Raw genomic sequence first — 288,358 nt, 5'->3', positions numbered from 1 at the left:
CTGTATGAAACAAATTACCAGGCATAGATTCTGTTTAGAATGGAACTATGAACAGAGAAGAAAAAGGCTGTGTTCTTTGCCTAAACATTTCAAAATCGCTCCTTGAGTAGTAAACATTTATCACTATAATAAAATGCCTTAATATCTAAAACCTGAAACTCTTCTAATGGATAATAAACCTAAGAGCACTGCAGGTTTAGCAGACAACTGTGGGCTCATTTCTAATGAGCCGCTATTGGGTTTGCTCAAGCTCACAAAACTAACAAGATGAAAAAATGGACTAACCAGGCAGGGCCAGCAATTCAGAAAGACACAGAGTTTCACAGCACTTTTAGCAGGAAAAACACACAACCAGGGACTGAGCTCAGGCAGAGGCTGGATTATAAAGGCTGTTAATTGGTAGCAGGTGAGACATATTAGCTACAGGCTGCAGATGGAAGCAGAGCTCAGCTATACAGAAAAACAGGTAATAACAGCACAGTGCAGATAGTCATAGATCCCCAGTAGAGTGAAGGCTGGAAAACCTGACGAGGAAGGTAAAACTCTGGTTTTAAGTCCAGCCAGGTTTCTTAAAGGGGCAGCCACGTCTGGCAGTCTGCAGGGTTTGGGGTGAACGGTGACACGTATACTCATAAATACACACAAACACATATATACACACACAAAAAATATATGTTTATTTACTGGAGAAGAGTATTTATAATAAGATACATTTTAAACACAATGGCCTTTATTTATCAAGCCGTCAACCGCAAATACGCTGGAATTCCGCAGCGTATTTGTGGCGAGGCTGATTCGCCATAGTTATCAAGACCAGCAAAAGTAGAATTTAGTGACGTAACATACGATCCGCCGGACTCAGTCCGACACAGATCAATGCTTACGTCACTCCAGATGTTCCAAACGCAAGTTCGGCACAATCTGACTACTTTTGGTAGTTATCAAAGAAGAACTAGGTACGCTCGCCCCTATTCCGGCCCAGCGTACCTGGTTTTCAATCCGCCGCCCTGGAGGCGGCTGATCCCATAGGAAAGCTTATGTTCGCTGTTGCCCGATATCCCATTGATTCCTATGGGAAGTGTCTGCACCTAACACCCTAACATGTACCCCGAGTCTAAACACCTCTAATCTGCCCCCCCTACACCGCCGCCACCTGCATTATACGTATTAACCCCTAAACCGCTGCTCCCGGACCCCGCCGCTACTAAATAAAATGTTTAACCCCTAAACCGCCGCTCCCGGACCCCACTGCAACTAAATAAAATGTTTAACCCCTAAACCGCCGCTCCCTGACCCCGCCGCCCCTACATTAAAGTTATTAACCCCTATCCTGCCCCCCCACACCGCCGCCACTATATTAAAGTTATTAACCCCTAAACCTAAGTCTAACCCTAACCCTAACACCCCCCTAACTTAAATATTATTTAAATTAATCTAAATAAAATTACTATTATTAACTAAATTATTCCTATTTAAAACTAAATACTTACCTGTAAAATAAACCCTACGATAGCTACAATATAACTAATAATTACATTGTAGCTATTTTAGGGTTTATTTTTATTTTACAGGCAACTATGTATTTATTTTAACTAGGTACAATAGTTATTAAATAGTTATTAAATATTTAATAGCTACCTAGTTAAAATAAATTCAAATTTACCTGTAAAATAAATCCTAACCTAAGTTACAATTACACCTAACAATATACTACAATTAAATAAATTAAATAAATTAAATACAATTTCCTACAATTAACTAAAATTAACTAAAATTAACTAAAGTACAAAACCCCCCCACTAAATTACAGGAAAAAAAATTACAAGAATTTTAAACTAATTACACCTAATCTAAGCCCCCTAGTAAAATAAAAAATCCCCCCAAAATAATAAAATTCCCTACCCTATACTAAATTACAAATAGCCCTTATAAGGGCCTTTTGCGGGGCATTGCCCCAAAGTAATCAGCTCTTTTACCTGTAAAAAAAGAAATACAACCCCCCCAACATTAAAACCCACCACCCACACACCCAACCCTACTCTAAAACCCACCCAAACCCCCCTTAAAAAAAACTAACACTAACCCCCTGAAGATCACCCTACCTTGAGACGTCTTCACCCAGCCGGGCACAAGTGGACCTCCAGACCGGCAGAAGTCTTCATCCTATCCGGACAGAAGAGGACATCCAGACCGGCAGAAGTCTTCATCCTATCCGGGCAGAAGAGGACATCAAGACCGGCAGAAGTCTTCATCCTATCCGGGCAGAAGAGGACATCCAGACCGGCAGAAGGCTTCATCCAGACGGCATCTTCTATCTTCTTTCATCTGACGAGGAGCAGCTCCATCTTGAAGACATCCGACAAGAAGCATCCATCGATCCCGACGACTAAACGACGAATGACGGTTCCTTTAAATGACGTCATCCAAGATGGCATCCCTTGAATTCCGATTGGCTGATAGAATTCTATCAGCCAATTTGAATTAAGGTAGGAAAAATCCTATTGGCTGATGCAATCAGCCAATCAGATTGAAGTTCAATCCGATTGGCTGATCCAATCAGCCAATAGAATTGACCTTGCATTCTATTGGCTGTTCCGATCAACCAATAGAATGCAAGGTCAATCGTATTGGCTGATTGAATCAGCCAATCGGATTGAACTTCAATCCGATTGGCTGATTGCATCAGCCAATAGGATTTTTCCTGCCTTAATTCCGATTGGCTGATAGAATTCTATCAGCCAATCGGAATTCAAGGGACGCCATCTTGGATGACATCATTTAAAGGAACCGTCATTCGTCGTTTAGTCGTCGGGATCGATGGATGCTCCGCGTTGGATGTCTTCAAGATGGAGCCGCTCCTCGTCGGATGGAAGAAGATAGAAGATGCTGCCTGGATGAAGCCTTCTGCCGGTCTGGATGTCCTCTTCTGCCCGGATAGGATGAAGACTTCTGCCGGTCTGGATGTCCTCTTCTGCTCGGATAGGATGAAGACTTCTGCCCCTCTGGAGGACCACTTGTGCCCGGCTGGGTGAAGACGTCTCAAGGTAGGGTGATCTTCAAGGGGTTAGTGTTAGGTTTTATTAAGGGGGGATTGGATGGGTTTTAGAGTAGGGTTGGGTGTGTGGGTGGTGGGTTTTAATGTTGGGGGGTTATTGTTTTTATTTTTACAGGTAAAAGAGCTGATTGCTTTGGGGCAATGCCCCGCAAAAGGCCCTTTTAAGGGCTATTTGTAATTTAGTATAGGGTAGGGAATTTTATTATTTTTGGGGGATTTTTTATTTTATTAAGGGGCTTAAATTTGGTGTAATTAGTTTAAAATTCTTGTAATTTTTTTATTTTCTGTAATTTAGTGGGGGGGGGGTTTGTACTTTAGTTAATTTTAGTTAATTGTAATCAGTTTTATTTAATTGTTGTTAATTTATGTAATTAATTTAATGATAGTGTAGTGTTAGGTGTAATTGTAACTTAGGTTAGTTTTTATTTTACAGGTAATTTTGTCTTTATTTTAGCTAGGTAGTTATTAAATAGTTAATAACTATTTAATAACTATTGTACCTAGTTAAAATAAATACAAAGTTGCCTGTAAAATAAAAATAAATCCTAAAATAGCTACAATGTAATTATTAATTATATTGTAGCTATCTTAGGGTTTATTTTATAGGTATTTAGTTTTAAATAGGAATTATTTAGTTAATAATAGGAATATTTATTTAGATTTATTTTAATTATATTTAAGTTAGAGGGTGTTAGGGTTAGACTTAGGTTTAGGGGTTAATTACTTTATTATAGTGGCGGCGGTGTAGGGAGGGCAGGATAGAGGTTAATATGTATAATGTAGGTGGCGGTGGGCTCCGGGAGCGGCGGTTTAGGGGTTAAAAAAATTATTTTGTTGCGACGGGTTCCGGGATCGGCAGGTTAGGGGTTAATAACTTTATGTAAGTTGCGGCGGTATGGGGGGCAGGATAGGGGTTAATATGTATAATGTAGGTGGCGGCGGGGTCCGGGAGCGGCGGTTTAGGGGTTAATATATTTATTATAGTTGTGGCGGGGTCCGGGAGCGGCAGTTTAAGGGTTAATAACTTTATTTAGGTGGTATAGGGGTAAAACTGTATAGTATAGTGTGGTTGCTTAGTGACAGGCTAGCAAGAAAGCTGCGAATAAGCCGATGAGCAGCGAGATCGATGACTGTTAGTTAACAACAGTCCGCTGCTCATCGCACCGTACTTGGTGCGCGGCTTTTTGACAGCTTTCTTGATAAATTAATAAAGTCTGCGGCAGCGATGTTAGGCGAGCTTAGGCGAGCGTATTGGGGCCGTCGAATGCAGGTAAGTAGACAGCTTGATAAATAGAGGCCAATATATCTGGACTTGGAAGATGTAACATTGGAAAGCTCTCAAATGTTTTGATTTTGCTCTCCAATATTTTTTTACAAATCATACATTATGTTAAAGCATAACAGACACTTTCAACTGCACAACATGGAAAACAACATTATCAAAAAACATCATAATCATAAAATTAACCATAGCAATGATAATTTGCCAAAGGATTACCTTAAATTGAACGTGGCTAAGTGCCCAGTCAAACTCAGTGGTTACTGTCACAGACTTCATTCAGCTGCGGTTGTCTCCTGTGAAATATTCTCGCTTTTCAACTGTGAGGAACATAGTCCACATATTGCAATCAAGCACTCATGTGCACATGGCTCAGGGACCGTTAACTCTGATAATTGTAGTTTCTCCATAGTTGTGTGAGCCGTTACTACTAGGCCATGGCATATACCAGTTAAATGTTACAGCCCATTAAATATAAATATGTACAAATAACAGAATCCTAACTATCGTCCGATAATGAAGTCTTGGGAATAAATTTGCCACCTTTAGTTCAGGCCAAACACTTTTGCGCCATGCACAGCATAGCAAAAACATTTTTGCAGATTATACACTATACATAACACATAGGGCTAGATTACAAGTGGAGCGCTAAATATCGCTTTTGTATAAGCGATATTTGCTCTTTACTGAGTAATACCAGCGCACGGTAATGTGCGTGGGTATTACAAGTTGAGCGCAATGCGAAAGTGATCTCTCGTTTCGCATTGTTAGAAAGCATTGAGCTCACAAGAGCTCATTTTCATAGGCTCCAATGGGAGCCTCGTTCTCATGCTGACAGACCCGGCATGAAAGGCTAGCACAGCGAAGAGGCTAAGTAGCACAGCGATGGGCAGCATTTTTAAATATAAATGTATATTACTATATACATATATATTTATGTGTTAATATCTGTATATATATATATATATATACATATTAGCACACAGAAGAGCACTCTCACTTTAGAGTCAAATTGCCAGGGTGCTAGTAGACAATAACTAATAGTAACAAAAACTTGCACTTGCTGGTCTTCTTTTCAAAAACACACTTTACTGTGACGTTTCGGAGACAGAGTATCCCCTTCCTCAGAGTCTGAGGAAGGGGATACTCTGTCTCCGAAACGTCACAGTAAAGTGTGTTTTTGAAAAGAAGACCAGCGAGTGCAAGTTTTTGTTACTATTATATATATATACATATATTATGTCATGTAAAAGGTGAAATATCATTGTATATATGTGCATAGAGATCATATTGATTAATATGGCATTCATACATATCCTCTTTGATATAAAATGCTTTGACCATTGCTAAATGCAAATCCATTTGTCAAAATTCTAAAGGTAGACTCAGAAGTCAGACTCCCCTTTCTATATCCAAATACACAACTCAGAGTTCAAAGCAGACATTTGTTCCCCAACTATAATGTATATATACTTCAAAAGGGTCTTTGTTCTATGTCTTTTTCTAAGATCAAAATCTATAACTTAAATAATTGCCCTGATACTTACCTAATTCAGGGTGTATTTATATTAAAATGGGATGATGTTCAAATATAGATATGGCTAAATGATTAATTACATCAGACTGTTATTTACAGATATGACGTAAAATTGTACTGGAAATATTTAATTATAATTGCTATGTCCCCTCATAGAAATATGACTTTAAAATACATCTCTTAAAATATTATAAGTAGGAAAATGTAGTGAGACATACACTATGTATTTTATATATATATATATATATATATATATATATATATATATACATCAGAGTATACCCATGTTTGATCTTAAAATTACATGCTCAGTTAAATTAGATGGGCCATGTATTGACCAGATAATTTTAGTAAAACTATGAAATTATAAATGTATTAAATGTACATTTCTATAAAATATATAAAGAGTTGAAATACAGTTAAGATTTTGTAAACAAAATTGCATTCCAGTGCCTGTTGCCCCCGTTGTTAAATAGCAGGTAATACAGTCAAAAGGTATTTGGTTACCAGACCTTCAGAAATTACCAAGGACCAATGAGAGATAAGCTCAGACTCAAAGGGCGTACCCAGAGAAATTCTAATGGAATGATTCAAAGAATGAAGGAGGAGTTATCACTGATATAAACTTCTACACTATACAAGAGAGGGACAGACTCAATGACTCCATTTGTAAAACAGAGATACACACCATTTGGGCCTACTTTCTCTGAACCCTGGCTGGAAAACTCTCTTTGGGCAAGAAAGATACTCTGTGACCTGTTAGCCTTGCAAAACAGTGATACTTTCACGTATGACCATATAGAAATATCTGGGAGATTGCACTCTCATTGGAGCTTGTAATGTATTAGCGATTGTTTTATGTTTTTACTGTTTTAAATCAAATATATATATTTTTTTAAGTTTTCAAAAGCTTAATTGATCATTCAACAAAAGTTACAGAAGAATAATGAAAATAAATATCAAAGAAAATCCTCTGATTACATGTAAGGTCAAGAGACCCAGGTGTTTGACATATCAGTACAAAATAATAACTATAACAAATCAAGTCAATATTTTTCAAGCCAGCATCTTTACAAGGGTACATAAAGACTATGTACACAATAATGAAGTACAAAAGGGACTCGTGGGTCCCCACCTTTCTTAATTTATTGATTCAAGGGGGGGGGGGGAGGAATAGGAATGATTTTTAACTCTCATGCAGGGCTAAAATGTAAGTCTTGTCTGCCCTCTACATCATTGGGCTTAGTTCAGAGGTTAGATTGTTGGGTCTCCACTCTGTGTCATAGGTATCTTTCCAGTCAGCCCACACAAGTTCGAAAAGGTCTGTTTTGTCGAGTTTATAAAATATATCCTTCTCCATGGTATATATATATATATACAGGGAGTGCAGAATTATTAGGCAAGTTGTATTTTTGAGGATTAATTTTATTATTGAACAACAACCATGTTCTCAATGAACCCAAAAAACTCATTAATATCAAAGCTGAATAGTTTTGGAAGTAGTTTTTAGTTTGTTTTTAGTTATAGCTATTTTAGGGGGATATCTGTGTGTGCAGGTGACTATTACTGTGCATAATTATTAGGCAACTTAACAAAAAAACAAATATATACCCATTTCAATTATTTATTTTTACCAGTCAAACCAATAGAACATCTCAACATTCACAAATATACATTTCTGACATTCAAAAACAAAACAAAAACAAATCAGTGACCAATATAGCCACCTTTCTTTGCAAGGACACTCAAAAGCCTGCCATCCATGGATTCTGTCAGTGTTTTGATCTGTTCACCATCAACATTGCGTGCAGTAGCAACCACAGCCTCCCAGACACTGTTCAGAGAGGTGTACTGTTTTCCCTCCTTGTAAATCTCACATTTGATGATGGACCACAGGTTCTCAATGGGGTTCAGATCAGGTGAACAAGGAGGCCACGTCATTAGATTTTCTTCTTTTATACCCTTTCTTGCCAGCCACGCTGTGGAGTACTTGGACGCGTGTGATGGAGCATTGTCCTGCATGAAAATCATGTTTTTCTTGAAGGATGCAGACTTCTTCCTGTACCACTGCTTGAAGAAGGTGTCTTCCAGAAACTGGCAGTAGGACTGGGAGTTGAGCTTGACTCCATCCTCAACCCGAAAAGGCCCCACAAGCTCATCTTTGATGATACCAGCCCAAACCAGTACTCCACCTCCACCTTACTGGCGTCTGAGTCGGACTGGAGCTCTCTGCCCTTTACCAATCCAGCCACGGGCCCATCCATCTGGCCCATCAAGACTCACTCTCATTTCATCAGTCCATAAAACCTTAGAAAAATCAGTCTTGAGATATTTCTTGGCCCAGTCTTGACGTTTCAGCTTGTGTGTCTTGTTCAGTGGTGGTCGTCTTTCAGCCTTTCTTACCTTGGCCATGTCTCTGAGTATTGCACACCTTGTGCTTTTGGGCACTCCAGTGATGTTGCAGCTCTGAAATATAGCCAAACTGGTGGCAAGTGGCATCTTGGCAGCTGCACGCTTGACTTTTCTCAGTTCATGGGCAGTTATTTTGCGCCTTGGTTTTTCCACACGCTTCTTGCGACCCTGTTGACTATTTTGAATGAAACGCTTGATTGTTCGATGATCACGCTTCAGAAGCTTTGCAATTTTAAGAGTGCTGCATCCCTCTGCAAGATATCTCACTATTTTTGACTTTTCTGAGCCTGTCAAGTCCTTCTTTTGACCCATTTTGCCAAAGGAAAGGAAGTTGCCTAATAATTATGCACACCTGATATAGGGTGTTGATGTCATTAGACCACACCCCTTCTCATTACAGAGATGCACATCACCTAATATGCTTAATTGGTAGTAGGCTTTCGAGCCTATACAGCTTGGAGTAAGACAACATGCATAAAGAGGATGATGTGGTCAAAATACTCATTTGCCTAATAATTCTGCACTCCCTGTATATGCCATGGTGTTACATATTCCAGTCCAGCTAGGGGGGACTCTTTTTTCCATGCACAGGCTATAGCATTTTTAACAGTTGTGAAAAGGTAAATACATATGAAGGGACTCCCAGCGCAGCAGGTGAGCAGGGGTTTTGGAGAAAGGGGTGTCACTGAGTAACGAATAATGTAGGGATAATGGTCTACGTAGCCTATCACCTTGGATCCAGACAGTTTCACAGGGGGTCAGCGGGTGAGCCAAGCCTGGCTTGAACCCCCAGCTAAGTAGAAAACTTTTGATTCTATGGAATTCAAAAGGTAAGAATGATGGGATTATGGGTCCAGGGTCAAGCTGGGTAAGAGGTTTAAATGAGCCCTGAGGGGAAGAGGACCAAAGGTCTGAGACCTGATTGACTCCTAGTTGATCCCATTTATGCGCGTGAGTGTCCTGTAATCTTGAAAGGACGACAGCGATAGAAATTATAGGAGAGGGGTGCAGGGCTATATGGGCATTATGCCGAAGCTTGTCCCACATATCTAAACACTCACAAACCACCGGATTAATCAAGTCTTATTCCCTACGGCAGTGTGGGGGGGTTCATACTAGGTCTTTAAGGTGAACATTATAGGGCAAGGAAGCCTGCTCGATTGATCTCCATTTGGATTGGGAGAGTTTGACTCCCCATTGTGCAACATGGTTGAGCATCACTCCCTCATAGCACCGAAGTAAAGAAGGGGATGCTATACCTCCTGAGGTTTTAGGGAAGTGAAGTATTTTATGCGCCACTCTAGGGGGCTTACCCTGCCAGATAAATTTTGTAAGTTCGCTTTGAAACTGTAGAAGTATATGCTTAGGGATCCTAATGGGGAGGCATCAAAATAAGTAAGTAAGCCTGGGTAGAAAGGACATTTTTAATGCAGCTATCCTACTTAACCAGGAGACGTTGGATAAGTTCCAATCCCGTTTAAGGGAACAAAGCACTGTCAAAAGAGCAAACAATACAAAAAAGGAGGAGCTTTGTGGTAGGAGACTGAGCAGGACTGAGCGGGTGTATGCAGAAGGCTTGTCACGGATAAAGGTATTGTGTCTCTTGAACAGAACTTGTGATGGTACTTATGCTATACTACTCCTCTTGTGAATTTAATAGCTGCTTGTGCGCTGGGTGAGGGAGCCTTCTATTGTGTATATATTGATTACTGTCAAAAGAGGGAGGTAGTTGTTCCTAATTATCTGGGAAAAACAGCCGGAGAGCTTAACTCCTAGGTGTAGGACAAATTTCCCTGTCCAGTTAAAATCAAATCTGGATTTCAGGGAGGCTAACTGATCACCAGGGATGTCCTTCGTATATATCTCTGTTTTTGACAAGTTTAGCTTATAGAAAGAGTGGGCTCCAAAGGAAGCCAAAATATCCATGAGTCTGGGAATAGAGTGTGCAGGATCCGATGAGAAAAGGGTAACATCATCCGCAAATAGAGCTATCTTGTGTACCGTACCAAACAAGGGGAGACCCTTTATTTGAGAGTCCATTTTGATTTGTTCCACCAGAGATTCTATGGCCAATACGAACAACAAGGGTGATAGCGGGCAACCCTGCCTAGTGCCATTTGTTATGGAGAAAGAAGAGGAGTGGAAACCAAGATTGCTTACCAAGGCCGTGGGAGTAGAGTATAGGGCTTTGACCGCAGTTACTATTTTACGCGGTCAAAAGCCTTCTCGGCATCAAGAGAGATAACCGATAAGGGCCTGTTAAGTTTGGAAGAGAGAATAAGAATATTAAGCAGCCACCTCGTATTATCTGGGCCATCTCGCTGCAGGACAAACCCCACTTGGTCCGGGTTAATAAGGGACAGCATGAGTCCCCTTATGGTGGTTTTCACGGCCCCCCATAAGGTGTCATCCTGAACTAGTGAATTATCACTAATTTGTATAAAATGTGTAATATCCTTATGGAGCTCTTCTCTAAACAGGATATCTTCATGGATTTGGTGAGGTATGCACCATGGGGCCCTAGTATGTGAGATGTTTGCTGAATGGATGTCGGCCAACACGGGGTCGTGGTCAGACCAGGCACATAGGGAGATCTTAGCTTGTGTAACTAGGTCCAGTGAGTCAGCCATGGAGAATATGTAATCAATTCTAGCATACAATTTGTGTGGATGTGTATAGTCCCTGTCTGTCGGATGGATGGCTCTCCAAGACATTAAGTTACGAAACCTGTTAGCCAAGAGTTCAGCAGTCGAGTGTGTTTTAGCTATGTCAGTAGTTTTCCTGTCATCTCTATGGTCCCAGACCATGTTAAAGTCACAGGCTAAAAGGACTCTACCCTGTTTGACCTGATCTAGTGTGTGCAGGATGCGCTTTAGACATTTCGGCTGATGAGTATTGGGCAGATAGACAGAGGACAGCGTGTAGATTACATGATTCAATTTACAAATCAGAATGACATATCTTGCTTGGGGATCCCTAATGACTTAAATTAATTTGAAGGCAAGGCGCTTATGAAGTAATATTGCAACTCCTCTTGCTTCCTTGGTAAAGGGGGCAGATTGAATATGAGTATAGGATTTGGAGGTGAGTTTGAGGGGCTCATTCACTAACCAGTGCGTTTCCTGAAGGAAAACAAAATGTCTGGGTTATGGTGCTTCAGGGATTGGGTCAACAAGCTGCGCTTGTGGGGGGAGTTGAGGCCTCTTACATTATGGGTAAGGATGCGTACAGTTGACATACTCAAAGATTGGGGTGCTAATGGACCTAAAGTGACCATAACAAACAAACAGTAAACCTCAAAATATACAATTCAAAGTAATAGAAAGAACATTTCAATAAGTGCATATCTAAACATTTGCAGGTGTGAACAGGATAACAGTCCAAGAAAGACAATCAGTTATTGGTGTGTATCGGCTTACAAGTGAGGTAGTAAAACGTTCCTATGGGGTATAAGCCTCAACCTGGAAAATCAAGAAGCGTCCCTATGAGATCCATTAGTCTCCAAGGGCTGGTGCATCTTAGGGTGTTTTATTCTTTGGTCTTTTGCAGACCATTCTGGCGTGGAGGCACTCAATTTAGGATGAGGAGGCACTTGTATGGGCAGAGGATTGTGTAGTAGACCCCAAGAGGTTAGGAGGGAAAGTCCCTGAGAGAGAGTGGTGGCCACAGATGTTTGGTTATCCTTGGTAATAATGAGCCTAGTGGGGTAACCCCATCGTTATTTAATGTTGGTTTTGCGAAGGATAGAAGTGACAGGCTGGAACTGCTGGCATTGCTGAAGAGTATGGGCTGAGAGGTCTGGGAGGAGCTGGACATCCCTGAATCTTTCGCTGAGGGGTGGCTTCTTAAAGGCGACTTGCATTAACCTGTCCTTGTATAGAAAGCTGTGGAAACACACTATGACATCTCTCGGCTTATCCGGGGACACCATACTTGAATGGAGGGCCCTATGAGCTTGCTCCATTGTGCTAGTTTGGCCCTCTGGGGAACCCACCAGCTCCTGGAACAGAGCATGTAGATACTCATGAAGATCTCACTGCGAAACTCTGGGATGCCCCTGAACCTTATATTGTTGTGTCTGGACCTATCCTCAACATCAGCCAACTTGAATTCCAATTGTGAGATTTGGTCAGCCAGATTTTGTGAGTACAAAAGCAGGCTAGATTGGTCCACAACAATATCATCCTGTTTGTGCTCCAACGCATCTACCCTTTCTCCTATTTCAGAAATCTCCTTCTTAAGCTCGGCAGAACTACGCTGTATCTCCTGAGTTATGGATCGGGTCTGAAAAGCCAACATTTTATTTAGTGTGGATTCTGTAATAAAGTGTTGTGATGAGGCAGTAGAGAGCATGCTAGATTGGGACTCCTCATCCTGAGAGTCAGGTTCACTTAAATCTCTGTGGGCCTCCATGCTTGGTTCTTTAACTGACTGCATAAAGTGGTCATACATTGTCTTCTTGTACTTAGATATAGACTTGGGGTGCTTTCTGGCAGAATGAGGCATTTTAAGGGCCACTGGTCCCCAAAAGGAGCAATCTCAAAGGGGACTGTAGCTCTGTCACAAGGCACAAAATACACACCACTGAGTAGAAAGGAGGTTAGATCAAATAAAAGAGTTACACATCAGGCATTACACATATACCTTTAGAGCCATTCCGGATGGCATCTTTCAAGTGGAGCTACCTCATTTTAGTCATGACTGGTAATTTACCATCTGAGGTTACATACGAGAAAGGAAAAAAGTCCTGTAGGGGTGTAGCCTCAAAATGTTTGGGAGAGGGAGAAAAGATCAGAAAAGACAACCAACCTCCACCTCTGGGAAAAATTGGATACGACCCAGGGGGAAGGGGAAAAGGGAAGTGGAGGTGACCCACCTAGACTCGCTAAGCAGGAAAGGGAGAGGTGGAGGAGATGTGAGAGAAGGGAGGAGTAAGCAAGTTTCAGAGGGATATAAGATAGGGAGATAATCCACTAGGTGTGTGGAAAGAAAGGGGGGTAAAGGAAACACAAGAAGAAACCACAAATACTAGTAGCTAGTACCCTCTGCACAAACCACAGATAGTAAGGGTAGTTTACAGCACTTGGGTACAGATAAACAGAGTGTTGCGGCTTCACAGGTTAGGCCCACAAAGCTCCACGCAGCTGCCCAAGGACTCAGCACCTCCACCTCAGGGAAAAAGGGGATACGACCACAGGAAGGGGAAAGGGGATGTGGTGGCGACCAACCTGAAGTACCAGGTCGGAAGGGATGAGGTGGGGTGTGGTCACAGAGGCTCACAGATGGTAATACATTTATACAACAGATACATTATTTAGAACAAACAGCATAAGTATAGGGGGTGCAACTTTTCAGATGAGCATACAATTAAAAAAAAAAAAAAAAAAGACACATGTACAACAGCAGTAAAGTGATGTAAGCAAGCTGCAAAATTACAATTTGAATGTCTGCAGAGCTTAACAAGAAATTTGAGAGGTCAGTCCCAGAGAGATAGAACAGGAATGTCTTATAGAGTGGGGATGAGGTAGACCTCAGTGGATGCAGGCATGGAATATGCAGGGTACACCTGGGAATAAATTAACAGTTCCTTTAACAATTACTCAAATTGCAGAAGCAATGGGCAGACATCAGGGATCAGGCCCCACATTAGTCGTGCAGGGTAAATAAGAGACAAAGAACAAAACTATATGTAGCAGATCTGTATATCCAAACAGCAATTAATGGATTAGAGCCACAGTGTAGGCAGAGGATATGGTGGGAGGGGTGTACCACCTGCAGAGTAGGAGCCAAGTCCTGGGGGCTAAATCCGTGAGTGGGCCCAAGAAAGCAGTGACCAGAGTGTGACCAGGAATGTCTGCTGGCCCAAGAATAAATATATCCCCTTAGGTGACAGGTTATAATGGCCAGTTCATAGGCTACCCTGTGGGGTGGAAGCCAACGTGGTGTGAGGCCCCAGGTGTGAGCTTGCAGCTAAAAAGTTAATTTAGGGCCCAGCTGAGCGCCACCTATGTGGTACAGTCTCTTACCCCACACGCTATGATCCAGGGATCCTCCAGTGTCTAGCCAGGCAGTTCGGGTTGTGGGCCTACTTCCAGGAGTGAAGTGGGTGAAGGAATAACTGGGCCACACATAGCGGAGACGTCTCAAAGGCAGTCCATGTGTGCACGGATTGTATGGAGCGGGCCCAAAACGGCACAAGGCCCCAGCAGAAGCATCCAGTGTAGATTCACCCTGAAACCCTCAGGGAACAGCGTGGAGGAGCATATCAAACCTCCCCAGCGATGGGTGCTCCAGTAGTTTGGCCCCAGTCATTCAGGTGAGTTGAAAAGCAGCATGGGGCTGGAAAGAAGATGGCAGCCCATAAGGCCTCCTCCTAGGTGCTGGTCGCACCTCCAATAGCACCAGAGATGAAGAGGGTGCCAGAAAAGTTGCGCACACTATCCCAGCCAGGCTACAGCAGTTGTTTTCTGGAAGCAATGCCCAAAGTGGTCTGCGGTCGGCCTCACAGATAGGTGCAACGTCGTTCTGGTAAGTGCGTTTCCTGTGCACCGGGTAGGTAGATGAAAGGGCCCAAAAGTTAGGTAGGCCCTGGATCCCCACTCCGGAGCGGACCCCCGACCCTCCGGAGCTCGGGGGAGGAACTCCAGCACTTGAAAGTATGAGACGGGCAGGTAGTCAGAGGCCGTTGGTGCACTGTGATGCAGAGGACTTGAGGCCCAAGTCAGTTAGCGCAGAAATGTCCGCAAAAGGGCCACAAACTCGGCTAGAGAAGATGTCCACTTACTGGGGTCTAACTAAGTAAAAACATTTAAAAGGAAGCCCAAAAACTCACTAAATTATGACTAATAACAGGTCCGTAGCAGAGAGCTCATGTTAAACATGTCTGTTTGGTTTGGCTGGTAACTCCGCCCCCTCAAAGATATTTTTTATTGCTGTAGTTTAATTGAAGCTGGTATTTAAAAAGGTACTTTATAGTTGTACCTAGTGTTAAGTAGACCAGTGCCTTTCATATATTAAATATACTAGCGCTAAGTCAATTATTATTGAAAAAAGGGTTAGGTATTAATATTTACAAATGTGTTTTATTTACTGTGATATATGTTAGAGATTGCACTAGTTGTTGTGGCTAAGTTGGAATTATTTAATACTATATTACTTGATGTATGTTGAATTGATAATATAATATATAAATCTCTGATTATTTAAGTGAAGTACATTAGATTATCTTGGTCTAAAATAGTGAATTATATTTCCCTGGAAATCACATTAGATTGTGGTAGTTAAAGGGACAGTATACTGTAAAATTGTTTTTATATTAATGTATTTTCAATTACTTATTGTACCAGCTGCAGAGTATAAAATGAAGGAGAAATTGCATTTTCAGGTTTATTTTTGTATATGAAGTAGCTGGTTTTGTGCTTTTAAACCAAAGCCTATTACAATGGGTTGATTTTAAGATAATATCATATCTCACTATGTTATCACTTTGTGTACACAAACTTGTTTTCTTATCTTATATTTGTATGGGAAAACCAAAGCTCAATACTTAGACAGAACAATGGAAAATTATCATTTTATTACTTAACTATGCTGCACCCCACTGAGAGTGTATTTTCTTCTGCTGGCTGTGTTTACTTAGGCTATTCAATAGCTGAGACTCCAGTATACAAACTTTTACTATAGGTGGGGATACCATAGGCTAAATCAGCTATTTCAAATGATAAAATATGGGTAAAGGAGCTACTTGTTAACAATTAAATACACTCCAGCAGGTAAAATGGATCATTGGGAACAATTTAAGGGGGAGAACATTTTTGGGTGAACTGTCCCTTTAAGCTAAGATTTCATTGTGAGAATTGGACATAGGTGAGTCCAAACATTGTTAAGCTATATATATATTGAATTAGTAAAACTTCTGGTTATTTACAAATTGTTTTTGTAAAGTTTAATGTTAATATTTGATGTTTAATTCATTTTGAGTTAAGGTTAATTCATAGAAATATTGTGTCCATAATACTGAGGTACCAGACAATTAATTGAATATTGAATAACCTAAATATTTTTATAGCTTGCTTTATTTAGAATATAACAACTAGACATACATATTTGGTCATAATCAATACACCATTTTCTGCATAAATTGAATCAATGTGTTCATAGAAATGAACTGGTAAGAACTTAGGAAATATTTTAAAGTGTTATTAAATATTAATATTGATAATTGACGGTAATATTACTGCTATTAATTATTAAAATTCATAATCAAACATACTAACACGCTTGGAGGACACTCCTGAGATTTATTAATATTATTAGGATATACCACTGAGATATTGTAATAGACAAAATTATATAATATTACTGGAGGTTACTACTACTGAAATTAATATAAGTAAATAATAAATAATATTGTAACCCATAATATCATTACATAGTATATAACAGGCTTGGAGGCACTGCTGTAGATCATTACATCTTTATCACATTGATATAATATATTTTGTAGTAAAGCAGAAATTATTATAAAAAAAAAAAATTGTGATATTTTAAAATTACAATATTTTTTTTTAGTTAAAATAGTATTAGTGTTTTAAGTCAATGAAATACTGGGGTAAAATCCCAATGTACATTACTAGAAGTGACTCAGATGAATCTGTATCCAGTATTGAAATGTGTCCCCCACGATTGCCTATTACTTAGGCAGACTCCCTTAAAATGGACGCTATCAGCCACATCAAAAATAGATCTAATATTTCAGGTGAATAGAACGATTATATTGATATGCTTACCACTAAGGCTAAAAATATTGCTGTTGAAAATAGAGCGTGGAATGAAACAAGTGATTTATTCCAAGAATTATTCAAAATTAATCAATGCAAGAGTTCTAAAAAACCGGATGAGAAAATAATCAAATCTTGGCCGTTGATAATATGCATTAATGACAAACTGTCCACTCACCTTATAGAAACGGAAGGGCAATTACAGCAGCTAAGAGATAAAATTCGCTCATCACGCAAATGCAAAGACAATTTAGAAAAAGCCCAAAATGAAATTGTTACACTTAAACAAGACATGGCCACCTTAGATAAATATAACCAAAATTTAATCGCTAAAATAAAAAGTTTAAATGAGCAACTCAGCAATAATAAGCCCCCCTCCATTAGTGATGGAAATAGTGAGAATAATAATGATATTATGAAAACCCTAAAAGAATTTGTGAGAGGTGAACTAGAAAGCGTTAGAGAAGAATTTATACATAGGACCCCGAATGGCTGAGAATATTAATATACATAGGGAACTCCCAGAAGTAAAAATAGGACAGATAGGAAGCACTCCAGCCCATACAATAAGGTCCCTAGGAGAACCCAAAATGTACCGCATAAGGAGTATGACACCCCTCAGGTAATTTAATTCTTAAAAGGACATGAAACCCAAAAATTTTCTTTCATGATTCAGATAGAGAATACAATTTTAAACAACTTTCCAGTTTACTTCTATTATTTAATTTGCTTCCTTCTCTTGTTATCCTTTGCTGAAAGGTTTATCTAGGAAAGCTCAGGAGCAGCAATTGGTGGATGCATATATATACTGATTCTTATTGGCTCACCCATTTGTTCAGTTAGAAACCAGTAGTGCATTGCTGCTCCTTGAACAGGTGATATTAAGAGAATTAGACAAATTAGGTAATAGAAGTAAATTACAAAGTTGTTTCAAATTGTATTCTCTATCTGAATCATGAAATAATTTTTTGGGGTTTCATGTCCCTTTAAGCAATGCAGTACCTGTATTCTCCAAAAGGGGGACCACTTCTATAATCGATCACTTAGAGGCCTATGAAAATGCTTTGTCTATATTTAATGTTAATAGTGAGACATCTAAAATTTAATTTCTGCCATGGGTATTTGATGGTAAACACCAGAATGATTTGCTTTACTAAAGGATATGAATGTTCATTCCTGGATTGAAACAAAGCAACAGTGTAAAACAGAGTTTGGGCAGTATCGCACCGCAACCGCAGCAAAAGTGGCTGTATACAGTTTGAAATGTGGCTTAAATCAAAGCCCAATCAAATTCCTTTCTACACTAAACGAAGCTTACTGCATAGCCAAAAACTAACCTAAATTTGAAAGCTCAGATTTTGTAAATTACCCTCACACACCAAAGTAAATCTTGCTAGAGACTTTCTTTGATGATAACTGTTCATTGGATTGGCTGATCAGAGAGAGTACAAAATTATACTCCATTCAGCAGTCCAGTGAACAGGGGGTTAAAAGAGAAACAAGGCCAAATACTAAAATAGTGGCCGAAACTAGGGTGTCACCTAGCCCCCTAAATTTTGAATCCAAAAAGAAAACTTATGCGGAGATGGTCAGAGAAAACAGGCCTTCCCACAATATTTTGAGTTTATCCTCCCCCACCAAGGGCTGAGGCACAGAGTCCGCAGGCTGAAAGAAGGGAATGTACTCAAAATGGGGGGCATACCAGATAAATAGGTATCCCCAAAGAGACGAATACCCACAATGTAATTGGTATCCCCATAAAATTAGATACCATAAGAGGCACAGATACTCTCAGGATAACCAGACACCCCAATTAAATAGTGCACCCCAGATATTAACACTGGACAAGTTGAACCTCAAAGACAACCGCATCAAAATAGATACACTAGCTATGATTGTGAGTGACCACAAGGATCAAGGAATCACTACCCTGGGACATCAAGAACTCGGCCCATGGGTATAAAAAATCTGTACAGATAGGTCAATTTAGTACCCAGTTAAATCAATTATGTGAACAATTTCTAATATGAGCCAAGTTTTTACGGCTCAGCAACCTAATAATCCTTTTTTAGCAGTGACGCCGGTGGCCAACAGTGTACCACAGGTAGAAGCATAAATACTCCAGTATTACCTGAGAAAAAGGGGAGATCAAATAATACTAATCAAATTCTCTCCCCACAGCCCAGCAACAGAAAGCCTGACAGTGAGGACAGGTTTCCTCAGCCTGGAAGTATTAATGAATATCCTCTTTTGCAGTTCTCGCTAAGCCTTACTCTCACAGATGGATGTGCAGAGCGCCTGGAGAAGGATGCCCTGACTGCAACGCAATACGCAGGAAACCTGCTATCCCTACTACAGAGAAGGTGGTGGGTTAGAATTATACCATATTAAAAGTATAATATAAAGTAGCTGATTCAAGTAAATCATGACAAAGCCCACAAATGTTTACACATGCTAATTTTATGTGTAAATTGGTAGAAACTGCAGGGAGGTATTATGTATTAGCTGAGCTCCAGGATTCCGTTATCAACCCTATCATGGGATTAATTGATACTGGATCTCAAGCAACTATTTTATCTTACAGGTACTATAGACACCTAAATGAGCTAACGCCCCACAAACCTAAACTCAGGGAATTTGACAGTTCATTATTAGGTGTTGGGTGTGACTCTCTCAAAGTCTAGGGCACTGCATGGTTAAAGCTAAAGCTGGGAAACAGGGTAATAAGACACCCTGTCATTATAGTGGATCTGCCAAATGATCGTTTAATAATTGGTATTGATCTTCTTAAGCGATTAAGTACCATAATTGATTGCATAAATAATATTATTTGGTCACAAGTCAAAAGACCTATTAATTACACACATAACTGTCATGTGGTGGAAGAGCAACTAGATGCTGTCGAAATTAATTTCAGTAATAGCTCTGTACCTGAAATAACTGTCCTACAAATAGATGATCAGTTTTCCCTAAGTGGCTCTGATAGCCATACCAATAAAATTTTGCCTGGGAAAATAGCCAATATTTCCCTAGGCAGTGATGTATTAACCATATCTCTCCACCAAGGGGATCCTAAGTCCCATAAAGGGTGTGATCACTCTCAATTCCTTGCAGAATTGACCTAGATGATAACTCTGAAAGCTATAACAGTATAACTAAATATTTATTATCTATTTCCATAGGTTATAAATCAGCAAAATACCTGTTTTTAGTTTTGCATAGTTCCCATAATCAAATATATATAGGCAATGATCTCTTGCATAGATATGCCATACAAATAGATTTGATTAACTTTTGCCTCTGGAGGAGGTTAAAAGGGGACCCTGAAATATTTCAGGATGAAAATGCAGCCCTGAAATCAAACCTGCAAATGCCATATGCTGTGAATATGCAGGTGTTTTCTCATTGCAAGAATCCAAACAGATCCCAATGCACCACCTGCATTTGTTAAACAATATAGACTCCCTTTAGCCTCATATGATTCACTTGCAGAAATCATAAGGAACTTGGAAGAAAGGGGTATCATCAGACAGGTGCACAGCTCTTATAATACTCCTATTCTGTATATTCTTAAGCCCAATGGACAATGGTATTTGTGTGCTGACTTAAGACAGCTAAACAAATGAGTATACATGTCTGGCTGGCATGTGCCATATATTGACCAGTGCCTAGCGCAGATGCAGGGATCTAATATATTCACTGCCATTTATTGTGCACAGGGATATTGGGCCATAAAGGTACATAAGGAAGACCAGTATAAGCTCGCATTCTCCTTCAAAAAGGTTTAATATGCATTCACCTGGCTTCCGTTTGGATACATAAATTCAGTTATAAATAGATATATAAGGAACAGCACCTAGTGTTCTATCTTAAAGCTCCCTCACAGGTAATCTTCCCTATGATTACCGTTACAAATATACAAATAACAAAACAATATAAAGTTCAGGAGCGCTGTTAGCTAAATAAGATAATCTGGAGACTGATAAACAATTTAACAAAAGTACATTTATTTAAAACATAAAGACATTGATAAAAATAATGAAAAAGGTTTTACCATGGGACGTCTCCCTAAGTGTTAAAATGTGCAATATGCATTAAAACAATTTATAAAATGAGCGCTCTAGTATCCTTTCTAAGTAATTCCACCTTAATCTAGCATTAAATTTATCTTATTCCACCTTAATAATTTGTTACCGCAGTATTTGTGGCTTTTTTCTTAGTGTTGCTATTTTGATCAAAAGGAAACAAAGTCTGTTTTCACAATCCAATAAGTTGTAATAAAGTAATTAACTTGTTGTAGCAATGTCTCTTGATGTTATTTAAAACTTGCAGTTAGCTGTACTTATGATAGTTCGATGTATATTAACATAGATTATCTTATTTAGCTAACAGCGCTCCTGAACTTTATATTGTTTTGTTATTTACATAAATTCAGGACATGAATTTGCAGTATTCATGCATAAGGCTATGCCTGATGCACTAGAAAGGGGAACCTTATCGTATGTTGATGATGTGTTAATCAAAAGCACAGACTTTGAAAAACACATGACAGAGCTTAAACATGTCCTCAGCCAACTTAAAAGGGCAGGTGTCAAATTATTCCTACAAAAAGCTCAATGGTGCCATACTCGTGTCAACTTCCTGGGACATGAAGTGGGACATGAAGTCACTTCTGAAGGGTTAAATCCTCAGAAGAAAAAGGTTGAAGCCATAATAAATTCCATGAACCCAACTAACTTAAAGGAATTAAGATCATTCCTGGGTATGGCAAATTATTCTCACAAATGTATTGATAATTATGAAGAATTAGCTAAACCACTGCTACAGCTTCTAAATAAGGATGTAGTATGGAACTGGAGTGAGGCTCAAGAGGCAGCCATAAGAGAGCTTAAGAGAAAGCTCACTCAAGCACCTTGCTTAGCTTACCCTGAAGGCGGTAAACCTTTCTACCTAGAGACAGGTTACACAGATATAAGCATGAGTGCTGTTTTATACCAAAAACATGATAGTTTAAGCAAAGTTATTGCTTAAGCAAGCAAAATGTTATCCCCGGTAGAAATAAAATTTAGTGATTGCCCTCGTATCTACTGTATGGGCTCTACAAAATTTCCGCAGCTACATACAGGACGAGAAAATTATTGTAGAAACGGCCCACCAGCCTTTGCTATATTAGCAAAGTGAGAAAATAAGAGATGGGGACCTGTCCAATAGTCGCATAACAGTTTGGATCCTTTCCTTACAAGGCTGGCCTTTAGAAATTTGTTATAAGCAAAATAAAGAGTCCAATCACACAGGGGCTTGCTGAGCTCCACGACTGTACTGCTAATGATCATGGGGGAAGAGTTAATAGAAGATGATTTCCTGGAGGAACAATTGTTTTCCCCATATAAAAATTTACAATGAGGACCATTGTCAAACATTTTCTTGGGTATATGTTGATGGTGTTTCTTAACATGCCACTATTAATAATGAGCATAGATTAGTCACTGGCATTGGTATAGCTTGGGCAAATGGATCCCCAAATATTTCTGTAGGTTTCAACATTGGACCAAGATCCAGTCATGTAGCAGAACTCACGGTTATTCTAAAAACCATTGAAATGGCTATTGAACAAGGTATTCATGAATTTGTGATCATTACTGACTTAAATTAAGTGCATGGCAGTTTTGTTGAATACCTGCCAACTTGGAAAAGAAATGGCATGCAGAAAACTAACAACAAACCAGTCAAACATGGCAAGTTCTGTGTAATTGATAAACTAGTGGTTTCTAATGGGTTAACCAATCACTGGAAAAAGACCAAGGGTCATTCCAGAATTCCAGGTCCTGATAATGAAGGCAATGTTCTTGCAGATTCATTAGCCAAACAAGGAGCCATAACTGGAGAGCTCCTCAATATTTAATGGGTGCAATTCTTGTAGAAGCCTTTAACAGATACCAGGCTAAACACAAAATGAGCCTAACCTGGTACAATGGAGTCAGTCCTAGTGAGGACCTGATCACTAGTCAAAAAGATGACCCTGTTATAGGTATTTTCTTTAAACATATAGAAAATCCTGACAACAATCCCATCTTAAAAGATGATTGTATTGGTAAGGAAGATCTTAGAATCTTAATGAAGTCTAAATCACAATTAAAATTACAGGTTGGTTTGTTAACTAAAACTTCCAAAACAGGTATCCCACAATGGGTGGTCCCTACCCAGTTCAAGGGTCTCATGCTATATTGTGTGACTACGCCTTTTGGCTGCACATGTTGAAGGATTTCCAAACCTACTGTCAAGGTTGTTTAATCTGTCCACAGTTCCAACCTACTGCGCCAATGCATAGAGCGCCATTGCAGAAAAGGGGGATGGTAATGCCATGGTCAGATATACAAATCGATTTTATTGGTCCAGTAACTAGGTCATCAAGAGGTAACAGATATATGTTAACAGTAACATGCCTGTTCCCTAAATGGGTAGAATGCATCAGTGCACCTAATAATAGTGCTGAAACATGCGCAGCATTGTTCATCAGCCATGTGTTTTCCAGATTTTGTTTACCCCAAAGAGTCGAATCCAATCAGGGGACCCACTTCACTAGAAAAGTGATGAAAAAATGTGGAAAATACTAGGGGTTAAAAGGAAACTCCATATTGCATATAGAGCTGCCTCTAGTAGTGGTGCAGAGCGTTACAACCAGTCCATTGTGAAAATACTCAAAAAGTTTGTAAATGAAACAGGTAAGGACTGGGATGTAAAATTACCTCTAGTCCTAAGGGCATTAAGAGCATCTACAAGTAGTGCTACTAAGATGTCACCTTTTGAATTGATGACTGATAGAAGAATGGTTCTACCTCAACATTTACTGTATCGTACATCAGACCAGAATTTGATAAATGCTGCTACTACACATCAGTATGTAGAAAACTTAAGAAAGCATCTGCAATATGCTTTCGCATTTGCTCAAAGGAACATAGAAAAGTCTGCAACTGCCGCTAACTTATTAGGATCTCAAAACTTCCAAAAAGGAATATGAAATAAATGATAAAGTTTATCTTTATAATTTTGAAAGGGACCAGGTCAGGAGAGAAAGTTCCTTCCATCATGGAAGGGTCCTTTCGTCATTACTGACAAAATATCTCCAGTTGCCTATAAATTAAGGATCCCTAAAAATTATACTAAAAATGAGTTCATATTAATCAGCTGTGAGCATGCCATCCTAGGTCCCAACTCCAAGTCATAGAGAAAGAATGAAAGGTAATTTCCCCCAAAACACTAATGAAGTGTTGTAGTTAAAGAATAGATAAGATGCCTAGCTAAATAGCAAAATAATATGAGGATTGAAAATAAGGGACTCTCTTCTGGTAAGACTGTCAGTACACTCACCAATTACATGGGTTTTAAAGTCAATTCCAATACATGTGTCCTACATATATTAGAATGGAAAGGGGGAATTATGTCATGTAAAAGGTAAAAATATCATTGTATATATGTGCATAGAAATCATATTGATTAATATGGCATTCATACATATCCTCTTTGATATAAAATGCTTTGACCATTGCTAAATGCTGTTACGGTACCAACAGTGTACCAATGGTTAATACCAGATGAACAATGTCCTGCATACAGAATCAGCACTTCACAACCTTGATCAGTTTCCCTGCAAACATGAGACCAAGCTCCACATTTCAGGTTTAAAACAGAATGACTTCTTTATTTGAAGGCAGCACACAGATTTATACACCCTGGCTTCAAGTTACAGAGGGCATTGGTTTAACAGTAAAGCAAACATATGAACAATGCATCAAACCTCTAACAATTGTCTATTCACAGGTAAAACATATTAACATATTAAGTACTCAGACAATCTGATGTTGGGCAGTCTAGTTAACATAATTAACACAAGGACACAATCAGTTTACCCAGACAGACTCCTGAGACACAATCAGATCTGAAACATACATAGAATACATCTTATTACAGAATATAGGAACAGTTCTTATTAGCTATAAAGTATTTTATGCCCACTTGGCTTATAGAGTCACAATTGCTCCCACAAGGGGCACTCACACCCTGTACCCATCCTGTATTTATGGATACAGGGTGACATAGACATAAGACAGAGTTATGAAAGTACATGGGGTGTCCAGCATATAAAATTCCATATTTCCATGCAGTCTCTGGGTATCCTTAAGCCCATGTACCTCCAGCCCAAAGAATGTTCCATAACAGGCCCTCCAATGTACAGTGGCGAGATTGGTTTCGTCACATCTCTCCCCTTTTCCAAACAGACTAACAGGGTATCTGACCTCCTGCCGGTCAGTGCCCTGGTTAGTCCAGCAACCCACCCATAAAACACAATTAGTAGTACAGCCCACCCACAATAAATGGTTACTACACCTGAAAACTTGTCCATGTCCAGGTGCCTCACCACAGCTGTGTGGGGGACTGGCACGCTGAATTGGTGGGTTGCGAGGTGGGCAGAGACCAGCTGTACTCTGCCCGGGTGCCAGCACTACCATGGAAGTAGCCTGGTGGGAGCCTGGTTGCTGGAGGGGGAGACCGATCATCTCCCCTTTGGCTAAACAGCCCTGTTGCTGGGGGACAGGACCAACTGTCCCTACCCCTTGTAACGCAGCCTGCCGCTGGGGAATGGAGTCTGGGCTCCCAATTCCCTGTATATTCCTCTGCTGCTGGGGGACAGGACCAACTGTCTCTGCCCCCTGTAACTCAGCCTGCCGCTGGGGAATGGAGTCTGGGCTCCCAATTCCCTGCAGGACCGGTGGAGAGACCTCGGTCCCATCTCCACCGGCCACCTGGGGTCCTTCCCAGTAAATCTCCACAATATCTTCCCAGCTGAATGGGTCTGGATCTGGGTCTTTCACCTTGCTGTCCTGCTGAGCCTTCCCAATGGAGTGGAAGAGATCTCGGTAGTCCTGCTCCAGTTCCCACTCCAGGGCTGCTAAGTGAGCCAGGTCTGGCTCTACTTCATGGGGGTCAGCCCAGTCATGCCTAGCCTCCCTCTCATAGAAAATGTCCTGAAGTCTGGTCTGCGCAGGGCTCCCAAAGTCAGGCTCTGCAAAGGACTCCCATAACAAGCCAGGACCATCAAACTCCTCTCCCTCTGGTTTGTCATGCTCAGCTGTCCAGGGTATATACTGTGCCATATACCACCAGAGCGCCTGGTAGGCATCCTCCAGCCATAGCTCCTGCCATACCCGGTGCTCTAGTGCCTTCACCCATTCCTCCAGGGGCTGCTCTCCCAGGAAGGGCATCCGCAGGGCCACTTGCTTCTGCAACCGCTGCTCTTCACTGGGGAGACTCTTACCCTGCTGGTATTGTACATTATCCAGGGCCTGGTACCAGATGCCTTTCCTTAATGCATCCCGGCCATCCAGGTCCTCCTCCTCATATAACACCGCTGGTTCCATTCTGTTGCTTTTAGGGTCGCTGTACTGGGACATGCGTTGCCCCCAACTTGTAAATCCACGGAATGGTGTCTCCTGTAGCTGTCCTTCTGGCTGTAGGATTAATCCCACCGCTGCCACCAATGTTACGGTACCAACAGTGTACCAAGGGTTAATACCAGATGAACAATGTCCTGCATACAGAATCAGCACCTCACAACCTTGATCAGTTTCCCTGCAAACATGAGACCAAGCTCCACATTTCAGGTTTAAAACAGAATGACTTCTTTATTTGAAGGCAGCACACAGATTTATACACCCTGGCTTCAAGTTACAGAGGGCATTGGTTTAACAGTAAAGCAAACATATGAACAATGCATCAAACCTCTAACAATTGTCTATTCACAGGTAAAACAGATTAACATATTAAGTACTCAGACAATCTGATGTTGGGCAGTCTAGTTAACATAATCACACAAGGACACAATCAGTTTACCCAGACAGACTCCTGAGACACAATCAGATCTGAAACATACATAGAATACATCTTATTACAGAATATAGGAACAGTTCTTATTAGCTATAAAGTCTTTTATGCCCACTTGGCTTATAGAGTCACAATTGCTCCCACAAGGGGCACTCACACCCTGTACCCATCCTGTATTTATGGATACAGGGTGACATAGACATAAGACAGAGTTATGAAAGTACATGGGGTGTCCAGCATATAAAATTCCATATTTCCATGCAGTTTCTGGGTATCCTTAAGCCCATGTACCTCCAGCCCAAAGAATGTTCCATAACAGGCCCTCCAATGTACAGTGGCGAGATTGGTTTCGTCACAAATTCAAATACATTTGTCAAAATTCTGAAGCTAGACTCAATTCAACCCCTCTCTCTATACCCAAAACAGACATTTGTTCCCCAACTATAAGGTATATATACTTCAAAAGGGTCTTTGTTCTATGCCTTTTTCTCAGATCAAAATCTATGACTTAAATAATTGCCCTGATACTTACCTAATTTAGGATGCCCCCTGTGGACAACAGACGTTCAGTCTGAACTGATATTTGAATTGTTAGGTGTTGTTTTCAAGGGGGGGGGGGGAGTGTCAGTCAGGACTGGGCCTCGGGCACACCATATCAGCTGGAAATGAAGGGGTTATTTGATCAGGATATCCAGAGAACAGCACTTCAGACCACGCAGCAATGAGTCTAAAACTATTCTCCTTTATTGAAAGACAAACAACACGTCTTATAGGTGACAATTACAGCATACAGGGTTAACATGATGACACGTTATGACCGCGTCATTTTACACAGTGTTTGTCAGGAAAAATACAAGCTCATTATTATAATTAGGTAAAACAGAGTTCTGAGAAGCAATACTTCTATAGTCATAACAAATGCATCTAGCACCAAAGCAAGGTTATATGAACATCTTATAGAGATAGCGATTTCCAGGCACCTTGCCCGGAACATCTGCAAGGCCAAACTAGCTCTAACAAACTAATAACAAATCTGTCTTTCCCACTACAGAATAAACTACTATAATAAATGTTATTCAAACAAGATGGATGCCAAAGACAAAATGGCAGCCAAGAACAAGATGGCGATAGTCATGCTAACAATTATTCCTAACATGAATATACACAAATTCTCAGGGAATGTGGCCCTTATCATCTAAGTGTTAATTATTAAATACTGAGTTAAATAAAACCCCAGATTCCTTGTCTGTGTTAAAAGTTACAAAGGGGGAAATATTTTCATCTTGTGGAAGTTGAAAGCATAAGAGTTTAAATTTTAAAGTCTAAATAAATTTTAGATAACTTTCAAATATTTAATGTGTACCTCAGAATGTATGAATAATATACATGAGTCTAAGAGATACATCACATGTTACACACTGTGTTGGATATAAAGTGAAATGAATATATACTGTATCTGTATTAATATTTAAAAAGCTCAACCAACTATTTCAGAATAAATTACCTTTTTATTACAGGCATATGATATTCCAAGATATCTAAATTCTAGATTGGGCTCTGAATTTACTGATCCATACCTAATAATTTGTACTATGAAATTGTAATGCTTATGGGATATTCCACTATCAGACCAAACTTGGCCAGTAGTCTTCTTATCCCGCGTCAAGCTGGAATGATAGGGAATATCCCAGAACAGAGAAAGTTCACAAAATGAGGTAAGTGGTACTCACAGCAGGCAGGGTAGTCTTTGGCGGCAACAGTTAGGGAATCAGTGGTTAGGCAGTTCAAGGGTAAACAACTTGAAGGACTGGAGACAAACAGGATAGCCTTTGATGGCAACAGGTAGAGAAACCAGCGGAAAGTCAGTTCAAGGGTAAACCACTAGAATGGTCAGGCAGGCAGAGTTCGGCAACAGTAAGGCAGTCCAAAGGTTCAAGGGATAAACAGGCATAGTAGTCAGACAGGCAATGTTCAGCAACTGTATGGCAATACAGTATTTAGGGGTTAAGCAAGCAGAGTAATCAGACAGGCAGAGTTAATTAACAGTGAGGCAATCCAGTACTTTAGGGGTTAAGCAAGCAGAGTAGTTAGACAAGCAGAGTTTGTTAACAATGAGGCAATCCAGTACTTTAGGGGTTAATCAAGCAGAGTAGTCAGACAGGCAGAGTTCATTAACAGTGAGGCAATCCAGAACTTTAGGGGTTAAGCAAGCAGAGTAGTCAGACAGGCAGAATTCAAATAACGTTATGGCAATCCAGTATACAGTAATAACAATCACACCCAGGAGCACACAAAGTAACACCTATACTTGGGCAGTGATAGGTAGAAAATGAGCAACTTACATAGGCGCAGGATTCATGCCACAGGAGATCCTGACCGGCTTCAGAGTGAGAGGAGCGTGTGGTGATGACATCAACGCCGCACGCAACAGGAGCCGACTCAACCCTAGGCATCGAGCAGAGTAGCAGGCGCCACGTCCCTAGCAACAGCTAGAGAGGCGCGGCATGACAGAAATATACCATAATTGTGCCTTTATGCACTCAAAAATTGGAGAAATGTGGTGTGCACTAAATATGGAATATACTGTATTTATATTAAAATGGAATGATGCTCAAATATAAATATGGCTATATGATTAATTGCATCAGACTGCTATTTACAGATTATGTAATATAAATTGTACTGGAAATATTGATTTATAATTGCCAAGTCCCCTCATATAAATATGACTTTAAAATACATCTCTTAAAATATTATAAGTAGGAAATTGTAGTGAGACATACACTAAGGATATGTATATTATGTATATATATATATATATACCAAGCATGTAATTTTAAGATCAAACATGGGTGTACTTTGATATCTATAGTATATATATATATATATATATATATATATATATGCATAACATACACTATATATATATATATATATATATATATATATATATATATATATATATATATATATATATATATATATATATATATATATATATATATATATATATATATATATATATATATATATATATACTATAGATATCAAAGTACACCCATGTTTGATCTTAAAATTACATGCTTGGTAAAATTAGATGGGCCATGTATTGACCAGATAATTTTAGTAAAACCATGAAATTATAAATGTATTAAATGTACCTTTCTATAAAATATACATAGAGTTGAAATACAGTTAAGATTGTGCAAACAAAACTGCATTCCAGTGCCTGTTGCCCCGGTGTTCAATATGAAGTAATGCAGCCAAAAGGTATTTGGTTACCAGACCTGCAGAAATTACCAAGGGCCAATGAGAGATAAACTCATACTCAAAGGGCGTACCCAGAGAAATTCTATTGGAATGATTCAGAGAATGAAGGAGGAGTTATCACTGATATAAACGTCTACACTATGCAAGAGAGGGACAGACTCACTTTGTAAAACAGAGATACACACAGTTTGGGCCTACTTTCTCTAAACCCTGACCGAAAAACTCTCTTTTGGGCTAGAGAGATACTCTGTGACGTGTTACCCTTGCATAATAGTGATACCTTCACATATGACCATATAGAAATATCTGGGATATTGAACTCTCATTGGAGCTGGTAATGTATTAGCAATTGTTTTATATTTTTACTGTTTTAAATCAAAGATATTCTTTATTGCTGTAGTTCAATTGAAGCTGGTATTTAAAAAGGTACTTTATAGTTGTACCTAGTGTTAAGTAGACCAGTGCCTTTCATATATTAAATATACTAGCCCTAAGTCAATTATTATTGAGAAAAGCGTTAGGCATTAAAAGGAATAGTCTACAATATAATTTTTATTGTTTTAAAAGATAGATAATCCCTTTATTACCTATTCCCCAGTTTTGCATAACCAACAGTTATATTAATATAGTTTTTACCTCTGTGATTACCTTGTATCGAAGAAACTTCTGACAGCCCCCTGATCACATGACTGTGACTGTTTATTATCTATTGACTTGCATTTAGCATTGTGTTGTGCTAAATCTTAAATAACTTTCTGTGCCTGAACACAGTGTTATCTATATAGCCCCCATGAACTATCAAGTCTCTTGTTGGGAAAAGCAATTTAAAAAGCATGTGATAAGAGGCAGCCCTCAATGGCTTAGAAATTAGCATATGAGCTTACCTAGGTTTAGTTTCAACAAAGAATACCAAGAGAAAAAAGCAAATTGTTCTATCTGAATAATAAAAGTTTAATTTTGACTAGACTGTCCCTGTAATATTTACAAATTCATTTTTTTACTGTGATATATGTTAGAGATTGCACTAGTTGTTGTGGCTAAATTGGAATTATTTAATACTATATTACTTGATGTATGTTGAATTGATAATATGATATATAAATCTCTGGTTATTTAAGTGAAGTACATTAGATCATCTTGGTCTAAAATAGTGAATTATATTTCCCTGGAAATCACATTAGATTGTGGGAGTTAAGCTAAGATTTAATTGTGAGAGTTGGACATAGGCGAGTCCAAACGTTCTTAAATAAACTATATATATGGAATTAGTTAAACTTTCTGGCTATTTACAAAATGTTCTTGTAAAGTTTAAAGGGACATTAAACCACCAAAATTTTCTTTCATGATTCAGATAGAAAATACAATTTTAAACAACATTCCTATTTACTTCTATTATCTAATTTGCTTCATTCTTTAGATATCTTTTGTTAAAGAAATAGCAATACACATGAGTGAGCCAATCACATGAGGCATCTATGTGCAGCTACCAATCAGAAGCTACTGAGCCTATCTAGATATGCTTTTCAGGAAAGAATATCAAGAGAATGAAGCAAATTAGAAAGTTGTTTAAAATGGTATTCTCCATCTAAATCATGAAAGAAAAAAATTTGGTTTAATGTCCTTTTAATGGTAATATTTGATGTTTAATTCATTTTGAGTTAAGTTTAATTTATAGAAATATTGTGTACATAATACTGAGGTACCAGACGATTAATTGAATATTGATTAATCTAAATATTTTTATAGCTTGCTTTATATAGAATATTGTAACAACTAGACATACATATTTGGTCATAATCAATACACCATTTTCTGCATAAATTTAATCAATGTGTTCATAGAGATTAACTGGTCAGAACATAGGAAATATTTTAAAGTGTTATTGAATATTAATATCGATAATTGATGGCAATATTATTACTGCTATTAAGTATTAATATTCATAATCAAACATACTAACACGCTTGGAGGACACTCCTGAGAGGTATTAATATTATTAATATATACCGCTGAGATATTCTAATAGACAAAATTATATAGTATTACTGGAGGTTACTACTGAAATCAATATACTGTAAGTAAATAATAAATAATATTGTAACCCTTTATATTGTTACGTATTATATAACAATATACTGTATGTATATATATACTGTATATATATATATATATATATATATATATATATATATATATATATATATATATATATATATATATATATATATTTTTTTTAACTGGGAACACACAGTTCTCATAGACCGCAATGTAAAGGCACTTTTCAGTGCCGTTTTTTTCACCCCACACCCGCCACTTTTAACCCCATATAACTGCTTTTTGCACAATTTTGGGGGCATTTGGTGGACATTTATAAAATTAACCAGAGATCTGATCTGAGTTCGAGGTAGCAGTTACCAGCCACTTGTAACGGATGGTTATTTATCGCGCACCCCCAAACGAGCAAATTTGCCCGTTCACAGGCACACAATAAATTAGCGCTCCACTTGTAATCTAGCCCATAATCACAAACTGGCACTTAGACATTAACACTCACACACTGCCTCACACATAGGCCCCTAGTTATCAAGCCGTCAACCTCAAATACGCTGGAATTCCGCAGCGTATTTGTGGCGAGGCTGATTCGCCTTAGTTATCAAGCCCTAGATACCGGCAAAAGTAGAATTTAGTGACTTAAGCTTGGATCCGCCGGACTCAGTCCGACACAGATCGATTCTTACGTCACTACAGATGTTCTGCACACAAGTGCGGCACAATCTGACTACTTTTGCTAGTTATCAAAAAACTAGCAGGTACGCTCGGCACTTTTCCGGCCCAGCGTACTTGGTTTTCAAACCGCCGCCCTGGAGGTGGCGGATCCCATAGGAATCAATGGAAGTCAGACCATAGCGACAGTTCAAGTTCGCTGCTGCCTGACATCCCATTCATTCCTATGGGAAGTGTTTACACCTAATACCCTAACATGTACCCCAAGTCTAAGCACCCCTAATCTGTCCCCCCTACACCGCCACCACCTATATTAAACATTTTAACCCCTAAACCGCCGACCCCGCCGCAACTCTAAGAAATCTGTTAACCCCTAATCCGCCGCTCCTGGCCCCCGCCTCCACCTACATAATACCTATTAACACCTATCCTGCCCCCCTATACCGCCACCACCCCTAATAAATGTATTAACCCCTATCCTGCCACTCCCGGACCCAGCCGCAACAAAATAAATAGTTTAACCCCTAAACCGCCGCTCCCGGACCCCGCCGCCACCTATATTAAACTTATTAACCCCTAATCTGCCCCCCCTACACCGTCGCCACCTATAATATTTTTATTAACCCCTATCCTGCCCCCCCTATACCGCCGCAACCTATAATAAAATTATTAACCCCTAAAGCTAAGTCTAACCCTAACCCTAACACCCCCCTAAATTAAATCTAATTTAAATCTAACGAAATAAATGAACTCTTATTAACTAAATTATTCATATTTAAAGCTAAATACTTACCTGTAAAATAAACCCTAATATAGCTACAATATAAATAATAATTATATTGTAGCTATTTTAGGATTTATTTTTATATTACAGGCAACTTTCAATTTATTTTAACTAGGTAGAATAGCTATTAAATAGTTATTAACTATTTAATAGCTACCTAGCTAAAATAAAGAGAAATTTACCTGTAAAATAAAAACTAACCTAAGTTACAATTACACCTAACACTACACTATCATTAAATAAATGAATCCTATTTAAAACTAAATACTTACCTGTAAAATAAACCCTAAGATAGCTACAATATAATTAATAATTACATTGTAGCTATTTTAGGATTTATATTTATTTTACAGGTAACTTTGTATTTATTTTAACTAGGTACAATAGCTATTAAATAGTTATTAACTATTTAATAACTACCTAGATAAAAGAAATACAAAATTACCAGTAAAATAAATCCTAACCTAAGTTACAATTAAACCTAACACTACACTATCATTAAATAAATTAAATAAATTAAATACAAATACCTACAAATAAATACAAATAAATACACTAACTAAAGTACAAAAATGAAAAAAGAACTAAGTTACAAAAAATAAATTTTTTTTTTACAAACATTATAAAAATATTACAACAATTTTAAGCTAATTACACCTACTCTAAGCCCCCTAATAAAATAAAAAAGCCCCCAAAATAAAAAAAATCCCTACCCTATTCTACATTAAAAAGATACCAGCTCTATTACCTTACCAGCCCTTAAAAGGGCCTTTTACGGGGCATGCCCCAAAGAAAACAGCTCTTTTGCCTGTAAAATAAAAATACACCCCCCCAACATTAAAACCCACCACCCACATACCCCTACTCTAACCCAACCCCCCTTAAATAAACCTAACACTACCCCCTGAAGATCTTCCTACCTTGAGTCGTCTTCACTCAGCCGAGCCAAATTCTTCATCCAATCCGGGCGATGTCTTCATCCAAGCGTGGCGCTGAAGAGGTCCATCATCCAGCTGAAGTCTTCATCCAAGCGGGGGCTGAAGAGGTCCATCATCCGGCTGAAGTCTTCATCCAAGCGGGGGCTGAAGAGGTCCATCATCCGGCTGAAGTCTTCTATCAAGCGGCATCTTCAATCTTCTTTCTTCCGGCTCCATCTTCATCCCGCCCACGCAGAACATCCTTCCTCCATGACAAACTCCCGATGAATGACGGTTCCTTTAAGGGACGTCATCCAAGATGGCGTCCCTCGAATTCCGATTGGCTGATAGGATTCTATCAGCCAATTGGAATTAATGTAGGAATATTCTGATTGGCTGATGGAATCAGCCAATCAGATTCAAGTTCAATCCGATTGGCTGATCCAATCAGCCAATCAGATTGAGCTCGCATTCTATTGGCTGATCGGAAACAGCCAATAGAATGCAAGCTCAATCTGATTGGCTGATTGGATCAGCCAATCGGATTGAACTTGAATCTGATTGGCTGATTCCATCAGCCAATCAGATTATTCCTACCTTAATTCCGATTGGCTGATAGAATCCTATCAGCCAATCGGAATTCGAGGGACGCCATCTTGGATGACGTCCCTTAAAGGAACCGTCATTTGCCGTGAGTTCGTCGTGAGGAAGGATGTTCCGCGTTGGCGGGATGAAGATGGAGCCGGAAGAAAGAAGATTGAAGATGCCGCTTGATAGAAGACTTCAGCTGGATGATGGACCTCTTCAGCCCCCGCTTTGATGAAGACTTCAGCAGGATGATGGACCTCTTCAGCCCCGCTTGGATAAAGACTTCAGCCAGATGATGGACCTCTTCAGCCCCCGCTTGAATGAAGACTTCAGCCGGATGATGGACCTCTTCAGCCGCCACTTGGATGAAGACTTCAGCTGGATGATGGACCTCTTCAGCGCCACGCTTGGATGAAGACATCGCCCGGATTGGATGAAGAATTCGGCTTGGCTGAGTGAAGACGACTCAAGGTAGGAAGATCTTCAGGGGGGTAGTGTTAGGTTTATTTAAGGGGGGGTTGGGATAGAGTAGGGGTATGTGGGTGGTGGGTTTTAATGTTGGGGGGGTGTATTTTTATTTTACAGGCAAAAGAGCTGTTTTCTTTGGGGCATGCCCCGCAAAAGGCCCTTTTAAGGGCTGGTAAGGTGATAGAGCTGGTATCTTTTTTAATGTAGAATAGGGTAGGGAATTTTTTTATTTTGGGAGGCTTAGTTATTTTATTAGGGGGCTTAGAGTAGGTGTAATTAGCTTAAAATTGTTGTAATATTTTTATAATGTTTGTAAATTATTTTTTTATTTTTTGTAACTTAGTTCTTGGGGGGGGGCAGGATAGGGGTTACTAGGTATAATGTAGGTGGCGGTGGGCTCCGGGAGCGGCGGTTTAGGGGTTAATACATTTAATATAGTTGCGGCGGTGTCCGGGAGCGGCGGTTTAGGGGTTAATAACTTTATTTAGTTGCGGGGGGCTCCGGGGGCACCGGTATAGGGGGTAGAACAGTGTAGTTTAGTGTGGGTGCTTAGTGACAGGCTAGCAATAAAGCTGTCAAAAAGCCGAAGAGCAGCGAGATCGGATGAGTGATAACTCTCACAATCCGCTGCTCATCGCCCCGTACTTGGTGCGCGGCTTTTTGACAGCTTTATTGAAATTTTGCAGGTCCGCGGCGGCGATGGTAGGCAAGCTTAGGCAGGCATATTGAACCGGCGAAGGCAGGTAAAGTAGACGGCTTGATAACTACCCCCCCTACTCTCTCATAAAATACAAACACACGTTCACGTTATACTTTATTTTCTAGAACCAATGTGCAGTTTTCCCTATTCTCATCACTGCAGATTCTTTTTTAAAGTTACAGTACACCCACTGTGTACCAAGTACTATTATTACTCTTATACAGTGATTCACAACTGATAAATGCACACAAAGATTAAAATTGCAGATTCAAATAACTCAGTGTGAACTATTCTAATGGGAATATAATATCTCTAGAATGAAAATAATTAAATGCACCATTCATTTATTACTTCAGAGAGATTTCAGCACTTCTGTGTCTGCACAGCTGCTCACTTGATTGAGACAGAGGCTAATTTAAAGGGAGATTAAACAAAAATAAAATATTTCATGATTCAGATAGAGCATGCAATTTTTAAACAACTTTCTGATTTACTTCTATTATAAAATTTTCTTTGTTCTCTTGATATCTTTTGTTTAACAGCAGGGCCGTAAGTTCAGGAGTATGCACGTGTCTGGAGCATTATATGGCACCAATTTTGCAAGCATGTTATTCATTTGCAAGAACATTATTTCCTGCCATATAGTGGTCCAGACACCTACATAGGTATCTCATCAGCAAAGAATACCATGGGACCGAAGAAAATTTGAAGTAGATTGGAAAAAAAATAAATTGTACACTCTAGCTGAATCACAAAATATTTTTTGGGGGTTTCATATCCTTTTAATTAATAGGGTAAAATATATCAAGCCCTATACATACATGTACTAGTATGCCCACACGCTTCTACTAAGCTCTGCACATGCATGATCTCTATAAGGCAGTCGGACATGTCCTCATGCTTACAAAAGTGAGAGGAAGATCCCAGCTGTGATTTGTCCCGCTTGTCATCCCTAGACCAATCACAACCCAATAATCTATAAGCCACAAGAAGGTTAGGAAAGGAGAAAAAAGTGAAGAGGAGCAGTAAACCTTTAATTAAAATTTGGATACCAAGGATTGGTCATTGTGCCCAGTCACCTAAAAATGATACAGTATTTTTGTGGAAGACAGCTGGCAACCCTTTTCAGAATTGAAAACATGTTCATAATTTGATGAGGCATTACATTTTTGGAACGTGTTTTGTCCTGATAACAGGCCTTTTTCAAGACTATTTAGATATCAGGCCAAAACGCGTCGACATCTAACTGAAAGTAAGCAAATTTCTTACACCTTAACAAAGTGTTGCATATGTTCTACAATAGTGTCTTTTTCTTTCTTTCACAGGATTTTTTAGGATATTTATTATTATTATTATTATTATTTTTCACTATTTTTTCACTGATATCAATAACTAAGAAGATTAAAGAAGTTCACCATCTCCATATCATCTTTGCACAAACTTTCTTCACATTTTCACTGTTGTCATTGTATAATTTTGTAATTTTTACATCACTTTCCATCACATATTTTGGAATAAGCAAAAATAGTTTTTCTATTTTTTTTTTCAATTTTTTTGTATTTTTGTTGATTTTTTAATTTTTTTTCACCACTTTTTTGCACAAATTCTTTTACATTTTTTACATTTTACATCAGTTTTTGGAGTTTTTGGAGTGATTGTTTTTATGAACACTTGAATATTTTGGATATATTTGACACCAATCGTTATATTGGGACAACCCAATTGGGGACTTTCTTATAACACTATAACTGGGACTTTTTTTTCTCTTTTTATCTCTGTACCACATTATATCATAGGATATTGATTTTGCCATTTCCCTGTGAAGATTATTGTTGTTAATTTCATAAACTGCTTCTACTATAGACTACAACTATTTGTATGACTGTTCACCTAAATTGTTTTTATATTGTTTTTATTTTGTAAATCATGGATCCATGAATTTTAGCCTATTATGTGTTTTATATTGTTTACATTAAACTGCTATCTCTTCTAAATTCACCTTAGCCTTATATACACACATGATTCAGATAGCCCATACAATTTTAAACAACTTTCGGATTTACTTCTGTTATCAAATTTTCTTTGTTCTCTTTGTATTTTTTGTTGAAAAGCAGGGATATAATCTCAGGACTGTGCACGTGTCGGGAGCACTATATGGCAGCAGTTTTGCACGAATGTTATCCATTTGCAAGAGCACTAGATGTCAGCACTATTTCTTGCTATGTAGTGCTCCAGACACCTTCCTAGGTATTTATTCAACAAAGAATAGCATGGGAACAAAGCAAATTTGAAAAAGGAACTAAATTGGAAACTTTTAAAAGTTGAACGCTCTGTCTGAATCAGAAAAGAAACATTTTAACGCTTGTATAAATGCACAACAGTCCTTATTTAAGAATCTCTTGCCTAGATTCATTAAGATGAGTCTAGCCAATTTTGAGCTAGATTATGAGTGGATCGCTATTGATCGCTCCTGCTCGAGCACTAACTTTGCTAGAAGTAAGCTATTGCGTGCATAGGTGTTGAGTATTCAACCGGACAGTCCAGTATTTTAGCAGGCTGTCCAGTATTTAACCTTCCGAAAATGAGTCACTGAGCTTTAGATAATTGTAACACATTACAAATATAGAGCAGAAATAAGTGGAGGTGAAATATCTACTATTTACATAGTTCCCTGTTTTTTCTTCCTCTGAATGAATGGGTGGGTACGGTTCCCTGGGTTTGCACCTCTGAATGAATGGGTGGGTATGGGTGGGTATGGTTCCCTGGTTTTGCACCTCTGAATAAATGGGTGGGTATGGTTCCCTGGTTTTGCTCCTCTGAATGAATGGGTGGGTACGGTTCCCTGGTTTTGCTCCTCTGAATGAATGGGTGGGTACGGTTCCATGGGTTTGCACCTCTGAATGAATGGGTGGGTACGGTTCCCTGGGTTTGCACCTCTGAATGAATGGGTGGGTATGGATGGGTATGGTTCCCTGGGTTTGCACCTCTGAATGAATGGGTGGGAATGGTTCCCTGGTCTTCCTCCTCTGAATAAATGGGTGGGTACGGTTCCCTGGTTTTGCTCCTCTGAATGAAAGGGTGGGTATGGTTGTCTGGTTTTCCTCCTCTCAATAAATGGGTGGGTACAGTTCCCTGGTTTTGCTCCTCTGAATGAATGGGTGGGTACGGTTCCCTGGTTTTGCTCCTCTGAATAAATGGGTGGGTACGGTTCCCTGGTTTTGCTCCTCTGAATAAATGGGTGGGTACGGTTCCCTGGTTTTGCTCCTCTGAATAAATGGGTGGGTACGGTTCCCTGGTTTTGCTCCTCTGAATAAATGGGTGGGTACGGTTCCCTGGTTTTGCTCCTCTGAATAAATGGGTGGGTACGGTTCCCTGGTTTTTCTCCTCTGAGAAAGAGAGAATTGTTATTCGTACCTTTATTTTTTACTTTGCAGCATGTAAATTAGTTTAAGTTTAAGCACAATATGAGCATTTGGCCTAATAATATTCATAAACAAGGATACACTGTAAAACTCTATCTCAATATGTTACTGTCATTACGAGCACAGATACCGCCACCGGTGCAGCTATTGTTTAGGCTACAAATATGAGCCATTGTATTTGCCTTTTGCAGGGAGCAGGTACATGTTTAATTATAGATTGTGTGCAACGTCTGTTCTCTGCAATAAATTATTAATCCCATATATTTGAATGTGCTGCATTACTCATTTTACTGTAAATGAGTTAAGCAAATTGGTAAGAGATCATTTTTCTGGCAAGTGTTTCTTGAGAGCTCTGCAAATATTTTGCATTAAACCCCAGTTTTCTACCGTACATTTTTACTATGTTTAGACCGACTACAAATGTTCCATTGTATTTATTATGGGTTTGATGCTTAAAGGGACATGAAACCTAAAAATGTTCTTCCATGATTCAGATAGCCCATACAATTTTAAACAACTTTCGGATTTACTTCTGTTATCAAATTTTCTTTGTGCTCTTGGTATATTTTGTTGAAAAGCAGGGATATAAGCTCAGGACTGTGCACGTGTCTGGAGCACTATATGGCAGCAGTTTTGCATGAATGTTATCCATTTGCAAGAGCACTAGATGTCAGCACTATTTCTTGCTATGTAGTGCTCCAGACACCTTCCTATGTATCTCTTCAACAAAGAATAGCATGGGAACAAAGCAAATTTAAAAAAGGAACTAAATTGGAAACTTTTAAAAGTTGAATGCTCTGTCTGAATCAGAAAAGAAACATTTTAACGCTTGTATAAATGCACAACATCCTTATTTAAGAATCTCTTGCCTAGATTCATTAAGTTGAGTCTAGCCAATTTTGAATTAGATTATGAGTGGATCGCTATTGATCGCTCCTGCTCGAACACTAACTTTGCTAGAAGTAAGCTATTGCATGCATTGGGTAGCACTTGTTTACAAGTTAAAAGCAAAAAGTTTTCACTCGCACGTTAACACGACTCAGCAAAAAGCTGAACTTAGAATATTGGCCTCTAGTTATCAAGCTCCGTAAGGAGCTTGATGGCCCCTGTTTCTGGCGAGTCTTCAGACTCGCCAGAAACAGCAGTTATGAAGCAGCGGTCACAAAGACCGCTGCTCCATAACCTGTCCGCCTGCTCTGAGCAGGCGGACAGACATCGCTGGAAATCAACCCGATCGAGTACGATCGGGTTGATTGACACCCCCCTGCTGGCGGCCTATTGGCCGCGAGTCTGCGGGGGGCGGCGTTGCACCAGCAGCTCTTGTGAGCTGCTGGTGCAATGCTGAATATGGAGAGCGTATTGCGATCTCATTTTGTCAAGTGCACACCTGACATGAAGATATGAACATTTCACATTCCAATTTTCTTCACATAGAATATGTTCTAGTTATTCTTAAATACATATATATATATATATATATATATATATATATATATATATATGTTTTTTGGTAGAATATATATCTATACCTATATATATATATATATATATATATATATATATATATATATATATATATATATATATATATATATATATATATATATATATATAATTATATACAAGTATAGATATATATATATATATATAGATATATATATATATAAGAATATCTATTTAAAAATACATAGAACATATTCCCCTATGTAAAGAACATTGGAATGTGAAATATTTACAGTAAATACACAGTATAACATTAAGGGGCCTATGTATCAAAGGTCTTGCGGACCTGATCCGACAGTGCGGATCAGGTCTGCAAGACCTCGCTGAATGCGGAGAGCAATACGCTCTCTGTATTCAGCATTGTAACGCCGCCCCCTGCAGACTCGCGGCCAATGGGTCGCCAGCAGAGAGGTGTCAATCAACCCGATCGTACTTGATCGGGTTGAATTGTGGCAATTCCTGTCTGTCTGCCTCATCAGAGCAGGCGGACAGGGTTATACCTTCCCACCCCATGACTAGCAGATACATTTAAATCATTTGTACACAAATGTATTACAGTTTAATAAATGTTACTTGATTTTTTTCATGCACACAATATTCTTTGCCTATTTAGTTGCTCTTTTTGTACATACATGATATAAAATGTTTTCCTATAATGCCTTTTTAATAAAATGTACAATATCATTGTGAACTCTGTGGTACAGTGGTGTACTTAGTATTTGTGCCGCCCTTTGCACTGGGGAATTTGCTGCCCCTGAATCCCTCTCTTTTCACATAAATGTTACCTTATCTTTGCCTCATATTTTTCTCAGAAATGGAGACCAGGAATTTATGCAGGGGTCATGTATCCAAACTACACAACTAGACATAAATGATCTGTAATAAAATTAATAAATAAAAGGTTTAGAGAAAAGGTGTGCCAAGGCATCATGCCTTAGAACTACACTGCAAAATTTGCTACCTTCCTTAATTTGTACTGCTCTAGGCACATGCCTAGTTGGTATTTGGTAACATATCTTCCTGCTATTCTACAAACACATTTTAGTGTTAAAGGGCTATTATAGTGATAAAATGGCATGCTCTAATTTGTTGGGGCATGTAGCTAGCCCTGCTGATTGGATAAGCGTCAGTTTCCACTCTGGACCGGCAGTTCTCTGTGGGTCCCAAACGGAAATGTAACTATGTGTTTAACCCCTTTGCTGGGGGGAGGGTTAAACACATAGCTTTGCAAAGTTGCTAGTGATACAATAACATGCTCTATTGAATTAGAACTTAGTTCCTCCTGCAAAAATAGTGCAGGAACTCTGTTCCCATGCGTTCCCACTCGACTTGACCCCTGAGTAAGACTTATTCATACACAGGGTAGATGAAGTTATAACAGGTGAGATCCTTGGAACTTTTATCTTATAAAAAACATAATTATTGTAAGTTAGTACTGATAACTTTATTTGCTTACTCATGTATTGGGGAATAAGTTAAAGCTGTGCTTGGTACTGTAGAGGCATGAAAAGGGGATCTTTTTAAAACAAGATTTTGCCTGGTGTGTACTGAATAAATGCTCCAATTCAAAACTAAAATACAGTCATCAAGTACAGGGCGTATTTCAATTTGAAAGAATATGGATTAGCTCCAGCACAATTTAATTTTACGTGCTTCAGGTTAGCGTGACCTCAGAGCTCTGGTTAACTGCTATGCTCAAATAAAAAGTTGCACAAAAAACATTAAAAATACATTTAAAAGTACAGTTGCACTCATAATAACATTTTCTAATAAAAATATTTAAAAAAAATATAAGGTTTTAAAGTTATGAGGTCTCAGGTGATAGAAAAAAAAGGCTGCAAAGGGCTTCAACATAGAGATATATACATGTCTAAATATGTATATAGATATATATATATATAGTCAGTGGAAAAGAAGTCACTCACAGGGTCTTGCTTTTTTAATCCAAGCAAGACCCTGTGAGGACTTCTTTTCCACTTACTATACCTATGCTTGATGTGCACCCAGGGCAAGGAGGGCTGTTTAACCCTTTGAGTGCTAAGCACTTTCCCACCTGGGTGCTAAGTTTTTTTAAAGTTTTTTTTTATTTTATACTTTTAAAAATATATTTTTTTTTAACTTTTTTTTATTTCAGATCCCCAAGACTTACACTGTTGGAAAGGTTAGGTGATTACCTATCCAACGGCGGGTCTTGGGGGTCTGTAGCTGCTTAGATGCCTGAGATACAGGCTTCTAAGCAGCATGCCCCCTGCTCCTATATTTAACTTTGTTAATGTGAAATAAAGTTGCGCGGTGACGCCATCACATCATTGCGCGTGACGTCACCCAATCAACGGGGTAGGAGCCGGTGGGAGCCCCCAGATCTCCCTCAAAGTGGGAGAGTGCTAGTGACGGCTCTGAGTCATCATTAGGACCTGACTGAGACAATTTGTAACGGCTATATATATATATATATATATATATGTGTGTGTGTGTGTACATATATATTTATCTATTTATATGTGTATGTTTGTATTTACAGACATTTATACACATCTAAACACATAAATACATATGTATACATATATATATATATACAGTATATATATATACAGTATATATATATATATATATATATACACACAGGTGGCCCTCGTTTTACAACGGTTCAATTTACACCGTTTCAGAATAACAACCTTTTTTTCCAGTCATGTGACTGCTATTGAAAAGCATTGAGAAGCAGTGCATTTATTAAAATAGCCAGTAGGTGGAGATCTCCGCTTGTGTTGCAGCAAGCTGAAATTAATCAATTTAACCAAACCTGAGCTATCGAGCAGATTTCAAAGGAACAAGATCTTCCTGTCTATAAATCAGTCCAGATTGGAATGCATAGAAAGAACTGTTTGCAGAAAAATGCAAGTGAAGTCTGTCTTGTGTGATTATTTTATTAGGTTTATAATGCTGTTTAGCAAATGTCTTTGTTCATTTAACTTAGTTTAATTGTATATTCTGTGTTGTGTGATTATTTTATTAGGTTTATAATGCTGTTTAGCATTTAAAGTCTTCATTTCAAAACTTTAAAAATAATGTATTAGGTGTTACTTATGACAATTTTGAGAGGGGTCTGGAACCTATCTCCCTCACTTCCCATTGACTTACATTATAAACTAGGTTTCAATTTACAACGGTTTCGATTTACAACCATTCCTTCTGGAACCTAACCCCGGCGTAAACTGAGGGCTACCTGGGTATATATATATATATATATATATATATATATATATATATATATATATATATATATATATATATATATATAGTGCAAAGGGTTAACAGCGCTTACAAATCTTACTAAATTGGTATTATAAAAAACATGAGTTGAGCCTGGTTAGTATATCCTTTGGTTTCGTCTGCCTCTTGGAGTAAAAGGAAGTGTAGAACCTTCTGTAATGGTCTCCCAAAACTTCCTATGCAGGTATGCTTGTTGCCTCTTGGAGTTGTTATCTGTGGTCTTGGTATGAACTTTCTTGTCCGTAGATATACCAGAAAAACAGAGAAGCATAAATAGTGTAATATCGTTTTTATTTATATTGAAACTTTAAAATAAGCATATAGGGTACCTATAGAGTTACTTTAATTGATTTTAACCTCCTGTTTTTATAACTTGCTTTTTATGCATCTACTGTTTTATTACCTATAGCAAAACAAACTGTTCAAACTGCTTTACTTGTTGGCCTGACAAGCCTAATATACTGGATTTGACTCACTATACACTTCTGACTTGCCTGGGATATAACATCCGGTGAATCTGACAAGAGATCACCTTTAACCCTATGTGCTATGAATATACCTCATAATACTTGAGGACAGAAAATGTGAGTGTGATGTATGCTTATTTTAAAGTTTAAATATAAATAAAAACGGTATTACACTATTTATGCTTCTATATATATAATTGCATTAAGTAGCTGAAAACATGTAAAATAATTTTTATGCAATCTTTCGGCTAGATTACGAGTTTTGCGTTAGGCTTAAAAAGCAGCGTTGGCTGGTCCTAACGCTGCTTTTTAACGCCCGCTGGTATTACGAGTCTTGAGGTACAGGTGTACCGCTCACTTTTTTGGCCAGACTTGGAAATACCGCAAATCCACTTACGTAAATTGCGTATCCTATTTTTTCAATGGGACTTGCATAGCGCCGGTATTACGAGCCTGACAAAAAGTGAGCAGTAGACCCTCTCCTGTCAAGACTGGTACTGCATTTTAAAGTCAGTAGTTAAGAGTTTTATGGTACAACGCCGTAGCATAAAACTCATAACTAAAGTGCTAAAAAGTACACTAACACCCATAAACTACCTATTAACCCCTAAACCGAGACCCTCCCGCATCGCAAACACTAAAATTAAATTTTTAACCCCTAATCTGCCTAATCGGACATCGCCGCCACTATAATAAATATATTAACCCCTAAACCGCCGCACTCCCGCCTCGCAAACATTAGTTAAATATTATTAACCCCTAATCTGCCGTCCCTAACATCACCGACACCTACCTACATTTATTAACCCCTAATCTGTCTCCGCCACTATAATAAAGTTATTAACCCCTAAATCTAAGTCTAACCCTAACCCCCCTAACTTAAATATAATTACAATAAATCTAAATAAAATTCCTATCATTAACTAAATTATTCCTATTTAAAACTAAATACTTACCTGTAAAATAAACCCTAAGATAGCTACAATATAACTAATAGTTACATTGTATCTATCTTAGGTTTTAATTTTATTTTACAGGCAAGTTTGTATTTATTTTAACTAGATACAATAGTTATTAAATAACTATTTACTAACTACCTAGCTAAAATAAATACAAAAGTACCTGTAAAATAAAACCTAACCTAAGTTACAATTACACCTAACACTACACTATAATTAAATTAATTCCCTAAATTAAATACAATTACATACTATTAAATAAAATTAGCTAAAGTACAGAAAAACAAACACTAAATTACAGAAAATAATAAACAAATTACAAGATTTTTAAACTAATTACACTTAATCTAATCCCCCTAACAAAATAAAAAAGCCCCCCCAAAATAAAAAAAGCCCTACCCTACACTAAATTACAAATAGCCCTTAAGAGGGCCTTTTGCGGGGCATTGCCCCAAAGTAATCAGCTCTTTTACCTGTAAAAAAATTTACAAATCGCCCCCAACATTAAAACACACCACCCACACAACCAACCCTACTCTAAAACCCACCCAATACCCCCTTAAAAAACCTAATACTAACCCCTTGAAGATCACCTTACCGGGAGACGTCTTCATCCAACCGGGCCGAAGTCCTCAATGAAGCCGGGAGAAGTCTTCATCCAAGCCGGGCGAAGTGGTCCTCCAGGCGGGCAGAAGTCTTCATCCAGACGGCATCTTCTATCTTCATCCATCCGGTGCGTAGCAGGTCGATCTTCAAGACATCCGACGCAGAGCATCCTCTTCCTCTGACGGCTAACACAGAATGAAGGTACCTTTAAGTGATGTCATCCAAGATGGCGTCCCTTCAATTCCTATTGGCTGATAGAATTCTATCAGCCAATTGGAATTAAGGTAAAAAAAATCCTATTGGCTGATGCAATCAGCCAATAGGATTGAAGTTCAATCCGATTCGCTGATCCAATCAGCCAATAGGATTGAGCTCGCATTCTATAGGCTAATTGGATCAGATTTTTTTCTGCCTTAATTTTGATTGGCTGATAGAATTCTATCAGCCAATCAGAATTGAAGGGACGCCATCTTGGATGACGTCACTTAAAGGTACCTTCATTCTGTGTTAGCCGTCGGATGAAGAGGATGCTCCGCGTCAGATGTCTTGAAGATCGACCCGCTCCACGCCGGATGGATGAAGATAAGAGATGCCGTCTGGATGAAGACTTCTGCCCGTCGGTAAGGACCACTTCGTCCGGCTTGGATGAAGACTTCTCCCGGCTTCGTTGAGGACTTCGGCCCGATTGGATGAAGACTTCTCCCGGTAAGGTGATCTTCAAGGGGGTAGTGTTAGGTTTTTTTAAAGGGGGTATTGGGTGGGTTTTAGAATAGGGTTGGTTGTGTGGGTGGTGGGTTTTAATGTTGGGGGGGATTTGTAATTTTTTTTACAGGTAAAATAGCTGATTACTTTGGGGCAATGCCCCGCAAAAGGCCCTCTTTAGGGCTATTTGTAATTTAGTGTAGGGTAGGGCTTTTTTTATTTTGGGGGACTTTTTTATTTTGTTAGGGTGATTAGATTAGGTGTTAGTTTAAAAATTTTGTAATTTGTTTATTATTTTCTGTAATTTAGTGGGGGGGGTTTGTACTTTAGCTAATTTTATTTAATTGTATTTAATTGTATTTAATTTAGGGAATTTATTTAATTATAGTGTAGTGTAGGTGTAATTGTAACTTAGGTTAGGTTTTATTTTACAGGTACTTTTGTATTTATTTTAGCTAGGTAGTTAGTAAATAGTTAATAACTATTTAATAACTATTGTACCTAGTTAAAATAAATAAAAACTTGCCTGTAAAATAAAAATAAACCCTAAGCTAGATACAATGTAACTATTAGTTATATTGTAGCTAGCTTAGGGTTTATTTTACAGGTAAGTATTTTGTTTTAAATAGGAATTATTTAGTTAATGATAGGAATTTTATTTAGATTTATTGTAATTATATTTAAGTTAGGGGGGGTTAGGGTTAGACTTAGGTTTAGGGGTTAATACATTTAATATAGTGGCGGCGACATTGGGGGCGGCAGATTAGGGGTTAATAAGTGTAGGTAGGTGGCGGCGACATTGGGGACGACAGATTAGGGGTTAATAAATATTAGGTAGGTGTCGGCGATGTTGGGGGCAGCAGATTAGGGGTTCATAACTATAATGTAGGTGGCGGCGGTGCGGCAGATTAGGGGTTAATAATATACTGTAGGTGTCGGCGATGTCGGGGGCGGCAGATTAGGGGTTAATAAGTGTAAGATTAGGGGTGTTTAGACTCGGGGTTCATGTTAGGGTGCTAGGTGTAAAAGTAAATTTTATTTCCCCATAGGAATCAACGGGGCTGCGTTACTGAGTTTTACGCTGCTTTTTTGCAGGTGTTAGACTTTTTTTCAGCCGGCTCTCCCCGTTGATTCCTATGGGGAAATCGTGCACAAGCACGTTACACCAGCTCACCGCTAACATAAGCAGCGCTGATATTGGAGTGCGGTAATGAGCAAAATTTTGCTCAACACTCACTTCTTGTCTGGTTTGTAAAAACCCATAATACCAGCGCTGTCTGTAAGTGAGCGGTGAGCATAAAGTGCTCGTTAGCACCGCACAGCCTCTAACGCGAAACTCGTAATCTAGGTGTTTATATTTAACAAAATGTTTAACTGTGTTTGTAATGTAAATATTTAATATTCCAATGTTATTTTACATAGAGGAATAAGTATTTTTAAATAGATATCCTCATATATATCTCCATATAGCTATACCTATATATAATCCTAATAAACGGCTAGATTATGAGTTTTGCGTTATGAGTAAAAAAGCAGCATTAAGGCTCATAATGCTGTTTTTTCACTACCGCTGCTATTACGAGTCTTGTAGGTACAGCTATCTCGCATACTTTTTTGGCTGTACCGCAAATTAACTTACGCAATTTTTGTAAAGTCTGTTTTCAATGGGACTTTCATAGCGCCGATATTACAAGCTTTTTTGGGGGGGCCAAAAAGTGAGCAGTACAGCCTATCCCGCAAGATTCGTAACACATTCTAAAGTCAGTAGTTATGAGTTTTACACTACAAAGCTGTAGCATAAAACTCATAACTAAAGTGCTAAAAAGTACACTTACACCCATAAACTACCTATTAACCCCTAAACCGAGGCCCGCCCGCATCGCAAACACTAAAAGAAAATTATTTACCCCTAATCTGCTGCTCCGGACATCGCCACCACTAGAATAAACATATTAACCCCTAAACCACCGCACTCCCGCATCGTAAACACTAGTTAAATATTATTAACCCCTAATCTGTTGTCCCTAACATCGCCCCCACCTATCTACATATATTAACCCCTAATCTGCCTCCCCCAACGTCGCCGCCACTATACTAAATTTATTAACCCCTAAACCTAAATCTAACCCTAACACCCCCTAACTGAAATATAATTAAAATAAATCTAAATAAAACCTACTATCATTACCTAAATAATTCCTATTTAAAACCAAATACTAACCTATAAAATAAACCCTAAGCTAGCTACAATATAAATAATAGTTACATTGTAGCTAGCTTAGGGTTTATTTTTATTTTACAGGCAAGTTTGTATTTATTTTAACTAGGCAGAATAGTTACTAAATAGTTATTAACTATTTACTAACTACCTAGCTAAAATAAATACAAATTTACCTGTAAAATAAAACCTAACCTGTCTTGCACTAACACCTAACCTTACACTACAATTAAATAAATTACCTAAATTAAATAGAATTAACTAAATTAAATACAATTACCTAAATTGCAAAAAAACAAACACTAAATTACACAAAATAAAAATCAAATTAAATGATATTTAAACTAATTACACCTAATCTAATTGCCCTATCAATATAAAAAAGCCCCCCCAAAATAAAAAAAATCCCTAGCCTAAACTAAACTACCAATAGCCCTTAAAAGGACATTGTCCCAAAGAAATCAGCTCTTTTACTTGTAAAAAAAATACAAACAACCCCCCAACAGTAAAACCCACCACCCACACAACCAATCCCCCAAATAAAACCCTAACTAAAAAAACCTAAGCTCCCCATTGCCCTGAAATGGGCATTTGGATGGACATTGCCCTTAAAAGGGCATTTAGCTCTATTGCTGGCCAAACCCTAATCTAAAATTAAAACCCACCCAATAAATCCTTAAAAAAAAACTAACACTAACCCCCGAAGATCCACTTAAAGTTTTGAAGACTGGACATCCATCGTCAACGAAGCCGGGAGAAGTCCTCAATGAAACCGTGAGAAGTCCTCAACAAAGTGGCAAGAAGTCCTCAATGAAGCCGGGAGAATTCTTCATCCAAGCCAGGAGAAGTGGTCCTCCAGACGGGCAGAAGTCTTCATCCAGACGGCATCTTCTATCTTCATCCTTCCGGCGCGGAGTGGGTCCATCTTCAAGACATCCAGCACGGAGCATCCTCTTCTTACGACGACTCCCGACGATGAAGGTTCCTTTAAGTGACGTCATCCAGCCAACAGGATTGAGCTCGCATTCTATTGGCTGTCCCAATCAGCCAGTAGAATGCAGGCTCAATCCTATTGGCTGATTGGATCAGCCAATAGGATTGAAGTTCAATCCTATTGGCTGATTGCATCAGCCAATAGGATTTTTTCAACCTTAATTCCGATTGGCTGATAGAATTCTATCAGCCAATCGGAATATAAGAGACACCATTTTGGATGACGTCACTTAATGGAACCTTCATTTGTCGGGAGTCGTCGTAAGAAGAGGATGCTCCACGCCGTATGTCTTGAAGATGAACCCGCTCCGTGCTGGATGGATGAAGATAGAAGATGCCGTCTGGATGAAGACTTCTGCCTGTCTGAAGGACCATTTCTCCCGACTTGGATGAAGACTTCTCCCGGCTTTGTTGAGGACTTCTTGCCGCTTTGTTGAGGACTACTCCGGCTTCGTTGAGCACTTCTCCTGGCTTCATTGATGATGGAGGTCCGGTCTTCAAAACTGTAAGTGGATCTTCGGGGGTTAGTGCTAGGTTTTTTTAAGGGTTTATTGGTGGGTTTTCGTTTTAGATTAGGGTTTGGGCAGCAATAGAGCTAAATGCCCTTTAAAGGGCAATGCCCATCCAAATGCCCTTTTCAGGGCAATGGAGAGCTTAGGTTTTTTTAGCTAGGGTTTTATTTGGGGGGTTGGTTGTGTGGGTGGTGGGTTTTACTGTTGGGGGGTTGTTAGTATTTTTTTTTACAGGTAAAAGAGCTGATTTATTTTGGGCAATGCCCTGTATAAGGCCCTTTTAAGGGCTATTGGTAGTTTAGTTTAGGCTAGGTTTTTTTTATTTGGGGGGGATTTTTATTTTGATAGGGCTATTAGATTAGGTGTAATTAGTTTAAATATCTATTTGTTTAATTTAGTGTTTGTTTATTAAGGTAATTGTATTTAATTTAGTTAATTGTATTTAATTTAGGTAATTTATTTCATTGTAGTGTATGGTTAGGTGTTAGTGTAAGACAGGTTAGGTTTTATTTTACAGGTAAATTTGAATTTATTTTAACTAGGTAGCTAGTAAATAGTTAATAACTATTTACTAACTAGTTTACCTAGTTAAAATAAATACAAACTTTGCTGTGAAATAAAAATAAAACCTAAGATAGCTACAATGTAACTATTAGTTATACTGTAGCTAGCTTAGGGTTTATTTTATAGGTAAGTATTTAGTTTTAAATAGGAATTATTTAGTTATTAATAGTATTTTTTCTTTAGATTTATTTTAATTATATTTAAGTTAGTGGGTGTTAGGTTTAGGGGTTAATAACTTTAGTATTGTGGCAGCGACGTTGGGGGCGGCAGATTAGGGGTTAATAAATGTAGGTAGGGGGCAGCGATGTTAGGGGTGGCAGATTAGGGGTTAATAATATTTAACTAGTGTTTGTGATGCGGGAGTGCGGTGGTTTAGGGTTTAATATGTTTATTATAGTGGTGGTGGTGTCCGGAGCGGCAGATTAGAGGGTTAATAAGTATAATGTAGGTGTCGGCGATGTTGGGGGCGGCAGATTAGGGGTTAATAAGTGTAAGATTAGGGGTGTTTAGACTCGGGGTTCATGTTAGGGTGTTAGGTGTAAACATAAATTTAGTATCCCCATGGGAATTAATTGGGCTGCGTTACTGAGCTTTACGCTACTTTATTGAAGATGTTAGGCTTTTTTCAGCCGGCTCTCCCTATTGATGTCTATGGGAAAATCGTGCATGAGAACGTACAACCAGCTCACCGCTGACTTAAGCAGCGCTGGTATTGGAGTGTGGTATGGAGCTCAAGTTTGATCTACGCTCACTTCTTGTCTTTTAACACCGGGTTTATAAAAACCTGTAATACCAGTGCTGTAGGTAAGTGAGCGGTGATAATAATGTGCAAGTTCGCACTGCACACCTCATACCGCAAAATTCATAATCTAGCCGATATATAGGTATGGATATATATATATTATTTTTTTTTTAAAGATGTTTATTGAGGTTGTACACGTAACATAATAAACAAACAGTTCGTCAAGAACATTACAGGAATACCTTATTCACAGAATTACATCCAAAAGCAATTCACTTACATATGCAATATTGCAGAAATATGAACAAGGAATTATCAGATATTTCCATCATTGATCAGAAGAAAACCTCTCTGTTTTAGATTGATTTTAATTTCCCAAAAGTGGGAATAAGGAAAAGGGGATCAATATGTTTAATCAATGAGACTGGCGCTTGTGCCTCTGGACTTTATTCGATGCGTGTTCGGGTAGTACAGAGCCGCCTCTCCCGTTCAGTTTCAAATCATTGATAATATATTCTCGTTTAATAGGTCTATATGTTATGGAGAGGGGTAGGATCGGAAAGTCCAACTCCACACACGTCTGACAAAGAGGGAGGCTCAAGCTTTTTCCACGCCCTGGCAATGCAGAGTTTAGTCGCTGAAAATATGTAAATCAATAATCTCTTGGAATAATTGGTGAATTTGTCATCAAAAATATGGAAAATTACCATTTGTGGGGTCAAGGTTATCCCTATATTCATATAGTTCAACAATAATGCAACCTCTCCCAACAGTGCCGCCACTTTCGGGCACGACTACCAGATGTGGGAGTCAGAGCCCTCATGGCCACACTGTCGCCAGCATAGTGGGGAAGCCATATTAAACATCCTGGCCAGTCTAGTAGGTACCTTGTGCCATCTCAGTAAGATCTTAACATACCCTTCAAAAATAGTCACACAATTAATTGTTTTCTTTGTCAGGGTCACTGCTTTACTGATATCTTTTGTAAGATTTAATTCATGACACCAGGCCTTGGTTTGCCACAGAAGACCTTGAGAGTGATCCTTCAGGAGAGCTCCATAATGAAATATGAGGGGCTTCAATCCACTAAGACCTCGTCTCAATCTTTAGTATGCCCCCTCAGATTGTGTTTGGGAAAATCCCACGTCTTCATCAGGTTCAGTACGCGGAAAGATTCAAACCGAAACCATAACGGCGGGTCTCTAAGGCAAGCTGAGAGCTGAGGTACTGTCATCAGTGTCCCATTATAGTATAGGGTTTCTGCTAGGTTTAAATGTTCATTTGTCCAATAGTCTATATGTATATTGGGAAGATCCCAAAGCATACCTTTTAATTGGTGAATAGGGGACAGGTGTGGAGCAATCTCTAAGTGGTGTCGGAGATCATGCCAAAGATGAATGTTTTGTTGGACTATGGGGTTCTCTATCTGTTTAGCCAGGCTAATTCCTCCAATCTATACCAGCCCTATTTGTCAGAACTTGGGCCCCAAGCTGATATATGCGAAAGTCTCGCTGCCTCGTGGTACAGAAAATTTTTAGGGAACTCTACTCCTCCTTTTACAAATTCCTGTTGCATAATCTTGTGTCCTATTCTCGGAGATTTATTCATCCAGACATATTTAAGAAATATCTGATGGATTTGTTTCAGTATAGTATGGGGAACATTCAGAGGGATGGACCGAAACAGATACAAAGCTTTCGGTAGTAGAGACATCTTAATCGTGGTGACTCTGCCCAACCAGGAAATCTCCTTGTAGTCCCACCTACCAATTAGGGACCTAAATTCAGTTATAAGAGCATCAAAATTAAGTTTAAGGACCTATGTGCCTCTGCGCAGAGTTTGATGCCTAAATGTGTTATCCATTGTGATGACCATTGAAAGTTATATCTCTGTTCTAGAATGTCTAACTGGTCCTGAGGGATATTAATACTATAAGCTTCTGTCATGGATAGATTAACTTTATAGTAGCTAAATTCACTAAATTGGTCAATTACTCGAAAAACTGACTCTAGGGAGGATTCCGGTCTCGTGAGAAGCAAGGTGACATCGTCTGCGTATAGTACGATTTTTTTCCTCTAATTGACCATAAGGAAATCCCGCTATCTAGGTGGAGTTACGGATAGCCTGCACCAACGGCTCCATGGCCAAGGCAAATATCAAGGGAGACAGGGGACACCCCTGTCGGGTGCCATTGGAAATGGAGATTTCCGGGGAACAAAAACTGGTGCCTCGGACCCTAGCATGGGGGTGAGAATACAATACCTTAATCATCGCCACCACTGCAGGCGGGAAACCAAAGGCCGACAGCACCTCCCATAAGTAGTACCACCTGACCCTGTCAAAAGCCTTTTCGGCATCTAAAGACAGTGCCAGGAGGGGTAGCCTCTGTCTCTTAGCATCAGTAAAGATTGTCAACAGCCTACGAGTATTATCCGGTCCTTGTCTTCCTAGCATGAAGCCCATATGATCAACCGTAATCAAGGAAGACAATACGATTGCCAACCTATCAGCAATCAACTTGGAATACAACTTGGTATCAATGTTGATCAGCAAAATAGGCCTATAATTGCTGCAAACCGACACATCCTTACCCGGCTTTGGAATAGCTATAATGCTAGCCTACAGACTTTCTTTAAGAATATGACCTCCCTCCTTAATCTCATTAAAAGTTTGACATAAGATCATTTGTAATTGTGGGCACAGTTTTTTGTATAGCTTACCCGAGCAGCCATCAGGGCCCAGAGCTTTGTCATTTTTCAGGTGCTTGATTGCTACGCCGATCTCTTTCACAGAGAATGGCTCTAATATCCTTTCCCTGTCCCCCTGCATTCAGTGATGGCAAGTTCAATTTTTTCAAAAAGGAGGCAACAGCCAAGGTCGTAGCCTCCTTAGGGTTTCCATGGGAAGCAATATTGTAAAGTTTGTCATAAAAGTCCGCAAATGCTTTGCCTATCTCATCTGGCGCTTAGGCCTTGTGGCCGTTATGGTTAATATAAGATCCTAGAGGCTGCCAATTGATTTTTACGTTTCTTTGCTAGCAAAGAATCCGCCTTGTTGCTCTCATAGTACATGACTTGTCTAAATTTGGAGAGTGCCAGCTGAACTCTTTGAGATTCTATGTTCCTAATCTGATTTTTCAAAAGTAGGATGTCCGCAGTAAGAGTATTATTAGGGGCCAGCTTGTTTTGTTTTTCTTTTATCCGAAGATCACACACTAATTTGCCCAATGGTGCTCCCCACTGTTTCCTAATTGCCGCCATTCTAGCAATACAGAATACCCTCAGATAGGCCTTCAAAGCAGCCCATCTAATTTGGTGGGACATTTGGCCTGCTGGATTAGTAATCAGAAAGCCCTCAACCTTGTCTATGAGGTCTCGTAAGAAGGATCCTTCCTCCCATAAGGATTTAGGAAGTCTCCATGAGGTTTTTAGCGTATGAGGATCCGACATCTCCAATAGAGAAAGACACTGCCTCATGGTCCGACCAAGAGCAGCTATGTATTTTGGAATCTGAAATATTTTTCATGGTCCAAGAGTCGACAAAAAAATAGTCAAGTCTTGAATAAGACTGATGGGGGTGTGAAAAGTAGGAAAAATCCCTCACATCCGGGTGGCATGATCTCCACACATCATACAAAGAGTTTTGGTAGATTAGAAGAGATCCAGTGATTTATTTTCTGGCAGTTTTTTTTTTTAATCAATTAGGGGATCCCACACAAGGTTGAAATTACCACCTACCACCATAGTCCCCTGTTTCAATCTCTCAGCCAAGGTAAAAATCCTGCGTATAAATTTTAATTGGCCCTGATTAGGGGAGTAGATATTAACTAAAGTATATATTTGGTTGTTAAGTTTGCATATTAGAATAAGGAACCTACCCTCAGGATCACTCACAACGTGAAGTTGATGAAAGATCACATGTTTACTGATAAAAATTGAAACTCCTCTGCTCTTTTCCTGATACACTGAATTAAAGGGACACTGAACCTAATTTTTTTTTCTTTTGTGATTCAGATAGAGCATGCAATTTTAAGCAACTTTCTAATTTATTCCTATTATCAATTTTTCTTTGTTCTCTTGCACTTTTTTATTGGTGGATGAATTTTTCCACCAATTAGCAAGGACAACCCAGGTTGTTCACCAGAAATGGGCCGGCATCTAAACTTACATTCTTGCATTTCAAATAAAGATACCAAGAGAATGAAGAAAATTTGATAATAGGAATAAATTAGAAAGTTGCTTAAAATGTCATGCTCTAACTGAATCACAAAAGAAAAAATTTGAGTTCAGTGTCCCTTTAAATACTCACGGGTATTGTGAAAATTTTAAAATTGGGACTTTACTAGCAGCCCAGTGGGTTTCCTGTATATACTGTAAATCACGTCACTGTGAAGTCGCCTCATAAAGTTATGGAGAAGACTGTTTAGTCGGGACATTCAAGCCCTTAGTGTTTATAGTGAGGAACCGAAGACTAGGCATTGTGCACATGTTTTCTTCTTCCCACTGCTGTCGGAGGGAAAAAAAAAACCCAAAAGGGGGGGAAATGGAGGAAAGAGGGGGAGGGGGGTGACCTATTATTAAAGTCAAGATTATATCTCTTAAGGAAGTCTAGAGTTGACTCCTAGAGATACAGGGGAGAAGATGCAAGTTAGTCTGATGGTTTAGCAATATCGCTCACCAAATCACATTGTGTATATATAGTGTATAGGTGGTTAAATTAGTCAAGATAAAGTCCAGAAAGACACACACCTTAACTGTGTATAAGGAGATATATATGTCGAGAGAATCTGCGTTCTTTTGTTTACTATAGTAAACTTTGATATCCTATAGGGGGGGGGGATGGGCTTTAGGTCTTTATCAAAACGCTAAATGAGTAGGAGATAATTGGCCAGGGGATGTTCAAGGGTTGTTCTATGAGGTATAAACTAGCTCTATCTTCTATAAATTGGATCTCACCTACTTCCTTACTATTGGGCACAATCAGAGGCTTGCAAAGACTGTGGGCATATCTACACACCCAAATAGAATGGAAAACATGAGCCTTCACTACTTCATATTGGCTTATCACTGAGAACATAAATGGGCATATAACATAGTCGCAGGGTGCCAGTGTCTAGTATCTTTAAGAATCAGAATTATATGGCAGAGTAGAGCGTAAGATCAGTTTATACTACATCTACAACTCATTTTGGTATCATACTTATAATCCTCTCATTATTTCCCTGTGAAAAAAGGTTAGAAAGACACAATAATAAACATAACACATCAATTTGTACTCCTAAATTAGGTGAGAAGTATGAGCTGCCACTACTTAGTGCTGATCTATCATTGTAAGCCTAGATGGGCATATAACTTAATCGTGGGGCTAGTGTCTGGTGGGCTGTAGGGTCAAAGTTACATGGCCGAGTAAAACATAGGATCGAAATGGGCAACAACTCTATCGCATTAAGATATCTTACTTATTATCATCTTACTGTGGAAAGAGGCATTATGGTAAACTTAACTTAATCAACACTTTAAGCATATATATTAGTGCCCTCAAAAAAAATGTCTTTCAATCCTACCGCCCGTATAATGTTAATAAAAAAGAAAATATTATACGAACTGTAACTGGTTACCCTCCCAACAGTATCATTCAGGCCGGGCAGTAAAGAATGGGATACCCCAGGTGTAGCAGCTAGTCAGTGACTGGGCAGTAAGGCAGGGCAAAACTAGAAAAACACATTGTTGGCCACCTCAATAGCTGAAACCTAATAAATACATAACAGACATTGTGAGCATAAACATTTCAATTAACAAGGGAATGTCTTTTCTTCTGTGACCCTATTACAATCTCTTAGCAAAAAAGTAGAAAAAGGGAAAATAACCCTATATGCCCCTCAAAGTGGCACACAGGTCCAGCACCACTGTCAAGGCTAGAGGGCTGGAAGTGCAAGGTCTCTGATTTAGTCCAAAGTTAGTGGCAGAAGCAAAGACAGGCCTATTAAGGCTAATACAAACACAGTGAAAGTAACAGTCAGTATATAAATTATACTTATCATCCTCTCTCATCCGGACCAGGCTCAATCTCTTCAGATGGTATGGAATCCACCACGGAGCTGTGTCTTTTATTGTAGGGCGAACGTTGTGGGAGCGGCCTCCAATCTGGTGCTGTTGGAAGCAGACTCGAGGATAGTGTCTCCACTTGGCTTTTTCTCTCCAGGCGGAGAGGGACGTGCATTCGTCATATTATCTTTTGTTGAGGCCCAGCTTCTTAGTAGTTGCTGCCCCTTAGCCGGGGTATCTTCTACATGTAGATGACTTCCTCTGGTAATCAAAAGTATGGTTGGGTAACCCCATCTATATTTTATCCCTTGTTGGTGTAGCATCCTGGTGACATCCCGAAATGTTGCTCTTTTTTGGAGGGTGTATTGCGATAGGTCTGGATAAACTTGAATTTTCTGGCAAAGAGGGGTTAAGGAAGATGGCCCTAAGAATTTGTTCTTTATAAATAAAAAAATGAAACCTGGCTATGACATCCCTCGGTTTCTCAGCAGGTGCATTTTTTCCTTTGGGGAGCATATGGACTCTGTCTATCAGGGTTTCATTTGAAAAAGCTGGAGGGCATCATGTCTACCAGAACCTGTGATTGGTTGATTAAATTGACTTGTTCTATGGCCAAGTCCTCCTGCTTCTTTTCCAAAATGTCAATTTGTTCACTGATTGCCCCAATATCTTAGGTCTGCGACAGAGCCCTTTATAGCCTTAGTGAGGGAGTCCTGTAATGCGTTTAGTCTCTGTGTTAAAGTGGCTACTATATCTAAGGCCATAGATGTCGCCATGTCTCCAGTAGTCTTGGAGCTCTGTTCGTTAAGAGTTCCACTATCTGGTGGGAGTAGAGGACTATCACTGTTGTTCCGTTGTTAACTTTGCCTTAAAATGGTCTGCCACAGACTTTTTATATTCAGATGAGTTGAGGCCCCTTTTCTTATCCCCTTGTGGCATGGTAGTAACTACTTATAGCAGATACAGAACAAGCCCTCAGTTGTTAGGCCCTGCAATTACATTATGTATGCCTCTTCAAAGCCCACATACAAAAGTTACAGCATCAGTCTTTATAGTAGGTGAAATCTGGCATACATTCCCTGGCCAAAAAAATCCCACGGTGTTTATGTGCTCATCCTGAACATAATGTTATTTCTAGCCCAAATATAAAATAGAACAGCCGATCATAAAGAAAATGCAGTCTGCACACAAGGCCAGTGGCCTCAGTAATATTCTCCTAGCACACAGACTTTATATTATTGTGGAGGTGTACTTGTGGGAAGTCTCAGTTAATCATCACAATCCAGCACAGGGAATCACTTACGTCAGCTCTATCGGCTACTAGTGTTCGCTGGAGGTTAGCAGCTCTGAACACAGAAAGTCCCCCTTGGCTGGCCGCGTGTTAAAACTATACCGTGAACCTTATCTTGGTAGTGGGGGAAAGCAGTCATCCAGCGTCCCACTGGCTACTATATTGTGACCACGAGTGTGAGAAGCAATCCGCAGCCGCCTACAGGCTAGATTAATGGACCAGGGGGCTGTATGTTAACCTGCGTTATGTATGGCCTTCTTACCCACAATTGTTGTTCCGGGGTTCCTGATGGCAGTCCGCTATGGCGCAGTAAGAGTCTACAGTTTGCTCACATGGAGCGTTAGTTTTCCATCTGGAGATCAGTACAGCGTTGTTCCGGACAAAGTTTCCCTCTCTCCAGATCAGCGTAGGAGGGTAGTAACAATGTCCTAGGTTGTCTGGTCTTTTCCCCGCAATGCATTCCACCATTAGCTAGGCCCCGGCAGGTTTAAGGAGAAAGACTCATCATACCATGAGTACAAGGCTGCAGCCGCACAAGCCTATGACCCAGTAACTATCTTCAATATCTCAGGGCACTTTTTAGATTAAAATTGGAAGTTTACTGTTATTTATGATTTTTACCACCACGGAGCACCCAATATGTGCGTCTGCACCGACCGGCTGTTAGCTCCGCCCCCCGGTATGGATATATATTTTACACAAAATATATCTAAATATGTATTTAAGAATAAATAGAATATATTCTGCTATGTGAAGAACATTAGAATGTGAAATATTAATATTTCATGTTGGTTTAGCGCACTTGAGAAAATGTGATCGGGTTTTTGTGACTTGTTGGGTGTTAGGTTTTCCACTTTCGTGCTACATTGAAGTCTACCAGAGAATATGTTAACGTGGTCATGATATTGTAACTTTGGCTTTTTCCGGTTAGCGTTCAAGCTAAATTTTTTAACTTTCAACTTGTAATACGTGCGGTATCCGACATGAGCAAAATGTGGAAGTAGAGCGCAGTTAGCGCAGGAGCAATAAATAGCACTCCACTCATAATCTAGTTCAATGTGTTTAAACCCCACAAAAAAAGATTAACCACAACAGTAAAATCCCCATGTAAGCAAAGGATAGCACAACAAAAATCTTTTATAAAGCTGTTTTATTGCATGATAAGACTGTGGAGCCATACAAGACACTAACATAACAAGAACACATAAGCCTTTTAAGGCATAAACAAACCCCTCCCCCTGTGACATTATGCTATCATTACATTAGTGACAACCAATACAAATAAATTCCTATATGAAATACCATAATTAAATAAACAATCATTTATTCTATAAACACATAATAGAAGACACTGAAACTAAAAAAACACTATCAAAGTCTTACTCAGATGAAACATGCTTATTTTCCTTCTGTTTTTCTTTACCTAGTTTTTAAACATATTTTATTAAACAATGAACACCATCATTGGCCAATAGCATCAGAACGCTATTGCAATCCTCCTATAATTTAAAAAAATATATCAAATTAGAATATTAATATATCATCAATATTGTTTAAAATGTATATAATGTTATAAAAATGGAACCAACTTATAATTATGATTCAAATACATTGGACTAAATATATCAAGCATATGCATGTCAGGGTACCAGGAACCAGACAGAGACATGAAATGCTAAATTAATCACACTTTTATTAAAAAATTATAACAAGTCCAAAAGACAAGCCAGGAGTCAAACCCAGAGTGGATAGTCAGACAAGCTGGGTCAGGAACACAAAGATCAGCGAAGTCAGAAACAAGCCAGGTATCAGGAACCAGAAGGGATGTCAAACAAACCAGGTTAGCCAGAGAAGTCCGAGACAACGCAAGGGCAATGGCAAACAGGAGTGAGGCAGTTAAATAGGAAGTGATGACTTCATCATTCTGGGACTGCAACTTGTCTTTCTCTGATGATGTTCTCCAGTTTGGCCATAAGAGGGAGCCTGGGAGTATTGAGCAGCGTTACACATCTGCTACAAGCAAGGAGAAAAGACAGATGAGTCTAAAATAGCAGCCAAGATAAAAAGCTGCAAATACCTAGGAAAGTCAGGGTAAAACCCTAACAATGTATCAATTAAAATTTCTTAAAGGATATAAAAGTGCAAAATGAAAATGCTCTAATATGTTAGATCACTTTATTGTTGCACTATTATTTGCATATAACTATGTTTATTGAATGCTCTATCTGAATCATGAAAGAAAAATATAGGGCTTCATTTCTCTATAAGTAGAAATTATTTATCTCTATTGCTATCTCTATTACTACTCCTGCAGCTTCTTGATGCATAGTCCAAGAATTAATTGATCTAACCCCTTCTCATTAAAATGAGAGCATAAACGGGTAGATCCCTCAATTTGGGGTTATGTATAGTTGATTGATCCTTGCCTATGAGCGCCTTAATCTTTATAGAGATCTTACCAATATAAAGTAGGCCACTCAGACAGTTGAGCCTACTGACCACATAAGAAAAGTCATAACTAATGTTTTTAATCCAGAATGTTTTTCCTGTGTATGGGTGTCAAATATATTTCTCCCTAATAATTCTGATACATTTTAAACGATTACATAACAGGAATTTACCATGATTATGTAGCTTTAAAATAATTTATTTTCTTCCTGTGTGTGTACCACCACTCTAACTGGTTGCATATTGTATATCTTTTGTATGCTGATGATACCCAAATTGTACCTCTCTGCACCAGACCTATCCCCTTCCTTACTAACTTGTGTCACTAACTGTCTAATATTTCATCCTGGATGTCCTCTCACTACTTTAAAGGGACAGGAAACCCCAACATTTTCTTTCATGATTTGGATAGAACATACAATTTTAAATAACCTTCCAATATACTTATATTATCAAATTTTCTTCATTCTCTTGTTATCCTTTGCTCAAGGAACAGCATTGCACTACTGGCAGCTAGATGAATTCATCTAGTAAGCCAAGCACAAGAGACAGCTCCCACTAGTGTAGAATATATGTGTATTCTTTTTCAACAAGGGATATCAAGAGAATAAAGCACATTTGAAAATAGAAGTGGATTTAAAAGAGCCTTTAAGATAAAAATGACTATCTGAATTGTGTTAGTTTAATTTTGATTTTTATATCCCTTTAAGCTTAATCTATCCAAAACTGAGCTCCTTATTCCCCCCGTTTCTAAAATCTCAACCCCCCCAACTTTCTATAACTGTTGATAATAACATCATTACCCCAACCCCGCATACCTGATGTCTTGGGATCACACTTGACTCAGATCTCTCTTTAACTCCCGGCATCCAGTCTTTGGCCATTTACTGCCGCTTCCTCCATAAAAAACATCTCCAAAATGTGCCACTCCCTTACACAGGACACAACTAAGACTTTATTCTATTCTCTCATCATCTCCCACCTTGACAATTGCAACTCCATCCTCTCCGGACTCCCTAGCTTCTACCTATCTCCCTACAATCCATAAAAAATGTCTCTGCCAGGCTGATCTTCCTTACAAGTCGCTCCTCATCTGCTGTACCTCTCTGCCAATCCCTTCACTGGCTTCCTCTAACCTCCACCATAAAACATACAATCCTGACTCTAACTTTTAAAGCTCTCCATAACACTGCCCCACCCTATATCTCCAACCTAGTCTCCAGATACTCGCCATCCTGTTTGCTTCACTCTGCTCATGACCTCCTTCTCACCTCCTCTCTTGTTACCTCTTCAGATTCCAATCTACAGGACTTCTCCAGATTGGCCCTATCTTGTGGAACTCTCGCTCTACAAGTCTCTCCCCTAGTTTTCAAACTTTCAAGCACTCCTTAAAGACTCTACTGTTCAGGGATGTATATAACATACACTAACATTTTCTAATCATAGTTCCTCTACTCCTTTTGTTATCCCCTGAACCCCTTTAGCATGTAAACCTATGAGCCCAGCTGTTTGAAGATCATCTTCATGAGAGCTGATTTACAAGAGAGAGAGAGAGAGAGACCTTCAGAAAGGCCCAAGAAAAAATAACTTAGATATATGGTAAATGTTGTTTATAGTTCCAGTGATGATCCAAATGCAACAAATTCAAACCAGTGGGTATCTGGCATGCAAAGTACATATGTAAAGTACAAAAGTCACAAGTATTGGGGAAAGAAATAATACGGGTGAAGGGGAATTTATCTTATTCCTCTGGATCGATGCAGATGCAGTAAGTACACTACAGTAGCATGTGTGTCAGCCGTTCCTCCTCTCTATGTCCGCCTGGTACAAATAAGTAAGTATGCTGTGGACAACCTATGTTGGCGATTCCAGTCGAGCGATGAAGCCCTCCGACCCCATCAGCAGGAAATGTTTACGATGTGCTGGCTCGTTCGCCTTCTCGGTGATGAAGCGCATGTGCGCATGCGCAAAACACTTCAGGCATTTGTTGACTTCCTACCTGCTACCTAAACAACTTTGCTGAATAAATTTCCTGCATTCAAGCTTTGTGGCTCCAGTTTTTGCTCTCTGTTCTCTTTGAACTATTATATATATATATATATATATATATATATATATATATATATATATATAAATATAAATAGGTACTATTTAATTTGTGATCTTTATATACTAGACAAATCCCAAGCAGTTCCTCCCACCGATTGGCAGGTGCAATCCTGATTGGCTTACCAACAATTCCCTGCTTGGGAATGCTTGCAGCAAGTAAGACTTTATCTTTGTGTTTAACCATTTTTCAGGCATTAAACTACTGTTTAAAAAGACACAAGTACTATGAATTATAATTACAAAAATATGAGCATGAAATAAAAAAAGAACATTTTAAGAACTCCATTCCTATATCTTGTGATTGTGATTTCTGTTATCTCATGTCTCTCACAGATCTCGTTAGCGTTAGGAGATATCTGACATATGGCTATTAAATACATATACATATGTAAATGTATGTCCCACCCATTACCGACGCTTATTCAGTAGAGATCATTTCTCACAAACATGTAAAAAATGGCTGTTTTACATTTATCACCTGCCTAGTTAATCGCAAGCCGTTAAAACATAATGCAAAAGTATGTAAACAGTGTGCAAAACTACAGCCAATGCAGACTTTAGAGAAGCAATATTTGTACCGTTTTACACCTGCCGACTATCGGCAACTATGAAAACTCAGCCCTAGATTAATGTGAGCAATTTGAATAAGAATGTGTAATCTTTGAATTTAAGCGCCCATTTTAACTTTTCATGAATGTAACATTTAAAATAAAATTACATGTGCTAGTTTGTTAGAGCATGTCATTTTATGACTATCGACTCTACACTACTGTGATTTTAACCCCTGCAAAGGGGTTAAACACATAGTAGAAGTACAGCTCGGGAACCACAGAGCACTGCAGCAGAGAATGATGCTGATACAATTAGCAGTGCTATTTACACATCTGAGTTGTGCAACTAGAGCTGCTGAATGGAACAGTAGTGGTTTCCGTTCCAGACCAGCACTGCTCTGCGACAAACCAAGCTGTACTTCTGCTGTGTTTAACCCCTTTGCGGAGTTAGAGCAAGTAATGTTTCCACTATTATGGTCCTTAAATATTGCCTCCCATGTCCATTAAATATACATTACAGCGTTATTTGAAAAGAACCCTACTACATTTTAATGAGGATTAGATGCATTTTTCTAATATGCAACTGCATATTAAGTAGTTTACAATTTATCACTGCTTGGGGATACTGAGCTCTAACAGTCCCTCTACCTATTTGACGCCATCTTAGGTACTGACAGCTGTCTGCCAGTACAAAGTTTGCTCCAAATTTGGCTTTTTAAAAAATATATATGTATATTTATATATAAGGTCCCACCCACTCCCGCCTCCTCCAGCGATGGGACGTTCACCCGTCTCCCTCCTTACCCTCCCACCCATCAACGATTGGCACCACCACTGTCCGATGCAGAGAGGGCCACAGAGCATCGGTAACTCTGCAAATCTATGTCTGCAGTGCCCCACTCGTGGGGTATGCAGAAATAGCACAATCTCGCTATTTTGAGCTAGATCATGGCAGAGAGAAGCCCAGGACTGCAGTGACGTACAGGGTACGTCACTGGTCCTGAAGGGCATAACGACCAGCGTTGTACAAGGTTAAAGGGGCAATACAGGGTACGAAGGGTTAAAGGGACAATACAGTCAAAATTAAACTGTCATGATTCACACAGAGCATGCCATTTTAAATAACTTTCCAATTTATTTCTATTATCTAATTTGCTTTGTGCCCTTGGTATTATTTATTGAAAAGCATACCCAGGTAGGCTTGGGAACAGCAAAGCACTTATGGGAGCTAGCTGCTGATTGGTGGCTGCACACATATGCCTCTTGTCTTTGGCTCGCCATATGTTAGGTCCCAGCAGTGCATTCCTGCTCCTTCAACAAAGGATACAAAGAGAATGAATCAAAATTGATAAAAGAAGTCAATTGGAATGTTTTTTTTTTTTAATGATCTGCTTTATCTGAATCATGAAATAAAAAAATTGAGTTTTTTGTCCCTTTAAGAGCCTTTTCAATTTACTTATTTTATCAAATTGACTTTGTTATCTTAGTGTCCTTTGTTGAAATGCATACCTAGGTAGGCTGAGGAACTGCAATGCACTAATGGGAGCTAGTTGGTGGTGACTACATGCATCTCCTTTTGTTATTGGCTCACCAGATGTGTTCAGCAAGCTCCTAGTAGTACATTCCTGGTCTGGAGCTGATTATACCTATGTGTTTAACCCCTTTGTAGTGGTTAAACACATAGTTGTATGCAAGCATTAGTGCAATAAAAATGTTTAATGAATTGTTTGCCTTTTTCACTATTAGGTATATAAAAAAACTAATACTGCAATTCTGGTTTGTACTTCCTACTAATCCTCACTAGCTGTTTAGAGCAACTACCTCTATTTTACTGGTGGAGAGGAAGACAATAACCAATTGGTTTATTCACTAAAGGAATATGAGTTTTCCACCTATCAAAACTGAAATCCATTTTATAATTAATTTAGTTAAAACAAAAGATAAATGAAGTTAACTACAAAACGTCCTTTTAACTTTGCGGTCACCTGTGGGAGATCTCATGGATGTTATGGTGTAGAACAACCCCTGTATGTACAAACTGTCACTGACAGAGCGGCAGGCCTTGTGATAACATTAAAGGGACATTTAACACTTTGAGATGGTAATATAAAATGATAAATCATATTTATAAAAACAACTTTGCAATATACCTGCATTATTTATTGTGTCCCCTTTTCCTGTAATGCCATTCTGATATTGTGAGCTATTCAGTTCCTGTTAGAAATGAAAGTGCAGAACACTGTTATATTCCACACAGCCATTGGCTGCACACTCTAGTGACCTATTTATAACTGTCCTTAATTAGCCACAGCAGAGAAGGTAACCTAAGTTACAATATGGCAGCTCCCATTGTTTTAGAGACACGAAAACTTAAAGGGACAGTAAACCTCAAAAATAATGCTATATAATTCTGCACATAGTGCAGAATATATAACATTATATTAGCCTTATCTTTATAAAACATAATATTCCCTTTGATTTTTTTAAAACAATTACAGTTTTTCAGACCCACTCTCTGTGCTCTTCTGAGCGGGTCTGTTTTTTTTCACACAGCGCATCGGGCCAGCTGTATAGTCACAGCCCGGCCCGACAGCGCCATTATACACAGTGCAGCTCGCACCTGCTGTCAGACAGAGCAGAAGCGAGCTGCACTGTGTATAATGGCGCGGTCAGGCCGGGCTGTGACTATACAGCTGGCCCGATGTGCTAAAAACTGTAATTGTTTTAAAAAAATCAAAGGGAATATTATGTTTTATAAAGATAAGGCTAATATAATGTTATATAATTCTGCACTATGTGCAGAATTATATAACATTATTTTTGAGGTTTACTGACACTTTAACACGTATTTTGTCAATATTTAAACAGCTAATGAAACTTTAAAACATACATCTACATGTTATTCTCAGACTAATTGTTTCTTTGAATGTATCATTCTATCTAGCATTTATTTTGTGTTTAATATCCCTTTAACCCCTTAATGACTGACGACGTGCAGGATACATCCTCTAAAAAAATACAGTTAACGCCTGAGGACGTATCCTGCATGTCCTTGGTCTGGAAAGCAGCTGGAAGCAATCCTGCTCATTTCCAGATGCTTTCCGGTTATATTGAGGCATCCTGCAATAACCCTGTGGCCCTCTCTGCACCGGACATCGATGGCCGGTATCGTTGGTGGGTGGGAGCAGACATGGGAGGCGGGTGGATGGCCATCGATGGGCTGTGTGATGTGGAGGGGGGCGGGATCAGGGGCGAGACCGATGGGGCACACACTAACGTGTGTGCGTGCACGGGGGGCGTGTGGGCGGGCACGTGCAGGGAGTGGGTGGGAACCGCTACACTACAGAAAAAAAAAGCATAGTATAAGTGGGAGAAAGGGGGTATTTAAAAACAATCTAAGGGATCTGGGAGGGGTGAGGGGTTGGTCTTTGGGGGGGGGGAAGCTACACTACAGAAAAGGAAAAAAAAATTAAAAAAGCACAATTTTTTTCTAAACTGGGTACTGGCAGACAGCTGCGGGTACCCAAGATGGTGCCCATTAAGGTAGAGGGGGAGGGTTAGAGAGCTGTTTGGTGGGGAATCAGTGAGGTTGAGGGCTAAGGGGGGATCCTACACAGCAGCATATGTAAATATGCTAAAAAAAATATACCTTTTATTTTAGTACTGGCAGACTTGTGGGGTGGGGGAGGGAAGAGAGCTGTTTGGGAGGGATCAGGGTGTCTGATGTTTCAGGTGGGAGGCTAGCTAAAATTAACCCTGCAAGCTCCCTACAAGCTACCTAATAAACCCCTTCACTGCTCGCCATAATACACGTGTGATGCGCAGTGGCATTTAGCGGCCTTCTAATTGCCAAAAAGCAACGCCAAAGCCATATATGTCTGTTATTTCTGAACAAAGGGGATCCCAGAGAAGCATTTACAACCATTTGTGCCATAATTGCACAAGCTGTTTGAAAATAATTTCAGTGAGAAACCTAAAGTTTGTGAAAAAGGGAACAATTTTTTTTATTTGATCGCATATGGCGGTGAAATGGTGGCATGAGATATACAAAAATGGGCCTAGATAAATACTTTGGGTTGTCTACTACACTACACTAAAATTAACCCTACAAGCTCCCTAATAAACCCCTGCACTGCTGGGCATAATACACGTGTGGTGCGCAGCGGCATTTAGCGGCCTTCTAATTACCAAAAAGCAACGCCAAAGCCATATATGTCTGCTATTTCTGAACAAAGGGGATCCCAGAGAAGCATTTACAACCATTTGTGCCATAATTGCACAAGCTGTTTGTAAATGATTTCAGTGAGAAACCTAAAATTGTGAAAAATTTTACGTTTTTTTTTATTTGATCGCATTTGGCGGTGAAATGGTGGCATGAAATATACCAAAATGGGCCTAGGATCAATACTTTGGGTTGTTTACTACACTAAAGCTAAAATTACCCCAAAAAGCTCCCTACATGCTCCATAATTAACCCCTTCACTGCTGGGCATAATACACGTGTGGTGCGCAGTGGCATTTAGCGGCCTTCTAATTACCAAAAAGCAATGCCAAAGCCATATATGTCTGCCATTTATGAACAAAGGGGATCCCAGAGAAGATTTTACAACCATTTATGCCATAATTGCACAAGCTGTTTGTAAATAATTTCAGTAAGAAACCGAAAGTTTGTGAAAAAAAATTGTGAAAAAGTGAACGATTTTTTGTATTTGATCGCATTTGGCGGTGAAATGGTGGCATGAAATATACCAAAATGGGCCTAGATCAATACTTTGGGTTGTCTTCTAAAAATAAAATATATACATGTCAAGGGATATTCAGGGATTCCTGAAAGATATTAGTGTTCCAATGTAACTAGCGCTAATTTTGAAAAAAAAGTGGTTTTTAAATAGCAAAGTGCTACTTGTATTTATTGCCCTATAACTTGCAAAAAAAGCAATTTCTAAACTCAGGACACAATTTAGAAACTATTTAGCATGGGTGTGTTTTGGTGGTTGTAGATGTGTAACAGATTTTGGGGGTCAAAGTTAGAAAAAGTGTTTTTTTTTTTCAATTTTTTCCTCATATTTTATAATTTTTTTATAGTAAATTATAAAATATGATGAAAATAATGGTATCTTTATAAAGTCCATTTAATGACGAGAAAAACGGTATATAATATGTGTGGGTACAGTAAATGAGTAAGAGGAAAATTACAGCTAAACACTAACACTGCAAAAATGTAAAAATAGTCTTGGTCCCAAACGGACAGAAAATGGAAATGGTCATTAAGGGGTTAAACATTGCTTGTAAAGAGTGATGCATTTTACATGTAACCAGTGACTTGTCTATGTAACCATGGGACATGTGCACACTTTTGCCTCCAGCACATGCTCTGAGTTCTGCCAGTGATGTGCCCTGGGGCAATAGGAAAAGCAGAGTTTATCTAAAATTATGACTAGTAATGATCAAAGCATTTTTGGATGAAAAAAAACCTCCATTTCTAGCAAAATGTTTCGGCTGTGTTTAAAATCCATTGTTGTACATTTCAACAACCACTTTTATGTCCTTTTCAAAGAAAAAGGTGCTTAAATAATACTTTCTGCAATGAAGAGCTCACAATCTGTTGCCATTAAATATAGGTAACTATTGTGAAAATATTACTTCGCACAATAAAGGTACCAAAATAACTGACAATTCAGATGAGTGAGCACCTCAGCAGCTTTTACTTTGCAATTCTGTAGCAGAACACAACAGGTAATAATAATATGCCATATACAAAGCAGACTGCCTTCACACTGTGATAGTTGCAAGATTATTGTAAATTCTGTAGTGAAATACAATGTAACCTGCTAATGTCATTGAGAACAGAAAAAGTACAAGGAAATGGGTCCCACTTTTGGATCAAGCAGTTAGTACTTAACCCTTTCCCTACTAACAGAGATGTAGCACACGGTTTAACAGTTCTTTGCAACCCTCTCTGGCAGTCAATAAGTTAATAATCCACTTTGTTTCCTTAGCAGAAAGTAACGGGCATCATTTCCCTCCTCTAAGCCTAAAAAAGGCATCTCTATTGTTATTGTAAGGTTAGTGATACACATGCTCAGTGCCACCGCCTCAGAGTTGGGGGGGCTTTGCTTCCATCCCACAGTCCTCCCCTCCTATCCTCTGGCTGTCTCCCCCTCTCTCTCCACATCCCGCTGCCCCTCCTATCTAGGGGGCTGTCTCTGGCTCTATCTCGCTCACACTTAGCAGCAGGAAGAGACTTGACCGCCCAATGCCAGGCTGTCTGACCAGACCGTTTGGGGATGAGCCTAGGACACTGTGCACTGCCTGCCATCCCTGTGTCTGTGCCGGTTGTATGCTGTGCTCCCTCGCTGAGCGTTGATCTACGAGTTTTAGCCCTGAGCACTCTCCCAGCTGTGTGGTGTGACTGCTGCCTGTAGACTCTCAGCACCATCTGCCCATCGTTTGATGCTGAGTGTGATCCCTGCTGCATCAGACCTTGTGCGGCTGCCCCTGCATCAGTTTGTGCCATAGTTTAGCACATCCCAGCCTGTTCTTACTGCTCCTGTTTCTCTCTACTCTTTAGTCGGTGTTTTTGCTGATTCTTATCTCTCTTGTTTGGACCAATTCTCAACAGTTCCTGATCATTTGAGTGCCTTATTATCTGCTCGTTTCTCACAAATGTAACTTCTTCCCCCTCTTTTCATAGCCTTGTTTTCCAGCCTGTGTCAGCTTGTTGTTTATTCCCTGTCTCTTACTTTTTGGCCAAAGCTTTGCTTCCCTGTCTCCTAGTCTGTCTGGTTGCATTTAGTCTTGAACATCTTAATAAGATTTCTCAGTATTTTATAATAATGTGCACCTTGTGTCCCTGGCTATACGTTTTGGTGTCTATGTGATAATCTCTGTCCCTTCTCCAGTCCCATAGTCTGGGTGCTTGTCTCTACACCACCTTCCCTTTGTTTCCCTGCATGTGTGTACATGATGATCATGTTGTTACAAGCCCCCTTTTAACTTCTGACTAAAATTTGGGCACTGGGGTGGAGTCTGTGTACAGCATCAGGGGGTCTTATTCAGGCCTTCAAGGGATTTCTTCTGAAAACATGGACGCTGGAAAAATGGTGAGTGTGAAACTAAACCCATGTTGTGTGTGTGTCTGTCTATGCATTATTATTATTATTTTTTACATATTTTCATGTTTTAAGCTTCTTTTTACTTTAAAAACAAAACCCAACAACACTGTGCAATATATAAAATGAAGTCCAATGGCTGATTGGATTGCTGCATATACCAGTACATGCTGTGTCTGTTGCTGCTATTAACAGTTATTTACAGAGAATTTGTTTGATAACCTACTGTACCTATATGGAAAAACAATTATGTATTTCAGTCAAACTTCATTTGTGTCTTCATTGCATCAGGTATTTTCTTGCTGGATTATTGTGGTATCTTTGGCTAATTATGGTAGCTTATTTCTCTTACATAAATATGGAAGGTATAGGCACACTTTACACAGCACTTTACAGTTTACACCATCAAAAGTGATCAAAAGTTGAAACAGTAAAATAGTGACAAATATGTTTGTGTTTGAAAAGCATTTTTTTATCCAATGTAAACCATCACCTATATCTTCAGCTGAAAAATACTACTGTGGTTTTGTTAGAAACTGTACCAAAATATATAGGCATTTTATGTTCAATGCAAAATGTCACCTAGATTTCTGATTTATGTGTTAGTGATAGTAAGCAAAAAATGTCCTCTGTTTAGGGTCATGGAATAACTCAAATATGTTCTGGTATGAAATATAAAAACAGTACATTAAAATGAGTAATATAAGATATAAATCTGTTTAACATAAATATAAACTTGTAGAAAGATAATGACTGGGAACAATTCACATTGTTTGGTTATTTTTCATTGGCTGCTTGGGACAACTTCTACAACAGTGTTAGTACGCCTTATACAAGTAGTAGAAAGCTACAGCTAACATATGTTTATTGGCTGAGAATGAATAACACCCACTGTTGTTGGTGGGCATGGCCAAGCCTCCACTGCCCAGAAATGAATAAGGAGATGTATTCAGTACAGCCACATCTGTTCGTTGTTTTTTTTTATTAATAATTATGTTATGTTTATATATTAAAGCCAACAGTGAGTTAATATTGCTGAAAATATTAGAAAAAATAGGCCATAGACATTCCTGACTCTCACTAAGCTTCATTTTGCTTGTAATCCTATCTTATCAATAACAACAATTGCAGTAACCAATATGTCAACATAGCTTAAAACAACTTTGGGTCCTTTAAAGAATGTTAAAGCGACTTTAAGGGACAGTGCACACTAATATTTTCTCCTTTTTAATGTGTTCCCATTATACCTACTAGAGTTTATTAAATCGTTTACAAATAGCTTCTTCACCTTTATTTTCTCATTTGAAATAGCTGATTTTGCCTATTGTATCTCAGCCCTTACTGGACATTTCTGTTCTGCATACAAAAAACAAGACGGTTTAGATAAAATACATTCTTCTCTGTGAGGCCCGATATTTAAAACATTGACAAACCTACAAAAAGTTGCATGTTTGGGTTTGCCAGTCTCGCAGTCTGTCGGTCTGTCGTTATATTTAAAAAAGCGGACTAAACCTCACTGTGCCAATGAGTGGTGATGTGTCTTCCATATGAAAATAATAGGGATCACAACTTTAGAAAAAACTCGGCCACATCGCCCTTCATCTGTCGCTAAAACAAAAAAAGCTTTCTGTGTCAGAACACTTCAAATAATGCACTGGTAGCCTTACTTTTACTGTACTTATACTATATTTCTCACACTGAAAGCTGGCGAGACAACTATGGCTGAAAACGTACCTAACCTCAGCGCAGCATTTGGAATATATTGCACTACTGGTGATGTTTCCCAATTAAAATGCTAGTAACTCCCACGGAACGCCCAACTAACTCTCACTGAACGCCTATATCTTTATCAAGTCTGCAATCTACCTTACTAATAAAGAAAAAAACAAACTTCCTATTGAAACTATTGGAGCTATGTCAAAACATATATAAAATGTATTCTATTGTACAATGTGATACTATGTATTTTAAGTATTGTAGTGATTTCAAACAGCTTTTTTATGCATCTTGTTTTTTTAAACAATAATATTGATTTTTCTGTGAGCTTAAAGTTTGAATTGTTCTCCCCATATGGCACTTTTGTTGTAGCTAGATCGCTGATTAAACACAGAAAAAATGACTTTTGAAGTGGGCGGAGGAGTGCAGGGTATTTTAATTTCATATCTATATTAACAAGTAAGTTATAGCTCAACTTCAGTACAACTGATGAATTAAACTCCAACTAAAAAATCACTAACATTCCGGATCTGATTTTATAAAGAAAGAGTTTACCATCACTTTATAAAGTAAAATATGTGTTTTCGGTTGAACGAAAATCAGGATGTGTAAACCACTGGTATGAAACCACAAGACAGAGCTATAAATCAGGTAATCATTTAATGAGCAATTTAGATGAAAAAGTTTTAAATATTGTGAAATCACAATATAAATAGGGTATATAAATCCAAAAAAAGTTCATGAACATAGGTGCAGAGGGGCAGATATAAAAAAAAAAAAAAAAACGGGGGTAATTGCTAAATAATCCCTTGCTTGTATTTGTTGTAATAAGATATAGAAATAGAATAGAAATAGAAATATAAAGAACCAGCATGTGTTTCACAACAGTATGGGAGTATCTGGTGATATAGTTAATAGTTTAATCTGATGAGGGATAGGAGTATCCTTGTGACAAAGGGGAAATATCCTGCTCATGCATCTGTGAATAAAAAAGAGAAAAAAAATTCTCTAGTTAACTAATGACTGGTCCCCATCCGACATTTGGAATGGACCTAGTGGGGTCTAGGTAACAATTCTTTTAACCCAAGGGGTCCAGTTAGAGAAGTATAAATCCAATTTAGTCTGTATACTAATTACAAATTGTTCCATAGGCCTTATGTATGCCATAATTTCAACCACACTAAGTAAAGGTAGGTGGGTTAGGCTTTTTCCAATCTCCCTCATTTGCTAGTTTTGAAGCAGTGAAAATATACGTTAATAGCATTTTATGTGGCCCATATAGTTTTGGGATACCCAAGTGCAGGAAACCCATCTCTGGTCTTCTAGGGGCAAACATTGCATTTTATGTGGCCCATATAGTTTTGGGATACCCAAGTGCAAGAGACCCATTTTTGGTCTTCTAATCTAGGGACTTTAAATGGCATTTTATTAAATTCTTCAAACACCTTAAACTATAGATTTTGTAGTTTAGGACATTAATACGAAATATGAACTACTTTGCCTGTTTGTCAACAGTTTCTCCAGCATAATGGGGAAGTATTTGGGAATATCTGATGGAAATCACTTGGTACCAGCAAACCAAGTGCCATCAAACCCATATTGTATAATATAGTTCAAAGAGTGTGACACAATATAAAGTTTTGGGGTTTTCTTTAGCTGCATTTCAAAGAGGATTTTTAAATATGTATTAAAGGTTTTTGCTATAGTAAAATGGAAATTCCTATACTGAGAAAACAATATTTTTATTTTTATGCTTGTGAGAAGTGTCACGGACCACCGATAAAGCTTTGGAAATTCTGCTTATTAGCCAGTGAGCTATCAGGCCTTAAGGCCCAGTTGCGTTCCCTGTTTGCTTCAAAATCAAAATAAACAGCTTTATTTTTTAATGCGAAACATATTTCTAACATGTTTAACAACACTATTTCATATTCATATGCATATGATTTTTTTGTAATTTCTGTCCCTTTAAAGGGTCATTCAAGCCAAAATTGGAATCCCCATGGATGTTTTTCACATGCAGAGATAATGTTAACACTAAAACAGTTATAACTTTTACTAAAAGAATTTTTGTCAATACATGTATATCGCAAATATATTTCTATTCAAAGATGTAATTAATCTATGTGCATTTAAATTTTCACTGGAATGTCCCTTTAAGGGAAGATTTATTTATATATATATGTGAGATTGTGTTCTTATAAGAAACTCTTTATAAGAAGGAAGCATTCCATAAAACAGTGGTTTCCAGCTTGCTTCCTGTAGATATTTTTAGAAAGTGCAGATGTTGCTCACATTATTACTCCATAAAACTTGCCATTTTGTTCTACAAGGTGTCAGGACATTGTTAAAGCTAACAGATTTCCATGGAAGTCACATAATATGTTGCTGACAAAATATTGCACAATCATTGACTTAGTCTGAATTGTAATAGTGAGAATTTTATATTTGTTGTACACAAAGTTTCTTCACGCTATATGCCCCCATTCGTGTCTAAACCATACTTTTATACTTTAATATGTATGATATAGTCTTACCATTATTATAAAGCATTTATCTCACTCTCTCGCTCTACATATCCCATTTCCAACACACATATGTTTAAATGCCATGTATATATTTTGGATTTGGTTTAATTTTATAGACATAACTGCTACCATATTATGGGCAAAATTTACCATCCTTGCAGGTAGGCAAGTTCCCAAGTAGTGGACCTTTTCTAAAGACCTCTGCTCCATAACCTGTCCGCCTTCTCTGAGGCGGTGGACAGACATCGCCAGAAATCAACCCGATTGAATATGATGGGGTTGATTGACACCACCTGCTCGAATCTGCAGGGGGCGGCATTGCACCAGCAGTTCACAAGAACTGCTGGTGCAATGATAAATGCAGAGAACGTATGCTCTCGGCATTTATCGATGTGCAGCGGACATGATCCGCAATATCGGATTATGTCCGCTCGCACAATGATAATTCGGCCCCTAGGACTCATCTTAAAGTATTGTATGCAGTTCTAGAGGCCATCTCTCCAAAAGGATATAAAAAAAAACTGGAACTTCTCAAAGGAGAGCTACTCAAATGGTACATGGTCTAAAAAGTAAAACTTACCAAGAAAGGCTCAACAACCTAAATATATATAGCTTAAGTAGGAAAAGAGGTGATAGTATAGTAACTTTCAAGTATATAAAGGGGCTTAGTAAAGCTGATGCTGTGAGTATTTTTCATAAAAAGAAAATTTCAAGAACAAGAGATCATGATCTCAAGCTAAAGGATAGTAGATTCAGGAGTAATTTGTGGAAACTTTCAAAGAAATGCTGGTTGATTCATGGAATAAACTTTAAAAAGAGGTGGTAATGATTAACACTGTGGAGGACTTTAAGAATGCCTGGGATAAGCATAAGAATATCCCATGAACTAGATAAGGTGGCGGACGAGTTAAGGAGCAGCGGTCTTAGGACCACTGCTTCTTAACTTCCGCTTCAGGCGGAACTGAAGCGGAGTGGGTCGGAAGCAGCATCTGCTGCTTCATAAATCGACCCCATGACACAAATGACATTTTCAGAAGCAATACACATTACAGTCACACCACTGAGCAATCGTGGTGTTTGAACACTGGTGCACGGCCCTCAAAGGATATGTGCATATGCCTCAGAAAAACAGTAATAACTTTTATTAGGAGCAAAACTGCTGATATTTCAAATTGAAATGCACTTATGAACATTTAAGTTTTGACCTTTCTATTCCTTTAAAGGGGAGAACATGTTTACAGTACACTGTCCCTTTAAGTAGCCTTTGTACAGTCTCAACATACTATTGACTTTTATGTTCTTTTAATATGGCCACAATTATTAAACATTAAAACAATAGTACTTGTATTTAAGTAGAATTTCTCATGCATACAATTTACAATTTAACATTTCATCTTTAAATGTTAACAAATTGTGTGTGTGATCTGGAAATCTTGGTTGACTATTTCTGCATCTCCTAGATGCACTTCCTTCCTGTTCTTCTTAGCTTGTGAGTTTTCCTAAACACCTCAATCAGTTTTCAGGGGCATTTCAATTGTTTTTTTTGTTTTGTTTTTTTTTTAATTAAAGGGACATAAACGTAAATGTGAAGTATACAGCAGTGCATTTCAGATTAATTTAAAAGCATTATATAAATACTTCAGAGAAAGGGTATAACAGGTTTTGTGATAAATGGCACACGGCCTGCAGGATAAATGCTGATAGGCGCATCCGACACTATAATAATCTTTCTCAGAACAGATATATCTTATGAGTAAAAATGTACTAGTGTGCATTCATTCGCTTTTATGTCCCTTTATGTGTGCTGGGGTCTTATAGCTGAAGCATAGTTTTGTAAGCAACTTTGATTTGGGTTATCCAAGGGACAATGCAAAAATGAAATGCTCTAATTTGCACATCAATTTTGCATTTCTGACTCTAGTTTACTATATGTTCAATTCCTGCAAAGGAGTTAAATGTTAGACGTGCACAGACTAAAAAATTGATTTGTATGAATCATTCGTCAGGGAAAGAAAAATATTTATTTTAGCCAAACAACAGGGTTGTTAGGAAATAATTTATTAATGAAAATCAGTTTTATACGGTTTCCTATACGGAAAGTCTTCAGCTGTGCAGCAGATAAATAAAGTTAAAGTAGTAACTAGTGCTACTGTTACAAGCCAGCAGCAGCACAAACATATATATATATATTTATATTAAAGGATTTAGGACTGGCCAAAAATAAAAGTGAATCGTATATATTTAAAGGGACATTATACACTCATTTTTTCTTTGCATAAATGTTTTGTAGAAGATCTATTTATATAGCCCATAAAGTTTTTTTTTTAAATAAATGTATAGTTTTGCTTATTTTTAAATAACATTGCTCTGATTTTCAGACTCCTAACCAAGCCCCAAAGTTTTATGTAAATACTGTCAGCTACCTACTTCAGCTTGCTCCTGTTTGTGTAAAGGGTCTTTTCATATGCAAAAGAAGGGGGAGGGGGGGAGGGTCTTATTTACCACTTGCAGTGGGCTTTCCAGCTACCTTTTCAACAGAGCCAAACTGACAGCTTCTAAGTAAGTTTTTAAACAGTTTTATACTGGATTTTTATATCAGTATCTGTGTATCTTATTCTTTATAGTAGTGTCTATTACATGCAGTTATATGAAAATGAGTGTATACTGTCCCTTTAAAGGATGATACAGGAATCAATCAACTGGCAATGACATTGCTGAATTGTTATTGAATTATGTAAACGTGAGCTTTTCCAACCTAAATAATGTAAATTTGAACTTTTGAAGTAATTTCTGCCAACAGAAAATACTTTCCTGCCTTTAGAGTAATGGTTTTAAGCATACAAACAAATCAATATTTATTTATTTTTTACATTATACATCTGTTTGACAATTTGTTTCATTAAAGGGAATGCTTGTATATCATTTTTATATGAATGCAATGTATATATATATATATATTTTCTAAATTAAATACACATCTATTAAACATATAGATAAAGTCCCACTTGGCCATTGCAAGCATTGCAGTTGCATCACATAAAGTAGCTAGTGATTGGGGACTACATGGGGCTGTTTTTCCTGATTGGCTCCCTAGCCATGTCCTTACTGATTGGCCCACTATTTTCTCCTATAAAAAACATGGTGCTAAATGTTTCACTATCAATTTAATTTAGACCATAAAGTGATATTATAGTAAAACAACATAAATAACAGCTCCTGAGCAGGACATCTGGAACACATCCAAATAAAGTAACCTAAAAAAAAAGTAGAGCACAGCTCTAAAATAATAAGTACAATCAATAGATCACATAAAAGTCAGTGAAAACAGTAATGCCACAGGCAGCACATCTGGGCTCAGTTCAGGCTGCAGCAAAACAAAGGAAACTGAGGTGCCACACTGTGGATTAAACCTGGAGATAAAACAATTTACTCACAAAGGTGATATTCCTCCAGGTATGGTCAAGCCCACTGCCCTCTTGCTGGCATAAAGTGGGTCGCAGGGACACATATCTGAGCTGAGCTTTTGTGCATAAAGATAGAAAGTGTCTGTATTTTTGGTGAGCCAATACACACTCCATATTTTGATATACAAATCAATACCCCCATGTATGTGTTATGCATGGTGGGTCCCCTAAAAGAGTTTTTAGAGACATGGGCAATTATTTAATATTTTATCAACAGATTCAGTCTTAAAATCAGAAATCATTGTTTTATTCAGAAGCCAAATGTGTGGCATTTTGGGGGAAAATAGTTTGCCTATCACAGATCTATAGAGTATACAACTCTCAACTTGCCTGCAGCAGATTTGTGTTATTTTGATATCTGAGTGCAACATGATTAAGCGCGCATAGGCCATCTGTTGCCTGAAGTCACCTTATAGTCAGATCAATTTACTAATTGTTGTTAGACCAGGGACAGGGATGTTATCATCCCCACATTCACATTTATTAAAGGACCATTATAGTGGAAAAATGATATGCTCTAATTTGTTAGAGTATGTCATTGTAACATTAGTAACCCTGCAATGATATGTGTTTAACCCCTTTAAAGGGGTCACACACAAAGTTAAAGTACTTTCCGGGTGCCACAGGGCCTGGGTAAACACGGCCGCTGACCCAGTTAGCATTGTTTAGTTACACTACCAAGCTGTGTTTCTGTCGCTCCTGAGTGGTACTTTAACTATGTGTTTAACACGTATACTTTAGCAAAGAGCTCAGCAAGTCTTATCTCAGTTGCTCCTAAAATTCTCTGTGGCTCCTAGCTTGGGTATATGCAAACTACTTTGTGAGCACTACAGCTTGAATGTGTGGCTGCTGTTTCTGAGATGTCAGATCATACAACCAAAGAGGGTTCCCATCCACTCAGTACTCTGGGAATATAATCTTAAAAAAAAATATGTTGCTCTTTGGTGTTCTTTACCATGTACTGTCCTCCCTAACTATCTAAAAGTGATGGTAATCAAATGCCATATATTTAATCTTTGCCATAAAAAAGTATATGTGTACCTTTTTCTGTTTTTAATCCATGTGTTAAAGTGAAGGTAATGTTTGACGAATCAGTGCCCGGTTTTTAATAATCCTATAATTCATCAAACTTTACATTTCACTTGTTTCGTTCAAATACTTACCTTTTAATCCTGACAGCCGCTCCAGTGATTCCCCCGACTGTCAGAAGCCTCTTCATACGTCAGAAATGACAAATCCGTCTTCCTCCAATCACAGCTTCCCTCCCAGGGGAATCATGGCCTGAGGCAACGCCGTGATTGGATGAATCAGGATTCGTCATTTTGGACCCGCATAGAGGGCTTGCGATGGGCGGTGGAAGCGCTGCAGCGGCTGTCAGGATTAAAAGGTAAGTATTTGAACAAAACTAGTGAAATGTAAAGTTTGATTAATTAAAGTACCCCTGTTTTTAATAGGATTATTAAAAACCGGGCACTGATTCGTCAAACATTACCTTCACTTTAAAGGGTTAAATTAGTGCATATAGTAATGTTTCTATTGCAATGTTATGCCGGCCCACTTAGATTACCTCTTTTTTTTTAATGACAATTCTAGTGAACATCCAATCAGTGTGTGTGTCATTTGACAATCTTGAAGTCCAGCCCCTTTAAAGCCCTTAGAAAGCCTATGTAGAGAGTGGGTGGGACTGCTCTATACATCCCAGCCAAAAGAGGAAATGAAAGAGGTAGAGGAACAGACAATAACAATTAGGATTACAAACCTTTTATTTTAATATATATATATATGTACAAATTCTCGGAGCTCTGCACACGCTGTAAAAATCTGTAGTTTGCCCGGGGTGCATCAAGGGTAAATAATATAGCAGAAAAAAGGACGCACTCTCCGGGTCTTGCAAAGTATTAATTTAATAGTTTGCAAGACCCGGAGAGTGCGTCCTTTTTTCTGCTATATATATATACATATATATATATATATATACATTTTTTATAAAAAATAGTTATGTGGTTTTACTGGCAAACTAATTTATTTCCACCACACAAAAGAAGAGCAGTAGAGCGCTAGTAAAAGTAAAACATAACCTTTATTTGGTTATTAAAAGCAGGACATACAGTCAAGTCAAAGCAATAGAGATGGGATACCTCTGGCTGGCAGGCTTACGCGTTTCGGCAGAGCCGTAATAATAGCAGAGGAGGTAAATGCATCTAACGGCTCTCCCTCCAGGATTCCCGCTGAATCTTTGAGCTCCCTGAGTGGATACCATCAGAGGTGAGACTGTATCTAACGACGTGTTGATATTACATGTTCTCATACATATGCTCTGGGTACGCTGTAACTAATTATTTGCGGTGTGTGAATGAGATAGATTCTTTGCATCATAATTTGTTGTTTATGTGACTGACTTCCTCACTGTACTTTTGGTTTTGTGAAACTAATTTATTTTTCATTGCAACATTCTTATAGTCTGAAATTTACCATCACTTTAATACTGGACAAATATATTGTATAATACTTAGGCGCCAGACAGATATTGTATGCACAGATCAGAACCTATAGGAGCCAGGTATTATGGCCATTAATATACAGATACATTATAATGTTTACAAATATTTAGAAGTACAATTGAAGGTGCTCAGAGTCCTTCTGGGATGTTATGACTGATGTCTGTCTCTTTTTTACTTGCTTTGTCACTGGTAAATGCTTTCTTAGTGTTCCATTTATCATTTGACAAGCGGACAAGGTTCTCACTGGGTAACTTGTTTTCCTCAGGGCAAGTAGGCAGTGGACACTGTTGATCTGCTGCCCAAATATATTATTGCACAAGTTTTTGTGCAACGCTATCCCTTGCTCAGGAGAGCAGGACCTGTCAATCACCCTGAACTCTGGGGTGGAGGAGAGGTTAAAGGGACATGAAACCCATTTTTTATCTTTCATAATTCAGAGTATACAATTATAAACACCTTTCCAATTTACTTCTATTATAAAATTTGCTTCATTCTCTTAATATCCTTAGTTTATGGAGAAGCAATGCACTACTGGGAGATTTTTTTATGAGTGCTGCTTCCTAACTTGCGGTAAGCAGGGTCACATGAGCACGCCTGCACCTCAAGGGCTCTAAAGCAGCCTCTGCTGTTGTTTGGTAGTCTCTTTATTTTTGGTGACCTGTCTTTTTGGCAAACTTTTCTGTTCCTTTTCCCTCCTAGCATATTGTGGTCCCAGCTTTAGTTAATATTTGCTTGTTTTGCCCATATTTGACTTGTTTTATGATGACCCCTTGACAACTTGTAGGAAAGACAGCCCAGGCTAATTGTTTATTTTCTAAAAACCATACTAAACACTATTAGGGGACAGTGAGAAAAGAATTGTTCTTGAAATGTACTATTTTATCATTTTGTTGTCCTGTTTTGTTCCTTCCTTCCCTTTCCCATGCTTCATCCTTTTCTGTCACACCACCAGTCCTTTTCTACCTCACATTTTGTTTTGCTCAGCAGTATCTAAGAGAAGGCATTGTAAAATGCATTATAGTCTTTTTTTTTTTTTGTTTTTGACAAAAAAATAAAACAAAACAAAAATGATCTTCTGGTGCTGAAAAATAATAATGTAATGTCATTATTTATGTATTTTTCTTTATCTCTGAGTGATATTCTGTCCCATAGACTAAAAAAAATAAACACTTTTGATCAGTTTCAGGATCAATTTAAAATGGCTTAACATATTTTTCAATGCAAATATTATTAAAACTAGTGTTAAAGCCCGTGTACACGGGCCAAATTGTGTAAAGAAAGACATACACTTCTTAGGAGGCATATCTCTCTCCCTATATCCCTATCCTTCCATCCCTCTTTCCATCTATCCCTATCCATCTATCCCTATCCCTCTATCCATCTATCCCTCTATCCATCTACCTCTATCCATATACCTTTATTCATATACCTCTAACCCACTCTCTCTATCCCTCTATCTCTGTCCCTATCCCCCTATTTCTATCCCTAACCCTCTATCTATATCCCTCTATCCCTTATATCTATCCATGTATTCCTATCCCTCTATCTCTATCCCTCTATTTCTATCCCTATCCCTCTATCTATATCCCTATCCATCTATGTCTATCCCTCTATCCCTTATATCTATCCATCTATCCCTATATCTCTAGCCCTCTATTCATATATTTATATCCCTATATCTCTATCTCTATCCCTCTAACCCTATCCCTCTAACCCTATCCCTCTAACCCTATCCCTCTATCTCTATCCCTCTATCTCTATCCCTCTATCTCTATCCCTCTATCTCTATCCCTCTAACCCCATCCCTCTAACCCTATCCCTCTATCCCCATCCCTCTAACCCCATCCCTCTAACCCCATCCCTCTAACCCTATCCCTCTATCCCTATCCCTCTAACCCTATCCCTCTATCTCTATGCCTATATCTCTATCCCTCTATCTCTATCCCTCTAACCCTATCCATCTATCTCTATCCCTCTATCTCTATCCCTCTGTTCCTATCCCTCTATCCCTATCCCTCTATCCCTATCCCTCTATCTATTTTATCCCTAGCCCTCTATTCCTATGCCTATCCCTCTATCCAAATCCCTCTATATCTATATCCCTATCCCTCTATTCCTATCCCTATATCTCTATCTCTCTATTCCTCTATCTATATCCCTATCTCTCTATCCCTATCCCTCTATCTCTATATCCCTATCCCTCTATTCTTATCCCTCTATCCCTCTCCCTCTATCTCTATCCCTCCATTTATTTCCCTATCTCTCTATTCCTCTATCTATATCCCTATCTCTCTATCCCTCTATCTCTATATCCCTATTCCTATCCCTCTATCCCTATCCCTCTATCCCTATCCCTCTATCTCTCCATCTATTTCCCTATCTCTCTATCCCTCTATCTATATCCCTATCTCTCTATCCCTCTATCTCTATATCCCTATTCCTATCCCTCTATCCCTATCCCTCTATCTCTCCATCTATTTCCCTATCTCTCTATTCCTCTATCTATATCCCTATCTCTCTATCCCTCTATCTCTATATCCCTATTCCTATCCCTCTATCTCTCCATCTATTTCCCTATCTCTCTATCCCTATCTATATCCATATCTCGCTATCCCTAATCCCTCTTTCTCTCTCTCTCTATCCCTATCCCTTATATTTTTTTTGGTAGGCGTTTTGCATTTTTTTTCTCTATATCTCTTCGCTAATGTAGTGTAGTGTTTGTCTCCAGTTTTTTTTTTTTTTTTAGGCATTGTTATATTATGGGGGGGTTTTGTCTCTCTCCTGTGGGATAGTATTATTGTAGCTTAGCATACTCTCGCACAGTGTATGGCAATTTTACTCCGGTAGTACGGTACTGTACTGTAGTGCAGTTTGGCGCAGTGTCTGGCACTTTTTCATGCGCAGTGATCGCAAGGCCGTACTAAGTCTTGCATGCTTATGCTACAGTACCGGATCTATGGTAATCCTTAAGGCCGCAATAAGTCTCACGCTTACGGTATAGATACAGTACCGGATCTGTGGTGATCCTAAAGGCTGCACTTAGTCTCCCGCGCATACGCTACAGTATGGCCGCACTTAGTCTTGCACGCAGTTAGACACAGATCCTCACGCCCCCTCGCCACGCCCCCCCCCAACGGCCGCTTCCCCTGCTCTGCTGAGTGTCTGATGTCAATCCTAAAGGCCAGGTATGTTTGTCCTCGCGCAGTCTCTACTGCGCATGACTGCATCTGACAAACATACCTGGCCTTTTATTATATAGGATAGTGTTCTTCCGTATGCATTATATCATTTTTAGAGTTTATTGGAACTTTAACCCTTACAAACGTCTTTCAGACCATGGGGCATATGTATCAAGCTCCGAATGGAGACTCGCCAGAAACAGCAGTTATGAAGCAGCGGTCACAAAGACCGCTGCTCCATAACCTGTCCGCCTGCTCTGATTGACACCCCCCTACTGGTGGCCCATTGGCCGGGAGTCTGCAGGGGATGGCGTTGCACCAGCAGCTCTTGTGAGCGAGGTCTGGCGGACCTGATCCGCAGTGTCAGATCAGGCCCTCCAGACCTTGATAAATATGCCCCCTTATGTCACTGTCTTGTATTTCATCTAACTTACATTTTTATTGATTTGTAATCTCCCCCTCTAAATTAAGTCATTCTTACCTACAATAAATTGACATTGTATGCAGCCCGTCTGTCTTTTTTTCTATTGTAAAATATATTCTTCCAAAGCTTAAATCACATTTGTAGAGAACATCTGAGTATCATTTTATTACACAGTGATAATACAGTGTCAGAAAGTCATTTTTCCAACATAGAAAGCCCATATGACAAGGACCATCACTTCTGCATTGGTTAAAGGCCTGTGCCAGCCTGTGATTGTCACACTTTATCCCCAGTTGGCTTCAGTTCAGCTTTGAGAGCTGCTCACGTCTCTGTAATGATGCATTGGGATGGCATTTTTGTTTACAGTTGCCTCTGCTGCAACATGGTCGGTTTGCATAATATCCTGCTTTTTTCAAAAACAGGACAGGCTATCTCTCCTACATCAGATTCTTCCTTAGGTTATGACACTTCCAGCATAAATGTATTCCCATTAAACTCTAAATAAAAGCTAAACAGAATGATGTATTTGAAGCACAGATCAGCCGGAATAGTATGTAGATGTATATATTATATAATTATGTTGGTAGTTAACTTTAAATATTGAAAAAATAAGTGTAAAATGTTAGTGTTAAAGGGACAGTCAACAACAGAATTTTTGTTGTTTTAAAAGATAGATAATCCTTTTATTACCCATTTCCCAGTTTTGCAAAGCCACCACTGTTATATTAATATATATACTTTTTACCTCTGTGATTAACTTGTATCTAAGCATCTTCTGAGAGCCCCCTGATCACATGACATTTTATTTGTTATCTATTGACTTTCATTTTAGCCAATTAGTGCAGTGTCTGCCACAATTCACAGGCGTGCTCACAATGTTATCTATATGGCTTACAGGAACTAGCTCTCCCCTGTTGAGAAAAGCAAATACAAAAGCATGTGATTAGAGGCGGCCTTCAAGGGCTTAGAAATTATCATATGAGCCTTCCTAGGTTTAGCTTTCAACTAAAAATACCAAGAGAACAAAGCAAAATTGGTGATAAAAGTAAATTGGAAAGTTGTTTAAAATTGCATGCCTTATTTGAAACATGAAAGTTTTTTTTGGACTTGACTGTCCCTTTAATAAAGCAATAGACGTTGTCACCATATTTAACCTAGGGTTCCTTCTTCGCTGAGGCCATCTAGAGACAGTTATAAATGGTTAATTAGAGTGTGAAATCAATGACTTCATGGAATATAGCAGTGCTAAGTCCGCTGCCTGCATTTCTTTTAATAGGAATTGGAATGGCCCCTCGTTTTTAGAATTAAATTATAGGTAAAAGGGACCAAATAAATAATTAAAGTATATTGCAAAGTTTCTTAACCCTCTATAATTTAATATTTCATATAACAATGTCCCATTAAAGTGTTAAATGTCCCATTAAAGTAAATTGTATATATGCATTGTATGTATCAGTATTTAAGTTCTGAACTTCAAAACATACAATAATAAAATTAATAAAAACTGTCATTTGTGGAGCTGGCACATTGTGTTGAGTCTTGCAAATCACTAGAAAGCTATATGAAAACCCTTGTGAGTATGTTTATCTTATGTACTTGAATTGCAGCTATAATAATCTGCAAATAAGTTTCTGCACAACTCAAAGCAACCATTTTGTAGTATGCAGAGGAATCAGGCAATGTGAAGCAGAATTCACTCTAGGTAGCATAAGCTAAGCATAATATTTGGAGGTATTTTACAGCAAAAATAAAATAAATGTATATTGCAATGGCTCTATTTTACTTACTTAGGGCTAGATTACAAGTGGAGCGGTCATTACAAGTGGAGTGTTAATTACAAGTGGAGCAGTAATTACTGCTCCCACTTGATTAGTTAACATCGCTAGAAGTTAAGGTTTTGTGCGTGTCGGGTAGCTCTGGTATTACAAGTTAAAAGTACATTTTTTGTGCTCGCACAAAACCTGATGCGCGTAAGTTAACCAGAGGATTTCTCATTCACGATATCACAGTAACCCCTTCAATTCAATGGAGCAGCAATGTTGAAAAAAACCTACACTCGCTCGTTAACCTACATCGCAACAAGTCCGCTACGCTAATAACCCCAAAACTGCCACGTCCCCCTACTCTTTTAATCCCATTACACAATTAACCCCTAAACCATCTTATCCCCCATCGCAAAATACCCTGCTACACTATGAACCCCTAAACCGCATCATACCCCATCATAAATTAGCTCGGTGCTCTTTTTACCCCTAAACCTCCACGCATCCCACCCCTATAAACTCCCTATAGTATTAACCCCTTAACTGCCACATCCCCCACAGCTATAGTCTCCCTACACTATCATTCCCTAAACTGCCAATACCCCTACTGCATTAACCCCCTACCAGTGGCGTCACTAGGAAGGTGCGGGCCGCACCTCGGTGACTACCTCCAGGGGGTGACACCACCAGAAAAAAAAAAAAAATTTGAATTTCTTTTTTTTTTTTTTTTAATTTTAGTGAAATTCAAAGAAATGCAATGTAGAAATGCATAGATTTTTTTTATTAGAGGGGGCCAACATTTGTGAACATTAGTGGGACTGGGGTAAATGTAGACACACTTAATTTTTTTGCCCTTTGAGCCAGAGCTGCAATTTCCACAAATAGTTTTCCCGGCTGCTTTTGCTTGTTTGTACTTTGCTCCTCCCCTGCCCAATTTGTTGTGGGCGTGCCGTTGGGCTTGCGAAGTTGCGCTGCTTGCCAAAACCTGCCTGCCTATCTGAGCTCACTACTCAGTGACATGTGGAGCATTGGAGTCACTCACTGCTGTGCTGTCTCTCTAAACGGGAACCGGGAAATCGTGAGAGGCATGCCTGGCACCTGATCGCATGACTGTCTGACACAGTCTCTAAAGTGAAGGAGCCACGTATGATGCCCACCATACCGGTAAGGTTACGGTACACTAAGTGCACACTGAAGAGGTAGGAGGGGAGGGCGGACGGGGGTCTGGGGGTGGGCAGAGTGCAGAGGTGATTGGCCATAAGAAGCGGTAGGCACGCGGTCCGGGGCTGTGCACTGACAGATTTGAAACAGAGTCAGAGAGCAGAATTTTCATAGTTTGCGCGCCTAAACCTTTTCTTTAGTGATTTATTTTTAGAGTGCACTGTTTATCTTTTATTTGATGCTCTGCTGAGCCAGGGAGCAGCTCTAGGCATGAGCTTTATAATTAATGTAGTGCAGTTTACATATTTTGTATGTGTGTGTGTCTGAGTGTTTCTGTGTGTGTGTGTCTGAGTGTTTCTGTGTGTGTGTCTGAGTATTTCTGTGTGTGTGAGTCTAAGTGTTTCTGTGTGTGTGTGCCTGAGTGTTTCTGTGTGTGTGTGCCTGAGTGTTTTTGTGTGTGTGCCTGAGTGTTTTTGTGTGTGTGTCTGAGTGTTTTTGTGTGTGTCAGAGTGTTTTATGTGTGTCAGAGTGTGTTTGTGTGTGTCTGAGTGTTTTTGTTTGTGTGTTTAAGTGTGTTTCCGAGTGTTTGTGTGTGCATCTGAGTGTGTTTTTGAGTGTGTCTGGGTGTGTGTGTCTGTCTGAGTGTTTGTATGTGTGTGTACCTGGGTTTTTGTGTTTGTGTGTGTGTCTGCTTTCTGGGGGGTGGGTGACACCATAACTTACCGCAACGGGTGACACCAACCCTAGTGACGCAACTGCCCCCTACTCTATTAATCATTGGCTGTTCAGGAAGTGCACAGGATTGCATGTAGTGTGTGTTTAATACCTGCACATAGTTAGCAGTAAGCTTTTGTTTAATATTAAAATACATCAATGAATTAGATTGTTTTATTATTGCAGTAGAATGCCCTTATAAATGATATATTTGATGATAGTAATAACATAGCCTGTGTTTGTAGAGATAAACTACATGCAGGGCACCTTCCTGAAAAGGCTCTTAGAAATGAATCCAGGATAAAATCCGGGGCTGATACATGGGATCCTGCCAGCTGCTAGGTACAGAACCAGAGCTGAGCTCACGATTAGGAGTGGTGCTTCCTGTCTGGCACGGGACAGTTTCTCATTGCAGACTAAAAATAGACCCTCTAAAAACACACACCCAGGGCTCAACTCAATTTGTACTTTTTACAGTCAGTTACTATCCAAATTATTCTTACAGTGATTTAATATTTCTGTAAAAAAACGAATTAATTGAATTAACCCACCATGTTAAAAGCACACGTTAGAGACACTTGCATCTTGATTTAGAGAACACATAAAATTGATAAAACATAACAGAGACTTGCAAAGATGTTATAGACGGGAAAACATAACTGTGTAAAATATCAGCTGATTTCTTACTGCGACAGAATAAAATGTCATACTCAGAACAAACTGAGAGTTCAATAAGATTCCAAAAAATCTCCCCAGTGAGGCAAATATTGCCAGACTGTATAGATTACACATGTGCTGCATTTTATCAAGTGCTGAACCTAAAATGGTCCATCTCCCAAGCTTACATTCCTTTACTTTCAACTTGTAATATGCATGCTATTTTTGTTGCACGCACAGAACTGAGAAATACCGCATATCTCTCTCGCAATACAGCTAGAGCACCACTTGTAATCTAGCCCTAGCTATTTTATATTAACAGTGTTTTATGCCTCTTTAAATAAAGGAACAACATTTAAATGGGGCCCTTCTGGGCATCCATAAGGATTTACATTAATTAGAAAAAAGCATAGTGAGTAGTAAATCATCTAACATGTCTAAAGGCCCATGCGAGTCCCCAGAGATGTTCCTCGCCATCAGTTGCGGATCTAAGGAGTGCTGGATTTAGAGAAGGTACAAATGTAGAATATGATGACCCCTCCCCCAGTAGTGCCATGCTCCAGCCTTGGTACGTAACTTTACATCAGTCTTTGTTAGCACCCTCAGTCGCTTACGTCCAAAGCCACCCCTGATGTCCATACTTGCTAAAGAAACAGTTGCTGCTTGGTCCTCTCAGACTTCATTAATTAGCGGCCTTGTTGGAGAATTCGCATTTACTTGCCATCGGATTTATCTGATGATGGCGGGATATATTACATGTAGATGCAAAACAATAAAAGACAAACTCACAATATATTCACACCAAGACGAGAATAAGTTAATCACACTTTGTAAATTGTGGTTTCAGTTGTTTTTTAGTTTAAAGAGAGAACTTTTAACATAACTGTGTGCTCAGTCATCAATTCTGAAGGGAGAACTAGTGTGAGCCCATTTGAGGCTTATTTTATTCATTAGTAAATAAGGGGATGGAGGGGTAGGGATGTTTTCCTACAATCTTGTCTCTATATACAATCGGGATGACCATAGAGAATATACAATCGGGATGACCATAGAGAATATACAATCGGGATGACTATAGAGAATATACAATCGGGATGACTATAGAGAATATACAATTGGGATAACCATAGAGAATATACAATTGGGGTGACTATGGAGAATATACAACCAGGGTGACCATAGAGAATGTGGACAAGTGCCTTTGAACAATCTATAATTTTGTCTTGAAAGATTTTCAGAGAAGTAATACTGTTTTATGAATTTTACCTGTTTATATAATTTGCTTAGCTTTAGCGACTTCCCCCCCTATTTTATGTGATGGCAAACAAAAGCAATGTGCTTTGAGACTTACTGACCTAGAATCTAAGTGCATATGCTAGTTCTGGTCTTGTTTGGTCACCCACTAGGAGGGGAAGGTATTTGAGCTAAGTGACCTTTTCATACTGTGAATATAGAGCAGAGCTCAGCAATATTCTGCATCATCAGTGCCGTAATCTAATACAGCTTTTTACTTAAACTTGAAAAGTAGATGTCTTAAAGAGACATTCTAATGCTAAAATCAAATGTTCTAATTTGCAAGGACATATCATTTTTGCATTAGTGCTCAGTAAAGGGGTTAAATCACTTGCTAAAGTACCACCTGTAAGCTGCAACACAGGACACAGTTGGTGGTTGAAAGATACGTGCTTATGCTGCTTCTAATTGGTTTACAGGCTATCTTCTGCTCAGAAGTAGCAATGTTTTGCAGCTCCCAGGCTTTAACAATGTGGTTAACCCTTTAGTGCAAATTTACATTATCTAACAAATGGGATTTTTGAATGAGTGTCCCTTTAGGTTCTCAAGAGTTCTAAACAGGTCATGATTTGGATAAAGCTCAACTGTATTTTTTATTTAACATTAAAGGCCTGCTTGCTCTGAAAACATGTATCAGAGACAAGTGTACATTATTCAACGTTTGAAAGCTAATAAAAGTTGCAGTATTCCTATTTGAATACTGTGCATTAGCTGTTATTTGATAATGTTGATTTCATGTATTTTGGATACAAATAATCAATTGTGCATATCTTATCTTATTTTGAGGAATGAAGTAATGCTCTATACAGAAGCTGTGCGTAGGTGACCAAAACAGGAACAAGAACTGCTTTTATTTTATAGTGTCAGTTTACTGGTCTATAGAGTGGTCTGGAGAACAGACCTCAAATACCGTGTCACATTATCCCATAATGGGACTTTACTGTTCTGCTGTTATAATAATGTAAGAAGATTTGCAATATTATTTACCTCCTCAGGCTGTTTCATAGTGGTAAAGATAAAAAAAGATAAGGAAGCACAAACAAGTGAAATAGGCTGCTCTGCTGTATATTTTAACACAGTTTGGAGAAAATATGCATTAAAGGGACATGATACCGAAATGTTGAACCACTTGCAATTGATGCAGCTTAGCTTTAAAAAAACGGACTAGAAAACATCTCAATGTTAAAAAGGAAGATAATTTACCTCAAAATTTCCCCAGAAGCCACATTACATTTTAAAGGGACTTTAAGAAGTCAATCAGGCTGCTAGTCCCGGGACTTGCAGGAGAGTATGTATCTGGCATGTGCAGGAACAGGCATGTTCCCTTCTCAGTTTAAGGAAGTTTACTATGAAATCTCATGAGGTTTCAGTGAAATTTCATGAGATCACAGTACAGCAAAGCCTGATCTCAGCACTGCTGATTCTGATTGGCTGTTTTTTTTTTACCCCCCAATACGCAGCCGTCAGTAGTAGAAGGATAAATGTTCATTGAGCAATTACTATTGTGAGCTGAAGAAAATTTGGGGTAAAATATCTTCCTTTTTTTACAGATGTTCAGGTGATATTTTTTGTCAGCTTTTTACAGTTATGCTGCATCACTTTCAAGAGCTTCAGCATATGGGTATAATGTCCCTGTTAAAAAAACAAAAATCCAAGATCAGCACCATGTGTCCATATACTGCATCTATTGTGATGCTACTATGATTGGTTATTGGTTTTTATGGTATTATGATTGGTACAAATGCATTTGGCATCTACTTGTCTGTCAATCAAGCTTGTGTACGGAGTATGCATACAGTACCTGTCAGTGACTCTGTATGTGCCATGATTAGCACTGGGGTGCATTCTTTGATGTACATAATACTGAGTGCATTAAATGTGTATATATTACTGAGTGCATTAAATGTCTATGTTTAATATTACAGAGGTTATGTAATTTTCTTTAAAGTGATAATGAAGTCCAATTGAGTTATATTATGAAATTTGTTTTATTCTCTTGGTATCCTTTGCTGAAGTGTTATTCTAGGTAGGCTGATAGGAGCTCAGGCATATGCAAATCCTATAGCAGCAACATTTTCAACAATGTGTAACACTTCTATAAACACTGCTGCCAGATGGCTATAGACACATGCATGCTCCTGAGCTCACTTTAGATTACTCTTTAACAGAGGATACCAAGAGAACTAAGAACAATTGATAATAGAAGTAAATTGGAAAATTTGTTTAAAATTGCATACTCTAGTTTACTTAAAGGGACATGAAACCCCAAATTTTCCTTTTTTGATTCAGATGTAAAAAAGGTCCCGGTTTACTTAAATTATCACATTTTTTCGTTGTCATATTATTCTTTGTTGACGAGATACCTAGGTAGACAGCGTGCACATGTTTGGAGCACTATAAGTTCTGCCATCTAGTGCTCTTCAAATGTATAACATTTTTGCAAAAACAGCAACCATATAGTGCCGCAGACACGTGCATATTCCTGAGCTTACCTCCCTGCTTTTCAAAAATGGACACTAAGAGAACGAAGAAAATTTGATAATAGAATTAAATTTGAAAGTTGTTTAACATTACATGCTCTATCTGAATCGTGAAAGAAAAATGTTGGGTTTAATGTCCCTTTAAAGGGACAGTCTAGTCAAAGTTAAACTTTCATGATTAAGATTGGGTATGCAATTTTAAACAACTTTCCAATTTACTTTTATCATTAAATTTGCTTCACTCTCTTGCTATTCATTGTGGAAAGCTAAACCTCGGTAGGTTCAAATGCTAATTTCTAACAGTTGAACTCTTCTTATCTCATTTTGACAGTTTTTCACAGTTAGACACTGCTAGTTAATGTGTCTCATATAGATAACTAGATAACATTATTCTCACTCCCATGGAGTTATTTATGAGTTAGCACTGATTGTCTAAACTGCATGTCTGTCAAAAGAACTGAGATAAGGGGGCAGTCTGCAGAGGCTTAGATACAAGGTTATCACAGAGGTAAAAAGTATATTAATATAACCGTGTTGGTTATGCAAAACTGGGGAATGGGTAATAAAGGGATTGTCTATATAATTTTTAAACAATAACAATTCTGGAGTAGACTGTTCCATTAAGCTTAAATGTTAGCTTTACTGTCCCTTTAAGTAATTTGTTTGTTTCGTCTAAAAGGCAGCATTTCTAAATATGTTGCAAATTTGTAAAATGGATGTTCCTGAAATGAGAATTTTTATGCTTGTTGGGCATCATTCTCCACAAATAAACTTGTTGGGAGTTTTGCTTATCACCCTTTCAGCTTCTGTCCCATTACGCTGCATTTGCGCCTTTACGGGTGCTCGTTAAATAACCAGCCATTACAAGTGACTGATTAATGCTCCCTCGAGCTCAAGCTTTCACTTAGCATTCAGCGCAATTAAGCAGAGGTCAGACCATTGGTTAAATAAAAAAAAGTTGCCCCAATTGCCCCCCAAATAAAGAAGACAGTTATTTAAAATGAAATAAATATATAAGCATCTTTATATTTTATTTATTTTTTTAAAACTGCACAAAGCAGTTATAAGGGGTTAAAGTGCGGGATGTGGGGTGTTTTGAAAAAAAAAAGGCACTGAAAGTGCTTTTACATTGACGTCTATGGGGCAGGGATGGGCGAATGTTTACATAATCGAATCTTAATAAGAACGAATATTCTTAAAAATTCTATAATCAAATGTTATTTACAGCTTTCGAATGTCACTTTCGATTTTGAATGTTCATAAATAGATTGAATGATCACATTCAAAATTTTGAATGTAACATTCGATTTAACAAATACTATTCATAAGTTCAATAATTCATATGGTAGGCAATTTAGAAAATTGGTACATAATAGATACAAATCCATCAATTTTTCAAATTTTTTGAAATTTTTGCATAATTTGAATATATCATTTAAAGAAAGCATTAGAAATACTATTACAAATATATAAATTCAAATTTTTCGAATTCGAATATTTCATAATTTAAATCGAATTTTACATTTAAAGAAAGCATTAGAAATACTATTAGATTAAACTAATATTAGAATGTTGTTCAAACATTCGAAATTTGAAACGAGCGATCAAATGTGTTAAAATTTGTTTCATTTTTAGAATGTTTGCGAAACATTCATCCATTTCTACTATGGGGGACGGTGTTTATATATACAGTATATATATTAGACATGTGCATGGCGAAAAAATTCGGTTAGATTCTGATTTTTTCGAATTTCGGTTTGGAGCGATTCGAATTCGGAAAAATTTGAATCAATTCGGTTTGAATTTGTTTCGAATTCATTCGGATTCGAATAAATTCGGTTCGGATTTGTTTCGGATTCATTCGGATTCGAATAAATTCGGCTGGATACGGTTCGATTCGGTTCGGAAATTAGGTGGGATTAGACTAGTATTATGTACTGTACATTAGGTGTAACCTATAGCAGAGTGATATAACCTAATATACTGTACAATACTAGTGTAAAATCCATGGCCATCCGAATCTACCGAATAAATCCGAATAAATCCGAAGTTATTCGGATTTATTCGGTAGATTCGGCACTATTTTAATTCAGAGATTCGGTTCGATCCGAATCTCCGAATTTGCTGAATTTTCCGAATTTCCGAATCAAACCAAACCGAATCGCACATGTCTAATATATATATGTATATGCTTATATACTTATAAATGTATGTGTTAATATGTGTATATCCACATACAAACAAATTCATATATATGTATATATTCATATATGTTTTTATTTTGCTGCTCAATACTGCGTGATTGCCCCCTGCGCTGGGCTAGGTGGATTTCCGTGTCTGACGGCATGAGAACGAGGCTCACATTGGAGCATATAGAAGCACACTCTCATGAGCTTCCAGGCATTGTGAACGCAAGGTCGCGTTTGTATTGCGCTTGACTTTTAGTACCAGTGCACGTACATTTACGTAAATATCAGGCGCTCCACTCTAATCTAGGCTATTATATTTAGGAGCCAGAAAAAAAATATTATGATATGCAACCAGATTTTCAGTATTTCTGCACCTAGAAATGTTAAGAAACCTGGTAATTGGTGTCACACAGAGACTCAGCACTGCGAGGTATTTACTGTATTCCAAGCAGATCTTCACAATGCACTTCTGTTTTCTCTTTCAGACTGTGAGTATAAACAAAGCCATCAACACTCAAGAAGCAGCGGTGAAGGAAAAGCATGCAAGAAATATCCTTTCAAAAAAGCAAGCAGGAGATGCGTCAGCACACAGCAAAGGTGTTAAGTTGGAATGTTTTGTGGCGAGGGCCATAATTAAAAAGATGCAGCACCATACAGAAGGTAGTGGCAGAATTCTATGTTAAAGGGATATGAAACCCATCATTTTTCTTTTGTGAATCAGATAAAGCAGCCTATTTATTATGGTGCGAGCAGACATGATCCAACATAGGGGGTCATGTCCTCTGCACATCGATAAATGCCGACAGCATACACTGTCGGCATTTATCATTGCACCAGTATTTCTTGTGAACTGTTGGTGCAATGCCACCCCCAGCAGATTCGCAGCCAATCGGCCGCTAGCAGGGGGATGTCAATCGAATACGATCGGGTTGATTTCTGTCCGCAGCCTCAGAGCAGGCAGACAGGTTATGGAGCAGCTGTCTTTAGACCGCTGCTTCATAACTTCTGTTTCCGGGAGTCTGAAGGCTCGCCGTAAACACGGGGCATCCATACGGAGCTTGATAAATATTCCCCAAAGAATACAATTGTAAACACCTTTCCAATTTACTTCTATTGTCAATTTTGCTTCATTCTTTTGGTGTCATTATTGAAGGAGCAGCAATGCATTACTGGGAACTAGCTGAATTCATTGGTAAGCCAATGGCATGAGGCATATATGTGCAGCTACAAATTAGCACCTAGCTCTGACCTTCTGAACCTAACTAGGTACACTTTTGAGTGAAGGATACCGAGAGAACAAAGTAAATTAGCTAATAGAATTAAATTGGTAAGTTGTTTTGAAACTGAATGCTCTATCTGAATCATGATGGAAACATTTTGGGTTTCATGTCTCTTTAAGAGGAAGGGGTGGTATGGAACATCAGAAAGTAAAACTCATTAATATTGATGCCTTTAAAGGGTAGATCCACCAGCCAAGATAGGTTTGGATACAGTCAAGTCCAAAATAAACTTTCATGATTCAAATAGGGCATGTCATTTTAAACAACTTTCCAATGTACTTTTATCACCAATTTTGCTTTGTTCTCTTGGTTTTCTTAGTTGAAAGCTAAACCTAGGTAAGCTCATATGCTAACTTCTTAGACCTTGAAGGCCGCCTCTAATCGGAATGCATTTTGAGAGTTTTTCATCACTAGAGGGCGTTAGTTCATGTGTGTCATATAGATAACATTGAGCTCATGCACGTGAAGTTACCTAGGAGTAAGCACTGATTGGCTAAAATGCAAGTCTGTGAAAAGAACTGAAATAAGGGGGCAGTTTGCAGAGTCAAAGATACAAGGTAATTACAGAGGTAAAACGTATTATTATAACTAATCTTTTTAAACAACAAAAATTCTGGTATTGACTGTCCCTTTAAAGTCTTGTTTTACTTATTAATAAAACAACTTTAAAAGGAATTGAGAAGGAAGTTGCTCACTTAGTAGTTAGTACAATCTATGCCTCATGATGTAGCTGAATTACTATGTAAAGATGGGAGCAGTGTTTTCTTTAACCCTTTTGAAACCAGTGGGTCCATGAAAATAATAGAAAAACAGTAATGCTTTATAACAGATAATAAAAACTATGTTGTAGCCCTCACTTTGTGTCTCACAATAAAGCAATACTATGAACAAGATACCAAGGCTACTCTCTTCCCCATCACAAGGTTATTGTCTCTACCTCATCATAAGACCATTCGTTAACCCCTTCACTCTCTAAACCACTTCAAGGTGGCACTCATTAATCTTTCGTAGGGATGGTGTCTCTTTTAAGAGATATGCCCTCTTCTTTTTCTATTTTTCCAAGTGTCCCTCTCTGGAATGGTGGCTAACAATAATCCTCTAGCATAAAGCCTCAATGCATTTAGATTTGCACTATACAGTATATGTCCTGCATTGTAGCTTCACTCACAGACAAAAGAGAAGCCAAACGTGTTTGTTCTTCAGTAACTTGACTGATAGTTTAATAATACCATTATAAACTAGCAGGAAGACTTAAAATATCATTGTAATTAAGGAGTTAATGGTAACATTGTAATGACACATTACAATGTTTGCGAAGTCAAATAATTCTGCTTTATTTTACCATGTGAACATTACATTTAAGAAACAGTAAAGTCAAAATTTAACTTTAACGATTTAAAACTAGATTACATGTGGCGCCCTAACTATTGCGAGCGAGCGACATTAGCTTTTTGCGCACAGCATTTTATGCTTGTCAGGTTAACATTGAAAATTACAGTTACACTCATATAAATTATTCACATAAATATTAAAAAAGGGCTCAAAGGTATAAGGTATATGACACGGGGTTTGATTGCAAAGGCCTATAAATAGAAATACAAATCTGTCCAAGGTCATCTTCGCTGATGAGTCCAGTTTTCAGCTTTGCCCAACACCTGGTGTTCAAGTGCCCTAGCGGCATGAAACGCGTCTGATGCGGAGGGTTGAGGCTCTCTCACTGTTGCCATTTTTCTATGTTTGCTTTTACGGTGCCTAGCAAGTGCCTTCTATGTTTTTAAAGGATGCAATGAAATTCTGAACTTTTTACCCGATTCCGGTCTTCACTGTGTGCCAGGATTCTACTATTTTTTGTGGCTGTTGCACGCCCACTCAGGGGCGCTTCTGTGTACCGCGTCACATGAACCGGAAGTGATACAATCTGGATCATTCTCACCATTGTGTCGGTCACAAAGACACGCTGCAGAGAGGAATAGGCTGGAGTATCCTACCCGCTCCCTTGTTCCTGTCATCTAAGGGTTAGACAGAGAACTGGAGAAGCCTACAAGCCACAGGGTCTCACATCCACTGTGAAATTTGATTATCAGTGATGGATTGGTGGTAATTCAGCAAGGCTAGAATCGGGCAGATTTATCTTTGTAAAGGTCGCATGAATGAAGCAACATACAAGGTTATCCTGGAAGAAAACTTGCTTCCTTCTGCTCTGACAATGTTTTCCAACTCTGAGGATTGGTTTTTCCAGCAGGACAATGCTCCATGCCACACAATCAGGCCAATCAAGGTATGGATGGAGGACCACCATATCAAGACCCTGTCATGGCCAGCCCAATCTCTACACCTGAACACATTGAAAAGTTTTGGAATGTGATCAAGAAGAAGATGGATGGTCACGAGACATCAAACAAAGACAAGCTGCTTGAATTTTTGCGCCAGGATTGGCATAAAGTTATCCAACAGCAATGTGAAAGACTGGTGGAGAGCATGCCAAGATGCATGAAAGCTGTGATTGAAAATCAGGGTTATTCCACCAAGGGCTCCATGTACTAAGCCGTCAATTCATCCGTCATTTTAGACGCGGATAAACTCGCCGTTACTCGCCGCGGGCAAAATGGTGTCCGCTGTCACTATGTACTAATAATCCCCCAATAAATAGACAAGTCTAGCCCGCCGCGAGCAGTGGCGGATTATTGATAAATTTGACGCCTCGCTCGCCGCGACTAAGCTGATGTACTTAACTTTCAGTTGAATTGTCTGGCCAATTATTAACACGTGACATGCAAGGTGTCACGAACATCATAGTAGTCGCGGGAATAGAATTTTGCTCCTATAAAAGTTCAACTTATCTAAACAACTTTATTATTGTTCAAAATTTTTTGAAGAGTGATAACAGAGCGTTATTTTTGTAATATTTATTTACAATTTGGATATGGCTTCATCTGGATCTGATAATATATAAATATTAATATAAAAATAATTATAAAGATTGACAACTATACAATACAAATTTAAAATATAGATTACTCTTTAATTACAGTCGACAAATTTGGCGCAATTTATGTACATGGAAATGAGAGACAAATTAGACGCCAGTTATGCTGTACAATGCTGATATTACTGCCTTTTATATATGTCTAGACTGGCGTCTAGATTGACTTTCCTATTGTTTTGTACCTTGCCCGCCACCTAAAAGGTGGCGAGGCAAAAATAACGAGGTGGGAGCGGAAATTGTAGCGAGCGGACAAATAGATTTTTTAGTACATTCGTTTTTGGCGAGTTGGTGGTCAAATGTGTCTAATTACAGTGAAAAATGGAGAGGTAGCGAGGTTTGGCGGATAAGTACGCTCGCAATTTTAAAGATGCGAGTTTGAACATAGTTGACGACTTTGTACATATCAGTTTGCGATTTTTGACGCGAGATTTGTTGCGGGTAGCTCGCTGACTGCTTAGTACATGGAACCCCAAATATTGATTTCAGAACTATGAACTTTGTATTGTGTTGTTTAATAATGATTATGAACTTGTTTTCTTTGCATTATTCAAGGTCTGAAAACACTGCATCTTTTTTGTTATTTTGACCAGTTGTCATTTTTCTGCAAATAAATGCTTTAAATGACAATATTTTTGGGGGGACTTTAGGAGACATGTTATCAGTAGTTTATAGAATAAAAAGCAAAATGTTCATTTCTCCAACATTGGTGTGTCCGGTCCACGGTGTCATCCATTACTTGTGGGATATTCTCTTCCCCAACAGGAAATGGCAAAGAGCACAGCAAAAGCTGTCCATATAGCCCCTCCTTGGCTCCGCCCCTCCAGTCATTCTCTTTGCCGCTCTGAACAAGTAGCATCTCCACGGAGATGGTGAAGAGTATGTGTTTAATTGTAGTTTTTTATTCTTCTATCAAAAGTTTGTTATTTTGAAATGGTACTGGTATGTACTATTTACTCTGAAACAGAAAGAGATGAAGAGTTCTGTTTAAAAGAGGAGTATGATTTTAGCAGCAGTAACTAAAATCAATTGCTGTTCCCATGCAGGACTGTTGAGCCTAGAGAACTTCAGTTGGGGGGAACAGTTTGCAGACTTTTCTGCTCAAGGTATGACTAGCCATTTTTCTAACAAGACTGTGTAATGCTGGAAGGCTGTCATTTTCCCTCATGGGGATCGGTAAGCCATTTTCTTAGACTCAGACAGAATAAAGGGCTTATTATGGGCTAATAACTGGTGGACACTTTTAAGGGCTAAATCGATTGTTTATTTAAGTGATTTCAAACTTTTTAATATTTGGGGAACGTTTTTATCGCCAGGCACTAGTTAAGACACCTTCCCAGTCAGGAAGGGCCTTTCTCTGTAGTAGGCAGAGCCTCATTTTTGCGCCATTATTGCGCAGTTTCTTTTGAGTGCAGTACATGCAGCTGCATGTGAGAGAGTCGTATCCACAGAAAATGTTTCTAGAAGGCTGGAATTGGTATCGTATACCCCCCTGGGATAAGTGAAGTCGCAGCAAAGGCTGTGGCTGGGACTGTAGTGGGGTTAAATTGCAAACGGCTCCGGTTTCCGCATTTTAAGGGTTAACAGCTTCAAAATTGGGGTGCAATACTTTGCATTAAGACACTGTGGTGAAAATTTGGTAAAGTTTGGATAATTCCTTCATAGTTTTTCACATATTCAGTAATAAAGTGTGCCCTGTTTATCATTTAAAGAGACAGTAACGGTTTTGTTTAAAAACGGTTTTTGTGCTTTATTAACCAGTTTAAGCCTGTTTAACATGTCTGTACCTTCAGATAAGTCATGTTCTGTATGTATGGAGGCCAAGGTGGTTACTCCTTCAAATGTATGTGATAATTGTGCCATGGCGTCCAAACAAAGTAGGGACAGTACTGTCACATTTAGTAAGGTTGCCCAGGATGATTCCTCAGATGAAGGAAGTAGGGATAGTTCTGCATCCTCTCCTTCTGTGTCTATACCAGTTATGCCCGCGCAGGCGACCCCTAGTACTCCTAGCGCGCCAATGCTTGTTACTATGCAACAATTGACGGCAGTAATGGATAACTCCATAGCTAATATTTTATCCAAAATGCCAGCATTTCAGAGAAAGCGCGATTGCTCAGTTTTAAACACTGTAGAGCAGGAGGGCGTTGATGATAATTTATCTATCATACCCTCACACCAGTCTGAAGTGGCAGTGAGGGAGGGTTTGTCAGATGGAGAAATTTCTGATACAGGAAGAATTTCTCAGCAGGCAGAACCTGATGTTGTGACATTTAAATTTAAATTAGAGCATCTCCGCGCATTACTTAAGGAGGTGCTATCTACACTGGATGATTGTGACAATCTGGTCATCCCAGAAAAATTGTGCAAGATGGACAAGTTCCTAGAGGTCCCGGTGCACCCTGATGCCTTTCCAATACCTAAAAGGGTGGCGGACATAGTGAATAAGGAGTGGGAGAAGCCAGGCATACCTTTTGTCCCTCCTCCTATATTTAAGAAATTGTTCCCCATGGTTGACCCCAGGAAGGACACATGTCAAACAGTCCCTAAGGTCGAGGGGGAGGTTTCTACACTAGCCAAATGCACGACCATTCCCATTGAGGACAATTGTGCTTTCAAAGATCCTATGGATACAAAATTGGAGGGTTTGCTTAAAAAGATTTTTGTACAGCAAGGATACCTCCTTCAACCTATTTCGTGCATTATTCCTGTCACTACAGCGGCGTGGTTCTGGTTCGAGGAACTGGAAAAGTCGCTCAGTAAGGAGACTCCATATGAGGAGGTCATGGACAGAATTCACGCACTTAAGTTAGCTAATTCCTTTATTTTAGACGCCGCTTTGCAGTTAGCGAAGTTAGCGGCGAAAAATTCAGGGTTTGCAATTATGGCGCGTAGAGCGCTCTGGCTAAAGTCTTGGTCGGCGGATGTATCTTCCAAGACAAAATTGCTTAATATTCCTTTCAAAGGTAAGACCCTTTTTGGGCCAGAATTGAAGGAAATTATTTCAGATATCACTGGGGGAAAGGGCCATGCCCTTCCACAAGATAGGCCTTTCAAGGCTAAGAATAAGTCCAATTTTCGTTCCTTTCGCAACTTCAGGAACGGACCGGCTTCTAACTCTGCAGCCTCTAGACAAGAGGGTAACTCTTCCCAGACTAAACCAGCTTGGAAACCAATGCAAGGCTGGAACAAGGGTAAACAAGCCAAGAAGCCTGCTGCTGCTACCAAAACAGCATGAAGGGGTAGCCCCCGATCCGGGACCGGATCTAGTTGGGGGCAGACTTTCTCTCTTTGCTCAGGCTTGGGCAAGAGATGTTCAGGATCCCTGGACACTAGAAATAGTCTCTCAGGGTTATCTTCTAGAATTCAAGGAACTACCCCCAAGGGGAAGGTTCCACTTTTCTCACTTATCTTCAAACCAAATAAAGAGACAGGCATTCTTACATTGTGTAGAAGACCTGTTAAAGATGGGAGTGATACACCCAGTTCCAACTGTGGAACAGGGTCAGGGGTTTTACTCAAATCTGTTTGTAGTTCCCAAAAAAGAGGGAACCTTCAGACCAATTCTGGATTTAAAAATTCTAAACAAATTTCTCAGAGTTCCATCGTTCAAAATGGAAACCATTCGAACAATTTTACCTGCAATCCAGGAGGGTCAATATATGACTACCGTGGAGTTAAAGGATGCGTATCTACATATTCCTATCCACAAAGATCATCATCAGTTCCTAAGGTTTGCCTTTCTGGACAAACATTATCAGTTCGTGGCTCTTCCATTCGGACTAGCCACTGCTCCCAGAATTTTCACAAAAGTGCTCGGGTCCCTTCTAGCGGTTCTAAGACCAAGGGGCATTGCAGTGGCACCTTACCTGGACGACATTCTAATTCAAGCGTCGTCTCTTTCCAAGGCAAAGGCTCATACAGACATCGTTCTAGCCTTTCTCAGATCTCACGGGTGGAAGGTGAACGTAGAAAAGAGTTCCCTGTATCCGTCGACAAGAGTTCCCTTTTTGGGAACAATAATAGATTCTTTAGAAATGAAGATCTTCTTGACAGAAGTCAGAAAGTCAAACGCTTGTCAAGTTCTTCTCTCTATTCTACAGCCTTCCATAGCTCAGTGCATGGAAGTAGTAGGGTTGATGGTTGCAGCAATGGATATAGTTCCTTTTGCTCGAATTCATCTAAGACCATTACAACTGTGCATGCTCAAGCAGTGGAATGGGGATTATACAGACTTGTCCCCAAAGATTCAAGTAGACCAGATAACCAGAGACTCACTCCGTTTTTGGTTGTCCCAGGATCACCTGTCTCAGGGAATGAGTTTCCGCAGACCAAAGTGGGTCATTGTCACGACCGACGCCAGTCTATTAGGCTGGGGCGCGGTCTGGGACTCCCTGAAAGCTCAGGGTCTATGGTCTCGGGAAGAGTCTCTTCTTCCGATAAACATCCTGGAACTGAGAGCGATATTCAATGCTCTCCAGGCTTGGCCTCAACTAGCGAAGGCCGGATTCATAAGATTCCAGTCGGACAACAAATGGGCGGAGGAACACGGAACACTCCTGCCACCTATCTGCAATCCACATTCCAGGGGTAGACAACTGGGAGGCGGATTACCTGAGTCGTCAGACTTTCCATCCGGGGGAGTGGGAACTCCACCCGGAGGTGTTTGCCCAGTTGACTCAATTATGGGGCATTCCAGACATGGATCTGATGGCGTCCCGTCAGAACTTCAAGGTTCCTTGCTATGGGTCCAGATACAGGGATCCCAAGGCGACTCTAGTGGATGCATTAGTGGAGCCTTGGTCGTTCAACCTAGCTTATGCGTTTCCACCGTTCCCTCTCCTCCCCAGGCTTGTAGCCAGGATCAAACAGGAGAAGGCCTCGGTGATTCTGTTAGCTCCTGCGTGGCCGCGCAGGACTTGGTATGCAGGCCTGGTGAATATGTCATTGGCTCCACCATGGAAGCTACCTTTGAGACAAGATCTTCTAATACAAGGTCCATTCGAACATCCAAATCTAGCTTCTCTACAGCTGACTGCTTGGAAATTGAACGTTTGATTTTATCCAAGCGTGGGTTTTCAGATTCTGTGATAGATACTCTGGTCCAAGCCAGAAAACCTGTGACTAGAAAGATTTACCATAAAATATGGAATAGATATATCTGTTGGTGTGAATCCAAGGGATTCTCCTGGAGTAAGATTAAAATTCCTAAGATCCTCTCCTTTCATCAAGAAGGTTTGGATAAGGGATTGTCAGCGAGTTCTCTAAAAGGACAGATTTCTGCTTTATCTGTCTTGTTACACAAACGACTGGCAGCTGTGCCAGATATACAAGCTTTTGTACAGGCTTTGGTCAGAATCAAGTCTGTTTACAGATCTTTGACTCCTCCTTGGAGTCTAAATTTAGTTCTTTCAGTTCTTCAAGGGGTTCCGTTTGAACCTCTACATTCCATAGATATCAAGTTACTATCTTGGAAAGTTCTGTTTTTGGTTGCTATTTCTTCTGCAAGAAGAGTTTCTGAATTATCTGCTTTGCAGTGTAATCCACCCTATCTGGTGTTCCATGCAGATAAAGTCGTTTTGCGTACTAAGCCTGGTTTTCTTCTGAAAGTTGTTTCCAACAGGAATATTAACCAGGAAATAGTTGTTCCTTCTCTGTGTCCGAATCCAGTTTCAAAGAAGGAACGTTTGTTACACAATTTAGATGTAGTTCGTGCTTTAAAGTTCTATTTAGAAGCAACTAAGGATTTTAGACAAACCTCATCTTTGTTTGTCGTTTACTCTGGTAAGAGGAGAGGACAAAAAGCTACGGCTACCTCTCTGTCTTTCTGGCTGAAAAGCATTATCCGATTGGCTTATGAGACTGCCGGACGGCAGCCTCGTGAATGAATCACAGCTCACTCCACTAGAGCTGTGGCTTCCACATGGGCCTTCAAGAACGAGGCTTCTGTTGATCAGATATGTAAAGCAGCGACTTGGTCTTCTCTGCACACTTTTGCCAAATTTTACAAATTTGATACTTTTGCTTCTTCGGAGGCTGTTTTTGGGAGAAAGGTCTTGCAAGCCGTGGTGCCTTCCGTTTAGGTAACCTGATTTGCTCCCTCCCTTCATCCGTGTCCTAAAGCTTTGGTATTGGTTCCCACAAGTAATGGATGTCGCCGTGGACCAGACACACCAATGTTGGAGAAAACAGAATTTATGCTTACCTGATAAATTACTTTCTCCAACGGTGTGTCCGGTCCACGGCCCGCCCTGGTTTTTTAATCAGGTTTGAAAAATTTCTTTCTCTATACATTACAGTCACCACGGCACCCTATAGTTTCTCCTTTTTTTCTCCTAACTGTCGGTCGAATGACTGGGGGCGGAGCCAAGCAGGGGCTATATGGACAGCTTTTGCTGTGCTCTTTGCCATTTCCTGTTGGGGAAGAGAATATCCCACAAGTAATGGATGACGCCATGGACCGGACACACCGTTGGAGAAAGTAATTTATCAGGTATGCATAAATTCTGTTTTTTCTCAACACTAACCTATAAATATTAAAACCAGAGAAACTGATAATTTTGCAGTGGTCTCCTAATTTTTTTCATGGCTGTATATATGTGTGTACATATGCATTTAAGTATTTATGTGTTTTACCCATAGGCATGCACAGCATACTGCATTAGGATATGCACCCACCGTAATTCTGCACTAACTATATATATATATATATATATATATATATACACACATATATTTAAAAAAAAAAAAGGTTAGTGTGTTACAATGAGTGCACACATGCACGCTCAAATACACACTCATAAATACACTCATGAACACTGATTATAAACACACACACACACATATATATATATATATATATACTCACTCACTACTCTTTTCCCTCTCCCATGCACATACCCCTTCTTACTCCCTCTTCCCATGCCCATAGCACTGCTCTCTCCCCCTCCCATGCCTCTTCTCTCTCAGTCCTTCCATGCCCCTTCTTTCACCGCTTTTCCATGTCCATACCCCTTATCTCTTCCCCCCAGCCCCCTCCACATGTTAACCTTATTGTTAATTCCAGTGCACATTGGCAATGCACTTTTAGTACAGGGCGGGAATATGACAAAGCATCACATCCCTTGCTTCCTTCGCTGATTGGCTACTGTGTTTGTGATGGGCATTGGGCCAGTCAGGGGAGATCTTTGACCCCCCCTACCGGCCCTTTGAAACTCTATAGCCCTCCTCTAGCCCAGTATGCACAGGGGTGATTAGGGTGTGTCAGGCATTATGGTTTTACTGTTTATTTACTTTATTTCACATTCTAATATTCTTCACATACAGGAAAATGTTAATTTATTTGTAAATATATATTCCTATAGCTATATAGGTAAATATATTTATTTTACTTTAACATTATCAGATATACATAGAAATATATATTTAATAATAACAAACAAAAAAATCTATGTGAAGTGCATAGTAATGTAAAATGTGTGTAAGGCACTTCGGGTTTCGCACTTTAGGTGTAACGAGATGTTGGGTTAGCGCACATGAAGCATTAGTCATCTTAAAGCACACATAGCAGAATATGTTCTATTATATTTATTCTTAAAGAGATATTTCAATATATATCGGAAGGATATTTGCACAAATATATATATATATATACACACACACATCATTATATATATAGGTATACCTAAATATATATATATATATATATATATATTATAATACATAAAACATTCTGCTATGTGCAGAACATTGAAATGTGAAATATTTACAATAAATACACAGTATAACACTTTATTAAATATGAATATTGCATAAATACAATTTTACATGTTCTCATCTACTTGACTGCAAAGGACTCAGATGCACTGATATGTATATGTCTAAATATGTCTACATGTGTTTTTATGTGTTTCTATATATATATATGTCTGTAAATACATATATTCACATTTAAAGGGACAGTCTACACCAGAATTGTTATTGTTTTAAAAGATAGATAATCCCTTTATTACCCATTCCCCAGTTTTGCATAACCAACACAGTTATATTAATATACTTTTAACCTCTGTGATTATCTTGTATCTAAGCCTCTGCAAACTGCTCCTTTATTTCAGTTCTTTTGACAGACTTGCAGTTTAGCCAATCAGTGCCTGCTCCCAGATAACTTCACGTGCACGAGCACAGTGTTATCTATATGAAACACATGAACTAACACCCTCCAGTGGTGTAAAACTGTTAAAATGCATTCTGAAAAGAGATGGCCTTCAAGGTCTAAGAAATTAGCATATGAACCTCCTAGGTTAAGCTTTCAACTAAGAATACCAAGAGAACAAAGCAAAATTGGTGATAAAAGTAAATTGGAAAATTGTTTAAAATTACATGCCCTATCTGAATCATGAAAGTTTATTTTGGCCTAGATTGTCCCTTTAAATACATAAATACATATGTATACACATATATACATATGAATATATATATATACAGTACACATATACATATTTAGACATGTATGTATGTATGTATCTCTATGGGAAAGCCCTTTGCAGCTATTTTTGTTTCTAACACCTTCTGATTTTGAGCCCTTATAACTTGTTAATGCAATTTTTTCTAGAAATAAATTTTATTAGACAGTGTTATTATGAGTATTCGAACGTAATAGTTAACCAGAGCTCCTACGATGCAGTAATCTTTTCAGCGTATATCTCAATTGCGCTCATGCGTTCGCATTTACTTTCAACTTGTAATAAAAGCAGAATTTAACTTGCGCACAGACAGGAGCGAAAACCTGATATTGCTTGCGCGCAAATGATAGAGCGCCACTCGTAATCTAGCCCTAAATGCACTATTATTTACATTTATTACACACCATAGTTCACAAACTCCTTTGTCTTTTTACTCGCAATCCCTCTACATCACTGAGTTTAAATGTTAAAACCGATTCTCAGATGTACTTATTTGTATTTATGGAGCTCCTTGGTTACCATAGTTACTAGATTTATATGTAATCCAGAGATATTGATCCCATTTAATATACAAAAGCCTTCCCAGGATTGTAAAAAAAAAAAAAAGTGACTATCTGGCTCCTCAATTGTTTTGCTGGCTGCAAAATTGAATGTAAATATGACACTCTGGCCTCTATTTAACAAATGTCTTGCGGACCTGATCCGACAGTGCGGATCAGGTCCGCAAGACCTCGCTGAATGCGGAGAGCAATACGCTTTCCATATTCAGCATTGCACCAGCAGCTTACAAGAGCTGCTGGTGCAACGCCACCCCTGCAGACTCGCGGCCAATCGGCCACCAGAAAGGGGGTGTCAATCAACCCGATCGTACTCGATCGGGTTGAATTCCGGCGATGTCTGTCCACCTGCTCAGAGCAGGCGGACAGGGTTATGGAGCAGCGGTCTTTGTGACCGCTGCTTCATAACTGCTGTTTCTGGCGAGCCTGCAGACTCGCCAGAAACACGGGCCGTCAAAGCTCGTTTCTGAGCTTGATAGATAGGCCTCAATCTGTGTATATATAAATATGTTCCCACGGGAATAGGGCCCTTAATTCTTCCTGTATGTGTTTGTAAATGTTGTCCTGTCTCTTACAAGTTTTATATCATTGTTTTATTTAAATTAATTGTACCCATGGACAGTGCTGCGGAATATGTTGGTGCTTCATAAATAAAGTATAATAATAATAATAATAATAATTTATGTATACACACAAATACATAGAAATACATAAAAAGCAATACATATAAAATAAAATATACAAAATCTATATATAGATGACTGTAAATACATATAAAATATATGGGTGTGGTTACTAAGAACCCCCTGTCTATGAGTTCTACAGAGGTTAATCCAGAAGTAAATATTATTTTTGTAATATTCATTATTTATACATAAAATAGGGATGTTCATTTTTGAGAAATATTTTATTGCAGCATCTTCAATTAAACTATATTAGCATAATAATGGAAATTAATAGTGATAGATGTAATACTGCTCTTATAGGGGCTGATTTAACAATGTGCGGGCAGACATGATCTAGTGAAATGCTTGTTCAATGCCGCCCCCTGCATATTCACAGCCGATCGGCCACTAGCAGGGGATGTCAATCAACCCGATTGTATCCGATCTGGCTGATTGCTATCAGCCGCCTCAGAGGAGGCGGACGAGTTAAGGAACAGCGGTCTTAAGACCGCTGCCTTTTATCTCCTGTTTCCAGCGAGCCTGAAGGCTTGTGTGGAAACAGGTGCATACAGGGCATGATAAAGTGGCCACATAGGGTTGCCAGTTGTCTTGTGTTAAACTTTACAGCAAGGTATTTAAACCTGCTACCCAGTAAATAGACTTCAAAAATCTTCTGTAGAAATTACTGGCAGCATAAAGAAGTAAACTTGTTTTCTTTGTTAATGGCAATTGTGAAATCTCTGCTTTGCTTAGTTTCTGGTAGCTAAGGTAGTTGAAATCACTTAGATAGAAATAGATTACTGCTGTCTGTTACTGGCGGCCAAGTGAAACAATAATTGCATAGTTGTAAAAAAAAAAAAAAAAAGCAAACAAAAAGGTAAGGAGGCCCATTTATCAAGCTCCGTATGGAGCTTGAGGACCCGTGTTTCTGGACAGTGTAAAGACCGCTGCTCCATAACCCTGTCCACCTGCTCTTGTCCGTCTGCCTGCTCTGATATATAATGCATACCCATATGCCTTACCCATAATGAGGTGTCCCCATACCCATATGCCTTACCCATAATGAGGTGTCCCCATACCCATATGCCTTACCCATAATGAGGTGTCCCCATACCGATATGCCTTACCCATAAGGAGGTGTCCCCATACCCATTTGCCTTACCCATAATGAGGTGTCCCCATACCCATATGCCTTACCCATAATGAGGTGTCCCCATACCCATTTGCCTTACCCATAATGAGGTGTCCCCATACCCATTTGCTTTACCCATAATGAGGTGTCCCCATACCCATTTGCCTTACCCATAATGAGGTGTCCCCATACCCATTTGCCTTACCCATAATGAGGTGTCCCCATACCCATTGGCCTTACCCATAATGAGGTGTCCCCATACCCATTTGCCTTACCCATAATGAGGTGACCCCACAAGAGGTTATATGTGCACTCCAGCAGAACATCACCTCTGCCCAGCAGAATGTAAATCTTACAAACTTAGCAAAAATAAACTTAAATCAAAGTGTCACCTGGTTGCTTCACTTTTTACACCTATAGCATCATCTGATTATGTGTCAGTTGGTTTTATGTTAGTGATTCATAAGGTTAAGGCAGGGTCAGACACAAACTGACATCATCAATGTAAATTCTGGTAAAACAAGTAGATGATAAGCAGTACTAGGACTTTAATGGGATACTTTAAAGTAATGATTCAGAAAAATGACAAAATAGTGAAGGATTTGTGACCAAACATGCAAAAGGGAATTTTTTAGGATGTTACAAGTTTGTCTTGGGTATGGTGTGTATTGTGACTCATACAGGGACTGCTGTTATAAAGGGACAAAACCAAGTAACATAGCTGGCTTAAAGGGACAGTAAACACCTTGAGATTTTTTTTTTTTTTTTAAATATTTTATTTATTTGAAAGCATACAGTGAAAAGAAACATTTCAACAAGATTTTACATGCTGTTACAAAGGAAGACATAGGAGATATCCCAATTATTCCTGGGTCTAAAGGTTTATTAACAATAGAACGAATACTCCCTGTCCTCTATAGATGGACTTACAGGTATATGAAATACTGTTTATTACAATTACAACATCTCACTGTTCAAAGTGCTTCTGCATGCCTTCATTTTCCAATTTTATTACCTGAAATCCACGGCCCGATCCACTCAAGCCTCTCCCCTCCCCAGCCGGGGCAAAGGGTGGGGATCGCAGAAATCATCTAACAATGATAACTATCCTGCTGAGTCTTTTGCTGAATTACCACCGCCTACCCGGATCTGAAGGTCGTCCGCTCCCCAGGGTGCTAGCAACCAGTCAGGTTGACTAATTACCTAGCCTAGTGTCAATGTTCTACTACCCCCTGTCACAGTTAAGCTTCCATTCCCCCCTTAGTTGTGCCTCTAGGATGTAAATCATGTTTCTGAGTGGATATAGTATCTGGATTTGTTGTGTTGGGGCTAGTATCTTAATATATTCCTCCCATTTTTTCATAAAGTGTGTGGTCCTGTTCTGAAGATCACCCAGAGCATCGGCCTGTTCATAAACCATCTGCTGATATAACTTTCCCCTAAGATGGGCAAGACCGGGTGGCTCACCCTTCAGCCAGTATTTTAGAATAAGTTTCCTAGCCTGTAGGATTATGATATGCAAGAGTGTCCTGACTCTATGGGGTGTTGGCCTTGGAAATCTAGGAGGACTATAACCTGAGGCGAGAGGATCAAGCTAGTGTCAAACACCCTGTTCACCCAGTAGACTAGCATACCCCAGAATCTATAGAGTTTTGGACAGGACCAAATCATATGTAAGAGGTCCGCTTTTGGCGCCGCACATTTTGGGCACTTGCCTTCTGAATTAGGATCCCAAACTTTATACAGCTTAGGTGTGATGTATGCCTGATTGAGCAATTTAGTGTGTGCCTCCCTGGTGTCTGATGCCAGAGAGACTTTCCTGACCTTTTGGATACTTTGCTGTATTAATGGGACTGGGACTACTGTGTGCAATGTGTCTGACCACCTTTCACTAATTTGTTTTAACTGGGTGTTGTTATCCTCACGTCCTAGAACTTCATAGGTTGATGATATGGAAGTATTTCCATTTTGGAAAGAGGAGGCCAGTGAATACATAGGGCTATCTACCCCCGGCATATCCCCCGCCAAAAGCAAGGAGACTATGTAATGTTTTATTTGCAAGTAAGCAAAGTGGTGCGAACGCGGAATGTTGTAAAGCAATTGTAGGTTTACAAAGGTACATACCGTTTTCCCGTCAGCCTCCAGGAGCTTTGAGATGGATTCAATACCCCTATCTCCCCATTCCCTAAAAGATTTTGAGGTAAGACCTGGAATAAAGTTGGTATTTCCTTGTATTGGTAGGTATCTCGTGAATTCATTTTTAATATTAAGTTTTTTGCAAATTTTCCTCCAGGCATAGAGTGGCTGTTGCATGAGGGGATAATTGGTCAAGAGTTTATCCGCTTTTACTGCATTTAAGTGAGGTAGAGACTTAAGCTCCCATGGTTCAATAGCTTGTTTCTCTAGGCCAGGGATCGTAAAGCAATGCCCACCCGTGAGCCAATCTAGTACATATTTTGCCTGGGCTGCCCAGGCATAATGTTCAAGATTCGGAACCGCTAACCCTCCTGCCTCTATTGAGTTATACATTTTTTGTCTCATTATTCTGTTTTTTGTTGGCCCATATAAATCTAAAAAATAAAGAGTTCCAAAACTTTAAGTCACTCCTGTTCAGGACATAGGGAATCATTTGTAGGATATATAGTATTTTGGGGAACTGGATCATCTTAATGAGCCCTGTTCTGCCTGATACAGATAGCGGAAGCTTGGCCCAGTGTTGCACCAGGTCCTGCGCCTCTTTTTTCAAAGGGGTGTAATTGGCTTTGTACCAGGCGTGTGGGTCCACCGAGAGTTTTATACCAAGGTATTTGAAAGTTTTTTGTACAACCTTGAAGTCAAATTGTGTAACACATTCGTCTGTGTGTGGGGTCAACCAAACCAACTCAGTTTTGTCCATATTAACCCTATATCCCGATATTTTCCCAAAGTCTGCTAAAATGGACATTACTTTGTTAATGTTCTCTGCTTGATTGGAGATATACAATAACATGTCGTCAGCAAAAAGGGATAGGTGTCTGGTTTCCTAACCTAATTTAAGGCCTTCAGTTTCTTTCCTAATCTTAATGGCCAGGGGTTCGAGAGCTATATCAAAAAAAGGGGAGACAGGGGGCATCCCTGTCTCGTTCCTCTCTCCAGGGTAAATGGTGTTGAGGGGATTTTGTTTACTACAATTGACGCTGCTGGAGAAGCATAAATAGCCCTCAGCCCTCTCGCGAAATCGCCAGTTATGCCGATTTTTGTGAGTGTGAAAAAGAGATGTTCCCAGAGGACCAAATCGAAAGCTTTTTCTGCGTCTACAAGTAGAACGCAAGCCTCCTCGGGAGTCAGTTAACTACCTGAATTCTTACCCTTCCAGTAATGTGTTAGCACAAACTGTAAGGTAAGGAGTTTGGTAACCGCTGACCTACCCTTCACAAAACCGTTTGGTCTGGGTGAATGATGGTGGGGAGAATTTCCGCCAGCCTGTTCGCCATAATTTTAGTGAATAATTTATAATACACATTCATCAAGGAGATGGGACGGTATGATGCTGTGCTAAGGGGATCCCTATCCGGTTTTAGGATCAGGCAGACATTTGCCTCTAAATCTAGTGGATAAGTTAACTCCACCTGTCAAAATACCATTAAAGAGTTCAGATAGTATCATGTTAACTTCATCTGTGAGGATTTGTAGAATTCAGTTGGCAAACCGTCTGGCCCCGGCGTTTTTTTCCAGAGGGGCACTCCCTATAGTTTTAGATACTTCTTGAGAATCAATGGGAGCATTAAGAGAGCTAAACTGTTGTTCAGTCAAGGAAGGGAGTTCCAAAGTGGACCAGAAATTATCTCTGTCTGAGTCAAGAACTACCTGTCCTTTGTAAAGATTAGTATAATAGTCCCTAAAGGCTCCCTGAATTCCCTCTTTATATGTGAGGATCTTCTCTCCCTGCCTAATGGCTGAGATAGGTGTTACGGGTCTCGTCAGTTTAGTAATCCTGACCAATAATCTCCCTGTTTTATTGCCATGTCTGTAGAATTTTGCATGATTTATGTTCAAGTCCCTGGTTGCGTTTTGTGTTAGGGCCGTGTCCCTCTGAAGTTTAATGTCTTTGTATTTATCTTTGTTTGAGATCGTGGGGTATCTAAGGTACTTGTTTCTTGCATTAAGAAGTTGTTTTAGCAGCAAATCCTCCCTAAGCTTCCTTTTCCTCCTAGCCCCCACCACATATGACATTGTAGCACCCCTGAGCACAGCCTTACATGTCTCCCAGTAAAGGATAGGGTTCCCCATATGTTCTTGATTTGTAAGCTTGAATGTGAACCACTCCCCTTGCAAGTAGTTCTTAAAGTTTGTGTCTCGATAGAGGTACTTTGGGAATGTCCATGTGCCTGGGGGAATTCCTCCCTGTCCCAATTTTAATTTTATCACTATCAGGGCATGGTCTGATAGAAGTGGGGCTTCTATTCTGGTGTCCTCAATCCTAGAGTGTAAAACAGCTGAGACTAGATTTAGGTCTATTCAGGAGTGCGTGTCTTTAGCTGGGGTGGTGCAGGTATAATCCCTAACCTCTGGGTTCTTTTGCCTCCAAATGTCCACTAAAGAGAGGGCCCCAGCAAACCTAGACAACACAAGGGAATCCCTTTTCGAGTTCCTATATGAGCCTACATGTTGTGGTGTGAGCATGGGATTTTTGTATCTGTCCGCTGGGACCTTTGGAGCTATATTAAAGTCCCCTCCTATAATAAGAGGAGCGTCTGCCATGCAAAGGAGCTTAACTCTTAGGGAGCTCCAAAATTCAGCTTTGTGTGTGTGAGGCCCATATACTCCCTCCACAACTAGCAAGTTCCCTTCCACTTTAAGTTTAAGCAGGACATACCTCCCCTCTGGATCCAATACAGTATGCATAATTTGATAGGATTTTTCCGGAAAAGGAAAGCAACCCCCCTCACCCTGCTTGCCTCATACTGGGTAAAGACCACTTCCCCCACCCATCCCTGTTTAAGTTTTAGGTGTTCAGCCGGTTTCAGGTAAGTTTCTTCCAAAATGGCAATGTCAGCCCCTTTGGTGTTAAGGTACTTCAAAATTGCTTTCCGTTTAATGGGGGACGTTATGCCCCCCACATTCCACGAAATAACACGGACACTCATATTTAAATTAAGCCCTGACAGAGACCCAGGCCCGTTAATGTCCCGGGTATCTGAAGTGGGCTTTGGGAGAAGTGGGATAGTGTATGTGGTGGAGTGGTGATTTGCGAGGATCTGGGATTCAAATTGACTGTACTTACCACCTGGCACCCCGGGGAAGACGAACAGAACCTTCTTACTCTCTGTGGGAATCTCAGGCAAGTCAGCAAGATTAGAGGAAATAAACCAAGCGCAGATTAACAAACACAACAACATTAGTAGTATCGAGATTTCACTATGGGTCACCTCAAATATTCAAACAAATTATGCGCTAACATGTAGAGGAATACACAACTGTAGCATTTACTCAAATACAGAACTGTAATATTAACTTAAAATATTAAATTAAAACACCCTTCAAGAAAAATACCCCCCCCCCACTTTCAAAAGGATATGTGTCCTGTACTGCATCTACCAGCAGTACTTGAGGTACTTAAATAGCATTCTCAGTCTAATTAGTTAGATAAGTCAGTCCCATCATGTATTTCTTAATGTATAACTACTTCTTCTGAGGACCTTAGGATTCAAGTTTCTTCATCATTTACCATAGGGATCTGCTCTCGCTGAGCATTCTGATGTTGGGCTTCTGATTATAGGAAATGCTGTAATTGCTTTGGTGAGTCGAAGAGCTGCAGTGCCATTCTTGTCTGCAGTTTCAGACGGGCCGGGTCTCTTCTTTGCAACATCCGCAGAGTAGTCTTGGAACAAAAGGATTTTTTTTCCCTTCATAAGAGAGTCCCTGGTTTTGCCTATAGGCTTTTAATAGAGCAGTCTTGTCCTTGAAGCAAATTTATTTAATCATGATTTGGCGCGGAGAGGCCCTTGTTGGTTCATCCCTACGCTGTTGGGGCCCTATTCTATGAGCCCTTTCCACTATACAAGGGATTTGGGACTGTGGGAGGTGCAGCAATTCTGGCAGGATCTTTTCCAGGTCTGAGCCCGGGACTGACTCTGGAACTCCAACCACTCTGACATTATTTCTCCGCGACCTCTTTTCCAGGTCATCTATTTTTTCCTGAAGCGCTTTATTTTGTTTCTGCAGAGATAATATGCCCGAAGAAGATTCTCTTTGCTGAAATTCAGTGTCAGTCACTCTCTGTTCCACCCTATTCAGTCTTGCTGAGAAAGTTCAGAGGTTAGAGAGTCAAGCCCAGTCTGCAGTTGTTCAATTTTCGGGAGAAACAAAACAGAAAGCTGTGAAACTATGGGATGTGTGTCCTGAGATGGGTTATCAGACACCTCTGCTGAATCAGACTTTGTCGCCAGCCCCTCTGCCTGTTGTTTGAGTCACCTTTCTTGTTGCCTTTGCTTAGACATAGTGATTGTTTTTGGTAAGGTGGATAATATTTCCTTATGCAAATGTAAAAGAGGTCTTTTGCTGTTGTTGGTCTGGTATACAAGTGAGTCTCAAAAAAATAAAAACTTAGAACTGAGAAGTGACTGTGGGGGTGTTCTTGGGGGGTTTATATCATGTCTCACTCCCCCATTCCGCCTTCCCCACAAAAGCAAAGAAAAAAGATAAGTGGATTCAGGTCCTTATACAGGAAGGGGGTCTATGCCAAGGGAGTCAGGAGTTATTTCGATGTATCTCCCCTCTGGGTGCTGCACAGTATCGTGTAGGCTATTAAAAGACTTTTCTGGCCTCTCCAACTAGTTATCAAAGGCCTCAGGCGATCCCCTATTTATGATAGCAGTTTAGACCCCAGAGCCCCAAGGACTTATAAAAAGTTAACTGTTCAATCTTTCCATGCGGCTTTACAGACAGTGTTTGTTTTATAGACAGTGTTTGTTTTATACAGGCAGCGTTCTCTCTGTTATGTGAGCCTGTGTTGTCTTTAGAAAAGCGCCACGTGGTCTGTCCCCAGAAGTGACGTGCGCTATCCACCGGATCTCTTACCGGGTCTCCTGTAAACTCCCGATCTCGGTTGGTTCGGTTTCAGCCCTCTCCCCTAGGCTGTGGATGTGATCAGGCTCTCTAGTCCGACTTTACCCCTGCAGCCTTTATATCAAGCCGCTCCGCTCCGTACCCCTCCAGATGACTATGCAGGGGGGGGGGGGGGTCTGATGGAATTGCCCCCAGCTATGGTGACCGGGGGGGATTAGAGGTTATCCCCCCCAAGGACTCGTCAGCTCAGATCAAGAAAGGAGGCTTAATTATGCCCCTTTAGCGTGGCAAGAAGCAGAGCTGAAAAACTTTGCTGCCGCTTCTGAGATCCGCCCACCAGAAGTCCACACCTTGAGATTTTTATATAAAATGTTTAGTTATGTGCAATGAAACAACTTTGCAATACATTTTCATTGTTTATTTTGCCCCTTTACATGTAAATTAGCTATGAATTTGAGCGATGTCTAATTCTCAGAACTTAAAATACACGCTGCTGACCTATCAAAGCTAACACTGCTACATATTAGTCCCTAAGTGGTTTTATCAGAAAACAGCTGCAGAACAATACAATTTATACTAACTTTATGACAGTGTCTACTCTTGTTTTCTGTGGACTAATGCCCAGAATGGCTCCTTCAAATAAGGCAAATAATGGGTTGAGTTTGGCTATTGAAAAATGACAGTACAAAATATGTTAATTTGTTTGTAAAATGTTAAGACTGGGCTGATATATTATTCTATAGCAACACAGCAGAAATGTCTTGTAATTTCAAAGTGTTAACTGTCCCTTTAATAAAGGAAAATGTCTTGTAAGGCACTGTATAAAAGGAAGGACATATTCATCTGCATAATTAATGATTACTTGATTATACATATTGCTTAGTAGAAAAAACAGATGCTAATTAAATATAAGGGTAGGATTTTGAATAATGGAGAATTATTGCCTTATTTTCTGTTCTTCATATTCTGTGCACCATATACACGTGGTTGTCACATAATGATAACTATAAGAACAGACACTTGGTTGTTAGAAAGTGTCATAGAATATAGCTCAGTAGCTCCCAAGGAATTACCAGGGAAATGTAAATCTGGGATATAATATAGATGTACAAGCAGAAGCTCTTTAATATCCTGTAGGATGCTTCTGTATTGGCTTGTGAGGGCAGGGCTTGCAATATTGTTAGCTTTGTAATATAGTCTGATCAGTACCAAGTAGCATTATTATGTCCTTGTCTGTGTTGTGGCAAACATAATTATCCACTGAATTTTAATTGTGCCTCGCCCCTACAAGAGGCATAATGTTCTAACTGCAAATAAATTAGACCGCTGCTCCTTAACTTCTGATTCGGATGCGATCAGGATGATTGACACCCCCTGATAGCGGCCGATTAGCCGTGCATTGCACAAGCATTTCCCAAGAAATGCTTGTGCAATGTTAAATGCCGACAGCATATGCTGTCGGCATTTAGTGATTCGCTTTAATAAATTGACCCCATATTCCAGAAACATGACATTCACCTGAAATTTGCCAGAAAATATCCTACTGTTTATTTCAAATTCAAAGTAAGTGCTATTGCATTATGTATTTATTTTGTACTTGTCAATTATTCAATTATACTGTATTTAGCGGTTCTTTAAAGAGACATATAACACCTTTGAATTAAAATACTTTTGTTTAGTATTGCAGTAAATTAACATATCAGTCAAGTGTGAAAACTTTCTGAATATATTAACCCATTCTTTTCTGCGCTTGATTTTTAATGTCCTAATACCTACTCACACACAGGGCCGGATTGGCCTACCAGGATACCAGGAGATTTCCCGGTGGGCTGCAGCAGCTAGGGCTGGACAAATAGAATTTAACAGGGTGATTAATTGATACAATTGGGTTGTAGGTTTGCTATATAACATCAACCTTTATTTAATACAAAGTAATATAATTTAATTCTGAAAAAAAATGTGGGGAGGAGTATCCCAATAATGCCCTTTGAGAAAAATGGGGCATGTGCATTCTAACGACTCAATGGAAAATAGGGCTTGTCTTCATATGTTTCCAGGGCTGCTTTTTATTCCCAGTACGGCCCTGCTCACACACATAACTCGCCTTATTTGGAGAAGACAATCTGTATTTGTTACTGGTGAACACAAGCTTTGATGTCGTCTTTTTGTTAGTAAAACATACATTGTTCAGCAGTATCTTATCTTTTCACCCCTGCTGAGGTCAATAAGGGACAGATACGTAGTAGGGTTGGGTATGTAAATTCTGCAGCAGCTTATTTTGAGACTAAGGGGCCTATTTATGATTGTGCGAGTGGACATGATCCGATGTAGCAGATCATGTCCGCTGCACATCGATAAATCCCGACAGCATACGCTCTCAGCATTTATCATTGCATTATTCAATCGTGTTGATTTCTGGCGATTTCTGGCCACTGCCTCAGAGCAGGCAGACAGGTTATGGAGCAGCGGTATGGAGCTTGATAAATATGCCCCTAACTCGCCAGCTTACATTTAGCAAGATAAAGCAACAAGACTTGTGAAACATGATTAGAGCATAACATGAGACCTGTGAGAGAACTACAGACAGGCCCAAAGATCTCCACAAGTTTACTCGCCACAGAAAAAACACACTATGGGGCCGATTTATCAAATGTCGGGCGGACATGATTCGATGTAGCGAATCATGACCGCCCAACATCCCTAAATGCCGACAGCATACGCTGTCGGCATTTATCATTGCACAAGCATTTCTGGTTAAATGCATTTCTGGTTAAATGCTTGTGCAATGCTGCCTCCTGCACATTCATGGCCAATCGACCGCTAGCAGAGGGTGTCAGTCATCCCGATCGTATCAGATTGGCATGATTGCAGTCCGCCACCTAAAAGGAGGCGGACGAGTTAAGGAGCAAACCCCAGTTGCTAAACTTGGAGTTTTAACAGGTTTGGTATCTACTATTTAGCACCCAGGTAAACACATGGTGCCAGTCTTAAAGGGACAGTAAAGTAAAAAATTAAGCTATCATGATAGAGCAAGCTATCACGTACAGTTTTACTTCTATTTTCAAATTTGCTTTATTCACTTGGTATCCTTTGCTGAAGAGTAACACTAGGTAGACTGATAGGAGCTCAGGAGCTGCACTTGTCTTTAGTGATCTATAGCAGCATGGTTTGCAACTATGCATAACATTGCTATAAATAATGTTGCAAACATTGCTGCCAAATGGCTAAAGACGCATGCACACTCATAAGCTCACCTAGGATTACTTTTTAACAATGGATACCAAGAGAACTAAGCTCCATTTATGACATAAATAAATTGGAAAGTTGTTAAAAACTCCATGATCTAGACAATCAATTAAAGTTTAATTTTGACTTGACTGTCCCTTTCTGAGGCAGAAGCTTCTACTGAGCATGTGCAAGAGTTCACATTGTATACATATATAAGTCTGTAATTGGCTGATGGTTGTCAAACGATACAGGGGTCCATTACATGGAAGGAAATTTTGAAATTTGTCTGGAACAAAATCTACTGCTCATTTAAGATTCAGAGTAAGTGCTTTTGCATTGTCTTTTTATTATCCACTTGTTGATAATGCAATTCTACTGTATTTAATTACTGTTTATCTTATGAGCAACATTGTTTTATCCTTAATGTCTTATTACCCTGTATCCTGGGAACTCACCATGAGAAGGGGGCGCAGACTTTCTGGGCAGCGGTGAATCGCCTTCCGTTGTCTAGTAATGCAGTATTGTGTTGGAAATTTTGCCATGTGTTTCACAAGCTACTTAGAGATGGACACCCCAATGTAAGTACTTAAATAAGTTCTCACTCTGTCAATAACTATATTTATTCAACAGGCTCTTCTGGTACCTGTGCTTCATGCTTTTCTTAATAAAATACAGAAAGAAATTGAAGAAGAAAAAGATAACTTTGTTCACTGTGCATCCTAAATATTTTCTGTATAAACTTATAGATTGTTCAAACTTATATACTAGGTTTTGATCATGTTTATCCTTGTGTTTAAGTTACATAAAATATCTCTTGTTTTTGTATAAAACATTATGTTTATCCCATATTCCATACCATAGAGAGAGCAAGCAGCAAATGCCAGAAACTAGGTTTAAAATATGCTGCAAATTGCCGAAACCGGCTATTTGATTTGCAGCATTTTAGGTTACAGAATTTGCTTTTTGGCTTCTCTAGGGATTATAGGAATATCACATTTTTTTTTACATAAAAGCAAGACTTGTTTAATATTACTTTACCTACTGGTATCTCCTTTATTTTTAAGTATATTTACACTATAGAAATGATGCATTTTAGGTGAGTGAGATTCTCATAGAGCTTTGTTAATTGCTGTGTTACGTTTACTAAAACTGACCTAGCAACCCACATAGAAACCTTTCTTTTATGAAGCCAAAGTGATAAATATCTCAGTTGTTTAGTACAAATGACCTACTGACAAAGACAACAACATATAGGCAGTTGTAAATATATGTTTTATTTATTTTGATATTTGACTCTAAAAAGTGATATACAGGTAGCCCTCAGTTTACGCCGGGGTTAGGTTCCAGAAGGAATGGTTGTAAATCGAAACTGTTGTAAATTGAAACCCAGTTTATAATGTAAGTCAATGGGAAGTGAGGGAGATAGGTTCCAGGCCCCTCTCAAAATTGTCATAAGTAACACCTAATACAATATTTTTAAAGCTTTGAAATGAAGACTTTAAATGCTAAACAGCATTATAAACCTAATACAATAATCACACAACACAGAATATATAATTAAACAAAGTTAAATGAACAAAAACATTTGCTAAACAGCATTATAAACCTAATAAAATAATCACACAACACAGACCTCACTTGCATTTTTCTGCAAACAGTTCTTTCTATGCATTCCAATCTGGACTCATTTATAGACAGGAAGATCTTGTTCCTTTGAAATCTGCTCGATAGCTCAGGTCTGGTTAAACTGATTAATTTCAGCTTGCTTGGCTTTGCTGCAACACAAGCGGACAGCTCCACCTACTGGCTATTTTAATAAATGCACTGCTTCTCAATGCTTTTCAATAGAGCAGTCACATGACTGGAAAAAAAGGTTGTTATTCTGAAACGGTGTAAATTGAACCGTTGTAAAACGAGGGCCACCTGTAATTGCTTGATTACTGTCATGTTTCTTTACCCAACTAAGGGCTCGCTTCCATTGAGCCGTAATTAGGTTTGCGTGCAATAAATATGCTGTCGGAAGCAATATCATTTGTCGACTGTTTCCAATGTTGCGTTATACCTTAATATCGGCTGCCGGACTTCGGCTGCTGAAAAGATCTTTGCGTCCCATAGAAAGTAATAGAAGCTGTTAATCGATAAATTATACCAGGTTTCCAATTAAAACACTAACCGTTAATACACTGTCGGAGGCTGTTGATACATTGAGAAATATTACACCCAGCTCAACTAGGTGTAAAAGAGGAAAATTTTTGAGACCTATTTTCTATTGAAATTATAAAACTTGCAAATAATGCAAGTGTTTTAATGTAGAAATAAATTGTATTAAGTAATATTTATTGTTGTCTCATGTATAGGAATAGTTGAACTTATATTCTAATAGAAATATCAGTATATATTTATATATAATAATATATGCAAGAATATTTCTACAGAATTCAAACTAGACCTATGCCTAGGGCAGCAATACATATTACTTATATTTATGAAGTGGAAAATATAATTATATTAACAAATAGTATTTGATTATTGTTAAAAATATGGGAAAGTGATCACAGGTAAGGAGCACAGACGTTAAACGGAAATTCTATAGCGTAAGGTCGGGTTACCTTAGCAACTAATTGATTTTCAAGAAATTCAACGTCAGATGGAAGCATTAACACAACGTTAACTTACAGCTAATGGAAACCTGGTACTAAAATGGAGCCGTAAATTACTTTTAGCTGTCGGCCGCTTCGGTAGCTTATGGCTCTATTTTTAACGGCTCAATGGAAGCGAGCTCTTAGAAGTTATCATTATCACTTGTTACTCAATTGACTGCACTTTTAGCTAGAAGATGAAACATGATCATGATCTCTTATTGCCCAATTTAGCTTTTGTAACCATTTAGTATTACATACTAGCACTGTTCACTGAAGACTAAAGCAGCTTTTTATTCTGAAGATGAATTCATATGCCCTGTTTCAATCAAGTTCTCACACGTTGAGCATCATTCTGGTTATGATGTAGTTTACAAACCAAAGCCATTCCAATCCATTTGAAAATGTTGTGGTAGCCCATTTATCTAACACATTTAGGTCGTAAACGACCCTTATACCTTCCATGGGGACAATGCCCCTTATACCTTTCATGGGGACAATTCAACTTGGCAATGGGAATTAATCAGAAAACATGTTTTTTTTCTGTACAGTGTAATGTACAATGTACTGTAAAACAGTTTTCCCTTTCATGTGTTTCCGATAACTTGTTATACCAGCTGCAGAGTATATGGGTATGGGTAATTGCTCGTCTAATTTTTTTAAAATATGAAATAAGTTTTTGCTCATTGAAACCACAACCCATTGAAATGGGATGAGCTTGCATTGTATACACAAATACCCATGCAATCGAAAGTTAACATTTTAGCACCTATCTCTCCCACCCACACTTGGAGTGTGATTTCTTGTGCACCCTCTTGTTTACATCGCTGTTCAATAACTAATACTGTTGCACTGAAACTTTCTAATTTACTCAATCAATTTTTAGCAATTTATCAATTATTATACATTTTTCTTTCTTCTCTTCTTATCTTTATTTAAAAAAGCAAGAATCTAAGCTTAGGAGCCGTTCCATTTTTGGTTCAGAACCTGGGTAGCACTTGCTCATTGGTGGCTACATTTGCTACATACCAATCAGAAAGAGCTACCCAGGTTCTGAACCAAAAATGGGCTGGTTCCTAAGTTTACATACTTGCTTTTTCAAATAAAGAAATGAAGAAAAATTGATAATAGGAGAAATTAGAAAGTTTCTTAAAATTGCATGCTCTATCTGAATTATGAAAGTTTAATTCTGACTAGACTATCCCTTTAGGGGACAGATTACAAGTGGAGCATTATTTAATGCTCCCGCTCGAGCATTAACTATGCTAGAAGTAAGCTTGAATTACAAGTTGAAAGTAAACTTATTTGGTTGCGCGCTAACATGACGAGCGTAAAAAGCTGAACTTGCAATATTTTGCATTCGATAACGTATTCCCCCATAGAAGTCAATGGAGCAAAATATTTGAAAAAAAATCCTTACCCACCTTTAACCCCTTAATGACCACAGCACTTTTCCATTTTCTGTCCGTTTGGGACCAAGGCTATTTTTACATTTTTGCGGTGTTTGTGTTTAGCTGTAATTTTCCTCTTACTCATTTACTGTACCCACACATATTATATATCGTTTTTCTCGCCATTAAATGGACTTTCTAAAGATACCATTATTTTCATCATATCTTATAATTTACTGTAAATTTTTTTTATAAAATATGAGGAAAAAATGGAAAAAACACACTTTTTCTAACTTTGACCCCCAAAATCTGTTACACATCTACAACCACCAAAAAACACCTATGCTAAATAGTTTCTAAATTTTGTCCTGAGTTTAGAAATACCCAATGTTTACATGTTCTTTCCTTTTTTTGCAAGTTATAGGGCCATAAATACAAGTAGCACTTTGCTATTTCCAAACCACTTTTTTTTTTAAATTAGCGCTAGTTACATTAGAACACTGATATCTGTCAGGAATCCCTGAATATCCCATGACATGTATATATATATATATTTTTTAGAAGACATCCCAAAGTATTGATCTAGGCCAATTTTGGTATATTTCATGCCACCATTTCACCGCCAAATGTGATCAAATAAAAATTATTCACTTTTTCACATTTTTTTTTTTACAAACTTTAGGTTTCTCACTGAAATTATTATTTTACAATTATTAGCAGCTTGTGCAATTATGGCATAAATGGTTGTAAATTTTTCTCTGGGATCCCCTTTGTTCAGAAATAGCAGACATATATGGCTTTGGAGTTGCTTTTTAGTAATTAGAAGGCCGCTAAATGCCATTGCGCACCACACATGTATTATGCCCAGCAGTGAAGGGGTTAATTAGGGAGCATGTAGGGAGCTTTTTGGGGTAATTTTAGCTTTAGTGTAGTGTAGTAGACAACCCAAAGTATTGATCTAGGCCCATTTTGGTATATTTCATACCACCATTTCACCGCCAAATGCGATAAATAAAAAAAAACGTTACATTTTTCCAAATTTTAGGTTTCTCACTGAAATCATTTACAAACAGCTTGTGTAATTATGGCACAAATGGTTGTAAATGCTTCTCTGGGATCCCCTTTGTTCAGAAATAGCAGACATATATGGCTTTGGCATTGCTTTTTGGTATTTAGAAGGCCGCTAAATGCCGCTGCGCATCACACGTGTATTATGGATAGCAGTGAAGGGGTTAATTAGGTAGCTTGTAGGGTTAATTTTAGCTTTAGTGTAGAGATCAGGCTCCCACCTGACACATTACCCCCCCTGATCCCTCCCAAACAGCTCTCTTACCTCCCCCACCCCACAATTGTCCCCGCCATCTTAAGTACTGGCAGAAATTCTGCCAGTACTAAAATAAAAGGCATCCTTTTTTCTTTCTTTTTTTTCCCCTGTGCATATTTACATATGCTGCTGTGTAGGATCCCCCCCCTTAGCCCCCAACCTCCCTGCCTCCCCCAACAGCTCTCTAACCTCCCCCTCTACCTTCTTGGCAGCCATCTTGGGTACTGGCAGCTGTCTGCCTGTACCCATTTTACAATATTTTTACTCTTCCAGCTGCTTTCCAAACCGAGGACGTACGCCATACGTCCTCAGGCGTTAACTGTATTTTTTCTGAGGACGTATGGCGTACGTCCTCGGTCACTAAGGGTTTAAACACACGATCGCATATTCTCATGTGCACTAACCCGATATGAAAATATGAATATTTCACATTCCAATGTTCTTCACATAGAAGAATATGTTCTATTTATTCATATATAAATATTTCTACATGTATCAGATGGTAGTTTGGTAATATATATATATATATATATATATATATATATATATATATATATATATATATATATATATATATATATATATATATATATATATATATATATACATACATATATATACCTATAAATAAAGATGATTACATATATATATATATATATATATATATATATATATATATATATATATATATATATATATATATGTATATATATGAATATCTATTTATTAATATCTATTTATTAATACGTAGAACATATTCTGTTATGTGCAGAACATTGGAATGTATAATATTTACGGTAAATACACAGTTTAATACTTTATTAAATATGAATATTGCATAAAAATGTTTTTTTCCTGTTTTCATCTACTTAAAGGGACATGAAACCCATTTTTTTTAAAAAAAACTATTCACATAGAGCAGGTGATTGTACAACAACTTTCCAATTTACTTCTATTATCAATTTTGCTTCATTCTTGTTTTATCCATTGTTGGAGGAACAGCAATGCCCTATTTGGAACAAGCTGAACATATCTTGTGAAACAATGAAAAGAGTCATTTCTCTTGTTAAGTGTATCCAGTCCACGGATCATCCATTACTTATGGGATATTAACTCCTCCCCAACAGGAAGTGCAAGAGGATTCACCCAGCAGAGCTGCTATATAGCTCCTCCCCTAACTGCCATTACCAGTCATTCTCTTGCACCCAACGAATAGATAGGATGTGTGAGAGGACTGTGGTGATTATACTTAGTTTCATACCTTCAATCAAAAGTTTGTTATTTTATAATAGCACCGGAGTGTGTTATTCCTTCTCTGGTAGAATTTGAAGAAGAATCTACCTGAGTTTTTCTATGATTTTAGCCGGAGTAGTTAAGATCATATTGCTGTTTCTCGGCCATCTGAGGAGAGGTAAACTTCAGATCAGGGGACAGCGGGCAGATTAATCTGCAAAGAGGTATGTAGCAGCTTATTATTTTCTGACAATGGAATTTATGAGAAAATTCTGCCATACCGATATAATGTAAACTCAGCCTTAAATGCAGTAGCAGCAACTGGTATCAGGCTGTCATGTATGTATATTTTACACTTCAGTATTCTGGGGAATGGCACTTCACTGGAATTATACTGTATGCATAAAACTTTAGCCTAATTTGCAGGGACTAGCAACAGGCTTTTTAATAACACTCAATTTATTAATGTTAAACGTTTTTTGCTGGCATGTAAAATCGTTTAATTTTCTGAGGTACTGGGTGAAAAAATGTTTTGGGCACTATTTTTTTCCACTTGGCAGTCGTTTTATTTAATTTATGACAGTTTACTGATCTCTCTCACTGTTATGTGTGAGGGGGAGGGGCCTTTTTTGGCGCTTTTGCTACGCATCAAAAAATTCAGTCAGAAGTTTATTGTCTTCCCTGCATGATCCGGTTCATCTCTACAGAACTCAGGGGTCTTCAAAACTTGTTTTGAGGGAGGTAATCACTCACAGCAGAGCTGTGAGATTGTAGTTGACTGTGATAAAAAAACGTTTATTTCTGTATTTTTTTTTCTGCTATCAGGGTTAGTTATCCTTTGCTAATGGGAGCAATCCTTTGCTAAAATTGTGTTTTTTACAAAGATTTGATGCTATAACTTTTCAGTTTATTAATTTTCAACTGTCATAACTTTTTCTGTGCTTCTTATAGGCACAGTACGTTTTCATATTATAGTAAATTACTTGAAAAGTATTTCCAAGTTGCTAGTTTATTTGCTAGTGTGTTAAACATGTCTGATTCAGAGGAAGATATCTGTGCTATATGTGCTAAAGCCAAAGTGGAGCCCAATAGAAATTTATGTACTAACTGTATTGATGCTACTTTAAATAAAAGTCAATCTGTACAAATTGAACATATTTCACCAAACAACGAGGGGAGAGTTATGCCGACTAACTCGCCTCACGTGTCAGTACCTGCATCTCCCGCTCGGGAGGTGCGTGATATTGTAGCGCCGAGTACATCTGGGCGGCCATTACAAATCACATTACAGGATATGGCTACTGTTATGACTGAAGTTTTGGCTAAATTACCAGAACTAAGAGGTAAGCGTGATCACTCTGGGGTGAGAACAGAGTGCGCTGATAATATTAGGGCCATGTCAGACACTGCGTCACAATTTGCAGAACATGAGGACGGAGAGCTTCATTCTGCGGGTGACGGTTCTGATCCAAACAAACTGGATTCAGATATTTCAAATTTTAAATTTAAGCTGGAAAACCTCCGTGTATTACTAGGGGAGGTGTTAGCGGCTCTGAATGATTGTAACACAGTTGCAATACCAGAGAAAATGTGTAGGTTGGATAAATATTTTGCGGTACCCGGCGAGTACTGACGTTTTTCCTATACCTAAGAGACTTACTGAAATTGTTACTAAGGAGTGGGATAGACCCGGTGTGCCGTTCTCACCCCCTCCGATATTTAGAAAGATGTTTCCAATAGACGCCACCACACGGGACTTATGGCAAACGGTCCCTAAGGTGGAGGGAGCAGTTTCTACTTTAGCTAAGCGTACCACTATCCCGGTGGAGGATAGCTGTGCCTTTTCAGATCCAATGGATAAAAAGTTAGAGGGTTACCTTAAGAAAAGGTTTTATATTGCAACCTCTTGCATGCATTGCGCCTGTCACGGCTGCAGCAGCATTTTGGTTTGAGTCTCTGGAAGAGACACTTGAATCAGCTCCATTAGATGAGATTACACACAAGCTTAAAGCCCTTAAGTTAGCTAACTCATTTATTTCAGATGCCGTAGTACATTTAACTAAACTTACGGCTAAGAATTCCGGATTCGCCATTCAGGCACGCAGAGCACTGTGGCTAAAATCCTGGTCAGCTGACGTTACTTCTAAATCTAAATTGCTTAATATACCTTTCAAAGGGCAGACCTTATTCGGGCCCGGGTTGAAAGAAATTATCGCTGACATTACAGGAGGTAAAGGCCATGCCCTGCCTCAAGACAGAGCCAAACCTAAGGCTAGACAGTCTAATTTTCGTTCCTTTCGTAATTTCAAAGCAGGAGCAGCATCAACTTCCTCTGCACCAAAACAGGAAGGAGCTGTTGCTCGCTACAGACAAGGCTGGAGACCTAACCAGTCCTGGAACAAGGGCAAGCAGGCCAGGAAACCTGCTGCTGCCCCTAAGACAGCATGAATCGAGGGCCCCCGATCCGGGAATGGATCTAGTGGGGGCAGACTTTCTCTCTTCGCCCAGGCTTGGGCAAGAGATGTCCAGGATCCCTGGGCGTTAGAGATCATATCTCAGGGATACCTTCTAGACTTCAAATTCTCTCCCCCAAGAGGGAGATTTCATCTGTCAAGGTTGTCAACAAACTAAATAAAGAAAGAGGCGTTTCTACGCTGCGTACAAGATCTTTTATTAATGGGAGTGATCCATCCGGTTCCGCGGTCGGAACAAGGACAAGGGTTTTACTCAAATCTGTTTGTGGTTCCCAAAAAAGAGGGAACTTTCAGGCCAATCTTGGATTTAAAGATCCTAAACAAATTCCTAAGAGTTCCATCGTTCAAAATGGAAACTATTCGGACAATTTTACCCATGATCCAAAAGGGTCAGTACATGACCACAGTGGATTTAAAGGATGCTTACCTTCACATACCGATTCACAAAGATCATTACCGGTATCTAAGGTTTGCCTTTCTAGACAGGCATTACCAGTTTGTAGCTCTTCCAATCGGATTGGCTACGGCTCCGAGAATCTTCACAAAGGTTCTGGGTGCTCTTCTGGCGGTACTAAGACCGCGAGGAATTGCGGTAGCTCCGTACCTAGACGACATTCTGATACAAGCTTCAAGCTTTCAAACTGCCAAGTCTCATACAGAGTTAGTACTGGCATTTCTAAGGTCGCATGGATGGAAGGTGAACGAAAAGAAGAGTTCTCTCTTTCCACTCACAAGAGTTCCCTTCTTGGGGACTCTTATAGATTCTGTAGAAATGAAGATTTACCTGATAGAAGACAGGTTAACAAAGCTTCAAAATGCATGCCGTGTCCTTCATTCCATTCAACACCCGTCAGTAGCTCAATGCATGGAGGTGATCGGCTTAATGGTAGCGGCAATGGACATAGTACCCTTTGCACGCCTACATCTCAGACCGCTGCAATTGTGCATGCTAAGTCAGTGGAATGGGGATTACTCAGACTTGTCCCCTACTCTGAATCTGGATCAAGAGACCAGAAATTCTCTTCTATGGTGGCTTTCTCGGCCACATCTGTCCAGGGGGATGCCATTCAGCAGGCCGGACTGGACAATTGTAACAACAGACGCCAGCCTACTAGGTTGGGGCGCTGTCTGGAATTCTCTGAAGGCTCAGGGACAATGGAATCAGGAGGAGAGTCTCCTACCAATAAACATTCTGGAATTGAGAGCAGTTCTCAATGCCCTTCTGGCTTGGCCCCAGTTAACAACTCGGGGGTTCATCAGGTTTCAGTCGGACAACATCACGACTGTAGCTTACATCAACCATCAGGGAGGGACAAGAAGCTCCCTAGCAATGATGGAAGTATCAAAGATAATTCGCTGGGCAGAGTCTCACTCTTGCCACCTGTCAGCAATCCACATCCCGGGAGTGGAGAACTGGGAGGCGGATTTCTTAAGTCGTCAGACTTTTCATCCGGGGGAGTGGGAACTTCATCCGGAGGTCTTTGCCCAAATACTTCGACGTTGGGGCAAACCAGAGATAGATCTCATGGCGTCTCGACAGAACGCCAAGCTTCCTCGTTACGGGTCCAGATCCAGGGATCCGGGAGCGGTTCTGATAGATGCTTTGACAGCACCTTGGACCTTCGGGATGGCTTATGTGTTTCCACCCTTCCCGATGCTTCCTCGATTGATTGCCAGAATCAAACAGGAGAGAGCATCAGTGATTCTAATAGCGCCTGCATGGCCATGCAGGACTTGGTATGCAGATCTAGTGGACATGTCATCCTGTCCACCTTGGTCGCTACCTCTGAAACAGGACCTTCTGATGCAGGGTCCCTTCAAACATCAAAATCTAATTTCTCTGAAGCTGACTGCTTGGAAATTGAACGCTTGATTTTATCAAAACGTGGTTTTTCTGAGTCAGTTATTGATACCTTAATACAGGCTAGGAAGCCTGTTACCAGAAAGATTTACCATAAGATATGGCGCAAATACTTATATTGGTGCGAATCCAAGAGTTACTCATGGAGTAAGGTTAGGATTCCGAGGATATTGTCTTTTCTACAAGAAGGTTTAGAAAAGGGTTTATCCGCTAGTTCCTTAAAGGGACAGATTTCAGCTCTGTCCATTCTTTTACACAAACGTCTGTCAGAAGTTCCGGACGTTCAAGCTTTTTATCAGGCTTTAGCTAGGATCAAGCCTGTGTTTAAAACTGTTGCTCCACCATGGAGTTTGAACTTAGTTCTTAATGTTTTACAGGGGGTTCCGTTTGAACCCCTTCATTCCATTGATATCAAGTTGTTATCTTGGAAAGTTCTGTTTTTAATGGCGATTTCCTCGGCTCGAAGAGTCTCTGAGTTATCTGCCTTACATTGTGATTCTCCTTATCTGATTTTTCATTCAGACTAGGTAGTTCTGCGTACTAAACCTGGGTTCCTACCTAAGGTGGTCACTAACAGGAATATCAATCAAGAGATTGTGGTTCCATCTTTGTGTCCTAATCCTTCTTCGAAAAAGGAACGTCTGCTACACAATCTAGATGTAGTCCGTGCCCTGAAATTTTATCTACAGGCAACTAAGGATTTTCGACAAACGTCTTCCCTGTTTGTCGTTTATTCTGGTCAGAGGAGAGGTCAAAAAGCTTCGGCTACCTCTCTCTCCTTTTGGCTTCGTAGCATAATACGGTTAGCCTATGAGACTGCTGGACAGCAGCCTCCTGAAAGAATTACAGCACATTCTACTAGAGCTGTGGCTTCCACTTGGGCCTTTAAGAATGAGGCTTCTGTTGAACAGATTTGCAAGGCTGCAACTTGGTCTTCTCTTCATACTTTTTCCAAATTTTCCAAATTTGACACTTTTGCTTCTTCGGAGGCTGTTTTTGGGAGAAAGGTTCTTCAGGCAGTGGTTCCTTCCGTATAAAGAGCCTGCCTGTCCCTCCCGTCATCCGTGTACTTTAGCTTTGGTATTGGTATCCCATAAGTAATGGATGATCCGTGGACTGGATACACTTAACAAGAGAAAACATAATTTATGCTTACCTGATAAATTTATTTCTCTTGTAGTGTATCCAGTCCACGGCCCGCCCTGTCACTTTAAGGCAGGTAATTTTTCCATTAAACTACAGTCACCACTGCACCCTATGGTTTTCCTTTCTCTGCATGTTTTCGGTCGAATGACTGGTAATGGCAGTTAGGGGAGGAGCTATATAGCAGCTCTGCTGGGTGAATCCTCTTGCACTTCCTGTTGGGGAGGAGTTAATATCCCATAAGTAATGGATGATCCGTGGACTGGATACACTACAAGAGAAATAAATTTATCAGGTAAGCATAAATTATGTTTTTTCTGCAGCACCTAATCAGCAGCTAGTTCCTAGTAATATATTGCTGCTCCTGAGTCTACCTAGGTATCCTTTTCAACTACAAATACCAAGAGAATGAAGAAAATTAGGTTATAGAAGTAAATTGGAAAATTATTTAAAATGACATGCCCTGTCTGAATCATGAAATCATTTTTTGGGGGTTTCATGTTCCTTTGACTACAGTGAGCTCCAATGCACTTATATGTATGTGTTTATATGTATACATATGTATTTATGTGTTTATATGTGTATAAATGTCTGTAAATACATATATACATATATAAATACATACTCCTATGTGCACACACACATATATATATATATATATATATATATATATATATATATATATATATATACAGTATCTTACAAAAATGAGTACACCCCTCACATTTTTGTAAATATTTTATTATAGCTTTTCATGTGAAGAAATGACACTTTGCTACAATGTAAAGTAGTGAGTGTACAGCCTGTATAACAGTGTAAATTTGCTGCCCCCTCAAAATAACTCAACACACAGCCAATAATGTCTAAACCGTTGGCAACAAAAGTGAGTACACCCCTAAGTAGAAATGTCCAAATTGAGCCCAAAGTGCCAATATTTTGTGTGGCCACCATTATTTTCCAGCAAGGCCTTAACCCTCTTGGGCATTGAGTTCACCAGAGCTTCACAGGTTGCCACTGTAGTCCTCTTCCACTCCTCCATGACAACGTCACAGAGCTGGTGGATGTTAGAGACCTTGCACTCCCCCACATTCCCTTTGAGGATGCCTCACAGATGCTCAATAGTGTTTAGGTCTGGAGACATGCTTGGCTTAGTGGTGTGTTTGGGGTCGCTATCATGTGGAAATACTGCCCTGCAGCCCAGTCTCCGAAGGGAGGGGATTATGCTCTGCTTCAGTATGTCACAGTACATGTTGGCATTCCTGGTTCCCCCAATGAATTCTAGCTCCCCAGTGCCGGCAGCACTCATGCTCAGTTTCAGGGTCTTGGCAATCTTCTTATAGCCTAGGCCATCTTTATGTAGAGCAACAATTCTTTTTTTCAGATCCTTTCAGTTCTTTGCCATGAGGTGCCATGTTAAACTTTCAGTGACCAGTATGAGAGCGTGTGAGAGTGATAACACCAAATTTAACACACCTGCTCCCCATTTACACCTGAGACCTTGTAACACTAACGAGTCACATGACACCGGGGAGTGAAAATGGCCAATTGGTCTCAATTTGGACATTTCCACTTAGGGGTGTACTTACTTTTGTTGCCAACGGTTTAGAAATTAATGGCTGTGTGTTGAGTTATTTTGAGGGGACAGCAAATTTACACTGTTATACAGGTTGTGCACTCACTACTTTAGATTGTAGCAAAGTGACATTTCTTCAGTGAAAAGATATAATAAAAATAAATAATAATAAAATAACATTCAAGACTAAAATGGTTATTGTTTAAAAAGCTAGATAATCCCTTTACTACCCATTCCCCAGCTTTGCACAGCCAACATTGTTATATTAATATACTTTATAACATTTACATTAACATTCATTTTAAAACAAACATCTAAATGTCTGCCTGTTTCTTAGCCACTATAGGCAGCCTCTTATCACATGCTTTTTTATTTGCTTTTCACAACAAGAGACTGCTAGTTCATATGTCCCATATAGATAACATTGTGCTCACGCCCATGGAGTTATTTAAGAGTCAGCACAACACAGTACAAAATGCAAGTCAATAGATAAAAAATACAAAAGTAATGTGATCAGGGGGCTGTCAGAAGATGTCTAGATACAAGGTAATGACAGAGGTAAAAAGTATATTAATATAACTGTTGGTTATGCAAAACTGGGGAATGGGTAATAAAGGGATTATCTATCTTTTAAAACAAAAACAATTCTGGTGTAGACTGTCCCTTTAAGTCACCTTTTTTAGTTTTAGGTGGGCCAATTTCATTCTATTGGAAGAACCATTCAAAGTGCTTCACAAGTCTTTTACAAGGTTTATAACGGAAGGTTATTCCAATCCATAGGAAAACCTGTTTCCTGTATAGTTGTCAATGTTTGTATTAAACTTCACCACAGACCACAAAAATAAAAGCAGATACTCAACAAGGGTATTCCAATCCATCCAAAACCACTCAGGTTTTCAAAAAATAATTGGAGTTATTTAATTGATTAAATGTGACCACTTGGCTTAACTGCTTTTTTAGTTACATTTTTAGAACTTGTTCTCTTCACATGTTAATAAGTGATATAATGTCTTGGTATAATAAAGCTATGAACATGTAGCTACACATACATAGCTCAAATCAAACTATAAATGATGTACAAGTATACAACCAAAATGTAATCATCATATTATTATATTTTTATTATTATTTATTATTTACCTTTGATTGCTTATGTTTTGCTTAAAGGGACAGTCTACATTATTGTTTTATTGTTTAAAAATATAGCTAACACCTTTATTACCCATTCCCCAACTTTGCATATATTAATATACCTTATAACCTCTAAACCTCTAAATCTCTGCCTGTTTCTAAGCCCTTGCATGCAACCTATTATCTCAATGCATTTTATTAGCTTTTCACTGCCAGACAGTGCTAGTATATGTGTGTTATATAGATAACATTGTGCTATCTCCCGTGTAGTTATGCATGAACCAGTACAAACTGGCTAAAATACAAGTTTGAAATAGCCCTGAGATAAGGGGACTGCCCAGTCTTAGATACAAGGTAATCACAGAGGTAAATGTATATTAAAGGGACACTCAATCAAAATTAACCTTACATTATTCAGAAAGAACATGCCATTTTAAACAATTTTCCAATTTACTTCCATTAACTAAATGTGCACAGTCTTTTTATATTTAAACTTTTTGAGTCACCAGCTCCTACTGAGCATGTGCAAGAATAAGTGTGTATGCATTTGTGAATGGCTGATGGCTGTCACATGGTATGTATATGCATTTGTGATTGGCTGATGGCTGTCACATGGTACAGGGGGAGTGGAAAAAGACATAACTTTTAAAATTGTCAGAAATAAAATCTACTACTCATTTGAAGTTCAGACTAAGTAATAATGAATTGTCATGTTATCTTGCAATTGTTGATTATGCAAATCTACTGTGTTGACTGGTCCTTTAATGTCACAGTGTTGGTTATGCAACACTGGGGAATGAGTAATAAATGGATTATCTATCTTTTTAAACAATAAAAAGTATCAAGTATACTGTCCCATTAAAAAAAACAAAAACAAAATCATGTTTCTTATTTTTTTTTTTTTCAAGATTGTGCAATTGGAGTGTTAGAAATCCATGTGTTCCAATTATGGTACATACCTAATTTAGGTGTCTTATCTAATTAAAAGGGATACACTTCCAGTGGATTTTAATGTATGCCTGATGGATTGATTTGGGACCAAGAAATGTTGTTAACAGGTTAAAAAAAATGAGGAACTGCAAAAATGTTATACTTTCACTAATTTTTTTAAGACTTAAAAGATTGCTCATGACTAACCACAACTTGTGCCCTTTCTGCTTCCTTTATGAATATGCAACATTTCAGATAGATTCAGATAGACCATGTCATTTTATTACTATTTAATATTCACTTCTGTTATTAAATTTACTTTGTTCTCTTGGTATCTTAGGCGTTAAAGCTTGAAAAATTACAACCTCTAATCCAATCAGCAGCGCTAGTTATGTGGCGAGCTCTGTTGATATGATCAGCAATGTTTTTTACTCAGGTCCAACCATGCTCTGGTCAAGCTTTGCGGGGATTAAACACACAGTAGTGTAGGGTCGCTAGTCTTAAAATTTCATGTTCTAATGATCTAGCATATGTAATTTTTCGAACATTATGTCCCTACAAACACATTTATGTGTAAGCAAAAGTTCAACAATAAAATGCTCTAACATTAGAACAGCTTTTTGCACTTCTATGTCCCTTTAACTTCAAATGTATTTGATCAATGAGAGCCTGTTCATATTTTCCCAAATCATAGTGTATGATCTTTGATTTCAGGTTCTGAAGGACTCTCTGCGTTATAAAAATGAGCTAATTGACATGTGCAGGATGTGGGTAAGTTTGTTTTTATCACATTATTATTTTACTAGCCCTATTTAGACTGGAAATCACTTGATCTCTTATGTGACATATTCTGATGCCAGCTGATTTGGCGCCTAAGCCTTATGGGATTTTTGTATTTTCCTGAACTGTTCATTCTTACAGGTTCATGATCTCAGTATTTGTTTGTCTTGTTTTTCAGGGCCACCTTAGCGAAGGCTACGGACAACTTTGCAGCATTTACCTCAAGCTGCTAAATACAAAAATGGAGTTTCACACAAAGGTAGGTTCCAGCAAACTTCTGACTATCTGATTGACACAGCTTGCCCTAGACTTAATGAAACTTGTTTGCGAGACAAAAACATTTCTAAACAAAACTTGCCAAATCATCACAACTGGAAATACCGGATTTCAAAGAGACTTGTAACCACCCTTCATCATGGCTGCACGATTGTAACCAATGGATTCCGATCTTTATCACAGCTGATAACTTCTTGCTGCATAGAACAAGTTCTACTGTCAAGGATTCTGACATCACAGAAACGTCCTCAAAACTTTATTCAAATATGAAAGAAAAAACAAAACAAATAACACCCTTGACCACAGAGACTTAACCGCGAGACAAAATATTTCATAAGGGCAATAGTTTATGAATTGATGATTAAGTGAAGTTTAGTTGAAAAACTCTGACCTTCCCTCTAGAACGCTTCTGTGAGGGTTCTGAGACGGTTCTAGTTATATCCTTTGAGACCACTCTACCCTAATAAAACAGACGTGAATATTTTACCATTCCTAACATTTACAAAAGCCATTTTGCAGGTGTGTAGCAGTATGCATGAAGGCTATTTCCACATTGCCATCAGTTCTTAATTGCTGTCAGATCATGTATTGGGGCACATAACTCAACAATGTAGGGTAATGGCCCAAAAAATGAACCCTAGAAAAGCTGTGCGAGCTTCAATGCATTTTGAACATGATTTAAAGGGACGTGAAACCCCAAATTTTCCCTCTTGGTTTAGGAAGAACATACCATTATTAACAACTTTCCAATTTACTTCTATTATCTAATTTGCTTCATTCTCTTGGTATTCTTTGTTGAAGAAGCAGCAATGCACTACGGGGAGCTAGTTAATGCACTCGATGAGCCAATAACATGAAGCATATATGTTCAGCTACCAATCAGCAGCTCCTGAGCCTACCTAGGTATCCTTTTCAACAAGGTATACCAAGACAACTAAACATATTAGGTAATAGAAGTAAATTGGAAAGTAGTTTAAAATCACATGCTGTATCTAAATCATTAACCCTTTGATTGCTAATGACGACTCTGAGCCATCACAGAGTTTCCCACTCTGGTGTTAATGACGGCTCAGAGCCGTCACTAGCACTCTCCCACCTTGAGGGAGATCTGGGGGCTCCCACCCGCTTCTACCCCGGTGATCATGCCTGTAGAGTGACAGGCATCGCCGGGGCTTCCCATTTTGCGTTGTGACGTCATGCGCAATAACGTGATCACTTCACCGTGCATCTTTATTTATACTTAACAATGTTAAGTATAGGAGCAGGGGGCATGCTGCTTAGAAGCCTGTATCTCAGGCATCTAAGCAGCTACAGACCCCCAAGACCCACCATTGGAAAGGTAATTGCCTAACCTTTCCAATAGTGTAAGTCTTGGGGGTCTGAAAAAAAAAAGTTAAAAAAATGTTGTTCAAAAAAATAAAAAAAACCTTAAAAAATCTTAGCACCCAGGTGGGAAAGTGCTTAGCACTCAAAGGGTTAAAGAAAATTGTGGGTTATTATATCCCTTTAACAAGAAAGCCCTCTCATGAACCTAGCCCGATGACTTAATTAACACTTCTCATTATTTGAATTGAATAATATTTCATCTATTATGTATACTTTGTGTACTATACTATGCACATTGTAAATAGATCCCTTGTACATTTTATACATGCAGAATCCACGTTTCCCTGGTAACCTGCAGATGACGGACAGACAACTAGATGAGGCTGGAGAGAATGATGTTAATAATTTGTAAGTTTTAGTACTTTGATTTTACACAATGGAGTAATTGAATATACATCTTAAAGGGACAGTCACTTACTACTATGATATTTGTTATTATCATTAAAGGGAAATGAAACCCAGCATTTTTCTTTTATGATTCAGATAGAGCATACAGTTTACTTCTAATATCACATTATTTATTCTCATGGTATTCTTTGTTAAAGATCATACCTAGGCAGATAGAGCGTTCATGTCTAGAGCACTGTATGGCAGCACTTTGAGCAAACATTGCTGCCATCTAGTGTTCTTGCAAATGTATAACACTGTTAAAAGCATTCTTGTAAAACTGCTACTATATAGTTCTCCAGAGCCTACCTACTTGCCTTTCAACAATTGATACCAAAAGAACAAGGTGCATTTGATTATAAAAATAAATTGGAAACTTTTTTTTTTAAATCTTACACTCTACCTGAATCGTTAAATAAAAATTTTGGGTTTCATGTCCCTTTAAGACAGAAAAAAAAGATTTAATATTTAATTTTTAAAATGTCACAGCAGAGCTGGCTGGAAGTCTACTTAAAGTGATGGTAAATCCTAGCATTTTAAAAATGCTAGGATTTACCAGCATTAGAAATAAAGGTGACTTTCATTCACAAGTTTAAAAATAACTGTGTAAAAGTCACCTTTATTTTGCCGTAGCTTTACTGCTAACCTAAGAGCCTCCGGCTGCCCACGGCACAGCTCAACTTTTTTTCCAATGAGGTGACATTTCCATCTCTTAACCATTTGCGTGCTAGCATACTGCACAGTGCCATATGGCTAGCACAGCTATTGGTGTCATCTTCTGTGAATGTTTAAAGGGACACTGAACTCAATTTTTTCTTTTGTGATTCAGATAGAGCATGCAATTTTAAGCAACTTTCTAATTTACTCCTATTATCATTTTTGTTTCGTTCTCTTGCTATCTTTATTTGAAAAAGAAGGCATTTAAGCATTTTTTTTAGTTCAAAACACTGGACAGCACTTTTTTTTATTGGTGGATACATTTATTCACCAATCAGCAAGGACAACCCAGGTTGTTCACCAAAAATGGGCCAGCATCTAAACTTACATTCTTGCATTTCATATAAAAATACCAAGAGAATAAAGAAAATTTGGTAACAGGAGTAAATGAGAAAGTTGCTTAAACATTCATGCTCTATCTGAATCACAAAAGAAAAATTTGGGTTCAGTGTCCCTTTAACTTAAAACATTATACTGCCAAGTGATACATGCTAAATGACTAATATATTGGGTTAAATGGGATGTTAACTAGATATGTAAAATTAAATTACATTTTCCTTAAAACCTTGCTTTGTTATGTTTGTGCAGTTTCCAGTTAACTGTTGAAATATTTGATTACATGGAATGGGAGCTCAATCTGTTTCACACAGGTGAGTCTGCAGTCTCTCACACGTCCTCTCTTGGTGTCTCTCTTCCTATTTTTCCCATTTTCTCTCTCTTTTCTCTCTAACTCTCTCTCTCTTTCTCTCTCTCGTGGGTTATTCTATTTAACATTAAATGACCCATGTCATGTGTGTGTGTGTATGTGTGTGTGTGACTTGATTTTGTACAGCGTCACAGTGTTTTCAAACTAAGAGACTTGTTAAAGAATTTTGAATTTCCCGCCGAACAAAACAATAGCCAATATTACAGGTGAAACTCGAAAAATTTGAATATTGTGCAAAAGTTCATTTATTTCACTAATGCAACTTAAAAGGTGAAAGTAATATATGAGATAGACTCATTACATGCAAAGCAAGATAGTTCAAGCCGTGATTTGTCATAATTGTAATGATTATGGTTTACAGCTCATGAAAACCCCAAATCCACAATCTCAGAAAATTAGAATATTACATGCAATCAATAGAACAAGGATTGTTCATACCTGTAGAACAATATCGGACCTCTGAAAAGCATGTATACTGTATGCACTCAGTACTTGGTATGGGCCCCTTTTGCAGCAATTACTGCCTCAATGCAGCATGGCATGGAAGCTATCAGTCTGTGGCACTGCTGAGGTGTAATGGAAGACCAGGATGCTTCAACAGCGGCCTTCAGCTCTTCTGCATTGTTCGGTCTCATGTCTCTCATCTTACTCTTGGCAATGCCCCATAGATTCTCTATGAGGTTCAGGTCAAGCGAGTTTGCTAGCCAATCAAGCACAGTAATACCACTGTAATTGAACCAGGTTTTGGTGCTTTTGGCAGTGTGGGCAGGTGCCAAGTCCTGCTGGAAAATGAAGTCAGCATCCCTATAGAGCTCGTCTGCAGAAGGAAGCATGAAGTGCTTCAAAATCTCCTGGTAGACGGCTGCGTTGACCCTGGACATAATGAAGCACAGTGGACCAACACCAGAAGATGACATGACTCCCCAAATCAGCACAGACTGTGGAAACTTCACACTGGACTTCAAGCATCTTGCAGTGTGTGCCTCTCCATTCATCCTCCATACTCTGGGTCCTTGGTTTACAAATGAGATGCTCTCATCAGAAAAGAGGACTTTGGACTTCTGAGCAACAGACCAGGTCTGTTTTTCTTTATCCCAGGTAAGACGCTTCTGACATTGTTTGTTGTTCAGGAGTGGCTTGACAAGAGGAATAAGACATTTGAAGCCCATGTCCAGGATCCGTCTGTGTGTGGTGGCTCTTGTGAAAGTCTCCAACACTTTTGAATGGCCTTTTCCTGACAATCTTCTCCAGGCTGTGGTCATCCCTGCTGCTTGTGCACCTTTTTCTTCCACACTTTTCCCTTCCACATAACTTTTTATTAATGTGCTTTGATACAGCACTTTGGGAACATCCAACTTCTTTTGCAATTACCTTTTGAGGCTTTCCCTCCTTATGGAGGGCGTGAATGATGGTTTTCTGCACAACTGTCAGGTCAGCAGTCTTTCCCATGATTATGATTCCTACTGAACCAGACTGAGAGACCATTTAAAGGCTCAGGAACCCTTTGTAGGTGTTATGGCTTAATTAGCTGATTAGAGTGAGACACTTTGAGCCTAGAATATTGCACATTTTCACAATATTCTAATTTTCTGAGATTGTGGATTTGGGCTTTTCATGAGCTGTAAGCCATAATCATCACAATTATGACAAATCACGGCTTGAACTATCTTGCTTTCCATGTAATGAGTCTATCTCATATATTACTTTCACCTTTTAAGTTGCATTAGGGAAATAAATGAACTTTTGCACGATATTCTAATTTTTTGAGTTTCACCTGTAGATAGTCCAACACGTTGAATTTCCATTTGATGAAATAAATAATAAAAAAACAAAGAAAGAATTACTCATGTTTCTGCGTGTGTTGTCTGTTTCTGGCTCTCTGACTTAGGTACATCTTTATGTCAGAATCAGTATGCATATCTTGTAATATTTCAGTTATGATTCCATCACCACCAAAGCAGTATAGATTTGCTTCATGCTCTGAGATTTAATGAAATTCCTTCTAACAACTGCAAATAGAAAAGACTGACAAAATGTTATATATAACAGACCTTTTCTTTTATGTAGAATGTTTGCCTTGCTGGATAACTGCACATTAAAAACTAGACATCAAACAAATTATATTAAATTAACTCCTTAAAGGGATACTAAACCCAATTTTTTTCTTTCATGATTCAGATAGAGCATGACATTTTAAGCAACTTTCTAATTTACTCTTATTATCAAATTTTCTTTGTTCTCGTGCTATCTTGATTTGAAAAAGCAGTATGTAAGCTTTTTTTTGTTTAGCACCTGGGTAGCACTTGCTGATTTGTGGCTAAATGTAGCAAACCAATTAGCAAGCGCTACCCAGGTGCTGAACTAAAATGGGCCAGCTCCTAACCTTTCATTACTGCTTTTTCAAATAAAGATAACATGAGAACAAAAAACAATTGATAATAGGAGTAAATTAGAAAGTTGCTTAAAATTGCATGCTTTGTCTGAATCATGAAAGAAAAAAATTGGGGTTAATATCCCTTTAATACATATATTTAAAGTGACATTACAATAATTTTTTTCCCATGTACCTAGTATAAAAAGTAACTATGCACTGCTTACAAAACATCTGAAATCAAAATTTAGGTTTATTACTAACAAACAGTGATATAGTATGGGACGAGTCTTTGGGGCTGAATTATCAAGCTCCGAATGGAGCTTGATGCCCCCGCCGGAAACAGCAGTTATGAAGCAGCGGTCTAAAGACCGCTGCTCCATAACTTGTCCGCCTGCTCTGAGGCTGCAGACATCAATCCACCCAATCCTATACGATCCGGCTGATTGACACCCCTGCTAGCGGCCGATTGGCTGCATATCTCCAGGGGCGGCATTGCACAAGCGTATGCTGTCTGCATTTATCGATGTGCAGCGGACATGATACGCTGCATTGTATCATGTCCGCTCGCTCTTTCATAAATCGGCCCTCCTTAGGTGAGAACGTAGGGCCCAGTGACCATCAATCTGTTTGGTTTAATATTGATGATGTGCAGGCACTGTATAACAACCAGCTAATTCATAAACCATACTTCCTTGGTCTAGACTCAAAAAATTGTGACGTGGGTAGAATGCTAGTTTGAGAATAGAAGTATCTTAATAAATGTAGGGCATAAAGCGAATGGGGCAGTTACTAGTGATGTTCCTCAGTGGTCAGTTCTAGGGCTTATTTTGTTTAACATATTTATAAGTGATATCAGCAAAGGGCAAGGTATGTCTGTTGGCAGATGACACAAAAATGTGTCATAGAGTTTATGTTCCATGGGTTTGACCTCACAGAATCCACAATTATGCATTTAGGAACACATATGGCCACTGAAAAACCTTAAGACATCCTCATGCACACATAAACAGGCACCAGCAGGAGTTCTTTTCACGCACATATAAACGTGCACCCACATATAAACATGCACACACATACAGACACCTACACCCACAGGAACACAAAAACATGCACCTACAGACACCCACATACAAGCACCCCTAGACACCCTCAGACAGCCATATACACAAAACCTTGCACCACATGGACTGGGTCTAGTAAGCAACCTATTCTGTGACACTTCAAGATTTCAAAGACATTATTCTGAAATCACCTTGCTTGATGTAGTTTTAAGATGACTATAATGCGTGATATTTTTATATAGTGTATGAAGTAAATGTAAACCACTCAAATGTGATCTAGGTAGGGAAGGGGGAACAAATTCTAAAGAATAAAGATGAGATAAAGAAAGCAACAGAATGAACTAAAGGATGATTCCCTTCTGGGGTAGATATAGTGACTCCTACTGGGTATAGTAACAGTATTAACACCCATCTTGGTTTAGCTCCTGCTGACCATGATGTCTCCTACTTCTCCAGAGCACCAAGTATATCTATGTATATCAATCTTAGTTTGGGACCGATTCTAAATGTTTTACACTATTAGAGTTTTATTCTAATTAAAGGGACTCAAGTAAAAAATAAAATTTCATGATTCAGATAGAGCATGCAATTTTAAACAGCTTTCCATTTTACTTTCATTAACAAAATGTGTACTTTTACTTTTAATATTTACACTTTTTGAATCACCAGCTCGTAATGAGCATGTGCACAACTTCACAGAAAATATGTATATGCATTTGTGATTGGCTGATGGCTGTCACATGATAGAGTAGGAGTGGAAACAGACATAACTTTAAAATTTGTCAGAAAAAAATCTACTATTCATTTGAAGTTCAGACAAAGTACTATTGCATTGTCTTTTATCATGAAAGTGTAATTTGACTTAAATGTCCCTGTAACACATTTTTAAACAATATGCAGTTTTCAAACTGTGGGAATGGTACATAGTTTATAGGTGTTGCTAAGCAGTATCAGTTTATCTGTAAATAATGAAAATAGCTCAGCAGCATCTTAAAATATCAAACTTACTCTATGAATACTGAACTATCAGACTCCTTATTAAGTAACATATAGGGCTAGATTACAAGTGGAGCGCTATTTAACACTCCCGCTCAAGCGTTTACTGCGGTAGAAGTAAGCTTTTATCGGGTTGCGCTCGTATAACAAGTTGAAAGTAAACTGTTTTTGCTCGCACGCTAACCCAGCGCTTGTAAAAAGCTGAACTTAGAATATTGCGTGCAAACACCATTGCATAGTCTCAAGTGCGCTAACCTGATATGAAAATATGAATATTTCACAATCCAATGTTCTTCACATAGAAGAATATTTTCTATTTATTCATGAATAGAGATTTCTATATATATATATATATATGATGGTATTTTGCACAAATACATATATACACAAATAAATACATATGTACACATATACAGACATATATTGACATACATATATGTATGTATTTCAATGTTAAAGGCCTTTCCTTACCTCATATTTTTGAGCCCTAATAACTTTTTTGTGCAAATACCTTTTATTAGATGGTGTTATTATGAGTGTAACTGTGCTGTTTAATATATTTTTTATGTGTTTTGTGAGACTGTTTACTATCGCGAAACAGTTAACCAGAGCTCTGAGGTCGCGCTAACCTGAGATGTGTTAACTTAAAGGGCCATAATACCCAAATGTTGAAACACTTGAAAGTGATGCAGAATAGCTTTAAAAAGCTGACAAGAAAATATCACCTGAACATCTTTATGTAAAAAAAGAAAGATATTTTACCTCAAAAAAGTATTCACACCCCACTGTAAAGGACTTTAAGCAGCAAATCAGTATGCCTGTCCCGGGACAGGCAAGGGATTGAGCCTCATGCACACTCCTGTTATTTCCCTATTCAGTTTAAGGAAGTTTACTATGAAATCTCATGAGAGTTAAAGGGACACTGAACCCAAATTTTTTCTTTCGTGATTCAGATAGAGCATGCAATTTTAACTTTCTAATTTACTCCTATTATCAAATTTTATTCATTCTCTTGGTATCTTTATTTGAAAAGCAAGAATGCAAGTTTAGATGCCGGTCCATTTTTGCTGAACAACCTGGGTTGTTCTTCCTGATTGGTGGATTGATTTAACCGACCAATAAACAAGTGCTGAACCAAAAAAAAATAACTTAGATGCAAATAAAGATAGCAAGAGAACGAAGAAAAATTGATAATAGGAGTACATTAGAAAGTTGCTTAAAATTGCATGCTCTATCTGAATCATGAAAGAAAAAAATTGGGCTCAGTTTCCCTTTAAGTGAAATCTCATGAGATCACAGTAAAAGAGTTAATGACCTCAGCACTGCTGATGCTGATTAGCTGCTGTTCATTTCTTCTTTTTTTTAAACCTGCAGCTGGACAGCAGCTGAAGTATAACTTTTTACACAGAACTTACTCTGCTGAGTTGAGGAAATTGTGAGGTAAAATATCTTCCTTTTTTACATAGAGATGCTCAGGTGATATTTTCCTGTCAGCTTTTTACAGTTATACTGCATTACTTTCAAGTGATTTAGCATAATGAGTATTATGTCCCTTTAAATTGCGCTCACGCGCTCATGTTTGCTTTCAACTTGTAATACGAGCGAAAAACCAGACGCGTGTAAACAGCAGCAATAAACAGCTTTTTGCTCACGCAACAACAGTTGGCGTGCTGCTCGTAATCTAGCCCTTAATTTGCAGCAATTAAAACTATTGTTATATATTAAGACATCTGTATCCAACAACTGTAAAATGCTAACAACATACTTCAAGGACGAAAGGCAGGGGCGTATTTAGGTTTTGTGCTGCCCTAGGCACTCAAAATTCTGCTGCCCCCCCCACCCCAGGTTTAAGGCCTTTTTTTAGACATAATATTTTTGGGGCAGGGTGTAAAAAATTAAAAAAAATAATGCCTTTTTAAGTAGATGTTCATCAGGGCTTGCATTCACTCTGGTCACACACACACATATATATACTGTATATATATAATATATATATATATATAAATACATTATATTGCAAGTCAGATGATTAAAGTGTTTATTTCAGAAAAAAATATCCTTCACTGTATGATAGTTTGTCAGTAGGTAGTTGTTTAACCTTAAACATCTTCTTTGGCGATTGACAGTTATTTAAGCAAAATATCTGCTTGGATAAATATGTAATGAATATACAAACTGGCCTTTAAAAGTACTTAAAATACAACAGTAGTTATGATAGGTTTAGGAATTGTATCCTAGGGGATAAAGTCACATGATACAATCATAATAAAGTATATACTTGTATTGTTTCTGAATGTATTAAATGCATACAACATATTTTCAGTTGTATTTTAAGTCACATAGTTGTATAGATTCAGCAATAAATACTTATTCTTTGCATGTATGACAGATAGACAAACAGTAAATGTACAAGTATTTAGTGACTAATCCGTTTAAGTCAGGGGTGTCCAAACTTTGCTCTCCAGAGGTTTTGGAACTACATTTCCCATGATGCTCAGTTAGATAAAATGCTGGCTGAGCATCATCGGAAAGTAGTAGGTAGTTCCAAAACCTCTGGAGAGCAAAGTTTGGACACCCCTGGTTTAAGTATTTTAATGCCTAATGAAGATGTATTGAAGGGAGAAAGGCATATGCTGTGTGGTCACGGTGTAGTGCACACTGCACTGTGTAGTCTGTGTGAGTCTCAATCACGCGGTGGAGTCAGGAAGAATACTGCATTCCCTCTCAGTCCAGGCCAGGCTGCGCAAGTGAGCTCTGCCTCCACTGTCACCACGACATACACATCCACATACAAGCCCATAGCACAGCAATAGCTGGGCCAGCCATTTAAGTCATTTGTAATTGGTTGATTTAGCCACCCGGTCCTGAGTTCAGTAGAGTGGCCCTAGGAACTCAAAATTCTGCTGCCCCTTGAAAATCTGCCTCCCTAGGCACCGGCCTCGTTGGCCTATGCCTTAATACGCCCCTGACGAAAGGCAACATATTTCTTGCTTCTTGCCTATGTCATCTCTGTTAAGCTCCTCAGGCAGATCCAATATATATTTTATCAGTAAAAGTAGCCATTATTTTCTTTTGCATACTTAAAGGGAAAGTAAAGCCAAAATTATGATTTAGATAGAGCATGTCATTTTAAACAAATTTCCAATTTACCTTTATTATTTAATTTGGTTTGCTCTCTTGGTATCATTTGTTTAGAGGCATACATAGATATGCTCAGGAGCAGAAATGCAATACTGGGAGCAAGCTGCTGATTGGTGGGTGCACATATATGCCTCTTGACATTGACTTACCCAATGTGTTCAGCTAGCTCCCAGTAATGCATTGCTGCTCCTTTAACAAAGGATGCCAAGAAAATGGAACAAATTTGAAGTCATGTCATGTCCCTCTGATTTGAGATACTTGTCAAATAAATTGTCTAATTTTTTTCTACCTTTTTCTTCAGTGTTTAAATCTTTGGATATGTCCCGTTCTGTGTCTGTCACGGCTGCTGGTCAGTGCCGCCTATCTCCACTTATACAAGTCATACTTGATTGCAGCCATTTGTATGACTACACAGTGAAGCTGCTGTTTAAACTACATTCATGTGAGTATCTGAGTTATAAAGCAAAGAAAACATTATATCCTATGCATTAAATGCACAGTCTTCACCAAAATTGTTATTGTTTAAAAAGATAGATAATGCCTTTATTACCCATTCCCCAGCTTTGCACAACCAATATTGTTATATTAATATATTTTATAACATTTAAACCTCTAAATTTCTGCCTGTTTCTAAGGCACTACAGACAGCCTCTATTCACATGCTTTTTTATTAGCTTTTCACAACAGGAGACCGCTAGTTCATGTGAGCAATATAGATAACATTGTGCTATCTCCTGTGGAGTTGTGCAGGACACAGTACTAATTGGCTAAAATGCAAGTCAATAGATAATAAATAAATAAAAAGTCATGTGTCAGAAGATGCTTAGATAGAAGGTAATCACAGAGGTAAAAAGTATATTAATATAACCGTGTTGGTTATGCAAAAATGGGGAATGGGTAATAAAGGGATTATCTATCTTTTCAAACAATACACATTTTGGAGTAGACTGTCCCTTTAAATGTTAAAATGTATTCAATCTGGAGAACCACTTGATATCTAGGGCCTGATATTGAAAAGCTCTCTGCTCAGGCAAGATGATCCAAGGCGTCTCTTCAGTATGGAGAGGTCCCTAAAAAAACATTAAAAACACAAATTTCAATTTAAAAGATATTTATCTCACTATGCAGGGTTCTTGATGGGAATGAGAGACGCCTACATTACAATATAAGGTATAAATAAAATTCCAAAGATTTTTGATGATTTCTCTCCATGCCAGAGAACTTTTGAATATCAGACCCCTAGTAAGCTGGATTTTTTTGTATAAATGATTTGGTAAGTCTGGATATATGTAGCTTTTCAATTATTTACCTCATGACCATTAGTGCAAATTACACCAGTATGATTTTTGCTAAAGGACAATGATAATAAAGAAATCATTCTCAGAATTAAACGGATATGAAATTGAAATAAGAAAGTATTGTACTGTGTTAAATTATGCTGCAACAGGGTTAAACACATAGTTAAAGTTGACTTCAGAGCTGCAATGCATTACTGGAACTTATGTGAATAACTCTGGTAAGCCAATGACAAGAGACATATGTGTGTAGTTACCAATCACCAGATAGCTCCCAGTTGTGTATTGCTGCTCTGGAACCAAACTTTAACTATGTGTTTAACCTACTTGCATGGGTTAAACATATAGGCATATAAATCACTACAATAATGAAATGTTTTAACAATTTTGAGCATTTGCTTTTTTCCCCATTTATAAATGGAGGCCTCAGCTAAATTAGCAAACTAGTTGGACCTCTTAGTTTATACTTTTCATGAAAATCAATATAAAGGCACAGGATGTAAAATAAATAATTTGCTGGATGTGTCCCTGTGAATTGTATGGTAGTGCATTGTTTCTGGTTATTCTATGGAATAGCATTAAGGACGAGATTCTGAGTGGCGTGCTAACAATTACACGCTAGCAAAAAGGGTTTTATTGCGACTCTTTTAGTGCGTCAGGTGTAGCACTCGTATTGCAAGTTTAAAGTAAACGTGATCGCTTGAGTGCAATTGAAGTTAACGAACGCCCCTTTGCACAAAAAAGTTGTTAGGGCTCAAATATATGAGGTCTCGGATGTTAGAAAAGAAAGGCAGGCAAAGGGCTTTGACATAGAGATACATACATATACCAGTGACGTGCAGTGAGGTCAGAGGCTGGTGAGGCACTAGATATGATACGCCGGAGAAACACATGTACAGAGGGCCGCAAGTACCCCCAACAGGGCAGATTTAAATGATAGCTGAACCAGTGCACAGGTGACATAATCATGTGATGGGTGAGAGCAAGTTAGTAACCACTGAGTTACTGATCAGCTGATTACTTCACCTGTGCACTGATTCAGCTATAATGAAAACCTGGCCTGTTGGGGGTACTTGAGGACCATTGTTGGGAAACACTGCACTAAAGCACCATCTCATCATCGGAAATGTATTGATTACCTGGAGAATAAAGCACACATACTCTGCTCACTGACACCCACACACACTCTGCTCACATACACACTCACACAATTATGTGGCACAGTGCCAGTTACTAAGCAATTAGAATGATACACAATCTCTTCTCTACTCACTACTGTATTGTAAAAATAGAAATAATTTACCATACAAATTTTAGACAAAGGACAAGTTATCAATACTGCCAACACAGCTGCTGCTGCAATATGGTGTTCAAGAAACGCACGTGCACATCCCACTTAGGTATGCTCTTCAACAAAGGACACCAAAGGATACCAAAAGAATGAAGTATATAATAATAAAAGTAAAATAGAAAGTTTATTTATTATTTTTTTTGATGGAAATGTGATTATGACTTTCATGTTCCTTTCAAAAAATAATTTGATTTGCTGACATGGGGCCAGTAACAGTTAATGCTAATTCTCAAAATATAAATAACTAGAAAAGTCTATTAAAATAGCATGCACTACCTCAATCATGAAAGTTTAATTTTAAATGTCTCCCTTTGTCTATGTGTTTAACCAGTTACTTTACAGTGGCATTATTTCTAAAAACATTTAGCAACTGCAATAATTACATATATTTTTTAAATGACTCATTATCTCCTTTTATTAATATAAACTTGTATAAAAGCAACACATATTAAAAACACAATGCAACAACTTTCAATTGATTTGTGAATTACAAGTTAACAGCAGTCTTTAAATAAATGGAGACACAGAGAAAAATAAAAATAGATATGCATCCTCTGACTGAACAGACATAACATATATGGAGTTTGTACCTAATAAAATCAAATAACCATGAAAAAGGGAGGCTTAGAAATATTCAATGTCAAAAACTTTAATTTAAATAATGTGGACACTGCACACTTAACTCAAACTCTGGGTTTTAAATTATGGATTTAAATTTGAATTGACCCTTTGACTTACTGTCAGTATTGGGTTATGCTCACTTACTGTCCCACTGTTAATGAGCTGTATCTGAACACAATTTGTGAATCACAAGAGATGTAGAATACTACTTTACTCTTCTGCTTGGGTTATGCTCACTTACTGTCCCCCTGTTAATGAGCTGTATCTGAACACAATTTGTGAATCACAAGAGATGTAGAATACTACTTTACTCTTCTGCTTGGTGTCATCTGTTCTTAGGTTACCTCAGCTTCCAGTTGTGTCACATGACCCTGCTCACTGTAGCCTCCTTCTGATTAATATATATATCTTGGTATCAATTTATGCTGCTAATATATTGACAGAACACAGGTGGCGCTGCAGCACAGCTTTTCCTTTGACCCATGTACTGCAATGGAGAGAAGCATTCCTGTACCTGCCTCTCCATAGCATTACATGGGGGTAAAATATTTTTTGGGGACTTTTTTTTTTTTTGTTTTAATTAAAATTTAATTAAGCTTTGGCCACATATGGCAGGGTAGGCACTGCCTCCCCTGCCTCCTATGAGTGCACGTCCCTGACATATACATGTCTAACAATGTGTATGTATCTGCATGTATGTTTCTATGTGTCTACAGATGTATTTATATGTATATATATATATGTAATTACAGACATATAAACACATAAATACATATGTATACGTATACAAACAATATGTAAGTGATTTGAAGCCCTTTACAGTCAAGTATATAAAAAGATGTAAAATCATAAAAGCACTTTAGTTTTTTTTAATATTTGTTTATTATAATTTTTATTTAGGTATGAAATGGTATGGCGATCAGAAATCATTTATCTTTTAAGGTCATATTAGATGTTATTCTTATTTGTAGCTAACTACATGCAGTCCACTTATGTTAGCGTTATATCTTGTGCTTATTTCCATCTAAAGGGGAGGAGAGTCCACGGCTTCATTCATTACTGTTGGGAATTAAGAACCTGGCCACCAGGAGGAGGAAAAGACACCACAGCCAAAGGCTTAAATACCTCCCCCACTTCCCTCATCCCCCAGTCATTATTTGCCTTTTGTCACAGGAGGACGGCAGAGAAGTGCAGAAGATCAGAGTAGTCTCTTATGGAGGGTAGTACTCTTCAGAATGGGACTGGAGTTTTAAGTAGTCCAGTCAGCCTCTCAGTGAGAGCCTGGGTGAAAGTTAGAGTCTGGAGATGCAGGGAGAGTCTTCCTGCGAAACCATCCCGACTCATATTAACAGCTCCACAAGCAATCAGCGTTGACGAGTTTTGCTGCCTGCTTTTTACACTCAAGTCCATGTCAGGAGCGAGGCTACTAACCTGTCACATTTGAAGGGCTATGTTCCTGTTCCACGGCGTAGATTCTGGTAAGATAGTTTCATTTTTTTTTACATAAAGATAACACGGAAGACAGGGTCACAGTGTGACGCCTTTTATCTTTAAAGAATCAAGGGTTAACATTCCTGGAAAGGGGATTATTGAACAGGGGGGGGTGTTATACATGATATTGTTTATTGTGTCATTGCTGCGTTATGTGCGAGATGAGGCTCTGGCAATGTGTGGAACTTTCAGGTGACTTACGGGAGTATGGCGCGGCCCTTTTTTGGCGTGTTTTCTCCTTAGGCAGGGGTGGTTCCTGCCAGGCATTCCATGTGACCGGGTGTGGCTATCTATCTTCCTCTGTTGATCAGTGGCGCAGGAGACGAAACAGTTTCTGTAGTCCGGATCATAGAAGGTGGTGAGTGCCCCGGCCATTGGAGGTTATAAAGGTGCCTATTTGTTAAGTTAATCTAGTCCGTAATAACAGTGCAAGCTATGGAGGGCTCTGACGCATTAGAGGGCTCGCCCTCTTTAACTAGGTCTCATTCCTGTGTTTATTGTGAAGAGGTTCTGGTAGATCAGCCTGCTTAACTATGTTCCACATGCCTTAATATAGTTACGACATCTAAGAGCAAACAGATGTCTAGTACTACTGAGCCGTCTACCTCTGAGGGGTCCCCGTCCCATGAGGTGCGTTCCCTGCATCCATCTCCTATTGCACATGCAGCGCCCCAGGATCCAACCATTACTCCTGCGGGAGAGATTCGTTGGCTGTCAGATTTTGCGAATCAACTGCAAACAGCGGTATCGAAAGTGATCCATGCCTTACCACGTTCTGCTAAGGGCAATCGTAGGGCGTATCATGGCAGCCCGGCCCAGGGTTTGTGTACGCCTGTGGAAATTTCTGAGGCATTATACGATGACGAGGCCCACTCCGACTCTTCGGAGGAGGCCCCTTTTGGTTCGGAGTCCGTGTCATCTAAACCTCCGTCTGCGGAGAAGCCTGACTTTAGGTTTTGGATTGAAAATTTGTGCTTTTTGCTGAGACAAGTGCTTGCTACTCTGGAAGTTCCGGAACCTAAACTTCCAGAAGAACCTGCGATTCCTAAGCTTGATAAGGTATATGAGGACAGGGTGGTGCCTCAGGCCTTCCCGGTTCCTGTTAAGATGGCAAATATTATTAAGAATGAATGGGAGCGATTAGGTTCTTCCTTTTCCCCTTCTTCTTCCTTTAAGAAACTGTTCCCCATCCCGGACTCTCAGCTGGAGCTGTGGGGTACTGTCCCTAAGGTGGATGGTGTTATCTCCATGCTCGCAAAGCGTTCATCTATTCCCCTTGAGGATAGTTTGTCGTTTAAAGAGCCCATGGATAAAAAGTTGGAAAACATGTAGAGGAAAATGTTTCAACACACAGGGTTTGTTTTTCAGCCGGCAGCAGCTGTAGCCGCAGTCGCCGGAGCTGCGACATATTGGTGTGAATCCCTGTGTGAAATGGTCGAGAGGTAGACTTCCATCGACGAGATACAGGATAAGATTAAGGCGCTGAAGATCGCCAATTCTTTCATATGTGATGCCAATATGCAAATTATTCGGCTGAATGCTAAAGTGTCAGGTTTTTCCGTTTTAGCTCGCAGGGCTATGTGGCTAAAGTCTTGGTCTGTGGACATGACCTCTAAGTCAAGGCTGTTGTCCCTGCCTTTTCAAGGAAAGATTCAATCATATCCACGGTTACGGGAGTCAAGGGAGCTTTCCTACTGCAGGATAAGAAGGCTAAGCCTAAAGGATATACTTTTCGCCCCTTTCGTCCGGACAGGGCCCAGCGCCAGCAGCCCGTCGCAAAAGAGAACCAGTCCAAGGGAACTTGGAAACTGGCTCATTCTTGGAACATATCTAAGCAGAGCAAGAAGCCGGCTGAGACAAAATCAGCATGAAGGGGCGCCCCCCGACCGGTCTCTGGACCAAGTAGGGGGCAGATTATCTCTCTTCTCAGAAGCCTGGTTGCAGGACGTTCAGGATCCTTGGGTTCTGGATGTTGTCGCCCAGGGCTACAGGATAGGGTTCAGATCCCATTAGCCCAGGGGCAGATTCCTCTTATCAAACCTGTCTTCAATACTGAAAAAGAGAGAAGCCTTTATAGAATGTGTGAGAGATCTCTCCTCTCTAGGTGTCATCGTACCAGTACCCCAAGCAGAAAGGTGTCTAGGGTACTATTCAAATCTTTTTGTGGTTCCAAAGAAGGAGGGCACATTCCGCCCGATTCTGGACCTAAAGTGTTAAAACAAGTTTCTGAGTGTTCCATCATTCAAAATGGAAATGATCAGATCTATTCTGCCCCTAGTTCAAGAGGGACAGTTCATGACAACCATGGACTTGAAGGACGCTTACCTTCATGTGCCAATTCACAGGGAACACTTCAAGTTCCTGAGATTTGCCTTTCTGGACCAACACTTCCAGTTTGTGGCCCTTCCAGAGGCGTTGCTTTGGCACCCTATCTGGACCACATCCTAGTCCAGGCGCCATCGCTCAGTCGCGCAGAGGATCATTCGAGGGCTCTTCTTCTTTTGCTCCAATCTCACGGTTGGAAGATCAACTCAGGAAAGAGTTCTCTGGTTCCCAGCAACAGGGTGGAGTTCCTGGGTACGATAATAGACTCTATGTCCATGAAAATATTCTCACAAACCATTGACGCAGGAAGATTGCGTCCTCTTGTCTTGCCCTTCAGTCCTCCTCAAGCCCCTCGGTGGCTCAGTGTATGGAGGTGATCGGACTCATGGTTTCCAGCATAGACGTCATTCCATTAACTAGGTTCCATCTCAGACCTCTTCAATTGTGCATGTTGATCATTCAGATCTGTCACAGCAGATATCCATGGATGCTCGGACTCTGATCTCCCTCTCTTGGTGGATCCGTCTGGAGCAACTGTCCATGGGGACATCCTTCTTGAGACCGTCCTGGGAGATTGTGACTATGGACGCGAGTCTGGCAGTATTTGGGGATCTGTTTTGGGGTGCCATGATGGCACAAGGAAAATGGTCCCGGGAGGAGTCTCTCCTTCCGATAAACATTTTGGAACTCCGAGCAATTTACAATGCTCTGAAGGCATGGCCTCTTCTGGGTTTGTTCAGCTTCATCAGATTCCAGACTGATAACATTTCCTCGGTGGCTTACATCAACCACCAGGGGTGTATGAGGAGCTCCCTAGCTATGAGGGAGGTGTCTTGGATCTTAGAGTGGGTGGAGTCCCACAGCTGCTCGGTCTCAGGGATTCACATTCCAGGTGTGGACAACTGGGAAGCAGACTTTCTCAACAGGCAATCCTTCCATCCGGGGGAATGGTCTCTTCACCCTGAAGTGTTTGCAGAGATTTGTCTCATTTGGGGAACGCCGAAGATAGACCTAATGGCTACCAGACTCAATTTCAGGCTACCCCGATACGGGTCGAGGTACAGGGATCCCTAGGCAGAGCTAATAGATGCCTTAGCGGTGCCTTGGGGGTTCAGCCTAGCTTACATTTTCCCACCGTTACCACTTCTACCTCGTTTAGTGGCACGCATCAAACAGGAGCAAGCTTCGGCCATTCTGATTGCTCCAGTGTGGCCGCAGAGGACGTGGTTTGTGGACTTGGTGGGGATGTCATCCTCTCCGCCGTGAAGGTTACCCTATCGTAGGGATCTGCTGAAACAGGGCCCCTTTCATCATCAAAATCTTGATTCTCTGAGGCTGACTGCGTGGTGATTGAACGCCTAGTCTTGGCCAAGAGAGGCTTTTCGGAAAGTGCAATTGATACTCTCATTCAGGCAAGGAAGCCAGTCACTCGTCGCATTTACCATAAGGTGTGGAGGACTTACTTGTCCTGGTGTGAGAAGCATGGATATCCTTGGCATAAGATGAAGGTATCCAGGATTCTATCCTTTCTGCAAGACAGTTTTTAAAGGGTCTTGCCACTAGTTCCTTAAAGGGACAGATTTCTGCATTGTCAGTCTTGTTGCATAGGAGACTCTCTGAGCTCCCTGACATCCAATCCTTTGTTCAGGCTCTGTCTAGAATCAGACCTGTCTTTAGACAGTCTGCTCCCCCATGGAGCTTATACTTGGTCCTTGCAGAGGGTTCCGTTTGAGCCTATGCATTCCATTGACATTAAGATTCTGTCCTGGAAGGTTCTCTTTCTGTTGGCCATTGAGTCGGCACGCAGAGTATCTGAACTGGATGCCTTGCAATGTGAGCCGCCTTATCTAGTTTTTCATGCGGACAAGGCTGTGCTTCGAACTGGTTTGGGGTTCTCCCCAAGGTGGTGTCTAACGGAAACATCAATCAGGAGATAGTGTTCCTTCTTTGTGTCCTAACCCTTCTCTTCTAAGGAGAGGTTACTTCTATTCTGGATGTGGTTCAGGCCCTGAAGTTTATCTTCAGGCTACAATGGGATTTCAGGCAGTCTACATCTCTTTTTGTGGTGTATTCTGGGAAGTGCAAGAAGCAGAGAGCCTCTTCAACTTCTTTGTCCTTTTGGTTGAGGAGTTTGATCGCTTGGCCTTTGAGTCAGCGGGACATAAGTTTCCTCAGAGGACTACGGCTCATTCAACTAGAGCTGTGGCTTTTCTTGGGCCTTCAAGAATGTAGGCCTCTATGGAGCAAATTTGTAAGCGGCTACATGGTCCTCCTTACACTCTTTACAAAGTTTTACAAATTTTATGTTTTTGCTTCTGCAAAGCTGTTTTTGGGAGAAAGGTTTTGCAGACTGTGGTGCCCTCAGATTAGGGTCCGCCTTTTGCACTCCCGGCTTCATTCAGTGTCCTCTAGAGCTTGGGTATATGTTCCCACCAGTAATGAATGAAGCCATGGGACTCTCCTCCCCTTTAGATGGAAATCATAAATTATGCCTTAACCTGATAATTTCATTTCCATCAAGGGGAGCAGAGTCCACGGCTCCCGCCCGTATCTCCGATGGGCGGACCTAAATTTAATTTATCTTCTGGCACCCATTTATACCCTGATATTTCTCCTACTGTTTCCTTGTCCCTCTGCAGAGATGACTGGGGGATGAGTGAAGTGGTGGAGGTATTTAAGCCTTTGGCTGCAGTGTCTTTGCCTCCTCCTGGTCACCAGGTTCTTAATTCCCAACAGTAATCAATGAAGCCGTGGACTCTCCTCCCCTCGATGGAAATGAAATTATCAGGCAAGCATCATTTATGTTTTTCAGGCACCTGATCTTCCCTGGCCCATTCTCAGAACTAGAAAGACTGACAGACAGTGTTATATTAAAAATCAGCCTTTTATTTACTTATATGGCCCATGGGCGAGGCCTGCAGTTCTCTTGCTATCTTTATTTGAAAAGCAGAATGTAAGCTTAGGAGCCGGCCCATTTTTGGTTCAGAACCTGGATAGGGCTTGCAGATTGGTAGCTAAAAGTAAACTGCTGCCATATAGTGCTGCAGACACATGACACTCCTGAACTTACCTTTCTGCTTTTCAACAAAGGATATAACATTAATATGTAAAATATGTTCTAATATGAATACAACATTTTTACAAATATAAGCACAACGAGATAAATTCGAACAAAATGAGATGTATTTCCACCAAAACATAGTTAGCTAAAGAACCTCAGTTTTTTAACTTTATATACCTCCTATCTAATTTCATGGGCCGCTCTTGAGCCCATCCCTAATGTCTTATGACGCTGGAGGTAATTATTGTGATATATAGCCACTTATGGGCATGATTATATGTCTAGATATGTGAGGATGCGGATTAATACAGCTGAAAAAAAAGTTCACCATTAAGGTGAATGGGCTAACGTTTACACCCCCCAGGGAACTCACGTTAACCCGGGGGGGGGGGGGAGGATGATTTAAATATAGACTGTGCGGAGTAGTTATCCACTTTTCTCCAAAGTGACTCCATGTAGACTTATATACATCTTTTTGTCACGCACACGCTACTTCTAGATATTAGCTGGGCCTTTTTATACTCATTTAATCTAAACTCGTACATTAAAGTAACAGCTCTATAATAGAGAAAGATTAATCCAGACATCCAACCCTCAATAGTGATAGTCATTTTTACAGTAACTGGAGCTCAAATGAAATGGGTACCCTAATTAATATACATTATTTGCATGTTACGCAATGACACAAGACAAGGTGACCTGCAAATTGTCTCTAATGTTCTCCCACCCCCCCACCCGCCCCCGCCGGCTGAGGGAGATAGAAGCACAGCAGATCACATATGAGAAGTATCCCCATATATTAACATATAGACACATATACCCCCCAGAGTCAATTTGTTTCAATAATTAACTATCTGTTCACATAGAAATAAGGGTTAGATCAAGCAACCAAGAGATAATAAAGCTTCAGCCATTAGTATGACAACCTATTGTGTAAATACCAACCGATAACAGTATAGGCAATAGTGTGGAATGAGATAAACCATTATCATTTAACTTTTTTAGGGAAATACCATATGCTATTTATACTAAGTGTGCCATAATAGCTATGTGTTCTTACACATTTCTTTGTCCTCTGGTACTCAGTATACATTATAGGGGTGAAACCTCCAGATTCAAGACCTCCTGCGCACAGTACCAGTGTAGTAATATCTGACAAGATATAACTGGTCCTCTTAGAGTAAACTCAAGTGGAGATAACAAAGCTCAATCTGATGTACGATTAAACTCAGCGCCCCTCAACTGCGCTGTAGAATTAGTAGGATATACTGTGTATGAGCTGATCACCTTATATTCAGAATCTACTTTCTCTATAAACTCCCAAAGAAAAATACATGAGAGCACAATATATAGAAGGTGAAAGTGTTGCGTATGACAACACGAAGTGGTTAAGTGAGGTACAGAGTGGTCGTGTTCGATAGATAGTTGTAACTCAACACATTTATTAAGGTAAGCTGACCAAAGTACTATACTTTTCCTGCTGACACCTGTATTAACACTCATTATACTGATCTAGGGTTATATAGTGACAAGATTTGTGTATCTGCATTGGTAGGGGGAAAGACTCAAATAAGTTCCCTCATAACATTGTTAAAACAGAACAATAATCATAGTAATTTAGTATAAAACTTAACATTTTGTGGGTAAAACTATTAATGATCTACATAACATAGAGGATTATTGTCCTGTTGTCCTGGGGCTATGCATGACATGCAAGAATGTATTATAGTGAATATTGTCCCCAGTACATAGCTAATATGCTAAAACACTCCTAATAGAAAATGTATGGACATCCAACCGTCTAGCTAATATCCACTAGCTCAAATAAACGGTAGTTCAGGGAGATTATGAACCAAAGCGTATATGCCTTAGATCCAATCTACTTAACCTATGCCTGCTGGGGTGTAAGAACCAGAGTGTCCTCCTGTTCCACGGTTCTATGAATAGATTGCAACGCATTGCCCTCTGTCACGGCGTGCAAACCTCTGAAGGAGAGTACTGCTGGTGCCTGAAATGTTTTGGCGGCTAACTGTTTTCTGATATGTCCCACGGTCTGGATCCAGAACCTCTTCACAGCCGAAACTCAATGAACTGCACTAAGTCCAATCCCCTCTTTTCTGAACTTGCAGAGAACTCTGGCTCTCCCCGAGGTTCACACTGCTGAGTAATAGTATTGTCGCTGCAATATCCCCACTGTGATAATAGGGATATCTGCTATGCTGGAGTGTAAATCCTCAGAGAGTACCTCGGTATAAGGAGCGCTGACTGTGCTTATTAGTGTGTCCACAATGTCTTCCCGTGCTGATCTAGACGGTACACAGTGATGCCAAGAGGGAAGTAGCCAGCTCCATGATGAAAGTTGTGCATGTATATAAATGTCGCAATAGGAAGCCCGTCTCCACTCTTGTGTGTTATCGGTAGGGGTACAGTATTTAGGATCCCCTCAGTAATGAATCTCAATATCATGCGCATATCATTCTCTCGACTCTGTCGTAGTGAGGGGTCTATATCCGGGTGGTAGGCCACAATCACATCTAAGTGCGTTTGATCTCGAACCATTGATTTTGCTGGCAGTATTATCCACTTCCCACGTTCTCACAAGGTCCCCAGTGAAATGTAGGAACATGTGTACATAGTTATAGGGGAGGATAAAGCTTCAGAACCCCCTTTAGGAGAAAGATATTTTACGGAGCTCTTCTAACTTGCATCCACTCAGCATGGCGATTAGCTCCGCCCTGTCCAGGGTGATTTTAATCCGCTAGCAAAGAGCTGATGTACAGGAGCAAAATATTGTCATTAACATTACAAATCAAGGGTTCAATAAATTGTATATGGCCGACTTATAAGTTTTCTATCTTAAATAGGACTATGGGGGCATATAATTTTGTTACAAGCCGACATGATCGATATAGCGGATCACGTTGTTGAGTAGGGATGGGCGAATGTGTAAATTTCCGAATTCGAATGTTAGAACGAATGTTATTACTGAAATTAGAATTATAAATCCGAATGTTGATAAGAACGAATATTCTTAAAAACTCTATAATCGAATGCTATTTACAGTTTTTGAATGTCACTTTCTAATTTGAATGTTTATAATTATATCGAATGTCCACATTCAAAGTTTCGAATTTAGAGGAATCTAGTAAATTGATACATAATAATACAAATATATCATTGTTGAATGTTTTCTATAGAGAATATTTCATAATTCGAATATTACATTAAAGGGACAGTCAACCCAAAAATTACTGTTACTTATTTAGATTAGTTAATTAACAATCTTTACATCAAAACTCTAGCCCAATTTTCATCTAAATACACTTTGGCAGAAAATACACTTACTAAGCTCATCTGGCTGTTTTGAAATGGCCACCTGACTCCTCCTTCTCTGACGTCTCTCAAAAGCTTGAACTGCAGCATTAGTACAGATCCTCTCGTCCTTGCACGCTCACGCTCCTTTCATTCAGTTCATTGGGACCCCTGATGCCAAAATGGCTAATTTGTGTAGTCCGTGCACATTTATCTTGCACATGCTGAGAGTAGCACTAGTGAAGTTATTAAGCATGTCACAGATGCAAATACAAATAGATTCTTATTCTAAAGGTATTTTAATGCATTGCTTGTAATTTCCATTTTTATACAATGTCTATTGTTACATGGTGTAAGTTAGATAAAACATCTGAGTATAAGCGGATAATACACCCAGCTCCTTTTACCATTACTGTGTGACAAGAGTGCTGACTTACTAGTGGGTACATGAATTACGTTACTGGTGCAGTCACATGACACAGTATTTGTCACCATATCACAGCAGCGACCAGTGTGCACAGCCCAGGAATGGAGGCACTCTAATAGTTTGGTTCCACGGCTGTGCTTCGTCTGACTCCTGATATACTAAGTGTTGCGTGTAATCTGCTACACACCGTCCTCCTCACTGCCTGAAACGTTAGGCTATGTATCACATACAGAGATTTGCTTCACTTGGCATAACCCGTATACGCAGATCCAGACACATCCCAGCAATCACTTTGTCTGCAGTTTTACCTCCTGAGTTATTCGTGGGCAGACCAAACTAATAGATTGAGTCAGGTCTTCGCTCTGTGTGCGGGGGGTGGCATGTGTTCTGGAAAAAGCACATGTGATGTTCTCCGGTCCTTCTTGGCCAGCACCCCGCACACAGATTTCTGCTCTGTCTATTCTTTTGCACAAGCGTCTGCAGAGGTTCCAGACTCCAGCATTTGCCAGGCTTTGGTTAGAATTCAGCCTGTGTTTAAACCTGTTGCTCCCCCGTGGAGCTTAAACGTGGTTCTTAAAGTTCTTCAAGGAGTTCCGTTTGAACCCCTTCATTCCATTGATATTAAACTTTTATCTTGGAAAGTTTCTGTTTTGATGGCTATTTCCTCGGCGCGGAGAGTCTCTGAGCTATCTGCCTTACAATGTGATTCTCCTTATCTGATTTTCATGCAGATAAGGTATCCTGCGTACCAAACCTGGGTTTTTACCTAAGGTGGTTTCTAACAAGAATATCAATCAAGAGATTGTTGTTCCATCATTGTGTCCTAATCCTTCTTCAAAGAAGGAACGTCTTTTACATAATCTGGACGTAGTCCGTGCCTTGAAGTTTTACTTACAAGCTACTAAAGATTTTCGTCAAACATCTACCCTGTTTGTCGTTTACTCTGGGACAGAGGAGAGGTCAAAAAGCTTCGGCAACCTCTCTTTCCTTTTGGCTTCGGAGCATAATACGCCTAGCCTATGAGACTGCTGGACAGCAGCCCCCTGAAAGGATTACAGCTTATTCTACTAGAGCTGTAGCTTCCTGGGCCTTTAAAAATGAGGCCTCTGTTGAACAGATTTGCAAGGCCGCGACTTGGTCTTCGATTCACACTTTTTCCAAATTTTCCAAATTTGATACTTTTGCTTCTTCGGAGGCTGTTTTTGGGAAAAGGTTCTTCAGGGCAGTGGTTCCTTCCGCTTAATCCTGCCTTGTCCTCCCATCATCCGTGTACTTTAGCTTAGGTTATTGGTATCCCATAATAATGGATGATCCGGGACGTGGATACACTTAACAAAGAGAAAACATAAATTATGCTTACCTGATAAATTTATTTCTCTTGTAGTGTATCCAGTCCACGGCCCGCCCTGTCCTTTTAAGGCAGGTCTAATTTTAATTAAACTACAGTCACCACTGCACCCTATGGTTTCTCCTTTCTCTGTTGTTTTCGGTCGAATACTGGATATGACAGTTAGGGAGGAGCTATATAGCAGCTCTGCTGTGGGTGATCCTCTTGCAAACTTCCTGTTGGGAAGGAGAATATCCCGTAAGTAATGGATGATCCGTGGACTGGATACACTACAAGAGAAATAAATTTATCAGGTATAGCATAAATTAGGTTTTTTGGGTTGACTGTCCTTTAAAAGAAAGCATTAGAAGTACTATTACAAACATATAAATTCGAATTTTCAAATTCGAATATTGCATAATTTGAATATTAAAATTTAAAGAAAGCATTAGAAATACTATTACAAATATAAATTCAATTTTTTTTAAATGAATATTTCGAATTTAATCGTAAAATTCGAAACCGAACATTCGAAAATTGAATGTTAGAATGTTATGTAAACATTCGAAATTCGAATGAACGAATGTGTTAAAATTCGTTCATTTTTCGAATGTCTCGAAACATTCGCCCATCTCTATTGCTGAGTCATAGCACAGGGAAAAATATTGCATTTCTAATAATCATAGGCATAGGGAAAAATAATGCATTTCTTATAACAGAAACACTATATTTTAAAATTGCAAACTGTCCTATGAAAAGTTTGTTCAAGATGTGAAACCTTTTTTTAAAAGACTTCCTCTTCAGCTCCCACCATTGTTAAAACTTATATAATATATATAGATATATTATATAATATATATATATTATTATATTATATATTATATAGTATATATATAAATATATATATCATAAATAATATATATATAATTTAAAAATTGATTTCATATTAAATTTGATGCTGTGAGAAGCCACACCCAAACCACGCCCCAAGCCACGCCCTGAGACACACACCCCTCCACGCCCCACTTAAAAAGTGTCCAGGAATTTTCTGGGCAAAAGTTGGCAACCCTAGTTGCAGATCTTCACACATAAGTGAATGGCTGTTAGAGATCAGGGCGGAGTTACAATTCAGGATGAATTGGGACACAGGCCAGGACCGCCTTTAACACAGGCAAAAAACTGCCCTGGGCCCAGTCTCTGTTGAGGGGCCCAAGAGTCCTAAAAAAAAAAAAAAAAATTTTTTTTTTTTTTTTTTTAAATGGTTCATACCAACCTGCTGATGTGACATGGGGAACACACACATTCAGTCCTAATACTGTCACAGTCAAAAGTACTGCTTATATTTTTTTAAAAAACTGTGCCAGACCGTGCCGGTGTCCATGTGACATGCCAAGCTAGTGCCATGTGCTGTTTTAGATGGTGCACTGAATGCAAAGCCCTAACTCGGCATCCAGCCATTTCCCACTGCATCAGAAAAGGTCTTACTGGGTTACCACTGGTTACCAGTAACTGCTCTGGTGGTGGGGATTGTTTCTGGGTAGGGCTGACTGTAGGGCGCATGCAGCAGAAAGCTGGAGCGGCAGGCACATGAGGATTGAGCATCTTGCAGCTGCATACACTGCTCTCTTCAGTCTTGAGGCTGGTGACTCATCTCACACTGTATCCATGCAGCCTTGGACAAACAGCATCATGTCTACTGGTCCCCTTAGCCCTGCTCTTTCTGCTGTGGCCCTAAGATCAACTAACTGAAGTTTCTTAGGGGAATATGCTTTGTAGAAAGGGTGTCAGTGGGAAGAATAAGGGAGTGCACACACGCCCCTCCCCATTGCAGCATTGTCTAGTTCAGGGTGAGAGGGAACTTGTTCCTAGCAAAGAAGCTACATGTGCTGGTGTGGCTGATGTATAGCGTCATTGCTGATACTTCACACATTAATGTAAGGTTTATTTTTATAGTTTTTTATTTTCTCTCTGTCTCAGATTTAACAGCTTCCCATAGTAGTTCTGCTGTTCCAGTCAGTAAACTTATATTGTCTGCACCTCAATGCTTACTCCTTTACCTTGCTTTGCTCCTGTTGGCTGCCCTAAATCTCTTTAACCAGCTAACCTCACACCAGAATCACATTCAAAAGAATATTAAATGAATCCACATGGAGGAATTTATATATTTATTTACTTATTAGTTCTGCTTAGGTCCAGTTTCACATATTGCAATTTTTTAATTTTTTTTTTTTTAAATGATTAGCCCAGCAGTGGATGATCCACCGCTGGCTAATAATAAAAAAAAATGGATTTAGTTGTTTTTTTGGATGTTGGGGTGGAGAGCGAAATTGCATGGGGTGGGGGAGGGGGGCCCAAGAAAATTTTGCCCAGGGTCCAATCAATATTAAAGACGGCCCTGCCCACAAGTGATGTTATACTGATCGAAAGGAGGGTGGAAACTCCAAAAGTTCCCTGAAAGATAACTTTGAATCCTGGTGGTACTAATCTTACATTTTGATATCCCTGGAACTTTGTTTGTTTCTCCCGTGGACTAAGAGATTCTGTTGGACCGGATACAGTGGAATATACCAGCTTGATTAGAGACTTGGAGAGCAAAATATTGTGGGGAAGTATAACAAGTCTTTACTAATATTTAAGCAGTTTATTGCAATTAAAGTCTTTATTGAGATTAAAGGATATAGATTATAGCCCATTTATATATAGGTACTGGCCCCTATAATCTGGTTTATATTGTCTAGGATTCTAATTCACCTAGCAATACTAGAATTCCTTTCATAGATATTGTGTAGTTAAATTTTAGCTTGCTATAAGGAAAGCTCTGGGTGTTTAAATATATTTAATTTTAGTTATATTATAGTCCCTAAGGCTGAGATTTGTTGAAGCATCAAAAAGGTTTTTAATTGTTTACTGGTTAGAGACATTCCTTCTGAATCGGATTAATTGCTATAAATTGCTAAGTATCCGGATATAATTGTATAATGTAATATTTGGCTAAGATTGCATTAAATAACTGTTGTTAGTAACACATATTGTATAACTGGTTCCTGCTGATTTATTTGACCTTTTTATAGACTTCACTGTTAGATTTGTGAAATCTAGGGTTAAAGATGAAGTTTAATAACATATTTTATTTAGTGTATAATTGAATGATATATCGCTTGTTAATATCTTGGTTTAATGTTTAATACATCTGTATATATTTATCCAAACTGAATCCTCTTTACTCCACAAATCTAATTCGCTGTGTTTAAAAAGATATCACCTGATTAGAACTACAGAAAAATAATACAAATATATGGAAGGTTACCGCTGAGATTAGTTTATAATAATATTGTAATCTAAGATATATAACACGTTGGAGTTACTGCTGGGATAGTCATAAATAATCTTGTAATCTTAGATATATAACAATGTCTGCTGCACATCGATAAATGCCGACAGCATACGCTTTTGGCATTTATCATTGCACCCAGCAGTTCTTGTGAACTGCTAGTGCAATGCCGCCAATCGGCTGCTATCAGGGGGTGTCAATCAACCCGATCGTAATCGATTGGGTTGATTTCTGGCGATTTCTGTCCGCGACCTCAGAGCAGGCGGACAGGTTATGGAGCTGCTTCATAACTTCTGTTTCAGGCTCGCCGGCAACATGGGGCATCAAGCTCCGTATGGAGCTTGATAAATATGCCTCTATGTTCAATAAAATTATTCTATTATTTCCATTAATTTTAGAAGATAAAATGCAATCCTCAAGGCAACACCTTTTCCCACTGTGGGGCGTATCATTCCTGTAACTGTCATTAGATGTCCCTATGATCAATAACCTACCTTCTGTTGTACATGCTTCTAGCTTTTGTATTCACTGATATTATTGAGCAATACAGGATAAGGGTATTATGGGAACTCAGATGTTTCACTAGCAGTTTGTGCCAACCTGCTTCATATAAAACTAGCAGATACGTTTTATATGTTATACTTGTATACATGTCACATGTGTAAAAGGAACAGTAAAGTCAAAACAACATTCAATTAACTTCTATTACCAGTTTTGCTTAGTTATTTCTTAAAGAATAATCCTAGGTGAGCTCAGGAGCGTGCACATGTTTTTAAACCATCTGGTAGCAGTTTTTTAGAACAATGTTATATAGCAATGGTTATACATAATTGTAAATGCTGCTTGCCATAGAGTGCTAGAGACATGTGCATGCTCCTATCTAGGTTTACTCTTCAGCAAAAGATACAAAGAGATCAACACAAATTAATAATAGAAGTGACTTGGAAAGTTGTTTCAAATTGCCTGCTCTGTCTGAATCATGAATGGTAATTTTACTGTCCCTTTAACAATACCAAATAATTGTTTTTATATCCTTTATAAAATATCAAGTTTTGCAAAATTCTGCCAACAAACTACCTGAAACCATGGTGAGGGTGTTTATCTTATCTTCTTTGATTCTGTCCAATTTAGCTAGCTGTAATACTTTTGTCCAGTGCTATAAGCCAATCACTTTGTAGTATGTAGCTGGTACATGCTGTTTGCAGTGTTTTACAGCATTCTTAGGTTAAAGCATTTGGCTTCTAGGCTCTCAAGGGAGCGTAAGCTGAGCACAATTTTCAGAGGCATTATTTATTTTGCATAAGCAGAATTCTTGATTTTAATTGAAATTAAATCAAAATTAATTTTAAAAGATATATATATATTTATAAACATTTAAGCATGTTTAATTGCTAATCTTTCTTATAGTTATAGGGACTTATGGAAGGGCCCTCTACCCTTTAAGATTCATATAAATGTATTTAAATTACTGTTCTCTGCAAACCTTATACCTAATGTCACAGTACTGCATAATATGTTGGCTCTTTATAAATAAATAATAATAATGCGATAAATCATTTTTGAGTACAATATCCTTTTGTATTTGTGCATTTGACAGGTCTCCCTACAGACACACTGCAAGGACACGCGATCGCTTTATAGAGCAGTTCCAGAAGTAAGTATAGCTACATGGAATGAATTGCAATGTAGTGAAATAAGAGACAGAAGTGAGGGACTTGCATTGGGTTGCACCGATACCATTTTTTAAGTACAAGTACCGATACTTTTTTTCAAATACTCACCGATACCAATTACTGATACTTTTTTTTATGTCACATGACAGTTTACCAAGCACAATACAGACTAATGATTTAAGATCGCTTCTTTATAATTATGAACTGTATCTCATAAGACATTTTTGAAATAATAAAACAGTTTTATGTGCTTGTTGTCACAAAGTTCACAGAACATGTTTATAAATAAAAATATTACAATAACATATATTAATAATAACAACAATAAATAACAGCTGCCGCAGCTGTAGAGCTAGAATTTAAAGGGGTGATTACTTGATGCAATTTGGTTGTAGGGTGCCTATATAACTCAATCATCTGACATTTGTACTTAATACAAAGTAATATAATTTAATTCTGAAATATTGGGGAAGGAGTATCCCAGTAATCACCTTTGGGAATAATGGGGCATTTGCATTCTACTGACCGCAACAGAATAATACGGGCTGGTCTTCATATTTTCTTCTTAAATGGAAAGAGTCCACAGCTGCATTCATTACTTTTGGGAAAAATAAGAACCTGGCCACCAGGACGAGGCAAAGACAACCCCCAGCCAAAGGCTTAAATACTCCTCCCACTACCCTCATCCCCCAGTCCATTCTTTGCCTTTCGTCCCAGGAGGATGACAGAGAAGTGTCAGAATTTATTTAGTCTCTTATGGGTGGGTAGTACTCTTCGGCATGGGACAGAAGTTTTAAGTAGTCCTGTCAGTCTCTTAGTGAGGGCTTGGATATAAGATAGAGTCCGGAGATGCAGGAAGAGTCTATCTGCGAAACCATCCCGACTCGTGTTAACAGCTCCTCAAGCAATTGGCGTTGTTGAACTTTGCTCCGCTGCTGCTTTCTTTTCTCAAGTCCATGGCGGAGGCGATGCTACTATCCGTCACACTTAAAGGGCCGTTTTCCTTTTCCACGGCGTAGAATCCGTAAGATCGTTTTATTTTACTTTCTTTATGAATGTACTGTAATACAAATGGTTCACGAGAGGCTACCACCTTGCGTGTCTAACTAACATAAGGGTCTCAGTGAGTCTCCTTTAGTATCTTGAAATCAAGGTTTAATACCTCCTGAGGGGGGTTATTGAACAGGGGGGTTTATAATCATGTTTGTTATGTGATTCAACCTGCTTATGTGTGGTGTTTATGGGGCTCGTGGTTGGAACATTGAGGCCTTTGGAAGTGACGCAACCTTATGGTTGGGCTTGCTTTTTTGGACTATATGGTTCACCTTGTGGTCGGGCGTGGTTACGCTCCGTCTTCCATTTCCGCATTCTTGACCGTGGTGGCGAAGGAGAAATTTAGTTTGCAGGGGTTTAGTCATAGAAGGTGGTGAGTGCCCCAGCCATTGTGGGTGTCAGGTGCCATTTTTGTTTTACTTCTTTAGTCCATATTTGCATATCCTCTATCCAGTTTATGGAGATTCTGATGCTGAGACTGTATTAATTTCAGATTCATATTCTGCGTCCGGTGAAGAATCCGGATTGGCCTTGTTGACACATGTCAACCAGTTTGTGCTGTATGCCATATGAGAACGCCTTGTTCCTCGGGTTCGGGGAATCAAGGAACAGCTGAGCTATCCGCCTCTGGGGGTCTCGTCCTCCGAGAGGTGAGTTCCTACCGCTCCATACTTCTACACATGCGGGTAACCCAGTTTCTGATTATTCCTCCATGCAGGGTGGCGTGTTCCCCCCGGAGGTTGCAGCACGTTTTTGCTTCCACATATTTTTGCCGATTATTTGTCTGCAGAGTCCAGACGTTTATGCGCGTTTGTGGTTGTGCCCTTTTGTCCCGGGTCTACCACCTTGGGGAGGGCCTATACAGTTCCCTGCGGGTGTAACTGTCCCTGAGTGTTTGTGCCTTTCGTTATAGAGTGGCGTGTCTTCGTGTTTTACTCAGACATGTTTTTCAGTTATTATATAAATTATCCTCTCCTTCTCGGATACGGAATTTTCAGTCTGCTTCGAATGGTGCACCTCATTAGACATGTGGGGATAATGTAATCTCCTGACTGTTCTGTTTTGAGAGCCTTCCCAGTTTTTTTTGGGAAGATTAGGGCTCCGTTTGGCTGGTCCTGCGGTTGACCTGTTTTCTTATTGGGCATTAACCTACGGGTTGCCTTATATTTCCTTTTATCTGATTAGGATGTCTTTTAATTTGGTTTATTATTTTCCATTTCGGAATCTTAAACTGGGATCGATACTCTCTGTTACTTCTGCGGAAGTGGTTTTGGGGACATGTTAGTCCTATGTTTGTCTGTTTTTCCTTCTTCCCTTCTGAGGGAGGATTTATGCAGCTTGATGGTTAGGACCCGGATGCAGGCTGGTCCTGTTGGGTTCGGTTCTGTCTTGTGGCTGTTCAGACACGTGGCGCCGTTCTGATCGGCTGGTCTGGTCAAGGTGCCGAGTGCTTATGTTATCATTTGTTTTACATTCAACTAAGCATTCTAGAGGACCTGTGGGTCTACAAGTCAGGAAGGATTGTCTAAGTCCTTATAGCCTTCAGTTTGGATGACTGGGTCAGTGGAGTTTCTACTGCATCATTTCTATGGCACTGGTATTGTCGAACCCTAGTGTTCCTCTCCCACGTGGTGGAGAGTTGGAGGGCTTAGTGCCTTCTTCCCGTCGAGTGAGCAGTTTGGCCTTTTTCTTTTGAGGCTCAAGGATTGTCATTGGACTTTGCAGCGGTTGGGTTGCAGAATGTAACCTGCTGCAGCTATTGCACATCGACTGTGTACTGTCTAGCTGTTTTTCTGAGACTTTGTGGTCTTCCTTTGTGGTCTCCATGCTTGGTCTCCTTTTAGGGGCCTGGAGATGTTTGTTCCCTGTTAGGGACAATGGGCATGGTTTCCTTGGGTTTGCTTGGGGTTCCTCCCGGAACAGGGGTTGGTTTGCGCCCCTTTCTCCTTGTGATCATCCGCTTGTACAGAGCTGATGTGGAGACTAGCCTTTGCTCGAGTGGTTTTGACCTTGAGGTATCCCCTTGCCTTATTGTCCTGAGGCTGTTAGTGAGTCTAGAAGCTCTAGCGTCATTGTACGACTTTTACCGCCTTGGCTCCTTAGAGAGTGGGACTTCGGCAAAAGGTGGTCTCTTCCTTTGTCGGGACTTGCAAGTTTTTCTCGTTATCCGGGTTGATCTGGATATCGCATTAGTATCCCCTGTGGTCTGGGTTGTTATTCAGATGGGGTGTTAAGTTTACGAGTTTTGTTTATCTAAACAGTTGGGGGTTTGGACCTGTTCTCCCTGGGGCTTCCGGTTCTTGATTTTCCTTCAGTATTTTCCCTTGTGGATCCCGTTGTGGGTTGTTACCGGACCTTTAGGCTCCAGGGTTGGTTCGGGGTTCCCCAGTTCCTGGAAACTTGATCTATGTCCTTTTACTCGGATTTCTTGATCTGGTCTTGGTTGGCCATGTTTTCTGAGTGTCGTTGCTTATTGGGGCTTGTGTTGCACCTTAGTTGGTTTCCCTTAAAGGGACACTGTACCCAAATTTTTTCTTTTGTGATTTAGATAGAGCATGCAATTTTTAAGCAACTTTCTAAGTTACTCCTACTATCAAATTTTCTTCATTCTCTTGGTATCTTCATTTCAAAAGCAAGAATGTAAGTTTAGATGCCGGCCCATTTTTGGTGAACAACCTGTGTTGTCCTTGCTGATTGGACAGCACCAATAAACATGTGCTCTCCAGGGTTCTGAAACAACAATTGGCTGGCTCCTTAGCTTAGATGCCTTCTTTTTTTAAATAAAGATAGCAAGAGAACGAAGAAAATTTGATAATAGGAGTAAATTAGAAAGTTGCTTAAAATTGCATGCTCTATATGAATCAAGAAAGAAAAAATTTGGGTTCAGTGTCCCTTTAACTTGCTGTAGTATCCATTGAATTCACTGCTCTGCAGGTGTATGGACTTGCAGTGTCACTGCTGCTACTATTGCACATTGGTTGCGTGTTAGCAGGCTAGTTTTAGGGGAATCACTTTCAAGGGGGATTGATCACTCCTTTAACCTGTGGCTTTTTGGCTTATGGAAGGTGCTGCCTGTTAGCCCTTTCCCCTTCTTGGGTGAGAGCTTAGTCTACTTTTTATGGAGATGTGCTCCTTTCCTTAAGGCTTCTCCTGGTTCAGGAGTTGGGACCTGTGAGTTTCCCTAGCTAAGAAGTATTTTCTCTCTAGGTTACGTTAGTAGTTCGATCCCCGGCGAGGTCTACTCAGCCTTTCCTCCTTTCGAGGTTGATAAAATGAGCAGTGCCTTGTCTCCCTTAAGGGGAGCTGCACTTACATAGTAGCTAGCTGACTCCTTAAGCTTACAAGCAGAGGGTCTAGGATTGCTCCACCTCGGGTTCCGGGTGTCACTTCTCTTCTTAGGGGACCTTGTGGAGGTTATGATTCCCCCTTTTTTGGAAGACCTGTGGGTTGGTCTAGCGCAGAGCTTTCTAAACTTTTCATGTTGGTGACACACTTTTTAGACCTACATCATTTCGCGACACAGTAATTAATTCAGTTGTACTAGCAAAAAGGAGGTTAAACTAACTTGTTTTAAAAGATACGGACACATACATAAATTATATAATAACAAAATGTATTTACAAGTAACAGTATGTATGTGCAAGAATTAAAAAAAGTTTAATAACACCAATAGCTACTTACTATTTTAATGTGATGTATGAGGTTGATGGGATGAACACAATTTCTGAATATTTGGTGGAATATTAGATAAAGACACCCACATTTCATCAAGCATTTTTAAGTTTCCACTTCCTATCCATATATCAAGAGCTAGAGCAGCAATACACTACTGGGAGCTAGTTGCAATAAACCCCCACTGACTTCTGACTTCAGCTCAGCATTTAAGCTGCCACCCTCAGAGCTCGGTGAGTCCGATTGACTACTGCCCACACTGCAAACACACTGCTGTCCCACTCAAGGACTATACATGCAGTCACGAGCCAATTAAGGAGACTACACATGCAGTCAGAAGCCAATGTTCCGCCAAAGCCGCCAATGGGAATAATTTCAGTTCCCACTGAGCTGCGCCAATTGGTTAAGATGATCTGTGACCCACAAGGTATCAATCATGTGTCAACCATGTGATATGCATAGCAGGCAGGCGGAAAGTCAGAAACCAAAAAAATAAATTTAAAAAAATTTGTGCTGAAGCAGGGACACACCTACACACTGCTGCCGACACACTAGTGTGTCCCGACACACAGTTTGGAAAGCACTGGTCTAGCGGCTTGGATTGCCTAGAGGGTGCCCTCTGTCTGGGAGTTGTCTTTTGTAATCTGTTCTTTGACTGGCCGCTTTTGCTCTCAGCAAGTATTCCCTGTGTCATCCTGAGGATGGGGGCATGTTCTTGACTCAAGGTTTTTCGTCTTTGTCTGTTACACGTTTTTTTGTAGCGGAATACTTCAGTGTTCCAAGTTAAGGACTATGTGAGGACTCCGTCTTCTGTTGTCTTTGGTGCTTTTACACAACGTTTGAGAGAAAGTTTTATATGCCTGGTCCTATACCTCCAGTTTCCCTGGTCTAGGCGTAGTCTCCCCTTGTCTGTTGGGACCCATTTTGGCCCTTGTGAGCTGGGCTCGCTCTGGGGGGTTTTCCTTTTATGGATCTTGTGACCTTTCAATTTTTTTTCCTTCGGTTCTTCCTGGCCCTCTCCCTTTGGGAGTTTAGGCTTGTGTTCCTTTCTTTAGTGAGGGGTGAGTGTGGAGGGACCGACGGGGCGATGGTGGAGGGGCGATGGTGTCTCCTGGAGGCCTGTTGGCTCAGTTGAGTCCAAGCTTGTGGTCTCTAGCTAGGTTCTGCACTACCTGTGAGTCAGTGTCCTCGGGGCTTTTCCTTTCAAAGTTTTCTCAGCTTTGGACGAAGCTGGGGTTTTTGTGGGTAGTGGATTCAGACTTTGTGCCCTCAGAATGGACCGCCTAATGTACCCTCCCGTCTTGGCATTCAGTCCTCTATAGCTTGGGTATTGCTTTCCCAAAAGTAATGAATGCAGCTGTGGACACTTTCCATTTAAGAAGAAAAACATAAATTATGCTTACCTGATAATTTTCTTTTCTTCTGATGGAAAGAGTCCACAGCTCCCCACCCGTAATTTTTATGTGGGGCGTCCTTATTTTATTCTTCTGGCACTTTTTACCCTGATATTTCTTCTACTGTTCCTTGTTCCTCGGCAGAATGACTGGGGGATGACGGGAGTGGGAGGAGTATTTAAGCCTTTGGCTGGGGTGTCTTTGCCTCCTCCTGGTGGCCAGGTTCTTATTTTCCCAAAAGTAATGAATGCAGCTGTGGACTCTTTCCATCAGAAGAAAAGATAATTATCAGGTAAGCATAATTTATGTTTTTTTCCAGGGCTGCTTTTTATTCCCAGTCCAGCCCTGGCTGAGGATGTTCCTCAGAGTACAGTATGTTTTGAGCATAATTGTTCAAGATGAGAACTAGCAGTATAACATGCAATCTAGCAATTATAATAATTTTTCAAAAGTTAGTGGCAAGTTCTTATTAAGGAACAGAAGCATCTCTGCATGTTCAGCTATAAGTATGTTTCTGCTATCAGTAAGGACGTTTGACACTAAGCTGAATAGTCTTTAATTTTTCACACTACTGCATGGGTCAGAAAGATATTTTTGGGCCATTAAATCTCAGTTTATTAACTGCCCAGTACTTCAGGGGTTTGTCTGAATGAGGTACAGTGATCTCTCCCAGGTAGGCTTTCAGCTGTAAAGTAGCAGCTTTTGGAGCACTGCTTTGACATACAATAATACAAATAACATCAATTTGTATTGGCAGAACATAAGTTAACAATGTTTAGTTAAAGGGATAGAAAACCCAACATTTTATTTTATGATTTGGATAGAACAAACAATTTTAAACTTTCCAATTTACTTTCCCTTGTTATCCTTTTCTGATGGAACAGTATTGCACTACTGGCAGCTAGCTGAACACATCCAGTTAGCCAATCACAAGAGACAAATGTGTGCAGGCACCAATTAGTGTCAGGGTTTTTTCCATGTTTTGTTTGCCATGTGCTGCTGGCAGCCTTTTTACTCACCTCTCTTGCTGACTCTGGTGCATACTGTGTGATGCTGCTCATTTCCTGCACTTCCTTTTATGGCCAGACTCGTGTACGTCATCCGTGTGAGACAGGATGCAGTCTCAGAATTGTGATGTCATCACTTATTATTTAAAGGGCCTCTGTTCAGTATGCTTTGCCCTTGCGTTGTCTCAGACCTGTTTGTTAGAGCGCCTGTGTATTACCTGGCTGTCTGACGTCCCTCCTGGTTCCTGATCCCCGGCTTGTTCCTGACTCTGCTGTTCTCTTTGTTCCTGATTTTGGCTCGTATGACTACTCTCTTTGGCTGCTGACTCGGCTCGTCTGACTACCAGCTCTGGTTTTTATTCCTGGCTTGTTATTTGACTTGTGGACTTTTTATTATTTTTTGCTTTTAATAAAGGTGTGATTATTTTTGCACTTCTCGTCTCAGTCTGATTCCTGGCACCCTGACAATTAGCAGCCAGCTCCCACTAGTGTGGGATATGTGCGTATTCATTTTCATCAAGTGATACCAACAGAACGAAGCACATATGAAAATAGAAGTGAATTTAAAATTGTCTTAAAATTACATGCTCTGTCTGAATCATGCAAGTTTAATTTTGAGTTTCCTAGCCCTTTAAGTCTTCACTCCAGCTTAAAATGAAATTGGAACATGAAGTTTGAAAAACGCCATGGCGTATGGGTAGGAATTGGAGGTATCGGTTTTAGTATTGGTGCATTTGCATGAGTACAAGTACTCATGCAAATACTTGGTATCGGCACCGATACTAGTATTGGTATCAGTGCAACCCTAATGGAAACAGTGAATGATGAGTAATCATAGGGAGCGGTAATTTACACAAGGAGAGATGTATGCGGATTCAGAATAAATTGGACTAATAATACGATTTGGCATTTTTCTTTTCACAGGCTGAAGGATTTGTTTTATCGCTCAAGTAACTTGCAATACTTCAAACGTCTCTTACAGATTCCTCAGCTACCTGAGGTACGGTTACGTATTTAACTGGACTCTTACCATGAAGAGAGCCTACGTCTTCATTTTTACTTAGTCATTATTTTATGTTTTCATTTCCAGATATATATATATATATATACACACACACACACCATATACACACACACACACACACACATATATATATATATATATATATATATATATATATATATATATATATATATATATATACAGTATATATATATATATACATATAGACACCATATACGTATATATATATATATATATATATATATATATATATATATATATATATATATATATATATATATATATAGTAATCAATATAAGATGTATTTCTCACTATAATTTCAAGCTTTCAAGCTACTGATATTCTCCACCCATCGACTTGATTATTTTAAATTTAAATTATTTTAAACTTGACTCACCTCATATGCACCTCAAAAAACTTTCACTTTTAATCAATCAATTTGTATATATATTGATCTATGGTTATATGCAAGGCTGTATATTTTTGGTTCATTGCTAGTCTCAGACTAGTAATAAATTGAAGCGGATGTGTAAGAAATTGGGATTTTCCCTATTTTTAATATTGAGTGAACTAGTAAATTTTTCTCTCCTGACTTTTAACATATTTCCTCTGACTAGTAAACTATAATAATATACTTCTGCCCCTGGTTATATGTATATAGTAATTATTGTAATGGGGCAGCGTGTGTCTATTCAGAGCTACATATACGCTTAAAGCAATTACTTTATTAATCAATTATCTTATGCTATGAAATAACCCTATGCAATGTGTCACTCAAGTCTTATGGGTTAATCCAGTGTTCACTGCTGCTTAGGTTACTATACATGTTTTATACTGCAGAAGTTAAATGATGAAAACAACAACGCTCTAATGGAAACCTATGTCCATAATGTGACAAGGCTAAACTTCTTTGTAAAGCATCTTGAAGAATGAAGTACCCGTATATACAATAAAGGCACAAACACAAACATGCACTTAAAATTCCAAAGCTTTATTTAAACCTGTATGTTTAATGCAGTTTTAATAAAGGTTTTGTGTGTTTATTTTATTTAACACTAAAACCTCTCTGTAGCTGCACACCTGACTTTTCCTCTCTTTGCACTTTAACTTTGTCAGATGTTCAGATTATCTGAACCTATCTTTGTTGTGGTTTATTTACATAAATTTGCTTTACTGTATTTTTATAACAGAACCCCCCTAACTTCTTGCGTGCCTCGGCCTTGTCTGAGCATATTAGTCCAGTGGTGCTACTACCAACAGGAAACTCTCCTCCTGACAGTGAGACACTAGTAGAGACTGATGACCTTGTGGGAATGGATTCATCATCCCATCAGGTAAGAAAGAACCTTGTGTTTCCTTTTATCATTTTTACACCATTTAGCTTAATTAGAAGTCTGTTATTATGAGGAGCAAAAATGTGTTTGAATAATCATGAGTTATAATATCCAGAACCTTGTGTTACCATCTTTTTACAGTAATAGACAAACCTCATTCTCTATAGTGCAATTTCTAGTGTTATTGAAAAATTTTTTAGACTATATTATTGCAATGGAGGAAATCTCGTCACTAAGTGATTTAATCATTTACAGTGTGAGAACTTTTAAAATACCGTTCTAGAAGACGAGATCAGTTGTGGCCACTTTCTACTAAAAAAACTAATTTCACACAAAGTTCTTCTTGATTTCTGATGTACATATTGCAAAACCTGAAAAGGGTGTTTTCTCAATGATTGGAAAAAATGGAACTTAAATACTTTTAAATTATTAAACGTGCCAATATAACCATTGTACAAACAAATCCGGTATACCCATCATGACTTTATATAAATGGATTTCATATTGCTTACTAGTTATCAGGATGGATTCGGATTACAATCTGTTAATCTCACACATGTAAATGATGATTCCCCTCACACACTGTACGAAGGGGTTTAATTTAATACAACTCTAATGTAAACATAAGAGCTGTGAAACGACCATTGTATATGTCAGTTTAGATTGGTTTCCCAGTTTTGATTTAATTCAGATAGAGCATGCAATTTTAAGCAACTTTATAATTTATTCCTATTATCAATTTTTATTTGATCTATTTGTATCTATTTGAAAAGAATGAGTGCAAGCTTGGAACCAGTCTATTTTTTGTTCAGCACCCTGGGTAGAGCATGCTAATTGGTGGCTAAATGTAGCAAACTTTATATTTGAAAACATTTAATCTTAGTCGCTCACTTTCTGAAAACAAAACTTCCCTAGCTCTGTGAAGTGAGAATGAGATGCCTTCACCAGCAAACAAAAAAATCTTCTCAAAGAAGCAAGAATATCTGTTATTCACAAAAAAAACTCTGGCACCTTTTTAAATCCTATTTTAGATGCAAAATAAAAAAAAAAGTTTATTTTAAAGGGATATTAAAAAACACATTGAGATTGTCATATAAAATGTTTAATTATGTGTAGTAAATATTTTAATTACTTTGGCCTTGTTTTTCTGTAATTTAACCTGAAAATTCTTGGTTTTCTCAATTTCTTTGAGTTTCTATAAAGTAATGGGCACCATCATGATGAAACATAGGGCAGATATAGAACAGCCAATTAGCTAACAGTGAAATCTATATTTGTTATGCTCTCATTTTTGGTCTATATCAAAAATGGCCTTCATCAATCAAATGATCCATTTTGAATGGCAAGTGCTTTAGCATAGCTTCAGTTAATGTCTAAATGCATCATTGCATAAAGTTCTACTTAGGTAATGCTTAGTTCATGATCTAATCAATAAATTGGAAGACTCTTAAACAGCAACTGTCCATTATCCACTTGAATATTTAGAAACTTCCAGAAGAAAAAGTTTTCAGCTGTGCTGTCCAGTAAGTTACATCACTTCCTCTGTAACATTTCTTTCTATTTATTTAGAGTATTTTATAGTTTGAAGGTCTCCTATGTATGATAATATATTTTAAGCCTTTTTAATATATTAAAAAATATATTTTAAAGAATATTATACTTGGAAAAGTAATTTAAATGAGCTTTGTTTTTTTGTTGCATTTAAAAGTAGCCATTTTTATTACAGTATTTGGCAAAAGTGTATGTTATTGTGCAGAAAACTTTAAGTTTATTTATGCAGTAACATATTTTAACATGTTTAAATAGTTATAGAAATATCTGTGTTTTCTGCCTGACTATTGACAAACAAAGTATACAGCAAGGCCACATCTTTAGGATATTATTATTATTATTATTATTACTTTTACTAGAAGCATTTCTGCTAATTGAAGTATATTGCAAAAATACTTCTACTTAATTTGAAATGTACCCATACACATTTCAATTTTGACCTTTATATCCCTTTAAGAATGCTTTCCAGAAAAATTAAATTATTTACAATTGCTTGCAAAAATAATGTTTAAATTTGAAATAGCAAAATCTTTTTAAAAAACCGCCTACTCTAAATCAGAAACTTTATTTTGACTATATTCTGTTATATACGCATTTCCTCTAAATAAAAAAAATCTGTCATTCTAATTTCAAATAAAATGTAATTCTTATTGCACTAGGTAAATAATTATGCAACCAACGTGCCCTTCCCAAACATATATATCTTTCCTTTGGAAAATAAAATGGTTGGCTAAGATTAGAGTACATTTAGTGGCATGGTTTCTTATTATGTAAATAAATCACCATTTCAATACTTGTTTTTGAAAATTGTTCTCACTAATTGACATCCTGTATTGTGTTCTATCATAGAATAAGGGTTTTCACATCACAAGTCACTAAATATATATTTTTCCTTTTGTTTATTCTAGTTTCTGTTAAAACAATACTAAATATTGTTGTTTATTCTAGTTTCTGTTAAAAACAATACTAAATAATTCAAATGGGATCTTTCTTTAAATATCCCTTGTTGTGAAAATCTGTAGACACTATAAAGACATTCCCAGAAGCATGGCATGTTATTAGTATGTGGATTTTGAGCATTGAATGTTGAAAAGTGAAAGGTATTGATATTTTAAAATATACCTTACCGCTGTTGAAACAATTTTGGAGAACTGCTGCCTAATTTCATCTATGTTTTTGAACCACTCTTAGATAATATGTTTTGGTGATTATCAGCAGGTTTGATTATGTCATAAATCACTAGCTATCTAAAAAGTTACATAATAATTGTATTTTAATGGGGAAAAAAACTAGAATTTTAAAAATGTAATTATTTTTCTTCTGTTATGTGTGATCAGTCCACGGGTCATCATTACTTCTGGGATATAACTCCTCCCCAACAGGAAATGCAAGAGGATTCACCCAGCAGAGCTGTATATAGCTCCTCCCCTCTACGTCAGTCCCAGTCATTCTCTTGCACCCAACGACTAGATAGGATGTGTGAGAGGACTATGGTGATTATACTTAGTTTTTATGACTTCAATCAAAAGTTTGTTATTTTACAATAGCACCGGAGCGTGTTATTACTTCTCTGGCAGACTTTGAGGAAGAATCTACCAGAGTTTTTTACTATGATTTTAACCGGAGTAGTTAAGATCATATTGCTGTTCTCGGCCATCTGAGGGAGGTAAAAGCTTCAGATCAGGGGACAGCGGGCAGATGAATCTGCATTGAGGTATGTAGCAGTTTTTATTTTCTGAATGGAATTGATGAGAAAATCCTGCTATACCGTTATAATGACATGTATGTATACACTTCAGTATTCTGGGAATGGTATTTCACCGGAACTACTCTGTTAAGGTTACTAATCCTTTTAATAAGTATTATCATGTTAAACGTTTTTGCTGGAATGTAGAATCGTTTACATTGCTGAGGTACTGAGTGAATAAATGTTTGGGCATTATTTTCCACTTGGCAGTTTGCTTTAAATTGTGACAGTTTCGTTTCTCTTCACTGCTGTGTGTGAGAGGGAGGGGCCGTTTTTGGCGCTCTTTGTTACGCATCAAAAATTTCCAGTCAGCTACTATTATATTTCCTGCATGATCCGGCTCATCTCTGACAGATCTCAGGGGTCTTCAAACTTCTTTGAAGGGAGGTACATTCTCTCAGCAGAGCTGTGAGAATTTTATATTGACTGTGAATAAAAACGTTTCTCTGTAATTTTATGTAAAAGTTGTGTTATTTTAAAGTTGATGCTATAACTGTTTTTCAGTTCATTATCTCAACTGTCATTTAATCGTTTAAGTACCTCTTTGAGGCACAGTACGTTTTTGCTAAAAAAGATTATAACCAGGTTGCAAGTTATTGCTAGTGTGTTAAACATGTCTGACTCAGAGGAAGATATCTGTGTCATTTGTTCCAATGCCAAGGTGGAGCCCAATAGAAATTTATGTACTAACTGTATTGATGCTACTTTAAATAAAAGTCAATCTGTACAATGTGAACAAATTTCACCAAACTGCGAGGGGAGAGTTATGCCGACTAACTCGCCTCACGCGGCAGTACCTGCATCTCCCGCCCGGGAGGTGAGTGATATTATGGCGCCTAGTACATCTGGGCGGCCATTACAGATAACATTACATGATATGGCTGCTGTTATGACTGAAGTTTTGTCTAAATTACCAGAACTAAGAGGCAAGCGTGATCACTCTGGGGTGAGAACAGAGTGCGCTGACAATACTAGGGCCATGTCTGATACTGCGTCACAGATTGCAGAGCATGAGGACGGAGAGCTTCATTCTGTGGGTGACGGTTCTGATCCAAACAGATTGGATTCAGATATTTCAAATTTTAAATTTAAATTGGAGAACCTCCGTGTATTACTAGGGGAGGTCTTAGCAGCTCTTAATGATTGTAACACCGTTGCAATACCAGAGAAACTGTGTAGGTTGGATAAATACTTTGCGGTACCGGCGAGTACTGACGTTTTTCCTATACCTAAGAGATTAACTGAAATTGTTACTAAGGAGTGGGATAGACCCGGTGTGCCGTTCTCACCCCCTCCAATATTTAGAAAGATGTTTCCAATAGACGCCACCACTCGGGACTTATGGCAAACGGTCCCTAAGGTGGAGGGAGCAGTTTCTACTTTAGCTAAGCGTACCACTATCCCGGTGGAGGATAGCTGTGCTTTTTCAGATCCAATGGATAAAAAATTAGAGGGTTACCTTAAGAAAATGTTTGTTCAACAAGGTTTTATATTGCAACCCCTTGCATGTATCGCGCCGATTACGGCTGCGGCAGCATTTTGGATTGAGTCTCTGGAAGAGAACCTTAGTTCATCTACGCTAGACGACATTATGGACAGGCTTAGAGTCCTTAAACTAGCTAATTCATTCATTTCGGAGGCCGTAGTACATTTAACCAAACTTACGGCTAAGAACTCAGGATTCGCCATACAGGCACGTAGGGCACTGTGGCTAAAATCCTGGTCAGCTGATGTTACTTCTAAGTCCAAATTACTTAATATACCTTTCAAGGGGCAGTCCTTATTTGGGCCCGGTTTGAAAGAAATTATCGCTGACATTACAGGAGGTAAGGGCCACGCCCTACCTCAAGACAAAGCCAAAGCTAAGGCTAGACAGTCTAATTTTCGTCCCTTTCGGAATTTCAAAACGGGAGCAGCATCAACCTCCACTGCACCAAAACAGGAAGGAGCTGTTGCTCGTTACAGGCAAGGCTGGAAGCCTAACCAGTCCTGGAACAAGGGCAAACAGGCCAGGAAACCTGCTGCTGCCCCAAAGACAGCATGAACCGAGAGCCCCCGATCCGGGACCGGATCTAGTGGGGGGCAGACTTTCTCTCTTCGCCCAGGCCTGGGCAAGAGATGTTCAGGATCCCTGGGCGCTAGAGATCATATCTCAGGGATACCTTCTAGACTTCAAATTATCTCCCCCAAGAGGGAGATTTCATCTGTCAAGGTTGTCAACAAACCAGATAAAGAAAGAAGCGTTTCTACGCTGTGTACAAGATCTGTTATTAATGGGAGTGATCCATCCGGTTCCGCGGTCGGAACAAGGACAAGGGTTCTACTCAAACCTGTTTGTGGTTCCCAAAAAAGAGGGAACTTTCAGGCCAATCTTAGATTTAAAGATTCTAAACAAATTCCTAAGAGTTCCATCGTTCAAAATGGAAACTATTCGGACAATCTTGCCCATGATCCAAAAGGGTCAGTACATGACCACAGTGGATTTAAAAGATGCTTACCTTCACATACCGATCCACAAAGATCATCACCGGTATCTACGGTTTGCCTTCCTAGACAGGCACTACCAGTTTGTAGCTCTTCCATTCGGATTGGCTACGGCCCCAAGAATCTTCACAAAGATTCTAGGTGCCCTTCTGGCGGTACTAAGACCACGAGGGATTTCGGTAGCTCCGTACCTAGACGACATTCTAATACAAGCTTCAAGCTTTCAAACTGCCAAGTCTCATACAGAGTTAGTTCTGGCATTTCTAAGGTCGCATGGATGGAAAGTGAACGAAAAGAAGAGTTCTCTTTTTCCTCTCACAAGAGTTCCATTCTTGGGGACTCTTATAGATTCTGTAGCAATGAAGATTTACCTGACAGAAGACAGGTTATCAAAACTTCAAAATGCATGCCGTGTCCTTCATTCCATTCAACACCCGTCAGTAGCTCAATGCATGGAGGTGATCGGCTTAATGGTAGCGGCAATGGACATAGTACCTTTTGCACGCCTACACCTCAGACCGCTGCAATTGTGCATGCTAAGTCAGTGGAATGGGGATTACTCAGATTTGTCCCCTACTCTGAATCTGAATCAAGAGACCAGAAATTCTCTTCTATGGTGGCTTTATCGGCCACACCTGTCCAGGGGGATGCCATTCAGCAGGCCAGACTGGACAATTGTAACAACAGACGCCAGCCTACTAGGTTGGGGCGCTGTCTGGAATTCTCTGAAGGCTCAGGGACTATGGAATCAGGAGGAGAGTCTCCTTCCAATAAACATTCTGGAATTGAGAGCAGTTCTCAATGCCCTTCTGGCTTGGCCCCAATTAACAACTCGGGGGTTCATCAGGTTTCAGTCGGACAACATCACGACTGTAGCTTACATCAACCATCAGGGAGGGACAAGAAGCTCCCTAGCAATGATGGAAGTATCAAAGATAATTCGCTGGGCAGAGTCTCACTCTTGCCACCTGTCAGCAATCCACATCCCGGGAGTGGAGAACTGGGAGGCGGATTTCTTGAGTCGCCAGACTTTTCATCCGGGGGAGTGGGAACTTCATCCGGAGGTCTTTGCCCAAATACTTCGACGTTGGGGCAGACCAGAGATAGATCTCATGGCGTCTCGCCAGAACGCCAAACTTCCTCGCTACGGGTCCAGATCCAGGGATCCGGGAGCGGCTCTGATAGATGCTTTGACAGCACCTTGGAACTTCGGGATGGCTTATGTCTTCCCGCCCTTCCCGCTGCTTCCTCGATTGATTGCCAAAATCAAACAGGAGAGAGCATCAGTGATTCTAATAGCGCCTGCATGGCCACGCAGGACTTGGTATGCAGATCTAGTGGACATGTCATCCTGTCCGCCTTGGTCTCTACCTCTAAGACAGGACCTTCTGATACAGGGTCCATTCAAACATCAAAATCTAACTTCTCTGAAGCTGACTGCTTGGAAATTGAACGCTTGATTTTATCAAAACGTGGTTTTTCTGAGTCGGTTATTGATACCCTGATACAGGCTAGGAAACCTGTTACCAGAAGGATTTACCATAAAATATGGCGTAAATACCTATACTGGTGCGAATCCAAGGGTTACTCCTGGAGTAAGGTTAGGATCCCTAGGATATTGTCCTTTCTACAAGAAGGTTTAGAAAAGGGTTTATCAGCTAGTTCATTAAAGGGACAGATTTCAGCTCTGTCCATCTTGTTACACAGGCGTCTGTCAGAAAATCCAGACGTCCAGGCCTTTTGTCAGGCTTTAACTAGGATCAAGCCTGTGTTTAAAGCTGTTGCTCCGCCATGGAGTTTAAACTTAGTTCTTAACGTTTTACAGGGTGTTCCGTTTGAACCCCTTCATTCCATTGATATAAAATTGTTATCTTGGAAAGTTCTGTTTTTAATGGCTATTTCCTCGGCTCGAAGAGTCTCTGAGTTATCAGCCTTACATTGTGATTCTCCTTACCTGATTTTTCACTCAGACAAGGTAGTTCTGCGTACTAAACCTGGGTTCTTACCTAAGGTAGTCACTAACAGGAATATCAATCAAGAGATTGTTGTTCCATCCTTGTGTCCAAATCCTTCTTCAAAGAAGGAACGTCTTCTACACAATCTGGATGTAGTTCGTGCCCTCAAGTTCTACTTGCAGGCAACTAAAGATTTTCGCCAAACTTCTTCCCTGTTTGTCGTTTATTCTGGACAGAGGAGAGGTCAAAAAGCTTCTGCTACCTCTCTATCTTTTTGGCTTCGTAGCATAATACGTTTAGCCTATGAGACTGCTGGACAGCAGCCTCCTGAAAGAATTACAGCTCACTCCACTAGAGCTGTGGCTTCCACTTGGGCCTTTAAGAATGAGGCCTCTGTTGAACAGATTTGCAAGGCTGCAACTTGGTCTTCGCTTCATACTTTTTCCAAATTTTACAAATTTGACACTTTTGCTTCTTCGGAGGCTATTTTTGGGAGAAAGGTTCTTCAGGCAGTGGTTCCTTCTGTATAGTGAGCCTGCCTATCCCTCCCGTCATCCGTGTACTTTTGCTTTGGTATTGGTATCCCAGAAGTAATGATGACCCGTGGACTGATCACACATAACAGAAGAAAACATAATTTATGCTTACCTGATAAATTCCTTTCTTCTGTTGTGTGATCAGTCCACGGCCCGCCCTGTTTTTAAGGCAGGTAAATATTTTTTAAATTATACTCCAGTCACCACTTCACCCTTGGTTACTCCTTTCTCGTTGATTCTTGGTCGAATGACTGGGACTGACGTAGAGGGGAGGAGCTATATACAGCTCTGCTGGGTGAATCCTCTTGCATTTCCTGTTGGGGAGGAGTTATATCCCAGAAGTAATGATGACCCGTGGACTGATCACACAACAGAAGAAAGGAATTTATCAGGTAAGCATAAATTATGTTTTTTTTTTTTGGGGGGGGGGCTATTTGTTCTACCTGCAGTTGTTTTTTTAGAAAGTATTTATAGAATCTCACATTTCTTTTAATATTTATTCAGTATAAAACTAATTACAAACCTTGGTATAGGTGAATTTCAAGATGTTTTTAAGACTTCAATGTGTGTCAAATATCAGCCATATCAACTATAAGCACTACTCTTAATTTAATTACTTCTAAATCTCTTTCAATCTATTTCCTTGCTTTATGAAAGGATCTTCCTTTTTATAGAGAGGGGAACCTTTTCCCATTTTTCTAACCATTTTTTTTATTCTTTTGTGTACATTCTTGGTATGTAAAAGGTTAAAATTTATTACATGTTTGCACATGATGTTGCTATTTCTATTTCATACAAATTATTCATTATCCTCCTATGTACATAAGACATTAGGTAAATGATCAGTATTATGGTCCGTAAAAATTTAAATTGGATTGAGCATAAGAATGATTACTTCTACTATAATTCCACCTGAAATCATTTTGCTCTCAAAACAATTAAAATTGAAACAATTATCTCTTCTAGGTGGTCTCAAGTCTCTATTCTTCGAATAAAATCATAATCAAACCTGCTGAAAAGGGGGTCATTATGACCAAAGAATATTATTTAAGAGTCTTATCATCAATTGAACGATTCAGAAACATACGTGAAATTAAAAGGTAAACCTACAAAATTGTTTCTATAGAGACTACATCTATATTTGAATAAGGGTGCATCATATGGGATTTTGAGCATGCCAATTTGTCAATAGTCAATATCCAATGGTGGCTATATGTAATTTTCTGATCTAAAAAAACATATAACATGCCCTTGGGAATGGTCTATATTTAGTCTATAGAATGTGGTCTTTTATTAGTAACAATACATAGATTCATTTTTACAAGAATATTATATGAAGGAAAAGATCTCATTTGAAGAAATCTGTAAAAAAAATTAACAGATGATTTTAAATTTACGGAGAAAGGTATGTTTTAGTGACATTTGGGTAGATTTATTAAAGGTTGAGCGGACATGATTCACTCTAGCAAATCATGTCCGCTCGACCTTGCTGAATGCTGACAGCATACGCTGTCGGCATTTAACATTGCACAAGCATTTCTGGTGAAATGCTTGTGCAATGCCACCCCCTGCTCACTGGCGTGCAATCGACCACTAGCAGGGGCCGTCAATCTTCCCAATCGGAACAGGATGATTTCAGTCCACCACCTAAAAGGTGGAGAAGTTAAAGAGCAGCAGTCTTAAGACCGCTGCTTCTTAACTTCCATTTCAGGCGGACCTGAAACGAAACGATGGGGTTTTGATGCAGCATCCGCTGCTTAATAAATCGACCCCATTAAGTGAACTCCCAAATCTATTATTTAGCATAATAAAGGATGTCAAGCGGTGAGAACAAAGAAGAGCTGAGATTGTAGATTTACATATCTATAATATAATGGAATATTTTAGTTTCTACTTTTTAGTCTCACATGTCTTTTTATTTTCAGTAGAAGGGAAAGTAATAGGTTGGAAAGACTAGCTGGGTCCATAGTTGGTTCTTTATTTGAAAAGAAAAATTGGAACTCATGTTTCTGAATCATCTAGAGTCTGATATTCAAAAGCTCTCCAGTGGAGAGATCCCTAAAATTTTTTTAGAAAGACAAATTTTAATTTGAAAGACATTTATCTCACTATGAAGGGTTTTATATGTGAAGGAGAGACACCTACATTACAAGGTCTAAAAAAAATCCCAGCAAGCTTTTGATTATGCTCTTAGAGTCAAACATCTGCAGTAAGAAACTTACTACTGAAAGTTAAAGTTTCTGACTTGGATATGGAAAAAAATCAAAAATAAAAACACACATTGGTTTTCATTAAGTGCCAAATCTGAGTGTTTTTTTTTTCAATTAATCTTGTATTTTGTTTCTTGAAGGGTCATGAAAGTAAAAATTAAATATTCTGATAGAGCATGTAATTTTCAACAATGATCCAAATTGTTTTTGCTTGTTAGGCTCTGGAGCGTGCACTATATAGCGCTGAGCTTGCAACAATGTTTGTAACAATGTTATATGTTATTACAAACACTGTTGCCATTTAGTGCACATGCTGCTAAGCCTACATATACAAAGGATACCATGATACCAAGTAAATGTAATAATAGAAACACATTTTAAAGTTGTTTTTTTTTTATTATTTCATAGATTTTCGAATATTTGAATTTCTGTGTTTAGAAATTATTAAACGGGTTTTGCATTGGGAACTGATTGCTGTATATGGCGCATATTTATGATGGTGCGAACGGACATAATCCGATATAGTGGATCATCTCTGCTGCACATCGATAAATGCAGACAGCATACGCTTTCTGCATTTATCATTGCACCAGCAGTTCTTGTGAACTGCTGGTGCAATGCCGCCCCCTGTAGATTTACGGCCAATCGTCCGCTAGCAGGGGGGTGTCAATCAACCCGATCGTATTCGATCGGGTTGATTTCTAGCGATTTCTGTCCACGGGCTCAGAGCAGGCGGACAGGTTATGGAGCAGCGGTCTTTAGACCGCTGCTTCATAACTTCTGTTTCCGGTGAGCCTTCAGGGGCTTGACAAATATGCCCCTATATTTCATAACAAATATTGAACTGTTTTAGAAATAAACATCATTTGGGACTATTTTAAAAGATGGAAGGACATTTTAATTTTTAATTTTTCTACTTTGTGCTTGGCATGAAGGAAGATCTGTTGTAAATCTGTTCCCATTGCTGACAGTGAAGCTAGTGATGGTCAGATACTAGCATCAGTGGAAGATCACAGAGGACGATAGTTTGTAGGCTTTAAAAGTTTTGTTTTTATTGTAGAATTATCCTTGTGTAATTGGAGGACAAAATACAAAACTCCTCTATGTCCCATGCTCCTACAAATATTTTTAGGGTGTAAAAGGTTTTGTGTGGCAAAGACAGTGGAGTTATTTTGGGTGAAAGATCTTACCTAGCCTTGATCAAATCAGGGGAGAAGCAGCTATTTGTGACCTTACTTTTTCTCTTAATCTACATACTTTAGGAGAGTCGTTGTAAGTTATGTTGGATTTGTGTTATATATGAGTTAGTACATTTTTTTCTGTTTATTTTTTAGATCTATGATTTTTTTTCAGGTGGGGTAACTATAACTTACTAGCGACATTAAAGGGACATAAAACCCAAATGTTTTCTTTCATGATTCAGACAGAGCATAACATTTTAAACAACTTTCCAATTTACTTCTATTATTTAATTTGCGTCCTTATCTTGTTAACCTTTGCTGAAAGGTTCATCTAGGTACGCTCAGAAGCAGCAAAGAACCTAGGTTCTCGCTGCTGATTGGTGGCTAAAGATATATAACAATTGTCATTGGCTCATCCATGTGTTTAGTTAGAAACCAGTAGTGCATTGCTTCTCCTTCAACAAATGATATCAAGAGAATGAAGCAAATGTGTTAATAGAAGTAAACTGAAAAGTTGTTTAAAATTGTATGTTTTACCTAAACCATGTAAGAACATTTTTGGGTTTCATGTCCCTTTAATGTTGGTTTTGCTAATTTTTAGGTACTTAGTACATTTCTCTTGTTGTGAAATTTCTCCAGTGTACATATATTATGAAGATACAAAAGGCTATTTGATGTCTTTTGATGTATTTTCTTCTTTTCTTTATTGTAGAGTCTAACAGAAAATAAGTTTGATGATTTATTTGGCAGCACATTCAGCAATGACCCTTTTAACTTCAGCAAACAGAACGGAATGAGCAGAGATGACAAGTAAGTGTTTTCTACTCTGAAAAGAGGTGGTAATAGGAGCAGAGGGCTAGAAATAGAAGGAAATTCAAGAGGAGACCAACAGAATAACAAACAATTAAAATATACACAGTTAATGTTGGTTCTGGCTTCCTTCCATTGCTGTTATTCTATATGTCATCCATTAGCTGTTGCTATCTGGGTGACTTCCTGCATTACATTGTGTCAGCTTACGTAGTCATGTGCCCCTCTCTTTCACGCAGAGATCGACTAATTGAACAGCTGTATAAAGAAATTGCTGTGCTAAAGGATGAGCTGGGAAACTTCAAAGCAGAGGTGAGATCTTTCAGCACGTATAAAACTCTAATGCAGGATAAAGAATATCTTGTGGCACCTAGATCAGCACGTATAAAACTCTAATGCAGGATAAAGAATATCTTGTGGCACCTAGATCAGCACGTATAAAACTCTAATGCAGGATAAAGAATATCTTGTGGCACCTAGATCAGCACGTATAAAACTCTAATGCAGGATAAAGAATATCTTGTGGCACCTAGATCAGCACGTATAAAACTCTAATGCAGGATAAGAATATCTTGTGGCACCTAGATCAGCACGTATAAAACTCTAATGCAGGATAAAGAATATCTTGTGGCACCTAGATCAGCACGTATAAAACTCTAATGCAGGATAAAGAATATCTTGTGGCACCTAGATCAGCACGTATAAAACTCTAATGCAGGATAAAGAATATCTTGTGGCACCTAGATCAGCACGTATAAAACTCTAATGCAGGATAAAGAATATCTTGTGGCACCTAGATCAGCACGTATAAAACTCTAATGCAGGATAAAGAATATCTTGTGGCACCTAGATCAGCACGTATAAAACTCTAATGCAGGATAAAGAATATCTTGTGGCACCTAGATCAGCACGTATAAAACTCTAATGCAGGATAAAGAATATCTTGTGGCACCTAGATCAGCACGTATAAAACTCTAATGCAGGATAAAGAATATCTTGTGGCACCTAGATCAGCACGTATAAAACTCTAATGCAGGATAAAGAATATCTTGTGGCACCTAGATCAGCACGTATAAAACTCTAATGCAGGATAAAGAATATCTTGTGGCACCTAGATCAGCACGTATAAAACTCTAATGCAGGATAAAGAATATCTTGTGGCACCTAGATCAGCACGTATAAAACTCTAATGCAGGATAAAGAATATCTTGTGGCACCTAGATCAACACGTATAAAACTCTAATGCAGGATAACGAATATCTTGTGGCACCTAGATCAGCACGTATAAAACTCTAATGCAGGATAAAGAATATCTTGTGGCACCTAGATCAGCACGTATAAAACTCTAATGCAGGATAAAGAATATCTTGTGGCACCTAGATCAGCACGTATAAAACTCTAATGCAGGATAAAGAATATCTTGTGGCACCTAGATCAGCACGTATAAAACTCTAATGCAGGATAACGAATATCTTGTGGCACCTAGATCAGCACGTATAAAACTCTAATGCAGGATAAAGAATATCTTGTGGCACCTAGATCAGGACGTATAAAACTCTAATGCAGGATAAAGAATATCTTGTGGCACCTAGATCAGCACGTATAAAACTCTAATGCAGGATAACGAATATCTTGTGGCACCTAGATCAGCACGTATAAAACTCTAATGCAGGATAAAGAATATCTTGTGGCACCTAGATCAGCACGTATAAAACTCTAATGCAGGATAAAGAATATCTTGTGGCACCTAGATCAGCACGTATAAAACTCTAATGCAGGATAAAGAATATCTTGTGGCACCTAGATCAGCACGTATAAAACTCTAATGCAGGATAACGAATATCTTGTGGCACCTAGATCAGCACGTATAAAACTCTAATGCAGGATAAAGAATATCTTGTGGCACCTAGATCAGCACGTATAAAACTCTAATGCAGGATAACTAATATCTTGTGGCACCTAGACGGACACTTTGTGGTGTAGCATTAATGCCCGCAGATGACAAAGTGAAATAAGGATTGGTCTACACACGAGTTGAATGAGATATATAAAGTTCTGTGAGCGAATACACAATGCAGCAGAGGAATAAATATATCTGCTCCTTTAGATGTCTTTATAATTGTGTGTATGGAGTTAATACTGGGTTCATTCACTGAATATTGTAATATTTCTAGTGTGTTCCCCACCATTGGGGTTGGAACAATATTACTCATCTGAATGTTTGTAAAAAAAATAAATGAATATGCATATTATAGACCGATGGACATCATTATACCAGAGGGGGAATGATGAGATTTCTCTGTTTCAGAACCAGCGATTGGTTACTAACCTGAGGGGGCGGATCCAGGAGCTGGAGGCAGAATTAGCTGAGCAGAAGCATCTGAGGGAGCAGGCAGTGGATGACAATGAGTTTCTGCGCACAGAGCTGGAGGATTTGAAGAGGAGAAGACAAGATACTGAGAAAGCCCAGAGGAGTTTAACTGAGATTGAAAGTAAGGAGTTAGGGCAGAAATTCTTGTTTATTATATTTAAAGGGACAATCAACACCATCATTTTTTGTTTTAAAAGATAGATAATCCCTTAATTACCAATTCCCTAGTTTTGCATAACCAACACAGTTATAATTATACACGTTTTAGCTCTGTGATTACCTTGTATCTAAGCCTCAGCAGACTGCCCCCTTATTTCAGTTCTTTTGACAGACTTGCATTTTAGCCAATCAGAGCTGTCTCCATGATAAATTCACGTGCATGAGCTCAATGTTATCTATATGAAACACGTGAACTAATGCCCTCTAGTGGTGAAAAACTATCAAAATTCATTTAGATTAGAGGCGGCCTTCAAGGTCTAAGAAATTAGCATATGAACCTCCTAGGTTTAGCTTTCAACTAAGAATACCAAGAGAACAAAGCAAAATTGGTGATAAAAGTAAATTGGAAAGTTGTTTTAAATTACATGCCCTATTTGAAACATGAAAGTTTTTTTTTGGACTTGACTGTCCCTTTAATAATGCATCAAGTTGTGAGATTAGTTATACATAAGCTATCCTTTACTGAAGTGTTTATCAAAACCACACCTTGAATTGTAGTGATTATGGAAATATTAGTGAAACTCTTCAATATGCATGTAGAGTAAATATAGACCTCCACATGGTTACCCTATCAAGTTTGGAATTTCATGTAAATCAGTATGAATGTGAAAGCATCTACAACCTAATTCTGAAAAAAAACCTTTCAGGGTCTTTAATTGATGCAGTTTTGTCAATTTAATTGTATGAAATACCAGACTTACTTTGTCACTTTTTGTGCTATAGGAAAATCAATAGCGAATGAGCAGCGCTACACAAAACTGAAAGAGAAGCATGCAGAGCTTGTGCAAAACCACGCTGATCTCTTAAGGAAGGTACTACATGTGCTTATAATTACTATGTTTTGCTTATTTAAACAACGCTGGATGCATTAGTTTGTCTTCATTTTATAAGTTGATAAGTTGGTAGTCAATTTTTTTTTAGCAATTCCTGTAAGAGACTCTTCAGCCATGGAAATCACAATGCAGTATTTAAAACCAATCTAGATGTTTAGGTATAAAGCTTGGTTATAATTTATGTCATAATCCAAATATCAGAAGGATAACTTTCTATACTATTTTGGAATGGCATATTCTTAGGGTAATGGTGTAGTATAATTAAAATAATAATACTTAGAGATAGGAAGCACAAAAATAATTTTGTATCTGTTTAAAAACATTGTTTAATATCATTGCTATAACCCACAATTATCCTTATTAAGTGAGCCCTATATTGATAGTCTACCTAGGTAGAACCATCATTGACTCATGCATGCGCATAGTGGATCCTATCTCTGCTTTGGCTTGAGGCGCATCAAAAAGCAAAGCTCCAGACGCAGAGCATGTGGTTTATGACCCCTCATAGAAACTAAATAGAAGTATTCCAGAAGTAAACAAATGCTGACATAACCCGCAACATGAACTGATATTAGATTATTGCACATAGGTTTTACATATTGCTCCAACATTATGTTCTGAGGTTGATTCTAGATTCATTTTCCAGGAGTAGTTTCTTACTCAAGACATATATTCCTAGTTTGATGTGCTTTACTTTCCGGAGTATAATGCAATTCTGCCTTGCAAGCAAGATGTATATTCCTTGTTTGCTGTGCCACCATTATTTATTGAGGTACATAGTACAAGCCTGGTATGCCATACTCTGCTGCTGAGACCTACGACCCTAGCCTGGTGTGCCAGTTATATATTATATCATAAGGTGTATATTCCTAGTCTAGTGCCAGTTGTTTTTATCATGATGTGTTTATTCCTTGCCTGCTGTGCCAGTATTGCTTTTGAGGCCTATATTCTATCTTCTGGTATACCTTCATTATTAACTGAGGGCTGTAGTCCTGGTGTTAGCATTATATTATGTCATACGGTGTATATTCCTAGTCTAGTACCAGTTGTTTTTATCATGATGTGTTTATTCTTTGCCTACTGTGCCAGTATTGCTTTTGAGGCCTATATTATATCTTCTGGTATACCTTCATTATTAACTGAGGGCTGTAGTCCTGGTGTTAGCATTATATTATGTCATACGGTGTATATTCCTAGTCTAGTGCCAGTTGTTTTTATCATGATGTGTTTATTCCTTGCCTGCTGTGCCAGTATTGCTTTTGAGGCCTATATTCTATCTTCTGGTATACCTTCATTATTAACTGAGGGCTGTAGTCCTGGTGTGTCCGTATTATATTATGTCATAAGGTGTATATTCCTAGTCTGGTGCCAGTTGTTTTAATTATGATGTGTTTATTCTTTACCTGCTGTGCCAGTATTGCTTTTGAGGCCTATATTCTATCTTCTGGTATACCTTCATTATTAACTGAGGGCTGTAGTCCTGGTGTGTCAGTATTATATTATGTCATAAGGTGTATATTCCTAGTCTAGTGCCAGTTGTTTTTATTATGATGTGTTTATTCTTTGCCTGCTGTGCCAGTATTACTTTCTGAGGCCTATATTGTCTCGTCTGGTATACCTTCATTATTAACTGAGGGCTGTAGTCCTGGTGTGTCAGTATTATATTATAGGACCGGTCAACAAAGAAGATTTGCATAATCAACAAATGCAAGTGAACAAGACAATGCAATAGCACTTAGTCTTAACTTCAAATGAGTATTATATTTAGTTCCAGACGATTTTAAAAGTTATGTCTCTTTCCACTCCCCCTGTACCATGTGACAGCCATCAGCTAATCATAAATGCATACACGTACCATGTGACAGCCATCAGCCATTCACAAATGCATACACACTTATTCTTGCACATGCTCAGTAGGAGATGTTGACTCTAATTTATAATAATAATATTAAAAGACTGTGCACATTTTTTAAATGGAAGTAAATTTGAAAGTTGTTTAAAATGGCATGCTCTATCTGAATAATGAAAGTTTAATTTTGATTGAGTGTCCCTTTAAGTCATAAGGTGTATATTCCTAGTCTAGTGTGCCAGTATTACTTTCTGAGGCCTATATTGTATCGTCTGGTTTGCCTTTATTATTAACTGAGGTCTATAGTCTTGATGTGTCAGTATTATATTATATTGTAAGGTGTATATTCCTAGTCTGGTGTACCAGTTTTTTTATTAGGAGGTGTTTATTCTTTGTCTGCTGTGCCAGTATTCCTTCCTAAGGTTTATATTCTATGGTCTGGTATGCCTTTATTATTAAATGAGGCCTATAGTATAGTCCTGGGGTGTCAGTATAATATCTTGAGTTGTATTAAACTAGCTTGGTTTGAGAGTGCTATTAACTGAGTTGCATAACATTTGACATGCCAGTATTTTTTCCTGAGGTGTATAATCCTATCCATATGTGTCAGCAGGTATGTTCTGATACTGATGTTCCAGTGTTATCTACTGAGCTGTATAAAACTAGCTTGACATGCCAGTGTTATTTTATTAGCTGTATAAAAGTAGCTTGATGTGTCAGCATTATTTCCAGAATTCTCTGTTCCTATACTGATGTGCCAGTATTCTCTACTGAGTTGTATAAAACTAGCTTGACATGCCAGTGTTATTTCGTTCTATATAACTAGGCTGATGTACCAGCATTATTTCATGCGGCGTTTGTTCCTAGCTTTGTGTTCTTTTTCTTTTAGGTGTATAGAGATTTAAGGGACATCCCAGTCAAAAATTAAATGCACAGATCAGTTACAACTTTAAATAGAAACATAGTTGCAATGTACATGGATTGACAAAAATGCTTCTAGTAAAAGTTATCACTGTTTTAGTGTTATTTTTTTTTGGCTGCAAGTACATATGAAGCATAGCTAGGTATTCTCAGTGCACTAGCATTTTAAATACTGCAGCTGCACAGTGCACCAGTGGGGCTTGATAATCATGTCAGCCATTAACAAATTGAGTCATTACCAGATGGTTATGTGTTTAAAATTCTCGTGCACGGTGCATACTTTAATACACTTTGTCAGCCGTATTTGGTCAGTTCAGGATTTAACCCAATTGCTAGCGTGGATATTAAAACACACGCTAGCACACTGAGAAATATCCAGGACGTGACCCACTCAGGAAACAAAATAAGCAGGGTATCAGAACTTCCCAAAAGAATAATAATTCAAAATATCTTCTTGAGGATAGAATTATTTTACAGGAGATAGCGTTCCTTTCTCAGGAAAATAGAAACAAACAAAGCTTATGTCCCTTTAAGCAGGTTGATAGTGGATAAATGAATATGCTTCTTTCTTGCAGGTTTGCAACAAACTAAGAATGTCCCTTTAAGCAGGTTTATAGCAAACAAAAATAATAATGTCCTTTTAGCAGAAATAAAGCAAACAAAAAATAAAGTCCCTTTAAGCAGGTGTCCGCAAACAAATGTTAATGTCCTTTTAAGCAGGATTGTCAGCAAAGAAATGATAATGTCCTTATTGGCAGTATTAAAGCAAACAAAGATAATGTCCCTTTAAGCAGGTGTCAGCAAACAAATGATAATGTCCTTTTAAGCAGGATTGACAGCAAAGAAATGATAATGTCCTTATTAGCAGGGTTAAAGCAAACAAAGATAATGTCCCTTTAAGCAGGTGTCAGCAAACAAATGATAATGTCCTTATTGGCAGGATTAAAGCAAACAAAGATAATGTCCTTTTAAGCAGGTGTCAGCAAACAAAGATAATGTCCTTTTAAGCAGGTGTCAGCAAACAAATGATAATGTCCTTTTAAGCAAGATTGTAAGCAAACAAATGATAAGGTCCTTATTAGCAGGATTAAAGCAAACAAAGATTATGTCCCTTTAAGCAGGTGTCAGCAAACAAATGATAATGTCCTTTTAGGCAGGTTAGCAGGCAATCAAGATTTGGAAGCAAGAGGCATTGGCAAAACAAAGTTGAGGAGGATAGGGTCAGGTTTCAAAATTGTACTCACTCAGACAGGGACCGGCAGAAGAGAGAGAGAGAAAACAAACGGGCACCGAGTAAATCTCCCGCCGAGATTTTAAAGGCAGAGAGAGGCCGCCACGTCATAGGGGTTGTCAGAGAATGCGTCACGTTGCCTAGCAACGTGACGTAGAACCCCAGAAGAGATCCGGGAGCCGCGGCGACACGGCGATGAACGGTAATTCATGACATCACCCCCCCCTCAAGGACCCCTCCGGGGGACAGGACCAGGCCTAGTAGGGTGGAACTTGTGAAAGGCCTTAATTAAGGCAGGGGCATGCACCTGCCGGGCAGGTTCCCAAGATCGTTCAGTAACAGGATAACCTTTCCAATGAACGAGATAATACAGTTTCTTCCCACGAAGTTTGGAATCCAGGATGTGACTGACCTCAAATTCAGGTAGGCCTTGAACCAAAAGAGGTGGAGGTTTGAGCAGAGGTTTAGAATACCTATTAGATAATACAGGTTTCAAAAGAGATACGTGAAATACCGGATGGGCTTTGAGGGTCTTGGGCAGAGCAATTCGGTAAGCAGTAGGACATACTTGACCCAGTATTCGGAAAGGACCCACATATCGTGGCCCCAATTTGGTGGAAGGCTGTTTGAGGCGAAGATGACGTGAAGAAACCCAAACCTTATCGCCAGGCCGATATTTGGGAGCCCTCCGTCGCCGAAGATCAGAATAGAACTTATAACGTTCAGAAGCCTTGGAAAGAAGAAGGTGTATTTTCTTCCAATGACGAGTTAACCTCCTGGCGGATAGATCAGAAGCAGGATTTTCAGTGGAAGAGGTGTGTAGAGGAAACGTTCTGGGTTGAAATCCATAGGCTGCATGAAAAGGAGAGGTCCGAAGAGAGGAGTTGTAACGTGTGTTATGAGCCAATTCTGCTAGTGGAAGGTAACCAGTCCAATTAGAATGCTGATGATCCACATAATGCCTCAAATAAGTTTCAAGGCACTGGTTAACCCTTTCGGTTTGGCCATTAGACTCCGGATGATGTGACGTAGACAAAGAGATAGTTGTTCCAAAGTGTTTGCAGAGTGATCTCCAAAACCGAGAAACAAACTGTACTCCTCTATCCGAAACAATGTTCAGAGGGAAGCCATGTAATCTCACAATGTGTAAGAGAAAAAGTTCGGAAAGTCTTTTGGCAGATGGTAAACCAGGTAAAGGAATGAAGTGAGCTGTCTTAGTGAACCTGTCAACAACCACCCAGATAGTGTTGTTTCCAGCTGAAAGAGGAAGATCGGTAATAAAATCCATGGATAAATGGGTCCAAGGCTGATGAGGAATGGGTAACGGTTGAAGCAAACCGGAGGGAAGTTGACGAGGAGTCTTATTGCTGGCACACTGTGTACATACTGAGACATAATCTGTAACATCTTGAGACAGAGTAGGCCACCAGACATGTTGCTTGAGCTTTCGAGCGGTGTTACTGATGCCAGGATGTCCAGAGAGAGGACTGTCATGAGCCCAATATAGAATCTTGGAACGAAGACGTTTAGGAACAAAGAGTAGGCCATCAGGAGGTTTGCAAAACAAAGGAAGATCCTTTTGAGCAGATTGTAAGTCATGTAACCACGAGGTTGATAACTGGGCTAAGACTTTATGAGGTTGAAGTATGGTACCAGTTTCAGGAGTTGAAGTGTCTTGAAATTGTCTGGAAAGGGCGTCAGCCTTGATGTTCTTAGAACCGGGAATATAAGACAGATTGTAATGAAAACGTGAGAAGAACAGAGACCAACGTGCTTGTCTGGAGTTCAGTCGTTTGGCCGTTTGAAGATAGAGAAGGTTTTTATGATCTGTGAGTATAGTAAACGGCAAAGAAGTGCCTTCCAACCAATGCCTCCATTCATCCAGTGCCATTTTAATAGCAAGTAACTCCTTATTACCTACATCATAATTTAATTCAGAAGGAGAAAATTTCTTGGAGAAGAATCCCACAGGGTGGATCTTTCCTGTGTCAGGTATACGTTGGGAAAGAACAGCCCCAGCAGCAACTGATGAAGCATCCACTTCAAGAATAAATTGAAAATCCGGATTTGGGTGACGCAGGATAGGTGCAGAAGAGAAAGATTTTTTGAGAGAATCAAAAGCTTCAACAGCTTCAGGAGGCCAATCCTTACAGTTTTGTCCTTTCCTAGTGAGAGACGAAAGAGGTGACGTTATAGTAGCAAAACCTTTGATGAATTTCCTGTAATAACTGGCAAATCCCAGGAAACGTTGCAGAGCTTTAAGAGAATCAGGTTTAGGCCACTCCAAAATGGCAGAGAGTTTAGTTGGATCCATTTCAAATCCTGATTCAGAGATTACATATCCCAAAAAGGGAATGGACCTTTGATGAAAAGAACATTTCTCCAGTTTGGCAAATAGATGGTTATCTCTTAAACGTTGAAGTACTTTCCTGACGTGATGTATATGATCTTGGTAGTTCTGAGAAAAAATTAATATATCGTCAAGGTAAATGATAACAAAAATATTCAAGAAATCCCGAAAAATCTCATTCACGAAGTGTTGAAAAACAGCAGGGGCATTACACAGCCCAAACGGCATGACAAGATACTCATAATGCCCAAATCGAGTGTTAAAGGCTGTCTTCCACTCATCACCCTTGCGCATACGGATAAGATTGTATGCTCCACGGAGATCGAGCTTGGTAAAAATGGTGGAACCTTGAAGATATGTGAATAATTCAGGTATTAGGGGTAAAGGATAACTGTTCTTGATGGTGATTTGATTTAACCCTCTGTAATCGATACAAGGTCGCAGTCCGCCATCCTTCTTTCCCACAAAGAAGAACCCAGCCCCTACAGGAGAAGAGGAGGGTCGAATGAATCCTCTGGCCAAATTATCTTTGATATATTCTTCCAAGGCTACATTTTCAGGCCTAGAAAGTGGGTAAGTTTTGCCTCGAGGATAAGGAGCTCCAGGGAGAAGATCAATAGGGCAATCAAATGAACGGTGAGGAGGAAGACGTTCTGCTTCTTTTTTAGAAAAGACATCGACAAAATCTTGATACTGCGTAGGTAGAGGACCAGAAGTATCGGTAGTAAGAGCAATAGTGAGTGGTATTTTAGTAAGTGGTTGAAGACAGTTAGTATGGCAAGATAATCCCCAGGAGGTGAGTTCACCATGGGTCCAAGAAAAGGTAGGATTATGTAACTGAAGCCACGGAAGACCCAGGATTATGGGAAATTGAGGAGTAGTAATCACATCAAAACATATCCTCTCACAATGAAGTACTCCGACAGAAAAAAGTATGGGTATAGTAGTAAACTGGATGAGTCCGGAACCCAAAGGATCTCCACTAACAGTAGAGACGGAAACTGAAAACTTCTTTCTTAGTAAGGGAATAGTGTGAGTGGACACAAAAGTGGAGTCAATGAACACTCCTCCAGCACCAGAATCAATAAGAGCTTGGGTATGAATCTTGTTTTCACCCAATTGAAGGGTTACAGGAACAAAGAGTTTATTAAAGAGGGAATGAACATGTTTTTGGCTTAACTTAGTTCCCTGGACAGAAGTTAAGCCCTGGCTTTTACTGGCCTGGTAGGACAATCCCTTAATAAATGCCCTTTAAGGCCACAGTATAGACACAGGCCAAGAGAACGTCTTCTCAAACGCTCAGTTTCGGTTAATTTTATGGTTCCTACTTCCATAGGTTCAGCTTGATCAGGAGAAGGAGAGGCAGTTGTTACCGGGTTAGAAAAACGAGGAGCCAGACGAAAAGGAGTTCGAGTTGAGGACCTCTGATTTCTTTCTCTTTCTTGTTGGCGTTCACGGTATCTAGAATCAAGACTGATGCAAAGATTTATTAAGGCTTCTAGGGAGTCTGGAAGTTCCCGATACACCAATTCATCTTTGAGACGTTCTGACAGTCCTTTGCGAAAAGCTGCTCTAAGAGCTCCCTGATTCCAATTAGTTTCAGATGCAAGAGTGCGGAACTCAATGGCATATTGAGACACTGATTGACCACCCTGACGTAGGTCTAATAGAGAAGCTTCAGCAGCGGAAGTCCTTCCAGGTTTGTCAAACACGTTAGAAAAAACAGAAAGAAAAGCATCCACATCCTGAAGTATAAGATCATCTTTTTCTAACAGAGGTGATACCCAGGCCAAAGCTCTTCCTTTCATTAAGGAAATAAGGAATGTAATCCGAGATGAGGGAGTAGCAAAAAGGGTAGGACTGTTACGAAAGTGAAGTCGACATTGATTCAAAAAACCCCTACAATCTTCAGGATTCCCATCATATTTATATGGAAGAGGAATCCTAGGACTCAAATGTCCTTGTGATTGGTTGTTGGGAATAGGAGGAGAGGATGCCTCAATGTTAGGATTGGGAGGGATAGGAGCAACCAAACTCTGTAATAATGTAGTGATTTGATCCAGCTTAGTATCCAAGGATTGCAAGTGGGTAGCATGAGATCCCAGTAACTGTCCCTGGTGAGTCACGGCCATGGATAATTCAGTGGGGTCCATTTATGGCCCGTTTGTAATGTCAGCCGTATTTGGTCAGTTCAGGATTTAACCCAATTGCTAGCGTGGATATTAAAACACACGCTAGCACACTGAGAAATATCCAGGACGTGACCCACTCAGGAAACAAAATAAGCAGGGTATCAGAACTTCCCAAAAGAATAATAATTCAAAATATCTTCTTGAGGATAGAATTATTTTACAGGAGATAGCGTTCCTTTCTCAGGAAAATAGAAACAAACAAAGCTTATGTCCCTTTAAGCAGGTTGATAGTGGATAAATGAATATGCTTCTTTCTTGCAGGTTTGCAACAAACTAAGAATGTCCCTTTAAGCAGGTTTATAGCAAACAAAAATAATAATGTCCTTTTAGCAGAAATAAAGCAAACAAAAAATAAAGTCCCTTTAAGCAGGTGTCCGCAAACAAATGTTAATGTCCTTTTAAGCAGGATTGTCAGCAAAGAAATGATAATGTCCTTATTGGCAGGATTAAAGCAAACAAAGATAATGTCCCTTTAAGCAGGTGTCAGCAAACAAATGATAATGTCCTTTTAAGCAGGATTGACAGCAAAGAAATGATAATGTCCTTATTAGCAGGGTTAAAGCAAACAAAGATAATGTCCCTTTAAGCAGGTGTCAGCAAACAAATGATAATGTCCTTATTGGCAGGATTAAAGCAAACAAAGATAATGTCCTTTTAAGCAGGTGTCAGCAAACAAAGATAATGTCCTTTTAAGCAGGTGTCAGCAAACAAATGATAATGTCCTTTTAAGCAAGATTGTAAGCAAACAAATGATAAGGTCCTTATTTGCAGGATTAAAGCAAACAAAGATTATGTCCCTTTAAGCAGGTGTCAGCAAACAAATGATAATGTCCTTTTAGGCAGGTTAGCAGGCAATCAAGATTTGGAAGCAAGAGGCATTGGCAAAACAAAGTTGAGGAGGATAGGGTCAGGTTTCAAAATTGTACTCACTCAGACAGGGACCGGCAGAAGAGAGAGAGAGAAAACAAACGGGCACCGAGTAAATCTCCCGCCGAGATTTTAAAGGCAGAGAGAGGCCGCCACGTCATAGGGGTTGTCAGAGAATGCGTCACGTTGCCTAGCAACGTGACGTAGAACCCCAGAAGAGATCCGGGAGCCGCGGCGACACGGCGATGAACGGTAATTCATGACACACTTTTGAAGCAGCTATAGCTTTTATTAGAAGCATTTTTGCTAATACATGTTTATTACAAAAATGTTTCTATTCAAAATTGAAATGCATAAATGTGGATTCCCATTGTGGCCAGGATGTCCCTTTAATTGGAGCCCTTCTATTATTTATGAGTTAAGGAATAGACTAGCATCTAATTTTGACCTTCTTTCTTGCAGAATGCAGACGTTACAAAACAGGTCACCTTGGCAAGGGAAGCTCTTGCAGATATGGAAAGATCAAAAAAAGAATTAGAAGATTCATACCAGCGGGTCAATGAGCACACACAGAGGAAGGTGAGGATGTGCAATCTTTAACCTACCTGTAAGAGACAAAACACTAGACACAGAGGTTTGCCATCAGATAGTCTTCCAAAACCTAGATTATTTGTCCATGCTGTGAGCAAATGTCAGCTGACCAGTTGTACCATCAGAAATTAAAAATGGTTTTCAGAACTCTTGTTAATCAAAGACAAACCAACACTGATACTACAGAGCATCAACAGACACCTGAAGTTTAACATGGGTGGTTAAATAATATTGTTTATTCATTTTCTGGTAAAGACTTAAACTTAGGTAACTATAAAGGGGCAATGGAGCGACTATTGCTTTAAACGGAAATGTCATCCTTTATAGCTACAGTTCTCATAAATGTAATAGAATGTTACTAAAATGGTCACATTTGTTCATCTGATTTTGTTTCCTCTTTTGGATTAATGCTATTAAAGGACTATGAAATACAGTAGAATTGCATAATCAACAGATGCATAATAAAAAGCCTCGGTTTAGGGGTTAATAGGTAGTTTCTGGGTGTTAGTGTACTTTTTAGCACTTTAGTTATGAGTTTTATGCTACAGCATTGTAGTGTAAAACTCATAACTACTGACTTTAGAATGCGTTACGGATCTTGGAGGTAGAGGGTGTACCGCTCACTTTTTGGCCTCCCAGGACAGACTCGTAATACCGGCGCTATGGAAGTCCCATAGAAAAAAGGGTTTATGAAGTTTACGTAAGTCGTTTTGCGGTAAGGCCAAAGAAGTGTGCGGTGCCCCTAAACCTGCAAGACTCGTAATAGCAGCGGGCGTAAAAAAAGCAGCGTTAGGACCTGTTAACGCTGCTTTTTTACCTTAACGCACAACTCGTAATCTAGCCGTATGTTATTATTATTTTTATATTATTTTTGCATTTTTATATTTATATTATCATTTATATAAATATTTTTTGTGGAAAGAAAAATATTACAATTATACCAGGTAGTCTAATTCTGACGATCTGCTGGATAACATATGGAGCAATAGTAAATATTGTTTATGTACAGTCTTAACCCCTTAATGACCGGACCATTTTTCAGTTTTCTTACCCTTAATGACAATGGCTATTTTTACATTTCTGCAGTGTTAGTGTTTAGCTGTAATTTTCCTCTTACTCATTTACTGTACCCACACATATTATATACCGTTTTTCTCGCCATTAAATGGACTTTCTAAAGATACCATTTTTTTCATCATATCTTATAATTTAATATAAAAAATATATAAAATATGAGGAAAAAATGGAAAAAAACACACTTTTTCTAACTTTGACCTCCAAAATCTGTTACACATCTACAATCACCAAAAAACACCCATGCTAAATAGTTTCTAAATTTTGTCCTGAGTTTAGAAATACCCAATGGTTACATGTTGTTTGCTTTTTTTGCAAGTTATAGGGCAATAAGTACAAGTAGAACTTTGCTATTTCCAAACCACTTTTTTTCAAAATTAGCGCTAGTTACATTGGAACACTGATATCTGTCCGGAATCCCTGAATATCCCTTGACATGTATATATTTTTTTTAGAAGACAACCCAAAGTATTGATTTAGGCCCATTTTGGTATATTTCATGCCACCATTTCACTGCCAAATGCGAGCAAATAAAAAAAATTGTTCACTTTTTCACAAATTTTGTCACAAACTTTAGGTTTCTCACTGAAATTATTTACAAACAGTTTGTGCAATTATGGCACAAATGGTTGTAAATGCTTCTCTGGGATCCCCTTTGTTCAGAAATAGCAGACATATATGGCTTTGGCGTTGCTTTTTGGTAATTAGAAGGCCGCTAAATGCAGCTGCGCACCACACGTGTATTATGCCCAGCAGTGAAGGGGTTAATTAGGGATCTTGTAGGGACCTTGAAGGGTTAACTTTAGCTTTAGTATAGTGTAGTAGACAACCCAAAGTATTGATCTAGGCCCATTTTGGTATATTTCATGGCACCATTTCACCGCCAAATGCGAGCAAATAAAAAAAAAAGTTACATTTTTCACAATTTTAGGTTTCTCACTGAAATAATTTACAAACAGCTTGTGCAATTATGGCACAAATGGTTGTAAATGCTTCTCTGGGATCTCCTTTGTTCAGAAATAGCAGACATATATGGCTTTGGCGTTGGTTTTTGGCAATTAGGAGGCCGCTAAATGCTGCTGCGCACCACACTTGTATTATGCCCAGCAGTGAAGGGGTTAATTAGGTAGCTTGTAGAGAGCTTGCAGGGTTAATTTTAGCTTTAGTGTAGAGATTAGCCTCCCACCTGACACATCCCACCCCCTGATCCCTCCCAGACAGCTCTCTTCCCTCCCCCACCCCACAATTGTCCCCGCCATCTTAAGTACTGGCAGAAAGTCTGCCAGTACTAAAATAAAAGGTGTTTTTTTTTGTTTTTTTGTTTTTTTAAATATTCAGCTGTGATGGACCCCTGCCTTAACCCCCAACCTACCTGATCCCCCCCAAACACCTCTCTAACCCTCCCCACCTACCTATTTGCCACCACCTTGGGTACTGGCAGCTGTCTGCCAGTACCCAGTTTTCCCCAAAAAATAAAGTGTGTTTTTTTGTTTTTTTTAAGTGTTTTTTTCATTTTTTCTGTAGTGTAGCTGCCCCCCCCAGTACCCCCACCCCCCTAACCCTACCAGATCCTTTTATTTTTTTTTTAAAAAAAAAGTTTGCTGCCCCCCTCCCTCTTAACAAAACTCATTGGTGGCAGTGTTTGCTGCGCGCGCACACGCAGGCCCCCCCTCCGCACGCTCCCAGCATCCGGCGTGCACAATGCACTTGTAGGAACAGGATGCCGGGTAGCGATGGGCCGCCCACCCTCCTCCCTTGTAAGCTCCCACCCACCAACGAACGTCCCCATCGCTACCGGTGCAGAGAGGGCCACAGAGTGGCTCTCTCTGCATCGGATGCTTTTTAAAGGGTATTGCAGGATGCCTCAATATCGAGGCATCACTGCAATACCCTGAGAGCTGCTGGAAGCGATTGCGATCGCTTCCAGCACTCTCTTAGACAACTGACGTACCAGGTACGTCCATTGTCATTAACTGCTAGTTTTTGCAGGACGTACCTGGTATGTCAGTTGTCATTAAGGGGTTAAACCAGTGGATAGCTTTATGCTTTAAAGGGATAGTCTAGTCATAATTAAACTTTCATGATTCAGATAGAGCATGCAATTTTAAGCAGCTTTCTAATTTACTCCTATTATCAAATTTTCTTTGTTCTCTTGGTATGTTTATTTGAGAAAGCAAGAATGTAAGCTTAGAAGCCAGCCCATTTTTGGTCCCAGCACCTGGGTAACGCTTGCTGATTGGTGCTAAATGTAGCCAGGTGCTGAACCAAAAATGGGCCGTCTTCTAAACTTACATTCTTGCTTTTTCAAATAAAGATACCAAGAGAACGAATAAAAAATTATGATATGAATAAATTAGAAAATTTCTTAACATAGAATGCTCTATCTAAATCATGAAAGTTTAATTTTGAATAGACTATCCCTTTAAGTAGTATGTACTGTAGGCTTCCTCAAAGGGTAGAAACATGTAATGTAAAATAGATATAAGCATATGAGTGTTTAAATATAAATATGAGTGTCTATATATAAATATAGATTTAGTTTTAGAGTGAATATTAGAAAAGTATTTTGAAATAAACCTGTTTTAATAATTATGATTAGATAGCTGAGCATAATCAGCGTTAAACCACCTTAAGGGAAGTGAAGTGTAATTTTTTAAAATTATCTGTCTCCTAATGCACAGAGTTGTGATTAGATAGAAGTATCCTTTTGTTTTGGGGGAAGATAAATCAATTCAAAATAAACTTAAATGTACTGATTGAAAAAAAAAGAAGAAAGTATTCCTTAAGAAAATTATATCTTATATATAATGCTGAAATTTCATTTATGCAGCTTCTTATATTTGATGTCCCTTCAATTAAATATGTTTTGGATGTTGAGTATAACGTCCCTTTAAAAACACTGCTTGTTGTATTCTGTTGAGAGGAGCTGGCATAGAGAAAATGAAGTAAAACACACAGAAATGATTGTTTAGTAGGGTTCATTCAATATATCCCTGTCATTTAAGAATCATTGTTCCTCAGAAAAAAAGTCTCTTCAATGAAAAACATCCTTGAATACTTCATCAAGTACCGTGAGTAACTTAATATCTTTGTGTAGGCAGAAGAACAGATGCAACAGATGGATAACTTACAAGGAGCTCTTGAATCCAGCAAACAGGAAGTTGAGCTTCTGAAGAGCAGTATAGAGACTTCTAAGCAGGTGAGATGCGATCTGAGCCAATATCACTTAAAAGCCTCCTTAAATATAAATGTCCAACTGCCATATTCAGAAGAAATCTAAGGAAGTGTTGAGCAACGACAAGACTGCGTAAACTCACAATATCAGGGTTGGTTAATGCCTTAGAAAAAGGGACACAGTATTTTTTAATTGATTGAGCCCTACATAAAAATATATGCACTCTAAAAATATAAATGTTATGTTTCTCTAATGGAATATTCATTTTATTTTATTACTTCCTGACTACATCATATACATTTGTGAATACTGTACAGGCACATTTTACTTCAGACTAGCGCTAACAGTAAAAAATCAATAGCTGCTAAAGTTTACCAATGACTACTCAAGCAGACATTTTGTATAATGGCATTAGGTGGGGGGCCGAGACATCCTGGATTGCTTGAGCTTGGAAATGTAAGCTGTTAACTCTTTCATGTGAGGAAAGTTGTAACAGAAATCCTGTGTTTGGTAGTCAATAAAGGTTATTTTACTTATGAATAAAACTTTCTATACTAAAATTAATAGTAGTATAAAAACATGTAATTTGAGGACAGATAAAAAAAAACATTATTGAATTTCTCTATGGTATTTACCTTTACCATCTGTGTTGGAAGTCTATTCCATGCATCAACCAACTTTTTCTGTAAATACGTTCTGTAACTTATGCAAAATTACTCCTGAACCCGGTTGGTTATTTTATGTTTATTCTTCTTTCCATTTCAGTGTTCAATGCACAATTAGTTCATTTTTCTTTCTTTATAGGGCCTTACTGCCCCTAGGAAACAGTGCTGTTTGAAAATTGATCCATTTTTTTTTGCAAACTTACTCCTGAACCTGATAACCCTCCAACTTTAGACCAAAAAACCTTTGTTCTGGCATTGTTATTTTTATGAAAAAAATATTTTTGGCTTAAACCTTATTAAATCCATTAATATTTTTAAAGTTCATGAAGTGATTCCTTTTCCTTTCCTTGTCTTATTTTTAAACCATTTTTAAAGCCCATCTAACTTCTAATTTATTTCTGTCATTCTAGAAATGTGGTCTTTAAAGGTATACGATAATCAGCACAAGGCCTTGCCAGTGATGTCTAATGATCTCAAGTTGCATTAGTTTTTGACATTTTACTTCTAAAACCTTCTCCTCTACAACAAGCATTCTACTGGCCTTTCCTGCATGCCAACTTTTAGATCATCCAAAATAATTTGTCTTTTTCTTGTGTTCCTGTAAGTTAAATGACATTAAGGGGCAGATTTATCAAGGGCCGAATGCCCCCTGATGGCCCTGTTTGCACGCAAGCCTTCAGGCTCGCCGGAAACAACAGTTATGAAGCAGCGGTCTCCTTAACTGGTCTGCCGCCTCTGAGGCTGCAGACATCAATCCGCCAAATCGTGTATGATTGGGTTGCTTGACACCCCCTGGCTGTGAATCTGCAGGGGGTGACATTGCACAAGCAGTTCACTAGAACTGCTTGTGCAATGTTAAATACCAACAGCGTATGCTGTCGGCATTCAGCAATGTCTGGCGGACATGATATGCTACAGTGTATCATGCCTGTCAGACTTTGATAAATCGGCCCCCACGTCTTTAAAGGGCCATAATACCCAAATGTTTAAACACTTGAAAGTGATGCAGCATAGCTGTAAAAAGCTGACTAGAAAATATCACCTGAACATCTCTATGTAAAAAAGAAAGATATTTTACCTCAAAAAATCCTCAGTAGCCACCTCCCATTGTCAAGGATTTCTAAGCAGCATATTAGTGTGTCTGTCCCGGGACAACTGAAGGGATGAGCATCGTGAACTCTCATATTATATCACCAATCAGGTAAAGGAAGCTTACTATGAAATCTCATGAGAGTTAAGTCAAATCTCATGAGATCACAGTAAGAGTTCATGACCTCAGCACTGCTGATGCTGATTGGCTGCTGTTCATTTCTTCATTTTTTAAATTTTTTTACCTGCAGCTGGGAGCAGCTGAGTATAACTTTTTACACAGAACTAACTCTACTGAGCTGAAGAGATTGTGAGGTAAAATATCTTCCTTTTTTACATAGAGATGCTCAGGTGATATTTTCCTGTCAGCTTTTTACAGTTATACTGCATCAGTTTCAAGTGATTTAGCATATGAGTATTATGTCCCTTTAAGTATCCTGAATGCTTAAGTTTGTACTTTGTGGTGTTAAATTTTAGATCACACTTGTTTGTCCAGTTATTCTTTTTTTCCCCCTCTTAAATCTCCCCCCTTCTAGAATTTCAGCTAAATTACTGCAGATACATGCAGATTATACATTTCTGTATAATCTGCATGTATAATTTGTATTATTATTATTATCATTTATTTGTAGAGTACCAACAGATTCCGCAGCGCTAATGTATAATACATTCCTTTCTTTAAAGCCTGCAACGATTCATCACTGATGAATATGTTAAAACAGGCACAAGCTATGAACCCTAAGGCACACCACTAGTAATACCCTCTTCCTTTGAATGTAGTCTATTAATTAAACACTGTTTCCAGCTATCATTAAGCCAACACCTACTTAATTGGTCCTTATTTTCATAGTCAAACAAATAGATTGTCTTTATGCAAGATACAGATATTTTCTTTAATAGAGTTTCCATAATGTTTTTCACTACTGAATTCAAAGTCACAAGCCCCTTGTTATCAGTCTTCCCTGCTAGCTTTTTTAAGAAGATATATAACATTTCCAAATCCCCATTATCTATAACACCTATCAACAGTGGTAGATTAAACAGATGATCCGATAATGCAGCTAGCACAGAAGAACTGAAGTTCCCTTAGATTTATTCATATTATTTTAGATAATAGCAAAAGAATGCAAAGTGGTGACCACAGTGTGTTGTAAGGAAACAAAATGCAGAAGCAATCATTAAGGCAATCTGCTGTTTCCCTTTCCCCTTTCACAATATACAGTTATCTACCTTGAGTCTTACTATGTCTCCTTTTGTTTTTTCCCTTTTGCTATTACATCTATAGAATGTGTGCCACTTTTTCACTAGGTGCTATCTTTCCTTCCACATGAGCCTCAGCATTCTTAAAGGGACATGAAACCCAAATATTTTTTTCATGATTTAGATAGAGCATGTGATTTTAAACAACTTTTTATTTTGCTGCCATTATCAAATTATCTTTGTTCTCTTGTTATATATTGTTGAAAAGCAAGGACATAAGCTCAGGAGCGTGCACGTGTCTGGAGCAATATATGGCAGCAGTTTTGCAAGAATGTTATCCATTTGCAAAAGCACTAGATGGCAGCGATATTTCCTGCCATGTAATGCTCCAGACACTTACCAAGGTATCCCTTCAACAAAGAACACCATGGGAATGAAGCAAATTTGATAATAGAAGTAAGTTGGATTTTTATTTAAATGTTATTGTCTGAATCACAACAGAAAATTTTGGAGTTTCATATCCCTTTAATTATATTTTCATATATACCTATAGCCAGGGCCAGACTGGGAATAAAAAGAAGCCCTGGAAAATTTGGAGACCAGCCCTTTTTTCCGTAATTAATTACGGTATGCACTCCTCATTTTTTTCAAAGAGGATTACTAGGACACTCCACCCATTTTTTTTTCTCAGAATTATATTAGTTGTTATTTTAAAAAAAGTGCCAGATTGTTGTTATAAAGGCTCCCTACAACCTAATTGCACCCATTAATCACTCCTTTCAATAGTAGCTTTCCATCCCTAGCTGCTGCAGCCCACCGGGAAATCTCCTGATATCCTGGTAGGCCAATCCAGCCTTGCCTATTGTGATTACCTTGTTTCTAGGCATCTTCTGACGGCCTCCTGATCACATGACTTTAAATATATTATCCATTGACTTGCATTTTAGCCAATTAGTGCTTTGTCGTTAGAATCCACTGGCGTCAGCACAATGTTATCTATATGGCTCACATGAACTAGCACCCCCCTGTTGTGAAAAGCAAATGCAAAAGCATGTGATCATAGGGCTGTCTTTAAGGACTTAGAAACAGACAGAAATTTACAGGTTTAAAGGTTATAAAGTATATTAATATACCCATGTCAGGTGTGCAAAGCTGGGGAATGGGTAGTAAAGGTATTATCTATCTTTTTAAACAATTACAATTTTTGTTTTGACTTCCCCTTTAAACCTTTATGGTTAACTATATGTGGAGACTAGCTGAACCAATTAAAGGAACGTTATACACTAGATTTTTCTTTGCATAAATGTTTTGTAGATGATCCATTTATATAGCCCATACAGTTAAAAAAAAAAGAAAAGGATAGTTTTGCTTATTTTTAAATAACATTGCTCTGATTTTCAGACTCCTAACCAAGCCCCAAAGTTTTAGGAGAATACCGATGTATACCTACGCCAGCTTACTTCTGTTTGTGTAAAGGGTCTTTTCATATGCAAAGGGAGGGGGAGTGTCTGCTATTTCCCACTTGCAGTGGGTGTTCCAGTAACCTTTTAAACAGAGCTAAACTGGAAGCTTCTAAGTAAGTTTTTAAATGGTTTTATAATGGATTTTGATATCAGTATCTATGCATATTATTCTTTATAGTAGTGTCTATAACATGCAGTTATGAAAATTGGTGTGTACTGTACCTTAAAGGCTGCAGTGGATTTTAATTCCCAACATAGTTCATAAATCTTTATCTCCATCTGCTAGGTGGCAAAGTCTTTTTACTTTCAGTGTTGGTTTATTTCTCACCTAAGGTTTGCTATTTACAATATACAACCTGGGATTCTGGGATTCAAGTATATTGTGAAACTTGCATATGAAAGGGACACTGAACCCAAATTTTTTTCTTTCGTGATTCAGATAGAGCAGTAATTTTAAACAACTTTCTAATTTACTCCTATTATCAATGTTTCTTCATTCTCTTGCTATCTTTATCTTTAGAAAAAAATTGGGTTCAGTGTCTTTTTAATTTTGTCTCCATTTTTTACACAAAGTAGAAATATATTTTACTTAACGTAAAACAAAGAGTAGCGGCACTACCTCAAGTAGTTCCCTAATTAAATAATCACTAGGTATTGTTTATATTTGTAACCGTTTTAATAGAGGGAAGAGGTGCTGTACACAGTGAGTATGAGAGGGGATTAGTAATGACAAGATTACATTACAAAAAGTGTGTACAAATTAGCACTCAAATACTTTTATTTAACAATGTGAAGTACAAAATCAGTAAAGAAGAACTAGAAGGTCGGTTTAAAATGTAACTTTTAATAAATATATATTAAAACAAAGGGTAACCCATATTAAAAACACAAATCATGCATGCACCTGCGCTGCTGGACGAGGTATGGTGTTGGATTAATATCAGACTAGCTACATAAACAACTGGTAGTGTCACTTATAGATGATCTACTGGTAATTGGGGTTATCAAGAGTATCTAGTATAATATAGTGGACAGCAAAGTTTAATTAATAGTTTGGAATAATAAATATGTGGCAACTATAGCTCTCAGCTATATAGATGGTAAGGGGTATTAACTGACAGGAAGATGATGTTAAGTTATTTACCTCTAATATTAAGGTAAGAATATGAGAATGAGTGTTAGTATATATCGTTGTTATAATAGGATAGTTGGAACATAATGGAATTAAATGGGGAAATAACAGTCCTCCCACCAGTTTATTGGATACTCATTTGCTACTGTGTAGAAATTGCTACATTTGGAGAGAGCATAAGATGTTGAAATATTGATTGGTGATACTGTCCTCTTAATAGAGGGTAAAGCGTACTACTCAAATGTCAATGATGTCCACACACTGTTAGGCTATGCCAAAAATTAAGTAGCTATGAAAAATAATTATGCATGTGTCAATAAGTTATTTAATAAATCAGTAATATTCCATTAAGTGTACTTTATTATTTATAAATGGTATAGGCACTATACTAGTGGGAAGGGGTTAACCCACCTTCTTGCTAAAAGGTATATTACCCAATTAGTCAGATTTAAATCACTTAGGGGACTAATAGGATACCATTGGTGCACTTTGGTAAATCATCAACATAAGGTGTGCTAGCGTGTATAGCGATTAAAACTTATCAAATAGTTAGCTATGATTCAAACTTAATATAATCTGAGTTTATGATATGTGACCTTTGAAAAAGCAACCTAGCGAAACATGTTAGGGGAGTGAGAATCTAGCGATTCTCCTTTTTAACTAGCAAAACAGCATGCACTTTTAATATTCTCTAACCGAAAGAGCGTCTAGCTAAACTGTATTGTTGGTGGCATAGCCACATATTTTCAACCATTCCTACTGGTGGCTGCTAGAGTAACTGCCGATAATCTATAGTTGTAACAGAATCTAGCGTTATTTTATATTGACGCTTTAGCCGCATCCGACTCTAACAGAGCTACAACTTATAATTGATTTCATCCGAACATATCGGGCTCAATACTTTATGCTAAATAATAGGATAGGTTAACCCGTATTACCGGTTTCACTTTGAAATATATCTATTAGCGGGCAATGCCCTATAACACTAGTGTAATCGTTAGTATATAGTAGCTTTTTACCTCTTATTATATGTGTATTAACTGCGGACAACTTCTAAGTTAGTGGTACAACAACATATCATAAACTCAGATTAAAATAAGTTTGAATCATAGCTAACTATTTGATAATTTTTAATCGCTATACACGCTAGCACACCTTATGTGATGATTTACCAAAGTACACCAATGGTATCCTATTAGTCCCCTAAGTGATTTAAATCTGACTAATTGGGTAATATACCTTTTAGCAAGAAGGTGGGTTAACCCCTTCCCACTAGTATAGTGCCTATACCATTTATAAATAATAAAGTACACTTAATGGAATATTACTGATTTATTAAATAACTTATTGACACAAGCATAATTATTTTTCATAGTTACTTAATTTTTGGCATAGCCTAACTGTGTGTGGACATCATTGACATTTGAGTAGTACGCTTTACCCTCTATTAAGAGGACAGTATCACCAATCAATATTTCAACATCTTATGCTCTCTCCAAATATAGCTTCTTTACTGATTTTGTACTTCACATTGTTGAATAAAAGTAGTTGAGTGCTAATTTGTACACACTTTTTGTAATGTCATTTTGAGATTACTAATCCCCTCTTAGAAATATATTGTACCCTATGGGGCCGATTGATTATACGCATAAGCTGTCTGCATTTATCACTGCACAAGCAGTGTGAACTGCTTGTGCAATGCCACCCCCTGCAGATTTGCGGCCAATTGGGGGCCGCTAGCAGGGGGTATCAATCAGCCCGATCGTATAGGATTAGGCGGATTGATGTCCGCAGCCTCAGAGCAGGTGGACCAGTTAAGATCGCTGCTTCATAACTGTTGTTTCCGGTGAGCCTAAAGGCTCGTGACAAGGGCATCAAGCTCCATTCGGAGCTTGATAATTCGGCCCCTAAGTCTGCTACATTTTACAATGGAAATCTGGTTGTTAGATATCTTTTTACTATGGTTGGAGAAGTTACTGCTGTCTGACAGTAAGATTTTCCGTCACTTGCCAGTGTCATTATGTTAGCAGAAACTGCAGTTCATTATCTGATAACTTCTGCTAAGGCCCATTAAGCGCAGCTACAAAGCAGGGTTAGCTTGGAGAACACTGCAGTGTTAATTTCAGGTTGTGAGGAATAGAAACCCCCACATTTTCAAAGTTAGATTACATTAAATAAATAATAAACTATATTCCAAAGTTGCTTTATTACACAAAATGAAATATTTAAATTACAAACTCAAAGTATTTACTGTCACTTTCCATCTGCTGTGCTCTCATGCTGAGCTCTGTTTCAGGTGAGCCATACTCAGGTTAAGGAATTGCAGGATACAGTGCTAGTAGATGTGCTGAAGGAGGCTGAAAAGATTATACAAGAATCACTCAGCCAACTGGATGAACCGCTCTATACTAGCGGCAGTTTCTCTACAGGTGGGTGTGATTGACAACATTCTGCCCCTACACATATATCACATATATGCTGACGTTATGTTTATTTGATTTTTTTAGACTTTTTGATATCTAGAACACGGGCTGCAGAGGAAAGTACAAAGAAAATAGAGGAAGCCTGGAAGCGACATCTATCTACAGCGTCAGGTGACAGGAAGAAGTTGTGGGAGGAACCACTTATATAGCCATATACAACTGATTACACTGTTTATACAATTTAACTAAGCAATTAGTAGTCTTTACTACATTTGTATGCATAATTGTTTAAGCTTTTTATTTTTAAAGGGACATAGAATCAAAATTGAACATTTATAATTCCAATAGAGCATTCAATTTTAACCCTTTACCCCAATTGAACGTAGATCTACGTCATGCGGTACAAAACCCAGTATACTGCATTACATAAATCTATTTCCAACATGCTGGAAGCTCAAACAGTCTTGGTTGTCAAGTGACCACAGATAATTGCTGTTGTGGGCTTCTAGCACCTGCCTTCATATTGTAACATAGCATGATCAGTGTTTACCATATGAAGCAGGAGGATGGGGGGCACAGTGAGGGATGGGTGGGACCCTACACTGTGGAAAATAAGTTTTGAAGATAGAGGGAATGATGGGAAAAAGAGGAAATCAGAGGGGGCCTACATAACAATCGGGGGGAGGTGGTGTGGGTGTCAGGGGGCCCTACACTACAGAAAAATATTAATAAATAAAGAAAATAAATATAAACTGAGTTGAGCTGGCAGAAAGCCCTAAACTGCATACTAGCAAATTGACTGCCAGTACCTAAGATGGTGGTGAGCAATGTGGGTGGGGTGGGGTGGGGAGCTGCTTGGGAGGAATCAGGTAGCTATCAGGTATGATGGTAACATTTTTATTTAACAGTTCTGTGAATAATACTAAATCATAAGGCATCTTTGAATTGACAAACTTTATAGATTTAGTATTGCTCTCTAGAGGAATGAGACTACATTGTAAAAGGGGTGCTATGCCAAAATACACATCTTTAAAACTTGTAGGTTAAAAAAGAATAATACATAATAAATCATAGTATAGCACATGTGCACATATTTCCATACAAAATCTCTAATATCAGTGTATCCACTGGAGCGTAGGATTCTGGGTATGAATGAAAAATACCAAAAACCACAATCCTTTTATATTCCAGTTTTCTTTTAAAAGTGTTAATGTTTCAATTCAGTCAAATTGTTGCACTGAAAAATATATATTTTTTATTTAGTATTTTGAAGAATTACACACTGTTAAACTATTAGTTATATTTTTATCTGTTACTTATTTTTATTGGGAATGGTTACTTTTCCAATATAGTTAAATTCAGAAATTATAATAATACTGGCCGCATTTAACATTGCACAAGCATTTCTGGTGAAATGCTTGTGCAATGCCGTCCCCCTGCTCATTGGCGGCCAATCGGCCACTAGCAGGGGCTGTCAATCATTCCGACCTAAAAGGTGGTGGACTGGTGAAGGAGCAGCGGTCTTGTATTTTTTTTAATTGTATACTCTATTCAAATTTAATAAAAGAAAACAATTTCCGTTTCATGTTCAGATTGAACATTACACTTTCAATTCTGTTATCAAATTAATTCTTTCTCTTTTTAACCTTTGTTGAAAGGCCTCAGTTGGCTCAGGAGTAGCAATGCACTACTGGGAGCAAACTGCTGATTGGTGGCTACACATATATGCCTCTTGTCATTGATTCACCAAAAGTGTTCAGCTAGTTCCCAGCCGTTTATTGCTGCTCTAGAGCTAACTTTAAATATGTGTTTAACCTTTTTGTAGGAAACAGTGCACTAACAACATTCTTTAACACATTAGAGCATTTAATTTGATCACTTTTATGTATCTTTTAAGTCGCTTTAATATTATAAGTAATACACAATAAATTAATGGAGTATTATATATCTTATTCACACATGTTTAAAGGGGCAGTCTACACTAAAATTGTTATTGTTTAAAAAGATAGACAATGCCTTTACTACCAATTCACCAGCATTGTTATATTAATACACTTTATAACATTTAAACCTCCAAATTTCTGCCTGTTTCTAAGCCGCTACAGACAGCCTCTTATCACATGCTTTTTTATTAGCTTTTCATAACAGGACACTGCTAGTTCATATGGGCCCTATAAATAACATTGTTTTACGCCCGAGGAGTAATTTAAGAGTTAGCACAGCACAGTACTAAATGCAAGTCAATAGATAATAAATAAAAAGTAATGTGATCAGGGGGCTATCAGAAGATGCCTAGATACAAGGTAATCACAGAGGTAAAAAGTATTAATATAACTGTGTTGGTTATGCAAAACTGGGGAATGGGTAATAAAGGGATTATCTATCTTTTAAAACAATAAAAATTATATTGTAGACTGTCCCTTTAATTACAGTAACATAGAAAATCTAAATATCAACTACAAATTAAAACAGATGTACAGTAAATGTATTAGTTATGCATCAATATTAAATATTTAACATGTAGTTTCCATAGGTGGAAGAATGACTGACTAGTGTTAAGTGCAAGCAGAGTATCGTTGGATATATGTTGTTATTTCAAGGGGAATAAAACTATAGAATGGTTTCAAAACTGTGCATTTGCAATAACTTTATTTAAAAAAAAACATAAAGACTAAATTTTGTCTGTTTTATTGTAAGGATAATTTTCAAAGAACAAGAGAGCACCAACGCCGTTAAGTAAAACAAAATTCTTTATTCCATAAAGTTAAAAATGTTACAGGACAGCAGTACCCTGTAATTAGTTAGATCAAGTGTAGAAAAATTGGCTTATTGTAAGGATACCCATGGATTAAAGAAAGACTTGTAATTTGGAAGGATGATGTAATTTTGTTATAGTGTTATGACATCTGTCTTACAAAGCATCCCTTTATCACTCTACAGATATGAGGTTTTTACTGCCACCTCTTATTCAATTTGCACATCGAATAAGTGATGTTATCCTACAGGGAGTCCAGACAAGGACATCTGATAGTAAGTTTCATATTCTGCATGACCTAATATGACTGCAGCTTGTTATTGACAAGTCCTCTCATCTTCCTTTACTTATTTGCCAGTTTTTTGTACCCTTCTGCTCAGTATTCTGTTTCAGTGCTAATATGTGATACTCACACAAGGACCTTTATTAAAAGGGCGATAGTACCTTGTGCGAGACAAATATCTCTAATTGCCATATCATTCTATAAAACTGATTTGTTAAATGTATAACAGCTAGTGGTGAATTAGGATCACACAAATAATACAATAAAGTGGTGCTAAAATAAATATCACTTATTGTGGTTTATCCTCCATGTAGTCTGTCTTCAAAATTGGGGAATATTAGTAACTATAGGTTAAAATGAACCAAACGATTTAAAATGAGGGAATATTCAAGGATGATTAGTATATAAGCTTTACAGTTACACTTGTTTATTAAAAAGGAAGGCTGGTGTTGGTCATTACTATGATATTTAAAACTTGGACTCATTTAAATGCATTTGCTGAGGCAGAAGGATTCAAGGGATCTTTTCATGTGGATTTACTATCTAGTATATTCCCATTGGTCACAGTTAAAGAGACATTAAACATTTAGGGCCAGATAACAAGTGGAGCGGAATTTAACGCTCCCACTTGTGTGCTGACTCAGCTAGAAGTAAGCTTTTTGCGCGTGTTGGGTATGCTGGTATTACAAGTTGAAAGTTAAATTTTTGGCTCGCGCACTAAACCAATGTGTGTAAAAAGACGAACTTCGAATATTGCAATCACGTTAATGTATTCACCCATAGAAGTCAATGGAGCAAAAAAGTTGAAAAATACCTAACACCCTACTCGTGCGTAAACACAATCTCATATTCTCAAGTGCTCTAACTCAACATGAAATATTATTTCACATTCCAATGTCCTTCACATAACATATGTTCTATTTATTCATAAATACATATTTCGACATATATCTGATGGTATTTTGGTACAATATATATCTATACCTATATATATATAGATGATTATATATAGGTATAGATATATAGAGATATATACAGATATACAGTTGTATGCAAAAGTTTAGGCACCCACGACAATTTCCATGATTTTCATTTATAAATAATAATAATAATAATAATAATGGGAGTTTGGATCAGCAATTTCATTTTGAATTAACAGAAAATGTGCAATATGCATCCAAACAAAATTAGACATCTTTGTCATTTTGTTGATTTGAATACCTGTAACTACCTATCACTGATTAATTGGAACACACAATTGGTTTGGTGAGCCCATTAAGCCTTGAACTTCATAGACAGGTGCATCCAATCAAAGGTATTTAAGGTGGCCAATTTGAAGTTGTTGTTCTCTTTGAATACCCTCTCAAGAGTGGCAACATGGGGACCTTTAAAACAACTCTCAAATGACCTGAAAACAAAGATTGTTCAACATTATGGTTTAGGGGAAGGCTACAAAAAGCTATCACAGAGATTTAAGCTGTCAGTGTCCACTGAGAGGAACATAGTGAGGGAATGGAAAACCACAGGCACAGTTCTTGTTAAGGCCAGAAGTGGCAGGCCAAGTAAAATATCGGAAAGGCAAAGGATTGTGAGAACTGTCAAAAACAGCGCACAGACCACCTCCAAAGACCTACAACATCATCTTGCTGCAGATGGTGTCACTGTGCATCATTCAACAATTCAGCGCACTTTTCACAAGGAGAAGCTGTATAGGAGAATGATGCTGAGGAAGCCTTTTCTGCGTTTCTGCGCTTGAGGTATGCAAACGCACATTTGGACAAGCCAGCTTCATTTTGGAAGAAGGTGCTGTGGACTGACGAAACAAAGATTGAGTTATTTGGTCATAACAAGAGGCGTTATGCATGGCGGCAAAAGAACACAGCGTTCTAAGACAAACACTTGCTACCCACAGTAAAATTTGGTGGATGTTTCATCCTGCTGTGGGGCTGTGTGGCCAGTGCCAATACTGGGAATCTTGTTAAAGTTGAGGGTTGCATGGATTCCACTCAATATCAGCAGATACTTGAGAATAATGTTGAGGAGTCATAAAGTTGAAGTTACTCTGGGGCTGGATATTTCAACAAGACAACAACCAAAAACACTTATCACAATCTACTCTGGTATTTATGCAGTTGAGCAAGTACAATGTTCTGGAATGGCCATCCCAGTCCCCAGACCTGAATAACATTGAAAATCTGTGGGGTGGTTTGAAGTGGGCTGTCCATGCTCGGGAACCATCAAACCTAACTGAACTGGAGATGTTTTGCAAGGAGGAATGGTCCAAAATACCTTCATCCAGAATCCAGACACTCATTACAGGCTATAGGAAGCTATCTAGGCTATTATTTATGCTAAAGGAGGCACTACTAAATATTGATGCAATATTTCTGTTCAGCATAGAGGTCAGAAAGCTTCCTCTACTTCTCTTATGTTCTAGTTGAGAAGTGTTAACCTTTAAAACCTTTAGCTTATGGGCCTGCTGGATAACAACCTCCTGAGAGATTTACGGCTCATTTCTCTACTACTGTCTCTTTTTCCTGGACTTTCAGAAATAAAGATTCTGTGGAGCAAATTTGCAAATTGGTTACATTGTCCTCTTTGCATGCCTTTTTCAAATTCTACAAATTTGATACTTTTGCCTTGTCTGAGGCTTCCTTTGGGAGAAAAGTTTTTCAAGAGGTAGTGCCTTCTATCTAGGTCCGCCTGTCTTATTCTCCCTCCCATTCTGTGTCCTCTAGCTTGAGTATTGGCTCCCACTAGTAATTGGAATGAAATCGTGGACTCTACATGTCTAGAAAAGAAAACAAAATGTATGCTTACCTGATAAATTTCTTTCTTTCCAGGCATGGAGAGTCCACGACCCGCCCTTTTTAATTTAAGTCTGCGATTTTTGGTATAAACCTCAGGCACCTCTATATCTTTGTGTTATCTTCTTTTCCATTTTTCTTCAGCTGAATGATTGGGGATTATGGGTAAGGGAAGTGACACTTAACAGCTTTGCTGGGGTGCTCTTTACCTCCTCCTACTGGCCAGGAGTTGAATATCTTACTAGTAATTGGAATGAAATCGTGGACTCTCCATGACTGGAAAGAAAGACATTTATCAGGTAAGCATAAATTTAGTTTTTTCCCCATTCTGATGCTCGGTTTGAACTTCAGCAAGTCATCTTCACCACGTCTAGATGCCTAAATGCATTTAGTTGCTGCCATGTGATTGGCTGATTAGCAATTTGTGTTACCAAGCAATTTAATAGGTGTACCTAATAAATTGGCTGGTGAGTGTATATATATACTGTATATATATATATAAAAATAAAAAGAATAAAAACAAAAATATATATGTCTAAATATTTGTATGTGTGTATGTACAAATATACATAACATACATATAGACACATACATACATATTTATATATATTCATAGACATATATAGGTATAGATATATATTTTTCAAAAATATATATATTTAAAATAAAAAGTGCATATTCTAAGTGAAGAACATAGGCGCAATCGATTAAAAGAAAAGGCTTTCTTAGCGCATTCCATAGGTGTATACTGGGACTGGGAAAAGAGTGGTTGCAAAATCTGACCTCCACATGCTAGCGCACCTGGTGCACGATCCGATATACAGAGTCGTTTTTCGGCACAAGCGAGGGAACCCGTGCCGCCCGTAGTTTCACCTCGCATATCAGGGTATTACATATACCCCGCCGGCAGTTGCTAAAGTGCCGTAAGTCGGACAAACTAGCGATGTCCAGAAATGAGCGTAACTACAAATTTCTGGAGTCGCCAGTGACTTACGGCACTTTAGAAACTGCCTGCGCCTAAAAAAACTAACTAAAATATAAAACTAACTATAAAATATTAAATCTCCCGTTACTGTCTAACACGCCTCCCAAAAATCAGCCCGATACGTATACCTCTATATCCGCAATCCCCCCTCTCACTCCTAATAATAAATGTATTAACCCCTAGACCGACAACCCCCCACAACGCAATAAGCCTAATTATTAACCCCTAAACGCCATAGCCCACACCGCAATAAACCTATCCTAGTATTAACCCCTAAACCGCCGCTTCCGGAGCCCACCGCCACCTACATTATATGTATTAACCCCTAAACCGCCGCTCCCGCACCCCGCCGCCACCTACATTAAATGTATTAATCCCTAATCTGACCCCCCTACACCGCCGCCACCTACATTAAATATAGTAACCCCTAATCTGAGCCCCCTACACCGCCACCACCTACATTAAATATAGTAACCCCTAATCTGACCCCCCTACACCGCCGCCACCTACATTAAATATATTGCCCCCTTGTCATGAGATGCAGGACATATGCAGGACACAGCAATGATGGTACAACTCTATTTTATTACAGAGCATAGCAATACACATCCAGACAGGTTGATTGTACTAAACTCACTGCGACACAGACACCGGACCTAAGCCCCGCCCACCAGCTAGTGACATCACATCCTGCTATCATTACATCTTCCCCTTTTTCAAAGGCAAAGCATACATTCGCATATATTAAATAACAAAGTACACCAACAGGGTATACAACAACATTTTGTTTTAGAACATTATAAGAACAGATGGATTAGAAAACATGAACAAATAAATTACATCCTGACTTGGACATCGGGGTAGACTACCCTAGTCCACAGTGACCATGGGATTATTCTGCCCATACTTCCGGTCACTGTTCTAGCTAAAGTCAGTCCCTGTATCGGGCCGGAAGCCTCACCACTCTTCCGCTTGATGTAACTTTGCATGAACTGTCCTCTGATACAGAAGATGGTGAACAAGAGTCTGCTGGAGGCAAAGATATATCCCCGCTATGATCTTGCTGAGGGGAAGGCACCTCTCTTAGAACAGGAGATCCCACCGGCGGTGGTACTGAGGTATCCGGTTCCAGACTCTCAGGTACAGGCTGAAGATGTCTTCGGTTACGGCGTGTAACCGTCCCTCCCTCTGTAAGGACTGTGTAAGACCTTGGTTCTGGAGAGCGGCCCACTACCGTAGCAGGCGTCTTCCATTTCTTCTCATCATCCAGTTTAATTCTGACACTTTGGCCCGCTTTCAGTTCCTGTAAAGGCCTGACAGAATGTCTCCTGTCGTAGAAGAAACGATAACCCTTTTTGGCCTCTTCATCCCTCCTAAGGACTTCGTCCCGAGGGACAGGGCCAGGCGGCTTGAAGACACCCACTGAGGGTAAAGTGGTGCGAATCTGGCGTCCTAGCATCAGCTGTGCCGGGCTAAACCCGGTGGCTTGAATGGGCGTCGCCCTGTATGACAAGAGGGCTAGGTACGGTTCAGATTGCTTTAGGATGAATTTTGTTGTTTGAACTGCCCTTTCAGCCATTCCGTTGGCCTGCGGATAATGTGGACTTGACGTGGAATGTACAAAATCATATTCCCTGCTGAAAGCACTGAATTCTGTAGAAGCGAACTGCATGCCATTATCACTCACCAGCTCCATTGGAATGCCCCAGCGGGCGAACAAGCTCTTCAGGCGAATGATAACGGCCTGACTTGTGATATCATTCAGGGGTGCTATTTCCAAATACCTGGAATAGTAGTCGATAACAACAAGAAACTTTTCCCCGTGCAGTTCGCACAAATCAGCAGCTATTTTCTGCCACGGCCCCGCAGGCAGCGGAGTAGACATTAAGGGCTCCCTTCTCTGAGTAGGCCGGCGTTCCCGGCAAAAGGCACATTTAGACACGTGATTTGCAATGTCGGAGCTGATCCCAGGCCACCACACAGCTGTAGCTGCTCTTTCTCTGCACTTTGTAATGCCTAAGTGGCCATCGTGAATCCTGTCTAACATCTCCTTCCTCATGCTGACAGGAATTACAATACGGTCTTGGAACAGTACCAACCCCTCCAGCTCCGTGAGCTGTGACCTCTCTGGCTGGTAAGCATTTAAAGACATCCAGGCTGCCCGGCTCTCGGGCCAGCCATCTCTTATGTACTTTATAACTTCTTGCAGATCTGTGTCCAAATATGTCTCTTTCTTTATCTCTTCCAGTTTCCTTGAAGAAATGGACTTAGAGGCCAGAACTGAATCAACATACACTTTTACATCCGATTCTGTAGAGGATTCTTCAGCAGCAGCCAGCGGGAGCCTGGACAGTGTATCTGCCACAACCAGCTGCTTCCCCGGCACATGCACTGCCTGAACATTGAACCTGAGCAGTCTCATTAAAAGTCTATGGCATCTCAAGGGTGTTTTGTCGATGTCATAAGAATTGATAAGAGGGACTAGCGGTTTGTGGTCAGTTTCCAGACTAAATTTCTCCAAACCCACTAGATAACGCTGAAAGCGCTCACAGGCCCAAACTGCAGCCAGGCACTCTTTCTCAATTTGAGCGTATTTTGACTCCGCAGCCGTCAGTGTGCGGGAACAGTAGGCGATGGGCTGTAGTTTGTTGTCATTCAGCTGCAGGAGTGCAGCCCCCAACCCATAACTGCTTGCATCAGCACTAACCACAGTCTTTTTTGAAGGGTCGTAGAACCCCAGCACTGGGGCAGACCCCAGCAGGGACTTAGCATGCAGGAACGCTTTTTCTTGTGAGGGTCCCCAGACCCAGGCAACATCTTTCTTAAGCAACTCTGTGATAGGGTGCAAAACTGTAGATAAATCTGGAAGAAACTTGCCCACGTAATTTACTAGGCCCAATATCTGTCTCAGCTCATGTACATCAGAAGGGCTTTTCATCTGTTCGATAGCCCGAATTTTCTCGGGGTCCGGCTTGATGCCATTCCCATTGATGATATGCCCAAAGTAGCATAATTCCGTTTTCCTAAAATGACATTTTTCTTTATTCAGCTTCAGCCCAGACTCTTTGATAGCCTGCAGCACACAACTCAAACGCTGATCATGCTCTTCCACTGTAGACCCATACACTAGAATGTCGTCCATGACGACTGCTGTGCCCACGTGGCCACTCAGGAGAGAACTCATTTCCCTCTGAAAGATCTCAGGAGCGGAGGATATCCCAAAGGGAAGTCTGCAGAAACAGAACCGACCTACCGGAGTGATAAAGGTAGTCAGTTTGCGGCACTTTGGATCCAGGGGGATCTGCCAAAAGCCGCTAGAAGCGTCTAATGTGGAAAAGAACTTCGCCCCAGCCAACTTCGGGGCTATATCTTCCAGTGTCGGCAGCACAAATCTCTCCCTCTTCACTGCCTCATTCAACCTTTTCAGGTCCACACAGATGCGCACCTTTCCGTTTTTCTTTGCAACTGGAACAATGGGGGCACACCAATCAGTTGCTTCAACAACCTCTTCAATAACCCCCATAGACTTCATGCGCATGAGCTCTTTCTCCACTTGAGGCATAAGCGGGAACGGAATTCTACGAGGAGTAGAAATACTGTACGGGACTGCGTCACTTTTAAGTGCTATACGGACAGGTTTGCAGCTCAGTAGGCCCAACTCGCCAAACATATCTTCAGAGATCTCATTCACTCTGGCCACGAGGCCCAAGTCACAGGCTGCTTTTCTGCTCAATAAACTGTTAACACACTGACCTCGGATCACATGCACCCACATTGTGAACTTCCTTTGTTTGTACTCACAGCTGGCAAGAAATTTCCCCACACAATCAATGCGGCCACCAGGACTATGAACATTTGTAGTAACCTTCGCCAGCTGGGGCTGTCGAGGCAGTCTCATAAATTCAGCAAAAGACATTACAGTGATATCTGCTCCTGTGTCAATCTTAAAATCAACATTGGCTCCCATTACAGTAAAGGTAACTTTCCAATCTTCCTCTGAGCTTGTCCGTTCCACAACAGACCCCACAAAAGACACTTCCTGACCCTCCTGGTCACTGTCCACCTGCATCTCCTTAATGTATTCAGTTTTACACACCACTTCAAAATGGCCTATTCTGTTACATTTTCTGCATCTTTTATCTCTGGCCGGGCATATAGCACTCTGATCATGAGCCCGGTAGCACCGTGTGCATCGGCCATGTTGCGCCCATCCACTTCTAGGCCTTTCCAATACTTTAGATCTACCGCTCACACTGTGCCTTTCACTAGTAATTTTCCTAGACTGTTGCACTTCATCCACAATACTCTCAGACCTCAGATCAGCACTTTGCTTTTTCACCAGTTCACTCTGGCGGGCCATCCTAATAGCCCCGTCTAATGTTAAATCAGGCTCTAACTGCAGCTTCAGGGAGACTTCAGCATCTGCAATTCCAATAACTATTCTGTCTCTGATTTGCTCTTCTTTAGCAACACCAAACTCACAGAATTCAGCTAATTCATACAGGCTGCGCAAAAATGACTCCACAGATTCTCCCACACGCTGATTACGTTTGTGAAAACAAGCTCTCTCATGAATCACATTTCTTTTGGGCACAAAGTGGGCACTGAGTTTATCCATAACTATATCAAAGTTAACTTCTTCCCCTTCTTGGAAAGTAAAAGCATTGAACACTGGCTCTACATCTTTCCCCATAGAGTATAAAAGAGAATTAACTTGTACTTCACCACTCTCCTTGTTCAGTTTGGATGCAATCCTGAAGCGCTGAAACCGCTGACGCCATGTGGGCCAAGCTGCAGGCTGAGAGAAGTCAAAAGGCTCAGGTGGGGTAAACTTTGACATCGTCATCATCAGAAACAGAAGCGTAGTCCAGAACTTCTGACACCATGTCATGAGATGCAGGACATATGCAGGACACAGCAATGATGGTACAACTCGATTTTATTACAGAGCATAGCAATACACATCCAGACAGGTTGATTGTACTAAACTCACTGCGACACAGACACCGGACCTAAGCCCCGCCCACCAGCTAGTGACATCACATCCTGCTATCATTACACCCCTAAACCTAAGTCTAACCATAACACCCCCCTAACTTAATTATTATTTAAATAAATATAAATAATATTACTGTTATTAACTAAATTATTCCTATTTAAAACTAAATACTTACCTATAAAATAAACCCTAACGGCTAGATTTAGAGTTCTGCGGCCAAAGGGGTGCGTTAGCTACGCTTGCTTTTTTTCTCCCGCACCTTTTAAATACCGCTGGTATTTAGAGTTCACAGAAGGGCTGCGTTAGACTCCAAAAAAGGGAGCGTAGAGCATATTTACCGCCACTGCAACTCTAAATACCAGCGTTGCTTACGGATGCGGCCAGCTTCAAAAACGTGCTCGTGCACGATTCCCCCATAGAAAACAATGGGGCAGTTTGAGCTGAAAAAAAACCTAACACCTGCAAAAAAAGCAGCGTTCCGCTCCTAACGCAGCCCAATTGTTTCCTATGGGGAAACACTTCCTAAGTCTGCACCTAACACCCTAACATGTACCCCGAGTCTAAACACCCCTAACCTTACACTTATTAACCCCTAATCTGCCGCCCCCGCTATCGCTGACCCCTGCATATTATTATTAACCCCTAATCTGCCGCTCCGTACACCGCCGCAACCTACATTATACCTATGTACCCCTAATCTGCTGCCCCTAACACCGCCGACCCCTATATTATATTTATTAACCCCTAATGTGCTGCCCCCGCTATCGCTGACACCTGCATATTATTATTAACCCCTAATCTGCCGCTCCGTACACCGCCGCAACCTACGTTATCCCTATGTACCCCTAATCTGCTGCCCCTAACACTGCCGACCCCTATTTTATATTTATTAACCCCTAATCTGCCGCCCCCAACGTCGCCTCCACCTACCTACAATAATTAACCCCTAATCTGCCGACCGGATCTCACCGCTACTATAATAAATGTATTAACCCCTAAAGCTAAGTCTAACCCTAACACTAACACCCCCCTAAGTTAAATATAATTTAAATCTAACGAAATAAATTAACTCTTATTAAATAAATTATTCCTATTTAAAGCTAAATACTTACCTGTAAAATAAACCCTAATATAGCTACAATATAAATTATAATTATATTGTAGCTATTTTAGGATTAATATTTATTTTACAGGCAACTTTGTAATTATTTTAACCAGGTACAATAGCTATTAAATAGTTAATAACTATTTAATAGCTACCTAGTTAAAATAATTACAAAATTACCGGTAAAATAAATCCTAACCTAAGTTACAATTAAACCTAACACTACACTATCAATAAATTAATTAAATAAAATACCTATAATTATCTACAATTAAACCTAACACTACACTATCAATAAATTAATTAAATAAAATACCTACAATTAAATACAATTAAATAAACTAACTAAAGTACAAAAAATAAAAAAGAACTAAGTTACAAAAAATAAAAAAATATTTACAAACATTAGAAAAATATTGCAACAATTTTAAACTAATTACACCTACTCTAAGCCCCCTAATAAAATAACAAAGCCCCCCAAAATAAAAAAATGCCCTACCCTATTCTAAAATTAAAATAGAAAAGCTCTTTTACCTTACCAGCCCTTAAAAGGGCCCTTTGCGGGGCATGCCCCAAAGAATTCAGCTCTTTTGCCTGTAAAAAAAACATACAATACCCCCCCCCCAACATTACAACCCACCACCCACATACCCCTAATCTAACCCAAACCCCCCTTAAATAAACCTAACACTAAGCCCCTGAAGATCTCCCTACCTTGTCTTCACCTCGCCGGGTTCACCGATCCAAGCCTCCGAAGTCTTGATCCAAGCCCAAGCGGGGGCTGAAGAGTGACGTCCATCCTCCGGCTGAAGTCTTGATCCAAGCGGGCAGAAGAGGACATCCGTACCGGCAAACATCTTCATCCAAGCCGCATCTTCTATGTTCTTCAATCCGATGACTACAGGCTGATCTTCAAGACCTCCAGCGCGGATCCATCCATCTCCACCGACGACTTCCCGACGAATGACGGTTCCTTTAAATTACGTCATCCAAGATGGCGTCCCTCGAATTCCAATTGGCTGATAGGATTTTATCAGCCAATCGGAATTAAGGTAAGAAAATTCTGATTGGCTGATGGAATCAACCAATCAGATTCAAGTTCAATCCGATTGGCTGATCCAATCAGCCAATCAGATTGAGCTCGCATTCTATTGGCTGATCGGAACAGCCAATAGAATGCGAGCTCAATCTGATTGGCTGATTGGATCAGCCAATCAGATTGAACTTGAATCTGATTGGCTGATTCCTTTAAATGACGTCATCCAAGATGGCGTCCCTCGAATTTCGATTGGTTGATAGAATTCTATCAGCCAATCGGAATTAAGGTAGGAAGAATCTGATTGGTTGTGAACTTCAATCCGATTGGCTGATTAAATCAACCAATCGGATTTTTCCTACCTTAATTCCGACAGGCTGATAGAATCCTATCAGCCAATTGGAATTCGAGGGACGCCATCTTGGATGATGTCATTTAAAGGAATATTCATTTGTCGTTAGTCATTGGCCTAGAAGGTTGTTCCGCGCCGGAGGTCTTCAAGATGGAGCCGCTCATCGCCGGAAGGATGAAGATAGAAGATGCCGCTTGGATGAAGACCTCTGCCGGATGGAGGACATCTTCTGCCCCGATCGGATGAAGACTTCTGCCTGGCTGGAGGACCACTTGTGCCCGGATCGGATGAAGACTTTGGCCCGGCTGGGTGAAGACAGCTCAAGGTAGGGTTATCTTCAATGGGGTAGTGTTAGGTTTTTTAAGGGGGGATCGGGTGGGTTTTAGAGTAGGGGTGTGTGGGTGGTGGGTTGTAATGTTGGGGGGGAGGATTGTTCTTTTTTTTACAGGTAAAAGAGCTGATTACTTTGGGGCAATGCCCCGCAAAATTCCCTTTTAAGGGCTATTTGTAATTAAGTTTAGGATAGGGAATTGTATTATTTTGGAGGGCTTTTTTATTTTATTAGGGGGCTTAGATTAGTTGTAAATAGTTTAAACTTCTTGTAATATTTTTTTATTTTTTGTAATTTAGTGGGGGGTTTTTGTACTATAGTTTAGTTTATTTAATTGTATTTTATTTTAGATAATTGTAGTTAATTAATTTAGTTCATTTATTGATAGTGTAGTGTTAGGTGTATTTGTAACTTAGGTTAGGATTTATTTTATAGGTAATTTTGTAATTATTTTAACTAGGTAGCTATTAAATAGTTATTAACTATTTAATAGCTATTGTACCTAGTTAAAATAAATACAAAGTTGTCTGTAAAATAAATATAAATCCTAAAATAGCTACAATGTAATTATTAATTATATTGTAGCTATCTTAGGGTTTATTTTATAGGTAAGTATTTAGTTTTAAATAGGAATAATTTAGTTAATAATAGTAATATTATTTATATTTATTTAAATAATAATTGTTAGGGGGGTGTTAGGGTTAGACTTAGGTTTAGGGGGTAATACATTTAATGTAGGTGGCGGTGGTGTAGGGGGGTCAGATTAGAGGTTAATATATTTAATGTAGGTGGCGGTGGTGTAGGGGGGTCAGATTAGAGGTTAATATATTTAATGTAGGTGGCGGCGGTGCAGGGGGGTCAGATTAGTGGTTAATATATTTAATGTAGCTGGCGGCGGTGTAGGGGGGGTCAGATTAGGGGTTAATATATTTAATGTAGGTGGCGGCGGGGTCCGGGAGCGGCGGTTTAGGGGTTAATACATTTAATGTAGGTGGCGGTGGGCTCCAGGAGCAGCGGTTTAGGGGTTAATACACTTTATTAGGTATTGAGGTGGGGGATTGCGGTTGACAGGTAGATAGACATTGCGCATGCATTAGGTGTTAGGTTTTTTTTTTCAGGCATTTTAGGGAGTTACGGTGCTCCCATACTCAGCGCAAGGCCTGCTATGGCTGCATTTTATGGCGAGGTGAAAATGGAATAAGTTTTCTCCATTTTCGCCATGTAAAGCCTTGCGCTGGATATTGGATACCAAATTGCACGGCTTTTCTATGTTAGTCTATGGGTAAAAAAACTACGTCCGACTGGTGAAATATACGTGCCACATTTATATGCGGCGCTGTATATAGGATACCAAACCCGCGCAAAAACCGGCGTCGCCGACTTTTGCGGGTGAAGCTGCATGTCGGATGGGGCCCCTGATTATTTCATTCTCTCGGTTAGCGCCAACGAGTGATACAAATGTATCATTCCACTTGTAATCAAGGCCAATAGAGGCAACCAGTATAAAGGGAGATGAAACACTTTGATCTTATAATATAAAATGTTAAATTATATATTTTAAAACAACTTTGCAATATACATTCATTATTTATTTGTCCTATTTTTCCTGTAATTAGTTCTGAAAATTGTGGGTTTCCAATTCCTGTTAAAAGTGGAAATGCAGACTATACCCAATTAACACCGCTATATTCCACACAGTCATTGGTTGCACACTCCACTGACCTATTTATAACTGTCTCTAATTGGCCTCAGCAGAAAAGGTGGGCACATTATTTTAGGGACACTAAAACTTAACAATTATGTTTTCAATATTTGATCGACTAATATAATTAAAACAATATATATGTCTGTATATGTCAGAGTTCTTCCTCCAGGTGTCACTAATTCTTGGTTTAAAATTTCAAGATTTAAACTTATACATGTTAATGGGACATGAAACCCAATATTTTAAACCACTTTCCAATTGACTTCTATTATCTAAATTGCATCACATATCCTTTGTTGAAGTAATAGCAATGCACATGTGGGAGCCAATCACATGAGGCATCTATGTGCAGCCACCAATCAGCAGCTACTGAGTCTATTTAGATATGTTTTTCAATAAATGATATCAAGAGAATGAAGTAAATTAGATAAAAGAAGTAAATTGGAAAACTGTAAAATGTAAAATGGCATGCTCTTTCTAAATCACAAAAGAAAAAATTTGGGCTTCATGTTACGTTAAATACATTTTGGATAAATACGTTTGGGTTTCTCATTTTTTTTTCTAGTATAATTTCACTTTAGAGCAGTATTATTCTTTAATGTTTTTTTTTTCCCACCCTTATGTATTGTTGCATTTTTAATTTATTTTTCTTTCCAGCTCTGAGCGACAGCTGTAGAATATGCGGCACAGAAGCGCTTAGTTATCTCTCCAGCATACGGAGCCAAGGAGAAGCAGATTGCAGCAAAGTTACTGCGATTCTCAATCACATTGCCGAAATTGCACAGGTATTTTGCCTGAATAATGACAATGTTTTTTTATATCATATAATTTATATATTGGTGTAAGTTCATTTTTGATATTCCAGGTTAAGTGCAAATTTTGGGAAAAATGCTACTTTTGTAAATTGGCTTAAATGTGTCATATTGAGTAAAAAAAATACTTTATGCTCTTCTTATCTTTTATTTAGCATAGTTTATGGTTTATAGTATTATTTGTTACAACTAAATAAGCATTTGTTATAACTGTAACTTTTATTGTCTTGCAAACACACTAGTGGAACAAGTGGAACACTCATTTTTTTCCCTCTCCTGTGCTGAGCTCAAAGTAAAAAAATTAGTGCTCCCACATTAGCGTGCACATTACAAATTAAAAATAAAAAGTTAAGGACTTCGGATATCGCAACCTCGCTAACTCCCTCTCCCCTTTTGACTTCTATGGGGCTCGCTAAAAAAAAACCTATTAGTTAGCACTTGTGCGCTAACCCAGCACTGCACTATAGATCAACTGTTCTAACGCCAAAAGGTGCATTAGGAATATTTTACATTCCTATGTTCTTCACATAGAAGAAAATGCTCTTTTTATTTTTTAAATCTCTCTCTCTCTCTCTCTCTCTTTATATATATATATATATATATATATATATATATACACTGTATATATGATTATTTGTTGTAAAATTTATATTTATACCTATAAATTAAATTAAAGGTACACTATACACTAGATTTTTCATTGCATAAATGCTTTCTAGATGACCCATTTATATAGCCCATACAGGGCTTTTTTTAAAAAAAATATATAGTTTTGCTTATTTTTAAATAACATTGTGCTGATTTTCAGACTCCTAACCAAGCCCCAAAATTTTAGAAGTATACTGATGTATAACTTCTCCAGCTTGCTCCTGTTTGTGTAAAGGGTCTTTTCATATGCAGAGGAATGGGGAGGAGGGGAGTGTCTGCTTTCACTGGATGTCCCAGTTAACCTAATCAAAAGTGCTAAAATAGGAACTTCTAAGTAAGTTTTTAAAAGGTTTTATACTGGATTTTTAGATCAGCATCTGTTCATATTATTCTTTATAGTAGTGTCTATTACATGCAATTATATGAAAATTGGTGTATACTTTCCCTTTAAAAAATAAATAATATATATATATATATACTGTATGTATTGTATTTACAGCTATATATATAGAAATGTATATTTAAAAATAAAAAGATGATTTTTATGAAAGAAGAACATAGGAGTTTCAAGTATTTTTATTCAAAACACATTAAAGCATATTAAAAATGAATAAAAATGTTAATGCATGATTCAAGGTATTTGACTGGGATGGGCTCAAAAGTGTGTGTGTGTGTATATATATATATATAATCAGCGGTTGAAAAAGTTGCCCAAGAGCTAGTGGTCCCATGAAATTTCTTTGTAGTCCCACTTTTTCACAATGCCATACGTAAACTTGTATTACGCCGTTATACGCTTCTAATATACATTTGAATACAATATACAATATACATTAAGAATAAAACACTCTATGGCCTCTAGTTATCAAGGTCTGGCGGACCTGATCCGACACTGCGGATCAGGTCCGCCAGACCTCGCTGAATACGGCGAGCAGTACGCTCGCCGTATTCAGCATTGCACCAGCAGCTCACAAGAGCTGCTGGTGTAACGCCGCCCCCTGCAGACTCGCGGCCAATAGGCCGCCAGCAGGGGGTGTCAATCAACCCGATCGTACTCAATAGGGTTGATTTCCGGCAATGTCTGTCTGCCTGCTCAGAGCAGGCGGACAGGTTATGGAGCAGCAGTCTTTCTGACCGCTGCTTCATAACTGCTGTTTCTGGCGAGCCTGCAGGCTCACCAGAAACACGGGGCATCAAGCTCCATTCGGAGCTTGATACATATGCCCCTTTGTATACAATTATATACTAAATACATATTTTAAACCTATTCTCATACCTAAAAAGAAAATATTGTTGTTTACATGGCAGCAAGCTGAGGCAGGAATAATAGCACACATACATATATAGCCAGAGATATACACACAGATACATAAGCACACACACAATCACAGATACACACAATCACAGATACACACAATCACAGATACACACAATCACAGATACACACAATCACAGATACATACAATCACAGATACACACAATCACAGATACACACAATCACAGATACACACAAACACTCTCACACACACAAACACTCTCTCACACAAGCACTCTCTTACACACTCACACAAACTAACTCTCACACACTCTTACAAATAAGACTCACACACACTTTCTCACACACACATCCTATTTCTCACTCTCTCATATTGTCACTATCTAACACACACAAACTCTCTTACACACAATTGTAAGTTACTATAGAGGTGGCACATTTATTACTGTAGCACCCCTCATTCTTAACCCCTTAATGACCGGACCATTTTTCAATTTTCTTACCCTTAAGGACAAGGGCTATTTTTACATTTCTGCAGTGTTTGTGTTTAGCTGTAATTTTCCTCTTACACATTTACTGTACCCACACATATTATATACCGTTTTTCTCGCCATTAAATGGACTTTCTAAAGATACCATTATTTTCATCATATCCTATAATTTAATATAAAAATAATAAATAAAATATGATGAAAAAATGAAAAAAATACACTTTTTCTAACTTTTACCCCCAAAATCTGTTACACATCTACAACCACCAAAAAACACCCATGCTAAATAGTTTATAAATTTTGTCCTGAGTTTATAAATACCCAATGTTTACATGTTCTTTTGCTTTTTTTGCAAGTTATAGGGCAATTAATACAAGTAGCACTTTGCTATTTCCAAACCACTTTTTTTCAAAATTAGCGATAGTTACATTGGGACACTGATATCTTTCAGGAATCCATGAATATCCCTTGACATGTATATATTTATATTTAGAAGACATCCCAAAGTATTAATCTAGGCCCATTTTGGTATATTTCATGCCACCATTTCACCGCCAAATGCGATCAAATAAAAAAAATTGTTGACTTTTTCACAATTTTTTTCACAAACTTTAGGTTTCTCGCTGAATTTATTTACAAACAGCTTGTGCAATTATGGCATAAATGGTTGTAAATACTTCTCTGGGATCCCCTTTGTTCAGAAATAGCAGACCTATATGGATTTGGCATTGCTTTTTGGTAATTAGAAGGCTGCTAAATGCCGCTGCACACCACACGTGTATTATGCCCAGCAGTGAAGGGGTTAATTAGGGAGCTTGTAGGGAGCTTTTAGGTTTAATTTTAGCTTTAGTGTAGTGTAGTAGACAACCCAAATTATTGATCTAGGCCCATTTTGGTATATTTCATGCCACCATTTAACTGCCAAATACGATCAAATTAAAAAAAAAAACTTACATTTTTCACAATTTTAGGTTTCTCACTGAAATTATTTACAAACAGCTTGTGCAATTATGGCACAAATGGTTGGAAATGCTTCTCTGGGATCCCCTTTGTTCAGAAATAGCAGACATATATGGCTTTTGTGTTGCTTTTTGGTAATAATAAGGCTGTTAAATACTGCTGCGCACCACACTTGTAATATGCCCAGCAGTTAAGGGGTTAATTAGGTAGCTTGTGGGGTTAATTTTAAGCTTTAGTGTAGAGATCAGCCTCCCACCTGACACATCAGTCTGCAGTGATGGATCCCCCCTTACCCCACAATATCCCTGATCCCCCCATACATCTTTCTAACCCTCTTCCTCTATCTATTTGCCGCCATCTTGGGTACTGGCAGCTGTCTGCCAGTACCCAATTTGCTCCCCAAAATAGTTTTGTTTACTTTTTTATTATAAAATATTTGTTTTCTGTAGTGTAGCTGGCCCCCCTAAATAATCTTACATCCCTCCCCCTCCCAGATCCCTTACTAAAAAACAGAGATGCCCCTGCATCTACATCGATCTTGTTTTTTTTACAAGTTGCCGGTATATTTTGCGTGCTCGCCGTATTCAGTATTGCACCAGCAGTTCACAAGAGCTGCTAGTGCAACGCCGCCCCCTGCAGACTCGCGGCCAATGGGCCGCCAGCAGGGGGTGTCAATAAACCCGATCGTACTCGACCGGGTTGATTTCCGGCGATGTCTGTCCGCCTGGCAGACAGGTTATGGAGCAGCAGTCTTTGTGACCGCTGCTTCATAACTTGTGCTTCTGACGAGTCTGAAGACTCGCCAGAAACACGGCCCTTCAAGCTCCGTACGGAGCTTGATAAATATGGGCCTTTGTTTTCTGTTATCACCCTATCATTTGGGAATATTGACCTCAGAAGTGCAGTGTTACTGGGAGTAAACGGCAACAGCCTCTACAATGACTTTATTTGTTATTGGAAAATGGTTGTGTGGGCAGTATTAGAAAAAGTAGTAGTAACATAATATGAGAAAATCATAATTTAAAATTGTTCCAGCAGCATATAATACATTTTTGCTTATGCTGTATAAAATAGATATACTTACTATTCCCTTAATATACCAAATATTTACTGTTGACCACTTAACTTCTTATAAAGTGTGCACAAGTGCTGAGAGTTTGCTGTACCCTTATACCACCCATCCTGACTGACTTGCTTATCATTCAGCCAGAGTGGAGTAGCTGTACAATAATTTAAAGTTTATTTGAAATATTACAGGGAATTATTTATTTTTACATAATTAAAAAAAACGTACATTATATATGTTTTGCGGGCACAAAATTTTAGTTAAAAGTATATATACTGTATAAAAAAATCAACATGGCTTAGCCTGCAAAAAAATATAGGGCGAATCTTCTGTTTTTAAGGCACTTTCTACATGATGTGGATTGTTTTAACATGTTAAGCATTTTTATATTTTAAGAAAACAGAAATCTTTATAAAAATGAACGTTTATATGACAGATACATGATGAAAATAGTAGATCATTTTTCTAAGTCGTCCCAAGAAATTTCAAAATTTCAATGTCATCCGGGACCACTGAACCACTGGGTTTTTCAACCCCTGTATATATATATTTATTTATGTAATTGTTTATATTTATACATATGTATGCATGTGTGCACAAAAATATTTACACATATAAACACATACATACATGATTATGCACATATACACACACATATACTATACACACACATATACTGTGTGTATATATATATATATATATATATATATATATATATATATATATATATATATATATATATATATATATATATATATATATATATATATATATATATATATATATATATATATATATATATACACACATACACACACACACCCATTGGAGCCCTTTCCAGTAAAACACCTTGTCATATACATAACAAACAAGAATATATTCCATCCCAAATTTACTTATTGTGGTAAAGCATAAAACATCCCAGTCCACTCAAGTAGTTATCCAGTATGCTCTCTTGTGGTTTAGTACCATTTACACTAAAGACTTTGATGAATATTATATGAAGATGTGGTTATTATGATGTGAAAAGGTCAGTTCTTGTCTGTCTGGCTTCACAGGAGTTACGCCCTCCCTCCCTGGACATTCGAGAAGAGGAACTAGGGGATTTGGTGGAGAAAGAAATGTCAGCTACTGCAGCTGCAGTAGAAACAGCGGTAACCAGGATTGAGGTATTGGACAGGAACATAATTGTAAAGTGATCATAGAAAACAAAGGGATGAATGATAGTGATATGGTAATTTATAAATATTTGTTGTAGTTCTGAAATCCTGGGTAAATAAAATGGCAAAAAATGTAGTGTAATTTAAAGGGACAGTCAATTACAGAATTTTTATTGTTTAAAAAGATAGCTAATCCCTTTATTTCCCATTCCCCAGATTTGCATAACCAACACGGTTATATTAATACACTTTTTGCCTCTGTGATTACCTTGTATCTAAGCCTCTGCAGAATGCCTCCTTATTTCAGTTCTTTTGAAAGACTTGCATTTTAGCCAATCAGTGCTGATTCCTAGGTAACTCCACGAGCGTGAGCAACATATTATCTATATGACACAAATGAACTAACTAGCTGTGAAAAACTATCAAAATGCACCGAGATTAGAGGCGGCCTTCAAGGGCTTAGAAAATAGCATATGAGCCTACCTAGGTTAAGTTTTTAACTAAGAATACCAAGAGAACAAAGCTAATTTGATTAAAAAATAAATGGTAAAGTTGTTTAAAATGACATGCCCTATCTGAATCATGAAAGTTTAATTTTGACTAGACTGTCCCTTTAACTTGGTATACAGTGATATAATTTAATATGGGGTTGTAATATTTGTTCTTGCGCTGCCTATAGAGTGATGTAGGGACGTAGGGGTAGATTTACCAATGTGTGCTGTAGCATATCATGTCCAACAGACATCGCTGAATGCCGACAACATACGCTGTCGGCATTTATGATTGCACCAGCAGTTCACCATAACAGCTTGTGCAATGCTGCCCCCTGCAGATTTGCGGCCAATTGGCTCTTAGCAGGGGGTGTCAATCAGCCCGATCGTATAGGATTGTGCGGATTGAAGACTCAGAGGCAGCGGACTGGCTGTTTCCGGCAAGCCTGAAGGCTTGCGCGGAAACAAGGGGAACAAGGGCTATTCGGCCCTTGTTAAATCTACCCCATTGTATTCATTATTTTCATTGTTATATCAAAAAAGGGCATTTTTTTAAACTGGATGCTCTGATGCTGAGAAACAAAATATGCCTTGATGTAAGACTTATGTAGATCCTGTCCCAGGGTATGATGATCTACAGTTCTCAGCTCGGGCAAGAAGTCTCGTTAATACTGCAAGGTCACTCAAATAATTTTAGAAACACAGATTTTATCTTGGGAGATGATTATGTCGACTATACAGAGTTTTGGATGAGGAGAAACTTTTACATTGCAAATAAAGTCTAAAAAAAAATTCCCAAAGATTTTGCCTGATACCTCTCCAAGACGGCGAGTATTTGATCATCGGACCCCTGTCTGCTAATACAGCTATGAGAGTTTTCCCCATCAGTTAATGAGATGAAACACAGTGGGGGGTAGTTATCAAGCCGTCAACCTCAAATACGCTGGAATTCCGCAGCGTATTTGTGGCGAGGCTGATACGCCTTAGTTATCAAAGGCTCGAGACCGGCAAAAGTAGAATTTTGTGACGTAAACTTCGATCCGCCGGACTCAGTCCGACACAGATCGATTCTTACGTCACTCCAGATGTTCCGCACACAAGTGCGGCACATTCTCACTACTTTTGCTAGCTATCAAAAAACTAGCAGGTACGCTCGGCACTTTTACGGCCCAGCGTACCTGGTTTTCAATCCGCCACCCCTGGAGGCGGCGGATCCCATAGGAATCAATGGGAGTCTGACCATAGCGAAAGTACAAGTTCGCTGCTGACAGACATCCCATTGATTTCTATGGGAGCTGTCTACACCTAACACCCTAACATGTACCCCGAGTCTAAACACCACTAATCTGACCCCCCCTACACCGCCGCAACTAAATAAAGTTATTACCCCCTAAACCGCCGCTCCCGGAGCCCACCGCAAGCTACTCTATACATATTAACCCCTAAACAGCCGCTCCCTGAACCCGCCGCAACCTATATTAAATGTATTAACCCCTATCCTGCCCCCCCTACACCGTCGCCACCTATAATACATTTATTAACCCCTATCCTGCCCCCCACTACGCCGCCGCCACTGTAATAAAATTATTAACCCCTAAACCTAAGTCTAACCCTAACCCTAACGCCCCCTAACTTAAATATTAATTAAATAAATCTAAATAAATTAACTCTTATTAACTAAATTAATCCTATTTAAAACTAAATACTTACCTTTAAAATAAACCCTAATATAGCTACAATATAAATAATAATTATATTCTAGCTATCTTAGGATTTTTTTTTATTTTACAGGTACATTTCAATTTATTTTAACCATGTACAATAACTATTAAATAGTTATTAACTATTTAATAGCTTACCTAGCTAAAATAAAGAGAAATGTACCTGTGAAATAAATCCTAACCTAAGTTACAATTACACCTAACACTACACTATACTTTAATAAATTATTCCTATTTAAAACTAAATACTTACCTGTAAAATAAACTCTACGATAGCTACAATATAATTAATAATTATATTATAGCTATCTTAGGATTTATATTTATTTTACAGGTAACTTTGTATTTATTTTAGCTAGTTAGAATAGTTATTAAATAGTTATTAACTATTTAATAACTACCTAGCTAAAAGAAATACAAAATTACCTGTAAAATAAATCCTAACCTAAGTTACAATTAAACCTAATACTACACTATCATTAAATTAACTAAATAAACTACCTACAAATAACTACAATGAAATACAATTACATAAACTAACTAAAGTACAAAAAATAAAAAAAGCTAAGTTACAAAAAATAAAAAATTAAGTTACAAACATGTAAAAAATATTACAACAATTTTAAGCTACTTACACCTAATCTAAGCCCCCTAATAAAATAACAAACCCCCCCAAAATAAAAAAAATCCCTACCCTATTCTAAATTACATAAATTTCAAAGCTCTTTTACCTTACCAGCCCTTAAAAGGGCCATTTGTGGGGGCATGCCCCAAAAAGTTCAGCTCTTTTGCCTGTAAAAGAAAAATACAACCCCCCCCCAACATTAAAACCCACCACCCACATACCCCTAATCTAACCCAAACCCCCCTTACAAAAACCTAACACTAATCCCCTGAAGATCATCCTACCTTGAGTCGTCTTCACTGAGCCGAGCCACCGATGGAACTGAAGAGGACATCCGGAGCGGAAGAAGTTAATCCTCCAAGCGGCGCTGAAGAAATCTTCCATCCGATGAAGTCATCATCCAGGCGGCGCTGAAGAAGTCTTCGATCCGGCCGATGTCATCTTCAAAGAGGCGCTGAAGAGGTCTTCTATCCGGGCGAAGTCATCTTCCAAGCCGGGTCTTGAATCTTCCTTCCGCCGACGCGGAACCACCTTCTTCACCGACGGACTACGACGAATGACGGCTCCTTTAAGGGACGTCATCCAAGATGGCGTCCCCTCAATTCCGATTGGCTGATAGGATTCTATCAGCCAATCGGAATTAAGGTAGGAAAATCTGATTGGCTGATGGAATCAGCCAATCAGATTCAAGTTCAATCCGATTGGCTGATCCAATCAGCCAATCAGATTGAGCTCGCATTCTATTGGCTGATCGGAACAGCCAATAGAATGCGAGCTCAATCTGATTGGCTGATTCCATCAGCCAATCAGATTTTTCCTACCTTAATTCCGATTGGCTGATAGAATCCTATCAGCCAATCGGAATTGAGGGGACGCCATCTTGGATGACGTCCCTTAAAGGAGCCGTCATTCGTCGTAGTCCGTCGGTGAAGAAGGTGGTTCCGCGTCGACGGAAGGAAGATTCAAGACCCGGCTTGGAAGATGACTTCGCCCGGATAGAAGACCTCTTCAGCGCCTCTTTGAAGATGACATCGGCCGGATCGAAGACTTCTTCAGCGCCGCCTGGATGATGACTTCATCGGATGGAAGATTTCTTCAGCGCCGCTTGGAGGATTAACTTCTTCCGCTCCGGATGTCCTCTTCAGTTCCATCGGTGGCTCGGCTGAGTGAAGACGACTCAAGGTAGGATGATCTTCAGGGGATTAGTGTTAGGTTTTTGTAAGGGGGGTTTGGGTTAGATTAGGGGTATGTGGGTGGTGGGTTTTAATGTTGGGGGGGGTTGTATTTTTCTTTTACAGGCAAAAGAGCTGAACTTTTTGGGGCATGCCCCCACAAATGGCCCTTTTAAGGGCTGGTAAGGTAAAAGAGCTTTGAAATTTATGTAATTTAGAATAGGGTAGGGATTTTTTTTATTTTGGGGGGGTTTGTTATTTTATTAGGGGGCTTAGATTAGGTGTAAGTAGCTTAAAATTGTTGTAATATTTTTTTACATGTTTGTAACTTAATTTTTTATTTTTTGTAACTTAGCTTTTTTTATTTTTTGTACTTTAGTTAGTTTATGTAATTGTATTTCATTGTAGTTATTTGTAGGTAGTTTATTTAGTTAATTTAATGATAGTGTAGTATTAGGTTTAATTGTAACTTAGGTTAGGATTTATTTTACAGGTAATTTTGTATTTCTTTTAGCTAGGTAGTTATTAAATAGTTAATAACTATTTAATAACTATTCTAACTAGCTAAAATAAATACAAAGTTACCTGTAAAATAAATATAAATCCTAAGATAGCTATAATATAAGTATTAATTACATTGTAGCTATCTTAGGGTTTATTTTACAGGTAAGTATTTAGTTTTAAATAGGATTCATTTAGTTAATAAGAGTTAATTTATTTAGATGTATTTAATTAATATTTAAGTTAGGGGGGCGTTATGGTTAGGGTTAGACTTAGGTTTAGGGGTTAATCATTTTATTACAGTGGCGGCGGCGTAGTGGGGGGCAGGATAGGGGTTAATAAATTTATTATAGGTTGCGGCGGGTTCATGGAGCGGCGGTTTAGGGGTTAAACTATTTATTTAGTTGCGGAGAGGTGCGGGATCAGCAGGATAGGGGTTAATAATTTTATAATAGAGGGCGACGGTATAGGGGGGGCAGGATAGGGGTTACTAGGTATAATGTAGGTGGCAGCGGTGTCCGGGAGCGGCGGTTTAGGGGTTAATACATTTATAAGACTTGCGGCGGGGTCTAGGAGCGGCGGTTTAGGGGTTAGTAACTTTATTTAGTTGCGGGGGCCTCCGGGGGCGCCGGTATAGGGGGTAGAACAGTGTAGTTTAGTGTGAGTGCTTAGTGACAGGCTAGCAATAAAGCTGGGAAAAAGCCGAAGGGCAGCGAGATCGGATGAGTGATAACTGTCACAGTCCGCTGCTCATCGCCCCGCGGCTTTTTGACAGCTTTATTTGATAACTTATGCGAACGTATTCAAGGTCCGCGGCGGCGAAGGTAGGCGAGCTTAGGCGGACGTATTGGGCCGGCGAAGGCAGGAAAGTAGACGGCTTGATAACTACCCCCCAGTAAAGGTAACTAGCATTTCCTGCTAGTTTTAAATGAAATGTAAATAGATTTTACTGATTTAAATATGTTTAATGTCTGTTTTTTCTTTTTCATGATGAAAATGGTTTGCTGTTAATTCAATGCTAGAATATGTGAGGAGGAAAGAACAGTACAAAACCGATTCCTAATCTTTTTTTCTCCAGTGACATTTGTCAAGTGGAAAAATAGCTAGAAAAAACTGTGAAAAATATTAATTTAAAAAAATATCAAGTGGTTTATACCTGGGCTTCCTATGGTTATTTACACAAATTGTTATTAGTATAAATATACTTATTTGATTAGTTCGTCTCAAATTGATCAGTTTGCAAAAAACAATTATTAATGGAATACATGCTGAATTTTCCTTAAAGGGACATTATAGTGCATGTAATTTTAGCACTACCAACATTGCAAAGGGGCTAAACATATTGTTCAAGTATTGCTTAGGAGCTGCAGAGAACTGTTGGTCCTAGTGAGCCATTCAGCTGCAGTCACACAGCAGGGCTGTTCAGTGCTAAACTTGCAGGGTCAGTATTGCTAAAAGATTTGGAGCATATTATTTATCTGCTGCAATGTTTTCATCTTCTTGTTTTACCATTACTTTTATGTGGTATAGACTGAAAAAGCAGTCACATCGCTGTACAATAGACACATTCATAGCACGAATGGTGTTATTGCAGAGCATATTTTAATTTCTCACACTTCATTTTCTTATAGGAAATGCTCAATAAGTCAAGAACTGATGACACTGGGATAAAGCTACAAGTGAATGAGAGGTAAGAGATTTATCAAACACAAAAGTGCTTAGCCTTAGTTTAGTGCCACTCTGGTTTCTCCAGTTTGTTGTTCTTGCTTGTGATAGTAACTGTTAATTTAAGCAAGCAGCAAATAAATACAGATCTGTAAATATCACTGGACTTGCAATCAAATTCTGCTAACCGAGACCAAGATCTAAATAGTTAAGGTACATGGATACAACAGATTTTTCACGTATAACGAATAATATGTTAGTATTTTACCAATATATTTATTTTTAATAAAGTGTTTTGGTTGAAGTGTATAGTGTTATTAAAGGAACATTAAAGGACCATGAAATACAGTAGAATCAACAAGTGCATAATACAGGTAGAAAACCCTTTATCCAAATTGCTTGGGCCCTGAAAAGGTTTGGATTTCAGAAGGGTTTGGATTTTGGAATATTTGCATCTTTAAAATAGGACAGTTTGGAGAAGGGAAGAAACTATGGGCCCGAATTATAAAGCTCCAAATGGAGGTTGACGCCCCTGATTCCGCGTGAGCCTTCAGGCTCTCTGGAAACAGCAGTTATGAAGCAGCGGTCTAAAGACCGCTGCTCCATAACTTGTCCGCCTGCACTGAGGCTGCGGACACCAATCCACTCGATCCTATACGATCGGGCTAATTGACACCACCTGCTACTGATTGTGCAATGATAAATGCAGACAGCCTATGCTGTCAGCATTTATTGATGTGCGGCGGACATGATACTCTACATCACATCATGTCCATCCGCACTTTAATAAATCGGCCCCCAAGTGTAAACAACAATATCTCATGTCATTTGGGCAACATTTACATGTCATAACCATAATACAGCTTATACATTGAATCTAAAGGATGTTTTAGATCATTTTTAATAATTGTGTATACATAGTACCATCAGAAAGCTAGTACAGCACTGTAATCAGAGAGGTAATGGTTGCTTTTTTTTAAATAAATATATACTATTATTTGCATCTTAGAACACAAAAAAACAAAGACACAGGCAGAGAAGATTGTGACTCACAGGTGGAGAAAAATAGTCATTTTTGATAAATTTTATTTAAAAACAAAAAGTTTGGATTTTAGAATAAGTTTGGATTTGGGACAATGTACCTGCAAAAAGACAATAGAACTCTTTTAAATGAGCATTATATTTCTCTGACAAATTTCACATTTTATTTCAATTTGCCGTCCCCCTGTATGTGACAGACAGACTGTGCATAATGTAATAAAGTGTAAGGTCTCTTAACACAGCATGTTTTGTCTGAATCAGAAAAGCTGACTTTAGTGTCCCCTTATCTGTCACACAGTAAATGTGCAACAGGAGCAGCAGAATACAAATGTTGAAATCTCATGTACTGCTGTCTTCAAGCTCACATATATGTGCACAGTTCTCTTTTAGAAATCCTCATGCTCACCCATGGGAGGTTAAAGGGACAGTCTACACCAGAATTGTTATTGTTTAAAAAGATAGATAATCCCTTTATTACCCATTCCCTAGTTTTACACAAACAACACAGTTATATAAATACACTTTTTACCTCTGTGGTTACCTTTATCTAAGTCTCTGCAGACTGCTCACTTATTTCAGTTCTTTTGACAGACATCTATTTTAGCCTATCAGAGCTGGCTCACCTGAACTCCATGTGCGTGAGCACAGTGTTATCTATATGACACACATGAACTAACTAGTGGTGAAACATTGTCAAAATGTCTTGAGAGAAGATGCTACCTTCAAGGGCTTAGAAATTAACATATGAACCTCCTAGGTTTAGCTTTCAACCAAGAGAACAAAGCAAAATTGGTGATAAAAGTAAATTGGAAAATTGTTTAAAATTACATTCTCTATCTGAATCATGAAAGTTTATTTTGGACTAGACTGTCCCTTTAAGACCACCAATGGGGTCCTATTTCTATCCATTAAAGTTTGCTGTACAAAGATGTAAACTCAACTTGGTTGCTTATTTCTTTTTTATGACATTCCAGTCCATTAGAAGGACATTTGTTTGCATTAGTTAAGCTGTCTGGGTTATATCTGCAATGAATGAGTAAAAACTCACAAAGATATTGTACATTGACTTTTTAGGCAAAATATATGCAGCCAGTCCAAACAGAACTAAATATTTAATATCAGTAATAACTACTATGGACTAGAAACTCTGTAACAGAGAACCTATAGGAGGCGCTTATTTGACAGGTGGTATGGAAGGTCCTAATGTCAAAAACCCATAAAAAAAAAAAAAAAAAAAAAAAATTTTTATAAAAGCAAAACTAAAATATAAAATTAATACATAAATTGTTAAAATCAAATATAAACTTAATTAAAAAGATTGTGGTAGTAGGTATCTACAAAAAGATAAAACAAAATGTATATATATGAAAATACACACGTTGCACTGGATAGTATCCAATGAAAGCGGTGCAAATAAAGTCCCAAAAAATGTCCGTCTGGGAAAGGAGTAAGTGGAAAAGGCAGCTCTCGGTCTTCACTTCACAAGTGATGTAATTTTCTTAGATGAACAACTGTAAAAAACAGAAACAGAGGCGCCACATGTGTAGATCAATGGATACCCAAACACAAATCTGGACAAGATACAGGGTACTCACAAGCGTGAAGGCACTCTCTTGTGCCTATTAGAGGCAGGCTGGTATTCTGAACAGCAAACCAGCTGGCTGTGTGAACGAATCCCTGTCAAGATGTCCTGGAGAAGTGGATATCCTGGAAGGCAGTCCTTGCCTAGATGGTTTCCTATAGGTAGGAACAAGGGAGAAAGGCTAAACAGCCTTTGGGTTACTTGGAAGAGAGATTGATGCACACACCAGACTTCGTGAATCATAAAACTAGCATTTATTATACAGAATAAAATAGCCAGTAATGTAGCACATTACAGCTGGTGTGTTAAAATCAAATCTCTTATGGCATATAGAGAAGTACAGCGACGCGTTTCTCGGGGTGAACCCCGTTTCCTCAGGCTTGTATACTCTAACTATGTCTTAATCACCCTTAAATAGGGCTCAGTAACCACATGTTAACAATAAACACTCCCCTTCCTTCCTTCACTGGAACCAATAAGAACCTTCCTTTCCCCCCACTCCCACTTGTTGCAGTAATTGGTGAATATTTACTTATAAAATTTATAAAATTTATAATTGAGAGTGTGCTACTAGTACCTTAAGATTGATGTTATATATACAGGTAATCTTAAGGTTTATTTGTCAAAATTACTGTTTCGATCGTGTAAGAAGTTGCCACCGAACTTATGTAAACAAATCGTTTGGTGTATCTAACTCACCAATGATGGCCAAGAAGCATGGGGCTTGTCTCAAAGCCTGAATCCGATTGGTGAGAGTACGGTTATCGATGGACTACATTTCCCATGAATCCTATGAGTTCATTTCATGGGTGTGGATTGCACTGATTCTTGGTTCACCACCGTCAGCTAAACGTCAGCATGACGGATAAACATTTCATTGCTCAATGCAGATACACACCCACGAATCCAATTGGTTGATGTGGTGTAAACAAACTGTCATCTGGTTGACCAGCAATGTTAAATACGCGAAAAGATATATTTTGAACTCAATATTAAGCCCAAAGAATAATATTATTGGCTGTATGCATAAGTTATAAATAACTACGTGGGATTCAAATGGGTGTAATATATGTATCGCTAATGGTGATGGTATACATCTATATATGGGGTTAATATACAATAAAAAACTAATATGGGTATAATACCGGTGTTAGTAAACTATATCCTGTCTGTCCCTCAACGGGGATCTTGACTTATGTGGTTAATACCCGATACGGTTTTAGTGACCATATCTCTATACTAGACAAGTGCACTGGAATACCAGACACATTGCATATGTTACTGTGACTGATATCTGTGTATATTTATACCCTCTGGGTATCCAAAATAGTGATCTCTGAATATAGTGATAGTGAAATAGGGGTGAAAATAATTAATTAACTATATTTTGTGCATGTGATAAAGTGTATGTATGTAAACACATATCGTGTTAACGATATGTTAGGTGAATGTCTAAATAATGCCATTAGAAAGAAGATTATAATTGTGTGGTGCTGTTGGGGAATGCCTATAAAACTACGTTATGCGTGTTCATATAATATAAAAGGGGATGTGGTGAACTTATAATAATAAATGGAATAAGTGATGCTGGTGTTAGTGTTTATATATAATGTGAGGTGACATATGATGTAAAATTAGTAAGTTCATCATTAAGAATGGGGCTATAAGGAATACATAAAAGCGAATGGGGGTGAGAATAAAGCCTCGTAATTGTGCTGTATTTGATCACTAATAATCTTCTTTCTAATGGCATTATTTAGACATTCACCTAACATATCGTTAACACGATATGTGTTTACATACATTCACTTTATCACATGCACAAAATATAGTTAATTAATTATTTTCACCCCTATTTCACTATCACTATATTCAGAGATCACTATTTTGGATACCCAGAGGGTATAAATATACACAGATATCAGTCACAGTAACATATGCAATGTGTCTGGTATTCCAGTGCACTTGTCTAGTATAGAGATATGGTCACTTAAACCATATCGGGTATTAACCACATAAGTCAAGATCCCCTTTGAGGGACAGACAGGATATAGTTTACTAACACCAGTATTATACCCATATTAGTTTTTTATTGTATATTAACCCCATATATAGATGTATACCATCACCATTAGCGATACATATATTACACCCATTTGAATCCCACGTAGTTATTTATAACTTATGCATACAGCCAATAATATTATTCTTTGGGCTTAATATTGAGTTCAAAATATATCTTTTCGCATATTTAACATTGCTTGTCAACCAGATGACAGTTTGTTTACACCCCATCAACTAATTGGATTCGTGGGTGTGTATCTGCATTGAGCAATGAAATGTTTATCCGTCATGCTGACGTTTAGCTGACGGTGGTGAACCAAGAATCAGTGCAATCCACACCCATGAAATGAACTCATAGGATTCATGGGAAATGTAGTCCATCGATAACCGTACTCTCACCAATCGAATTCAGGCTTTGAGACAAGCCCCATGCTTCTTGGCCATCATTGGTGGGTTAGATACACCAAACGATTTGTTTACATAAGTTCGGTGGCAACTTCTTACACGATCGAAACAGTAATTTTGACAAATAAACCTTAAGATTACCTGTATATATAACATCAATCTTAAGGTACTAGTAGCACACTCTCAATTATAAATTTTATAAATTTTATAAGTAAATATTCACCAATTACTGCAACAAGTGGGAGTGGGGGGATAGGAAGGTTCTTATTGGTTCCAGTGAAGGAAGGAAGGGGAGTGTTTATTGTTAACATGTGGTTACTGAGCCCTATTTAAGGGTGATTAAGACATAGTTAGAGTATACAAGTCTGAGGAAACGGGGTTCTGTACTGTACTTCTCTATATGCCATAAGAGATTTGATTTTAACACACCAGCTGTAATGTGCTACATTACTGGCTATTTTATTCTGGATAATAAATGCTAGTTTTATGATTCACGAAGTCTGGTGTGTGCATCAATCTCTCTTCCAAGTAACCCAAAGGCTGTTTAGCCTTTCTCCCTTGTTCCTACCTATAGGAAACCATCTAGGCAAGGACTGCCTTCCAGGATATCCACTTCTCCAGGACATCTTGACGGGGATTCGTTCACACAGCCAGCTGGTTTGCTGTTCAGAATACCAGCCTGCCTCTAATAGGCACAAGAGAGTGCCTTCACGCTTGTGAGTACCCTGTATCTTGTCCAGATTTGTGTTTGGGTATCCATTGATCTACACATGTGGCGCCTCTGTTTCTGTTTTTTACAGTTGTCCATTTAATATCAGTAATGTCTGCCTTATGTGATTGCAGGTTTTTCACTTTACAAATAATATTTATCACATGTGCAGTTAAAGGGACATTAAACACTTTAAGATGATGATATAAAATGATGAGCTATATAAATAAATAAAAATAGCATTAAATGTAAATTATTTAGTTTGTCCCCTTTTCTTGTTTTCAGTCTGAAATTGTGAGTATTTTAGTTAGAAATGGAAGTGCCGAAAATTGATATATTCCACAAAGCCATTGGCTTCACTCTCTAGTGACCTATTAATAACTGTCCCTAATTGGCCACAGCAGAGAAGGTAACCTAAGTTACAACATGGCAGCTGCCATTGTTTTATAGACACTAAAACGTTACACTTATTTTGTCAATATTTAAACAGCTAATTAAACTTTTTTTAAAAAGTCTACATGTTATTCTTAGACTAATCTTTTCTTTGAATGCCTCTTTCTATCTAGCATTTATTTAGTGTTTAATGTCCCTTTAAGTCCAAATCACTTACAGTATCTTGCCAAATTGTTAAACCCATTGGTCAAAAATCATAATTTTAATATTAAATGGACATGAAACCTAATTTTTATCTTTCATGATTCAGATAGAGAATACAATTTTAAAAACATTTCCTATTTACTTCTATTCCCAAATTTGCTTCATTCTAGTGTTATTCTTTGTTAAAGAGATATCTAGATAGGTAGCGGCCGATGCCTGGAGCACTACATGACAGGAAATAGCGCTGCCCTCTAGTGCTCTTGCTAAAGTATAACATTGTTGCAAAACTGATGCTATATAGTACTGCAGACACATGCACACTCCTGAATCTACCTTCCTGCTTTTCCACAAAGGATAACAAGAAAACAAAGAACATTTGATAATAGACGTACATTGGAAAGTTGTTTAAAATTGTATGCTCTATGTCAATCCTGAAAGAAAAATTTGGGGTTTTTATGACCCTTTAATTTTCTTATTTATTAGTGTTGATTGATTGTTTAGTTTTGTAAGCATTTCTTATTCCATATTATATCGGCAACTTCTGCAATACATATTTACGTATCATTTGATGTAACAGCACTACAGAGTTTTGCTTCGCTATACAAATAAATGATAATAATGAATAAATAAATATTACTAAAATATTTGGTAAAGTAACAAATGTTTTTACAGATGGATAAACAAAGTGACTTGTTGTTAAAGAAAGTCAGTCAGTTAAAGGGATAGGAAAGTCAATATTAACCCCTTAACGACCGAGGACGTGCAGGGTACGTCCTCAAAAAAAAGGCAGTTAACGCCTGAGGACGTACCCTGAACGTCCTCGGTGTGGAAAGCAGCTGGAAGCGATCCCGCTCGCTTCCAGCTGCTTTCCGGTTATTGCAGTGATGCCTCGATATGGAGGCATCCTGCAATAACCTTTTTAAGCCATTCGGTGCAGAGAGAGCCACTCTGTGGCCCTCTCTGCACCGGAGATCGGTGGCTCACTGCGTTGGTGGGTGGGAGCCGGACCGGGAGGCGGGTGGCGGCCATCGATGGCCCTGCTGATGTGGAGGGGGGGCTGGATCGTGGGCGGGGATGGCCGGGGGCGCGCACGGATGCGCGCGCGCGCATGGGAGGGCGGGGGCGGGCGCGTGCACGGGGAGGGAGCGGGTGGGAACCGCTACGCTACAGAAAATACAATAATAAAAAATGTTAAAAAATGGCTAAAAAGTTTTTAAAAAAAACGATCAGCAAGGTGGTGGGGGTTTGTCTGTGTGGGGGGGGGGGGGGGAGAAGCTACACTACAGAAAAAAACCAAACAAACAAAAAAAAAGCACTTTTTTTTTGCAAACTGGGTACTGGCAGACAGCTGCCAGTACCCAAGATGGCCCCCAATGAGGCAGAGGGGAGGGTTAGAGAGCGGTTTTGGGGGGGATCAGGGAGGTTGGGGGCTAAGGGGGGATCCTACACAGTAGCATATGTAAAAAATTTTTTAAAAAAAAACTTTTATTTTAGTACTGGCAGACTTTCTGCCAGTTCTTAAGATGGCGGGGACAATTGTGGGGTGGGGGAGGGAAGGGAGCTGTTTGGGAGGGATCAGAGGGTGGGATGTGTCAGGTGGGAGGCTGATCTCTACACTAAAGCTAAAATTAACCCTGCAAGCTCCCTACAAACACCCTAATTAACCCCTTCACTGCTAGCCATAATACACGTGTGAGGCGCAGCAGGATTTAGCGGCCTTCTAATTACCAGAAAGCAACGCCAAAGTCATATATGTCTGCTATTTCTGAACAAACGGGATCCCAGACAAGTATTTACAACCATTTGTGCCATAATTGCACAAGCTGTTTGTAAATTATTTCAGTGAGAAACCTAAAATTGTGAAAAATGTAACTTTTTTTTTCAATTTGATCGCATTTGGCGGTGAAATGGTGGCATGAAATATACCAAAATGTGCCTAGATCAATACTTGGGGTTGTCTACTACACTACACTAAAGCTAAAATTAACCCTACAAGCTCCCTAAAAGCTCCCTAATTAACCCCTTAACTGCTGGGCATAATACACTTGTGGTGCGCAGTGGCATTTAGCGGCCTTCTAATTACCAAAAAGCAACGCCAAAGCCATATATGTCTGCTATTTCTGAACAAAGGGGATCCCAGAGAAGAATTTACAACCATTTATGCCATAATTGCACAAGTTATTTGTAAATAATTTCAGTTAGAAACCGAAAGTTTGTGAAAACATTTGTGAAAAAGTGAACGATTTTTTGTATTTGATCGCATTTGGCGGTGAAATGGTGGTATGAAATATACCAAAATTGGCCTAGATCAATACTTTGGGATGTCTACTTAAAAAAAATATATACATGTCAAGGGATATTCAGGGATTCCTGAAAGATATTAGTGTTCTAATGTAACTAGCGCTAATTTTGGAAAAAAGTGGTTTGGAAATAGCAAAGTGCTACTTGTATTTATGGCCCTATAACTTGCAAAAAAAGCAAAGAACATGTAAACATTTGGTATTTCTAAACTCAGGACAAAATTTAGAAACTATTTAGCATGGGTGTTTTTTGGTGGTTGTAGATATGTAACAGATTTTGGGGGTCAAAGTTAGAAAAAGGGTGTTTTTTTCCATTTTTCCTCATATTTTATAAAAAATGTTATAGTACATTATAAGATATGATGAAAATAATGGTATCTTTAGAAAGTCCATTTAGTGGCGAGAAAAACGGTATATAATATGTGTGGGTACAGTAAATGAGTAAGAAGAAAATTACAGCTAAACACAAACACCGCAAAAATGTAAAAATAGCCTTGGTCCCAAACGGACAGAAAATGGAAAAGTGCTGTGGTCATTAAGGGGTTAAAGGGACAGTCTAGGCCAAAATAAACTTTCATGATTCAGATAGAGCGTGTAATTTTAAACAATTTTCCAATTTACTTTTATCACCAATTTTGCTTTGTTCTCTTGGTATTCTTAGTTGAAAACTTAACCTAGGAGGTTCATATGCTAATTTCTTAGACCTTGAAGCCCACCTCTTTCAGATTGCATTTTAACAGTTTTTCACCACTAGAGGGTGTTAGTTCACATATTTCATATAGATAACACTGTGCTCGTGCAGGTGAAGTAACCTGGGAGCAGGCACTGATTGGCTAGACTGCAAGTCTGTCAAAAGAACTGAAAAAAGGGGCAGTTTGCAGAGGCTTAGATACAAGATAATCACAGAGGTTAAAAGTATATTAATATAACTGTGTTGGTTATGCAAAACTGGGAAATGGGTAATAAAGGGATTATCTATCTTTTAAAACAATAAAAATTCTGGTGTAGACTGTCCCTTTAAACTTACATGATTCCGATAGAGCATGTAATTTTAAGACACTTTTAAATTCACTTCTATTTTCAAATGTTCTTTGTTCTTTTGGTATCCCTTGTTGAACAAATATGCACATATCCTGCACTAGTGTGAGCTGCTGCTAATTGGTGCCTGCAGACATTTTTCTTTTGTGATTGGCTGACAGTAGTGCAATGCTGTTCCTTTAGCAAAGGATAACATGAGAACGAAGCAAATTTGATAATGGAAGTAAATTGGAAAGTTGTTTAAAATTGTATGTTCTATCCAAATCATGAAATAAAATGTTGGAGTTTCCTGTCCCTTTAAGCTGCCTGGGCTCTTTTCGGAGCTGGATTTAAGATCAGGATTTTAACAGATCTCAGTGTGCTGCACTTTCACAAGAATAAATAAGGCCCCGAAAAGAGCCGTATTTGGCTTGTGGCTGCCTTCTTCTTTAGGTCACTAAGGCCTAGATTTAGAGTTCGGCGTTAGCCGTGAAAACCAGCGTTAGAGGCTCCTAACGCTGGTTTTAGGCTACCGCCGGTATTTGGAGTCAGTGATTAAAGGGTCTAACGCTCACTTTTCAGCCGCGACTTTTCCATACCGCAGATCCCCTTACGTCAATTGCGTATCCTATCTTTTCAATGGGATCTTCCTAACGCCGGTATTTAGAGTCGTTTCTGAAGTGAGCGTTAGAGCTCTAACGACAAAACTCCAGCCGCAGGAAAATAGCAGGAGTTAAGAGCTTTCTGGGCTAACGCCGGTTCATAAAGCTCTTAACTACTGTACCCTAAAGTACACTAACACCCATAAACTACCTATGCACCCCTAAACCGAGGTCCCCCCACATCGCCGCAACTCGATTACATTTTTTTAACCCCTAATCTGCCGACCGCCACCTATGTTATCCTTATGTACCCCTAATCTGCTGCCCCTAACACCGCCGACCCCTATATTATATTTATTAACCCCTAACCTGCCCCCCACAACGTCGCCGACACCTGCCTACACTTATTAACCCCTAATCTGCCGAGAGGACCTGAGCGCTACTATAATAAAGTTATTAACCCCTAATCCGCCTCACTAACCCTATCATAAATAGTATTAACCCCTAATCTGCCCTCCCTAACATCGCCGATACCTAACTTCAATTATTAACCCCTAATCTGACGACCGGAGCTCACCGCTACTCTAATAAATGTATTAACCCCTAAAGCTAAGTCTAACCCTAACACTAACACCCCCCTAAGTTAAATATAATTTTAATCTAACGAAATTAATTAACTCTTATTAAATAAATTATTCCTATTTAAAGCTAAATACTTACCTGTAAAAAAAATCCTAATATAGCTACAATATAAATTATAATTACATTGTAGCTATTTTAGGATTAATATTTATTTTACAGGCAACTTGGTAATTATTTTAACTAGGTACAATAGCTAGTAAATAGTTAAGAACTATTTAATAGTTACCTAGTTAAAATAATAACAAAATTTGAATAACCTATAATTTGAAAAGCTTTTTAACAGATCATAATTGGGACCTAAATGTACAGCTCTGAAGGCAGTTCTCACAGCAGTGTAACAAGCTTATGTCTGTATTCACCATATGGTTGACCTAAACATAAGCATACGCATTTGTCAGGGGCATGTAAACACTTTCGGCTAGATTACGCGTCTTGCGTTAGCCTTAAAAAGCAGCGTTGAGAGGTCCCAACGCTGCTTTTTAACGCCCGCTGGTATTACGAGTCAGACAGGTACAGGTGTACCGCTAACTTTTCTTCCGTGACTCGAGGCTACCACAAATCCCCTTACGTCAATTGCGTATCCTATCTTTTTAATGGGATTTGCCTAACGCTGGTATTACGAGTCTTGGAGAAAGTGAGCGGTACACCCTCTCCTGTCAAGACTCCTACCACATTTGAAAGTCAGTAGTTAAGAGTTTTATGGGCTAACGCCGGAACATAAAGCTCTTAACTAAAGTGCTAAAAAGTACACTAACACCCATAAACTACCTATTAACCCCTAAACCGAGGTCCCCCCCACATTGCAAACACTAAAATAAAAATTTTTAACCCCTAATCTGCCGACCGTACATAGCCGCCACTTTAATAAATGTATTAACCCCTAAACCGCCGCACTCCCGCCTCGCAAACACTAGTTAAATAGTATTAACCCCTAATCTCCCGTCCCTTACATCGCCAACACCTAACTACATTCATTAACCCCTAATCTGCCGCACCCAACGTCGCCGTTACTATATTAAATGTATTAACCCCTAAACCTAAGTCTAACCCTAACCCCCCCTAACTTAAATCTAATTTAAATAAATATAAATAAAATTACTATCATTAACTACATTATTCCTATTTAAAACTAAATACTTACCCATAAAATAAACCCTAATATAGCTACAATATAACTAATAGTTACATTATAGCTATTTTAGGATTTATTTTTATTTTACAGGCAACTTTGTATTTATTTTAACTAGGTAGAATAGTTATTAAATAGTTATTAACTATTTAATAGCTACCTAGCTAAAATAAAGACAAATTTACCTGTAAAATAAATCCTAACCTAAGTTACAATTACACCTAACACTACACTATAATTAAATAAATTACCTAAATTAAATTAAACTAATTACAATTAAATTAAATAAACTAAGTTACGAGAAAAAAAAAAAACTAAATTACAGAAAATAAAGAATAAATTACAATTTTTTAAACTAATTACACATAATCTAATCCCCCTAATAAAATAAAAAAGCCCCCCAAAATAATAAAATTCCCTACCTTATACTAAATTACAAATAGCCCTTAAAAGGGCCTTTTGCGGGGCATTGCCCCAAAGTAATCAGCTCTTTTACCTGAAAAAAAATACAATACCCCCCCCCCCAACATTACAACTCACACACCCCTACTCTAAAACCCACCCAATCCCCCCTTAAAAAAACCTAACACTAACCCCTGAAGATCACCCTACCTTGAGCCGTCTTCACCCAGCCAGGCACAAGTGGTCCTCCGTACGGCAGAGTCTTCATTCGATCGGGGCAGAAGAGGTCCTATAGATGGCAGAAGGCTTCATCCAGGCGGCATCTTCTATCTTCATCCTTCCGGAGCGGAGCGGGTCCATCTTCAATCCAGCCGACGCGGAGCATCCTCTTCAAACGAAGTCCTAACGAAGAATGAAGGTTCCTTTAAATGACGTCATCCAAGATGGCGTCCCTTGAATTCCTATCCTATCAGCCAATCGGAATTAAGGTAGGAAAAATCCTATTGGCTGTTTTGGCTGATCCAATCAGCCAATAGGATTGACCTCGCATTCTATTGGCTGTTCCAATCATCATCTTGGATGACGTCATTTAAAGGAACCTTAATTCTTCGTTAGGACTTCGTTTGAAGAGGATGCTCCGCGTCGGCTGGATTGAAGATGGACCCGCTCCGCTCCAAAAGGATGAAGATAGAAGAAGCCGCCTGGATGAAGCCTTCTGCCGTCTGGAGGACCTCTTCTGCCCCGATCGGATGAAGACTTCTGCGTATGGAGGACCACTTGTGCCCGGCTGGGTGAAGACGGCTCAAGGTAGGGTGATCTTCAGGGGGTTAGTGTTAGGTTTTTTTAAGGGGGGATTGGGTGGGTTTTAGAGTAGGGGTGTTTGGGTGGTGGGTTGTAAATGTTGGGGGGGGGGTATTGTATTTTTTTTTCAGGTAAAAGAGCTGATTACTTTGGGGCAATGCCCCGCAAAAGGCCCTTTTAAGGGCTATTTGTAATTTAGTATAGGGTAGGGAATTTTATTATTTTGGAGGGCATTTTTATTTTATTAGGGGGATTAGATTAGGTGTAATTAGTTTAAAAAATTGTAATTTATTTTTTATTTTCTGTAATTTAGTTGTTTTTTTTCGTAACTTAGTTTATTTAATTTAATTGTAATTAGTTTAATTTAATTTAGGTAATTTATTTAATTATAGTGTAGTGTTAGGTGTAATTGTAACTTAGGTTAGGGTTTATTTTACAGGTAATTTTGTACTTATTTTAGCTAGGTAGTTATTAAATAGTTAATAACTATTTAATAACTATTGTACCTAGTTAAATAAATACAAACTTGCCTGTAAAATAAAAATAAATCCTAAGATAGCTTCAATGTAACTATTAGTTATATTGTAGCTAGCTTAGGGTTTATTTTATAGGTAAGTATTTAGTTTTAAATAGGATTAATCTATTTAATAGTAGTAAATTTATTTTGTTTAATTTTAATTATATTTAAGTTAGGGGGGTTAAACTTAGGGTTAGACTTAGGTTTAGGGGTTAATAAATTTATTATAGTAGCGGTGACGTTGGCGGCGGAAGATTAGGGGTTAATAATTGTAGTTAGGTTGCGGCGACATTGGGGGGGCAGAGTAGGGTTTAATAAATATAATGTAGGGTTCGGCGATGTTGGGGGCAGCAGATTAGGGGTTAATATTATAATGTAGGTGTCAGCAGATTAGGGGTTAATAAGTGTAAGATTAGGGGTGTTTAGACTCGGGGTTCATGTTAGGGTGTTAGGTGCAGACGTAAAATGTATTTCCCCATAGGAAACAATGGGGCTGCGTTAGGAGCTGAACGCTGCTTTTTTGCAGGTGTTAGGGTTTTTTTTCAGCCGGCTCAGCCCCATTGTTTCCTATGGGGAAATCGTGCACGAGCACGTTTAACCAGCTTACTGCTGACTTAAGCAACGCTGGTATTGAGGTGAGATGTGGAGCTAAATTTTGCTCAACACTCACTTTTCTGAGGCTAACGCCGGCTTGCAGAAAACTCGTAATACCAGCGTTGTCTTAAGGGAGCGGTAAGAAAAAAAGGCTTGTTAGCACCGCACAGCCTTACCTACAAAACTCGTGATCTAGCCGTTTGTTTTTCTTAAAACTAGGGCATTTTTTTACAGGCTGTACACTTCTTATGTATCATTAAACCACAAATGCAGATACATTACTGTTGGGTGGTGATTTTTATGCTTATGCCATAGGAACTCAGACTTTGCTGACTATACAGAGACACAGCCTCAGAATTAGGTGCTGAGATTGACAGATTTAGGCAGACTCTTTCTACTACATATAAAACAGAGTAGAGAAAGAGAAGCACTTTGAAGCTCTCCTAAAAGGGATATTAAACACCAAAAATGTTATTGTTTAAAACGATAGATAATCCCTTAATTTACCATTCCACAGTTTTGCATAACCAACACAGTTATAGAAATACACTTTTTAACTCTGTAATTACCTTGTATTTAAGCTTCTGCTGACTGCCTCCTTATCTCAGATCTTTTGACAGACTTGCATTTCAGGCAATTACGGCTGACTCTTAAATAACTTCACATGCATGAGCACAATGTTATCTATATGAAACACATGAACTAACGCCCTCTAGCTGTGAAAAACTGTCAAATGCATTCAAATTAGAGGCGGGCTTCAAGGGCTTAAAAATTAGCATATGAGCCTAACTAGTATTAGCCTTCAACTAAGAATAACAAGAGTACAAAGTGAATTTGATGATAAAAGTAAATTAGAAAGTTGTTTAAAATGACATGCCCTATCTGAATCATGAAACTTAATTTGGACTTTACAATCCCTTTAATATCTGTGAACAGTGAGTCATTGCATCACACATGTGCTACTTTCATATTTAAAAAAGAAGCAAAAACTTGCAGTGCCGAGATCTTAATAAGAACATCAGCATGTGCAAAAAGGACATGGCTTCCAGTTTAGTAGCTGTCCTGGTAAATCCGTGTTGGGTGGCACAGCTTGCATTACAAATCTGGCTTAGACCTTAAGGCATAAGGAAAAAAAGCTGGAGACCCATAGACTAGTTTATAAACATGGAGACTCTGGGTCAAATCCCAAACCATTCTATAATACATTTCTTTAAAGGGATATAAAACCCAAAACATTTACTTTCTGATTTAGACAGAGCATACAATTTTTAAATTTTTTTCAATTTACCACGATTTTCAAATTTGTTTCGTTCCCATGGTAATCTTTTAATCTACAGCAGCACAGTTATTACTCCTGTGTCTGCAGCACTTTTCATATCTATTTTTCTATTTTAACCCCTTACAGATGCCAGTTGGTGAACGACCACATCTTCACACTGGGCACCACCATCTTGGAGCTTAAGTTTTCTCAAATCTTGAGACTAAAGTGGTATAAATTCACAGATTAGTGATGTTGCAGACTCTTTGACACTTCAGTTTAGCCCTCTTTATTCAGAGCAGGAGCTTTACATTTTTGAAGCTTTTGTATTGCTATATATCATTCCTGAGTTGTTTTTTTAATTATACATATGGGGGGGCTCTGCAGAAATGTAAATCTCCCACCCTGTATTATTATATCATAAACAGTAGCACTTGATATGATGTCACTGATCTGTTAATGTGCACCACTTTGGTTCACAGTGTGGGAAAGAAGCTAAGCTCCAAAATGGTGGTGCTCAGTATGAAGATTCAGGGCTTCACCAGCTGACACCTATAAGGGGTTAAATTAAAGGATTACTTTCTGTTATAATTTTTAAGCTAAACAACTAACATATTAAAGTTAATAAACATTAATAAAAACCTACTGACCTATATTTTCTCCAAAACAAAGTTTCATAACGTTCTAAAAGTTATATCTTTTATTCGCCGATGATGTCACGTTATCCTGCCCACTATTTTCAGCACTGCATGTTCAAAATACTTAAACCAATAACTTTGTGTTTAAAGCGCCATTTTGAAACCTAGGTATTGTAAACGGATTGGTACAGAGCAAAGGATACTCACCGAGTGGGTTTGGAAAACAATTAAATTTGCAGACAAGATTTCTGATATACGGTAGAGATATGTTAATGAAATGCTATTGATAAAAAGCGTATTTGGGGTAGTTAGTTAGTAACAGGCATAGAAAATATTTACTTACAGTGGCCCTTTAAGAGAACAGCTTTGATAAGAGCTGCAGACACAGGAGTAAAAATATTAAGGTAATTAAAGTAAGTAGTAACCATACCATTGTAGTTTTTCACAGCAGTTTAATGTCCCTTTAAAGATACTTATAAATGTCCCTGCAATCAGATAATTTTGTTATTCCAAAATATAAAAAAACCTTACTTGTCTGCAAAGTTCCAATTTGTTCACAGGCTTTCTGTGATGTTTAGATATGGAGGAATAAAACATTGATATAGCTTCATTGAGAATTTGTACCAGATAGATGTGGTTTTATAAGTAGAGTATGTGTATCTTTATTATATCTCTGTATAAATTCTTATTTCTTCATATTTTAGAATCCTCGGATCATGCACAGACCTCATGCAGAGCATAAAGGCTTTAATTCTGGCCTCTAAAGATCTACAGGCGGAGATTGTGGAGAGTGGAAGTGTATGAAACAATTTTATCTTTTGTGGAAAGAATGATCTTTGTTTTGCTTTACTACATCATATTACTCAAACTTGGCAGTATTTGCACTTCACAGCTATCTGCCTTTTTAAATAAGGTCCATTATGCTGCCTATTAGGGCTTGACAAATGCCTGAATTCAGGAAGCTACCTCTCCTTAAGATTTACCACTGCTTAACATCTGCCTTGCTTCTACTTTGGTACCAATTTGTCAAGCCCTGCTACAGGGCAGCCATAATTCATGTTAGATAGAACATTAAATGCCTTTTAAAAGCTAACTATGAAATATGTAAGCACATTTTAATAGTTTTGGACTGCTAGTCAATACAAAATTTGAAAAATGTAAATAAATTGGTTCAGCAGTGTTTCCATATTGAAAATCTACACTGTTTTTGTAACATAAAATATAATCCAATAATATCAATTAAGATTTGTAACTTGACTTGTTTTAAATTTTTACCCAGGGTGCAGCATCACCCAAGGAATTTTATGCCAGGAACTCACGTTGGACAGAAGGACTACTATCTGCTTCAAAGGCAGTGGGTTGGGGAGCCACAGTTATGGTGTAAGTGTAGAAACTTCAGTATTTCTAGCTGTAGAGATTATAGCTGTGATGAGCAGCTTGCTTTGATGTGTAGCACTAGCTTGGAATCTTGATTCATTAGTACTAATCAATATTATATGCACAATATTCCCAGACGCTGCTAGTATTGACCACTGCTTCTCCCTTTGTTATGCCATCAATAACTTTGACATTAGCAATTCTATATAATGAATAATTTGTTGTTTGGTCGTGTTTCTTAGCTATCGTTCTGCTTGCATAATGCTTTATCTCTGAAATTTCCTTTTTTCTTCTTCCATTTTTCCGTTCAATATTTTTAATTGACTTTCTTCTGTTTCTTTCTAATTTGTCTACAGTTCTTTTGAGATTGATATTTCTCTAAAATCTTTTTTTTTCTGCATTCAGATATTAGGAATCTTTTTATTTTCTTTTTTTCTAGCCTAGCATTCATGATATTTCCCACAGCATTTTATCCTCTTTTCTGTTACCTTCAATAAAGTTTTGATATGTTTGTTGTTTTCTGGACTTATCTATAGAATAGAGTTAAATCATATACAACAGTATAAGTTACATTGACGATGTAACTGAAAGTCTCAAAATAAACAAATAATACAGAAAACATACAGGGCCAGATTACAAGTCGAGCACAGAAGTGCAAGTGGTATTTAAATGCTCAAATTACAAGTCAAGGTTTATATTTATTGTGCGTGTGCTAGTGTAGTGCAAACTACAATATTCATGTTGTATAATGCGGATGTGTAATATCCCTAAAGTAATACATTTCTATGAGGGCTTACATTGAAATTATTCATGTTTGATAACGCTCAAATGCAATTAGTTTTTCATCTAGTTCTTTGCTGTACACTTTCTATGTTAATGTTACAAGACTTGGGGGTCGATTTATTAAGCATCAACGCCCTTATTGTTTCTGGTCCACCAGAAACAGAAGTTATAAGAAGCAGCAGTCGTAAGACCGCTGCTCCTTAAAAGGTGGCGGACTGAAATCATCCCGATCCGATAAGATCAGGATGATTGACGCCCCCTGCTAACGGCCAATTGGCCGCGAGTGAGAAGGGGGTGGCATTGCACAAGCATTTCACCAGAAATGCTTGTGCAATTTTAAATGCCAACAGCGTATGCTGTCGGCATTTAGCGAGGTGGAGTGGACCTGATTCACTACAGCAAACTCGACCATTAATAAATCTACGCCTTAAAGGGCAAACAAAATCAGAATTTTACCATCATGATTCAGAAGGAACACACAATTTCAAAGAACTTTACAATTTACTTCTATTATAAATCTTGATCAATTCACTTGGTATCCTTTGTTGAAGGAGCAGCAATAAACTACTGAGATCTAGATGAACACATCTGGTGAGCCAATGACAACATGCACATATGTGCCGCCACCAATCAGCAGCTAGATCCTAGTAGTGCATTGCTGCTCCTTAGCATTTCCTCTTTAAGAATGGATACCAAGAGAACAAAGCAGATTTGATAATATTAGTAAATTCTAAAGTTGTTTAAAACTACATGCTCTATCTGAATCATGAAAGTTCAATTCTGACTTTCATGTTCCTTTAACACATACATATATACAGATACATATGCAGATATATACCAGCTTTTCCAAAGTGTTAAATAAGAAATTGCTTACATTTAATAATTATACAATTTCCAGGTTTTATTCTTGGTTCTTCATCTTCTCCCTTTTTCAGGGACGCCGCAGACCTTGTGGTCAAGGAACAAGGGAAGTTTGAAGAGCTCATAGTATGTTCCCATGAAATTGCAGCTAGCACAGCTCAACTGGTGGCAGCTTCAAAGGTATAACTTAATTCTGCCCGTGAAATAATTGTGTTTTTGGTAGTGCTTGATGAGCTCTGTATTGTCTCCAGGTAAAAGCTGAAAAAGGCAGTTCAAATCTAGCAAGACTACAACAGGCCTCTAAAGTTGTGAATCAAAATGCAGCTGGAGTAGTAGCATCTACAAAGTCCATCAAGTCTCAGATTGAGGAAAAAGGCAAGTAAGATGTGTCTAGCCTCCTAATATCAATCCTTCCTGACACATATGAAATTGATGATGGCATAATCATCTACATCACTAGTGGCATCACATATGATATATATATATAGTCTGCACCATCTCACTCTCCCTTACAGAAGCCCCTGGTCAGCTTTTTATACCCTGTCTCCCTCACATGCAAAAACCAAACCTACTCATCCTCCCTCACCATCTTCTTTTCATCCATTTAGCCCTCCCTCCTCAAACACTTTATAAAAGGTGTTTTATATATATATATATATATATATATATATATATATATATTTCTGCACAAACTGTATTATATACTGTATACTGTGTGTATATATATATATATATATATATATATATATATATATGTATATATATATATATATATATATATATATATGTATATATATATATATATATATATATATATATATATATATATATATATATATATATATATATATATATATATATATATATATATATTAAAATTACTTAAGTGATGGTCTACACCAATATTTATTGTTTAAAAAGATAGATAATACCTTTATTACACATTCCCCAGTTTTGCATAACCAACACTGTTATATTAATACATTTTTAACCTGTGTGATTTTTATAAAAAAATAACCTTGTGTAGCATTAAGCTATAGACTTTAAAGCTAAAGTCAAAGGATATCTCATAGTATTGACAATTGAATTATGTGATATATAATATATTGTCTTTTTTTTTTTTTACTCCATCCCAGGTGACTATTGCCTTCTGTAGCTCCAACAATCTGGAAACTGGCAAAAATAATTGATGATGTCAACTTCTGCCATAGGGAAGTGACATTCTGTTTTAAGGATTCATATCCAGTTCCACTTAAAGGTACATAATAGTTCAAACGTTACATGATCTATTTGAAGCATTTAGTTTTACCACTAGCTAGTAGTTACCCTGCAATGCTATGTGTTCAACTAATCAGGGCATGTACTATTTTGTTGATTGACAATCTCAGCCTCCGCTCCAGCTCTATGTAGATAGTTTCATTTTTTTTAAAAATCTATAATATTTATTTGAATTGTAAAAATTCAGAATTAAATTTTTATATTAAAAAAATATATAAAACTATCTACATAGTGCTAGAGGGAAGGCTGAGATCATCATCATAAATCAACGAAATACTAGTATAAGTCCTGATTTTTTATCATGTAACTTTTAAACTATAATCTACCTTTAAGTGGAACTGGATATGAATCCTTAAAACAGAATTTCACTTAGAGTGAAATTATAAAAAAAAAAGACAGGAGAAAAACACCTTTAATAATATATTATATATCACAAAATCAATTGTCAATATTACTATGTTGTGGCTAAACAGTGCAATCCTTTCATTTTTGTGTTTCACGCTGTTATTATTGTACAAAGTTACACCAGACCAGTCAAAAAGTCTATTTACATTACTTGGTCGATCCTGCCTAACAGCACCTAGTACCCGGTCCGGCACAGCTATGTCTATTCTACAGCAACTTGTTTCCCACTCAGTCCCGCTATAAGTAAGATGGCGCTTCTGCTGCAGACTAATACACAATAAGTTGGCACTGCAGTGCAGAACAGTGTGCTTTGAAGAGTGTATGAGGCTCAGCACAGAACAACTAATCGATAACCAACTAATTGATAATGAAAATTGTTGACAACAAATTTTATTATCGATTTTTATCAATTTTATTGATGAGTTGTTTCAGCCCTACAAAGCTCCCAAGGGGGGGGTGAGGACAGTTTAAGTTAGGACTTTCTCTGATTTTAATCATTTGATAGAAAATGTAAACTCAGTTTTTTTCCCTAAGAGATTAAATCAAATATAATGTAATCTGCATAATCTATATATATATTTTAGAAAAAAAAGAACCAATCAAATAAGTATTTTCTAAATTATTTAATTTCCTTCAAAAATGGAAAAAAAAAAAGTTTTATTCTAACAAAAGGGGCACTAAAACAATATATTATATTATGTTATATTGATATAAGTGTGTAGGATTGTATATAATACAGCTGCCATTTCAAGCAAAATGCAAACCTAAGCTGCTTCACTAGCGTGCCACATCTCAATGTTTTGTCTCACTAGCTGTATGCATGTGAAGTTTATTCAGAGTTCACAATACTCTTAATTAACTGACAGAAAATAAATGTTACTAAACTAGAAGCAAATATAAGTTGTAATGAAAACATTTCAATTTAATTTGCATTGGCTGCAAATTGAGAATTTATATCAGTGCCAGGTGTTCATCACCTGATAACTTTCCTCCCCTGTGAGATTCAGTATCCCACAGAGCTTCATTACTTTCTATGTTGAATCACTTGAACTTGATGTAGTGATGTAGCATATGTGTAAAAATCTAACTAGAAATATAACCTGAACATTTCTAAATAAAAAATTTCCTCAATAGCCACATCTCACTGTTAAGGGATTTTAAGCATTCAATCAGGATGCATGCCCTAGGACTTGCAAGAAATCCTGCATCTGCCATTTGCAGCACAGTCACTTTAGATCCCTCCTCAGTTTAAGAAAATTTACTATGAAATCTTGCTTGACCAATATAATTGAAATTTGGCAGTTTTGTAGTCACTTGCAATTGCTACATAACTGCCATATTTTTGCAGTTTTTATTTATGTAACTTTCAGAATTGAAATTTAAACAAAGAGTATAGCATCTGCATACAATTACAAATGTCTTAACATGTGTTTAAAATGGAAATTTCTACAGTTTTGCAGTCCCAGAGCTCATAAGAAATATACATGTTGATTAGCCTATTTAGTACTTTTAATCTTTTTGTCTCCGCTTTGGCCAGTTACAAGCCAGATGAGCTACTGCACTGTTCCAAGCAGTATATGTGTAGCATATATCAGGGTCAGTAAACTGTACTATATGTAAGTATAGTATTTATACAAAGCCTCTCTGTAAATCGTGTGTTGAATATCGGTGAGACCATATATACACAATTTATAGTTTACGTCTATGACAAGGCTGACTGATATATTCATTCTTGTTACAGACACAATGGATTTCTCTAGCATGACTCTAACACAGATAAAACGGCAGGAGATGGATTCTCAGGTAATTATAGTTATTACCTTTCTTGTATAAAGTGCACATTTACTAAGTAGTGCTATACAAATGTTTCACATTTATCTGATAACAAAAGGGAAAATAAACTGTAGTAAATTTATAGAATAGTTTATTTAGAGTTTTCTTATTGTAGAGATAATGTGTAAAAATGTATGCTCTGTCTGAATCATGAAAGAAACATTTTGGGTTTCATGTCCCTTTAACTTTCCCGTCTTTGAATGCAATATACAGATAGCAAATAAAATATTAACATTTAAATGTTTGCTCTCAAACACATCAATATACGTCTATTGGAATGAATAATGAAATGTAAAATTTGAATGTTTTGTTTGAATGTTATATATATATATATACATAAAATATTTTTTCTTTTGGTGGCAGGTGCGTGTTTTGGAATTAGAAAACCAGTTGCAAAAGGAGAGAGAGAAGCTTGGAGATCTAAGGAAAAAACATTATGACTTGGCCGGTGTCTCTGAGGGCTGGGGAGATGGTACGTTATTATAATATATAATAAAAAAATAAGCAGGACATTTTTTTGACACATATATGGTAGCAATTTGCCTTGAATAAAGATATCAATAAAAAATTGAATTTTTTTTTTATGTTTTATTTTATAATTTTGCTAAACAAGTATACAGTTTACAGTTGAACATTATTGTTACTACAAACTAGAAGTATGCATGCAGTCATGCTATCTTAGATTGCCCATTACAAAAGAAGTTCAAATAAGTCAATTACTGTTTGTCTTATATTCCCAATATCTAGTCTCTGCATTTGAATGGAAAACATTTTTGTTTAATTATTTATAGATGTTTTTCATTATAGAGCTGTACGCCAGATCTGCTTATCCAATTCCCCTTTCATTGCCATTTATCCTTTAGAAGTCATGGTCATTTATGGCAGATTCATTATTTGAAGCTATTTGCATAGAAACCAAAATAATAAGAAAAAAAAATGTAAACGTAAATGTATTTAGTACCTCTCTTTGGAAATGTTACCCTAATTACATTTTATTTTTGCCTTTTCTACAGCCAATGAATAAGCTTAATCACAGCTTTCCTTACTATACTGAATGCACACATAACGGCAGAACTCAGACTTGGAAAGCACATGTCTATGACATTCAACAGAACCTTCTCTAACACAGCCAGGGCAGGCTGGCACCAAGTGATCCCAACAGACCACAGAGACGGAGAGAGATAACTTTACTGGCACACCCAGTGGACATGAGCAGGAAGCCAATGTCACAGCTAAACGTAATACTGTCTGTCATGCTTGTCGTCTCTCACCTTCAATGCACTTGGAAGAGGAAAAACAATTCTTTCTTGACATATAGTTTAGTTTAGTGTTTAACACCACAAAGAAGAGGACAAAGCAGCGAGATGATAAGGAATGGAATAATACAGCCTCAGCATCTGAGTATAAATGACTTTTCTTTACTTGGCGCCTTAAGATCACAACATAATTAACAGTATTTAAGATATATGAGAAAATACGTGAGGAGACTGCACAAATCAACCTCTATGGGGGGTTCAATAGCAATATTAATATAACAAAATGCATTTGTATTAAATGAACTTACAGAGGCACAATAATTTGCCTAATAGGTTATTGGTGAATGAGGCTCAAACACCAGGGGCATCTGTTTGTATTAAAGACATATAAAGAGATTTGGAGGATTTATGTGTAAATATAGGACACTGTTTTGCTGTGGTTTCTCCCATTTCAAACTACCTTCTACCCATACCATTATGATGGTGCTGCACATAAAAACATAGATGCGGAAATTAACTGAGTGGCTCAGGGTTTGTAACACAACCAAGTAATTCTGACATTATACTGTATGAGCAGCAATGTTTCTTCTATGGCTTCCAGAAGGTGTGGTCAACAATCTCCATATAAAGTGTCATTATGAAATAATACTTATAAGTATGGCTATTGTTCTATAAGTAGAAGAACAATATAGAAACCTTATAGCTGGAAAAGATGCTAAGATTTTCAGTATAATTCCTTAGCAAATCCACTTTAAAAATCCTGATGGTTGTATAGAGTCCTACCCAGTTATCAATGAAAGCAGATATCACCATGTGTTAGTTAGGCAAAGAAATCTGAGCACACTGTGAACTTGGCAACAGTCACATCATGTGGGCAATAAAACCCAGGGGGAGATGGTACCACGGGTATGCGTGGCACAGCTAGATGTCACTATTGTATTCACATCAATAAACCCATATTTCCATTTTCTTACATTGGACTTTTTTCTGTTTCTGATCATTTTTTTTTCTAACTAATTCACTTCTTGTGTGTTTGAAGCATATAATTGAAGTATATTAATACTTTTCCAGTCAGGGTGGTTGTGAGTTTCTGATAGTAAAAAGTAAACCTGCAACATGTAAATTGTATCAGTCTAATAAGTTGCACACAAAATCAGAGCACTTGAATCAGAAGTGTTTGCTGTTTAGTAATTCAGCGAAGTAGAAATGTGCTGATGTGTTGCAAATGGTTGGCTTATGATCGTTTTCCTACTCTCTTATTCTGTATGTGTCCCCCAGTTCTAAAAACACAGCAGCCCAATGACTACCAAAGCCCCCAGGCACTTCAACAGTTTAAAAAATAGCTGCCACTACTGGTAAATATACCGTCATATTCTTTATTAAAGGAACGTGAAACCCAAAAGTTTTCTTTCATGATTTAGGTAGAACATACAATTTTAAACAACTTTCCAATAATTATCAAATTTGCTTCATTCTCTTGGTATCATTTGTTGAAGGAGCAGCAATGCACTACTGGTTGCTGACTGAACACATTGGGTGAGTCAATAACAATTGTATATATATATGCTGTCACCAATCAGCAGCTAAAACCTAGGATCTTTGCTGCTCCTGAGCTTGCCTAGATAAACCTTTAGGCAAAGGATAACAAGAGAAGGAAAACATTTAAATAATAGAAGTAAATGGGAAAGTTGTTTAAAATTGTATGTTCTTTCTAAATCATGAATGTCTAATTTTGACTTTACTGTCCTATAAGCATTAATATAAAAGCAGAAATGCTGATGAAATGTGATATTCTGACACATTTCATACTTCCCTATAAATGAAGCACATGCGTCATTAAATATGATGTAAAGGCCAGCCAAAATTCTAGGAAAAAAGATAACAAGGAGTAGTACAATTTAATATTGGGCATATAACATTGCAACCACAAGGGGCACACCTGGATGATGCACTCACATTAGTTTATAAAAAAAAATGTCTATGCGGATACAAAAGCCTTTATCCAAACTGCTTGGGGCCAAAAATGGTTTGGATTTCAGATTATTTGTATATTTGCATTTGTAAAGTGAGACAGCTTGGAAAGGGGATTGGACTGAGTGTCAACAGCAATATCAATATAGGATAAGGTGTAATTTATACATGCAACCTACAGGTATATTTATATCATTTTTAATATATTTATATACACAGTACCAACAGAAAGTTAGTACAGTAATCACAAAGCTAATAGTGGTTGTGTTAAATAAATATAGACTAGCATTGCTATTATAGAACACAACAAATAAATGAAAGATACAGGCAGAAAAATGGCATTTTTAAATAATTTTATTAAAAAAATATTAATGAAAAAGTCTGGATTTCAGAATAATTCTGGATGTGGGGATTTGTACCTTTATATAACTTCACTCTCTAGCTCCTGGAAAATGTGCATCTGTGTTCAGAGGTTATCAAGTGTTTCACCAAACAGGTAACATGCAACTGGCAGCAGAGATTATCATGGATGAAAAATAACCTCAAGGGAGTTCTCATTCTCAACAGGATTGTTTTTATGGCCTCAGTTCCTGATGATTAAAATCTCACAGACATGGTGAGAGACCACGCAGCCTCTATGGGTTTGAGCATTATATTGCAATGTGTGTGTCTCTCCTTTACATCCATAACCCGACATAGCTAGATTAACAACTCTCAAGCTAAAATTATATAAAACAACTCTCAAACCATTCTAGAAATCTGAGGGACCTCACAATACTGATGAAGCTGCTTAGATATTCTCCAGAAACCAGAGAGTGGATAGACAATAATCCGCCAGTCATCGCTAAATGCCAACAGCACATGCTGTAGGCTTTTAACATTGCACAAGCAGTTCTGGTGAACTGCTTGTGCAATGCTGCCCACTAGCAGGAGGTGTCAATCAACCCGATCATACACGATCGGGCGGATTGATGTCCGCAGCCTCAGAGGAGGCGTATGAGTTAAGAGTCAGCGGTCATAAGACCGCTGCTTCTTAACTTCTGTTTCTGGCGAGTGCAGAAACAGGGCATTATGGGCCATTCGATCCTTGTTAAATCGGCCCCATAGCATGAACTCTGTTTGCACATGTGACGTTAAAGGGACAGTCTAGTCAAACTTTCATGATTAACATAGGGCATGCAATTTAAACAACGTTCCAGTTTATTTTTTATCATTAAATGTGCTTTGTTTTCTTTGTTGAAAGCTAAACCTAGGTAGACTCATATGCTAATTTCTAAGGCCTTGAAGACCGCTTCTTATTTCAATGCATTTTGACAGTTTTAGCAGCTAGACAGTGCTAGTTCATGTGTAACAAATAGATAACATTGTGCTCTCTCCAGTGGAGTTATTTATGAGTCAGCACTGATTGGCTAAAATGCAAGTCTGTCAAAAAAATGAGATAAGGGGGCAGTATGCAGAGGCTTAGATACAAAGTAATCACAGAGGTAAAAAGTATATTAATATAACTGTTGGTTATTCAAAACTGGGGTAGGGATTATGTATCTTTTTAAACAATAAACATTGTAGAGTAGACTGTCCCTTTAAGGAAAGAGTGGGGCAGCCTGCCCTCTTCTCTTAAAGGGACAGTTTAATCAAAATTAAACTTTCATGATTCAGATAGGGCACGCAATTTTAAACAACTTTCCAATTTACTTTTATAATTAAATTTGCTTTCTTCTCTTGGTGGTATTTTTGAAAAGCTAAACATAGGTAGGCTCAAACTGATTTCTAAATGGTTGAAAACCATCTCTTTTGAAAGTTTTCACAGTTAAATAGTGCTAGTTCATGTATGTCATATAGATAACATTGTGCTCACTCCCGTGGAGTTATTTAGGAGTCTGCACTGATTGGCTTATCTGCATGTCTGTCAAAAGCACTGAGATAAGGGGGTAGTCTGCAGATGCTTAGATACAAGGTAAACACAGAGGTAACAAATATATTAAAATAACTCCATTGGTTATGCAAAATGGATAATAAACAATAAAAATTCTGGTGTAGACTGTCCTTTTAACTTAAAGTGGTTTAGCACTGATTCAGCTTAGTTACTTAGTAATAATTTATTTAAAAGGTATTTAAACAGACATATATCATTTTCTAATTTCCATCTAATAGCTAAATATACAAATATATTTATATAGGCACAATAATATTCACAAATAAAAAGAGAGAAGTGCTGGGAATGAACAATAGCATAATATCTTGTTCTATGCCAAGTTAGCACCCAAAAAGCAGCCTCTTTTTGCTCAACGTGTGCCTTTCACAGAGAATAACTTTCCTGAAGCATATCAGTCTGATCCTGACTTAACAGTACAGTCCAGCCCCGAAATACCAGGCAATCCTTCTCTGAACGAGAGAAACAGCAAAACCCCAGATGTACATTTCGGCCTATTAAGGGTCTTGTCAGTGAGGTGCAGCCATATCCCTCCAGGAACACAGAGCAACGGGTCCACGTCTGGATTCCCGCATAACACTTAGGGAGACTTCCCTAAGTGTCATAATTTGCATAAATAAAAAGCGAGAAGCGCTCAACCTGGGAATGAACAATAGCATAATAGCTTGTTCTATGGCTAGTTACCACCCAAGAAGCAGCCTCTTTCTGCTCAACATGTGCATTTCACAGAGAAGAACTTTCCTGAAGCATATCAGTCTGATCCTGACTTAACAGTACGTCCAGCCCCGAAATACCAGGCAATTCCTCTCTGAACGAGAAAAACAGCAAAACCCCAGACGTACGTTTCGGCCTATTGTGGGCCTCGTCAGTAAGGTACAGCCATATCCCTCTAATCCAGATGTGGACCCGTTGCTCAGTGTGCCTTATTATGACACTTAGGGACACTAAGTCTCCCTAACTGTGATGCGGGAATCCAGACGTGGACCCGTTGCTCAGTGTGCCTAGAGGGATATGGCTGCACCTCACTGACGAGGCCCACAACAGGCTGAAACGTACATCTGGGGTTTTGCTGTTTCTCTCGTTCAGAGAGAGATTGCCTGGTATTTCCGGGCTGGACTGTACTGTGGAGTCAGGATCAGACTGATATGCTTCAGGAAAGTTCTTCTCTGTGAAAGGCACATGTTGAGCAAAAAGAGGCTGCTTCTTGGGTGGTAACTAGCCATAGAAAAAGCTATTAGGCTATTGTTCGTTCCCAGGTTGAGCGCTTCTCTCTTTTTATTTATACAATAATATTCACATCTACACTACCTAATATGCGCATTCTGGGCATTCTGGGTTATGTATTTTCAGCGCAACTGCTGAAACCCACGTCGGCCGTAAATTCACCTCGCACATCGGGTGAATCACATAACAATAGCCACCATATGATATACTGGCGTAAGTTGGAAAAACTGGCGAGGTTCAAAAATGTGTGCAGCTACACATTTCTGCTGTTGCCAGTAACTTACGCCAGTATATTGCACATGTTGAAAATAAAGAATAGTTTTATTTAAATGTTGAATTCACACCAATGTTCTCTCTTTTTTTGAGCACTGAGCGCAACAAAAATGTATCTGTGCAAATTTTGGACAAGTGACCAATTAAATGTCTGCACTGCCTACTACACTTGAAAACATAATTACACACACAAACTCGCACAAAGATATTCACACACTCACTCTCCCTCCCACTCACATACACACTCTCCCTCCCACTCACATGCACACTCTCCCTTACATTCTCAAACACACACTCTCCCTTACCCACACACCGCCACTTTCCCTTACCCACACACACACAGCCACTCTCCCTCAAACACATCCACACAGCCACTCTCCCTCTCACACACACAGCCACTCTCCCTCACACACACAGCCACTCTCCCTCACACACACAGCCACTCTCCCCCACACACAGCCACTCTCCCCCACACACAGCCACTCTCCCTCACACACACACAAACCATCCACTCTCCCTCACACACACACACAGTCACTCTCCCTCACACACACACGCAGTCAATCTCCCTCACACACAGCTACTCTCCCTCACACACACACCTACACACAGCCACTTTCCCACACATACACACACACACAGCCACTCTCCCTCACACACACACACAGTCACTCTCCCACACACACAACCACTCACACACACACAGCCACTCTCCCTCACACATACAGCCACTCTCCCTCACACACACAGCCACTCTCCCTCACACACACACACACAGTCACTCTCCCTCACACACACACAGTCAATCTCCCTCACACACAGCCACTCTCCCTCATACACAGCCACTCTCCCTCACACACACACCTACACACAGTCACTTTCCCACACATACACACACACAGCACACACACAGCCACTCACACACACAGCCACTCACACACAGCCACTCACACAGCCACTCTCCCTCACACACACACACACACACACAGCCACTCTCACACACACACACACACACAAAGCCACTCTCCCTTACAAACAACATTTGGTTAGCAAACAATTTATCTACACTGCAGAATCTAAAGTGGTTGAGTTTTGTATAAAACAAGCTAAGCAACAGTTCATGGGAGTCACTTATGCAGAACTGATAAAGATACCAGGCTAAAAATAATTAAAAGGAAAACAAACATACATTTAAAAATTAAGGCCTCTAGTTATCAAGCCGTCTACTTACCTGCATTCGCCGGCCCAATACGCTCGCCTAAGCTCGCCTACCATTGCCGCCGCGGACCTGAATACATTTGCCAAAGTTATCAAGAAAGCTGTCAAGAAGTCGCGCACCAAGTACGGAGCGATGAGCAGCGGACTGTTGTTAACTAACAGTCATCGATCTCGCTGCTCATCGGCTTCTTCGCAGCTTTCTTGCTAGCCTGTCACTAAGCACCCACACTAAACTATACTGTTTTACCCCCTAAACCACCACTCCCGGAGCCCCCCGCACCTAAATAAAGTTATTAACCCCTAAACCGCCGCTCCTGGACCCCGCCGCCACCTACATTATATGTATTAACCCCTAAACCGCCGCTCCCGGAGCCCCCCGCACCTAAATAAAGTTATTACCCCCTAAACCGCCGCTCCTGGACCCCGCCGCAACTATAATAAATATATTAACCCCTAAACCGCCGCTCCCGGACCCCGCCGCCACCTACATTATACCTATTAACCCCTAATCTGCCGCCCCTATACCGCCGGCACCTATATTAAAGTTATTAACCCCTATCCTGCAGATACCGGACCCCGCCGCAACTAAATAAATTGTTTAACCCCTAAACCGCCACTCCCGGACCCCGCCGCAACTAAATGAAATGTTTAACCCCTAAACCGCCGCTCCCGGACCCCGCCGCAACTAAATGAAATGTTTAACCCATAAACCGCCGCTCCCGGACCCCGCCGCCACCTATAAAACTTATTAACCCCTAAACCTAAGTCTAACACTAACACTAACACCCCCCTAACTTAAAGATTATTTAAATAAATCTAAATACATATTACAATTATTAACTAAATTATTCCTATTTAAAACTAAATACTTACCTGTAAAATAAACCCTAAAATAGCTACAATATAACTAATAATTATATTGTAGCTATTTTAGGATTTATTTTTATTTTACAGGCAACTTTGTATTTATTTTAAATAGGTACAATAGCTATTAAATAGTTATTAACTATTTAATAGCTACCTAGTTAAAATAACTACAAAATTACCTGTAAAATAAATCCTAACCTAAGTTACAATTACACCTAACACTACACTATCAATAAATTAATTTAAAAAATTAACTACAATTACCTAAAATTAAATACAATTAAATTAATTAAACTATAGTACAAAAAACAAACAAACAAACACTAAATTACAGAAAATAAAAAAAAATTACAAGAACTTTAAACTAATTACACCTAATCTAAGCCCCCTAATAAAATAAAAAAGCCCCCCAAAATAATAAAATGCCCTACCCTATACTAAATTACAAAGTAATCAGTTCTTTTACCAGCCCTTAAAAGGGCTTTTTGCAGGGCATTGCCCCAGGCATTGCCCCAAAGTAATCAGCTCTTTTACCTGTAAAAAAAAATACAACCCCCCCAACATTACAACCCACCACCCACACACCCCTACTCTAAAACCCACCCAAACCCCCCTTAAAAAAACCTAACACTAACCCCTGAAAATCCCCCTACCTTGAGCCGTGTTCACCCAGCCGGGCCGAATTCTTCATCCAAGCGGGGCAGAAGAGGTCCTCCATCTGGCTGAAGTCTTCATCCAAGCGGCGTCTTCTATCCTCAATCATCCGGAGCGCAGCCATCTTCTTCCAATGACGTCCTAGCAACGAATGCCTGGTCCTTTAAATGACGTCATCCAAGATGGCGTCCCTCGAATTCCGATTGGCTGATAGGATTCTATCAGCCAATCGGAATTAAGGTAGGAAAAATCTGATTGGTTGATGCTATCAGCCAATCGGATTGAAGTTCAATCCAATTGGCAGATAGCATCAACCAATCGGATTTTTCCTACCTTAATTCCGATTGGCTGATAGAATCCTATCAGCCAATCATAATTCGAGGGACACCATCTTGGATGACGTCATTTAAAGGACCAGGCATTCGGTGTTAGGACGTCGTTGGAAGAAGATGGCTCCGCGTCGGCTGGTTGGAAGATGGCTCCGCTCCGGATGATTGAAGATAGAAGAAGCCGCTTGGATGAAGACTTCGGCCGGATGGAGGACCTCTTCTGCCCCGCTTAGATGAAGAATTCGGCCCGGCTGGATGAACACGGCTCAAGGTAGGGGGATTTTCAGGGGGTTAGTGTTAGGTTTTTTTAAGGGGGGTTTGGGTGGGTTTTAGAGTAGGGGTGTGTGGGTGGTGGGTTGTAATGTTGGGGGGGTTGTATTTTTTTTACAGGTAAAAGAGCTGATTACTTTGGGGCAATGCCCTGCAAAAAGCCCTTTTAAGGGCTGGTAAAAGAGCTGATTAATTTGTAATTTAGTATAGGGTAGGGCATTTTTTTTATTTTGGGTTTTTTTTTTATTTTATTAGGGGGCTTAGATTAGGTGTAATTAGTTTAAAGTTCTTGTAATTTTTTTTATTTTCTGTAATTTAGTGTTGTTTTTTTTTGTACTATAGTTTAGTTTATTTAATTGTATTTAATTTTAGGTATTTGTAGTTAATTTATTTAATTAATGTATTGATAGTGTAGTGTTAGGTGTATTTGTAACTTAGGTTAGGATTTATTTTACAGGTAATTTTGTAGTTATTTTAACTAGGTAGCTATTAAATAGTTAATAACTATTTAATAGCTATTGTACCTATTTAAAATAAATACAAAGTTGCCTGTAAAATAAAAATAAATCCTAAAATAGCTACAATGTAATTATTAGTTATATTGTAGCTATTTTAGGGTTTATTTTACAGGTAAGTATTTAGTTTTAAATAGGAATAATTTAGTTAATAATTGTAATATGTATTTAGATTTATTTAAATAATCTTTAAGTTAGGGGGGTGTTAGTGTTAGTGTTAGACTTAGGTTTTGGGGTTAATAAGTTTAATATAGGTGGCGGCGGTTTAGGGGTTAAACAATTTATTTAGTTGCGGCGGGGTCCGGGATCCGCAGGATAGGGGTTAATAACTTTAATATAGGTGGCGGCGGTATAGGGGTCGGCAGATTAGGGGCTAATAGGTATAACGTAGGTGGTGGCGGTTTAGGGGTTAATATATTTATTATAGTTGCGGCGGGGTCCGGGAGCGGCGGTTTAGGGGTTAATATATTTATTATAGTTGCGGCAGGGTCCAGGAGCGGCGGTTTAGGGGGTAATAACTTTATTTAGGTGGCGGCGGTGTAGGGGGGGGGCAGATTAGGGGTGTTTAGACTCGGGGTACATGTTAGGGTGTTAGGTGCAGACATCTCCCATAGAAATCAATGGGATATCGGGCAGCAGCGAACATGAGCTTTCGCTGCTGTCAGACTCCCATTGATTCCTATGGGATCCGCCGCCTCCAGGGCGGCGGATTGAAAACCAGGTACGCTGGGCCGGAATAGTGCCGAACGTACCTGCTAGTTATTTGATAACTAGTAAAAGTAGTCAGATTGTGCCGAACTTGTGTTCGGAACATCTGGAGTGACGTAAGAATCGATCTGTGTCAGACTGAGACAGGCGGATCGTAGCTTACGTCACTATATTCTACTATATTCTACTTTTTTTACACTATATTCTACTCTCTAGCCTTTGATAACTAAGGCGAATCAGCCTTGCCACAAATACGCTGCGGAATTCCAGCGTATTTGCGGTTGATGGCTTGATAACTAGAGGCCTTCGTATTGATTAAACAAAAAAAGGTAAACATTGTTTTACAACCAAAGCACGTAGGATAAAAGTTTTTTTTAAAATTTTAATAACTGCAAAAAAATAAGTAAAATAAAATCATATTTTTTTAATGACAAAAGTCTCCCATCATCATTACCATTATTTTTATTACTCGGTCTTCACACATATTATAATCTCCTCTCCTGTCACTTTCAAGCTCCAATCTCCTCAACCATCCCGCAGCTCCCTGTGCTAAACCCGCCTCTCCCTCTCAATGAGGTTTAGTTAGTGAGATCCCGGTGGTTGTGTTTGTGTATGCCGAGTCCGCCTCCACACTCACTCTCCCTCACACTCACATACACACTCTCCCTCACATTCTTAAACACAAACTCTACCTTACCCACACACAGCTACTCTCCCTTACCAACACACACAGCCACTCTCCCTCACACACACACACACAGCCACTCTCCCTCACACACACACAGCCACTCTCCCTCACACACACCCTCACAGCCACTCTCCCTCACACACAGCCACTCTCCCCCCACACACACAGCCACTCTCCCTCACACACACAGCCACTCTCCCTCACACACACACACACACAGTCACTCTCCCTCTCTCACACACACAGTCACTCTCCCTCACACACAGCCACTCTCCCTCACACACAGCCACTCTCCCTCACACACAGCCACTCTCCCTCAAACACAGCCAATCTCCCTCACACACACCCACTCTCCCTCATACACACACACACAAACAGCCACTTTCCCACACACACAAATAGCCACTCACACACATTGAAGAATTACTCTGTGTCACTATCAGACGCCATCGGTCGGGCTGGGCAGAAGCCTCACAGGGCGCTGCTCCCCGGGGGTGCTGGACAGCCCATCATGGAAGTCTGACTGATGGTGTCTGACAGTGACACAGAGTAGTTGTTCGGTGCACCTGAGGATGTCTTGTGAACCTGTCCTGCTCCCCTGTCGTGTGAGTGTCACTGGCCAAGCTCTGGAGGATAGGGAGGGGCAGAACGGGCATACACAAACACGACAGGGGATCTCAGTAGAGTAAATCTCACTGATAGGGAGAGGTAGGTTTCGCACAGGGAGCTGCGGGAGGTTGGAGGAAAAGGCCGTTTTAGAGTGTAGCCTGCTGCGGTCTGTTACTGATTACTTGTCAGCAGGCTCAATATTCTATAAGTTCTCTGCTCTGGCGATACTATCAAACATGACTCATCATGAGACATGTTTGATAGTATTGCCAGAGCAGAGAACTTATAGAATATTGAGCCAAATGATAAGTAATTACTAATCAGTACTGTAGTACAATGTGCCAGGCATACCCCAAACTTACTATGCAGAAGCTCCTTCCACCTCGGTTAGGATTCAACACAGATTACTCATGCACAACTACATGTGACTATGCTGCCGGTGCTTACTCAACTGCGCACTGAGACTTTTGGCGCGCTGAGGGCTCTAAGATGATCAACAACCCTTTTGATGCGCAGCAGTAAGTAAGAAGTGCGCAGGACAATAGAAATCAATGTGCGGCCGCACCCATTAGAGGGAACATTGATTCACACTTAAAAATCTAAACTGAAAGAAATGAATAAACTGACACGTCAATACGCCATTCAATCGCCCTATATAAACCCATGCGTAACTGCCATATTTTGCATGTGTTTGGATTGTTCTTTGAGCTACAACACACAGCCCAGGAGTGGAGGATTTAGAGAGTGAAGAGAGAGAGGAGCAAACACAAAAGTTAGGTTGAATTGGATTAAGGAGTATTTGTACCCTTGCACATATTTGTACATATTGCACAAATTGCATACATACATATACACATACACCACACTTTTATGTTCAAGCACATCACACATTTTTGTATTTTATTTTTATACAGTGTGATAGGCTGAGTGCTTGGTTGTGATTGTGTGTGACTGGACCTGCGTGGGAGTGACTGGGGAGTGTGTGTGGTGTGACAAGTGTTAGGATGACAGGAAGAAGTAGGGAGGAGTGGAGAGGAGTGGCAGGAAGAGCCAGAAGGAAAGATTGGAGGAGAGATGGCGGAGAGCCCCAGAGGAGAGGAACATGTAGGGGAGGGACAAAGGGCGCACATGGGGACAGAAGGGGGTCATAGGGGGAGGATATGCAGGAACACACCCTGCCAGGGACATCACAGGAAGGAAACCAAGTGGCCATGGATGAGGAGAGGATGAGGTGTCCACGTTGCCCTTTTCCAGGACATCATGGACAAATATGCTGACCTCTTCAGCCAGGAGAAGGGCAAAGGCAGTGCTAGGAGAAGGAAGATTGCATGTCAAGAGGTGGAGAATGCTGTGAACAGTGTGGTCCAGCAGAGGAGGACTGTTGAGGGGCTGAAGAAGAGGTTGAATGACTGCACAAGGCGGGTGAAGGACAAAATGGGGCAGGAAGCAGTCCACCAGAATGGAACATGCAGTGACCCAGCCACAAAAGTACAGTACAACACCTGGCAGGAGATGATCCTCAGGTCCCTGAGCACCACAGCAGTCAGTGGCCTTCCAGGGGTTCAAGACTCAGGGGTTGCAACCACTGCACATCATTCTGGTGAGTACCATCCCACACACCTGTTTTATATGTAATTGCAATACAACACCCTTCAATCTCACACATTCATGTACATGATGAGGAGCATGGGAGTTGGAGTACTACCAGAACTATATACAATTTGACTGGACATTACTGCTATATAACACAATACCATTCATGATGTGGTCTTAAATATTGCAATACTAACATGTCTCAGAGTAACACAGGCCCCAAGCCACATGGAGAGTAAGCCTTAAATGGACACTATAGGCATCCAAAAAATTAGCAGTATGTGTACCTAGATCAAACTAAAGTAAATTTGGTGATTATAGTGTCACTTAAAGTACCCATTAGTTCATCATTAAAAGGTACACATGACAATTGACCTCCACCATATGCAGCATTTGGACGAGCTCCACCATCTGCAGCATTAGGATGAGCTCTACCATCTGCAGCATTATGACAAGCTCTACCATCTGCATCAGCAGAAATGCCCCCTCCAGCAGCATCAGCAGCAATTCCACCTCCAGCAGCATCAGCAGCAATTCCACCTCCAGCAGCAGCAGCAGTAGCAGCAGCAATTTCACTTCCAGCGGCATCAGCAGCATTAGCAGCATCAGCAGAAATGCCACCTCCAGCAGCAGCACGTCCTCTAGCATCACCTGGTCTCCGACCTCCTGACCCACCCACTGCCAGCCCTGTTGCTCAACATCTGTGTATCGATTGGAGTCTCCCCTGGAATCTGAATACAATAGGATCCAGAGGAGGCTCCTCAGAAGCACAGAGAGGTTCCACAGACAGAGCCTAGAGCTGCAGAGAGACATGGTATCATCGTTCAGTGCAACTGCTGCCAATCAGTCACAGATGTTGAGATGGCAAGTTGATATGCAGCTGCAGGTGAACAATAGATTCAGAGAACTAAATTAGCTTTTGGGTGTGTTGGTGGAACATTTTACACACCAGCAAGACACATCCTCAAGCATAGCATCTGCTAACAGTGCACCAGCCGAAACACCTGCATCTGCAGGAATAATGGGGACAAGCTTATCCACCACAGGCACCTCAGCTCCCTCATCCAAAAAGCTATGTAAAGAAATAAATTTCTATTTTACCATAGCCATTGTCCTTTGTTATTTAACATGTGAATGACATATAAATCAATATAATGGGTGTTAGAGTACACTAACATTGAATAAAAATGATGTTATGACCTGTAGTGAAGTGGCACTACACGGTACACCACAGGTAATATTATCATCTTTATTAAATATTATTGTTCTCTAACTCACATCACATAGATGTGTATCAAGGACACAGATTGTAATATTCAATTAGAGGATGTTAATCCATGCATCACACACAGAATTAGTTCAGACAGGCTTATTTATAATACATGTTTATAACTTTATATACAAAATTATGGAACATGGGGATGTGGCATCTGTTTTTCCATTCATGAGCAGCGGAAATTTTCAGTGTCACCTAAACATGAATAAGACAATGAGACATATGCAGGAATTAGGAGGGTTAAGGGAAGGGGGTGGGATGTTGTAGATTCACTTACATGAAATTCAGAATCCTCAGTAAGGATTCCTGCAAAACATGAAATATACACAAACAATGTTAGGTGAGGTACCGTGATACATCATAATACATGTGACCTATATGGCTTAGTGGCCTTAGGAAAATGTCACTTACATGTGAAGTATTCTTGGATAATGTAATCCTGTAGTTTGTTACCCCTCAGTGTCCCCCTGTCCACACCCTCAGGTACAGGCACCACATCATGTTGCTGGGGCTCAATGTCCCCCAATAGACATGTGTCATGTGAATACTGGGTGCCCTTGCTCTCCCCTTCTGTGGATGCTGAAGTCTGAGTGACCCTGCAAGTTTGTGCAGGACCAGCATTCTGTGACCAGCAGGACCAGCTGAAACAACAGGGGCAGCACCTGGGGCTGATGGTCCATCTGTCACCCCTTATGCCTCATGACGGTGCTTCTCCAAACACTCCCTCTCACATCTCAGACACTGGTGGGTAATCAGGGTGTGCATTGTCTGTCAGGTGTTTTAAGGATGCAGGTGAAAGTTTGTGCTGTTTGTGATTGGCTTGACACACTTGCAGAGGGCGGATACTGTTTTGAATAATTAAGTGGACAGTCAAGGTTTAACTGTTTGAGATGTGCTGCTTGAATGTATGTTACTGTGCATGCAATAGTTGTTAGTTGAGCCTTCCAGGGAGTTACAGTGCTTTTTTACGATACGCAAGGGTTACTGCACCTGCCTATGTGTGGCAAGCTGAAATGGAGTAAAATATCTCCATTCTGAGCGTGTAATTCTTTGCGCTGCATATACCAACTGCCGACGCCAGTTCTTTGTTAGTCTATGAGAGTAAAAAATGTGCACACCTTTAAAAATCTACGTGTGTAAAGTGTCTGCTGCGCGGGGTATGTGATCGCTCAAGTAGACTAAAAAATTTTCGACAATGGTTTTTGTGCATGTCACCAAGTATGTGATCGGGACCTCTATTGCAAAGAATGGTTTTCCATTCATGATTGTTGACACAAAACTTAATAATCCACCTTAAAAGAACAAATGACTACATAAAGGTGAGATAGAAGGGGGGTAAACAAAAGCTCACAGATAAATTAGCTAGAAGTATTAACCCAAGGCTCACTGGGAGAAAGTTGAACCAGTACAAATTTTAGATCTATTTTACAGAAAAATTAAGCAAAGTAAATAAGTATAGTGCAATAATGTTAAGCTTTTAATAAGGAAACATTTTATACGTTGTTGAAATGTTGAGGTTAATGGTCCTTTAAGTTGCATTCTGCCTCTTCTGAGCATGAGCAAAACAGAGTTACTGTCTCTCTAGCATTATCTGAATAGTAAGCCAGCTCAAGTTACTCTAGAAAATGTATGAGATCAAGCTAGATATACCTTCCGTAGAGACAACAGCCCCTTGTAGGCCTGTGACAGGAAGTAATGGTCACTACACAAATGATGTTGAATAAATAAATACTTTTAAAATAATAAATACTACATATAGCAATTATTTTATATTGAGTATAACCTACGTCTTAGTGGTTTTTATTACAACAATGAAACAGACTGTTTACCAGTAAGCAAGACAAAATGACATTGAGGCCTATTTATCAAGCCGTCAACTATGCTGCATTCGACGGCACCAATACGCTCACCTAATATCGCCTAACATCGTGGCCGCGGACCTGAATATGCTCTCCTTATTTATAAAAAAAGCTGTCAAAAAGCCGCACACCAAGTACGGGGCGATGAGCAGCGGACTGTTGTTAACTAACAGTCATCGATCTTGCTTCTATTCGGCTTTTTCCCAACTTTATTTATACCCTGTCACTAAACACCACCACTATACTAAAATGTTTAACCCCTATCCCGCCGCTCCTGGACCCCACCGCAACTAAATAAAAGTATTAACCCCTATCCAGCTGCTCCCGGAGCCCACCGCAACTAAATAAAGTTATTAACCCCTATTCTGACGCTCCCAGAGCCCACCGCAACTAAATAAAGTTATTAACCCCTATCCCGCCGCTCCCGGAGCCCTCCGCAACTAAATAAATGTATTAACCCCTAAACCCCTGGCCTCCCATATCACTACCACTTACTAAACCTATTAACCCCTAAACCACCAGCCCCCCACATCGCCATAAACTAAATGAAGCTATTAACCCCTAAACCTAACAACCCCCTAACTTTACATTAAAATTACAACATCCGTATCTTATAATAAATTTAAACTTACCTTTAGAATTAAAATAAACTATATTAAACTACTAATGAACTTAACCTATTATACTAAAAATACATTAAACTATATTAAACTATTAATTAACCTACCCTAACTATTATACTAAAACTAAATTAATTTACATTAAACTATATTAAACTATTCATTAACTTACCCCATTATACTAAAATTACATTAAACTAACAATTAAATTAACTATATTACATATTTAAACACCTAACCCTACTAAAATTATTTAAATCTACTATTAAAAATTACTAAATTACAAACAAATAACAACTAAGTTACACAAAATAATAAACACTAAGTTACACAAAATAAAAAATTAATTTTCAAATATTTAAACTAATTACACCTAATCTAATAGCCCTATGAAAATAACCCCCCCCAAAAAACAAAAAACCTAGCCTACAATAAACTACCAATGGCCCTTAAAAGGCCCTTTTGCAGGGCATTGCCCCAAAGAAATCAGCTCTTTTACCTATAAATAAAAATACAAACACCCTCCCAACAGTAAAACCCACACAACCAAACCCCCCAAATAAAAACGTATCGAAAAAAACTTAGCTCCCCATTGCCCTGAAAAGGGCATTTGTATGGGCATTGCCCTTAAAAGGGCATTTAGCTCTTTTTCATCCCAAACCCCTAATCTAAAACCCACCCAATAAACCCTTAAAAAACCTAACACTAACCCCCGAAGATCCACTTACAGTTTTTGAAGATCCAACATCAATCCTCAACGAAGCGGCAGAAGTCCTCAGCGAAGCCGGCAGAAGTCTTCATCCAAGCAGATCGAAGTCTTCATCCAAGCCGGCAGAAGTCTTCATCCAGACGGCATCTTCTATGTTCATCCATCCGGCGCAGAGCGGCTCCATCTATAAGACATCCAGTGAGGAGCATCCTCTTCTTACAACGTCTTCTGAAAAATGAAGTTGAGGATGGATGTCGGGTCTTCGAAAACTGTAAGTGGATCTTCGGGTGTTAGTGTTAGTTTTTTTTTAAGGGTTTATTGGGTAGGTTTTATTTTTAGGTTAGGGACTTTGGGCGGAAAAAGAGCTAAATGTCCTTTTAAGGGCAATGCCCAATCCAATTGCTCTTTTCAGGGCAATGGGGAGCTTAGATTTTTAGATAGGTTTTTATTTGGGGGGTTTGGTTGTGTGGGTGGTGGGTTTTACTGGTGGGGGGGTGTTTGTATTTTATTTAAAGGTAAAAGAGCTCATTTCTTTGGGGCAATGCCCCGCAAAAAGGCCCTTTTAAGGGCCATTGGTAGTTTATTGTAGGCTAGGGTTTTTTATTTTTTTTTGGGGGGGGGGGGGCTTTTTATTTTGATAGGGCTATTAATTAGGTGTAATTAGTTTAAATATTTGATAATTTATTTTTTATTTTGTGTAACTTAGTGTTTTTTATTTTTTGTAACTTAGTTGTTATTTTTTTGTAACTTTTTGTAATTCTTTATTGTAGATTTAAATAATTTGAGGGTTAGGTTTTTAAATATGTAATATAGTTAATTTAATTGTTAGTTTAATGTAATTTTAGTATAATAGGGTAGGTTAATTAGTAGTTTAATATAATTTAATGTAATTTTAGTATAATAGTTAGGGTAGGTTAATTAGTAGTTTAATATACTTTATTTTAATTAATTCTAAAGGTAAGTTAAAATGTATTATAAGATAGGGATGAGTTAATATTTAATGTAAAGTTAGCGGGTTTTAGGTTTAGGGATTAATAGCTTAATTTATTTTATGGTGATGTGGGGGGCTGGCGGTTTAGTGGTTAATCAGTTTAGTAAGTGGTAGTGATGTGGGAGGCCAGGGGTTTAGGGGTTAATACATTTATTTAGTTGTGGCGGGGTCCGGAAACGGTGGGATAGGGGTTAATATATTTATTTAGTTGCGGTTGGCTCGGGGAGCAGCGGTATAGGGGTTACTATATTTATTTAGTTGCAGTAGGCTCAGGGAGCGGTGGGATAGGGGTTAATAACTTTATTTAGTTGTGGTGGGGTCGGGGAATGGCAGAATAGGGGTTAATAACA

The 288,358-nt window shown here is 38.8% G+C and overlaps 1 protein-coding gene across 1 annotated transcript; it reads left to right on the top strand.

Moving 5' to 3' along the window:
- Positions 1-71,000: 71,000 nt before the first annotated feature.
- HIP1 (huntingtin interacting protein 1) lies at positions 71,001-270,677 on the top strand. Its single transcript, XM_053706297.1, is given in 31 exon segments — positions 71,001-71,897; positions 96,458-96,521; positions 121,762-121,904; positions 137,740-137,796; positions 137,984-138,064; positions 139,739-139,815; positions 141,160-141,221; positions 149,151-149,291; positions 168,988-169,014; positions 169,017-169,044; positions 177,114-177,189; positions 178,405-178,548; positions 190,925-191,022; positions 191,262-191,334; positions 193,331-193,514; positions 194,336-194,424; positions 204,318-204,434; positions 208,618-208,719; positions 216,541-216,673; positions 216,752-216,838; positions 219,608-219,697; positions 233,683-233,810; positions 239,337-239,447; positions 245,580-245,638; positions 262,616-262,709; positions 263,191-263,291; positions 265,007-265,112; positions 265,184-265,307; positions 268,357-268,418; positions 268,812-268,920; positions 269,462-270,677. Coding segments are annotated over 31 exon segments (2,796 nt in total). The 5' UTR covers positions 71,001-71,879; the 3' UTR covers positions 269,473-270,677.
- The last annotated feature ends 17,681 nt before the right edge of the window (positions 270,678-288,358 follow it).

The sequence above is a fragment of the Bombina bombina genome, chromosome 3, assembly GCF_027579735.1.
Source record: "Bombina bombina isolate aBomBom1 chromosome 3, aBomBom1.pri, whole genome shotgun sequence".
NCBI lineage: Eukaryota > Metazoa > Chordata > Amphibia > Anura > Bombinatoridae > Bombina > Bombina bombina.
The sequence above is the reverse complement of the archived record's forward strand: the minus strand, read 5'-3'. Positions and strand labels throughout refer to the sequence as shown.